The sequence below is a fragment of the Amphiura filiformis genome, chromosome 15 (assembly GCF_039555335.1).
Source record: "Amphiura filiformis chromosome 15, Afil_fr2py, whole genome shotgun sequence".
Taxonomy (NCBI): Eukaryota; Metazoa; Echinodermata; class Ophiuroidea; order Amphilepidida; family Amphiuridae; genus Amphiura; species Amphiura filiformis.
In genome coordinates, this window is record NC_092642.1 from 8682809 (window position 1) to 8962308 (window position 279500).

The window sequence follows — 279500 nt, forward strand, 5'->3', positions numbered from 1 at the left end:
ACACCACGCTCAAAATATCTGGGTTCCTTGTCCAGAATTTGAACTTTGTCCAAGTCTATGTGATGGCCGGGAGACTCGATGTGAATATGTTGGGAGACCTCAGGCGAGGTGGAGCTGGGGCGACGTGTTCCAAAAATCTAGTGCGAAGTGATCTTTCTGTCTCGCCGATATAAGATTCGAACACTGACCCTTACGGGTTTGTCCTTGGCATGGAATAAAATAAACCGGCCCAGCTATATCCTTCTTCTCGGTTATGTCTTTTGGGGAAACAAGCAGTTGTCTTAGCGTTTGGGTAGGCTTGAAACTCGCTCTTATCCCGTAGGTGCCAAAAGTTCTTCTAAGCGCCTCGGATGTACCTTTTATATAAGGCAAAACCACTTGTCCCTTTGTCTCAGTGTTAGTCTCACGATTGACTTTTTCTGTGTCTTTCTTGTCTTTCTTTGGTTTAACAGCTCTGTCAAACGCCCAATTGGGATAGCCGCAATTTTCAAGCGCAGCGTTGATGTGCGACTTCTCCTCCTCCTTGTCTACAGGATTTGTGACTATGCAATCAGCCCGGTGATATAAAGTTTGAATGACACCAAGTTTGTGTTGGACAGGGTGATTAGATTGAAAATTCAAATATTGGTCCGTATGGGTGGGCTTACGGTAGATCTTAATCTTAAGACTCCTGTCTTCTTTGATCACAGTGTGGGTGTCTAAAAAGCGAGGGCGCCATCTTCTTCACCTTCTGTCGTGAACTTGATATCAGTGTCCAAAGAGTTGAGGTGGTCTGTGAACTCCTGGGCATATTGCTTATATACCTAGAGTGTATGACCCGATTTTGGGGTCAAGTGTCCGAAAGGTCGCTGACCTCTGAATTGAGTTGCCAGTCTGCTGATGAAAGTCGAAGTGTCGACTGAAAATTCCAGGTACGCAAATTTTTGTGTTGAGATCAAAGGTTTAAACCTCTAAATTATGTTTACTACCAACACAGATGAACTTTCATTCTAATTATGTGTTATTAGTTTATGATTTGAACTGACTGAACTCTGAGGTGCAGAGGTCTGGTTTATGTTTTCGGGGTCAACTTTTGGACAGGTAGCTTTGGTGAAAATGATGAGCACTTGTCAAATCCTAGCTAAGACCCTGTAAAGGAGAATGTGAAAATCATCAGAAGGATGGACATGGCATTTGGAGTTGTTAATAATTAATTGAGGAAAATGGATTATCATTAAAATAAGTTTTGTCTTAACAAATTGTTGGTGTGGACATAAAACAGGTACCAACTACTCATCTTTCATTGGTTAATACTATACTATGAAAGCATAGTATTCAATGTACTTAAAAATAGACTTAAAAATAAATAAAAAAATTAGTTAAAAACATGTGATTATGTGTAGTAATAAAAAAGCTTGGTTCGATATCAAGGGATATTATAACATTTATTTATTGTGATATGTAGTGGCTGAGGTTACCATTCTGGCTGCTTGTAGAGTCTCTCACTTGGTTGCCAGTTTGTTGTCCATAAAGATTCCTAAATCAGTTTCTCACACAGAGCTGCTATAAAGTGTAACATCCCTTTTCCGTAACCTTTTTTTTAAATTTCAATTTTGAAATTAATAAGTTCATAAAAGTTCATTGCGAAAATAGCTCTGTCTTGAATCTGTTAGAAACAGGAAAACAATTTGATTACTAGTGGATAACCAAAACTTTGTTTTCCACAGTTGGGTAAACCGAGGGATTTTATCCTCCAACATGGGTTCCCAACATCTATCTATGCTGTTGTGCTGTCTATTCAAGTTCACTCTGCTGGTGTGTTTTTGGCTCTGAGCGAAGCTAGACAGAGCCTAAGTGACCCAAACCATTAGACAACCAATTCTGGCGTTGGTTTTTATGCTAAGGATGTTTGTCTCTTTGATATGTGGTCTTGAAATTTGTTTCTAAATTTTGCTTATTTATTTTTTAATCGATTCCACTCCAGGTGGATTTCAAAAACTGTTGATAAAATATGATTTTTTGGTAAAAAAGCCACGATGAACGAGTTGTTTTGTGGTACCCCGTGTGTGCTAAATATTATTTTGGTCTGTATAATTTAAGTTGCGTGAATGTGACGGAAACCAACGGAGGGTAATTTCGTAAGATTCAGTTCAGATTCGGAAGTTATTTACTATTTCATAACTTTTCTTAACTATTTCTTGACAATTTAAATAAAGAAATAGTTGAGGAATGTCAAAAAATGGTCAAGAACATGTCTAAATCTTGAATAAATCTGAACTAATGAATCGGGTAAATGAATTTCCTAGTGGACTATTTTTCCTTAGCAAGTGCACATATTTTATGACCTCCATATTTGTGCAAAAACACGGACCGAAAGTCATGAAGTCATGCAAAATGTTCGTATTTAATCACACTCATTATAGTTTTGTTAGAATATAGTTAAAAACAGTCTATTTAATCATATTGTGGACATTATTTTGAGGAAAAATTATATTTTCAATGAGATTTTACTTTACCCCACTTCGCAAAATTGAACAACTTCCGTATTTTTCCATAGCAAAAGCAGTCTAAATTAATGATGTTCCACTTTGCACAACAATTTTATACTTCAGAATATCAAAGATTGATATGTTTTCTCTTGAAAAACAACATGGTTTTTAGGCCAGAACTTCTTAAGAAATTAAAGGTTTATTTGATCGATGTTACGTCAATGTTCCCCGATCTCGCCATGATTTTGGACTGCAGTGCAGCTTGCTTGCTTGTTTTATGTTTACAAGCAGAGGTCATGACCTTTTGGCGTATTAATCGATTCTGATCTGTTCTGATTGGATGGTCTCAAGGTCGTCACAGTTATGAATGAATAATTCAAGGTCATAAGGGGGGTGGGGGGGGGTGGCAGTACCGGTATTAAATAGAAAAGTTCAAAATAATGTTAGATGATGAACATAATAATAATAATTATTAAATTCAAATGTGACTGAAATTAGTGGTTTCAGAAATCATTGATTGCAAGTTGCAAAGTTTCATGTTTTACTCTAGGCTGTGCAATATTTAGGGGCTGTGCAATAATTATGAGCCCTGGGGGAGGGTAAAATTGGGGGGGCAAGAAATTTTGGCGAGCCAAAGGGGGCAAGCAATTTTTGGCAAGCCGAGAGGGGGGGGGGGCAAGCGATTTTTGGCACACATTCAGGGGGCCGCGCCTTTTTAATAAAACACTCTAAAATGGCTTGGGAAAACAGTGCGGAAACGCTTAAATATGCAAATTTTCCTGCTCGCTGCCCTCGCAAACATACATCTAGACCATTTAAAGTTTGGAATTTGGGATCCCAAAATTTTGCCATGTTCAAGGGGGGGCAAAAGAATTTTTAGCGGGCGGGAGGGGGGGCAAGTGATTTTGGCAGGCCGAGAGGGGGGACAAGCGATTTTTGGCGAGCCGTTCGAAATTTTAGCCCGGGGCTCATAATTGTTGCACAGCTCAATCATGAGCTAAATTTTGAGAGAAATCAAAAGGAATGGCATACCCGAAGGGGGGGGGGGGTCAAAATGTGATGAATCATTGCTTTTATATTGCGCATTATATATATCAATTTCAGTCATGTAGGCCATGTTATTAGGCCAAAATAAAACTTTGAAGAATGTCTCTCGTGTACAAAAGTATGGGAAACTGAACATTTAAAACCACTTTTTTAGGATGAAGGGAGCATTTTTTCAAAAAAAGTCTAAAACAGGTTTTCATGTCAAAAATGGTCTCTTTTGGGGTGCTAAATCTGCTAAAATGTTTGTCGTCCTGAAATTTTAACCAAAAGCACACTGACCGTCAAGGCCCAGGATGGGGTGCGGTTGGTGGGGTGGGGAGGCAGTGGATGCCAAGCACAAAAAATGGTTAATTATTGCCTTATTGATCTGCTTCACATATATCAACATCAGCCATATTGGTTATGTAATAAAGCCAAAAAACATTTCTTAAGAGTGTCTCTTGTGCATAAAAGTATAGGAAACTTGAAACTTTAAAGCATGTTTTTTGGAAGAAGGAAGCACTTTTTATTAAAAGTGTAGAACAAGCCAGGAGCTTTGAAATGTTCTTTTTACCCTCTGAAATGGCCTTTCCTGTGGTGCTAAATGTGCAGGAACCCTCTGGACCCCACCGGGGACCCTTATGCGGGCCTCGGACCCCCCGGCCGTGCTGGAAAAGAGCTCCGCTCGCTATGCTTTGCAAGTTCAGGATTCTTTTGGGTCAGATCCATGTGGCTAAATAGTAATTCCCAAAATTAATTGATGTATCATTGTATGCTCTGCAAATGAGATAGCTACCAACCGACCAGATGTACCCATTGAATGTAATATGTCACATATACTCAAATGATTTCACCTGTTGCACATTCGACTTTCACTGTCACCAAAAAGCACAGAGCCACAGTACCATTGGTGCTCTTGTCTATTAAAGTTCACTGGTTGTGATGCACTTGGCTGACTGAAGAAATGTCCATTGTTCCAATTTGCCCACCAAAATATAAAGTCTTGCTAATTAAACTAAGAAGACAAACTAACAGTTTTGATGGTATTAATCATTTATTACTAACTAGTTTCGTGCACTAGGCACTCTTCAGATAAATGATTTAATTTTCAATGGAACAATAATTACTGGCAGAAACTCTATATGCACGACGCTGTCAGTGTGCGTGTGTAACGCTGCAAGACACAATTTTTTGACACTACTAAGACATGTACGCAAGTTTGTGGCGTTGCTAAGATGCAAGGTTTCGCGCGGAAAATATTATGATACAAAGTTTTTTGATAGGAATTGTTTGTCATGTCTGCATGCAGTTACAAGTGCCTTTAAACTTGTTTAAAGTTGCCATTGATGGTTTGCATAGTATGAAATATTATTCCCATAGACATAGGTTGCACCTGTATGAGGCGGGTTATATTCTTTGGCATGTTTCAAAGTTTTCCAAGTGATAGTGGAATTAATATTGTTCTCTTTCAGCTGCCATATGTGTTTGCTAAGTTCATTGCTGGATTTCTTGTCATTGTTCTTGAAGGACGTTTTGTGGTTTGCATGATGTATTTTAAATGTATTAGCGGTAAGGCCGACGTATGTTTCAGCTGGCTTTCTGTCATTGGTTCTGACCGTTGCTTGGTATACGACGGATTGTTTTTGGCAGTGGCTGAGCATTGGGCAATGGGCATTCATTTTGTTTTCTACAGTTACAGTTTTTGGATTTTGGCTCTGTGTGCTTCTGTTCTGTTCTGCTTCTTTCGTTAAGATTGTCTTATTATGTCCATTGATGTTCTGTTTGTCGTTTTGATGTACTGTTTGTCGTTGCTCGTGCAGTAAATGTCGTTGCTCGTGCGCCATGAATGATATTCAACAAGCCGGTACGGCTTGTTGAATAGCATTCATGGCAAGTGCAGTAATTTCTCATACAACCCGAAATAAAGCCATCCAATATTATTATTATTATATAATATAAAGCCGACTGAAAATCACAAATGCTGTTTAGGGAGTTTTTTAATGATCTCCATCCAGCTTACGAATTTCCACATAAAACAAACACAATACATGTACTGAATCCAGTTTGGCTTTTGTAAGCTTTTCAAATTCTTCACTTTGCCCCAGATACAGGGATGTTTTTGATGATGCTGGGTGGATGGTTAGATTTCCTGTGGACGTACAGTGGTATGTTGTTTGGCTTGTTATAAGGCATGTGTTTTCTGCTAGATAGGTTCAAAGTTACGTCAAGGAAGTTAACCATCTTTTTGTTTGCTTCTATGGTGATCTTTAGGCCATGTTTTTTAAGATGTCACAGAGGTCTTTTTTGATGAGTTCTACCTTACGGGGGGATGCTGTGGTGATTCAAAGGCCATCGTCTCTGTATAGGCCGAATATGTTGCCGTGCTGTTGGGTGATTAGGTGGAGGAGGAAGGAGCTAACTAACTCGAAGGATTCGGCGCCGTCGTAGCTTCCCATAGTAATGTCAAAAAGGTTGGAAGATGCTTTTTTACCCCAAGGTTCTTCTGAATAGAATAAGCATGACTTCTTGGCATGTATGATAATAGGTCTCTCATCGTCAGTGATCTGCAGCCTAGACGTGCAGAAGAACTGGACGGCACATCTTTACTTGTTGTCAATGCTCTTGATAAAGCGTGACTTACTTCCCTCTTCTTCTTGTGGCTTGTTTTGCTGTAACTTTGTACACATAAATTTGTATGTATGAACACATTAATTTGTCATGCTAGTCTTGCTAATTATATAATCATGATTTAATTGCATTTTAAAGAGTGATAGTTTGAATGTGTTTCATGGCTTTGTTCATTGTTTATGAGTTCAAGTTTTAGTTCACTTACCACTCCAGCTTCCGGCACAACCTGATATGTGACAAACAGATGCTTGCAATTATTTGGACAGTATTTGCACAAATCATGCTGGATTACAAAGATCGCAGCATTGTGGTGTTGACTTAACTTGGGGTGCATCATATTTCACATAATCTCATAATTTCATCTATAGTTCAGTAAAATAAAAGCTTATCTTTATGTTTTTCCTGAAATATTAAAAAGTTAAACAAAACAGGAAATGAACACTATATACAGAGGAGACAACATCTATAGTGCTACAATAAATTAAAACGTTGGGTACATATTTAACATTTGGGTCATTCAATGATTCTATGATTGGTTCAAATACATTCAAATTACTGTGAAAATCTTCATCTCAACAAATTACTTTATACATTATATTAGGCCTATCTGGCAAAATATGCATTGTTGTACACTCTGTCATTCCTAAAGCCAAAATAATCTGATCCCTTATGCTGTTAGTTGCAGTGACTGTAAGTGCCATGAAAGGGCAGTCAGGAGCTATTGCACGCAAGGCGACAGTCTGTTGAAAAGCTGGTCGGAAGTCTTTGCCCCTGCAATATATTGATAAATATGAGATAAGGAATGATATCATAAAATTGGGTGTTATCTAGATCTAGTGTTTTGCACACTTGAATGATTATATAATAATAATGCTATTAATTTAAATTTATGAGGATTGAGGAAGTATATCATACATAAGTAAATTAGCATTCGAATGCCAAAATTGTTGAATTGTGAGTGTTACATCCTGCTTTTAAACACCATTCTCTTGCCTGGAAGTTTGTGGTGCCATATGTGACCATCCTCCACAACTGAGCCCGGATGTTGCCAGTGCCACTATTGAGATATGCTCCATCGAACTTAACAATAAACAATAGGAAATAAAGGATTTATTGACTTTTTTATTGATTTTTCACTTCTTCAATGTCAAGTATTATAGACATGATATACATCATTTTAAAGCTAATTTCAAGCAGAATATTTTGGTTGAATATCTCAAAAATGATGATTGGCGACTTCAGGGCTCAGTTGTGCTGAAAGGTCACATATGGTATGGATAAATACACTCTCAAAATATTGGTAGCTCTCAAGGATGCCTTCATGGTTGCTGTGGATTCCAGATTTCTTAATAAGATTTTAAAGCTTGTTGGGCTGATTTTGAAGCCTGTTGGGCTCGTCGATGACTTGTATTTGAGCTGTGGATCAGTTCATTGTCACCATAATCCGTTCCCGAATTATACATGTATAATTTCTTCCTTATACATTTGTGCAAATGCTTTCGGTTGCGACATCTCATCACTCCAGCTTCTGTCTTGAAAATGTAAGATCTGGGTGCTACTTCTTCCGGCACAACCTGATATGTGACAAACAGATGCTTGCAATTATTTGCACAGTATTTGCACAAATCATGCTGGATTACAAAGATCGCAGCATTGTGGTGTTGATTTAACTTGGGGTGCATCATATTTCACATAATCTGTAAGTCAGAAATGCTGTGCAAGAAATTTACACCTACATGGGATGTCACAAGAGCGATATTTCAGAATGACAGCAACATCTGTTTAAGGTCGCTTCAAAGAATTGATGATGTGGTAATATAGTGTGGACTGTCCCCATCACAACCAGCCCGGCCACACTCTTGAACAAAATCTTCAATCGAAAACGGAACACCAAAGTTAGTCGCTTGTCTTATGTCTGAGTATTTACACCTAAACTGAAAGCCACAGTTCAGGCAATAACAATAACATTACAAAACACTGTTGGGTTTTAGAAATTCTGACAACAAATGATATCATATCACATAATAATTTTGCTATTGAAATTTCATCTAAAGATTAGTAAAATAAAATGTTATCTTAATAATGTTTTTCCTAAAATATTAAAAAGTTAAACAAAACAGGCGATTGCTAGCCAACTTTTAAAGAGGCGTTTTGTAATGCATGTAAAATGCGTAACTCGCAGAACCAATGTCTAAATCAACTTCAATTTTGAAGCTTTGTTGATATCAGGAAAATAAAAGGTTATCTTTATAATGTAAAAAATAAACACATGTAAGTCCTAATGTACAGTACATGTCCAATTTCATGCAGTGGGGTGGGCAATGCTCAGTAACACTACTGACTGAGTAATGTTTCTTTTGACTAAACTTCCCTGCCTCCCCCTCCCCCAATAATTTTTTACCTACCCCCCCCCTCCAGTGAAAACTCAAAATTCCCACTTTTTGCTGCAATATTGCACAGAATTGGTTGATTTCCCCCTGAAAAATTTCCTGGTGCCTGGCAAGTGCCTCCCACCAGCATTCTAGAATTTTAGAAAATCCCATAGGAAAATTGCTGAAAAAGGGGCCTGTGCCCCCAATCAGACCCGGTCCCCATAACCCCCACCCCAAATCATGGTTGGTACCCCCCATATGATGACTCACACTTCACCACTGTTGCAACTTGTGAGATTGAGAGTTCTTGCAGCTCTGTCAACAGTGCCCACTCAAGTTGTCACATTATTTTCAAATACTTTTTGTGTACAAGATATGCTTTGAAAATTCACTTGTACTACATGTAGCATCATACACAAATACGCTCTATTTAACATCGGGATAAACATGTTAATTTCTTGTTGAACACTCAGTCACTTACCAACTCAATTGGGTTGAGTTCACAATGATGGGGGGGCTGCATAGTACTTCATGTCCTGCATTTTGGCCAGTTTATGCAATTATCATATCATCACCATATGGAATTTGTTTCCTATTAGCCAGGCTTGATTGTTAGCTTTTCTCCATCCCTTTCTGGGCAGCAGTTCTTCCTGAGCACTGTGATAGGAGGCATTGTCCAACACAATCACACTGGGCAATAGTTGTTCAGTAAACCACCGTTCATATTTGGCAGTGTTCATCTCACCATGATAGTCTCCCTCTGATTTGCTCGCCTGAAATATTAATCCAGCTCCGTTGATGAAGCCATCCTTATCTCCGGCATGTGTTATTATTAATCTTTTGTCTTTGACACTTAGGTTCTTTAAGCCTGTGCTCAGACCTTCCATAAAGGCTTGCCTTGATGTTATGATATTATTATCTGTCCAAACTTTCTGGCGTACATGCACTTTATTTATCCAACTTTCATCTGACAAGACGATATTGCGATTTGTTAAACAGAACAGGCGATTGCTAGCCAACTTTTAAAGGGGCGTTTTGTAATACATGTAAAATGCGTAACTCGCAGAATCAATGTCTAAATCAACTTCAATTTTAAAGCTTTTTTGTTGATATCAGTAAAATAAAATGTTATCTTTATGTTTTTCCTGAAATGTTAAAAAGTTAAACAAAACGGGCGATTGCTAGCCAACTTTTGAAGGGTCGTTTCATAATACATGTAAAATGCGTAACTAGCAGAATCAATGTGTAAATCAACTTCAATTTTGAAGCTATTTTCATGGATATCTATTGAACCGTATATAACCCTAAAATCCAACCCGCCTATCACCAACACAACTTTTTAGGTGACGGATGCCCCTGCTAAATCCGAATGGTTCGTCATTGTCACTTGATTTGCTCGACAATGGTGATGTTGCGGACCGGGTTGAGAAATGCTGTGCCAGAAATTTACATCACGAGAGCAATATTTCAGAATGACAGCATCTGTTTTAGGTCGCTTCAAAGAGTCGACGGGGTATAGTGTGGACTGTCCCCATCGTAACCAACCTGGCCACTCTCTTGAACAAAATCTTCAATCGAAAACGGAACACCAAAATTAATCACTTGTCTTATGTCTGGAATATTTACACCTAAACTGAAAGCTACAGTTCAGGCAATAACATGTACAACACTGTTGGGTTTTAGAAATTCTGTCAACACATGGGTCTTATTTGTAGGGGCAGTGCTTTTGTGAAACATAGCAACAGGTGACAGGATCGTACCAGGATTGGATACACGGAAATGAAAATAACTATATACAGAGGAGACAACATCTATTATAGTGCTACGATAAATTAAAACTTTGGGTGCATTTTCAACATCTGGGTCATTCAATGATTCTATGATTGGTTCAAATACATTCAATTTACTGTGAAAATCACCGTATAAACAAGTTACTTTATACATTAAATTAGGCCTATCTGGTAAAATATGAATTGTTGTAGATTCAGTCATCCCTAATGAAGAAATAATCTCATCTCTGATACTGTTGGTTGCAGTGGCTGTTACTACCATGAACGGACAATCCGGTATAATTGCACATAGTGCCCTAATTTGTTGGAAAGCTGGCCTGAAGTCTTTGCCATGAACGGACAATCCGGTATAATTGCACATAGTGCCCCAATTTGTTGGAAAGCTGGCCTGAAATCTTTGCCCCTGCAATATATTGATAAACATGAGATACAAAGAAATTGGGTGTTAACTAGATATAGTGTTTTGCATGCATACTTCAAGCCACACTGTACATGAGTGTGTTGCTGCCCACAAGCTGCATGCATGCGAAGTGTTCCACAATGGACATGGACAAATTAGTTGAAAGTCTTGTAATAATAATAATAATAATAATACACATTTACTATAGCGCCCCACCAATACCCAAAGGGGACAACATCTATAGTTATCTGGGTTATTCAATGATTCTATGATTGGTTCAAATTCATTCAAATTACTGTTGAAATCACCATCTAAACAAATTCCTTTATTCATTTAATTAGGCCTATCTGGTAAAATATGAATTGTTGTAGATTCAGTCATTCCTAATGAATAAATAATCTCATCCCTGATAATTTTGGTTGCAGTAGCTGTAAGTGCCATGAAAGGACAGTCCGGAATTATTGCACGTAATGCGCCAATTTGTTGAAAAGCCGGTCTGAAGTTTTTGCCCCTGCAATATCTGGTAAAATATGAATTGTACTGTAGATTAAGTCATTCCTAATGAAGAAATAATCTCATCTAGTCCCTGATAATTTTGGTTGCAGTGGCTGTAAGTGCCATGAAAGGACAGTCCGCACTTATTATTGCACGTAATGCACCAATTTGTTGAAAAGCCGGTCTGAAATCTTTGCGCCTGCAATATCTGGTAAAATATGAATTGTTATAGATTCAGTCATTCCTAATGAAGAAATAATCACATCCCTGATAATGTTGGTTGCAATGGCTGTAAGTGCCATGAAAGGACAGTCAGGAATTATTGCACGTAATGCGCCAATTTGTTGAAAAGCCGGTCTGAAGTCTTTGCCCCTGCAATATCTGGTAAAATATGAATTGTTATAGATTCAGTCATTCCTAATGAAGAAATAATCACATCCCTGATAATGTTGGTTGCAGTGGCTGTAAGAGCCATGAAAGGACAGTCCGGAATTATTGCACGTAATGCGCCAATTTGTTGAAAAGCCGGTCTGAAGTCTTTGCCCCTGCAATATCTGGTAAAATATGAATTGTTTTAGATTCGGTCATTCCTAATAAAGAAATAATCACATCCCTGATACTATTGGTTGCAGTGGCTGTTACTGCCATGAACGGACAATCCGTTATAATTGCATGTAGTGCCCCAATTTGTTGGAAAGCTGCCCCTGCAATATATTGATAAAAATGAGATACAAAGAAATTGGGTGTTAACTAGATATAGTGTTTTGCATACTTCAAGCCACACTGTACATGAGTGTGTTGCTGCCCACAAGCTGCATGCATGCGAAGTTTTCCATGATGGACAGATAAATTAGTTGAAAGTCTTGTAACAATAATGCTAATAATAATAATATTAATATAATACACATTTACTATTAGCGCCCAATACCCAAAGGCTTCTAGGCGCTTTACAAAAAATTACAAAATAACTACCAATTAAACATGGATAATAGTATATACAGCCATTGCAATGGTAAACAACAAGATTAAAAGCTAAAAACACATTCATTCAAAATCAATGTCAATATAAAAAGTCACAGAATTGCATTAGTCACTAGGATTATTAAAATGGTGAATTTTGAGCTGATGATTTGCTCAACAATAGTGATGTTGCGCACCGGGTTGAGGATAGACTGGACAGTCTCTGACTTGCGTGTTGCCATTGCCCGCCATTTGCGCGGGGAAGTGATGCACACCATACGCAATTGTCACCTTGACGAATGCGAGGTATTAAGAGATATACAACCATTTTTTTTTAAATTCCAGTTAGAAACAAGTGCGTCCTGCGCGCATGGATTATACACCTTCAGTGTCATGTAAGAGGTGGGCATGCAATTTGCAGCAAAGTGGCTATAAAATTTGAGATGTACACTAATAGCGTGTTTCTATTGAGAATCCGGAATTTTTCCAGTGAAATTGTTAACCGGGTAATAGCGGAGAATGACGGCTAACGGTCATTTTCTATTGGGGACTGTTATCCGGAAAATGCAAGCAGCCGTAGCCCGATCGTCACACTTCGTGATTTTGCCGGAGAAAGGTCATATCTCAGGTCATTGCAAGTCTTGTATGGTTGACGATGGCGATCGTAACTTGTTCCCTTTTAATGGGAATTTTAACATGTTAATTCTACCTTCAAATGAATCTTGGAAGATAAATCCGTCCATGCTACACAGAAAAGATTAGCCTAGCCTACAAAATACAAAACACGTTGTAATATTGAAGTTGTACATGTATTCCAGGCTTACTAGGCCTATATCGGCATACACACAGGCTGCACTGCGCTGCAATCACTGAACATGCTGAAACCTTCTCAGGCCCTAATAGGCCTATTCCTTCAGTTGTCCACACGAAAAGAGGATTTTCAGCAATGATTTCTGATTTATTAATAATCTATACCTTAATGTATGCCTTTTAACAATATAAATTTTTTTTACTCTGAACGAAAGTTGTACGTCGCATTCGTCAGCTCAGCTCCAAACACATACAGCTGATGGAAACAAAACAGAACACACGTTGCGATCATGACGGTGACCGTGTCAATTTCCGATTTCTCTCCTGTAAGCGCAGTCTGTCGGAGCGATGTCAGTTTACATTGGCGTTATCCGGATAATTTCTCCGCCATTATCCTACTAAAAGTAGGAGTAATTCCCCGGAAAACTCTCCCCGCTATTATCCGGAGAATAGCGGAGAAGGTCAGTTTCTACTGGGCACAGTTAATCTCTTAGCCGGTTTTTATCCGGATAATGGCCCCAATAGAAACACGCTACGTTGAACTTTCCAGATAATTTCCTGCACAAGTAAGTTTTCAGGCCTCCTGCTGATAATCGGGTGCTTCACACCAAGGTGATGTTTGCTAATTAGCATCAGGTGCTTCAGATCTTCAACATTGATTGAAATGCTGTGCAAGAGACCTTCATTTACATTGTGTATCTTGTATGAATTCGCATGTCACACCAAGGTGATGCTAACTAATTAGCATCAGGTGCTTCAGATCTTCAACATTGATTGAAATGCTGTGCAAGAGACCTTCATTTACATTGTGTATCTTGTATGAATTCACACGTCACACCAAGGTGTGGCGAACTAATTAGCATCAGGTGCTTTAGATCTTCAACATTAAAATGCTGTGCATAGAAGCCTTCATTTACATTGTGTATCTTGTATGAATTGGTATTACACAGGTCACATGAAGTTGTGGCTAGCTAATTAGCAGCAGGTGCTTCAGAATTTCAACATAGGAATGCTGTGCAAGAGACCTTCTTTTACATTGTATTTTTAATATCTAAAATGAATCCAGCATTGCTGCATCTGTGTTTCATGGCTGCAATGCCCTACTGTAATACAGGATTGATTCTGTCTCATCTCTACCGGTGCTCCCACTGACCTGGACATTGACAAACTCATCCAAATACTGAAATTGTTCTGTCACATGATCGAGTTCGATATGAGCACAACTTGCTTATGGCTTGACAGCAATACCGGGATCAGAATTTTTGAAAATTCAGCTTTTAGAACAAAACACTGGGCAGTATATAAATACATCCCTGGCTGCAAAATGTGTGACCGTAATTATATACTGACAATCTTAATTTTGTACCCGATACTTCTTCTCTCCTCCATGGATATTCCCATTGGGATCATAGTCCATAATAGTAATACAGTACTTCTTCTGCTGGTCCATTATACTTGAGAGCCACATGATAAGGGAGTCCATATTCCGTGATCTTCAGTTATCATCTTTGCATTTGGTCTTATAGAGGAAGCTCTGCCAGAGAAGTTCTTCTGAGGTCAACCAAACCTGCCTGATTATCAAATTAATCAGTGACAAGTTATCTCTGAATTTGACAGGGGCTAATTGATGTTTTAATGTTATTGCATCAATTAGAACCTGTCAAATTCTGAGATATTCTTGTCACTGATTAATTTGATTACCAGGCAGGTTTGGTTCATCCTAGAAGAACTTCTCTGGCAGGGCATCATCTTTAATGTTCTTTAAATACTTGATATGTGTGATCTATAAGTCCCCCTTAAAATCTAGGTCCTTTTTTTTTTTGGTGAGTGTCATGGAGGTTATCTTTTGAAACAGACAAATAATAATGAAGAAGTGAAAATGGAAAAATAAATTAATGAACAGAATGAATAAATAGGTGAAAAATTAATAAATAAATGAATAAATGATAAGAATGAATTAATGATTTAATAAATTGTAGAAAGTTGACATTATAATGCTGGATGTTGGATGGATTTCTGAATTGAAAATTATCCACACACCCTATCACATTGCATTAAGGAATTTAGACATACACTACAAAATTCCTGGCGGCAGAATGACTACATCGCACTGGAACTCTGCAGTCACCACTGCCGTCGCTCCATAATAACTTACCTTATGGCGACCGACGGAGTCACTACAGGAGAGTGACTACATCGGAAAAAATGCAGTAGGGTACTATGAAGCAGTGTCACCATGCAGTGACTACAATTGCTGGCCTACGATGTGTTACCTGCTGGATGCCGCATCGGCGACTCATAAGGTACACCACTCACTAGGTTCCTACAGTGGTCCACTTGTAGTCACATCAAAGTGACATCCGTATCCATTGCCCCCATGCATCACCTGCTCGGTGCCCAGTCGGATAACTTCACGGTGATTATGCTGCCAAAAGGTGGTTGACCGAACCCTGTTATGAGTTTGAACAATCTGGGGATGCACGCATAATGTCACCACGTAAAAGGTGTGAATATCTACTGCAAGGTCTCCGCACTGCGAGTGACAGTGTGGTGACATCAAAGTCACACAAATGAGAATCCTGCCGTGTACATGTAGAAGTTGTCACAAGTAAGAGTTGCCCTCTCCTGGTGAGATTCCTGCAGAAGGGAATTTAGCTTTGGTGAAAGATAGTACACTGACTTCCGGTAACCACAAATCATATTTTGTTCACACCATTTAAAAAACAAATATCTGGGTATAAATTTAACTGTGATATTGAGAAAACTATAAGCTTTCTTCTGATAACAAAATATCTTAAATTTTGAAGAAGACAATGGGGATGAGGCTATAGATCAAGTCAAGGACCTTTAAATGGCCTTGAACAGGAATTTTCAAATTGTATAATATAATTTGGAATAGATCAATAAAAGGCATTAATTTTGCAACCACTCCTTATCCAAATATAAATGATTAGTGCATATCGAACATCAGAAAAACAATTGCCCTTTGGTTTTCATGACCAGTCTTTCCCGCACTACCAAATAATCTATCTTTGTGCATTTGTATTGGCTGTAACACCGCCCACAACTCCTGCTCCTTAAATTTTGGTTCTTGGGGTCTTCTTCTTCTTCTGCATCAAGATAATTAATGTGATACCCTTTGGTTTTCTTGGCCAGGTTTTCCTGCGCTACCAAGTAATCTATCTTGGTGCATTTGTATTTACTGTACTCCTGCTCCTTAAAATTGGGTTTTCTTGGGGTCTTCTTCTTCTGCAACAAGATAATTAATGTGATACCTTTGGCTTTCATGGCCAGGTCACCCCCCGCTACCAAATAATCTATCTTTGTGCAATGTATTTGCTGTAATATCACCCACTACTCCTGCTCCTTGAAATTGGGTTTTCTTGGGGTCGTATTCTTCTGCAACAAGATAATTAATGTGATACCTTTGGTTTTCATGGCCAGGTTTATTCCCGCTACCAAATATATATATCTTTGTGCATTGTATTTGCATATCCTGCTCCTTGAAATTGGGTTTTCTTGGGGTCGGCTTCCTTTACCGCTGGGTACGTATATACCACCTTCTCCATCTTTATCTAGCCAGCACTTTGCTACTGTGCGGTTAGCATTCAACCGAGTTTCATCTAGATAAATGATAGGTCTATCAGTTTGGCGATTATCTCACATTGTTAGAAGAAATTAATGCCTCTTAACCCTATGTTAGGTCTTTCTTTTACAATATACTGTGTGATGCACATGTTTGATACTTGTAACCCATGTTCTTCAATATCCAGCGAAATGTCAAGTGTTGCTTCGGAACCGGCAAATCCTAGTTGACTTAACTTTCTCGTGGATTTTGGCGATTGTAGGCCACAATTTATTACTCTACATATTTTGAATAATCTGACGTATGGTGGACCGGTCAAGGTAATCAACTTGATCTGGCTTGGATGTTTTGCCGTTTTTCTTTGGAGAATTAACGCTGAGCTTCCTAATTTTGAGTACAGTTTGCCGTCGCCTCTTACTGCTTCTTGAAGTGTTGTCATTTTCTCCCGATCTGATCTTCATGAGAATGTCCAGCAAAATAATGGTAGACATTGAGGACAATTTCCTGTAGCCATGTTGAACAATATGGAAAATTTGCACAGGAATGAAGGAAATAACTATAAATTACTCCTGAATGGATATATGTGACCATTCAGCACAACTGAGCCCTGAAGTCGCCAATCATCATTTTTGAGATATTCAACCAAAATATTCTGCTTGAAATTAGCTTTAAAATGATGTATATCATGTCTATAGTACTTGACATTTAAGTAGTGAAAATCAATAAAACAGTCAATAAATCCTTTGTTTCCTATTGTTTATTGTTAAGTTCAATGGAGCATATCTCAATAGTGGCACTGGCGGCGTCCGGGCTCAGTTGTGGTGGATGGTCACATATGCGATGTGTGTATATTGGTGCATCGAAAATAGGCCGTGAGTAAATTGAACAATTTAAATTGCCAGCCAATCGCCAGGCTGAAAAGCTGGCAATTAGAGGGTATGGTTTAAACATTATGGACGTACACTCTCGTCAAAGTTTAGTGCAAAATATCATAATGTGATATCCTTTGGTTTTTATGACCAGTCTTTCCTGTGCTATCAAATAATCTATCTTTGTGCCTTTGTATATGCTGTAACATCACCCACAACTCCTCCTCCTCAGAGAATTGGTGTGATTTCAAAATTCAAATTATGGCTTAAAACTCGCTTTAGTCTTCATATATGTGTTTGCATTTGCTTTTTTCATTGTAATTTCCATAAGATTTTTATGTATCTTGCGTATTGGTGGTTTGTTCAGCGCTACAAGGCCATCTGTTTTATGCGATATAGTTGACTTGTTACAGTACTGGTATCAAACAAGTTTCAAACAATAAAATAGGAATTAGAATACAGTTACTGTTGCATCCACTGCACTTTTCAGGTCAACTGATGCACCTCACATGAAGAAGATGACAGTACTTATAATGTGACAAAACAAACATAAATGACTAGTGATATCCAACGTCACAAAAACAATAATTACTCTCTGAATCTCATGTCCTGGTTTCCCAGCAATACCAAACAGCTTGTGTTTGTATCGCATAACACTCTCGATTAGAACCCTCGATTCACTCTCTTTAAAATTAGGAATCCGATGTCTTCTTTTTCTTTGACTGCAATCAGAAACAAAATGTGATAAAATGTTATACATATACTTAAATAAATAGTTTAAAAAATCAATCAGTTGTGGCTGAACCTAAAATTGTTTGATCTTTGTGACACTTACTCACAGCCATGTCTCCTTATAATCCTAGAATGCTAGGGCTTAGATAAATTTCAATCACAGTTTTGGATAAAAGGGGATGTTATAATAACAGCCAGACCTAAAGGAAATTGCCAAAAGTGCTTAACGATCAAATATACAATTTGTAACATTAATCAGAAAAGGGAGCGAGTTAAGTTACACTTACCTTATAATATACAATACAATTTATATAAGATAATCACAGATTTGAAGAAGACAGTTACAAGTCCATTATTTCAGTGATGTTTGCCTTACAAGCATCCATGTTATGTTGCGCTTCGAGAAATCGGCCCCTGGAGTTTAGCATTGTTGCAGCGAGCGTATGACATGGTTTTCTTACAACAACGTTTTGATATTTACCTGGTGACGCCGCCAGCAAATCAGGTGGACTAGGACCACTTCACTGAAATCTTTCCTTCTTTGGATCTCTTTACCTAACATTTCCTCTCTGTGAAAATAATGACAAACGCAAATCAGTCATGGAAAATCCGGATGTGAACACAAAAAAGTAGGGGTATTAACTTCATGACGGTTCACTCTAGTCTTGAAAAAAAAAGAAGACTCACAGAGCATGTCGAATGAGTTTAGTTAAACAAGTTCTGGTATTCATGTTCATGACGATCCTCCTGCAGCATTACTACAGTAAAACAAAACAGAAACATGTACAATTTTTATGATGCTGGAAGTTAGAACTTGAAAATTAAAAGTTGGGCCTATTTTACCTATTATTCTACAGTCCACTGTTTTCTTCTCATGTCTTGCCGTTTCCAACGCTACCAGATCATCTTCACTACATGAAGCGAATCATGCTTTCTTGGGCGATGGAGCTGACTTTTCCTCATTATTTTGGTCATTTAGGATCCAAATCTAGCATGGATGTAGAAACTGCGTCATCGGTAGCACTGTCCCAGGACTCCCAGAGATGATCTAGCTCAAAACCGGTAAAAAACTCTGGAAAACTAAGATTATTATCTTCGGTTTCGGATACCGGCTCCATATTGCTTTGGAAGTCGAAAAGCTTACGAATGGAACAAAATCAATTATTAATTAATTAATTAATTAATAAAAAAAATAAAGTAAATAAACAAAATCAAAATGACTTGATCGTAAAATGTTCCCGCATTGATTCAGGGTCAATCCAAATCATTTACTTACAAGTGAAACTAGATTTTGGATTGCATGTATGAGTCGTCATAGTTTGGTTGGCGATCACATTTCATATGACGAATGTCTAATTTGTCTACTGATTCAGGAGCATATGCAATTGCTTCAACTGAAATCCATTTGGTTTTATGAGTCGATCCCAAAAATTATATGCCTGTCTTGTGAAAGGCCTATTTTCAACCCTGCCTAATCATCTGACTCAATCCAAAACTTTGTTGGTTTTGCCAGTGTAAAGATCTTTAAATAATACTCATATATTTTCGCTCCTCCTGCTGGAACATACTCCAGAACATGTAAGCTTGCTTAAGGAATACTAGCTCGCGGCCCTGGAGTACATCGTCTTTTCAGAGGAGTCTCAGCCTGTGCAGTATGGCATGTCTCCCTATCTTTCTGGTTGTACTTTTGAAGTAGTGTACATTGTATCCATGGCATTGTAGGTCTGGTTCTGCATTTACAAAGTGAATGAAATGGAACTGAATACAATAAAATATACAATAAAATATAAATAAAAATAAAAAATAAATAAATAAGCGAATAAACAAAATAAAAATGACTTGATTGTAATAATTGTTTGCAGATAAAATAATAAAATCTAATTAGGCATTATTGTCGACGGCATCTTAAGCTCTTTTTCCTGGGCTCTTTTTGAACTTACAAAAATAAATAATACTGCAGTCACATAAAGATTGGCCTACAAAAGTAAAAAATATTGTTTTCATTTATTCATAATTTTGACTACCTCATAGCTTGAATATGACGAATGTCTAATTTGTCTACTGATTCAGGAGCATATACAATTGCTTCAACTGAAATCCATTTGGTTATGAGTCCCCAAAATTATATGTCTTCTTGTAAAAGGCCTATTTTCAACCGTGCCTAATCATCTGGCTCAATCAAAACTTTGTTGGTTTTGCCGGTGTAAAGATCTTAAAAATAATACTCACATATTTTCGTTCCTCCTGCTGGAACATACTCCAGAACACGGGAGCTTGTTTAAGAAATACCTGCTCGCGGCCCTGGAGTACATTGCCTTTTAAGAGGAGTCTGAGCCTGTGCAGTATGGCATGTCTTTCAATCTTTCTGGTTGTACTTTTGAAGTACAGTGCAGCCATGGCATTGTAGATGTGGCTCTGCATTTTCAATATTGAATGAAATTTAGTTTGAATTAGTTGAAGAAGTTGAAATGAAATGAAATCAAATGGAATGGAATACAATAAAATATACAATAAAATACAATACAATACAATAAAAAAATATAGATAAAAAAAAAAAAATAAGTAAATAAAATCAAAATGACTTGATCGTAATAATTGTGTGCAGATAAAATAAAAGCTATTTAGGCCTTACGATTGACGGCATCTTAAGCTCTTTTTCCTGGGCTCTTTTTGAACTTACAAAATAAATAATACTGCAGTCACATAAAGATATGCCTACAAAAGTAAAAAATATTGTTTTCATTTATTCATAATTTTGACTACCTCATAGCTTGAATATGACAAATGTCTAATTTGTCTACTGATTCAGGAGCATATGCAATTGCTTCAACTGAAATCCATTTGGTTATGAGTCCCCAAAATTATATGTCTTCTTGTAAAAGGCCTATTTTCAACCGTGCCTAATCATCTGGCTCAATCAAAACTTTGTTGGTTTTGCCGGTGTAAAGATCTTTAAAATAATACTTCCTCCTGCTGGAACATACTCCAGAACACGCGAGCTTGTTTAAGAAATACCTGCTCGCGGCCCTGGAGTACATCGTCTTTTGAGAGGAGTCTCAGCCTGTGCAGTATGGCATGTTTTCCAATCTTTCTGGTTGTACTTTTGAAGTACAGTGCAGCCATGGCATTGTAGATGTGGCTCTGCATTTTCAATATTGAATAAAATTTAGTTGAAGAAGTTGAAATGAAATGAAATCAAATGGAATGGAATACAATAAAATATACAATAAAATACAATACAATACAATAAAAAAATATAGATAAAAAAAAAAAAAATAAATAAGTAAATAAACAATATCAAAATGACTTGATCATAATAATTGTGTGCAGATAAAATAAAAGCTATTTAGGCCTTACGGTCGACCGCATCTTGAGCTCTTTTTCCTGAACTCTTTGAGCTTAAAACAAATAATACTGCAGTCACATAAAGATTGGCCTACAAAAGTAAAAAATATTGTTTTCATTAATTCATAATTTGACTACCTCATAGCTTGAAATGGGGGGGGCAACCATCACTCAGAAGACATGTTACTCTGATGGCCCACTATTCAGAAAACCCATTAAATTCTGAATAGCTGGCTTGTTTTCATTTAAAATGACCGCTAACCAGAAGATCCGCTAATCAGAAAACCTGTTAATCAGAATCTAAAGAGAAAGGTGCGCTCATGTACACATGCTTATATACTAAGATGAAAAAAATTGATCTCACAAAGAGATTAATGTCTACAGGCTTGGTGGTTGTCTTTCTCCCCATGAATTGCAGGGACGTCTTGCAGGGCAAGATGAAGGCTGCTCCCTCTTGTTGACGAAACGAAGGAAAAGCAGTTCAGCTTCAGATGATGTTTGGAAGATTCTTGATTACCTTCTTGTGTAGTTTCTTCTCATACTTTCTACCCGGGGTCACTCCCATTGTGGCCTGTACACCATCCGCGATAATAAAAACGCGTAAAAGGGTAGTTTTTTCAGGGTAGGCACAATACGTGCGTGTCGTGTTTAGGGTGTCAAAACATAAAAAATCAGAAAAAAAGGTAGCAAAATTGCAATGGCTAATACACGGAAATGAAATTTAGGGTATGAAATTTGATGCAAGGAATAAAATCCCTGTTTAGGGTGTGAAAATCCCTGTTTAGGGTATTGTTTTAGCCCAGGGTTAAATCCTTGTTTAGGGTGCTTTTCAAAAGTTGATTATTGCGGATGGTGTACAGGCCACAATGGGAGTGACCCCTCCTGGGACTTTCTAGTAGTGGCTTTCTTTAATCCTCATGCAGAGCATGAGGGAAAGGGGTAGACCCTGGAAGAAGAAGGCGGCTTGGTGCCACTGGCATCCATTTCGGACGGATTTCTTGCCGATGAAGGCAAATATTGTAATCAAGGAAAACCTTAGCTTTATCCCGGTTGATCATGATTTGGTGAACACGATCAGAGTGGTATTACACCAGACGGAAGTTTTCTTGTGATAACTTTTCTACGGGTTTAGCTGGAAGTCTTGGTGGTTTACCAGGTGCAGAAGAAGATGGAGGTTGACCGCATTTCAGATCACGGTTGTCATCTAAAAGAGCATCATCGGACAAGCTTGGTTCCGAACATAAAGGGGTGCGAGTTGCTTACAACGTGTACCTAGAGACGGAACAGACAACCGTAGTTGTTGCCGGGAGTTGTTGTACAGTTATATATTTCATATAGTCTATGCAGTATGCCTATAATGCTAACAATTCCATTGTCCGTTTAAAGGAATATCGCATGTGAACTATATAAGAGAACTATCACCACCTCTACATGTTAACTATCATCTTATTTTCTTCGTTTTGTGATAACCACTATTATTTAATAGTGACATCGTGCGTCTTTGTTATTAGGCCAATGAAAGTTGACTCCTAGTTTCCCGTAACATGTTTTTTCATGACTGAGTAGGTGACTATTTCATTATTCATTATTATCGAACTTTCATTATTTGCGTTAAGTATATTTGCGGAATGCTATTTTGATGTCCCCATTTTATAAACAAGTACAATATTAGTGACAATACCAATGGCAATGTCACCATCAATTGGCTTCACTTCATACTTTATAAACTTTCCAAAACTGGTACACACGTCTCCAACATATCATTAATCTGCTATGTTGGATTGTGAAAGTTTGCTTTAACCAAATACTCACAATCTAAATCTGTATCACAGATTGAGGCCTTCAAATAATACTTTAAATGACTCATTGTTGTCGGCAGTAAAAATTGTGCACTGAAGCAAAACCCGGCCATGACCCTCCACCTTACGCACAAAAACCAATTTTTCTGAATTTTCAGAGGGCAAAGTGTCCCAAAACTGCAAAAACTGTCCCACAATGCATTGCAAACTTCCAATGTCGATTTGGCTTATCTGAGCAAGGGACTGACGTTCTTCTCTAAAACCCAGTGTAATAATAGCAACAATACTAGTTAAGTTCCTGAGTTTGGTTACACATGTTAATTCAGTTTATTTTTAATAACATTTTAAGAAGGGAAGAAGCAGCTGGTTAAAATGCATCGGATTAAAATTGATCCAGTTTTAGAACACCTGTCACTGTTTACTATACCATAGATTATATCAGTTGAATTAACCATTGTTAATACTGTTAACACTGTTCTTATCATTGTTCCAATACATAATATTTACTCTACTAATTGGAAATTATCAGGATCAAAGTTCTAATGTACAAATAATAACATAACCTTTTGTGCCACTAAATCCACAAATACAGATCTAAATACTTTTACCATTTATGGACGGAAAATCAAGTTTGTAATTCTATATTGACCCTATAGCACATCTTTTGACATATGCATGTGTTTAAAAGGCAATAAAAAGGAATATTTACCCCCCCCCCCCACCCAAGAATTAAAAATTCAATGTACAGCTCACACTATTCATTAAAGATGAAACCATATGTTTAGAAAAAAAATTCATGAAAGAGAAAATTAATGCTTAAATAAACGGAAAGACATTTCAGCTTGACGAAACCAAGTGAATTTTTACTCACTACAATATTTCATCCTTCACATCGGAGGACTTCATCAGGTATGACTGATATGGTCATCTGATCCACTTTCCACAGTCAAGTGCAAAATCTAACGGACCATCTCAATACAATAGACCAAACAGACAGTTCGAAAAAGAGAAAGATGGAAAAATTCCTTTCTTGGACTAGTATTGGACACACTTATCAGAAAACCAGACGGCTCTATAAAACTCCTTTTGTACAGAAAACCCACCCATACTGATCAGTATCATGATTCCAACTCCGAGCATCCTCTCCATCAAAAAATGGGAGTTATCAGAACCTTTTTCGATCGTATGAACTCTGTCGTCACAGAAACAATTGATAAAATCAAAGAAGAAGAGCATATCGGGACAGCCCTTAAAAACTGTGGCTACCCGAAATGGACGATGGACAAAGTAAAAGATCAAATGCAAAACAAACTCCAAAACGCTGAAAAACCAATCTCTAAGAAAAGATACAAGAGAAAAGCAAAGGCATGGTGGTTATCCCATATATTAATGGTGTGTCAGAGCGCATTCAAAGAATTTTCAAAAAACATAAGGTAGATACAGCCATGAAACCTCACCAAACACTCAGGCGCATCTTATGCACCCAAAGGACAAACGCGAGAAAGAAAAAATGTCGATGAAACTTCTCACATGTTTGGAACTAGGATGTCAGAACACAAAGCTGAAGTCATTAAGGCCACTAACAAAAAGTACACTCGCTCTGAACATAAGTTAACAGAAAAAGAACAGGCCAAATCAGCAATTTCTGATCATGTTGCCCGGGCCAACCACGTAATTAATTGGGATGATTCAAAGATCCTTGGGCGGGAGCACAACAAGAAGTCGAGAGAAGGTCGAGAAGCCATGGAGATAAGAAGGGGGAGCAAGACCTTAAACAGAGAGGAGGGCACATATTTCCTTAGCCACGTATATGATAAAGACTGCAAATGAGTCTAAACATCACCGGAAACCCATCTCCCGGGAAAGTGGATCAGATGACCATATCGGTCATACCTGATGAAGTCCTCCGATTTGAAGGACGAAATATTGTAGTGAGTAAAAATTCACTTGGTTTTGTCAAGCTAAAACGTCTTTCCGGTTATTTAATCAACAAACCTGATGAACTTATTGTCTAAAGTTTCATCATGTGCACTGTATTATAAAGCCTGTCATCCGCATCTTCACGCCTTTGTCCATCATCTTTAATAAAAATCATGAAGCCTGCCTTCTGCTTTGGACCTCCACCTCTGGGTGGTCCATTATGAACAATCCCAGGGACAAATCCCCCCATAGATACACTCAGTGGCAGCACCACAGGGGGGCATGGGGAAAAATGCTCCCCCAGTCAGAACTCTTGCCCCCCCAACCCAAAATTATGAAAATTCCCATTTTTATGGTAATTTTATGCAAAAATTGGTTGATTTTACCCCCCCTGAAATTCACTTTGCACCCCCCAATGCCCCCTGAAAAAATTCTGGTGCCGCCACTGGATACACACAACTCTCTTCAGCCAACTTTCATTCAGTCCAATAGATAAAACCCTACACAGCTCTGCTGCCACCCTTCCCACATCCTTTCCTCCCACAACGTCATGGATCACGGGTGAGAATACTCATTACATCAGCTTCTACTTCCATTGGTGTCAGTACCTTTAGTGCATGGCGATCAAAGCGATTCTCTGGCTCCCTCACGCATGTCATCGGAAATGCTTTGCCAACACCCTCCCCTCCCCCAATGTTGAAAATCTTCCTAAGCCACTGTGTATGGTAAAATACCCAATTACAATTACAAAACAAAAGCAAAGATGGATAAACTGCAAGGAAATTATCACACAAATTAATAAAGTAATATCAATGAAATACATAGTATCAAGTTAAATGATTATGCAATAATAATAGTAATAGTAATAATAATAATAATGCTATTAATTTAAATTTTATGAGGAAGTATATCATAGAGGGTCTGGTGATTGGGGTTTATCTAGTGGGTTGGCTACTTCAGAAACTGTTCAGCAGCTGAGCAGCTTTACGTTATATTAAAGTCTACATCACTCCATTGTCTGATAATTACCTTTCAGATTTCTTGCAGATCAATATTAAGAAACAGACAGCTTTGTTGATCTAGGTTTATCCCATGCTTCCAGTAAATCTAAAATTGTAAATGTATGAGATATACCTGTTAACTGATGATCTGGTTGAAAATCAGAGTTAAAATAAACGTTAAGTGGAAAAGATTGGCTTTAATGATCATAATTAGTAAAAAAAAGTGGTGGCACTGAAAAGAGCTGTTTAAAGTTTTTGAACGAGTGATCAAGAACTGACTCAGTAGTCAGGACAACTCTGGCAGGGAGATATTGGAGTCAATGTATGCAACAAATGTACTCATTTGTATCTTGCCATTTGTCTGCAGTCAGATACTTTACTTTGTAAACAATGCATTTGTCTGGATTATTTCTTGTGCTGCCCTTGATCTGATTATAATTTTCCTTGGACACATCACCTCCTCTGACACAGTATTGAATATGTATGTAATAAGTGTACTTTACATGCCTGCAATTGCAGTATAACATTAAGTTATCCATGTTTGGCACTGTATCATTTGAGCCAATCTCAGTCAGTATGTACACATTTATTATCTCAACTTGTCTCAACTTGCATTGAGATATTTCATGAATATTATAATTGTAACAATACCACAAATAATGTTACTTGTATTGTGTGTGTTTAATTTCTTTTATCACTGTTTATGTCAGTGCAACTTGTGTAAACTTGTAATTTACATGTAATAGCGCCCTCAAATTTTTATACAATACTTGTGAATGGGCTGGTGGTGAAAACATGATAAAGCATGCACTGTGACCAATATTCCAATTTTCCTTACATGTTGCAGGGAAATTTATTCTTTATTTGGTAGGCCTCTTAGGGAGTATGTACTCTAAATATTTTATCACTTATTATAAATAAAATTATATTACCTAGTCTTAGAATGATTTGCAGCAACTTTCAAATGTTTAAAAATGTTATTACAACGTTTTGTACCGTATGTAACCCGGCATTTGAATGTTCTCTGGTTGTGTTTGTTGATACCTCATTTTCTAGTACTGTTTTGAAGCTTTCTTTATAAAGAAAATATTCTCTTTCAGAGATCAGTAAGTGAAAGAGATTAGGCCGTCTTAATTAAATAGTTAGTCTTACAGCTCCTACACGCATTAGTAAAATCGCCCGCTTTTTGCGTGTTATTCTCGCTGGATTGAGTAAATTTCAGTTTTTTCCCGCTTTTATAACCTTAACAAATGAAAAGGTGGTCTTTTTTTTATCAAAAAGCTCATCCTTCAGGAAAAAAAATTAATGTAAAAAAACAAAAACCCTAAAAAAAACACATTCCGCATTAGGTTTTTAAACTTTGAGGAGCTTTAAGACTAACTATTAAATTTAGAGGGTTAGTAAATGAAGCTTTCATTTGGGAATAAATCCTAGCTGTTAAAATTGGTTACAATGAAGTATTCAAATTTATTGGAAACCAATATTAAAGTTGAGCCTATTAGAGCAAAAGTAATTAATAGTATGTTTCAAGGATTGCAGAACCAGATTTTTAAATCCAATGTGAAATATGTTTTCCCCTCTTTTTTTTGCTGATTCAAACTCAGTCAAAATAAGCTTAAGATGCTGAGAACTTTCAACAAATTAAGGCAACAGAAAAAAACCTTTTCTACGGCGGACAGACCTGGAGGCTAAATGGACCGTAAAATATCACCAAAATCTGAATATTTTTTGCAAACATTTTCTAAAGATGTTCAGCTAAAATTCAGCTAAAATTAATAAATTTTGGCCCCCAAACAGCTAATTTTACATGATTTTAACCAAATTAAAAAACGGGGTTTTTTTCGTCGCCTAATCACACAATTCTATCAATGAATGCCTTTAAAACATTATTATTATTATTATAATATTACCAATATGTTTTTATTTCAGGAAAAAAGACAATTTGAAGACAAAATTTAAAATGGCCAATTTCTTTGAGACAAGTGCACATCATTAACAAATGTGTGTGGCAGCGTTGAGGCATACTATTTGTTTTGTTCGGTCTTACTTGAGATGCAGATTGAGTTATGATAAACATACATCAAAGTTGTGTAATTGTATATTTTTCAATAAAACTTAAATCTGAATGCAAAAAATAATGTGAAATGTAACATTGTCTTATTATCAGTTTTCAGTGCTTTCGCTCAGACCTGAAATAAATCTAATACAGGAACTTCCTTTATCCACTTAGCTATGTTTCATCTGGAACCACCAGATTTGATAACACAACTGATCCAATGGACTGGTCGCATAATAGACAGCTACTATTGTCTGAAGTTGATGTCCCAGTCCCATGCATAAGAATAAGATAAAGCGACAGCCTAGCTATCGATCACATGACCAGTCCAGCGATTCAGTTGCCTGATGAAGTCAGATGGTTCGAGATGCAACATAGCAAAGTTGCAAAAAGCAAGTTCCATCAGCATTAGATTTATTTCCAAATTTCTGTTTACAACTACCATTACTACTGGATGACTAAGAACATTCACTTATATAAAAAATATTTTGCCACATACAATATTAAAAAAAACTCAAGTTTACCACAAAATATGATGGTAAACAATGATTTATCAGGTTTGTCAAGCTTCTTTTTTTGTTGTGTGGTACAAATTACAAATGGGCAAAACATTTTATACCAAATTATGAAATTCATTAAATACGGAAAAAACAAAACAAAATGCGACCATATTTTTTCAGATTTTAGGGTCAGTCGCAAAGAGCAATACAGTTTTTTTAGGCATTAAGTTAGAATACTAGTAATATTCACAAAACCGTAAGTTACCTGCAGTGCCTCCCAGAATTGTAGCCCATATGTCAGAGGGAAAGATGGGCGCTTTGTTGGACCTGTGAAACATGTTTTGCTCCCCAATTTTGTGCAAATAATTTGAGGATTCATGCTGAACTTCGTGGTGGAGGATCAACTACCTGGTAAATTGGTGACATGGTAAAGAAAGGTTGCATCCAAATAATTGGTAATATTTAAAAACATCCATCATGTAAAGTCAACAGTGAAGAGTTCAGTGAACATGCTCTTTAGGACAAACTGTATTTTATTCTCAAAAATTTATCTTCAATTATATTAGGATGAAGTTCTACCTTAAATCTTGTTTTCTTGTGATTTTTAATTTTTCTAAGAAGTTGGCCTTCAAGCTTCACATTTTATGTGAAGGAGGAAATGAAGGAATTGCATCTTGTTTTCTTGCATGTGTACTGGACATGCCCTGTGGTCATGCGAATTTTTTTCTTTTTTTGGGATAAATATTTTTTTCTGGGAAAATATATAGCCCTCATGTTATCTTCAGTAGATAGCTTTACATTGAAGCCATTTCAGGACCATGTCATCTTCAGTAGATAGCTTTACTTTGAATCCAATTTAGATTCATGCTATCTTCAGTAGATAGCACGGTTTTACTTTTAAGTCGGGTTCATGTTATCTTTAGTAGATAGCTTCGAATTACCTTCAGTAGATAGCTTTACTCAATCCAATTCAGGTGCATGGTATCTTCAGTAGATAGTTATACTTTGAAGCCTGTCTAATTCATGTTTGTGCTATCTTCATTCAGTTTCATGGCCCAGGTTCATGTTATCTTCAGCAGATCATAGCTTTGCATTGAAACCAATTCAGGTTCATGCCATATAAGCATAGCTCAATAGCTTACCTTGAATCCAATTAGGTTCATGCTATCTTCAGTAGATAGCATGGTTTTACTTTTAATCAATTCAGGTTCCATGTTATCTTTCATAGATAGCTTTATTTGAAGTCTAATTCAGGCTCATGTTATCTTCCGTAAATAGCTTTACTTAATCCATTTTACAGGCTCATAGGCCTACTATCTTCAGTAGATAGCTTTACTTTGAATCCAATTCAGGTGCATGCTATCTTCAGTAGATAGCTTTACTTTCAATCCAATTCAGGTGCATGCTATCTTCAGTAGATAGCTTTACTTTGAATCCAATTCAGGTGCATGCTATCTTCAGTAGATACTGCACTGGTAGCTTTACTTTGAATCCAATTCAGGTGCATGCTATCTTCAGTAGATAGCTTTACTTTGAATCCAATTCAGGTGCATGCTATCTTCAGTAGATAGCTTTACTTTGAATCCAATTCAGGTGCATGCTATCTTCAATAGATAGCTTTACTTTGAATCCAATTCAGGTGCATGTTATCTTCAGTAGATAGCTTTACTTTGAATCCAATTCAGGTGCATGCTATCTTCAGTAGATACCGGTAGCTTTACTCGGCGGCACTGTTAGTAGGCTTATCAAAAGTTTAATATAGTTTAGGCCTCATGATACGCCTACTTTGAATCCAATCAGGTGCACGCTATCTTCAGCCCTAAATGTGACATTGAATCCGATTGAGGTTCATCATGCTATCGTCGCGTCAGAGCGATAACTTTACTGTTAATCCAGTCCATCATCAGATTCATGACTCCACATCATCATCATCATCACAAATGCATATTCATTTTTTTTTTTTTTGATGACTTGAGACGTAGTACTTTATGGGAATGAATTTTGGGTTTAGTCCAAGTGATGTTGAATTGAACATCATTTCTCCTCTTCGTTGTCATGGTAATGTTTTAGTGTTACGCAAGGCAAACTCGCGGGTAATTTTTGTACAAGTTCCACAACGTGGGCAATGTGTGTACATATTTAGCATTCCGCCAATCGGGCGAGAGTAATAGGGTCAACGAGCATTTTATAGAAAGGGAAAGTTGTGCTACCCATTAGGGAACCTCAGATGTGTAATTTACTCACTAGTTTCAAAATACTGTTTAATTTTTTAAGAATTCGCTTATTTAATGTAATTATTGTGAGAAAAATATTAAAACACATTCAACTAAAGCATTTTTTTGGGAAATATAAGCGAATAAAGAGCATGTTAAATAACAACCAATTAGAAAGTTATCCCCATTGTTCAAATGGACTGGTCCAATCGACTTGTTTTGGTCGTTTTGCGATCTCGATATCGCTGTTGATTGATTATGGTGCTTCGTATTTGATAGCACAGTGAATTCAACGATATCAAATGTGAATTCTTTAATATCTACCACTACAGAAACGGACTTTCCTGGGTTTATTTGATTACGGAATTATATTATATGCGGGACACTCGTGTTCTGATTCGGCGATTGCTACCTGAAGGCATATCCAGTGAGAAAAATAAGTGTTTGTGAAGGAAATCGATGTCAAAATAACTCATCGGTACTCGTGATGGTTCTCTTTTGTAAACACGTTGAATCTTTTATAGGACCCTGGACATAAAAGACCAAACTTTGATGCGATTTCACTTCTCGTAGAGCGAGAAATGGTGCTTGCGTAAACATTGAAACATCTGATCATAGACGTGAACACACGGTAAGTTCTCACGATAATCTGGAATTTTGTTTGCCCTGTAGGTTAGGGTCCTACATTTGAGAAAACGTTGGTCTTTGTCATTTGCGAAGCATTGTTTCGCTCAAGTTCGTGGCGGACTGTAGTGAAGAAAGATACGGGGGAAACCCTGGCGAGCCACATCCGGTAGTACGGCCATGATCAGTACATGTGGCATGTACTGGTTTCAAATTGCAGCTGTTGTTTGCCACAGAACGAGATGACCGGTTAATTTAGCGAAAACAACAACTTCTACTGTATACCATGTATAGTGGGCAGTTTGTTTGTGTATTGTGCATTGATGGATTTCATTACCATTTTTCATTTCAGATCTAATTAAACATGGATGTCGGATATGTTGCCAAGCAGACAATGTTATGGACATTAATCTCCATGTTTGCTTTTGTGGCCGTTCAAGCACAGCAGAAGAACGAGACCAAAAGTGAGTAGAGCGTTTTGCCCATGCCCAGACATTTATTTTCTTTCATGTTCCCCCTTGGCCATGGCATCTTGGTAGGTCATTTGTTGGTCATGTCATGTGCTTGAATGTGAAGCCTAGACTCACTGCTTGAATACTGACTTAATGATGTTTACAGCCATTGACAACACTCTTGTATTCCCTGTATCATCAGCTGATCATACATGTCCAGAAATAGCTTTTCTCCCAGCCCTACACATATCCTGGTTAAATCACAACAAGTGCATCAAGTTTGACTAAATGTGATATTTCACATTTCTGATTATTTTAATAACATTTTCCTTGATATAAAAAAAAATCACTATTTGATTTCAACAGGCAGTGTTGTTGTTCAATTCAGCCATAGCCAGTAGGTGCTACTTCAGGCCTACTGGATGGTAAAATTCCCATGGATTCACAGCCAGTGACAGCCTAGGGCCTAGGCCTACCACCTTTCACCATCTTTAGGGTAGAACTTTAGAAGAGCTTGATGATACGGTTGCATTCCCTAAAATATTGTCATGGGTGCAAATCTGTGTACTCATGGCTGAAAAGTATGTCACATGATCTCTATTTATGACTTACAAATAATGTTTAAAATAGGCCTATACTTTGCTGCTGGCACAATCACGTGTTCAGAACTGATGTTGAAATTGAATTGAAAGCACTTATAAAAAAAAATTAAAGTTGTGGAATAAAAAAGAGAAGGGGATCATTAAAATTGTCATATTTAGAGAAAGTTGCTTCCCATTCAATTTCAAATGTACCGTACCTATGGTACTGTAGCTAATTTCTAGTCTAGACATTAATGTTTAAATTTATGTTCTATTTTGTCTTGGCACATCTGCTAAGGTACGTGCAAAAAAAACCCAATCTTATTTAGCAAATTACTGAATAGATTTGAAATCATGATCAATGTGTCTTAGGCCAAGTAAAATTAAATTTTTGGTTCTCTTCCAGAGGAATTTCATGAATTGATGAGGGGAGGGAAGTGGTTTTATTTTTTTTACATTGAATTAACCCACAGTGCATAAGAATCTAAATTTGTTTTGGCCAAGGCCCTCCCCAATTTCATATCAATCAGGGGCTAAAAAGGGCAAATTTTAAGGGAATTAGGTATGCTGTTTTGAAGATGATTGCAATAAAATAATTCAGGGGCAATGAATTTTCAACAAAAATTTGTGCCCACTGGCTATGAAGATTTCCATGGGAACCAAGAGCATGTTTCAGTGAAAAACTTTCAAGATTGTGCTCACTTTGAACTCTGTCTATGCCTGTATTATGACAAGACAGTAAGTCATGATTCAATGTGTAGACAGATCTTTGGAAGAGGAACATTCTTGATCAAAATTTGTGGATCAAGTGTCATGAGGTTCAAGGTTTTCTTCACATTCAAGCTGCAAAGGTCAGACAAATCATGATCTACAGCTCTCTTTACAATGATTTTGAGCTATTTGTCCCTCATTGTTTTACAATGAGTTGAAATTTAAGAAATATTCTAATTGCAAAGTAGACTTGCAACTTTTAAAGCTATACATGTAGACATCTTGTGTACTATGTTGTACAACAAGTTGATTTCCTGCAAGAGCAAATTCAGAAAACTAAATTACACCCCTGTTCTATTTCTTCCATTTCCTCTGTATCAACAATTAAATGTAATCAAAGTTAAGGTGGTACTTGATAAATTTATGACTATTTTTGCATTTTTCTCAAAAAATAATAACATACTGGACTGGGAACAAAAGTTATGTATAGACTCAGTACACCGGTCGATCTTACCGTTTCCGATGTTGATTAAGATACTTCTTGCATCGATCCCGAGATGCGAAAAAACCAATAGTCATTTTGTCCCACATAAATGAATAAATAACAAAAACCCCGATCCCCGAGTGGACTCACCCAATCGGTGACGCCACACACGATAATCAACCTTATCCTCCTTGGTTTCTAGATGAGATAGACGTGTGGATTTTTCTTTACCAACGCTAAGTATCATTACGAACCAAAGGACGAGATATACAGTTTGTTTGTTACACTGAGGTAAAAACCAACCAGTATAGTCGCTAGGAGATAGTTTTGACGACATTTTTCGCTAGAAAAGTGACAAAACGATCCAAAAACTTAGCTTGTATGTGTATTTCCGTTCAGATCACGGGACACACGTTTTCAAAATGGCACGCCTTTAGGGCGCCATTTTATTTTTTGTTCTCACGTAAAACAACTATAGCAGACTAGTAAGTTACAATAGATGTTTGTACAATACTGTGTATACATGTATGGTGAGTGATTATCGCTATGTTTATGGTATGCTCTATCGTTATATCTTTCAGTACGCCTGATGACGCCTTGAGTTACTGCTAAGAGTTCGTGGGTTTCGAAGGACCAGCCTGACAAATCTTCCCCAAAAGGTTTTCAGTTTTTCATCCCTTTGTATTTATATATTTATATCATACCACTACATCAGCGCCAGCCACTGTGCGTGTGGGTCTGTTTATTGGGCTTGAGCTTGTGTTCGGGGTAGTGCTGTATGCGCTCCCGATTACTACAATGTCTAGGCCTTGTCAATCATGCCCTTCCCTTGTACCAGAGTGGGACCCGCATCCACTCTGCTACTCCCACAGGGATTGCTCTAAATCAAATTTAGTGTGCTTCCTTTTGCATAGGCTTATCGGACATCCACTTCGAGGATTTAGAAAGTAGCGCTTCGTTTAGGGTCTTGACACAGACAGAAGACGAAGACTAAGAAACAGAAGCCTACAGGTAAGATTGATATGGTAGGTACTAGCGAGGCGGCAAGGGCCACGCTAAGGTAACCTCTGGGGCTCCGGTCCCGGGCAAGCAGGCGGACCCTCCGGGACTGCTAGCGAGCCCGAAGGCCTAGCAGCCAGCGAAAGCACTGACTTAACGCCTAAGCTAGTAGCAGGCAGCAGGGCGGTACTTGCCCTAACAGGCGCGTACCAGTCTACCAGTGAGATCTCTAGCGAGTTTCTTGCAGGTGGACACCCGTCTATTGCTGGCGAACGAGCGGGTCTAGCACCCGCGGAGTAGCCGGCGACGGACAGTATGCCAAGGGTACCCCGGCTTGCCTGGGTTGAATCTCTAGCATACAGCGTGCAGCGGACTTGCCTCGGCCGGTCTGTCAGCACGCAGCGTGCCAGTGGAACCCGGGCTTGCCTGGGTTGATCCATCGGCACGCAGCACGCTTTTCGTTCCCGCAAGGGTCGAATGAAAACGTGCATGGGTTTAGCAGAGACGATACCGGGCTAACGCTTGGTGTAGTCTTAGCAGAACCAACTGGGGTTGTCACACGGCAGCGTTCCATGGTGGGACCGCCGAGTGATTCCCTGGACCTTGGAATGGCTGCCGGCTGTCCTCCGGGACTGGCTAGCGGCTATACCGGGGTTGGGCTCGCAGTCTCTCACGGGACAGCGACCCAAGTGCAAACAGTGGCAGCTACCGAGACGAGCTACGGCTTGACTTCAGTGGTAGCCACTATGCACGCACCCATAGCTGCCGTGAGTGGTCCGCCACACACAGCGACCTTGGCGAGGCTCAAGAGGTTAGGGTAGGTAGTTTGAACAGCCTGGCTGATCAACAACCCACTTATGTCCTCGAGAGCCAGCAGAGCGTGGTGATCCATTACAGTCAATGGGTCAATTACCCTCTTATGATCGATCACTATCTATTCAGCGGAGCATGGCTCCATTGATTGATACTGCCTATTCAGGTAGCGAGGTGACTGATCGAGGGTATACACGCTCAGCTACCCGTGATACTAGGCAAGCTCCTTTTAGCCAAGGGACAGCCAGTATAGCGGGTACCCATACACACGGCTTGATCCTCTAGCGGGGAACGCTGTGAGGCCTGGCGAGAGTGGTACGCAGCCGGGAGCCCTTCCGGGCGCCTACGCTACAACCACGCAGGTACCGCGGTACTCGTCCTGGTTACCACAGTCTCTGTGGCAACAGGGGGGGGGAGGCGGTACTGGTACTGCCGCTCCATGGGGTTTCCCTGGTGGCGGATCCTTTCAGGGTCAGCTACCAACAGGGTATGCCCGTGGTATCCGCCGCAGGGTGGTTTCTTCCACGGTCTAGCACCGTGGCAAGTGCCGCCTAGCGTTGGGCAAGCAGTACCACCAGTTGTTACCCAACCCGGCGGCGAGTGGCTAACCCTGATACAGCTCAGGGTAGGCCGCACACTGCTATGGCTAGGGCGACAGCAGCGAGAGCGTCACGGATCCCGGGTGCTATAGCTAGCATCTCGGGGTCTAGCGGGAGTACTCCCTCTTCTGCTGGTGTTCAGTTGGCTAGCCACACGGTGGCGACACCTCCCTGTCCACCTTCAGATGCCCGTCGTCAGATCTCTTCCTCATCAGAGAGTGAGTCAGAGTCTGAAGGCGAGGGAAAGGAGTCGGAAGATGACACCAGTAGCGACTCACAGTCTGATGAGACTGTGCAGCTAGCTTCAGGTATCCTTCCCCCGCTTCCCCGTGAGGAACTCGCTAGCAATGGTCTACCTGCGGACACCGCTGAGGTGATGAGCCGTGTGGCCCAAGGTTTGGGCCTGGCTTTCTCTCAGGAGGAGTCCGTTCAGGAGGACCAGGGCATCTTTTCAGTAGGATGCCCAGCTAGCGCGTCCACACAAGGGTCGCCTGCACTTGCATTCCCGGCGGACCTCAAGGGTAGGTTTCAGTAGGGCTGTCAGGCTCGCTGGAGCTTCGACGCCCGTGCTTGCACGCTTCCACTGCGTGTTTCGCAGGAGGACTACTGAAACCTACCTCAGGGTCCCTGACATGGATCCAGACGCGTTGCCAAGCGCCTGCCGCTAGCGCCAAGGCGCACGGGTCGCTTCTCCCCAGTGGGAGGAGGAGCTAAAGCTCATCGATAAGCGAGCACGCCGCTTATCAGAGTCTCTAGCGTCGCTACCACGCTTGCCGAGCACCTCGGTAGGAAGGTAGCGAACGACCACGGGCAACGTCGAACTCTTCCATGAGGTTAATCTGTTAGCGGTGCTAACAGCTAACCTCAACGAGAGTTCTATGGGCCTAGCCCATAGGATGTCATCTCGCCGACGGGAGAATGCCTGTCTGTCCCTCCAGTCAACTTACGGCTCCGACTTTGCTGAAGCAATGAAGAAGTCTGACTCGGTGGGACAGGGGCTACTCTTTGGACAGGCCTTTTGCGCTACGGTGGAGGACCGGGCAAAGAAGGCCACCAATGAGAGCACTCTGAAGAAGTCAGAGGCTGCCCTGACCAAGGGGAAGGGCAGTAAGGCGAAGAAGAAGCACAAGAAGAAGAAGTCTTCTAAGCGTTCTTCAGCGCCAGCTCCGCTTCAGCAGGACGCCAGCACCACAGACTACACCCGAGCCCGAGGCTACTCCAGCACCTCCCAAAAATCTGGGAAGCGCAAGAGTAGTTCTGGATCGTATGGCAAGCCCCTAAGAAGAGCCGTTCTTCTAAGGGTGGCAAACCAGATCGGTCCTGAGGCACGGGCGGTCGACAGTCCATGCCGGCAGGTTTTGGACTTCCCACAGGATTCCCCTGTGGGCGGCCGCTGTGCATTACGCCCAGAGATGGCATGCCATCTCACCGGGCGCCTGGGTATTGTCAGTGGTCAGTGGGGTTACAGGCTGGAATTTACCAGCCACCCCTCGTGCGCCTGCACGATTCAGAGGTCCACGGTAGTGCCGCCAGACGGCCCCCAGCGTCGGGCACTACTATCAGAGGTCACTCAGCTTCTCACGAAGCAAGCGATTGTCCCGGTCACCCCCTTTCACCAAGGGGTTTTGGAGCACTTTTTTCTGGCTCCAAAGAAGACCGGCGATTGAGGTTCATTCTGAACCTCAAGCCGTTGAACGAGTTCATCAGGCCCAAGAGGTTCAGAATGGAGACTCGCTCGTGCTAGCCTGCCCCATCAAGGGTATGTGGGCGGCATCGCTAGATCTCTCGGACGCATATCTGCATGTTCCGATCGCACCTCAAGATCAGAGGTTTCTACGCTTCAAGGTACAGGGTCAAACTTACCAGTTTCGATGCCTGCCATTCGGCTTGTCCACCTCCCCAGAGTGTTTACACTCCTGGTCAGGGCGGTGGCAGCGTACCTGAAGCGCAGGGGAGTCAACATGTGTTGCTACCTGGACGATTGGTTCATTTACGGACGCACCCCACTGGAGACACAGTGTCTCGTGGAGTTAGTAGTCCGTACGGTGCGGGACCTGGGATTTCTGATCAACATCAAGAAATCCAATTTGGTCCCGACGAGACACCACTATTCTTAGGGGCCCAGATCAACCTCAAGGAGGGATCGCGGCGCCCTCACCCGAGAGGGTGACGAACATGGCGAGGTGTGCCCGACTCTTGGCCGAGTCAGAGGGAGCACCCGCTGTGGCATGGATGAAGGTTTTGGGCCTTATGGCCAGTATGGTAGACCTCGTACCCGCACTGCCGCTTTTCACATGAGGCCTATACAACTACACCTTCTAGCCTTTTACAGGCCCAGTCGTCACCCAATATCCCTCGCGGTTCCGATGTCGGAGATCGCGCGAGAGGAACTCTGGTGGTGGACCCATCAGCCCAATTTGACTCAAGGTGTCAGGTTCCCTGCACCAGCGGTGCGGCCACGTGGTGACGACCGACGCGCGTCAAAGCTGGGCTGGGGGGCCACATCCACGGGACTCAGTCTCGGGCCTATGGTCGGCCACGGAGACGGAGTTCCATATCAACCTTCTCGAACTTTGGGCAGTGGAGAGACCTCTCCAGGATTTCGAGAAGGTGAGCGTGGGATCTCATATCGTTGTCCAAACGGACAACACAACCGTGGTAGCCTACCTCAACAGACAAGGGGGCACCAGGTCACCACGGTTGTGCCTGCAAGCACTACGCCTGATAGGTTGGTGCAAGGGCAGGCAGATTACGTTGAGAGCGATGCACATAGCGGAGTCACCAACATCCTCGCGACGATCTGTCACGAGGAAAGGTGTCGGGACCTACAGAATGGTCCCTTGCTCCGCAGGTCGCCCAGACGATCTTCGAGGTGATGTACCACCCTCGATAGATTTGTTCGCATCTCATCGCAATCATCAGCTGCCGGTGTACTGCTCGAGGGTCGCAGACCCACAGGCATTCGCCGTGGGCGCTCTGTCCGTGAGACTGGGGAGGAATGACTGCTTACGCTTTCCCCGATCTCACTGCTCGCAAGGGTAGTGACCAAGATCGGGAGGGAGGATTGCAACGTCATTCTGATAGCACCGTTCTGGCGAAACACCTGTGGTTTCGACCGATGGTGGATCTACTAGCGGCACAGCCGCGAGTACTCCCCGAGTTACCAAATCTACTCCGGATGCCCGGAGGAGAGGTACCAAGTCTACCACTAGAGCACCTGCAGTTAGCTGCATGGCCCTTATCAGGGAACGTCTGGCGGAGGGAGGCTTTTCATCAGAAGCTGCTTCTCTCATCGCCGGGGTAGACGAGAGTCTACCCTCCGTCACGTATAGTCAGCGCTTGGCTCCCTACTACGCATGGTGCGATGAGAGAAATACATCTCCCACTAGAGCCCCTGTGCCTCTAGTGGCAGATTTTCTGACAGAAAAGTTTAGGTCAGGACTTCAGCAGGCAACGATAGCCAACTATAAGTCAGCCATTCTCTCGATTCATCGGGATTTGAAGACGGTCGACTATCAATTCAGATGGGTCCCTAAGTCTTCTTCTCGACGGTATGTTCAACGAGCGCCGCCGAAAGGAAGGTGGTCCTCCATGGGACCTCAACACAGTCTTGGAGTATATTAAGGGTCCCCTTTGAGCCCCTGTCAAAAGCGACCCTTAAATACGCCACTCTTAAGGCGGCCTTTCTTCTGGCGTTGGCTCGGACGGCGCTGCTCAGAGTTGCACGCAGTCTCAAGTCAGCCTCCGTGATTTACTAACAACGGAGCGACGCTGTTTCTTCTTCGCCCGGATTTCCTTGCAAAAATGAGCGAAGTACATTCCGACACTCGCCCTCTTCCTCCCCAGTATTGGGCAGGGGTCGTCAATAGCCGAAGACAGGTTGTGGTGCCCGGTGAGGGCGCTACAGCACTACCTTGGCCGAACACAAACCTTAAGAGGGGCTCATGACCGCTTATTTATCACTCACGCAGAACCGCACGGTCCAGCCGCTAAACAGACTCTGGCACGGTGGCTGGTCCAGGTGTTAGTGGACTCGGGGCGGCAAAAGACGCCGCCCCAAGGCCCACTCAACCAGATCTATCTCATCTTCGTGGGCCTACCATAGGGGGTCCCCATTGAAGAGATTTGTCAGGCTGTGTCTTGGAAGAACCCGTCGTCCTTTTCCACGGTTTATTACAAAAACGTAAACCAACGACCAGGCGATAAGTTCTCCAGGGCTATTCTGCGGAGATAATATGGTGGTTGGGTATCAGGTGTTTTATGGACAATCAGAATTACAACATGGTAAGAACCAGTGTTTCTATTCTTAACCACTGCACTTTCAGTTCAGGGTTTTGTCTGTTCACGTAGTCTTTCTGTTTCCGGCCGTGAGGGGGGGAAATAGTTTGACCTCGCGATTACCATGATACCCACTCTCCCGATCCTTATCAGATGCTGGCCAATCTTGTACCTCCATCCGTCGGTTACTTGCTAGATCGATCTTTCAGATGTTGATGCAAGAAGTATCTTAATCAACATCGGAAGCGGTAAGATCGACCGGTGTACTGAGTCTAGTCCCAAACAAAATGTTTGGTAGACTCATAACCGTCGCGATCTTACCTTTCCGATGTTGATTATCTCGACCCCGCCGCCCCCTACAAGTTTGGCGAGTAGGGCTGCCCAAGTCGGATAAGGGATGATTATCGTGTGTGACGTCACCGATTGGGTGAGTCCACTCGGGGGATCGGGGGGTTTTTGTTATTTATTCATTTATGTGGGACAAAATGACTATTGGTTTTTTCCGCATCTCGGGATCGATGCAAGAAGTATCTTAATCAACATCGGAAAGGTAAGATCGCACCGGTTATGAGTCTACCAAACATTTTTGTTTGGGACTATTATACTGGAATTTCAGTAATTCAAAACAAGCGGTACCGGTGCATTATTTATGATAAGAAAAGAGGTGGCGCTACCCCTAGAACGTACCTCATCTATTAACATAATGAACCACTTGTCTTGAATCACTGCAATTTCAGTGAAGTAATTGGATTATAATATAACTTTTGTTACCAGTGTGTAGTTATTTTTTTGAGAAAAATGCAAACTTAGTCACAAAAATTTATCAGGGGGTGTACCACCTTAAAGCACAACAAGTGCAGTGTTAATTTTATGAAGCTGTGTACATGACTTCCTGATTCTTGGCAAAAAGAGGATCCTCACTTTAAGTGTAAGCTGCTCCCATGAATGATGGAATACATACATATTGTTGCACAAGTTGCTGTGGAAAACATTAAAAAAATATTTTGAAATACATTTTTATCTGCCCCTTTTCACCTTCAGATAGCATGAATTGCTCAATTTGTTTGGAGCAAATGTTTGTCATTTATAACCTGTTGATCAAAATTAAATTAGTGAAATAAATACCTTAAGTAAATGTTCTTCAGTTGAGGCTTTTGTTTTTCACTTCAATTCTGTTGGGTATTTATGGTGATATGTGATGCACTTTCAACTGTAATAATTGATAGCTTCAAAATCCCACCAAGCAATACCGATATTAATTCAAATGTTGGGGAAAATCCCTTTCATCTGAGATAATGAGATACAATATATTATTGGATGCTGACATTTACAGGAGGTAATATTTTTTTAGCATAAATTGATTTAATTTTGGTAAATATGGTAATTCAAACATAGGGTACTTGCATAAAGTGCTGTATTTAAAATTGAAAATAATGTTGTATGATTTTTTTATTAACCAAAATTGTAACATTGAGTTTTAAAGCTAATAACCCAATCAGGAAGTTGTTCAAAGATGAAGAGGAAGTAATTCATCGACACAAATCAGCTAGCGTGTTGCCTCTTATCAATTTAAAAATGAAAAAAAAGTCTGCTGTTAATGTTATGCCAACAGATGAGATAATACATTACATTGTACATCAGAACATGTGCATGGAAAAATTATCATTTCCTGGGAAAATGCGCCAAATTTCACATAAAGAAATCACATTTCTGCAATATCTTATCTGTATTTAGCGCATACAAGTAGTCAAAATGTATTCATCATGTTTACCGCCGTGGTTTGGTTGCTGTGGTCATACGGATGTTTCAAGCTAGCGATCGTGATGCATTTTGGGTGTTTTCTAGCTTGAGAAAGTGTCGAAATTCATGAATTTTATGCCCCAGTGGCTGCTGTCCAGTATTATAGAGGGCGGTATATGATAGTCGCGATTTCTGCGACCAAGCTGGTCACGGGAAAATGACACGGACCAGACTGTTCATGTAGCTCATCATGGACACAGGAGGGCAGATATTTTCCATGGCCTTGTTTGGTGTAAAATTCCTCTTGTCACATGTTTTTCAGTTGGAAATAAGTCATTTTTTATTTATCCAGGCTTCAAAACCTAAATGGACTCTCTACAAATACTTTCCCTGCCCACAAAGAGCACCTGTAAGGAATGTGCCGGTACCACCCAGGGACTGTCTTTTGGAATTTGCAGGAGAGCATTAAATAGCTCTTCTGGAGTCTTCAAGGAGAAATTCTGTTTATAGCATTTACAATAGAATGTAAGGAGAGAATGGTCAACTAAGGAGAGCTAAAAATCACTCTCCTAAGGAGAGCAGTAGAGAGCGCTTGCTCTCACTCTCCTCAAAAGGCAGTTCCTGACCACCAGTACGGTACCTGTTATTGAACATTCAGTAGAAAATATAAAATTATATTTTTTGCAATGGTAGCCAATAGCCATGCTATAGACAGTAGACTAGAGTCCCTTCTATTGGATGGCCATAAACTGTACATCAATTGGCGTTCAGAAAGTGAAATGTCAAGAGCACTGAGACAATAGCACAAGTAGATGAACAATCATTGGTATCAAAAATAAAAGTAATATTGGTTTAAAAAAATCTTCCATTTAGCGGTAAGGACTGTGCACATCTCAACTCAAAGAACTTCCAATTTTTGAAGCATTTTTAATGACAAAGGCATATGTACAGAAAAAAACCACATTGTTCTTTTTATGCTCTTGAGGCAATATGCTGGGATGATTGGGATCTATTTTTATTTTCAACTTTTTTTAGATAATGTGCATTGTGCACAAACAGTAAAGTTACACGTTCAACTACCCAGTACATGATTTTCTATGCATCACAAGGATTTTGACCTATTGGTGAAAACCATGTGAACGAACTTTTCAAAAACTTGATTTAGTCCAGTATCTCATGTCCTTTCATAAGCCAATGACAAGTTAATTGTTTTGTTTTTCTAAAATCTGCCAAAAACTTGCATAAATTGCTTGAAGTTGTATAATATCAAAACAATTCTGTCTAGCAGAACCAATGACTGTCTGTCCAGAGGATTTTGTTTCCCAGTTCATAAAAAATGCATTTTTTATGGGGAATTGTCCACTTCACAAGCTTGACCAGTAGGACATTGCACCTCGCAGTATTGACAAGCCCCTGCTTAATTCTGAAAGAAATAAGTTTCAAAAGCTTTCAATAAAAATGGATTGATACTTCAAAGTGAGAATTTGATAGGGTTATTATTCAGATGTTGTACTGTCAGTTTGGCCTGTTCACAGTTTTTAAAGTGGGTATCATGTGAAAGAAACTTCAAATTCCAGCTTTTTTGTTCTTAAACTGGCTGATGATTGGAGACAATACAATTGCGGTTTGAATCCAAGGGCTAATTTGACCTTACCTTTTATAAGACTATTTGGAGTATTTGAGGTGATTAAAATGGTTCCTATTGTGCATGTATTGAAACATTTTCATGCTTTGTTGATGCTTTCTTCTTTTGAAGATAAAGTGGATGGAAGACCTCAATGACCTTATGATTTTAGGACATTTGCTTGCTTGACTAGGCTTGACCAGGCAGGGTAGATGACCAGCTGGGTGACCTTTCAGCTTGGGAACATAACCTGTGAAAACTAGGCCTCTTGATTTGGTGTATGGTAACTCTGTATGCTGAGCATTCTGTATGCTGAGCATTTGTTTCGGTCATTTCGTGAACTCCAAATCACCTTGATGTCAATGATTGAATTCTCCCTGCCTTGGCACATAACATTATTTTTGTCAGTGTTTCAAGGAAATCAATGAATGGTGTTGTGAAATATGTAGGCTATAATATTATGCCTATTGTTCTGCTAACAAAATTGATGTCAAATTTGTTGTCAATATTTTAAATACTATAGGGCCTAGAGAACTGTCCATAAAACTTTAAAAAAATGTCCTTGAATGCTAGAATTAAGGAAATTCTTCTTCTGAATATCACACCTATTTTTATATAAATAGATGTAGTCTGCATCACAAGTGAATTTGTGATTAGGCCCTTCACACTAAATTCTTAGTTTACTGTTAACCGCCCGCGTCCAAAATTGAAAATTGCAAAATATTTAATTATTTTATTTTTATTTTTGATTTTCTCCTTTAAAATAACTTTTAATGACTTTTACTACTTTCTAATTAACATGAATCATATCAACAATAATGATGAATAACAAACAGCATAACATCTGCACCTGATACTATGTGTAAAAGTAAGCATATTAATACAATAATCAAATGCCGACTCCCGTCAAAACGGGTTGATAATTGGTTGTGATAACTAATACTAAATAAAGAAAATAATAGATAATTAATAATTAATAATTAAAAGTCACCTCGTCCTATTTTTAAAAATCATGAACAGTAAACTCCGAATCAATTGTGAAGGGCCTTATGGTATAAATTGTTTTGAAATTGAGTAGGCCTGTAATTAAAAAAGAACAAAATATATTAATATAATAATGATGTATAATTATAGGGCTGCTGTGCATAATTTATGTCAAATAATTATCGAAAAACTGTTCAAATCTTCCTCAATACTAGAATGGGAGAACAAATTTATAACAATCAACATTTAAAATAGAGATCTCTTTTTCCTTGAACTGGTGATAAATTAGCAGGAATTGTACTACCAGTATACATGTATGTACCATACTGTACTACTGCACAGTTTTAATGCATTACTTGTTCCTAATTTTATGGAGATAGGATTGTGTATGTAGCAGCTTTGTATAATTTAGCAAAAAATATTTCCGTACATCTTTGTGTCTAAATATAATTTAAAAGCTTGTCATAAATTGTGATGACATTATCATACATCTGGTTTGCAAAGTACTCCTCCCGTTGTCCCGTTACAGAGTCCTTTGCCAGATCATCACTTTGAAATGTGATTTGTTTTGATGTGATGTTGCACTTGTTTGTCGCAATGCTGCTGCCCCTTTTAGCCGAAGCAAGTAAGCGCTGTGAGGCTCTGTCCTCACCGAAAGCAAAAAGGAAAACAAAACGTCACGCTTGTATGATGTTTGTCAGATGCAGTGATGATGATGCGGGGAGGGAGGAAGGCTGCATGCCGTGTTGTATACACGCATGATTCCACTCACTACCATTCCATACCCTCATCAAAATGTGTTGACTACGAACACGAGGCCTTGTTGTTTACACTGTGCCGTATTAAGGCATTTTACGCTGATTTTTTTAATGGCTTAGAATGTTCACATATTTTGTACCCAAACTTAACAGTATTTGATTTCCCCAATCTGAATAAATTATATATTTAATATTTGTTGGTGTATAAATTATAAAGCTAAATTGTATGTATCTTTTTCAGAATGTTTAATGTTCCTTTTCTACTGACTACAGGTAGCCTGTGTTTAAAAGGAAACATTTTACAGTATTTGTTTTGTCACTATTTTGCGCATAAATAAATATATTAAACAAACACATTTAAGTTTGGATTGTATAACGCAATTGAGAGGGAATTCCGCTTGAAACCAAACCTGATTAGGACTATATGAAGCAAAAATATGCAACTGATTGAGTTTAATGTTTTCGCAAGTATTGATTCCAGCAATAAATAGGCAATAAACACTCCATGCCACGGTTGTTTTTTGGTACTTTCTTCAATTTCATCACAGAATGTCTTTGTTGTCTTTTATTTCGTAATTGATGATGATGATGAATCGCTTATGAAATATTCATATAAAATGAAATATGCATAAGATTGATAAAAACAAGGTATTATTATGCAGATAGGGTTACAGTGTTTGTGTCATAGCTGCTTGAAAGGAATAAGGTGATACTGACCTGCGGAAGTTGTTTTTTGCAAGTTTGTCAAATCTCATCCCCTCAAATTTTCATTTAAAAATAGAGAAAGAAAGGGAGTAGACTGAGCAAACCAAACCCAAACCTGTTGGGGTTTTACAATGATGGGATATAAATGTATGTAGTTAAGGAATTGTGTAGATTTGCTACGAGTGAATCGAGACTGTCTTTCGTATTGCGCATTGCAGGAAAATCATCGCTATAAACTAATGTCATATTGCAATCATTTGATTATATTCCCCTCTAGATACAGCTTGGTCTTTCTGTTCTGTAATATTAAGTTGGGTTGTTCTTTCATTCATTTACAAGGTAAAATTCAAAATCCAGGGTGTGTAAATTTAAGGATTTGTGTACAACTTAAACTGGGTGTGTAATTTACAAATTTAGTGTGTAAAACACTCCTACACAGCTGGCTGCATAAGCCCTTGTTCATGACTTGTCCATAATTTCATTCATTTATTCCACTTGTACATCTCCTTTGTTCATTCACTTGCTCTCTCACTTCATTCATTCATTCATTTATTCATTCATTCATTCCATTGTTCATTCTCTCTCCCTCATTCGTTTGCTCACTTCATTCATTCATATTATATGTGACGTGTCATGTCAAAAGGAGACACTTTTGGGCAGGATCATAAATGGAGAAATAGACAAAAATCTGCCGGTGGGTGATTTTTTCACAATTTGGATTTGTTGCGAATTTGTGATGTTATTAATGCTAAAAATATTGTCTGATAGTTTCAGACCGGAATATAACTGGCATCTTGTAGTTTTTTAGACATTTTTCAAGTTAATTCCTACTCTCAACATTGTCAATAATAATAATATTTTTATTAAAAGGCCGATATCTCAATTTCCAATTTTATAATACCATAACTTTCGAACTCCATATCTTCGCTTAGGAATGTCCAATTCCATTGGGGAAAACGGTGTTGTGGAGCAAAATTTCTCTATATTTAAGATATGCAAAAAACTCAAAATTCATAACCTGCCCAAAAGTGTCTCCTTTTGACATGACACGTCACATAAAAGAAATAACAACCAGCAATTAGGACTGTATCACCCTAATGAGGTTAGTGCATTGGTCTCATTTAGTTGTTTACCGTTTTATTTCCAAGCCTGCGCACCCTATCTCATTACCATCTCATTATTCAAATCAAGCAGGACTAATTACAAGTAAAACCTGTTCCTCAGCTGTAATTAGCTAACTGTTGTTATGATTAATAATGGTTGCCTGTGTATACTACACCACAGGTGAAATGAAAAACAACTTGATTGTCAAACAAAACATGTTTTAACAAAATACACAGGGCTGGCTATCTGCGTTGTTAGTTACAAGTATGTAGATAGTCGATACTGAGGGATGTAAGTTTACCATTATTTATTTTCTGAATTTCCATTTCCAAATTTTTTTCCAAATCCAAATTTTTTCAGATTTTTAAATTTTTTTTTAATAATTTTTTTTTTCAACATTTCCGGAATTAGATGATGATATTTCATCATAAAAAGAGCAACAAACATTCGTTTAGTAGGGTGATACCGTTGTAGCCGATCCCTAGCATTTGATTTTAGATAGTGTGCCGGCACTTTTTCAGATTTTTTATCAACAGCAACTTACATCCCTGATTACAGTTGTTTTAATCATTTGCATGTACTGTATCTCTAAGCATTTCATCTTGTCAAAACCAAAAAATTGTTTACTGACCTGACAGTTTTGACTCTTTCGGACGATGACCATCTTCAGAGTGATGTTTGTCGATCTCACTTCTGATGAACAAAAAAATAAATTGGCACTTTTGGGGCTAAAATGGCCAAGTATAAGGTTAATTTGATCAGAAAGTGAAATTATACATGTATGGGTGGGGGTGGGGGGTAAACCCCCATCCCCCGGATCTACGCCTAAATGGCTTCAGGCAAAATTTGCTTCAATGTTGTTTTTTGTGTTTTTATCTCAAGGTAAACATGTTTTGATGAAGTTGTTTTTGAAGCACTGAAAGTGTGCAAATTAACAATTGCCATAATTAATAATTAGTGACATCGTAATGAGAAATCTCTTGATAACAATTGATGTTACTCCATACGTAATAAAAATCCAGGGAAAGCCAACCTCAACGTAGAAGAGGTCTTGTAATTAGTTTGGGTCACCGTGAAAGGCATTTTTAGGATCACGCTTGGATGTTAGTTACATGACAGTCCACCAAACCATCAATGATGAGAACATGCACACTGAAACAGCAAAAAACTCCTGTTAACTCTTTAATTCATTACTCCTAGGCCCCGGCAAAAAACGCAATTTTTTGAAGTAAAAAACGAGATCCAAAGTATTGAAAAGCGAGAAAAGCGAGATATCCCCCGGAAAATGGCACAAGAAGCTTTAAAAACGCCCCGAAAATACGAAAATCCGAAAAAGAAAAAAAAAAAAAATTCCATAAAAAATTCCTATGTTGTTCAGATTCGGTCAATGACAACAGTGAGGATGTGCTTCCTTTACTACCTTGTCGTCAGACTGCAAAAAAAAGTGACAAAAAATTGACCTTGAATTATGTTTTATAGTCAAAATATTCCAGTAATTCAATAAATATAATGATATTTGGCCTAAACTTGAACTCATTTGAAATGAAATGTCAGTTTTATTGAGTAAAGAATGGGTTTTCACTCGACCTTGTGCTTGCAATGCTGCTGAATTCTGCACTTTGGCGAAGTTGGAACTGCATTTTAATGGAATTTGGCGAACTTTTATGGCATAAAGCAACATTTTTATAGTAAGTGCACTGCTTGGAAACTTTTTTAAAAAGCGAGATAATTGGTTAATAGCGAGAATCACGGCGTGAAAAGCGAGATCACGTTTTTTGCCGGGCCTTAATTACTCCAAACTTTTCTGTCTTTTTGTCTAGTCTACTTTTAACCCATGCTTATTATTATTAAGAAATACACAGCAGTTTTTAGTTCATTTGCTCGATAAACTCACTTTACATGCACATTTTATTTCAAAATAATTTACTAAAGGATAAATGATTAATAGTGATAAGTCACTAGATTTGTAAATTCTAATAGGTCCCTTGATTTGTTGTGACATGGGTATCTCCACACATTTTTCATATCTTGCATTGTAGGCAAAAAATATGACAATGATCACCATATCCCAGTATTTTCCTAAGCTTCAAAACAGCTGTGAGTCACCATTTTGGATTGATGACACTACTTCCAGGTTTGTGCATTGCATTATGGGTCGTAAATATCTTGAATACAAAAATCAATATCGTAGGCACATCGCTATATATCGTTGACGGAATGGTAGGCACATCTTTCATACATGGCAAAATATCACTTTCGTGATATGAAAACATTAGCATTATTGTTGTAGACAGCGATACCACACATGTTTATTGTGAGGCTGCTTTTTGAACATTTACATTTTATTAAGGGGGTACTAGTAACACCCCTGGCCAATTTTTTGCCTATTTTTGCATTTTCTCAAACATAGCGCATTGGGACAAGTAAGATATGTATCTATTGTAGGGGCAAGGACTACAACTACTGCACTGGAAATTTTATTTCAACACAGACAACAGTTGTGGAGTTACAGTCAAAAATGAGGGAAAACCAATATTTGATCAATAAATCAATAACTACTTGCCGTGAGTTGCTGAATTTTCAGTGCAGTAGTTGTAGTCCTTGCCCCTATATTATAATATACATATCTTACTTGTCCCCAATGCACTATAATTTTTGAGAAAAATGCAAAAATAGGCACAAAATTGGCCAGGGGTGTAGTACCCCCTTAAGCTCATTAAGTACACCTGTGTACAATGTCCTAATGAGATGAAAAATACATTGCTGTTTTGATTCTAATTGCATTTTAAAAGCTTCAGATGTTATGACAGTTATATAAAAATATATTAGGCACCATCTGGTGCGTTTTTTGTCCTAAGTTATAATATTTGTCCAAAGAAGATGGTAATAAATCATGAAGATGCAAATTAAATTAAATTAAATTGGGTTTCCTCATTGAAAGATATTTTTTGATTTTTCAAAGGAAAATGAATGTTTATAATAATTAATATAAATAATAAATCATGGTATACTTGATCAGTGATGATTAATTAGTTTAATTTAGCATTTAACATTAATTGCACATGTTACATATGTGTGATGCGATCAAGCAAAATCAGTCGGAACTCGGAAATATTAAATTTTCAGTTTCTTATAGGCTACTAAATAGCATTTACAAAACTGCTTTTGCAGAAAAACCAATTGAAATTGGACAACCAGTTCCAAAGATATTAGCAATTAAATTGTTTCCAAAACAAGAGGAAACAAAAGGAAATATTCGCTTTGTTTGGCTATATCTCAAAATCAATATTGCCGAGTTCCGACTGATTTTGCTTGATCGCGTCACATATGTGCGTACATTAGTATTGAATTTGAAGATAATTACAGATTTATCTGGTGATCAAAAAGCAAGTGAAAAAAATTGCTTTAGTTGTAACCTGTGACCCTATAGGCTACAGCCTTCATTATTTTGAAATTAAAAGGTACATTTTTGTAACTTCGGATACATACATATATACTGTATGTATTCATGAACAAATTCAGAATATTCTGAATATGTGATTGTGCAGGGACTACTGAGTCACATCTTTGTAGGGAATCCAATCCACTAAGGGACGCACCATTTGATACTCAGGGGGAGTAGGAAGTTTTCAAAAAAAAAACTTCCCCGACTACATGAGCAAAAAAAAAAAACTTTCCCCACCAACACTTAAAAAAACCAAAAAACCTTCCCCACCTAACTGTGTATAAATGCATGAAATTTTAAAAAAAAACATGCCGCCTTTGGCGGCAAAAAAAAAACAACCATGCATACCGGTAGGCGAAAAAAAAAATCTTCCCCGACCCCAACTTCCTACCCCCTGAGTATCTAATGGTGCGTCCCTAAGTTGTAATGAATTTATGAAATCAAGTGCATTGCTTTAATAGTAACGTTACACTAGTCTAATGAGGGACGATTTATCATGAAAATAAAGTCAAGAGTATGGTGAAGTAGGATTTAACCATTTTAACCATGCCTTTGTGAAAGTACTTTAAGCCTCTTGTATTTCCCCAATATATTCTTTAAATGCTTCTCTTCACGCACAATTACGCCACCAAAGGTCGGTCGGGTGACAGGTATGTGGTTCAACGGCCCTAAGGTCCCAGGGTGAAAGTTATTTTGAAATATGCTAGACATGCTGTGAGAGTGCGAAGCTGGAACGTGCTAGCTTACTGGGATCTCTCACTGTTAATGGTCTAGCATAATGTGTCCTGTATATATAGCATGGGGTAAGCAAATGAAAGCAAATTGTAGGTAGCAGCTGAGAGGAGGGACTGGCGCCGGACTAGCGTCTTGCCCCACTTTTACTCGTTAAGTTTTTATTTTCTGAGAGACGTGTAAAAATAAGGGGGAAAGAAACACCACGCGAGATAGGCTTTGCTTTGCTATCAGTACTAGGGGTGTGTTACAAGTGACAGGGTTTGTTTGCCAAGACCGCTGGGTGTTGACGACTTAGGAGCTTGGCGAAATTGAACATTCCAAGCAATTTGTCTCACCTATTGGGTGATTTTTGGGAAAACAATGCTGTTTGTGAGTCACATGATATGCATGGCGTCTTGGGTGGTGGTAACACAGAAAATTACCCAACATAATTACGCCAATTATCCAATCGTAGGTATAGCAGCTACTTGTGAAATTACACCAAAATTGGATTTTTTTCCCACTTTTTAGCAATTTGTTGAAGTGTTCTTGTAATTTGCTTGCATGACCTGTCTGATGGTATTTCCACATGTTTTGTTCAGTTTGAATCAAATTGAATCAAACAAAAAATGTACCCTTTATAAAAGCAATTTGATTTTTCTGAATTGACCATAATTTTATTTTTCAATATCTTGGCCATACATGTGTATGTTGTTCTCTTGAACTCTCCAAATGTTTCAATGGGATACTACATAAGTGGTCATTTTTGCGAGGGTTATATTTTTGCGAAATTACGCGAATAGAGGTTATTTTATGAATTTAACCAACAGCATACGAATATGAAATTTTGTCATATGTGACCCATCACATCAAAACCAACCACCTCGCGGCTGGCTTAATTAGCAGATAACAATGAAAGAAGATGAGAAAATATAAAGAAAATAAAAAGAAGTTTAAGCTTGTTTTGCCTCATAAAACATTTTTCAAACAGCTTTCGACTGAACTGACTAGCAGGTTATGTTAGCACATCTATGACAATGACAAAGATACCAAAATTTGAATTTTGATTATTTTTACGATCGTCCAGATGAGCAAATCACTAAATGGGCCTTTAAAGTGTATGTAGCTGGGAGGAAAAGCTGTCCATCATTTGAAAATTTTGACCTTTCGTATTGAAAATCAGAAAAATATTTGTTCGCGAAAATATACAATACCGTATGAGACTGAATTTGCTGTTGAGTACAGTGGCACTTGGACAAATATACATGTATTCACATATTAAAAGGTCATCTTCATTGTCAAGCCAGAAACTCCACCAGTACTTATGCCTAAAAATAATCTTTTGGTAAAAAAAAAGCTCAATGTTTCTTCCAAATATTCATGAGTTGCACACTATCCATACAGTATGATATAAACAAATGCATGTAAGATAATGTAGAAAATATTATTTCAAGACATTACATTATGAACCAAATAATTCACAAGACAAATCTAAATGTTGTATACTCAGCATTAGAGCTCTATTGCTCACGGTAATACAAGTATCAGATTCTATTGATCAAACATACAAAATTCCATATGTTAATACAACATCTCGAGCACCTGAATCAAGCTAACTGTAGTAGTTCCTCCAACACCCCATGCTTATTACATTTGTCACACCAACCAACGACAATGTGCCATTTTAGCATGGATTAACATAGCTCAACGAGGATGTCATTAAAATTTCAAATTTGCCTGGGACTAGGCCCGGGTACTCTGTCGTTGATGTCTAATATTGTATTCCCATATTGGGTTGGATTCCTTTGCTGGTTCTGCAGGTATGCTCAGCAATGAGATCTGAGGTGATGTATTCTTATATGTTGGATGTTATGTTTTCTTGAAGTGTTTCCATGGCAACGTATCTATTTATAGCTCGCAGGTAGATTGCATAAGAAGGGCAAAGAGATTGCAAGGCAGGTGCTTGTGAGTATTGAGTGCCTGCCTGGTGTGTTAGAGAACCCCCTGAACATAAAAATGACATGCTAAAATAAAAAGTTCAATAATTAACATTATAGATCTGATAAATCTTTCCTGAATTTTCTAGTAAATAATTCACATCCTCTCTCAAGTATTAAATATGTTGTAGAAAGTGAAACTACTCAATATCCGCAGCAGATTTGATGTGCCCATACATGAATGTGTAAATGGATTGGGCTAGAATTAAATTGCAGTTTTCACCAGACGATGAACTCATACTTATACATTGTACAGTAGTTAAGTAAGAGTTTTGTAAACCACACAAAAGGCTTAAACCTGCACACATAACCCATTCTAGCACATTGCCTTACAAGATGCGCCTTTTTTACAGCCTTTTTGTTTTAGTTATCAAAAAATGGGCTTAAAAATACAATAAATTTAATATAAAAAAAATACTGCGTAGCATTTAGGCTAGTGTTATTTAGAAAAAATCCAAAAATGCATATCACATATTGACAAAATGTTTGGGAGGCAAACATGGGAGGGGGGGGGCTAGTTTTAATTCGTGTCTAAATTGGCTAAGAGTAAGATTGCTTTACTACTGCCAAATATAAAGTATTCATGATTGATAGCTTTGTGAATTTTGAAAATCACAATAATATCACTTGAATTTGGTCATCATGGGCATTCCTATACAGGCCTCCATGTGGCTTCAAGTGGCATGAAAGTCTGACAGGGGTATAACTATAAGATCTGTGACATTGGTCAGTTGTAAAAAGTGAGCAAATACGTATATGAAGGCTTGAACAAGTCCCGACTGTCCGGCATAGAAGACCAACTTGCATACATGTACAACTTCTAGTCCCGTTAATAGTATGGTACTTCAGTAACTAATAACTTGTCTACTCAACACCACCATCGTATACCGAACATTGTATTGTGGTACCTCGCTTGCTTACATAAAAGGAACATGAAATGTTGCTTTTATGGCTGTTTTGAACATCCAACATGATGCCATCGGCCCTAAAAAGTTACCGGACGAGACCATGGTTGAGGACGAGCCCATGGTTGAGCAAGTGCTGGTTCTTTGGTGAGCTGCATTTCGGATCATCCGATCATGTACAAGTTCACCTAGTCTGACACCTCATATGCCTAAGGGCCCTACCAATATTAACCTAGCCAAGACCTGAGCAAATTTTGACAGAAATTGTACCAGCTGTTTCAAAGTGGGAAAGGGGAATTTGGCTTAAGGGGGTTGGTATTGGTTAGACTCTTCAACATGATTCAAGTTCAACCATCAGTTGCTTCCGGTGGTGAGGCTGATGACTTTGTGAAGGAGAGTATTTTGATTTTTCAAATGACACCAGGGGCTCGGATTGCCAGCGTGTAAGAGTTTATGGCATTTCAAAACCCATCATGCCTTGAGGGTAGAGTGTGTATTGTAAAGTACTGAACCAGGTGAGAATGGCATGCAGCATTTTGGGATAGCTAGCATTGGTGTGGTGTGAAGGTGAAGAAAGCAAGGCATAGAAATTGCGAGGGAAGAAAATGGATCCCTAATATCGTGTGTACAGGAAGGAGTCTATCACTATCAGTAGACCATTTGATAGCAATCGGATTCATCTGATAATAAAATGGGGCGATGGGGAGATCACTACCAGATGTAAATGCCATCTTCATACAGTAATAGAAATCAGCTCATTCCTCAGTTCTCATCACCATATTTTTCACATAAACTGGACAGTGCATTGTATTAAAATGTATCAATGGATTAAAATGTTTGTTTCAAAATTATGTCAATTTTTCAAATTACAGCCAAATTGAATTTTAAAACATGCACAGGCTTTCTTCAATTTCTTGGTGGAATTATGAACGAGAACATTGTAAAGGCCTGCTCTGATACTGTACAAGTTGGACAACATGCATATGTAGGCCTACACCCCCACATACATTCACATGTACATGTACATCACTTGTGCATTTCTGTCATTATCTCTCTCTCATTCATGAATACCCCCACCTACCCACAGTCCCACACCTATTCATGCACACATCAACAACCGTGGATGACTGTTGTCTTCCCTATTATTTTATTACTAACTGTGGACACATGAGTTTTTTTTCGCTATCCAGATCTGATCCTACACCAATTGCAGGGTTCCTTATTACAGTTCCAAATGCTGTTCACGATCCGAAAACAAAGGTTATAGGAACTGTGGACATTCTTACATCCTGTGCATCCTCATTTATACTAGAGATTTTGACTGTTTACAACATACACCCACCCACCCCCACACGACATATGGTACAGTTTATATGTACATGTACATTTTTGTAAGCCCATGCACCCATTCCTACACATACCCACCCCACCCAGAATATGTACACCCCACCCCACAGGGTCATAGCATTTTCACTGAACCTTGGGTATCAAACTCTCCACTTAGCATTAGGCAGACAATAAGAGGCTGGTATGGCATCATTTTGTGGCACAGATCATTGATTGCAGGCATGGGAAAGGGCAAAGGGGCTAAATCCCAGGAACTATAGGATTGAAATGGAATCGGCAATGATTGACACTCTACAAATTTTGGCTGGGGTGTGGTGCTGGATTCTTGTGTAATGTATACATTACATGGGTAAATGTTGTTTTTATATCCTTACGGAAATGTGTTTGATCAAAACAGAAAATAAGAGCAAGTTCAGGTGCATAATCCCCATATTTCATTTCATTATACATTTACGCAAATAAATTTTGTGTTGTACTCATGCGTCTAATGTAGTCTGTATAAAAGATATTCCTTGTATAAATGTGAATTTTTGTGATATTTACAGTCATTTGTAATGAGCTCTTTGCAAAATCCTTTTGAAGTAGGCAACATTGCAGTGAAAGGTCTGCCAAACACATTTTACAGTTCATTTACTTTTATCAAGTATTATGTGAACAGATTTCTTAGAATTCAGAAATTTCACAGTTCCTCTGCACATCTGTTTTTACACTTATGTAAAAACAAAACCAGAGGCCTATGGACTGAATTTTTACATGATTCAAAACTCAAAAGTACCGGTACCGTAATTAGTATTGATCAAGGTGGTTGAAGTCATCGTTTTTGTCCCCTTATGTAAAAACACGCTTATAATCCACCAGGGGATAGGGGTACTCGGCACAAATGACCATACGGGGATGTGCAGCAAACATGGGTAGCATTTTTGGCCTTTTGGTATATCAATGACCCTTTTCTATGCCAATTTTAGTATTCTGGATAGGTCGAAATTTCTCCAAATGTTGGGGTAAAAGTAAAAACTAAGACAATTTGTGCTAAATTTGCCACAAATTTTGACTTTTGGTATATCAATGGGTCCAAGTTTCTTGTAAATCGGTATATTGATGGGTTCACTTTCAAGTTCTTGATAGCACACCTCTACCAAACCAAACTTGAGTACCCCGATAATCCTCAACCTGAAATATTTTGTACATTAGTAGGTTACTGATTCTCAAGTCCAATTGATTTGAGGGTAATCCAGTTCAACTGGACATGGATTATTACATATCACAGATAGTCCATGTTGATCAATGCAGACAGTCATCTATCGAAAGCTGTTTTGTAAAGCAATCTCACCATCCATGGTATCGTTGCTAGTATTGTATGAATATTTGATGCGCAAATGGCCATATCCATATCTAGTATCATCACAGCCAATATTACGCTCTGTGTATGCAACATTCGGCGCATGTACCGACTCCAGAATAGGAAGTTCTTGCCTGCCTCAAGAGCCACTGGACCAATACTTGGCATGTTTTTACGCACTTGAATATTTTTGCCTGTAGATTCTAAATGACTGTTGATTTAAAATTGTGATATTTTGTATTTTAAAAATTGTGATTTGTAGTCTGCTAGCTAATGGTGTGGGTTATTATGGTGTAGATGGTTAACCAGTCCATTCCATCTTGTTTTCTCTTATAAATAATCTGGACACACAGACTTTACAAACCATCTAGTCTGATGAGTTCCACTGATAATTCTCACAGGCACGTAAGGCATATTTGTGGAACAATATATAATATTAGTAAAGAACTTGCTCTCTAGTAGACGTGCTTGCTTGCCGAAACATGTCTTAAATTCAAATTTAGTGCAGTTTTAGAAACGGAAATCAGGATAATGAAAATTAAAGCATGTTTTTTAAAATCTTGAAGAAAGGGTATTGCCCTGATTTGTAAAGAGTTTTTTGTTGAAGTATAAACTCATAAGCAAACAAAATAAAATTGATTTTCGCTTTTGATACGGTTTTACGCTTCAAGGTTAAATTCTGAAGTAAGTACATCCAAATGAGATCACACAGATTTCTTTTTGGAATTAAATTTTTGTAAAGAAATTGCTTGGAGCAAGCAATTGTGTTTAAAAAATGAAAAAATTTGTCCAACATGTGTGCTTTAATTTCCCCCATTTGAATGTTCACGATTGAGATATTGTGATTGATGCATTTGGGGCAGGTTTATTTTTGCCTCCTAGCATTGTTGAAAACGTTGGCCTTTTTTCCTTCTTTTTTCATTGGAGTGTTGTTATGTACTAGGAGGCTATTACAAATTGCGTGCAAGCAAGCAGTGCTAGTCCAATGAGTGTTGCAGGTCATTGTTAACATGACTGACTATTATGGGGATGTTGCCATTGGCATTGGAATGTACACTGATGTTTACAAGATACAAAATTGTGATCAAATCAGTTCCCAGGTAGACACTGTTCCTTATGAATACTATAGTGCAAGTGGAGTTTGCAGGATTGTTGTGAATGTTTTAAAATTAACTGAACACTGGTTTTTGCTATCGGAAGTTAAAGGAAGAAACAAATAAAGGAAAGAAGATGATCAAAGAAGTCACTTGGTACCTCAGGATTCGAACCTTAAAGCGCATGATCACCGACCGGTAACCATGGTGGTTTCTCTTGCCTGGCCAGCGATTCTGTACTTATATGACTTGGGTTGATGGCATCATGGCACCACGTGGGATGCATGCATGCGCAGTGGTTATTCTTGTGGTATTTACTGGTGTTAGGGTTAATATCCCCCATTCTGTTATTATTATTCAATAATAGGCCTCAATTGGAATAGATACATGGCTGGATTGCAAAACAATACCCTTATTCTCAAATTAAAGCAAAGTTCCCCCATATACAAATTAGCCAGAACAGCAAGGTTGCCTGAAGTCTCACCCCTTGTCTGTAAAAACAGCAGTGCACCACAGAAACAGGAACCAAGCTTTTCTCATATATGATCATGTGATCAAAATATGACTGAAGAGAAACAGTTCAGTCATAGACCACCAAAAAAACCCAAAAAGCATCTCTTCTTCTGTTATAATACTGGTCTTCTGAGTCCCACGGGTTTCTGCATAAAATAAACCATAGTTACCCTGAATTAAATGCTGAAAACAGTGGCTTAATGTTTGGCTCTGGGTAGTAGAAGAGAGGATCTGGATATTCATATAGGCCTAGATGGGGATTACATATTGCATGGTAAGGATATGAGAGGAAATAGCAGATTTAACTCCTGATGTTTTCATGTTCTTTAATCTAATCTTACCAACTTCATGTTTCATAATCTTGTGAAGGACTATCCTAATTGTGTTTATATCTGGGATGTTTCAGTTGTCCTGTTATAACAGGGCTGAATCTATATTAAAATGTAGTTGATGGCATCAACTACATGTAATTCCATGGATATACATGTTACAATGCCACTGAAACAATGAGATGTGTCTAAGGCACAATAAAATGTGTCTTATTGGTTTGAGGCAATTTAATCACACAATTCAGAGGACGTGGCACACCGACATCGCCTGGCTAATAATTATTTGGTGCAGCAGAGACACTAAAATGAATACACGGGATCGATACACGTGAATTGCTATGCACGATTTTGATATCAGACGAAAATCTTCGGATACTGGGTTAGAAAATTATGAATATCTCCCGCAAATGAATTTTTCTCAAGAAACCAGATGTGGTCTCATACACTTGAAAATACGTGTTGAACAGATATCATAGTCGTTAGCGTGCGCTTTGAAAATTGGCCGTGCGCTTTGAACTCAAAATCTGACCAAAACTCTAATGTTATATTGCGTTGGTCCTGTATGGACTACAGCGCGCAGCAGGCTAGCTGCACTCACTACTCAGTGGAGGCAGTATAACCATTGACCGCAATGTCGTATACAAGCCTACTCCAACAGCGAGAAATCAATTACCCCGGTTATTGTCAGTAGCCTTAGTCAGGTCACTTCGCTAATATTATGCATCTCATAAGGTCCGAATAAAATGGCCATACGTGGCTGTGGATTCAACCTACCATGGCGATTTCTACCATGAAGATATCGGGGCGATGTCACTGTGCGTGGTACAACAACATGGTGACTCTATTTAGATTAGGTTTAACTTTAAAGTAAGGATTAGTACTAGGGTTAAGTCCGATTCGCAACATCGCGCGATGCTGTGATGCCTTTTTACACCGCAGCATTGCACAATGAAATTTAAATGTACTGCAACGCGATATCGTGGCCGCGATGTGGAGTCTGCATCTCCTTTTATGGTCATTCTGCCAACCTTGATTTTCCAGCAGCCAATCACAAGTGTGCACGTCCGTAAGATCGCAAGAAAGAGAGAAGAAAGTTGAACAAAGTCATCGCACAGTGGAATTTGCTTCGGTATAATGAGGTTTCACCGCAGAGCTCGTAAAAGCCTGGCTCAGATTCATTGTGGCTGCGATGTGGAGTCTGAATTCGGAAAAGGTGCTTCCAATTTCATTGTGCACTGACTGCATAGGAAAAAGAGTATCGATGGTTACATTTAGGCCCCTATATAGTCTATTCATTCATCTTCACATAATTTATAATGAGAGCCATTAAGGGCTCCCCTGAACCAAGACTTAATATGCAAGTTCATCACTTTCCATACAAAGATTTATAACAAAATAATGGACAATTTTGTGTCATACATTGCCATTCCCCATATCATAATTATCCATTCTGCACATGCAAACAAACCTTCAAACAATGCTATTTTTAGAACTACCTGTAACTTCCGAGTAAACTAAAACACGGTCATTGTGGACTAATGGCATCTCAGATGTATATTCCAAGAATTGGTTTCAGTCAACAATGTTCAGATGGGAACCTCCTCCTTGGGATATTTGATAATGTTGGCAAGCTTTTGAATTAACAATTAAATACAGTTAAAAATTTTTTTTTTTTTGATGAACAATCAATTAAATATATACCTCCTTTTCAAGGTGAATCAATCAAATAAATCAGGGGGAACATAAACACCACAGAGCAAGAAACTTTCAATTGTTTCTGCTCAAAGAGCCCTGTGTCAAGTAAAAATTACAATACTCTATTGTCTGTAATAAATGCTCCCTCTAATAAATGCCCCCCTGCGATTTTTCAAAGCTCTGTGTCAAGTAAATATTACAAATACTGTATTGTCTGTAATAAATGCTCCCTATCTTATAAATGGCCACCCCCTGTGATTTTTCTATGAAAAAGTGACCGATTACATGCAAAAGGTTCCATGCGATATCATTTGAGTAAGCTTAAAATGCTGGATGTCACAATCGCTAGCTTGCATGGACAAAAAAATTCTATCCAGTTCAAATTATGGTAGAATTTCACTCAGAAAAAAATTACATTCTTGCGAAGTAGTTTTGTTTACCGCGTTTAAAGGTCTACATGGGTGCTGGCATATTATGAACCAGAAGTGAATGATACCATACAAATTTTGCCCTATTTTAAGCTTTTTCACTGAAAATATGCTTCTAATAAATGACCTCCTGTTCGAGAAAAATTACACACCCCTGGTGTTTACAGACAATATGCATAATTATGTAGGCTACCATCATTCAGCGTGTTTATACTGAGCGTACGGCTTTTTGACCCGCTATTTTCCGGGCACAAAATACCGATCATAATCCGGCCACCGTTACCCAGCTTGTTTCTACTGAGACCAGAAAGCCGTGTCTCGCATTTATGCACGGCATTTTTTTCCTGTAAACCGGAAGTACGGAAAACAGATTTGACGGTTGTACCCTAAATTTAAATGTCTACGCATGGCAGCTCATGGCATATGACCTAGGGCCTACAATCACAATTTCGTGTTTTCGTAAAATCCAAATTGCATTAATTTACCAGTGGATCTAGTAATTGGCTATAAGACAGCGTTCAAGCTTTGACTTGCGTTTGGCGGACAGAATGGTGGGAACTTAAAGTGAAAGATATCCTACTTAAAGGAACATTTTCTGGGGTGAAATTTTGTGTAGAAACTGAATCTGACATAAAAAATGCATAATTGTCAACTTGAAAATTTTTCCCATAGCACTGTACAGGCATATTTCTGCCCGAAGTCCTCAAATTTGAGCGAAAATTGGAGAAAAAAAAATAAGTCCTTCAAAACTGGGACTCTCAGGGCTAAACAAACATAAACTTGCTCTAGAGGGAGGTCTTGGCTATAGCAAGTTTATATTTGTTTAGCCTTAAACCTCACCGCTTTGAAGGACTTATTTTTTTATGAAGGCCTTTTACTTTTTCACACCACTTGAAATGTTAGGGGTAGGGGTAACATATTACTACTTTAATTTTTGTCAGTACATTTAACTGTGTCAAGTTTTATACCACTATTTAGCTAGTGAAATACTGAACATAAAGACACAAAAAGCATCTCAATAGCTCATACCATTGAGGAGTTATGGCTTTTTCAAGCTCAAAATTAGGCGAAAATTTCATTTTTCCCAAATCAATTGTCACCCTGACCCCAACTTTCTAACCCTGTTACAAAAATAAAGAAACAGATTTATCCCATTTAATGATTTGAATATCACAAATGTACCTTTGTCACATAATTAGCATAAAAAATTAGGCACTACTCAGTAGTTTTCATGTTCATACACTCACAGGAAATTAGCAAGTCAAAATTTTTGTCACCCCAAAATGGCCATTTTCGGCCAAAATTGGACCAAAAAATGAATTTTTCTCAAAATCAGTGAAAAATAAGGGGTTTTAAGTACCAAAATCTGAAAATATGTGACATTTTACCCTAGAAACATTTAAGCAATCAAGAATTTTGACTGTTTTCACCCCTAAATATTTTTTTCACACGCGTGTCCGCCAAATGTAAGTCAAAGCTTGAATGCTGTCATAAATGATAATTAATTAACAGCCAAAATATAACCAACTCATTAACTATAAAGAAGTAGACCCAGACTAAGTAAAGTCATATCCATTTTACTTCATCAAATTCATGCGAGTCACACATGTGGCCAGTGTATGATCAGAAAGAAGGAACCTACATTATAGGCCTAGGCTAGACTATACAAGTAGAATTTAAATCGCGTTATTTTTGCAACACGAATGACCTCGACCCGGCAACCGATGACACGGCTCGTTTCTACTGCGCGGATTACACGCTTTGACCAGGCGTGATCCACCTCTTGAAAGGCGAGCACATGACCCGGCATGACACGGCAACCGATTACCCAGATCGTTTCTACTGGGCTTGTTACCCGGTATGACCCGGCACGGCACGGCATGGCACGGAATTTGGCCCTCAGTAGAAACACGCAGATTGTGTTGTTAGCAAACTGGCTGCTTGTGTCATCTGTTGAAAAATGTGCAAAATCAATTATCAATTTCATTGTTCTATAATATTATCTATTGCTAATTGGACCATAGGTATTTGAGGAGCTCAAATACAGGTCTATGATTAGACTCATCACTGCTCTGATTTTGATCAATCTGTTGCAGTTAACTCAAAATCTTGTAAATATTATTGATCGATACATGTGGGCTTAAATTTGACAATGTATTCATCATGTAGAGTTTTGGTAGATTCACTGTGATAAAATAATGGTGATCAGAAAATTAGATTGATCAAAAACTTCCTGCGCTACCTTGTTGCAGGTGTTTTCTGTCCGGAAGGGTCATTTTTGGTCTGTGCCCTTATTGTGTCCTTGCACTTTTGATTTTTTGCCAATACGAATAAACAAATATTGTAAAAAGATACATAAAATTTGAAAGATATTTATCATCAAGACATTACTCTCTAGAGACGGAATGATTTAGGGAATGTTTTAAATCTTCTCTTGAGCATTTATTGATTGTTTGGTATAATGACTCTTTGACGTCCATGTTCACATGTCAACTCCTGGCAAAAGAAGACCGGGACTCCACACACCTCTTACATACTTGCCTGACTTGGGTATGATGAAAACATTCAAGTAGAACAGATAGCCATAATTACCCAAGATCGCTGTGAGTGGAGAAATCTTGTGGTTGCCAACTCCGCAGCCCAAGGATGCTGATGATGTTTATGAAGGTTTATGTGCCATTCTACATGATGAGGATGACAATATCTTTTATTTTCATTAACTTGCAGTGCACTTGACGGTCCATTTAACCATCTTTACTACTGAAATTCATACAATTTGCAAAAACAAACTGACAAAAAATTATGGCATGTCTTGGTACTTAAAAATTTGGGACGTCCCCTATTACTCAATGAAGAGACACTGATTCTGGAAGCATCTCATCTGGGAGATATTTTTAGTGAATATGATGACAATGTAATGAAAATGGAAATCCCGTCATAACAATTCAATCCATACCTGCCTTAGCTTACGTCATAGAAACGTTTTTGAGTTTCACTCACTCCATATCTCGCAGCAAAGACCTTCACATTAGTGTCCAAAGGTTATTATTGTCAATTTTTTCCTTTCTGCTCAGGTAGTGAATTAAGTACACACCTTTTCCTCCATTAGTGTACCTTCTCCTTCACAAATGAATTGATAAAAGCCTCAAATAAGTGAGGAAGTGAAAAAAAACGTCAAGTGTTTACGAGAACTGAGTGAACATGAACCGTAACATGAACGTACTTAAATGAAAGTGTTTGTCAGCTGTGAGCAGCGAGTGTGTAGTGTCTCGTATTAGTTCAATGACTCCGCTGCCGTCTCATGGATAGAAAATGGTCACTATTTAGAGTCCAATTGGTTGATTTCCCATGGTACTGTAACATAATTTTTTGGTTGACATTTGAGCCACGCGGAACGCTGGGAATACTATTTGTGCGATACAATCGTGGAGGGACTGCGGCTCACTGTACACTTAAGAACGACTGGTTTTATTTTTGGTTTTCGATTTGGTATATGTTATTGAGCTTTTAGCATACGTGATGATCATTTGGTAATTACTTAAAGTCATTCAAAGACTGAAATAGATGTTTTACATTGGATTTTAATCAATCTTATTTAATGTTCATAATTTGTAACATGAAATAGTGATTATTCAACTTCAAGGTAGGAAGGAGTCATGAGAAGCTAAGATTGACAAAGTAGAATTTACCTAAAAGTTGATTTAAAAAAGACAATCTGAAAAAGGATTAGGAAATTATGAATTTCTGGATTTAGAAAATAAGGCACCTGCAACGCAAGGTGATGTGCAGAATTTTACAGTAAATAAGATCTTAGGGTTCATTTAAATTGATAAATTATGCACTTTTCATCAACAGGCTGGAGAATACTTATGTCTATTCCTCCCAAAATGGGTCACTCTCCAATTACTCGCATTACACATGTGATTTGTCCTTGTTCTTAATATTGGTGTACATTGTACACAAGATATAATGTTGTAAACAATTTTGATTTGAAAAAGAAAATAATACGAACAACAGCTAAAATATCACACAAATTTCTTGCAGATTTAGTAATGTAGGGATATATCAAAGATCATTAATTTTTGTTTCAGTCATTGTATTTGTAAGCATCTAAGTCAGCTGTGTTATTCATTGAATTTCATTCCAATGAAGCCGGAAAACATGGTTTCTAATTTGCCTATCTAAACGTCACATGTGCCATTTACCTAGCGATGTCTGCGTGTGTTACATTGTATGTACCATTGTACTGCCTGTAACCACCTTCTTGTGAGCTTATTGCTATTGGACTATTCCAGTTGAAATCCATACACCCCCTATTAGTATTATAGATCTAGAAGACATGACTCCAACACAGGGGGTGTAGATTTCAAATGGAGTCACTCACTCAGATAACTTATGTCTTCTTTAGGGGGTGTATGGATTTCAATAGCCCATTTTGAAACACATGTGATCTTGTGAATCTTATCTTAGACCTTACTTGATATAAGTCAGAAAATATTGTCAACTCAAGTAGTGCAAATTATACCCCAAACAAGAAGAGTCTTTTAAAAAGACACAGTTCACGGATCAGGTGTATAGTAATTTGTTCTATAACTTTCCATTTTCATATCTAACCTACTCTGCACTGATCTTACAATAAATTAGTGATTTGAGGCATAATGACTACTACATGTACATCCTGACTCTGGCTATATAACTCTCCATCCAGCAAGAAACTCATTATCACTATCATAGGCTTATTGAAATTCAATTAATATACCATGCAGATAATAACCTTGGCCCAATAATTATTTGGGATCCAATTATGATAAGCAAACATTACTGGGTAGATAACAGGAATTAAGTTTTGTCAGTTGGAAGGAATTGAGTAAATCGCCTGTATCAAAATAGCAGTGTATTTTTCATATATGCAGTAATATGCTCAGCCTTATCACAACATAAACAATAGCATTGACCTTACCCACCAATCAGTAAAGCCTATTATAATCATGTGATGGCTCAATCCAATAGTAAACATGCTTAGAAAAAAGGCAAAAAAAATAGTCCTGGCTGCCATTGTCTCAATACAAGATAAGATGTGCTAAAAAGTCCTTGTTATGTGGGGCCGGATTAGATAAAGGGACACAAACCTGGGTATGAGGCATTAGGAATTATTTCCTAGCCTCACAACCACAGTGTTGATGGCTACAATAGTTATTCAAGACACAGTGTATGTAAGGGATAAACTGTGCATATGAGATATGGGTTCAAGTGGGAGAAATGTTCACTGCCGTGAACAAAAAAAATCTTTCTGTAGGATTCATTTTTTCCGCCTTAGTGTAGTTACCAAATTTAAATTTTATGTTTGTTCGTAAATCGCAAATTAGTTTCAGGTATAGACGTAGGCCTACGATCTTACAGACTTATACATTAAATAAAGTGTCATATATTTATAAGCTCTAAATAGAAGAGCCTGAAAATGAATGTGAAGTAAACAAATTCAACTTTTACTTTTTTTTTGGGGGGGGGGAGCAAAATATGTTAGATACACTATGTTACAGAAATTGATGTTGAAGTACATTGCACCTGAAGTGTTCAGTTTCTGTTGTAAATATTTAAAGTTTCTTTTTAGCAACAAGGAAAAATACCTGAGAATCTTTGAAACTCATTTCAGAATGAGGTCCATTCAAGTATTTTGTGTGCAACTCCTTTACTCGATCATAACAATCGTTCTTGACTTTGGTTATTTTGGTGCTAAATTGCAAATGCCTTACGCACAAGTGTCAGAAATGTGGCCGTACAGAGACGATATGTTGTCCTTTTCTTCTTTTTGAGCGTAGCACGAGTTGTTTGTTGTTGCTCGTCGTGTAACATTTATTGCTCCCTCAGGGCCTTAAATAGCTCTAAACAGATTACGGAAGAGTGGCTCATTCAGACTGTTCAAAGTAGTTACAGCAGTAGAGGCTGTCGTTTGGGGACGATTGAATGTCGTTGAAACTCAACTCGGCACAGTTGAATGCTGAAGAAAATCATGTAAATGGTCATATCTGTAATGTAAGTGTTAAGTGATGGTTACAGTCAAGAAATATTGGAAACAAAAGCTGAGAGGATGTTACTTTATTTGACCTGCGAATCTTGAAAATATTATGAGATGCTAAGAGGCATATGTACAATTGTACATCACAGTACATTGTACATGTACTTGATGACAAAACATTACAGCTAAAACATAATAACCGATTGCACAGAGCTGAAGATGACTTTTAAGGTTAAGGCTAAGGTTAATATGATCAGGATTATCCACAAGGAATATCACAGCAAAACGGGATTTTTATGTATGATCTTAAAGTTGTGATGTCAGTAGCATGAAAAATGCTGGGCTTAAACTTTAAAGAGTATTACGTCAGTAAGGTAAACAGGGAGGGATTCAGCACCACTACTGGATGCATGCGCTGTATAGGCATGCAGGAGACTAACTGGGTCACCGACCAATAAGGTCACGTTTGTTTGTGCTGGAAAACATGGATGACGCCTTAACACGTTCACGGATCCATCACTCTAGCTATTGCCAATAAAATAACACTGTATCTTGATGAGTTTAACCAATCACAGTATCCGATAGTATTTATAGTAAGCTGATGTTCAACACTGCCAGCATGTTTTCACAAACATCTGTATGCAAAATTTTTGTGCATTAAATTATTTATTTTTAAATGTTTTTTAGAGAAGTACAGAAAAAGGCAAGCAGAGGGGAAAACAAGAACTGTCTTTAAAAAGGACATTGGGATTCATGTATACACCTCAAAAGTTGGTAACACCTTTCTCCATAACCAAATTGCCACACTTTGTATTTCCATGTTGTGTGCAAGTGATCAACAGCAGATGAGTCCATGACAGCTTGAAAAACAGATCAATATCATAATTATGAGATATGAACTAATTACCAAATCAAAATAGCAAAACAAGAAAATAAATAACTCAAAACCAACCAACAAATTTTCACTTTTTGCATTGTAGAAACAGTTTAAGCATGTGCTGTTTACCCCATTTTGAAAAGTAATTGACCAAACACTGCTGGTGCCCCCTATGAGATGTCCCAGGCGCTAGACTGCATCAAATGGAATTTTATCTTGCAACATTGTGTGCAGGTTTTGGCGATTTTTCCTGGAACTATGATTATTTTATCATTCAATAAAAATATACTGTAAGTTGGAACAAGCCCCACGCCTCTTATTTTAATCCCACGCTTTATATCATTCCACGCTTTTTAAACCCCACGCTTTTTACAATTTTCAGAATTTTGAACCTGCACGCATTAAAAAGCGTGGACTGCCGAGTATGAAGAGGCCCTGATATATGTGATGCGATCAAGCAAAATCAGTCGGAACTCGGAAATATTGAATTTCAGTTTCTTATAGGATAGTAACAAACATTTGCAAAGCTACATTTTGCAGAAAACCCCACTGCAACTGAACCACCAGTTCTAAAGATATGAGCAATTAAAGAGTTTCCATAACAATAGAAAACAAAAGGAAATAGTTCCTTTGTTAGGCTATATCTCAAAATCAATATTTCCGAGTTCCGACTGATTTTGCTTGATCGCATCACATATATAGATACATTATTGGTCTGTAATTATATAAACATCTCAAAAAACTAACTAACCCCCCTTAAATAATGGCCATTATTCATAAACGGGCTATTGTATTACAAATCTGTATAATGCGTTGGAAGCGGAATTTATTTCTGCGCATTTTGACACCTTATTTGATACGATAGCCCAGAAAACAATAAAACACCGGTCAATTTAATGTAATGAGGTCCAGATTTGAAAATTGCACTTAAACAACAATACAAAAACACTCAGATATCATTACACAGATTTCCTTCCATTTCTGAATACAAATCAATAGAGTTTTCTTTCAAATCTTGGGTTACATTGATTTAAATGTACACTGTGACGTCAATATTTAGACAATTGCTACAAATGTGGTGTCAAAATGCGCAGAAATAAATTCTGCTTCCAACACATTTTACAGATTTGTAATACAATCGCCCGTTTTTGAATAATGGGCATTATTTACGGGGGGTTAGTTACTTTTTTTGAGATGTTTAGTTGGGAATAATATAATACACAGGACAGCAATAGGATGGACTTAAAAGATTAGAACTCACTGGACTGGACACTGGCAATTGCATTTATCAAAAGGATATGAATTTAATCACAGCAATCACTCATAGATATAAACACTGTTAATTAATTGGGCTCAGAGAATTAATGACCCTGGTGAATTCCTAGAATATAATTCTTCTGAAAGGTTTATATATCGAGGGGTTTAAACTTTAAGTGCAAGAACGCCCAATCTGCAATAGCTGCCAAGTGTTTAGACGAGTACAGTATTTACACAAATATATGCATGGCCCAACCATCCTGGATATCACAACCCACAACTGGACATATAGCCAATGCTTCCTATGGCCAACCTGTCTGGCCATGAAGACTTTCCTAAATATTTGGCACCAGTGTTGCCTCTAAACTTAAAGAGGAAGGCCCACCAGAGCATTTCTTCTGGGGTGAACCAAACATGCCTGGTTATCAAATTAATCAGGTTATCTCTGAATTTGACAAGTGCTAATTGATGTTTTAATGTTATTGCATCAATTAGCAATGCAAAGCTCAGTTGGCTCAGAAAGTTGAGAAATGGGCCCACAATACTATAGGCTCTGGCGATTAGTTAATTTTTTTTCAAAAATAATCCAGTACCGTATGGTTTAAAAATATTGTATCACAAGTACCGCTTTTCTTCCAATTTTTTTTTTAAAACAATCAAATTTTGCTGCAATTATCCAGAAAACACCCATCAGGAACATGTGTTAGTGTGCCCCTATTGATGAAACTACATTAACTAGAAATTTTACTTACTGAAACAACAAATTTTCATAATTGCCCATCAAAAGCACAAGGTTGGAGCCTCTTCCTTTGTTGTATAATATCTATGACTGATGATAATTTCACCTTGGCATAACAACTTGTGCTATTTTTCAATTTAAACATGTGATCAAGATGTGTTACTTTCCACAATGCTACCATGAATTCTGAGAAAAATATTAAATAATTTGATGAAGAAAATGATTAACTGATAAGCGCCACCTTAAAATGAGCACCTTAGATGTCCAGCGTCACAACTCTTGCTATTTTTCAATTTGTAGGTGTGTGCGAAGCAGTAAGAAGGGATCATGGAGTTCATTAAGGTGTTGTTTATATGACCTGCGATTTAAGGGTTTGTTATAACACAAAGAAGAAGCCTATATGCAACTTGATGATTATACTAGTTTAGATAACACACGACCGTTTTAATTTGGAGTTGCATCTTCACATCGTCGCCGTCTTGTAGAACCCTCAGGCTTCGGACGAGTTCGCTCGCTTGCGTGCATTGTTAGCTAGGATAACAGTGTAAACTTGTCAGACTTTTCTAGTGTGTTGTTGACTGCCACTTTGGCTCATTTGAGGCAAATCACTTTTAACCAAGTTGTTCCAGAGCTTTGAATTTCTTAAAATTCTAATATGCATATGATTTCTATCAAATTTAAGGATGATAAAATAATAAAAGTTATTTATTAAACTGTTAGGAAGGTTTTTTATTCATATTAACCCGAAATAATGGGATAAAATCATATTTTATGTAAGTTAAAACATGAATGCCAAAATCGTACCAGGTTTGGGGAAAAAATAACAAATTAAAATTTTTTATTATGCCTTGTAATGATCTGCATATCTGGAAGCTACATCACAGGTTTGCTGCTTGCATTTAGCATGTTTCTCTCATCTGAAACAAAATTCTTTATTTCATCCAGTTTAGAAAGTTTCATACATCATGAGAAAAAGTATAAAATTAAAAGCCATTAACCCATTTTCACACTTATTAGTTACAGAAGAACTAGTTTTGAAATCAGTTTTCAGTAAAAAAATGACTGGTTTGATCATAGACCCTGATCAGATGTGTTAATGTCTTTGAACTTGCTACAAATGGAAGTGAAAAAAGGGGACAATGCTATAAATTGTTAAGAGCAAATTTAATTTCCGTTAATTTGAGAATATCAACAACAGCTTGTTTGTGATCAAGTCAAAATATCTTGCCAGTGGGTAAACCTGGAATTTTGAAAACTGAAACCATTATTAAAATAAATTTATGAAAAAGTGAATAGAAGATGAAAAATGTGAAAATTACTAAGTAAGTAGGAACTAGATTTAAGGCCAAGGAAAATATTGGTGAGGGAAGCCCTTATTTTTTTTTTTTTTTCAAGATGGCTGCCATGTTATGTATAAAATGGCTGTTAAAACACACCTTATTGATCATATTTAGTATTACCGTATTCGTCCGAGTATAGTCCCACCCCCCCCCAGAAATTGTAATAAATAAAAAATTCGGTTTTGGAGTGTCCCTTGACCTAGACCTAACTGCTAGGATTATTCATGGTTGACCAAAAAAAAACCAATGCAAGATGTTTTGTGTTTTTAATATGAAAATTGATAATTTGTATTCATGTCATACTCTATTAATGATTTCAAAATGCATTCAAATTCAATGCATTTTGAAATCATTAATAGAGTATGGCATGAATACAAATTATCAATTTTCATATTAAAACACAAAACATCATGCAATTTTTTTTTTTTTTTGAAATTCAAGTATAATCCCAACCCCCAATTTTGAACAACTTATACTCAGACGAATGCGGTAATTGATGTTTTTATAGCACTTGTCTTTTTCATTGAGGATTAGTTGAAAGTGGTGGACTTACAAATAGGTATGATATATATTTATTTAGAATTTTTTTTCCCAGAATTTTAAAAGTATTCTGAAAATAACAAATAACAAAAAAAAAAAATGGGCCGGCGTCAATAATTAGTGCGGATGGGGAAAAGAAACACATTTTTTTTACTTAGTCTAAAATAAATTAACAATTTTAAACAAACGAACTATACAGTGATCGAATTTAGGAAAAATAAATGGTTGTCCCACGGACAACCAGATTACAATTTCTGGTTGTCCGTCTAAGTTTTTGGTTGTCTGTAGGCCTACAAATGTGACTTTTTGCAAGATTTATGGTTGTCCGGCGGACAACCGAATCAGTATTTTTGGTTGTCCGGCGACTTTTTTAGTTGTCCCGGGCAACCGGACAACCAAAATTTCGAACCCTGGAACTATACCTCACATTGGTACATCTTGTTGACTGCGAAGTAAAATCACATTGAATGTTCATCCCAAACATTCATGATGACAACGCTGTTAGCAATTAATTGGTCAAAGTTTCACCATAACAGCGTTTTCAAATCGATGAGAGTGACCTGATACAGTTGTGAAATTCTATTCAAGTAAATTATTTGCATTTCTAGATATAGTTATTGCCATTTCAATCATTGATGTGCAGCAAAACAAAATTAAAGTCAATTGTAGTAGACAGCTGCCCTGCTTTATGAGTTTAAAGCGAACAACACAGCTCTAGTCCTACGTGGCGCATATCAATATTTTCACATGGTCTATACTGGGGGATATGGATATTCCATGGGGTGGGATGGAATACAAATCTGCTACTGAAGCCTGAACAAGAGGTCAACTCTGTTTGGGGGGGTAGCAGGGGGCAAGGGTTCAGAGGGAGGTTGTTAATTGTTATATCCCTTGTCCAATGTTCCCTTCCTAAAGCAAAGGATGCGTTCACATTATTAGAAAATACCTGGTTCCAGCCTGTAGTCCGTATAACTTAAAAGGAGACTGGCAAGATTCTAGTCTGATAGGTTGGACTACCAAGTTGACAGAGCAGTTTGACATATTGACCAGTTGGATCAATAATACATATGTCAACTGCTGCACACAAACAAATAAATAAACAACTTGATCTTATTTATCAAATTCGCTGAACCAGTAAGAATGTTATTAAGGTACTCATTTATATATGTGTGTTGACAAAGATGAAAAATCACCATTGTTTGTCTGGGGAGTCAAAACTATCATTTGAAACAATTTTCTTCTCCGAAATATTTTTAAAATAAGTTTTATTAAAAATGTTTGTTTACAATATAGGCCTAGTTCATTAGCTGCTGTCTTGGAGCCATGAATATAATTTATATTCAGTTCATTGCTTCACTGTGAGTTGATAATCATAATACTAATCATAGAGAATTTGCCCGTCTGTCCGCGCGCAATATTGCACTTACGCGGAATTTACGCGGAATACCAACGGGCGTGCGAGCGGAGTATGTGTGTTGACTTTTGAGTACCAACAGGCATGCGTGCGGAGTACCAACGGGTGCAGTGCGAGCATCGGAAAACATCACAGCGTAACAGGCTAACAGGTGCATCTATCGGACCAATATTTTCAACGCATATTTCAAACAGAACAAGTGCATATTTCAACTGACTATTTCTGTGGTATTTTCAGGGTTGACACTTCCAAATTTGGGGAAGAAAGTCCACTTTTCTCAAAACTGCCCCTCCCCCCTTGGAAAAAAGTCAACTTTTTCAAAATTAGCAAAAAATTCCTGTCTACAGGCCTGGTAACAGTAACGGGTGTTGGTTAATTAGAGATATCACGAGAACCGCCCAACCCGAGAACCGCAAAATCTAGTTTGGTATAATATTCAGGAATAGGATATTAAAGCTTATAATGTTACACACTGTTATCAGTACTACTCATCACTTGTCCAATTCAGTGATTGATATGCATGCAGTGGACGGACACTCAATGGATATTTTTGTCCTTTGGCTATTCCATTTGCAATCCATACACCCCCTATGGAAGACATGACCTCAATCTCCCACACAGGGAGTGTAGATTTCAAATGGAGTCACCCATTCAGATAACCCCATTTGAAATTCACACTCCCTGTGTGGAAGATTAAGGTCATGTCTTCTATAGGGGGTGTATGGATTTCAATCGGAACAGCCCATTTCTGCCGCTGAATAGAGGAGATTGTTTTCCAACATCAAAGCTTCCATCCAAAACAACAACACTGGCAAATATAGCCAGAAAGGGCAGGCCTGCATACTAGCAATGATGGCAGGCAACACAAGGCTGGATAGCTAGCGTACTGACTTGGCGTAAACAACTGGGGGCTATTGATCTGATCGAGAAAGATGGGTATTGGGCCCTGATGCATCAACCTCGTAGCTTGTTTGTGTGTTACCCATCATGCAGTGCTTCTAGCATCCTCTGCAACAAGGCTCATTTGGAAGTGTTACAATAACATTGCAGACAATTAATTGTAACTTGGTTATTGTAAAATCTTGATATCATAGTTAGTAAAAATCTTGAAAATGTCCCTAGCGTAGTTATAAATAAATTCATGAAAATTGTATAGTATAGATGTACAATGGTATTAATAGCACTTCAGCAGTTATGAAAATTTTCATTGGTGTGAAATTTGCATTTTTATGCTAATACCCATACAGCCAGCTGATGGCAGAGATGGAGTTGGTGGTAAACAACTTGGTGAGCTAGGAGTAAAAACATGACAGGATTTTTTACCAGGGATGTCATTTTCCCCTCTGTTTTCTTGGATGGCTTTAACCTTTATAATCCTGCAGTCGTGTAGTGTGTGAAATGAGAATAGAATCAAAATGGAGGTGCTGAGGTTTTTAATGTAAGAAAATAAAATTGGTATTCTTGGAAGATTTTGTTGAGGCGTGCAAAGCACTTAGTTCTGTAGAAAGATTGTGAATATGGATTGTTAAAGACCCATTCAGTGATCCCAGCGCAAGTGTAAAAAAATTAAAATTGTTTATAAATTGCTTAAAAGCGAAGGATAAGTCATTCAAATTGTCATTTGGTATTTTTGAAGTGACAAATTTGGCAAAAAACGAAGAAATCAGCAGTACTGACGAAGTTGAAGCCCCTTTCAAATACATGTAGCTAATTTAGATACTTTACTGGTTAGCAAATGTTCTCAGTACAGATCCAAATAAGTAAAATTAGGTACTCACTAGAAATATTTCGATTCCTATCAGGAATCTTGTTCACTCTGGTTTGGTGAGTGGTGGTGTTTCTAGTTGTTATCGGCAATCTTTGTGACTGATCTTGATGACGGCACATGGTTTGCTTGCCGATTGATGATCTGATCGTAGATTCGATCAAGTCTGTACGCCCCCTCGTCCTTGTTCATGGTGGTGTTGCCTCTGCTCCTAATCCAGATGGCCTCTTTGAGCCAACGGGTAGTTTTGTTTGCCTCTTGGTCGATGACTTTGGCCTCCTCCCACCCAATCACGTGATTATTAGTTGCTGTGTGTTCAGCTATGGCTGATTTGTAGTGTTAAGAGGAAATTACGGCGAGGGTACAGTAAAAGCGCTCCGAGATTGTGAAAACATCGAAAAAAAGACATCCAGTTATAGGAATGCCCGATAAATACGCGTAAAGCTAAGGATATTATCAAGAAAGCGGAGAAAGAACTACTTCGTGAACGTTTGCGAGTGATCAACAATAAAAATCGAGCAATTAGATCGCCAGAAAGCTAATTTTAATCGGGATTTAAACTCCCGCGGTCTCCCTAGCGACATCAAACAAAACATCACCCAACATCTCGCGAGATCTCGAGAAAAGCATTTCCAAGATGTCCGCGCCCGTCAACAAAACAAGTTTGACCGGCTGGTGGAGAAAACAACAAAACCAAAGCTTAACAAGACCGTCGTTGCATCTTTTAATGAAAAGGTTGATCTCAGCGGAAGCCAGCTCAAGCGGTGGGTAATCAATTTATCTAAATATAAAGTAACTAAGGCTCAAGAAAAGGTACTTAGTCGCGGTCTGAATTTTGCTATGTCCCCCGATAAGATTGAGTCATCGATCACGAACGAGTTTATCATTGCGTGTGAAAATCTTGTTGGAAACTACCAAGGGTGACGCAGCCCAACTTAGATCGGAGGTAGTAGGCGCAATCAAGTCAACTAAAGTACCAAAATCAAATGTAACAAAGGACGAAAGAATCGCCATTAAAGAGCTTCAAAAAGAAAAATCCATTCAAATCTTGGGTGCAGACAAGGGTAGAGCCACTGTCATATTAGATACCACCGAATATGATGAAAAGCTTGAAAATCTGCTCAATGACACTAGCACGTATGAGGAGCTTAAAGAAGACCCCACCCCAAAATTTAAAAAGAAGCTTGTTGCCATCTTAAACAGACTCTTGCGTGAGGAAAAATATCACAAAAGGACAAAGATTTCCTGTTCCCCACAGCGGAGATTGTCCCGCATATATACGGCAGTCCTAAGATTCATAAGAAAGACAATCCGCTTCACGCCCGATTATCGACTACACAGGCTCAATCGGGTATAATGTTTCGAGATCTCTGGCAGACATAATTAGTCCTCTTGTCGGCAACACAGTCCATCATGTCCTCAACTCGAAACAACTTGCTGAGGACTTGAACGGGATCATCATCGGTGATGACGAATACCTGATCTCACATGACGTGGTATCCCTGTTCACTAAGACTCCTGTGGATCTCACGCTGAAGATTATCCATGAAAGGTTGGAAAAAGATCATGAGTTGAAAAAGGACTCTCCTCAGCGTCGACGACTTGATGGAATTAATTGAATTCATTCTTACTACCACTTACTTCACATCAAAAGGCAAGATCTTCCAGCAAAAGAAAGGTATGGCAATGGGCAGCCCCCTAAGTCCCATAGCGGTCAACCTATTCATGGAATGGTTTGAGAATGAAGCCATAGCCACAGCTCCTGACAACTGCAAACCCAGAGTCTGGAAGAGATATGTAGACGATGTCTTAGAAGTGATCAAGAAAGGAGAAGCGGAGAATCTGACTACACATTTGAACCAAGTTGATCCTACAAATAGCATCAAATTTACGTATGAAGAAGAATCGGACAATAGTATTCCTTTCTTAGACACCTTAATTACCAAGAAAGATGACGGGTCCCTCAAATTGTGCATTTATAGAAAACCAACGCACACGGACCAGTACTTGCAATTCCAATCGCATCATCCGTTACACCACAAATTAGGTGTTGTGAGGACCCTCATTGATAGGAAAGATTCAATTGTTTCTGAGGAAACCGATCGCCAGAAAGAAAAGTCACATATAGAGCAAGCACTTACTCAATGTGGCTATCCTCAGTGGTCAATAAAGAAAGTTATCGAGGAAAAAGATCTCCCAAAGCCAAAGAAACCAAAACCTAGCGACGGCAAAGACAAAAGCAAAGGCCTTGTTGTGCTTCCATATGTAGAGGGCCTATCCGAACGGGTATCAAGAATTTTCAAGAAACATGGTTTCGCAACATCGTTAAAACCACATTCCACCATCCGCAAGGCTCTTGTACACCCAAAGGATAAGCGAGACCCACTCCAGACAGCAGAGGCGGTTTATGAAATTCCGTGTAAGAGCTGCCCAAAAACATACATAGGAGAAACGGGCGCTTTTGTCTACGAGACTAAAAGAACATAAATCGGAAGCAGATAAAGCTAGTGAGAAAACTTTCACCAGAGCACAGAGGAAGGCGTCAACCACAGAAACCTACAAATCAGCCATAGCTGAACACACAGCAACTAATAATCACGTGATTGGGTGGGAGGAGGCCAAAGTCATCGACCAAGAGGCAAACAAAACTACCCGTTGGCTCAAAGAGGCCATCTGGATTAGGAGCAGAGGCAACACCACCATGAACAAGGACGAGGGGCGTACAGACTTGATCGAATCTGATCAGATCATCAATCGGCAAGCAAACCATGTGGCGTCATCAAGATCAGTCACAAAGATTGCCGATAACAACTAGAAACACCACCACTCACCAAACCAGAGTGAACAAGATTCCTGATAGGAATCGAAATATTTCTAGTGAGTACCTAATTTTACTTATTTGGATCTGTACTGAGAACATTTGCTAACCAGTGATTTATGAACGATCCTGATGAATTTGTTCAGAGTGTAATTTAGATACTGTCAGTATCTAAATTACAGATTCGTAAAATGCCTTTATTTTGTCTTAAATACACGGCTTTCGGCTGAACCACTTTGACAATGGCAAAGGTACCAAAATCTGAGTTTTGATGATTTTTACGATCGTCCGGATGAGCAAATCACTGAATGGGCCTTTAAATCATGATTTGAAAAGAAACCTACCTATACCAGTCTACTAGTATAAAATGGTTTTGGAGCTGCACGGTAGTTTAGTAGTTCAGTGATCAGATTCATGATCACACGGTTGTGGGTTCAAGTCACATTGCAGCACTTAACTCTACCCAGGTGCACAATGGGGAGCTGTTAGGAGTTGCAAAATGGTGTCATTGTTCATGGTTGTTTGATGTGATCATTTATTAAATTATCTAACAATCATAATGTTCAATTCTATCACATTAATATACACAGATACATTTCCAGCTCTTTTTCGTTTCTTTATCAACTTAATTGTCTTTTCTGCTTTTTGTGGTCATATTTAGTATCAGTCAGTGTGGACGAATACATAGCAAACATTTATTGTATACAGGATCTTTACCCAGAGCAGCCAGTGCACATAAACATTGAAAAAAAAAGGATCTTTACCCAGAGCAGCCAGTGCACATAAACATTGAAAAAAAATACAGTGCATCTGGCGAGATTAGAACCGGCAACCTTTGTAATAGCACATGTAGCAGGCCACTTACCAACTGAGCCACAGAGACATGCTGGTGACATATCTGTGGTGACATAGACCCTAGAAAGGAATCCTTCTACAGTCTATGCTGGAGAGGGGTGGAAGTTTGAAATCTATACTATATGTATTTTTATTTTTGGAAGAGTGTTGCAAGGAAATGTTAAAAGCATACCATCATACACTGGCATGGTTCATGTTTTACAAGCTTTTACACTACAATCAGATAAACTGTTTGCTGCAGTAGGCTTGAGCAGTGAGCACACATAATAACATCTTTATTTTTCCCAATAAAATATGCTCAAATGTGCAGTAACAAAAGAAATAGTGCATTACATTACACTGGGGACAATATTGAACTTAAATGACATGTTCAGAATCAGATGCATAGTGATACCATTGACTTTCTACTGCAATGTTTCTTGCTGCTTGAAAAAGAAGGATCCAGTTTATTGGTAAAAGTGGCTCATTTTATTGCTAGCAAGTAGCATAGATTCAGCTTTATGGGACAAATAATGAAATGTTTAGGTAGAACCTGGGTTACCCAAACTGCGAGATGGTAGCCCGATTGGGTGAATTAAAAAAGATTTTCAGTCACCACGATTCTTTTCCCCAGCATATAAAAACTAATGGTGCAATTTTTCAACATTGCTTCCTTGATTGTTTGTAGTTTCTATAGAAACCAATGGTGAAGGGAAAAATTGGGTGACTCTTCTGTGATGTGACCAGTGATTTGGGCTGAAATTTGCTGGCAACCCTGAGTAGAAGCAATCAAATGTGACTGAAGATTGCGAACAGGTGGAAATGTGTGATAAACCCAAGTCAATTTACCTCTCTGAATTTCACCCAAATTGACTGGTCTTTTCTTGTCTAGGATAGAGGCTTGATATTAACCTTTGGAAATTTACTTTCATGTTATCCTGCTGGGGATAACTCTCATAACATAACTCTACATGATTACAGAATGCGGTTTTTTTGTTGCTTTTTGGAAATATTCCAACCAATTTATACAATGTAATCTTAATTTACTTGAAAAGCCCCCACTCAAATTGGAAAGCCTTTATCAGTTTACCTGCATTTGATTTGTATCCATTTTGAAATCATGACATGAACCAAATTATAACTTTACATAATTGAAGATACAAAATGTAATTTTTTTTGTCAACCATGAATGATCTTAGCATAAATTAATAAAAAAATAAAATAATAGTGTATCCCAGCGCTCTACAAAATACATAAAAATGACAGGGTTGGTATTAGGGTGTAGAGGGGTTTTGATATGCTCATATTTGTGCATGACACATGTATGTGGTATGAAAAATATTTATGAACATGCTTTATAACATTTTAGGACATCAAACCTTCCCAATTAAGCATTTACGGTAAACAGGCTTTGTTTGTGTCATCAATGGATTATTGGTTATTGATCAAATCACAATACCCCTATTGCACACTTAACCTCGTAGTCCCAACCGCTTAAATATCATAGATCCATAGTTCACCGGCAGCTTTGCCCATTGCGGAAACATTGCATGGGTATTTTGATCAATAATGCCACACACAACAATAAGGTAATGTACCCAAATAAGCACACTATAAAACTGTAATGTACCAGGCACTCAAAGGTGGGTCTGGCTAGCCATAAGAGAAAGCTTTGGCAAACATGTTTTGCCTTATTGAAGATGCTACGTATTGATTCCTACCATTAAATGACAGGTGATTTCTTGGCAGGGGCCACGATAAAAAAATAAAAACCAAGATTGTTTGTTTTAAAGGGAAAGACGGGTTTCTTTCCTAGTTTATCTCAAGTGTGTACATTTTGAGTCAAAAATAAACTAGAACTTGACAGTAATGTATTTTTACTCAGTGTAAACACTCGTGCCTTGGTATTCTCAGTCTTATCCTCCATGTGCGTGGTTCAGAACCTTATTTCCTTTATAATATTCTTTCCTTCCCTTTGCTAAAAGCATAAAGAGCATTAGGGTTAATAGAGTGTATGTGACAATTCTTTAAAGTCTGAACATATTAATTATGAAATAAATTTATTAAACTTTTTGTTGCTTGTTATTGTTGCAAGCAAATTGATTCATAAATGAGACAAATTCAAAGGTTTGCAGACATCTGATGATTCAGTATCAGTAAGTGTATGTGTGTGCAAGCTAGCCTCAGTTTGAGTAATAGTTTGGTTTTATCTCATTAAATTGAGTCATCAAATCGATTGATTATTTGCTTTTAAATCTGAAGAGATTCACAAATATTGTCATTGCTTTAAAAATTAAGCTCTCATTAATGTTATTCTTTCTTTTCATTTACAGTTTGTAATTCATTAGATATACGGAACTCAGTGGAGCAATTTGAACGGCTGAAAGACTGTGAAGTAATAGAAGGTAACCTGCAGATTCTTCTCATCGATAAAGCTGTGCCAGCAGACTATCAAAACTTGCATTTTCCAAAGTTGCGAGAGATCACCGGCCACTTTCTTCTATTCCGAGTTAGCAACTTATACACCTTAAGTCATATATTTCCGAATTTGGCAGTCATTCGTGGGGACACGTTGTTCAGTAACTATGCACTTGTAATATATGAAATGCTGGAACTGCAAGAAATAGGGCTCCTCAGTTTGGTGAGCATCCCTAGGGGAGGGGTCAGAATTGAAAAGAACCCAAATCTGTGTTATTTGAGTAAAATTGACTGGTCCCTAATTCTTCAGGATGGAGTGGAAGGGAACTTTATCAAGGAAAACAAAGACCAAGGAGACTGCCTTAACTTTTGTCCCGAGGATGTATATGGAGAGAGGACGTGTAGAAGACATGGCGTTGAGCAAGAATTGTGTTGGACACAGGACTCCTGCCAAATAGGTAAGCTTTATTTTATTTATCCAGTTGACAATGCAACAGCTTGGATCTTTTCCTCGTCGCCGAAATCTGTATCCCATAACCAAATACAGAGTGACTCGCATATTTAACATGTTGGGGAAAAGGGAAAGATCCCAGTTATTGCATTGACAATACACATTGTTTCTCTCTTGTTCATAACTTGATATTTTGCAATAGATGCAGTATGGCACGATTACCCCGAATTGACTTAGACTTAACTGTGACTAGCTACAATATAGCATGTCGTCAGCCTGCTACGCTTTACAAGTGCCTTAGGAAGTCATTTTTTGTAATTTTGAGAACGAAGTACAATAAATGGTTCAAGCATGCATTTAAACATGTATATTCACCAATCTTTGCACAAGAACAAATGATAATGATAAAAATGAAAGGGAATAATCAGAAATAAAAAGGGTGATTACGTAACTAATGCATGCATGAACTACATTTTGTTCTTTGTTCTCAAAATTACACAAAATGACTTGGGCAATTAGCGTATTAGCGTAGCAGGCTGACGATGTGTGATCCTGAGACAAAGCAGCTTGCAGGTCACAAAAAAGTTTTTCTGTTCTTCTCTTCTCCCCACAAAATGCAAGAGGGAATGAATAGATCCTAATTTTACAGAACAGTAGAAACAACCAAGTTGATGGTAATACACATCAAAAGTACAGGGGAGCAAAAGCGTGGGGAAGCAAAGTGTTCAGTATAAACATATTTGCAACAAGTGCAGGGATGCAAGTTATCCGGAAATCCAGATAGTTTTCAATGTGGGGAAGTATTCCGGATTTAGTGGAAAAAAATGGGGGGGGGGGGGTGATCGTGATACTCCTGTGTCCTATTCCCCAATCACTCGCAATCACAAAAAAGCCTGTGCCCAGAGAAAGTGCTCTGTCATGTTTACCAAGTGGACACCCAAGGTTAAGAGTCCTAGGAACAGCAGAGCAATATTCCAAGCAATTCATTGATTTTCAAAAGTGATACTATCCCAAAGTACTGTATTTCGTCGAATAAACGCCCCCGGGGGCGTTACATTTTCCCAAGGGGGGGCGTTTATTAGAGGTCATTTTTAGCACGAAAATTCCCGTTAAAATCATTAGGTAAGCTTAAAAGTCACGCTAAAATGACGAACTATGACCTTTTGACACTGACTTTTGTTTCTTTTTCGGGTTCGGATGCAGATTTTCGCCATTTATTGCTGCTACTGGCGACCATGTGAGCAACTTGGTAAGCTTACTACACAAGATAGCATGGAAATATCGGAATTTTTGAAACATCTTGGTTGAAAAAAGTGGTGGGGGGCGTTTATTTGAGGGGGGCGACTATTTGACGAAATACGGTAGTTGCGTATAAATTCTATTTCATAAACTGATCAATGTTGATTCTGAGTCTTGATAAAATGTTACACAATCTGTTCAAAATCGTAATGATAAAAATTAATTTTTAAGGTTGCTGCTGAAACAACAAAAACCGGAAGTGTTTCCGGGTAATCTCCATATCTTTCCAATAAATCTGCATATTCTCTTCAACATCTTTGTAATTGAAACAAGAAAGTATAAGATGTAAAAAGAAAAGGTTCAATTTTGTTTTCCTGTTTGCTATGTTGATTAGTAATTTCAGCAAAGTGTTTTGATGTTTTCGCAAATTTCGCTTCAGAGAAATCAATCCAATTAATACTGAAAATGATACAAAAACAAATTATGTTTTTAAGAAAGTGTCTTAATTTGTTGTTGCATCCAAGGTGTTAGATTTCCGCTAAAGAGTTTTTGTTTTTCTCTCTTGAAGTAATTAGCCTATAATTAACAATTAATGATAATACACAATGAGCCGCGTAAATAATTCATGACTGAAAAAATTGCCCAATTAGGTAAGTGCTGTAAAAGTGGAAAATTTTGTGTGATTAATTTTTTTGCACTTTGCCAATTTGGAACTTTTCCACTTGTTTTTAAATTTGTTATTCTCAGTTTCCTTACATAGACCTATATCCAAGGAATATGTACATTGTTATTTTCGTGGTAGCAGCTTAGAACACTAAAAGTACGAAAATAAATGTATCGTGAAAATAAACACTTTTACAGTACATCCAGAATTAGTAGAACTTTACCAGGGTAGCGAAATTAAACCCAAAGGATTATTTTATTTTTGAAATCAAGATACAAACAAAACAGATTAATGATACAAATGATACTTGAAAACAAAATCTAATCTTTTCTGTGAACAAGCGAAGGACTAGATATTTTTAATTCTATTGAATTAGCTTTTTTTTAATTCCATTTAGCCCAATGTTTTAGTGGCATTAATTTTTTCACAGTTTTTTTTATTTATAGTTAAAAACATTTGCACATTATTACAACCCATTAGTCAAAACATTTTTAACCCCATGAGAACTAACTGCCGATTGGGCAAAATGAATACTATGTCCAATTTTGAACCAATCAAGGAGGGTATTAATAAGATCATCTGCAAATGCAAGTTTGACCATTTGTAGTTTAAAGCCTAGTCATAATTGGCAATTGAAATGAGCATTTCAAGTTATCAACCAATCAGAAATGCTGTTAGATGACCAGTAGTGTCCAGGGGGTTAACAGGCCTTTGAATTTGCAGTGTCAAAATTAATGGGGAAAAGTGCAAAAATAAATACTGCACAAAAATTTCCCATTTCACAGTACTGGTTTCTATCCATCTGTAATGACGTCCATTAAGAAGTTGTTTTTCATCCAAACTAGATTCATTTCATACCAATCATAGTAATAATTTCAAACAAAATGAAATAAAACCCTCATTTGTTGATGATGAAAACGTGATGGCACAGTGTTTGTGTGATGCCGTACAACCCATAGATGTTGTGTATGCCATGCTTGTTGTTTGCGTATCACCCGTATCTGTGGGCACTGTATGTATATTATCATTGTCCTATATTTGTCAATTTGTAGCGACAGAAGAATTGCCTGTATCGCATAACCCATTTACCACAAGTGCTGAAGACGATAGACATGTTTTATTGCTCTTTATTTCTTTCGTTTTCTTAATCTATCTCTCCTGTTTTGTTTAAAATACAAGTGTGGGAGTTGATGTCAGGAAGACTCCTGTAGTTTAATATTTTGACAAGAGAAAAATATCACCTGACACAAAGAGAGAGAATCAAAGGGGGAAAAATATAGGAAACCTGAACCACTATTACCACAAAGCAATTTAAGCGTATGACTCTATTTGATACATGTTTACCACATGAGCATCTTTATATGCTTCAAATGTTGCAATTTTATGCATTCAAACCCCTGAATATGAAGTCATAACGGACAACAATGATGAACATGACATCTATTCCTTGGCTCTGCACGATGAGAAAGCTTTGCATAGAACGCTGCATTTTCCCCACCGTGCTTTGGTTTGCAATCGGTGGAAGTAGATGGATGTCATTATGCATAAAGGCACAGTATTTGCAGACCAATTTGTGGAGGAGGTTGTTTACGTGTTTTGAGCTGATGCGGATGGGATGAGGAGAGGGAGCCAAGAAGCCAATGAACGACCACATTTGTTGCCATGGCAACCTGAATTGTTCCCAGAGAAGATTAATCTATAAACAAGTATTTTTAAATATGTTTTTATTTTAGTTCATCATCAAGAGCAAAACATGTTGACGATATAGGTTCACCTGCTTTTATACAATCATATTTTTTAACTTTTATCTACCATCTCTAAATATTGTTAACTGTTATGAGGATGACTAGGAATAAAGGTAATCTGATATCAATTAAGTATAATTAATATATGTCTAATCCATGCATTGATTTGATAGCTGAGTTTTGTCAACCGCATACCCATCTCAGGAAATGCTTTTCAGAATGGCTATAATGTAAAGATATTTTTGTGGAAGTAAAATGCTTTTGAGTGTAAATTATACCCTATTAAACTAAGAATTTTCTTTTAAATAGAAATTGTATTGGCTTAAAATTTTCTATCAAACTGTCTGTTTTGAATAATGAGGCCATTTTATCTGTAAACCATTAGTTTCAAGGTACTACATTGTAATACATATAGTTTTTAGAAAAGTTAATTTACTGAATCCATATTTCACCTATTTATATAGTTAAGTATTCCTTAGTAAGTATTTGAAACTCAAAAACATCCTTGTTTCTTGGTAGTATCATTTGTTTCTTGGTAGTATCATAATCACATGCATACCCCTAAAAACTGTGTTCAACCTAACTAATTATAGTTTGTTCGGCTTATTATTGACAAAAAAAATGAAACTCACAATATCGTGCATTGCTGAGACGAATATACCTTAGGTATATTCGTCTCAGGTGCATTGATATAGAAAAGCGCAAAAAGTAGCCTCAAATTAAATTTTGACTAGACTTTTGTACAAGCCAGAATTTTTGCGTTGGGCGCTCATATTATGACCTCATAGCGACATTATGTGGATAATGTGTGTACTTATGTTGGTATCACTAGACAGTGGAGACCCATAGCTATACATTCGTACCAAATATAATGGTATTATAATTTATAAATGATGTTTAGAAAATTAGGGGTGGGGTTGCAACAATCCCCCTACATCATGTATTTAGTATTTGTAGTTAAGTTTTATGTTCAAAAAGTGGTTCAGTAGGACAAGAGCGAAATGACTTATTTTTAGCATGAAATGTCAGCAGAATCACAAAAATGCCCATGAAAAATGCCCAGTTTGACTTTCAAAACAGTCAATATTTTAAAGGCAAGCACTCTCTTCAGATGATATACATGGTGAACACAGGGCACTAAACTACTAATTAGGACGAGTACTGTAAATTGTTTTTCTGAATACAGTGCATGGTGTGCTTACACTATGCCCTTCATTATTATGATTTGTTTGTTCAACAAGATTTCCCAATTAGGCCATGGCTATAGACTGAACAAACAAGAATAGTGGATTAGCCATATGTGTACAAGTTATGCAACACATTTATAAAATTAATAAAAATTCATTTGAATGAACACAGCTCTGCCAACAGTTGTAAGCGATCCGACCAAGATCATATTTAAAATACAACAAGAACGCGCAACATTGCATACTTCATGAAAATGCTAACCAATCGTGATTGAGTTTTATTCACTTCCATGTTAGTGACAGGGGCGTTCATCACACAGTGTACGCGGACAATCGTCATACTGTTGGCAGCTGTGTTCATCATCATTCAAATGAAAATTTTATTATTATAGTAGCTTTCTCTTTAGATTAGAAAAATCTTTCAAGGTTTTCCTTGCTTAATTTTTTAAAATGTAAACTATATAAAAAAGGGATGAGACGTGCTTGTAGCAAGGTCATATAACCACCGACTTTTTATTTTCTTTTTTCAAAATCAATTTATTTAAAAAACCAATCCAAAAAAAGTACAGATATTTAGGATTTTTGTCATTTTCCTCCAAACGTTAATGCCCATAATATTGATTTTTACCAGTTTAGGTTCATAAGGAAATGGTTAATATCCAGTGATTTTGGAACATGAAGTATATTTTTTTGTTTTATTTTAATTTTGAACAATTGGACTGGGATTAATCACCAAGAATTACTATAAGTTATTGTTTCACAGATGGTGTTGCATGCATGTAGCGATTTTTGAAATGAGAACTATAAAAGCTAAATAAATATCATTATATAATTACCGGTGTAGCAGCAGTAGACTGATCAATGCGTTTGATCGGAGTAAACAACATGACCTTGAGCGTGGCGAGCGAGGGAGGCAGGAGAGTCTGACAGGGAAGAGACCTGTCATTTCAGGGCAGTGGTTACAAAATATTTGTTTTCCATAATTTCTTCAAAATCCGACTTCTTGTCAGTATGGTCACAGTAATGTCTTCCACATGTAATATTTTAGTCTTACATGAAATAAATTGTGCAAGCGAAAGGCTTTGTTTATTTAGCCATGCCATCAAATTTCATTTTGTTATGATCATGTAGGCATAATTAAGAATGAGCAAATTTGGTACATCATAACAAAAAAACTCTTTCCAAAAATTTTGGTTTTGCTTTTTTCTTAATCTTGAGGCACCATTCCAAAAACGTTTTTTTTTAGTTTTTTTGATATTGGCCTTATTTTTGGAGATATTGACCATATAAGGCATCAAAATGAACTTTTTAAAATTCACAACCGCCTTTTTGCACAAAATGATGCCTAAAATTGGAAATAGACCAAAATATAAAAATATGAGAAAACCGTTTCTTAAGTCAATCATGCTTTTTATGAGGAGCATAATTGCTTACCTATAGATGCTGTATTTATTGAGTTATCGTGTACCTAAATCGTCATTTTACCGAGAAAATGAACATTGAAATAAAGGCCGTTGAAGTGGTCACATTTTGCACTTTGATCGAAGCTTACAGGAGAATGCGGCATTTCTTGTTTTTCTACCTTACATTACGTGAACATCGGGTAAATCCACAGCCCCTTGAGAAATTTGGGCGAAATCTATTCATATCTTGATGTTTAAATCGGGGGAAAGAACTTGAAAAAAATCACATTTTATCAGCTAAAATGGAGCCATTTGACCGCTAGGTTTTTGTGAAATCAGTGCTTCCGTGGTGTTTCCATAAGATGCGCCACGCATGCAGATAAGCATCGCGTATCGTATGCGTAGCGTATCTGTCGTTACCAAATTATGCGCGATGCGTTGTTGCTAGCAAAGTACCCTGCTGGTACAACAAAGATTTTCTTTCCTTTTAAATTTCAAACACGAGTGGAAGAGTGAAATAAAATCCTTAAAATATTGCAGTTGGAGTTTATAAATCGGGATTTTCATTCCTTGTATTTATAAAAAACATAACAAAGTACAAACATATAAAAAAAACTCAATTTCGCGAAAGAAACAATGTCTAGAGTACACAGCTGCGTTAAGTGAGACAGAGACTCTCATTGGCCAATTTTCTGAATTCATTTAGGAAAAATAAGAATTAATTTTTGATAAATTGAGAACAATACAAAAACTGCTTTTGTGCAAAATGGGGAAAGAACACACAGCAGTTATAACTTAAAAGCATTCAGCCAGCAGATTGTTTTCACCCGAGTTGACCGAAAAATTGTTTATGTATCGAGAAGATGTTTTTTAATAATGTTGTAATTCCCAAGTGCTCTCAACTGCAGCTATTTTTCATGACAAACACAAGTCAGTGAACTGTGCTAATGTTGCCACGATAACGGAATTTTAAAACATTGAAGCATTTGGCGCTCAATGCAATAATACTTTGATTGAATCTGAAAAAACAAAACAGGTTGAAAATTATGCAACTGCATGAAGTCAACAATATGCCTGAAAGGTAGAAATGAGTTGTTTTTATCAGACGGAGAATTGATTTTGGAATGTGGGCCTATGTGGCTATAAATGTCATGTAGTTTGTCTAGTTTTCCCTGTCTAAAGCAATGCTTGAAAATGGCTTTACATACACATTCAACTTGCTTTTAGCAAAACAGGTTTTCAAATAAACAAAGCAAACTTTAATGGAAAATCTTGATGAAACACAAAACATATAAATATACTGGGTTTCAGTATAATGAATGAACAAAAAGCAGATTTACAACAAGATCAGATATACATGTATACTAGTAAACTAAGGCCAAGTAAAAAAAAAACTGTTTCTCTTCCCGCCCGCAGCCCACACCAATTTTTGACGCTGCACAAATTGTTTTTGGTAATTTCAAAAATACTGTAAAAATTCCAGGAAAAAAGTTGTTACAAATAAATATATCATGCACCTATTGTTGTTTGTATCCATCATTTTTAACCATTTATCAATGAAAATGCACTATGCACTACATTATGAAACATATTAATACTAAACTTCATAAATATGATCAATAAGGTATGTCTTAGCAGCCATTTTATACATGGTAGCCATCTGAAAAACATAACAAAAACAACCCCAAAAAATTACAAATGATAAGGGCCTCCCTCACCGATTAAAAAAAAAAAATGCGGATGAGAAACACATTTTTTGATTTTTTTTCTTGGCCTAAACTATATTGACATGACCTGATCCGCTCAGGCTATAGACAGAAATTGTGAAAATAAAGTTATAACTGGTTGTTCAGACCTTTTTACTTTGATCATCATACTTAGACAGCGGAGAAAGCGACAACAAGATTTCTCCATGCCATCTTTGGCAAGTGTGACTATCTGTTCTGCTAATTAAAGGCCCATTCAGTGATTTGCTCATCCGGACGATCGTAAAAATCATCAAAATACAGATTTTGGTACATTTGTCATTGTCATAGATGTGCTTAGAACATAGCCTGCGAGTGGTTCAGCCGAAAGCCGTGTATTTTAAGACAAAATAAGACATTTTATACGAATCTGTAATTTAGATACTGACAGTATCTAAATTAGCTACATGTATTTGAATGGGGCTTCAACTTCGTCAGTACAGCAGCTGTTTTCTTCGTTTTTTGCCAAATTTGTTATTTAAAAAATACCAAATGACAATTTGAGTGACTTATCCTTCACTTTTAAGCAATTTATAAATAATTTTATTTTTTTTACACTTGCGCTGGGATTACTGAATGGGACTTTAACATTGCCTTCATCATACCGTAGCACATGTTGAATGTAGATTGAATACAATTTCAGGAGGTGCATAGAAATCTGTCATCTGTGCCATGAGTTGTTATCAGTTGTTCCTCTGGCAAAGGAAGGATGTGCTTATTCAGGAAGAATCACGGCTAGCGATTTCGTACACAGTGGATGAAAGGCTTACCGGTATTGATGTTTAAATCCCAAAGTCCGCATAGTTGGTTGCAAACGTTTTACATTTTGTAAATTTCCTTTATAAATTACTTGTTTATATAATATTTCCCCCTGTTTTTGCATGTATCTCAATATCATTAATATTGCTGACTTTAAGTTTTGTCTGATTGATTGGTTCAGATTGTATCACATAATTATTATAAAGTACTTTTGTAACCACTCATCTTTTGGGACACACCTCTTTAACCTAAATATATTGAATTGAGTACTTTAAAAACTGATAAGTGATATCACACAACTTGAGGTCAAAATGGAGATGAGGGCATTGTATTTTGCTGATTTATTTTACTGGAATATTGAGAAAAAATGATTTTCTTACAAGTGTAATGCAAACATTTTCATTTTGATAGGATAATGTAAGGGATGTGGCCAGGCCCATAGCCAAGATTGGGGGAGGATTGATTTTCAATTAATTATACATTAAGAAGTGGAGTAGTTTCATTATTTTGATTATCATTTTGGGGGATGCATCACACCCTCGGCTATGGCTTTGGATAATGCTGTGGATCTGGTCAGACCCCTTTAATAGATAAACTTAGAATAAAAGTAAGAGGAAGAAAGAACAAAAATGTGCCACAGCTATCTTCAGTAGATAGCACTACATATATCACCAGATTTACTTGACAAAAGTACACGGCACCTGCTTGTGAGTACTGGATTAAGTTGTCTCTAGAGCGAAATTATAAGGAAGCATGCAAAGCAAGAGCAGTAAATTAATTAGTAATGAAACCTTGATGTTTAATGTTTTAAATGACAAACATGCTGCACTGAAAAACAAGCAGTCATTGCTGGTCATGCATTTATGCCAGGAAAGTGCTGCACTGCAATAACAATTGAGTAGCTAGACTGAAAGACGTAAGCAAGAATATGAGATAGTGGGTTTTAAAAAGCTATGTGATAGATGAAGAATAACATGTACTATGCAGAATTTCTGCGTATATTGAAAAGGTGGAAATGTGTGTTATAATCGGTTCCCATTTGCTATTGGAATAAGTCAGGTGTCAAATTGTCATGCTTTTAATGTAATTTTGTAACAAAATAACAAAATCAAATAGCTTATAAAGGCATCAATTAAAAAAATAAAACAAGAAACTGATGAACACACAAATCCATAAAGACATGGTGCCAGATATATTACAGATAGACAAATTTTGTACTGGCCTTGACCATTTATATCACTTGGCGCGTAAACAACTCTTGTTTTATCGTCAGTAGATAGCAATGCATTGCACCGCAGCTCAGTTAGGCTTATTATTCGTCTTTTGACATGCTAAATTGCTTTAATCCAATTTATTGTTCAGCTGCACAACATGTGCCCTATATCCTAGTTTTAGTGCTATCTTCAGTAGATAGCTGCATGTGTTTGTGCTGTGTATTTGTGTCTGTGTGCATGGTGTAAGTACATTTTTATGTGTTGGGTTGGTGTGTAGGGGTGTATGTGCATGCAGGGTGGGTGGGTGTGTGTGCTGATAAAGTGAGACTGAGGGGGGATATACTGTGTGTCTTGATTGCTTTAAATTTACAGTCGGTAGGTAAAAGACGAGGAGATAAAGTGGGCTTGAAGAAAGATGTACAAAATCAAGAGCAGAGACACTGAAAAGAATAAATACAGAGCTAAACAAGAGTGTTTCAGTATAATCAGCAACAGCTTGAAATATGATGGGATTCCACCGCAGCCAGCGCTAGCTGCATATATTTGAGAGCCTCCCTCATGTGCTTTGATACCATTTGTTTACCATCACGATTTCCCAGGGCAGCGCTGGGCGCAGCCTCGACTACCCTGGCATCCGACACGCTTTTCTAATTCGCCTCCCAGCCCCAATTGCTGCTAACATAATCAATACTAGTATACTACGAGTGCCAGCCTGCAGTTTGTTTGATGAACCAGTTTCTCTTGCTGTTGTAGAAGCGGTAGTTCAAATGTAGGTCTGCCTGTCCAGAGGTTGCTTGACCCCGCAATATCTTTGTTGTGTTTTACTCTTCAATGAATCTAAAAGGGGGAGGTGTGATATGGTCAATGCCAGTATCATGCTTTATTAATTGATGGTAATTTCCTATGTGAAATGAAATATTAAGTATTTAAAAAAAAAAGGATGTTATTAAAACTGCTTTTTTAGCACAAGAAAAGAAAGAAATGTGATTTCTCCCCATCCCACCTCAAATCTCAAGCAATTGATTTGTTGTTGGTCCCTTCTCACCTTTGTGTCAAGGTTTTAATTATTTTGTCATTATTTGCAGCTCATTATTTTCTGGTCAATTTTCATAAAGTGTTGTGCTATCTTCAGTAGATAGCACTGCATCCCTAAATTTACTTGACACAAGTACAAGGCACCTGTTTAGAGCACTGGATTATGTTGTCTCTCTAGAGCACAATTATTAGGGGTTTATAGGAAAACCATTTCCAACAGTTTCATTATTTTCATATGTATTGCTTTATTTGGGGAAGCATAATTGGCCTCCAACTGGCAGAATTTTGCTTGAATGAGCTCCCGGATTTTACAGTGTTTTTCCAGGCATGATAGATCATGTAGCTACCCTGACATTTTTTTTCTCCACAAAAGTGTTAATTCATGTTCTACCTAGACTATGTGTAAGAATTCCAGTAGACACGATGACAGAGTCAGTGACTTCTCCTCATCCTCATTTTACATGTAAACAGCGTCCATGTCTCGGCAAAAGTTGATGTGTTTACAAACAAGGGCTTTAATGGTCTGCCATGGCTGAAGTTACACTAACTCATGTGCGGGCTCGCTTTTTATCGTGTGGAGAGGTAAAAAAAATGAAACAGGAAAAAAGGAACGGTGGCAAAAAAAATTGATGATAGCTCACATGTGCAGAGAAATCAATCAGATAATTAACAAAATGGTGCCACCATAGAGTGCTGCTATTTACCAAGCTGGAAAACTGGCATGTGCGTGAGGTGCTGTCATAATAGCTCTGTCAATAGAAAGGGTCCATACATGGCTCGTGTCGTTTGTCGTCCTTAGCCTTTTATACTAGACGGACGGACGGGCAAGGAACAATGTTCAGATATATGTACATGTAGGACTTCAGAGTAGAGCAAATCAAATTATGCCAAGGCAAGACTTATTGTCAACTGTTATGTCTGCTGCTGCATGCTATCATTGGTAGATAAGTCATGTGTTTAGAAAAACCAAAAGTCACATGACCTTCGCGTACACACATATAGCAGGAGCATTTTAGCAACTCACAGTGCTCTTATTTTGATTAAATATGTGGTGTCTCAAATAAATTGTTTCTAGTCACATAGATTCAGAAAAATGAATAGTGTAATAATTAAGTCCACAATTTCCTTCAATATATAAGTTTAACAGTGATAAATACCATTTAGAAACCCATTTGATATCAATATCATTATGATTATGATTATCATAAAGTAGCAGCAAAAGCGAATAGTGGAGCAAAAATAGTGTTTCTATATTGTAATTTGAGCTGTTCAGTAAGTGGTGATGTGATATTAAACACCTGTGTTTGGAAATTTGTGAAATATACATCCAAATTGTTATGGAATTAGACTGGTAAAATTAAATATATTATACTTCAAAATTATTATTTATAGAGAGGGAGCGAAAGCAGCTGAAAGAGAAAGTTGATAGAGAAAGTGAGAAATTGGGCCAAAATAAAATAAATGCATGTTTCCGGTAACCTGCCCGTCCCTGTTTTTGGCGCTGCAAAAAAATATATATGCCATTTGGGGGGAAAATAACATTTTTCTCTAGTCGTCTGTGTCGCAATTCTGATGGAAGTTGTCGGAAGTCACATTTATTATATTTTTCCCCACAACTTTCTGCCATTAAGAAATAGAGTTGAATTTAAATAGATAAATACTTGCTAGAAAATACTTTTTGCTTTACATTTTTATCGTTATCAGGGTATTGATATTTAGGCTAATTTTTTTCCTTTCTTCCATCCCAATTTTTTCAGAGCATGTTACTGGAAATAAAATTTAAAAGGCCTTGTAGAAAAGAGAGAGAGAGAGAGAAAGAAGAGTGGTGTATGTTACCGTCCAAGTAAAAACCTTATCTATTTCTATTTTTATAAACTAAAATTATTCCAGAGTACTGGAATATCTAAAGATTACCCAGTCAAAATGTCAGTTAAAAAATCATAAAATCATAATAATATGAGTGTTTACCTCATTAAATGTGAAATAACTGCTATCACAGGGAGCTATATTGCATTGTTGTTTGTGTTTTAGGGACTTGGAGCACTTTTATGGAGCCAGAGTGCCACCAGAACTGTACGCTTGAATAAAAAATATATAAATTGGTCTGCCAGGAGGTAAATTATTATGATGAATTTGTCTGCAATGTATCATTAAACATGGAAATTGTGCATTTTAATGTATTGGATTGAAAAATAAATTACGGTCGTACTCATCATAATACTAGTAGGGCCAAAAATAGAATTGGTTCACGCAGGAGGTAAACACTTGCGGAGTATTTTCATCCATGTAGACGGACTTGGAGCTTTGACGTTCCAAGAGAAATTTAGCCCACCGCAACCCCCCAAGATATTTAGGTGGTTTTTTTTCGTTGTACCTTCAGCACACTGAGCAAACAACACAAGCAGTCGACATATAGCAATTAATGTTACAACACAGTCCAACTTGTTTATTTAATATTAACCTAACCATAAAAAAATCTTACAAAGAGGGGTTTTGTCGGAACCTCCAAAACTTGGAGCTTTGACGTTCCAAGAGAAACGTAGCCCACCGCAACCCCCAAGATATTTAGGGTTTTTTTTCGTTGAACCTTCAGCACACTGAGCAAACAACACAAGCAGTCGAAATATAGCCATTAATGTTACAACACAGTCCAACTTGTTTATTTCATATTAAGGGCTGGGGTATGAACGCTTGGACAGTATTTATTTTGGGACATTAGAGCACATCAGACATATCGAATTGCATTCTGAATACGAAGAATGTCCTTCTGATATCAAATAATTTTGATTTTTTGAAATTCGCAATTTAATACACATTTTATGGCAAATCATTAAAATTGATATTTTTGATATTTAACAGTACTCGAAGTAAACTTTATAAATCTGATGATTTATACTTAACGTGTATGTAGGTGGAATGAAAAGAATTGAAAATTTTAAACTTAATTATTGAAGATATGGATTTTTTCCCAAAAAAAAAAAAAAAATTAGGTCTTTTTGGGAAAAAAAAAATCTATATCTTCAATATGAAAGGTCAAAATTTTCAATTGACCGTCGGCTTTTCCTCCCTGCTACATACACTTTAAGAATATATCATTAGATTTATATAATTTACTTCGAGGACTGTTATATATCAAAATTTGAAAAATATCAAATTTTTATAATTTGTCATAAAATTTGTATTTATATTGTGATTTTCAAAAATGAAAATTATTTGATATCAGAAAGACATGCTTCAGATTCAGAATGCAATTCGATAGGTCTGAGGTGCTCTCATGTCCCACAAAAAATACTGTCGAAACGCAATAAACGCCATTTTAGATCCCTTAACCTAACCATAAAAAAATCTTACAAAGAGGGGTTTTTGTCGGAACCTCCAAGCACTCCTGCGCACATAGCAAACTAACTCAAGCAGTTGACATAAATGGCCATTAACGTTACAACACAGTCCAACAAGTTTAACATTTATGAGTATTTCCTATTATGGCCACATATGTGACATGATCAAGAGGAATGAGTCGGATGTCGGTAATATTGTTTTTGAGATTGACAAAAACAGTGTTCAAATTTCTTTTGTTTTATATTGTTTTCAGCCATTGATAAATTGCTCATAACTCGGTAACCAGATGTCCGATTTTGATGGGGTTTGCATCAAAATGTATTTAATGTAACATTCATAAACTGCCAGAAAATTATGTAAAAAACTTCTAATTGAAAATTGCCGACATGTGACTCATTCCTGTTGATATACTTGTTGATCATTTAGCATATTTATCGTTTATTGAAGCACATATCCTGGAAAGAAAGCAAGCAGCAAGCTACGCAAATATTTTTTTTAAAATCACTTAAAGTCCCTTTAAAGCTGCTAGTTCAAAGTAAAATGATTGTTTTTAACCTCCATCACTTTGGTTGATAACAAGAAGTCACTTCATAAGAAGCGGTTATGCAGACGTAAATCTGAACGAAGATAAGTGCCTCGAGGGATTTCACTTAACAACTGATATAAATAAAAAATAATAATATTGAAGAAAATTATTTGATGAAGGGCCGTAGCAACGTCTTTCATACCAGGAAAAATAATATGTAGAGATATATGGTGATGGGAAACATTAGATCTAGAAAATTGTTTCTTACTACTAGTACTAGGTTGTAGTAAAACAGGATAATCTTTATAATGGCAACTTGTTTTCCAATTTCCACAGCAGCAAGAACCAACTTCAGCTTAAAATTAAAACCCCAACATTATTGTCATATCATGTAAATGTAATTTAAACAATAGGCCTTGTTAAAGACCAATGATTTAGACAATTAGCAAAATCTAATTTTACCAATTAAAAAAATTGAAATTTAGATCTGCACAAACTATCCAGGTTTGCTATTTTTAACTGTCAGAGTACTCTGAAATTGAGATACATTTTTGATGGCAATTTGAAGGATGTTTTTCACTTTCCACTGGTTTTGTGACGTACATGTGCCTGAGTATCTGTTGATGCAATACGTTTACAGTTTAATCTCAAGTGTTTGTTAGGACAAGCTGGCAATGTATCAAGAACATCAAGGATTTTGGTCCCAATTTTTCGAGTATAATCATGCTGAAATGAAAAGAAGTGCTCACAATGATAATAATGATGTTGAGGCACTTCACATGAGATGACAAGATGGTTTAATCATGGATTGAATATTAATTTTGGTCCTGGCAATATTTAGGGAGTGATGGAGTACACAATAATTTGTGGCTGGTGTGGTGGGATGGGTAAAGTAGCTATCACAATAATGCAAAATTTGCTTCCCCCCATGCCATGTGCATGTGCCGAGCATTATGAGTAGTCCATATTTAAACCTTTGAGCTTGATTCTGAGTTTCCTGCCTCACCCGTGTGTGTTTGAATTCATATTGTGATTTTTCAAAAATTTAAAATTATAATGTGTGTTTTTGCTGAGGGGAAATGAATTCTTGCATTTTTTTAATACTCTGAAATGCAATCAGAATTTGTTTTAGTCTTCGCATACTTCACCTGCTGGAGCAATGGAGCATGCCTCCTTTCATTAGGCCTAAAAAAACTTGTTTGATTGGCGTAACATAAAAAAAAAATTAGGGTAGGTAGGTCGAAATTCTTTCTTTTTTTTTTTTTTTAAGCTGTAAATTTCGTTTGATAAAGGCTTTGGAACTTTTTTCTTCTTTTTCAATAAAAATTTATTTATTTATTTTTTTGCCAAAAAAAAAGTTAGTGTTGGGCCTAATTTTAGGGTAGGTCAGGTTACGCGAATCAAACAAGTTTTTTTAGGCCTTATTTTGTAAATTGGCATATAGAAGAGGACGCTTAATTCTGTATTTTGACTGATATTGATAATGAAACTGGAAAGAATACTGCAAATGTTTTCTGAAAATATGTAACAGGGAACTCATAAAGTGCAAAGGGTGTTATTGCATCATATTCTAATTGTGTGCAATGATTATGCACTAATTAACAGTAAATCTCACCCGCAGACAAATTCATGCTTACATTTGCATGATTTAGATCTACTTGGCAAAATTTAAAATTTATAAAAGAAACTGACCGTGATAAGAAAACAAACGTTGTCACAATATTTCAATATTGGAGTAACAGTAAACTTACTCGTGATATTAGGCAAAGTTTACATTTGCATTAAATCCTTGCCATTAAGTTGTTTTTATGTTTATTAATGATTTTATTTTTATCCTAGTCATATAAAGATAAGTTGTGTACATTAAAAATGGTTCATACATACTCACGATATAACGACGTTTCTGATTGGATTTGCGCCCTTTTTTGCTGGTCATAAATACCGTTTATGACCAGTACGCAGGGCATAAACAAGCTGTGTCACGCAGCGTTGGAACCCAATTAACACGATCCACGATTTGCCAGTGTTATGCGTACGCGCATGTCACCGCGCCCCATCTCACGCCAAGAAGCACAAGATGACGCGATCACGCGTTGACTCGGCCGCTGACCTCACATGAGCCGAGCTGCTTCCTGCAAGTAGGCCTACTCATTTCTTCCAATTTATGAAGGAAAACGGTATGGAAATGTTATTTAAACCCTTATTATTTTCATCTGTATTGAATTGCTAAGAATGTTGGGTATGTATGAGGGGTTCATTCATAGGATTTGGAGATGATCGCTGTTTATGCCCTCGGCTCACGCCACGAGCATAAACAGCGATCATGCCCTCAATCCTATGAATGAACCCCTAATTTATGGATAAGTCTATCAAATATGCACACATTGATGAAGATGAAGAAGCTGTACTTACTGATTTTCTTTTTGAAAGATAAATGTGTTCATTTTATTTTATGTATTTTATGTAATTAATGCCACTGGCGCGTTGCAATTTCCAAAGTGGGCATTAAAGAGTGTTTTGCAATGATAGTACTGTCTGACAGTGCTGCGGTGCTCCACAAACAATACAGAACCCGAAAGTAGTGCTAGATGATGAGATGCTGACCATGTGAATGCTCTCATCATTCATTTATCATAATCGTGTCATAATCAGGAAATTAGGGACACGATGATGAAAATATCCTAGTGTGGATTGCGTCTATTTCCTACTTGAGCATGACAGGCATTTTGTGATTTCAAAATTGGCCATGCATTTTGAGGACATAGCACTTGCTGTCCGTGTTATTTTTATTTTTATTGATGGTTCGGATGAATTTCTATTTATTATTTTCTTGTGACAGCAAGTCATTAATCAAACATCTTGAAAACAAACAAACAATCAAGGCCTTGAAAAACATCAATAAAATTTCTAAGAACTTTAAGGAATATTGTAGGCTCATTTGGAATAGTATTTCCTGTATAAAGTACATTGGTCTGTACCATTATGAAGACTGCAGAAATCAGCAGAATTATGTAAGAAATCAGGTGCAATGTACTAGAGGTCTAGCTATGCATAAATATTGCATACAGGTGTTGGAGTGAGTGTTTACAGTCTTGATGTACTGTATTGTCTGTAATAAATGCACCACTACCCCAGTGGAGTGCTATTTGAAGGTGGCATTTATTAGAAGCAAATTTTCAATGAAAAATTGGGGCAAAAACTTCTGTTTCTTTCCGGGTCTTTCTGTTTATTATCTGTAAATAGTTTACCAAAATTATTTCTATTTAAAGCGACCAAAAATAATCACCCTGTGTTACATGTACGGGCGGACAGACTTTTCAAGTAGAGTCGGTCGGGCTAGATATTTTATTTTTTCTTTCTGGATGCTAAAATGCCCCTAAAAATGAGATATTTGAAAATGTGAAAAAATCAATCACTTTTGGCAAAAAATGGCTGATTTTATATGGATTTTAGCCAAATTTTTAAAAAAATCTCCCAAAATGCAAAATCTAGGTCACGTTCTTCCAGGGTCTATGGTAAAACAGGGTGTTTTTTTGTTGTTGTTACCTGAAGTACATTTTATGCAAAAAGTGTGATTTACTTTGTCTGTAATCCCACTATAATTTGGCAATCCCTGGATGGATTTTTCCAAATTGTGAATTCTTTTAAAATCAAAATGATCCCAGCATCTGTGAAAAAAATCACCCCCACCTCAAAAAAAATTAACCGAAATATGTTTTGGCCTATCTAATCACATATTTGTTGTAGCCTTACATACTGTACTCCCATCCCATCACACACACACACACAACATGATTGTAAATGTAAACTCAATAACACCGGAAACAACGAAGGTGATAAATAACACCAAAATAGCAGATATTTTGAACTGCCTGAATTCCCCCGCTGTAGTCTACCCATTTCCGTGTTCTCTATTTTGTCCTCTAGATCTGATAGGATGTTGTTCGCTTCATTTTCTCAAGTGGGTGTAGCGCAACCTGTCCTGCTCAGAGAATATTCATTTTCAAAATTTTATGAATCGTTTTATTTGCCCAAAACCTGGTAAATGTTCCATTTCTATTGATTGTATCACACCATTGATCATCTATAGCATTGCATGAAACTGAAGCAGGGGAAAGCCTATTTTGTTTCAATCAAGGTACAGCGATTTGTCACGCTGTACTGAATTGTCAGAAACGGTGAATAATATCGCATGTTGAAAAATATTGAAATAGGATATTTATATAAATGCAATTAGGGAGAAAAACAACTGAGACATTTGCGGAGTTCTTGCCCGCTATTTTATTTATAAAGATGGGGATTTGCAACAGCCATCCAAGCAAGGTTGGTCGTTAAAATATTCATGTAAACGTATGCTAGAAGATAATAGGGATATATCTGTACCTAAAACAATTAATAATGGAATTAAGTGATCTGTTGTTGTTTTGCAGTTTCAAGTAGCGGATATGAAAATGTGAACTGTGACTTAGCAATTGGTGAATAATGGAACCCATTATGCTCATGGGAATGCTTACGTTGAAAATAATTTTTACAAGACAAAATATTTCTAGTGTATTTGATTGGGATTGATTTTGCAGTAATTGATTATAAATTAAGTGATGTTATGAATTCTGTGATGTCAAAGGGTAATAGCAAGAAAAAAACATGTCTGCCATGACCATGCCTCGTAAAATAGGGAATCGGGAACCTTATTCCCAGGGAATATTGGTGTTTGACTTCTCCAAATAAGATTACATGAGGAATGGTTAAAACTATTGTTTCTTTTCATGGGAAATAATACTTTTTTCAAGGCCTGGACATTAGATATGCAAATTTGAATGATTCAGTCATATTAATATTTGGGTTGTAAAAAGTTATCAACACGCTTAAGTCGGATTCAGACTCTACATCGCAGCTGAAATCTGAGCCAGATTTTTATAAGCTCGGAGGTGAAAATTTTCATCTTGCGGTGGAAATTCCGTTCGCGATCAGCATTGATTTTTGTTCTGCTTTTTGGCATCGCGCTGCGCCATGCACATTTGTGATTGGCTGCTGGAAAATCAAGGTCCGCAGAATGACCATAAAATGAGATGCAGACCCACATGCATTTTGCGATGAAATTGAAATGTGCATTTTAATTTCATCTCGCGTTAAAAGCATCGCAGCATCAAATTCGCACTGCGATGTGGAGTCTGAATGGGTAGGGAATGTCAGATATCTACCAAAGTACAATACGATACAGGTTGAGAGGTGAGGTGTTAAAGAGCATTTTTCACACCGTTCCCATTTTGTCAACTTCACAAAATGCACCATCATCACCTACCTACCATGATCAAATAACCAGGGGCGTAGCAAGAGCATCAGGGGCCTTGGACAAGGAGCAATACGGGCCCTTTTAACCAGGGCAGGATTTACCTTATGGGGGCCCTGGGCTAGGCCAAAATTTGGAGGCCCCGAACTCACGTGCCGAGGAAGGCATGTGCACTCAAGTCAGTGGCCAAGTTTTGGTTTACGTATAATATAGAGGGGGATTAACATATTTTGTTCCGATGTTACTAGGACAAATGCGCGCAACGCACACGAAAAAATTCAATTTCAAACTATTTTAACCCAAGATCAACATGAATTTTGCTATTTTAATGTGCGTGAGAAGCGCGGAAAATTTTAAAATTTTGCCCTATTTTGGCCAAAAACATGCTGTTATTTTGGGTTAAAGTAAAGGTGCATAGGGCAATTTTTGGGGCCTTGGACCCGGGCCCAATGGTAAATCTGGCCCTGCTCTCCATTATCAGCCCTTATTTAATTTTTGCTTTTGTGCTCGGGGCCCCTCAAACTTCGGGGCCGTTCCCCCTGCTTGCTACACCCCTGCAAATAACCATGTGTAATAAGTGTTGGAAAACTAAATGATGGATATATTTGTAATAGGCCTATAGTTTTAGACTTATGACCAAAACATTACATCAATATAATTTCATTTAAGGATAATTAAGCATGATTTGTATATACTGCACATGACAAAGGCTTGTTATTTTCATGACATATGCACATCCTAAGTGCAAGTACCAATTACAAGCATTGCAATATTCTTGTTGTTGCATCATGAAAGCACTGTTTTGTGTCCTCTAAAAATTTGAATGCATGCATCTACGATGAAAATATTCAAATTGTCACTTCTGAGTGGAAAAAAAATCCTCATATATATGAGAAATGCATTTGAAATCTGTTGGCATGAATCAATTCATTAAGTCACTTTGTCAGTGTTGGGTTAACATTGTCGCCGTTTTCACGCCAGCCTGGAGCGGCTCTATAGCAGCAGCAGGATACAGTAGAAACTGTACATCAATGATACAACACATATTCATCTCTGATGTTCACAAACAACACTATCACGTTACACCTTGATTGGTGATATTATACCCACTGCCTCGTTTCTTCACATTCACTTGTTGTGAGTGAGCGTTCATTCACTCAGTCTCTCTCTCTGTATGCGGTGATCAACTGAATGTGTGCATACTTGTGTAAATGGGTAGTTCTCACTTTGAAATAGTGTAAAATTGGCAAGCAGATATATATTACTTTACACATGGGAATTTATCATTCTTGGGAATATCCATCTATCTACCTATCTTCTGTTGCTCTTTCATTACAGAAGAACATGTTCAATTTTAAGAATTTGTTCAGAAAACAGGCTACATAAATGGCTTTATATTTTAAATGTGTATTTAATGGGCCCCATTTTTCGCAAATTGGCTTATCTGTTTTGTATGTATGTGGGGGTGGTTGCATGTGTGTCAAAATAACAATTCACAATGAAGGACTTGTTCCATCTGGTAACGATTGATGAAGTGTTGCGCCATTGGATTTCTGAGGGTGAAAAGCGTTCAAAAATAACATTTTATTTCACAATTTTTATTATATTTTCAAATAATGAAGACAAATTGCCATTGGTAAAACATAATGGACTAAAACCGGTCACTTTTCAAAGGGGTAACCTGATACCAACTAGTAGTGAGCTGTTGATACATGTAGTATAGGCGGCATACCGCGGAAACATGGCATGTTGCCTCAGGAGATCGACGCTAAGTCAGGTACCACGTGAGCAAACTCAAAAATAGCGCAAACAGCGCGAGCGTACACAAAGAAACTTCGCGTGTAAGATAAGCCGGCGTCAGCTGAATTCGAGTACGCTTAGAGGGCACAGGCATGGAAAATTCCAATCTGTGTATTAATAATCTAAGATAGGCGGTATTAAAAAATTGTATACTGCCCAACACTAGTTATCATTTCACCAATTGAACCATTTCAGACAGACTGGGCTGTCAGCGCAAGCGCCATGACAAGATTGATGACTTGTCTACTATGATTTGATATTAAAAATGATGGTTATTTATTTCTTCTTGGTTGATATTGTAACAAAAAAATTATATTAATAATGAACAAAGCTGATGTATTAAAAAGTCAATGTCAGTTGAAATTTAATTAATTACCATACTGACGCGGGTATAGTCCCACCTTCGAGTAAAGTCCCACCCCCCCAAAAAAAACAACTTTTTTTTTCCAAGTTATTTATTTTTTCGGTTTTGTAGTGTCCCTGGACCTATCTTCATTAGTAAGTCACATCACTAGCATATAGCTGTAGGCCCTGGGACACTACAAAACCGAAAAAAAAAAAAAAAAAAAAAAAAATTTCTTTATGAAATTCAAGTATAGTCCCCCCAATTTGAAAAATGTTCACCTAAAAAGCGGGGTGGGACTATACTCGAAATCAATCTGGTAATTTAAGGCCTTCTTAATTTAATAGTTTGTCTCAAAGCCCTTCCCAAGTTTAGGTTTTTTTGTTTTTTTTAACTGTGAGATGAGCTTCTTGACAAGAATATGCTACAGAATGCGCACACATAGTTTCACTGTGTTCAAGACAAGCCTGATTCAAGTTGATGAATTTTATTGAGATTTGCAACTTTTTTTACATCTCAGACATGAGATTTTTGTTTGATGGATTTTGGGGGAAAATAACAGTGTCCTCCAGGGGAAATTTTGGCAATTGGAAGGAAATTTTGCCTCCTTAAATAATTTGAACATTGTGCTGGGGGGATGTTGCTATTTTTGTGGGAAAGTTTGATTATCTTCTCAGGAATTATTTGTTCTAGGCCAGCATATGCTTTGTACTGAGTTTATCCTAAAGACTGAACCTAACATTACAGACATGAAAGTTTCAACATGTTTTGTCTTGTTATGTGTTAGCCTTTAGCCAGCTATACTTGATAGCTGCCCCTACAGGTAAAATGCCCATCTAACATGTTTTTCTGTATTTTTCATTATTTTAAGCTCTTGTTATTGTGTCTGATTTTTTTTGTGATAAACAATCACCTGTCAGTGTTGTTTTTCCCATTTGTATGTACTTTATGAAGGCAACGTCCATGCGAGTGTTTTGAATAACATAATAATGCGTGGTAGATGGATGTGCCCTCCGGTAGTAATTTATGTTTCTTAATGATGTATGTAGTATAGTGCTAGACTTCAGGGAGTTTTCATAAAATTTTAAAAGCAAAATGATTTAAATTATAAATCTTGTTGTTGGAAGTTGATTAAATTTTGTGTTATTTTTTGTCTTGTACAAGTCTTTTGAGTGTCATGGTGCTTTGTTTAAATCAAATATATTTGCTTTTCAGTCATGGTTATCTGTCTGTTGAAATACCCAGCTAGGACATCAATTTTCATCAAAATTTTGAGTAACAGAATTTCACATAGGCCTACATGTTGATTTCTTGTAATTCATTGACTTGATCAAATAGTTGTGTACATTTAAATATTTATATGATTTGGAGTGTAGATGAACTTCAAAACATTCATTGGAGCTCATAAAATGCCATGATTTTACTCATTGAGACATGTTCTTGTTGTCTAGTTGAAACCTGGGAAACAAGTGTGTATGGTTATGACCTATACCACAATGCACATGGGGTCCATTTTGATGCCCACATTGAAGCCCAGGAGAATGTCATTAGATTTAAAATAGAAATAAGTTTCATTCAATTCAGCTGTGATTGTAAAATTTATAATTCCTTACAATAATGAAAATAATAAACAAACAATGAAAATGAAATAACAAGCTCAACTTGTAATAAGAAATGTCACTAATTAGTTGTTGTTTGAAACTGCTGGATACTGTGTATTGAGGTTCATGACCAGGTTAAAAGGGGTTGCCAGAACTACACCAAATTTGGGCTCATGTTTGTTTGTTTTGAGGTGCACCAAGTTACAAAGGGTTGCCAGAATATTCTGAATATCTGTATGATGATCTTAGAGATCCTGCTCGGTTCACTTGCTGCTTATTTCGCTCGCTATTTGTTTGTCAAATCTACATGTATGCAGGTTTCTATGTCCATCAGAAACCTGATCTATAAAAGTGAAAATTGGGTGCCTTTTCAATGTGAAAAACCCTTCATAATGATTAAAAGCCTCGGCAATACCGGTCACCAGCTGATTTGAACAAATAAGGGTCTTGGAGTCAAACATGTCTCCATTCCCGCTGATAGCGGAGAGTGGTATTTGCAGAAAAAGAAAAATTCACACGATTATACACGTAGTGCCGAGTTTTGAGGTTTCTTACTCCCTTGAAAAAACATGAGTTGTGACAGGGAGGGAAAGTGAAGTGTTTGTTTACTTAAATGGTTGTAGGTAAATCGATGCTTTTAGGAAGACAGAATTGACAGAATAGTCGACAGAATGAGATTCTCCAATGCAGTAAGAGGAAGTTTTTGAAATATTCTTTATTTAATCAAGTGCTATTTTTATATTGTCAGTTTATTGTTCATTGTCAGTGAATTGTTCACGTGAGACCAGATTTAGTATTTAAGCTGCACTATGGGAGTGGGAACTTTCATGAAATGGTGGTGTTGAGTCTGAGGTCAAAGGTCATTTGAGGTCGACTTGTAAAATTGGCTGAAAATGATTTTAACAAAACATGAAAAAAAAAAATGAACATGAATATTTACTCTGCGTGGTGGTGTTCACTACCCATATCTTCGGACGACCTATCTGGGACCACTGTCCCTATATTACATACAATTATCCATTTATTTAATGTACAAGTGACTATAACTGTGGAGGGATGGAGAAAACGTTGCAATAAAATTGCATCCTTGAGTTAAAAAAAAAAGAGAAAATTTGATTAGCAGCAAATAAATTGAAAGTGCTGTGCCTATATTGAGTCACTTCAACTCCTGATCACCTTCCATTATTATTCCTCTTTCAATCTGGAAAATTCTAACCCATATGATAAGATGAACTATGCAGCTGTTGGGAGGTCATTTGAGATTCCCCTTTTTGCCCCCTTCCCAGCAACTCCCAAAATTAACCCAATTGTCAGATCAATTTTATGAACATGAAGAAAAAATACATGAAAACATAATAAAGGAGGACTGCAGGTTTACCTTGGGAATACTAAAACTTAATAAAAGCGGGTCATGAAAGAAAATGTGTAATTTTGTTAACATTTTGATTTTAATAACTTTTTCTTTTGTAGCATAATGTAGTTCCCAGGAAGAGGAATGGGGTTATTTTTGTAGGGGTTCTATTTTTGCGAATCCAGGCACCACCGCTAAATTAAAGACATGCGAAATGTTCAATACCGCATTGCACACATCCTATGTTATGGGGCAGTATTGAGCAACTGCATAATTTGCAAGTTGCTAAATTTTCCTTTTACGTCAAATCACAAAAATATCTTCACACAAAATATTGGCTTTTACAGTATGATGACATGTATGTGGATTTAGTTGTTTTATTGGTATAACCACATGGCTGGGGAGATAATCGGTCTGGGGATTTAACAATGCACATGACTGTTGAACTTGAAAGGAGAACAAGTGTGAGTGTTTTGGTCATGAACTTTGCTAAAAATCTTACTACATAGAAACTGAACTGGTTTTGATACCAGAGGCGGTTTGTTACAATGTAGACTTTTTGTTTATAATGGTTCCTTTTTCTGCAATTAGGGACGCCCTTGGTTGTGTAGAATTGTAGTAAACATTAAGCCTTTGGTAAAGCTTTTTTTGTTTTTGAGAAGGAAATTATCAAATATATCATTTCGGTAAATCTTGAAAGGTATTCTAGGATTATTAAAAAGGTCTATATTAGCCCTTGCCCTTGTAGACCATAAACTGCAAGGCGGATTGCCTAATCCTACCAAACTATACCTTATTGTTTGTAATAAACGCCCGGGGAGTGCATTTTTCCAAAAGGGGGCGTTTATTGGAAGTTCAATTTCCCGATGGTGCTCCTGTAGAAAGGAGGGATTTACGACTAGACTATATACTACCATGGCACCGCCCATGGAAATTGAGTGGAAAACGACATTTTCGTGGTAAATACAACAAAATTGCACCCGTAAGTGCATCATCAAGCAAGAATCTGGTGAAATTCTATCATAATTAGGCAATGAAATGGAGTCATAATAGGTTTTGTCCATGCAATTTTGTGATTGTCACTGACATGACTGATGCAAGTTTTAAGCTTACTCACACAATATGGCATGGAAATGTTTGCATTTTTTGTCAATTTTTCACAGAAAAATTAGAGGGGCGTTTATTAAAGGGGAGCGTTTATTATAAACAATACAATACGCACAAAACCGTTGGCCAGAGGACGGTCACATACATGGCTTACTATCCCCGGTGTGGTGGTTGGCACCCGAGGGGTCAGGTGGGGAAAACAATTTTTCTCTTTATCTTCTTTCTCCTTCCCTTTCTTCCACTAGGCAAAAAGCAGCTTGGATGTTGGGGTTTTACTGGCTAGACTCAAGTGATGATGATAACATAACAACAATGTTAACATTTTTCTTCTGTTTTCTTTTCTTTTCATGATTTTCCTGGGATAATTATCTGGTTCATTTTAAAGGTAAGTTAATGTGTGTTGTAAGGGTGTGAGCGAGTCCCGGGAATTCGAGTCCCGGGAATTCGAGTCCCGCCCGATAATCCTATTACCCGGGCAGGAAATTCCCTGCCCGGGTACCCGAAATCAAATTCAATGCATTTTTATATCATTAATAGAGTATGACATGAAAACTATGTATCAATTTTCATATTAAAATTACAAAACAATGTGCAAAATTCAATTTTTTTTTTTTTTTTTTTTAGGTCAACCATGATCCTAGCATTTAGGTCTCGGTTCAGAGACACTACAAAACCGAAAAAAACTTTGAAAAAAAAAAAAAAATTTTTTTTTTTTTTTTTTGTGCAATTTGGTACCAGTTACCCGCCTTGAAAAATGCACGGGTACCCGGGCACAAAATTACCCGAAAATCACACCCCTAGTGTGTTGAAACATGTACATGAGTAAGGTATGTGTAAATGCTAAAGCGAGAGGGTTAAAGTGTGTATGGGTATGTGCTTGTCCCGGTGCTTGTCAAAAACAACAACATATAACCAAAAAACACTACTCTTTCTTCTCACCAAGTTATAGGCCTATAGTGGGAATTTCAATTGAATGAACACAGCTTTCAACAGCTGTATATCGCGTATTTCAAACTGCAACGCGAACGCACAACCTTGGATACAATACTAACCAATCACGAGTGCGTTGGCATGGTTGGATTCCCTTCCGCATTACTCACGCAAAGTCGAACACACTGGCGTACATTTCGCAGTGTACGTGTACACAAAAAATTGTCACGCTATGCCAGGCTGTGTTCATTCAGTTGAAATTTCTACTGTAAGTATAAGATCATTTCTCCCCTCACGACGTGACATGATATTTCCACCCCACCCCCCATCACCTGGGGATACATTATTCTTCCACCAACCCCTAAATATTTAGGGATGGTACAAGACTCGCACATACAATTGGAGAGACAGCTTGCAACTTTTGCACAAACTACGAAAAACACAGAAATAAAATATACTGTTATATTAAATTTGCCTCGCATTTCAAAAGGCAAGACGTGGTGAAGAGAATGACAAACACCTACATATATGGATGTGTCAATTAAGAGCCTTGATTTGTTTTTCTACCTGAATCCAAAATGTCAAGACAAATAATAATTGTATATTATGTAAGAATTACAGAAGTAAAGGAGTATTGATTCAGTCTGTTCATACAAACAAGATTGGATAGGGGATTTCCCCTGATTATCTACTAATAATAACAATGGAGCCATACCGTGACAAAATCATCTAAACCAGAACAAACAAATATTTTCTGAAGCAATTTCCCCCCCTTCCTAATTTAAATGCGTGGGGCGCTGTCAGTTTTGCTTTACGAAATACATGGTCATGTTCATATGAGCATTATGGACACAAATCATTTGTAACTAATTTCAGTACCAAGTGGTGTCCGCATCAGCATATACTTGAGGGTGGTATTACACAATTTTGGCGTAGTAAAAATGAGATTTGGTGAGAAGATAATTGTTATTCCCAATGAAATATTTTGCCAATGTTGGAATATAAATAAATAGGGCCTACATTAAAATAGGTGCACTAAAACAAGACTGTGAACACTGGCCAATATGTGAGATTACAGTTAGACATGATATTTTCATTATATTGAATTTGGCCAGTTTGATGTGGATCTCGCAGTAGCGTAGCGTAGCCAGGATTTTAGTGTAAGGGGGCAAAGCCAAATTTATGTCACCATTTGTCCATTTTTTCCCCATTTTTACCATTTTTTAAGGACACAAATTGCTGTCCCTATTTTATCCAGGGTTGTTGATTTTTTTTAAAGATATTTTTTTAAATTTAAATCGATTGAAAAAGCAATTAAATTTACCAGTATTAAGTGCAAATATGCATGAAAAGAATGTTAGATCATTCCTAGGTCTCACTGGATATTTAGGAAATTCATTTCTCATGATGATAAGCCATTCCTCCTGCAAACAGACACGTCTAAAACTGGAATGGGTGTTATTTTGGTCATTTAATGTAAAAACGTACACAAAAAATTTATCTTATAAACGCCCATCCTTCATGAAATCTCACAGCCCATGGGCGTTTATTAGGAACATAGGGATTAAATAGGGATTAAATTCAGACTTCCGCTCTCCCCATGGTTCATTTAGAATTGGGTAAATGAATCAAGAAAGTACTCCGTCCTTCGGAGGGGACGTCGGTCCTGTGTGCAGAGAGCCATACCTGTACATGTATTTGCAGCCAGTTTGAAAAGAGTAGGGTGTTAACCCCTGACTGTTCCCAACCCGTCCCGGTGTTCAAATGGACCCCAATGGAAATAAGCTTCAATAGAGGCTTTCTTGGGTTATCCAGGGTTGTCAAAATCCGAACAAATCAAATCAAAAAACAATATGCTATTTGAAATTCTGAGTGTGTCTTCGCTATCATGACACACCAAGTCAAATCTTAAGTTTTTCAAACCCTTCAGATAACACCTACCATGTGGCCATACACTTCATGACCTAATGAAATTGGGACACATTTTAACATACATGACTTGTATTATACAAGTCATAAAATGTGCATATAGTACTTGTATAATAAATAATGACTTGTACAAATTTGCAAGTTCCATTTATGTTGAATTTTAAATAATTGGGTTACTATCATATTATCTTGACATTTTGTCGTTGGTCTGTGGAGGTGTTATCGCTGAAGTGGGTGAAATGTGGTTGACAGATATTTGCATAACCCTAAAAAGAGGCTAAATGTTGCCTTAATATTGTTAGAGATGCTATTAAATACTCAATAAAGATTGCAAAAGCCACATCTGATTGAGATTGAGAAATGGCCTACATTACAGCGAAAACAGATCAGTTAACATACCCTATACATAAATTATTTTACATGAATACAAATTAAGCATTACGTTCCATATTACATAATGTGGTTCTGAAGTTTTGAATTTAGAACAGATGATGCAGAGGTAATTGCCACTCAAATATATAGTACTGTATTCGTCCGAGTATAGTCCCACGTTCGAGTATAGTCCCACCCACCCCCACCCCCCCAATTTTCGAAAAATTCCAGAAATTGTAAAAAAAAAAAAAAAAAAAAAAATCAGTATTGGATTGTCCCTGGATGGACCTAGACCTAAATGCTAGGATCATTCATGGTTGACCTAAAAAAAAATTGCATGATGTTTTGTGTTTTTAATATGAAAATTGATAATTTGTATTCATGTCATACTCTATTAATGATTTCAAAATGCATTGAATTTGAATGCTCGGACGAATACGGTATTTGGAAAGAAACTGAATTTTGTACACGTTTGATGAAATTCTCATGGACCAGAACTTCAGAGGAGGATATTGTCTAGTGCTTATGATGGTTCAAAGAGATAAATTAATTGTATCATTGCTCACTGTCCTTATTATCCTCTTATGGTTCAAAAATTACGACACCGAAGAATGCTCATTCTAAGATGTCACTCTCTAGGTAGATATAAACTGAGCTCAAAAAGAAACTTATAATTTTTCACAACTTGTGAATCACAAGGTCATATCTTAAAATAGTGTCAATCAAAATGAACCAAAATTACACACAGGATTACTTTAATACTCTACTCAAAACACATGTTAGTAACCAAGCAGTTGTCCAACTGACACAATAGTAAAATGCACTGTCATGGGACAGCTTCCTGGAAGTTCCTCCACTTTCACAGCCCAACATTTGGCACCCAGCACAAAAAATCTGTGAGAATGCACACAAGATCCTTGCACAGATGATAAAACGGTGCTGCTTCCTGCTTTTCATACACTTTTTTCATGAAACAGGGCTGGGCTGTGAATGTGGTCCAGGAAGCTGTTCCATGTCAGTGCATTTTGCTGTTGTGTCAGTTGGATAACTGCTTGGTTACTGACATGTGTTAAGATAAAGTATTGAAGTAAACCTGTGTGTAATTTTGGTTCAATTTGATGGACAGGATTTCAAGATATGACCTTTAATAATTTATCTGTATTTTTTGGAAAATCACAATAATGAATTCAAGTGAGGGTCAGAAAATGAAGTGAGGGCGGGTGACGGAAACTCAAAATCGACTTTCATTGGCCTTATGAATTCTCATTATCAAAAAATGTATTTGTGCTTATGAACCAAAGGCAAGTGATGATGATAAAATTAGAGATCAGGTATAATACATAAGATTGGTTGGGATGCCATTAAATATATCTGGTACTGGATGTAGTGACATGGACACAGGGGGGGTTTGCCCGATCTTGGGCATTACCCCCCCAACTCAAAATATACCTTGGTATTGACAGTGTAAGGGACTGGTATGACAGGTATCCCCCGCCCCCACCGTCACAAGAACCGACTCAGTTCCTGGTGACTGGAGTGCAATGTTTAGTGCTAGGGCGAGTCTGACACATCAACACTGGAACTACAAAAAAAATCAAGAATCATTGAAAAAGTGAATTTATGGTTGAAATTGATCTGCTTGTGGCAAAGTGACTTTTTGAACATTGAATATGCTCAGAGAAGATATCTTGCCCTTCCCAGAGTCCTTTGCAGCATGATATATGATATATCGGTATCCCCTCATTTCATCAAATGACACTCCCATTTGATTTCCTTTGTTTTCATTTTGAGAATAGACCGATTCAGCATGGGTCGATGAGTCAAGAAATAAACATATTTTGTAAGATCTGGATGTGCTCTGTTCATTGAGGTACATTTTGTCACTATCGACCCATGTTGCACTAGATAGCAAATCAGTACAGGAAATTGAAATGGAAGAAATGCATTGTGGGAAGTAATATCTTCTCTGGAATAGACCACTTTCATGAATAGACATAGTCTGGTGCAGCAATCACAGACAGATTGACCTATTGTGGCTCCCAAGCATAATTATGAGTAAAATATTCTGGAGAAAAGTCAACGTTATAAAACAATATTCATAATATTTTGATGAAACTACATGAATATTCTGAATGCGCCTGAGCTACTACGTGAGGAGTTAAGTGGAAATTAAATGGAGGAGTACACAGGAAAGGCCAATGTTGTTTTCTCAAGGTTTCGTAATGTCTCTAGATGTTGATATTTGATGGTTGCAAGATTCAAATTCTTTTCCTCCAATTTTCTTTGAACAGTATAACACAATAAAGCATTGATCCAGCATGACTTTACCCTTTATGTTACAGATATTTTGAGAAAGATAGTTCCATGTTTTCAAAATTTCTCATATTATAGACCATGCTTCACATAGCTGTCCCTTTCCATTACTAGAAATGAATCATAAAATGGCATCACGCTTCTTTACCATGCACTGAAAACATCAACATGCCAATCAATTGTCAGGAATAAGCACTCTTTACTAAGAAAAATAAAAGTCATTCGCATATTGTTATGAACTCCCAATTCTGCTTGTAGCTACTAGATAAGAAAAGTGCTTCAAATTTGGATAGAACTAGCTGTCATACATAATGTCATCAAACTTGGAAAAAAAAATCTGGAAAATCAAAACCATTTAAAAATTGATAGGCATGTTTGTACATTGTACAGTACATATTAAAGCCTAATACATTATTCGTTTAAAAAAAACCTGGAAATGTAATGGGTTTGGGAAAAAAGGGATATTTTTAGTTTGACACAGAGAGAATAGTTGACTTGCCTTTTTGGTGCTAGAGGTACGTGTGAGTAAAGGTACCTGTCAAGTCGTGCTGTATATTCTTGCTAGGTGCCAATACTGAATACTAACAATAATATTACTGGATTGTATACCCTGGTACCTTTGTATATATGTCACCAATTTGATTTGGGTAAGCTTGTCAGTCAGGGATTTGGTATTGATTGGCAGGGTTCTTAGACCAGATCTGGAGGGATATCTGTCAAATTTGTAATGCAATTTCAATTTATATGTCAATTTGAATGTTCCTCATCTATCAGGGCAAAGGTCTTTTAAATCCTAGTTTATTCATACATTCATATATATTGCTATGGGGATTTATGAACTATGCCATCTGAAAGGACAGTACATATAGGCCTATATAGTATCAGCAGATCTTGTCTGATAAGATTATTGGTGACTTAACAATGTGATATAATTGTTCAACTTCCCATAATGATCCTATTTATAATACAAATTGTCATGTATTCCAGTATGAATGATATTATTAGCTCATTGCGTAAGCGCAATGAACTCTAGGCATGGTCTATTTTTCTGTTTGTTTTTTTCTTTCTCTTGCTACATCGTTTGAGCAATGGATCTGGTAATTTGAGGCTGCGATCTTTGCATGATGGTTCATGATTGTTACTTATTTAGCTAAAAAAATTCGGACAGAAAGTATCATTTTTGGAGCATTTTCTTACGAAAAGTTTTACCAAATTTCATGGAATAGTCTCCTATGTAGACTGTTTGTGGTGCTTTTCATATTACAAACACTGTACAAACTCCTTGATCGTGCGAATTTGTAAAAGAGATTGTTGAACTTTACTGTTTCAGTGCGGCTACAATGTCTGTTTTTCAGTGTTGCTTTTAGCACCAATTGGGCTTGTGCTGTCTATAGGCCCTTACTTCTGTGCACGAGCCATGAGCAAATAGTGTCTCAAATTCTCCCAAATCAGAACTAATTGGGCTACCAAATTGTTGGTTGGCAACCCTGACTATGAACAAGCATCTCACTCATTTACACTTTATATCACACATCTTGACCCAATTAGTTATGTAAACATTTACTCAAGGTGAAATGTCCTTTTGACTGGCACTGGCCTAGTATATCAGTATATGGGACCATGACAACCCCTCACTGACATTACAAAACAGACAAACAGAAAGTCTGAACAGGAAAGTGATGGGGGTAAACACTAGGCTAGTGGCCTTTCCCTGTTCTGAAGATAGAAGGGAGCACTTGTTTGAAATATGAAGTCAGGAAAATTAGATGTGTGTGCAAAATTTTATTTATTTATTTATTTCATTTACCATGAAAGTGTTGTAGTTTTAAGTTTCAAGTTTTATTTGGAAATTGCTTTTACATCAGTGGCACTCATCTATCCGATGGTGCATCCAAGACATTAAATATACAAACAAAACTGTATTAAACAAAATCAAATCAAAGAATAAATAAATGCCTTGAAGAAATAAATATCTTGAGAACCGCAAGTATATTTTCAAAATGCTGATTTGTGCTTGATCACAGCACTATGGTGATTTTGAGGTTTGAGAATACTGAAATGTGTTTTTCAAAGTTGGCAGCCCTGTATACATAGTTATACATGGCTATACACGGCTATACATGGCTATACATGGCTATGACATGGTTAGTTGGTTACATATGGCTATACATAGCTATGCATGGCTATACATGGCTATACATAGCTATGCATGGCTATACATAGCTATGCATGACTATACATAACTATGCATGGCTATACATGCCATTTACCATGAAAGTGTTGTAGTTTTTAAGTTTCAAGTTTTTATTTGGAAATTGCTTTTACATCAGTGGCACTCATCTATCCGATGGTGCATCCAAGATTAAATATACAAACAAAATTGTATTAAACAAAATAAAATCAAAGGATACTCGACAAGCAAAAGGTACAAATAAATAAATGCCTTGAATAAATAAATATCTTGAGAACCGTAAGTATATTTTCAAAATGCTGATTTGTGCTTGATCACAGCACTATGGTGATTTTGAGAATACTGAAATGTGTTTTTCAAAGTTGGCAGCCCTGTATACATAGCTATACATGGCCATGACATGGTTACATATGGCTATACATGACCATACATAGCTATCCATGGCTATACATAGCTATCCATGGCTATACATAGCTATGCATGGCTATACATAGCTATGCATGGCTATACATAGCTATGTATGGCTATACATAACTATGCATGGCTATACTATGCATGGCTATACATAGCTATGCATGGCTATACATATCTATGCATGGCTATACATAGCTACGCATGGTATTCCTGACCATAACCCATAACAAATGAGCTACAGCACCAGTGGTGCTCTTGTTAGGATTAATTCTTTTATACCCCACTCATATAGGTATAGTATATAGTGCCTTTTGCTACATCTGCCTACATGTATTTATGTATGTAATAATGTATTTTCCCTTTCGTTTGGGGGAATTAGTGATATGATGGTGCAACCGGCAAACAGCATTGCTTTCAATGTGTATCATGTTTATGCTGACATACTTCAGATTTTTACAAAATTGCATTATAGTTTTCAGCACAGTACTTCAGCGGTCTGCCATTTTGGCGCAGTTTATGGCATATACAGAAGTGGGGTTCTGATTGGCTAATTGAATCACGTTATCAATCATCACATCGGCACCTCATTAAGCTAGTCAAACTGCGTAGCTTCACGCAACCTAGTTCTTTTTACGCGATAATCAGACAGAGCAGACGGCCACCGCTGAAGTAATTTGCTGAATAGTATAGAAATAGGTATTATTCAACATTGTGCACAATCTTTATTTTTATTATTTTGCCCCACCTTATGCAAGAGCTATAAGACCTATAATACTTTGACAATATTTACTAGTACTAAGTAGGCTATATCCCTTGAAAAACACTGGTCCCTCACCTTAAGGGTACACAAGGTATTGTTGGTCGAAGTAGCCACAAAAAAAAAAAATCGATTTTCATTATCTGAATCAATATATTATTGAAAAATAACACTTTGGTGTTTTGCAAAAGTTCATTCTAGAAATCATATACTTTGAAAACTTGCTTGATTTATTGTTGTTAATGAGTTATGTACGTTTTACAAAAGTGTTGTTGTTTCAGCCCTCTTTACAACATAACTCAAGAACCACAGGACCTACCAAAGTATATCTGTGATATTTGAATTCTTCTACCCGGTCACTATGAAATGATCAATGCAATTTTTACCAAAGCTCACTACTTTTCACAAGATACTGTGAACTACCAAATCACAACAGTTTAAAATAGTTGCTAACCTGAATGGTACAGGTTGAAACCATATGGAGAGAGGTGACAATCCCAAACACCTCCAAACATGGCAAAATCAACAGGATTTCCATACAAATGGTTAGCTTCTTTGTTTACCTAAGATGACAGTTGGGGTCGCGACCTACACCCAGGTCAAGAGTGCATGCTGGGATAGATGTTGCGTTCTATGTAGGAATCAGTCAAAGCTATCAACTTATACCCCAAGGCCTGTTATTTTTGGTTATTTTCTGCGCAATAATGGTTTAAAATTGTTTTAAAATATAAAGCCCTGTAAATTCTTGCATTAAATTAAAAGTTAAATATTGCAGCTATTTGGATGTTTCGGCCAACAATTTTTTGAAATGAAAAAAAATTAGCATTTTTGTTGGTGCTTTGTTTGTGCTATATTTTAGAGCAAGTTGGGAGAACATCCATTCTGGAATTGGGAAAGCATGTTACAAACAAGAAAAACTGAAGGACAGATCAAGTCTTATTAGTCTTTAAAAGAACTGAAATAAAAACAATCTGAATTGCTTCTGTACCTTTATTCTCCATTCAATTCAAAAACATGATTTTTCCCACCAAAATGTTTGGATCCACCATTTTTGGTCCTTGTTACTTTAACAGATAGTGAAATAAAATTGAAACATTTCCAGCTAAACACAATCCTGTATGCATCCTTAAAGGCCGTATTAGGGACGCACCATTAGATTCTCAGGGGGGGGCATGGGAGTTTGGGTCAGGCAGAATTTTTTTTTTTTTTCGCCACTTGAAAGTAAGGCGAAATTTTTTTTTTTTCCTCCAAGAGCACCGAATTTTTTTTTTAGCAGCCTTGCGGCGGTTATTTTTTTTTCAATTTTAATGTACATTTTAATACAAAGTTGGGTGGGTGAAATTTTTTTTTTTTACTCATCAGTGAGGCAAAATTTTTTTTTTTTTCTCACTAGTGGGCAAAGTTTTTTTTTTTTTTTTTTCTCACTAGTGGGCAAAGTTTTTTTTTTTTCAAAAAAACTCCCATGCCCCCCCTGGAAATCTAATGGTGCGCCCCTTAGTCAGTGTTTGTCACAAAGCCCTTCAGAGATTAGAAAATTAATACAAATGATGTTTTATTTCTTCTTATTTGAAAATATTGTATTTGTCTATTGAGAGAAACTCAACCACTGATATTCAAGATCATGAATTTTGTATAGGTATATTTATATTCTATCAAATATTGGTGTACACACATCTGAGAGATTGCTGAATGCTGAAGCAATGGCCATGAACTCATATGATTTACATTACTTCAAAATAAAAACATTTTCAGGAAAGATAATAATGCACAATTTTATTCATGAACATACTGACTTTGAAATAAACAATTAATAAATACATATCCATACTAATCTCGAGCAAAACAGATTTAGGAATTTTATTAAAGGGAAAATAAGAAATATTGTCAAAAAAAGATGAATAACAAAAACATCATTAAAAAACCCATTTTGGTCTACATTTACGTTGTACCACCATCATGTAGCCTACATTTTCTCAAATCAAATTTTTCGAGGTGTTAAAACAAGACAATTAAATTTTCACATAGTTAGAAAATTTCAAATATTTGTGAGGCTATGAATAATTGAGAAATATTCACCCCTGCATAGATAGGTGTGCAATGAAAGCTATACTATCCTCAAGAAGTCAGTTTTAGCTGCCATTTCAGATGGAATACACCAGCTGTTGTGTCATGATCTGGGAGGGAACAAAACATAGGTATTGTTTTAGTAACTTTATAGGCGTAGCTAAATCATTTTGAGCCTACTGAATTAGTTCGGAATGATCAGATTTCCCATCCAGAGACAAGACTATTTGACAAAAAAGTTGAAGGACTTGCATAGAATGCATGGCCCTGATATTGACCTGAATTCCAGGCAATTTAATATACCATCTGTATAGACTGTGTTGTACATCTCCTACTGGTAGCTAGCTGATAGAGGGTGCACTACATTCTGTTGTCATGGTTACCATATTGTGCATGGTAGTGAAAAATATTGTGTTTTTGTCAAATTCATAATTTGTTTGAAAATAGGAATGTAGCACATGAAGTAGAAAAATTAAAACATTCAACTGCACCAGACTAATGTTATTTCACTCCAAAAAATTGATTTCAATTACAATCCTATTCAATTCTTCATTGCTCACATTTATTTAAATTCCAATCCAATTCAATTCAAATATCAATGCATTGAACTAAAATGTTACTCAAAATGATTTCAATTCAATCCAATTTAATTCATGCCCAAACCAAATCAATTTTATTCCAATGCATTGAAATGAAAATCCCCAAAATATATTTCAATTCAATTCCAATTTCAATGCATTGAATTAACATTACACCATACAGGTTATTGTTCCCAGATAATTTCAGAAACAACTGGTTCTTTCCTCAGTAGTTTGCACCTGGTTTGGGTAACAAATTTTCACTTCTCAGTCTAGTTTTCATCCTCTATCTAATCAGTATTGTATACAGCCCTTTTTAAATGGGCGCACACACCCTGGGTATCAAAAAAAGAGAAGAGGAATTGGAGAAAAAGAGAAGAGAAACGCCTTTTTTGACGAAATTAATCTCATATTTGGCCATTTCAGCTTTTAAAAAAGCAAATATAGGCGGGTTTGTGCGAATTTGTTCCAATTTAAATCATATTTGACCATTTAAGCTTCAATCTATGTTATATTTACTTATTTCATGCCTTTCTTATCTCACGTAAATTTGCGCCCCCACAGGTTGCTGAAGTCCTGTATATGCGCATGAAAAAGATATTTACTTCTTATTGAAATTGTCACTGATGTTATTGAATATTTGATGAAATAGATGACAATATAATGATACTCATTAAGGGAAGGGGTATGAACGTTTGGACAGTATTTATTGTGGGACATTAGAGCACATCAGACATATCAAATTGCTTTCTGAATACGAAGAATGTTTTTTGAAATTCGCAATGTAATACACATTTTATGGCAAATCATTAAAATTGATATTTTTGATATTTAACAGTACTCAAGTAAACTTTATAAATCTGATGATTTCTACCTAAAGTGTATGTAGGTGGGATGAAAAAGCCGACGATCAATTGAAAATTTTGACCTTTCATATTGAAGATATGGATTTTTTCCCAAAACACCAAAAAAATTAGGTCTTTTCGGGAAAAAATCCATATCTTCAATATGAAAGGTCAAAATTTTCAATTGATCGCTCGCTTTTCCTCCCAGCTACATACACTTTAAGACTATATCATTAATTTTTTTAAATTTACTTCAAGGACTGTTATATCTCCAAAATGTGAAAAATATCAAATTTTAATAATTTGTTATAAAATTTGTATTATAACGTGAATTTCATAAAATGAAAATTATTTGATATCAGAAAGACATTCTTCGTATTCAGAATGCAATTCCATAGGTCTGATGTGCTCTCATGTCCCACAAAAAATGCTGTCAAAATGCTCATTCCAGTTCCCTTAACTTAATTGAAAAAAAAAGATCATGTTATATATTTTGAACTGTCAATCAGCTATCAGTTTAGTTCATTTTCAGTTTTAAAATTTGGTAAATTTATAAAGTAAATCATCTGGCGTCACATTGTCATGACATTTGTTCTACATTTGAAATGAATACTAATAATTTTGAAGAGGAATAATTAGGTCTGTATCAATGCTCGTTGTCATCCTCTATTGAAATCAAAATTACCTCTCTTTTCTTCCAAAAGACAAATTGCCAACAACTGTCTAGTCATCCAGGGTTGCCAACAAAGTTCAGCCAATCCGTGGGTCAAATAATTGAAAAGGCGCCCAATTTTTCTCTTTACCATTGGTTTCTATGTGACAGGAAACTACTGCAAATCGCTGGGAACCAATGTTGAAAAGTCACCTAATTGTTTGTTTTCGGTGATTTCTATGGGACAGGAAATGGTCAAAGTCATGGCGAAAATCTTCAAAAGTCACCCAATTGGGCTACCAAATCACGAATTTGGAAACCCTGTAGTCATCTTGTTTCTGCGAAACATACATGGCTCCCTCGGTGATCCACCTTTAGCTGAAAGGTCATGCAAGTCAACAGTTTATCCAAATTTAGTCTGCTGTAGGCCTGCTGTGAACAACCCAACATGTATTACTCAAATTGATGTTGATTGTGGGCAACCAACAAATGACTGACTGCAAGGGTTTTCCAAATCAGCCTTTTGTTTTGTAATCAGATGGGCTGCGTTGCACATGGCTATTATACATGTAGGTTTACTCAGGCTGGTTGGTTGCTTGTTTTCTTGTGTTTGACTAATGAAGTTGCCTATGTTCTTGTGTATGTATCATTGTATGCTAGGTCAAATGTATGCATATCGACTGGCGTGCGTGTGCACGTGTAAACTTGTCTACAGTGCAGGCAAACTATAGTTTTCAGCACGGTAACATAAACACGGGTCGCATTTAGCCCCATCTGACTGCAAACAGATTGACCGGTGCTTCTCGAATAAAAGGAATCAGTACTATTGAGATTGATATAAATAAAGAATTATTGGGGCTGCCAAAGTGTCTATGAGTCTCAGCTTGGTTAATTTTACAGTTTTCGTGCTTTCATCTACCGTATTTTTCTTAAAATGTTACACGAGCCTTGTGTGTTCGTGTCACGGTATGACGGTGTAACGTTTGCATCCCTAGTAATTGCATACACTGTGCGATGAAAACCCATGTGTGCGACTGCATGAGTGAATCCAACCATGCCAACTCATTTGTGATTGGTTAGTATTTTAATTATTGTGTCCAAGGTTGTGTGTTCGGCTGTTCGCGTTGTATTTTGAAATACATCTAGCGATATACAATAGTGGTTGGGTAGCGTACAGCTGTTGAAAGCTGTGTTCATTCAAATGAAATATCTACTACAGAGCCTCTGAATGTCCATAAGAAGACAATTTCAGATGCATTATCATCGTAGTTCGATCATGTTTAAGTTTGCCATTTTGGTGATAGGAAAATTTGGTGGTTGCAATTTTTGCCACATGGTGGCGCACTCACTGGAAGCATACATCCCAGGCTATCTGTGGATGGACAGTTTTTGGATCCCGTTCTTAGGCTCAACCTGCGCGTCACTGTTATAAATTTGTGGTCGAAGTTTTGCAGTAAAACATGAGCGTATACATATATAATTTTGCACCACACATTCTGAATATGAATTGTCTGAAAACTTCTTTGGAAGTGTACTATAAGGAACATGCAATCATGTACCGTCACTTCGTCACACAAATTCACTCCCATTTCATCAAATACCGACGCAACTACAAATAGCAAAGGAACTGGGGAAAATGATCAAAACAAGTCCAAAGTTCATTCGAAACATTATCTTGGTAAAAAAATAGACGCTAGCTTTGCGCCGCTAATATTCGTAATGTCAAACATGCTTAACCATATGACATTTAACCATAATGGGTCTATGTAAACGAAAGGTATTGGTCGATGCTATCGTTCGTCTTCCAAATGCCGGATGTTATTGGCAGTAGTGATCATTTACTCCAGCGTAGATGATATCGGAAGAGAAAATGGAATCATTGGACTTTGATTTTATATCTTTAGTCAGTTTAACATGTCCAAAGGAATTGACATCCCTGGATGAGTTAGTGGAAGGAGATATTACTGAAGAGATAGATGAGAATTAATGATTATTTCCAACCTCGGCCTCATCCATACCTTGTTTGTTTATTAAGCAAAATGATAACCATTTACATCAGGGTTACGGTTTAGGACAGTTTTGATATGGTGTGAGAAAGCACCAGTGGTGGCACCAGAATTGTCCCCAATAAGAGAAAGAGGGGGGGGGCAAAGTGAATTCAGGGGATAGCAAAATCAGAAAGTTTGCATCAGAGGCTCAGATGTGGCAATATTTACCCATATAATAATATCATATTTTTTGGTTAGTGGCAAGGTAGGGCATTTACCCCCATGGTACCGTCACTAGACAGAATATTGGGGGTGGGGAAAGGTAGAGCATTTACCCCTATGGTAGCACCACTAGACAGAATATTGGGGGGGGAGGGGGGGGCAAGGTAGAGCATTTATCCCCATGGTACCATCACTAGACAGAATATTGGGGGTGGGGCAAGGTAGAGCATTTACCCCCATGGTACCACCACTAGACAGAATATTGGGGAGGGGGAAGGGGGGGATTTATGGAAGGATGGAGTATGACACAAATAATTTGTTAGGCTTGATAGGGGACATAAATATGATGGTGGAAACTAATAAGACTTTGTGGAAAAATTCGAATTTATTGTTCTATGGAAATGTTATAATATTAAGTAAAGATGTGATTAAAATCCCATTCAGTGATCGTAGTGCAAGTGTAAAAAAATTGAAATTATTTCTAAATTGCTTAAAAGCGAAGGATAAGTCATTCAAATTGTCATTTGGTATTTTTTAAATGAAAAATTTGGCAAAAATAAAGAAAACAGTAATATTATTAACGTAATTGAAACCCCATTCAAATACATGTGGCTAATTTATATGTAAATTAATACAGATTCATGTAAATGCCTTATTTTGTCATAATACATTATAGCTTTCGGCTGAACCACTAGCAGGCTATGTCAATGACAGAGGTACCAAAATCTGAATTTTGATGATTTTTACGATTTTCACTGATTGGGCATTTAAGCATGTTTTCTACGGTTTTTATTTTTCAAAGTGATGAAGAGAGGCAAATTATACATTCAGGCAGAATCATACATTCATTTGTGACGTGTCATGTCAAAAGGAGACACTTTTGGGCAGGTTATCAATTTTGAGGTTTTTACATATCTTAAATATAGAGATATTTTGCTCCACAATGCCGTTTTCCCAAATGAAATCGGACATTCCTAAGTGAAGATATTGAGTTCGTAAGTTATGTATCATAAAATTGGAAATTGAGATATTGGCCTTTAAAAATATCATTGACAATGTTGAGAGTAGGAATTGCCTTGAATAAATGTCTCAAAAATACAAGATGCCAGTTATATTCGGTCTGAAACTATCAGACAATATTTTAAACGTTAAGAACATTACAAATTCGCAACAAACCCAAATTGTGAAAAAATCACCCCGGGCAGATATTTGGCTATTTCTCCATTTACGATCCTGCCCAAAAGTGTCTCCTTTTGACATGACACGTCACATTTATATCTAGGTTAACATAATATTTAGCCAAACTGGGTCAATAATGCTATACCTTCAAATATTTATGGAGTTTACATATGAACTAGAAAGGCAATAAACTGGCTAGATGATTACATTATGTGCTAGATATTTACATAAGACAACATAATTATTCAAGATTTTTGTGTGTAAATATGTTTTTTCTGTGAGGTTTACAGATTTGGCACAGTTGTTGAATTTGCTTTCCAGGTTCTGATGTGTAAAAAAGTTAATGAAGACAAGACATAATGTATGACAGTATTGTCTGTAATAGATGCCCCTACAATAAATACTCGCCCAAAATGTTGAAAAAGTGCCTGAAATGCAGAAAATTCCATGCCATCATGTAAGCTTAAAACTGGCATTTGCTGGCTGTCAAAATCGCTAATTTGCAGGAACAAAACATATTCTAACAACTTCCATCCAGTTCATTGCCAAATTATTGTAGAATTTTTCAATAAGTAAATCATTGAAAATATTGCTTCTAAGAAATACCCCCTTCAAATATTACATTGGGCATTTATACAGGCAATACTGTATTGAACAGAAGGGGGGGGTGAACAAAGCCTTAATATAGTGTCTGAGCAGGTGTACTGGTTTCCTAAACAAAAGTTCATACATTTTCACATCAATCAAGATGAAATTCAATTTGAAAAAGTAAAAAAAAAAAAATATATAATTATTGTCTATTGTTTCATGCATTCAGGAAAACTAGATTATTTGGCATGCAATAGTCGTACCCATTTCACTTAGATAGGCATGGCATTGGCCGATTACGTACAAATAATATGCAACAGGCATCCACATTGCGCGATATCATATTCTGTGCATGTATTTGCATTCAGCTTCACATATGAATACGATTTGTGAATGTGCCACCTTGCACACATAATATGCTTTTATTCATCCCACTTGGTATCTGATGCATTTTATGGATATTTTTTGAGGGAAAAATGAAGAGGTTTTTCAAACCGTTTGAAACTTCAATTGTGAGAATCAAGTTGCTGCATTGTAATGTATTGAAAACAGCTCTCCCCAAAAGGCATGCTTTAAATGTGAAACCTATCAGCAGTGTTAGAAATAGACCAAACTTTTCAAGGGCCGCTCTGGCCCCTAAAGTCTGAAATCATCAATTATTCAGATACTATGATACTATTTCATTGTGACAGGTATGCTGTTGTTTTCGTGAGGGCGCAAAAATAACAACATACAGTTTTCACCAAAGGCTGGCTATTTGAGTCAGAGGGCGGCTTTTTGGACATAAAAGTTTATAGAGTACTAGTATTGGTTTGAATTATTTTGCGGAACTTTTTAAGGTGAAAATACCTGTAAGTACTGTTATTCGATTTGTAAGAAAAAATGTTTTGCTGTTTCAACGAATGAAAACAAGTGAGAATTTTTCAAGTTATGTTTCAATTACAATGTACTTGGCTCTATCTATTATGGTAAACTATACATTGCGAATTAATTATAAACTTATTTTACGAATAAAGTGCATGTAAGGCGAGTAGGATGGCAGTTTATAGCCAATTAACTAAAAACTGCAGTGTATTTCTTAATATTAATAATAAGCATGGGTAAAAGGCAGAAAAGACAAAAAGTTTGGTTTGCTGTTTCAGTGTGCATGTTCTCATCATTAATGGTTTGGTGGATTATCATGAAACATTATGGATGCAAGCGTGATCCTAAAAATGCCTTCTGTCCAAACTAATTACAAGACCTCTTCTATATTGAAGCTGGCTTTCCTCTTTATATAAAATATTTTACATACATTTTACAAAATAAACAACTTGTACAATTTCCAAAAATCGCAAAAATTCTGTAGGCGAAAATAAAAGCGATACAGTATTTTATTCCCGGATTAACTAAAGAGATTGATTTCCATACAACAAGAAATTTGATGTTATTCATAAGCTGGTCAAAACATAAACATTAATAAGGGTATTCGTATATTTGCGTATTTGAAGTAATGAATATATCCATCACGCTTGTGATTCACATTATGCCTCTAATGTGTTGGTACTTTACAACAACACTAATGTATGGTATTGTATGTTGTGGCTGAATTCCCAAATTAGACATTCTTATTCAATGGGCGTCTCTTGTAAAGAATTCACGTAATTTGATTGGTTTTCGGTGTATAATATCTCACAATAGTTGATAGTGATAATAGTCAGGCGCGGCAACACGCAACGGCGGTACGCTTTGTTGCTCCTCAATGATCATGCGATAATGCGTTCACAGTAATACTCGTCGAGAACTAAGAACGCGATTCGACGGCTTAGATGTTCGTGATGGTTTCGTTCATTTAAAACAACGGGATGTCCTCACAAAAGTAACTTTATTTTTTTCTGAAAAAGGCAGTTTTTCTCGCAAAATTACATTAAAACTGAATAAGAATGAGAATAAATGATAGGATTTTGTCTTTTGCCTATCAATATCGTGTCATAATGGATGGGCTGGCCAATATTTTTATCGTAGTGGATGCGGCTGCGCCGCATCCACTACTCAAAATATTGGCCAGCCCATCCATTATGACACGATATTGATAGGCAAAAGACAAAATCCTATCATTTATTCTCTAATTGAATGCAGCATTATGTACTAAATGCACACAGTTTAAGTAAGTATTATACCTGAATCATGTGACTAGAGGGAATCATTTATAAAATGAGGGGTTATTGCCCCAAGTATGCCCTATCTGCAATAGCTGCTCTATACACATTTGGCAATTTTCTGCTTCCTATGCTGTACACAATCTAAGAATATGACACCTGGCAGCTATTGCAGATGGGGCCTTCTTGTACTATCCCTTGAAATGTTGTCATATCTTCTCCAATCTTTAACATTTTAATGCTCTATGTGCTGGTCATATGCTTCAACATAAAAGTTTTCAGATATTTTCTCAAAATATGAAGAGCTATCTTAAGAACCACTGGACCAATACTAGGCTTGTTTGTACTCATTTTAATGCATTTGTTATGCTGATTCCAAATATGGTCATGAAAATTTACAATTTTGAAATTTTTGTATTTTGAAATTTAAAAAAACCTTGTCGTCTGCAGTCAACACTGGTTTGAAGAGAGTTATTGTTAGTCTCTCAGTGCCTACTGTGTCTGGCTCATTGCTAAACTAGTTCACTCCAGGCTGTTGCTGCGGAGTTTAACAAGTGAGAAGTGGGACGCTTTTATCTATCCATAGCGGCGATGACACAACATCTTTTCAAAACTGGAACATTTCGCATCATGTTATTGTGTTCTGTATTGTTGTTATAGAAAGTTGCTTGAAATGAGTAGGAAAACTTCATGTTTTCTTAATTTTATTATATACTGTGAAGCTAGAGCTTTTTTCTTTTTATTTGAAGATATGTTGTTTGGTTTATTGAAAAACTTACAATCATGGAAATAAGGCCCGAAATAAGGAAATATAGTGTTATGATTTAAGTTAAAACTTTTGATCCAAATAGTTCAGGGCCCAGCTTGAAAGGTCTCGACAGAGAGCCACAGTGTTTTTGAAAATGTTTTTTGGTCAATTTGGGGGTGCTGAATCTTATATGTTGGCCCTATACTTTCATAAAAGTTGTGGAAAGTCTTCAAAAGATAATAAGGGGGTAAGACAGGGATCAAATATCAAAGTTAGTCAATTTTGGTTGAAAACCCTGCCAAAGTATTCCTCTCATCCTATGGATTCAGAATAAGTATAGTTTGACCCACTTGCCAAGTTATAAGCGAAAATGTCAAATCTGGGGCCTAAAAGTGTTTCGATTTCAACTTTTAAAGATTCAGAATCAGCCCCCCTCCCCCTCAAATTGACCAAGAACAATAGGATGGCAGGATGTAATATAACATGCATTGTATGAAATGCACACCTGACAATGTAGATCACTGGTGTAATGTAATGTTTGCTTAGAAATCTTCAATATGCAATTGTTTTTTCAATAGATTTTAAAATGAACAGTTACAGTGCATAACCCAAAACAACATGTAAAAGAAACGTCAGTGTTCAATAATGAAATCCAAATGATGAATTTTGCTTTTCATGTCAACATTTTGTCATCACTACCTATTTTTAAGAGCTTATAATTTTTTTCTTAAATTTGTCAAATTTCAATATTTCGGGTATATTCTGTAGCTTTCAGGTTCCGGCTAAACAATATTTGGTTAATGCTGTACTCCGTTTGGATATGAAGTTAGTATTTGACAGAGCTGGCCTTTTTCAAACAATTTTCTGTTGAGGTTTGCAAAGACAAACTCTGTCACGTTGTTCCGCGCACCGTATTCAAACATTTTCAGCATTTCTGGTGTTATTTTTGTACTGATGGTGCTTCAGATGTGAAGATTGAACAATCGGTACCCTGAGAGTATGCCACAGATCGAAATAACGGCCTCTAAATATGCAGCGTGGAGCGCAAGATTTTACTAATGTGGTTAATGTTTGTCTTTCCCAGGGTTTACTACATTATGTTAACCCTATCCAGGCATGTGCTGCCTGTCAATAACAAAAAATTGTTGCAAATTTTGAAGCAAAATATGTCAAAATGTTCAACAAAATAAACAAAGTGTTCTGATAGTGAGAGTTCTAAGATGCATAGTAGCTGCATAACAAGTTATTTTCTACAATTTTAATAAAATGAGCACTAATATACTCAGTATTAGAGTCATGTTCTACGGTAAAAGTGGACATTTTTTTGGGTACATTAATTTCTTAGCTTTTCATGTTCAATGCAGCTAGAAGAAAACGCACAAATATGTTCTTTTTAAATCTAGGTCTATGGATGAAAACTCAAAATCACAAATATTAAAATATAAAGTAAAATGGCTTAAAATCTGCTAAACTTGTAAATTTACACACAAAAATAACCACTAGAAATAAGTCCCAATATGCTTTTAATAGAAATAATAAAAAAACTTGTTGATTTTGATCATGTTGTTACCTAAATGCATCAGTGTATTTAAATAGGCAGCATATAAAGTGATATTAATCTTCATTTTTGTCCCCTACCCTACCCTGGATGTTTTTCAACATCTCATCAAGAAAAGAACAAAATTCTGCTGGTGCTGCCATATTATTCCATCAAATAAAATTCCAGATATTGCAACTTAACCTCTGCCTATCTCCCCCTTCTTGTGTCAGGGTGTGTATTTTCTAAGGTTATTTACCTGTGTTTGTGAACAACAACAAGACTAGAATTTTGGGCATGAGATTTTATTATGTATTTAATGTGATTTATTTGGACCTCTTAAATCCAGTCAGCTGTTTCTATTATGTCTGTCATGGTTGGCGAGGGTTTGTCTGCAGACAAGCTTGTTTGTGTTCCTCCAAAAGTGGTGTTTGTTTGTTATTTTTACCCTATTGTGATATAAAAATTCTTAACTTGACCTTAAATTTTGAGGACAATTGGGAGGAAAACAATTGTGTTTCTCTAGAGATGCAGCCTTTGCTTAGAGGTTATTATGGTGGGACTTGCCCTCCCCTTTATTCAGAATTGGGTCAGTAAACCAGGGATGGTATAAAATGTAAAAACTCTCTATAGTTCGGAGGTGTGATCCAGGGGTGTGAGAGACCAGATATTTATCTGTTTTCAGATTTTTTTTTCAACTTTCAGATATTTTTTTTCTACACTTTAAATAATTTCAGATTTTTTAAAGCTAAAAACAGATATTTTTTCAAAGACACACTCTCAGGCCTGGTGAGTGATCATAACTTTGCAAAAGAGTGGAAGAGGACCAAAGCTGGAGGGGTGCAGGTGGTGTTATGCACCTCCTAAAAGAGGTCAATCTGAAAAAAGATCAATATTTTCAGAAAAAAATTAAAATTTCACTTTTTCAGAAAGAAAATTGAAATTTACCCTTTTTCTTTTTGAAGGACAAATTCACAAATGCACTTTTTAGCTCCCAAAAGCAGATTTGGTAGATGAGATGGGTGTTTGCTAAATATTTTGCTCAAATTGGGGAATTAATTAAATTTATACTTCATTATTTGTGTATCAAAAATAAGATAATTTTTACATTGGGACAATTTTTTAAACCAGTTATTTGTCATATGTGAGTTTGGTGGGTTAGGAGAGCAAGCTATTGAGCAATGCTTTTTAGAATCTTTCAGCGAAGTTTGGAGACTGTAAGATAACTGTTTTACAGGGGGAGTAGAGAACTAGATGAATCCTGCAAAATGTACACAAACAGTCCTAGCTAAATCTGCTCATTCTGTCTTGCTCAGGGTTATGCACTTCCCCAAGGCTCACATGATTCATAATCATGAACTTGAGAAAAAGTTATGAAAAGTTCAAACATCTTGGAAACCAATCAAAGTGCAGTCAGAAATCTAACTTCTCAGGTACAGAGGAGGCTGGTTACATTACCAGGGATTCTCAAGTTTAATTTGGTTATAACCTTCTTGTTCATGGGCTTAGAGGGCAGTCTTGGTGTGGTTTAGGGGTCAGTCTTCATGCTGTCAGGGTCATTGTTATGATGGATTTAGGCGTTGAATCCCTGGAGAACAACTAGGCCAAGTATTTTTTCACACCTTTTGGATTTTTGCCAGTCTGGAAAAAAATTGAATTCACTTGCTGGATATACCAGGTGCTACATCAGCAAAATACAATTTGTTGTAGAAATATGTTCAATATTAAATGCAGGGGGAAGATGTAGCCCTTTAACTCCCATCCATCACAAAGTTTTAGAGGCGTACCAACCAGACGTATGCCCCCCCCCCCCAATAACTGGCCAAAATTGACCAGAAGTGCATCTTCCTTTGGTTCTGTCGCCCAGGTTTTAGTGGGACAATTTTGGATAATTTGCCCCAAGCTCTGTGGCACTGGTATCGCCTTCCTAGAAAGGTCTCTTTTTGGTAGACATCATTTGCTGTGTTGTTGTTGGGGTTTTTTTTCAGAAAAATTAGGTCCACTTGTTGAGTGAAAATGTTCAAAAAAAGAACAAAAGTCCACTTTCGAAGCCTCTGTTATTGCTTTCTCCATGTAGATTTATAGATACTATGCATACATGATTATATTTTCCTTAAATGACTAAAATGGCTATTTGGCACCAAAAACCCTAACCCTAAAAGTCCAAAGCATGGAATCGCTGGCCGGGCCTGCGAAACCTGCGGGGGCCATTGAGAGTTGATTCGCCTGTTGACCCGGTGAAAGCACTCCGATGAGTGTACCAAATTTGAGTAGTGTAGTATTATTTTGCTTTCTATTTACGTTTACCCTGCCGTTTACTGCTAGTCCCCTACATCATGATAAGAATATTTATGCTTATCCTCCATTATTTGAAAACATTACCTCCAAACATTGGTTTATGTAATATTCCTTCTCGTAATTTTCTCATTATTTCTCTGGTGCCAAGAGGTCTCACCACAACATGTGAAGTTCAGCTGGAGATCCATGTAATAACAAATAGGCCTACAAGTTTAATGCCCGATCAGTTTCACATACATGCTGTACATTTTTCACTCAAAACACTCCAGGTAAAAGCGAGTGACTAAGCTGGATTGCGCACAGGTCAGCAGTGGACTAAACCGGTACCGACCCTGGGAGAGGGGACTTGCTGGCTCAAAACACTGACAAAATTGACCAAATATTGTAATGTGCATCTTTCTTTGGCTCAGTTTTAGGCCACAATTCTCGCTATCCATAATAAGGGCGCCGCCAGCGGTTTGCGATGTAATCGTGATGTATCATGGGAAAAGGTCGACATCCAAGTCCGCGCAATACGAATATTACCATGCTATTACATAGGAACACATGACAATATTTTTTAGTTTGTCAAAATAAAGGTGTTACACGCGAATCGATACTCAATAATACTTAATAATGTGATTTGAAATGTGCACAATTAATTTTTTGCGTGTAATACCGTTATATTGACAAACTAAAAATATTGTCACGTGTTCCTATGTAATAGCATGGTAATATTCAGATTATGTGGACTTGGATGTCGACCTTTTCCCATGATACATCACGATTACATCGCAAACTGCTGGCGGCGCCTTTATTGCTAATAGCGAGAATTGTTCTAATTTAGACCCAATTTCAATGTTTAAATTGGAACATTTTCATGTTGTCTCGGTGAAGTCATTTTACTTAGTAGCAGATCAACTATTTGAATTTTTTTCACCTTGGCTTGGTGGGCCTGGTACTCCTGATCAGGTACTCATCATTATTGTGATATAAACACTTAACAAACCAACAAGAAATAAATGACAAGATAAAAAAGAGTTTTAACTAAAGTTGTGCTGCTCTACAAAACAAACTTATGAAAAACCCATTGGAAGGCAGTCGTGTGGGGCGCAGCAATTATATGGATCATTGTGTGTAATTTAACTTGGGCGTTCAGATTGCTGCACAAGGGGATAGTGGATACTTATAGCACGTTCGCACCAAAACTGTTCAACATCTGATGCAGTTTATTTGAAAATCAAATTACAAAACAAGAGTATATTTTTTCAATATCATTTTACTTATTTTGCGAAAACGGTAACTTGGGTAGCTCTGTAATTATAGCATTGCTTGGCTGTGAATGAGAAATGGTAGAGGATGCAGAATTGGTACGATCAGACGGTAGATAACCTCCATGTTTAAAACTTAACATGAAATGTCATCAATTTTAACACAGACTAAAATTTTCATCAATTTAACACAGATTATAAATGTAAGATACCATAATGTCTGTGGTAACTTGTTACAGCTAGCCAAGTGTTAAGAATAAAGTCACTTTTGTCAAGGGCTATTCAGGTCTTGGGGCTGAAAAATTACGAGCTCTCATCAATTTTACAGGGCCCAAACTCATCCTGAAATGTGTGTATCTGCGTTAAAAGCAGATGTGGTTTGCTTGTAAGTAGTGAAAAGCAATTGCCATCCCAATCAAAACCTATGCATGTGAGGCATGGACTCTAAACAAAACTGACCATAATAGCAGTGCCGTGTCCAGGGGGGCTTTGGGTGCTGAAGTCCCCCCCCCCCGCATAAATCTGAAAGAGGGGCTGAGCCCCCTGCCGGAAAAGATCATGTACACGCCGGTGAATAGAATACACTCTTTCAAGATCATGGGGCTCGGATGCTTCACATATCCTGGACTCAAAAAAAGATCCAATTCCAGAGATTGGAGCAACCAAATGACTTCTGCAAACCATCGACATACAGATAGATGGTTAGATACTTTGGAAAAGGTAATCGTGCAAGGTTGGGTTGAAGTGCAGGCAAGTAAGACCAAGGACAAGGTGGATTGACCATGTTAAAGCAATCCTAGGGCGCCCTCTCCAAGAAATATATTATGCTCTTACTGAAGATCATCAACTATGGCATCACATTTTCTGAAATCACAAGTTGTCAGTCATGACAGGAACGCACCAACCACCCAGTAAAGACCAGTAAAACTTCATTCACAGTCCCTATCAGAACCTTGCAAGTGTTTAGCCAGATCAACAATCTCATCAAAAGTGAGATTTTGGTATCAGAAGAAAGCTAAATATGTTTGTCATCAGGCCTGGAAAAAATGAGCAATTTGGTAATCTCCTTGCAAGAAAATTTGGTAATTTGGTGGGAAAGTTTGCTTTTTTTGGATAAAGAAATACATAAGAAATGGTGTGAAATCTTGCTAAGTTGGAGGGAAATTTATCTCTCTTGCCAGGAAATAAACAGTTTTTCTAGTCCTGTTTGTCACTACTCCAGTACAATTTCCGCCCAAGATATGTTTTGTTTAATAGATGGTGTGAACTAAAATGTTAGAACAGAGATGTCACATTTCCGGATTTTTTTTTTTTTTTTTTTTTTTTTTTCGCTTTTGGAGTGGCCCTATTGTCTTATCTTTCTGCTTCACATATATATCAACATCAGCCATATTGTCCATGTAATGAAGCCAAAAAACTTTTTTTAAGAGTGTCTCTTGTACATAAAAGTATAGGAAACTGAAAACTTTAAAGCACTTTTTATTAAAAGTGTAGAACAAGCCAGGAGCTTTGAACTGTTCTTTTACCCTCTGAAATGGCCTTTACTGTGGTGCTAAATGTGCAGAAACCATCTGGCTTCGGGTGCTTCCCCTCGAACCCTACCGGTGCTTAGCCCCTGGACCCCACCGGGGCCCTTAAGCGGCCCCGGACCCCCGGCCGTGTTGCCCGAAAGCTTATTCGCTTCACGCCCATGAAGTTCAGGATTTTTTGGGTCAGCCTGTGACATCTCTGTTAGAAGTTGTAACCACCACTGGAAGTATAATCCTATGAGACACAATTTTAATGGTTGGCCTCAAATAGATAGAAAAGATAGAAAGCAGAATATGTAAAAATCTGATCACCTACCTTTAAATCTTAAGAAATTTTTATCGGCGGTTTTCACGGAACCGTCTGAACTCAACTGTAGTATTCGACTTAGGCACAAATGAAACACGAGCAGTAAAGAAATTAATCGTTTTAGAAGAAGGGCAAGGTAGTATATTGTGCAAGGTTTTCCCCCTCTTTTTCATGATCATAATAACTCATCTTGATCATTATCAATCGCAAATTTGATAGGGAAATGTATAGTAGAATAATAAAGTGCGAGACGTGGTTTTGTACTTAATGTGATAATTCTGTTATTATTAAATACTTGAAATATAAAGTGTGAGTATTGATATCATGACACAGAGAAGTAAGAAAAAACAAAGTTGGGAATTGAGTTTAAAAATAGGTTTAAAAATAGAACTCAAGATCAAAAGACTTCATGAAAACAGTGACATGATTACAGTAGATCGCATAAGTTTAGTGTTTTTAGAGATTTCTGTGTTCCAATTTCCATGTTTCTGATTTAGCGCAGTTAAATTTGATCCTGAAATGAGATACAACCCAAGAAAACATGAAAAATTCATTTTTTTGTTTGTTCCGGGGTTTTGAAGCAACAACTTTTTGCTCAGGTGCTGAACAGAGATGAGTCCTCACTAAAACCCACCTGAGGTGTGATAGACAGGACAGTGACTGGGTGGGCACCATGGTTGCATGGTCACTGGGCAAGGGGCGTGGTAGGGGTGGTTATGGATTTGTTGTGATCAGTGGACCTGTGTCATCTCAAAAGGCTTTGATGATAAAAAAAGTTCTCATTTTCGTATACTCTGTAGGTATGGATTCCAACTTGAGTGTATGAATAAAGTCCGATTCTTACTCCACATCGCAGCGCGATGCGATGCTATAAAAACTGAAATCTGAGCCAGGTTTTTACAAGCTCGGCGGTGAAAATTCTCATCGCGCGGTAGAAATTTCGGTCCGCGATGGAGTTGGATTTTGTTCAACTTTATAGCATCGCGCTGCGATATCGCAGCCGTGCACGGTTGTGATTGGCTGCTGGAAAATCAAGGTCGGCAGAATGACCATAAAAGGAGATGCAGACCCCCACATGCTTTTAAAACATCGCAGCATCGCGAGATGAAATTAAAATGCACATTTTAATTTCATCGCATGATGCTGCAATGTTTTAAAAGCATCGCAGCATCGCATCGCACTGCGATGTGGAGTAAGAATCTGACTTATTGTTTGATTTGGCAAAGAAATAGGTTCCAGACATAATGCAGTTTAGTTCAGTTCAGTTTATTTAATACGCAGGTTAAGGTGAAAAACAGTTCATTTTAAGGAGTTGGTTGATATCACATTGATTAATGATTCATTGAAACTGAACTTAATCCCACCACATAAAAGAACGTTTTGTTTCCATCCAAGTTGTTGATACAACAAGAAAGGGATCAATTAAATTCTACAACAAAGTGGTGAAAGTAGATCTCTGGTTGGAGTAAACATTGGGAAGTTTTGTTTATTTGGCTTGTAGCAGTTCAGTTTGTTCAGAGGTCTATGTTTAGTAGCTGGTTGCCAAATCTGGGATGGCAGACAACTTGAAATCTCTGTCTCTGACTTGAAAATGGCCACCATTTTGACCTTTAGCTCCTTCAAAAGTGACCTTTGATCTTGAGTGGAAAAAGGTATTAATTTTAGCCTGTTTTTGGCTAATATTTACACAAAACATAAAATCACAACATTTCAAATGATTCTCAGAAAAACATGAAATTTTGGACCAAAATGGTCTCAAAATGTCAAAGTTAAATTGTAAGATTATTGTCAATTTGTGCAACATAGACTGAACATTATTGGCAACTCAGTCGAGTTTCAAAAAGTCCCTCTAAAATGTCCATGATTCTTGTTCATTTGCCCCTCATAACCCTTCATACATTTTACTGCCATAGCTGTGAATTTACCTTTGCGCAAAGGATAAATTGCGAAACAAATCACATGCAAGATCATGCCCTTGAGTGGGAAAGGGAAAATTGGTGTTTATTAGATAGATCTGTGTTCGGATTTATGAAGTCTGACTTGTAAGACACCTTTCTTTCATATTTTGTGGTATAAATGGTTACTTAGAGGAAGGTTGGTCAACAGCACCACACATTGGACTAAATTGACGATGATGTCGTCAGATCATCAAAATCCAAGTAAGTGGTGAGTATATATAGAAATGACCTGCGTTTAGCCTTATAACAGATTGTATTTGGGCTAGGCTATATTATCTTTCTCACCATTTGGTAACTGTTTTCTTGGTAATAGATATCGGATGGATTAAGGTGTCAGTTCTGTGTTCCATCTTACACATGTAAGTCACAAGCTTTGGTATAGACTTTCTGCAATGTCAGCTGTCGCTGCCAGAAAGCATAGCTGCTTCATTCAGGTCTATCACTGTTCTGAAAGATCAGAACTATCTGAGGAGATGGATGTATTGGCCCCCTAACCTTGATTTTTATCACTCCATGTTTTCCTATAATGTTCACAAAACAATGCCTGTTGAAGCATTGTCATCATCATAATCATCCTTTGGCTGTGGAGCAGGGAACCACAAATTTTTTCCATACACAGCGATCTTTGGCAATCTGTTGCATGAATCATGCCTTTGTCGTACCCTAGCACATGTTGGAGGAAGGCTACTTAAAGAGTGGTGTGTACGTCCAGGTCTCCATATGCCATGTAGAGGGCATATCATCTAGCAGGCTCTTCATCTAGCAGATGAAGAATGTGCACCAGGAATCTTGGCTTTTGATTTCCTACACTGGATAAGAGGCTTACAATTGCCACGTCATATTATGCTGGTGTTTGAAACAAGAATTTTCCATTTAGTATTAAGCATTTATCCTGTAGCAGAAGATAGCGAAGCTCTCATTGGGAACTGGAGGAGAGCTTTCAACATCATTTTATTTCAAAATGCAGTCCTTGCAATCCAAATGTGTGAATTTGTAAAACACTCCTAAACATCCAGGAGAAAAGATACAAAGGACAAAAGGAGTAGGGGCTTATACTAAAGGTTATCTTTTCAGAGTCTACATTGCTGCTCAACAAAGGACTTTGAAAAGGTAACTTTTTAGTGAATATCAAAATAAAAGTCCAATATCAGTATACATGGTCTACATGTTGCCACACAGACCTTGAAATTCATTTTTCAAAGACACTCATTTTGAAAGCCAGTGAGTAAATGACACAAAGGCCACTATATACCCAAAAATGCTTTGAAATTGGAGGCACCAAAGTCAAGTCTAATTGCACCAGAGCCATACGCTTGATGGCCTCTCTGAATTTCCAAGCCTGCTGCCAGAAAAAGCATGTACTTTTCAGGTGCAATTATTTTGCATGAGGCAGCTATAACATTTTGTTGTAGATATCTCTATTGGACTGACAAGATGATATCTGTGTTTTAAGATATCTCTCATCATTGTCATCACTATATGTATCCAGGGTTCATGGTATCTCTGTGGTCTAGGATGGCATGAAGAGTAAACACCTGGTTTACTCTCGCTGGTTTATACCAATATCCCCAGTCTTGTCAGGCTCTTTGTTTTAGGATTAGGAAGATTATTGTTTGGTGATGTTCAAAAGTTTGTGCTTCATACCATTATAGTTTGTCTCTCTGGGAACTAACCAGCAAATCTGAGCATTTTGTCAGAATTATTTTATCAAGTTAGCTAAGAAGCAAAGAAAGTAAATAGGAACAAACAAGCAGAAATGAACAATGTGAAATAACAATAACTTAGCAAGAAGAAAACATTTTAAAGAAATAATAAAGATGATAAAAAGGAGATAATTAAGATTTAATACAGGAGATAAAACTTTTAATGTTAAAATTTGTACTCAAATCTACTTGACTTCAAAATTTGGAAATCTAGAAATTTCATTTTACATCCAGGCTAGTCAAAGTTTTGAATTGGTAATACAATGTAAGCCTATATAAAATAGCAAATCTGTGGTCCTGTCAAATTGCCAAATAAAAACTTTGCGAAATGAAGCGGTTTTACAACATCATGACATGAATACATGTAGAGCGAAGCAAGGCTATTTTGTGATGAAGCAGGGCGCATACCCAATAATTCAGAAGGTTGGATGAGTTTGAGATATCGTATGCATTAATCATTTGTTTATACTGACCAGATGCATCTTTTGCTAGCCATCCAAAAGCCAACAGTAATCTTCATTATCATCATCATTAATCATGCACAGAATGACAGACACAGAAAAATCTAAGATTGTATCCATATTTTCCTGATGATAAAGTAGATAAGATGGCTCCCTCGCTTGCTCACTCATCCAGCCTCATCTCGGTATCTGCATCTGAAATTAAATGATAGTTGATGACAGGGGGAATGAGTGATGATAATTGCCACGCAAAATCGACAGAAAAGTGTTCGTGGAAATATATTGACATTTTATTTTTTCACCAAGAAGATAAATTTAGACATCAATATCTAATTCTGAAGATGAGCACTAAAAACACGGACCTCGGTTAATGATGAGAAATGATGGTGGATAAAGAGTTGCTGAAGTTTCAGGAAGAAATGTCATTAAAAATCGCAAGGTGTGAAATAATGGATAAGAATCTCTCCTCGGAAAGGATTATCCTTCCTTTATTTTGATAATTTGATGGGGTATGACAATAAAGGTCATTGTTGCTCAGCAAAGACTACTAAAAGTAATATTTTTGTAATTTAAAAAAAATTAAAGGGCATCGTTCTGCAGCTTTACCACCTTTTGTGCATTCTTATTTCAGGAAATTATAGTGCTTGTTATTTTCCTTTTCAAAAGAACAAAGTTAACATTAGGTGTGTTTCAAAAGCAGAAATGAGGTTGTGATAGATGAGGATATATGTGACCTGTCATGTCAAAAGGAGACACTTTTGGGCAGGATCATAGATGGAGAAATAGCCAAAAATCTGCCGGTGGGTGATTTTTTCACAATCTGGGTTTGTTGCGAATTTGTGATGTTATTAATGTTAACAATATTGTCTGATAGTTTCAGACCGGAATATAACTGGCATCTTGTATTTTTTGAGACATTTTTCAAGTTAATTCCTACTCTCAACATTGCCAATAATATTTTTAAAGGCCGATATCTCAATTCCCAATTTCATAATACCATAACTTCCAAACTCAATATCTTCGCTTAGGAATCTCCGATTTCATTGGGGAAAATGGCGTTGTGGAGCAAAATATCTCTATATTTAAGATAGGTAAAAACCTCAAAATTCATAACCTGCCCAAAAGTGTCTCCTTTTGACATGACACGTCACATATGTCAATTTTTACATGGAATTATATTGGCGATTTCTTAAAAATCAAAATTAGAATTGGATTCTCGCTTTGTCTGAAAAGTTTGATATCAAAACACCAAAAGCGAGTTATTTTTATCCTAATTATATTGAAAGTAAACCAAAATTTAATATTTACAGTAACACTTATTCCAAACTTCGTAACTCTAAAGTTTTGGGGTGCTTTTAATCTTGCTTGGGATTTTTTTTTGCTGTGAAGAATATTATGACAGGAAGAAATAAAGCATCACTGATGATGAACATTGGGAGAGCATCATCTACATTGCCAACCTTTATTGATCTACCAACTCATCATGACAAAAGATATGAAGGACATATGGATAGGAGAAGAGAGGATGAAGAAGATGGGAGCAATGCCAACATGAGCCCTTCCCTCCTGTCCCCTTTCCTCTAGGTATCGTTATGACATTGAACCAATGCTTGTCAGATGTGTCATTTCTCACTTTTCGCATCCATGGTTCAGCGGATTTCTGTGGCTTAAATTTGGCAGAGAGTGACTAAATGCCACAAATCCTTTTCACCTGTGTTGCTTCGTTGTAAACGACATCTCCGCAGCTGGTTACGCTACTTCATACCAAGGTTCAACCATCAAAGGCACAGTTCAGTGACCTTGTATTTATTTGTGTTAAGTTTTTGACATGAGGGATGATGTTGAGTGCAAAGTAAATGTAAAGGTGTGTACTGCAGTTACTAAGTATGGAAACTTTGCCTTGGGAGGGTGAGGCTGTGGTAACTGATGATGATAGAAAGAAGAGTTGAGTAAACAGCTAAGAGCATTTCAGTGAACTTTGCGAAAAAATGGCTAGTTTTCAAAGAAGCGTGGAAAAGATGCAACTCGTCTTGTTTTGTTATCAGTTTTAAATATCTACAAAAATGTTGGGACAAATGTAAAAGTGAGGTTTTGTCCTGTTTCTTTACTGTCCTAAAGAGATGAGTGGAATTGTTAGAACTGTTAGTGGGCCCAAATGAACCCTTTCATTACTGTATAATAATTGAAGTAAAAATTGAAATAAAATACATTTTTTGAGGACCGTTCTAAGTCTGACCAAAGAATACTTTGGTCTGACCCACCTAATTTTTTTCCAATTTTAATTTGCCTAAATTGAGGTTTTTTTGGAGTCTAGTTTATTGATACTTAATGGAATGGCTAAGAATGACATCACTTGTTTATTATCGAATTGCTCAGTAATGACAGGTATTACAGTCATGGATTTTATGGCAGAATACAATTAACTAATTTTAACTTCTAATCAATAATTTATTAATTTGTTCTGCAGAAATGACCTATATACTGGAGCTGATTTTCCTAGCATGGCTGACATGTTTTTATTTAACTTCTCAAATAGCATTATTTATTTATTAATGTGTATGCATGTTTTGAATTCCAATAGCCTTTCTTACCTTTTCCATCTGATAATACAAAATATCACTTGAAAAACCGAACCTGGGCGAAAAATAATACTCTTCAGGAAGTAGCCTAAGATAAAACTGATAAACAGGTGAATTGACATTGTGTTAATAATGGCAGGTGGAATTTTCAGATGGTAATATTTATACATGGGTCTGGTTTGGTTTGTTGGGGGATGTGCAGCTGGAATTTTGCAAAATGCCCCCCGAAAAACAAAACTGGTTAGGCCCTGCTAAGTTACTTAAAAGTTGGAAGAAGTAACTCACAGCTAGTTCTCAGAAATCTCTAAAACCTACATTAGCATTAGCTGTAAAAACTTGTGATCATACAATGTAACTTCCTGATATATCCAAAAACAAAAAATGCCCCCAGATAAAAATGCTATCCATAGCTGCCCCCCGGATCATGCATTATTTTGCATTTTTGGATGATAATTTAACAATTTGTGATGAAAATATTCTCTCCCGCACTCTTCCCTCACATTCACAAATTTGCTCTAATATTTCTCCTTCAGTCTGTGTATGCTCCATCTTTCTGTCTTGTTCTTTCTGTTTTGTTTTCTCTCATTCTCTATTTAGTATCTTCCTTTCACTGTTTCTCTCGTTCTCACACTTTGTTATGCGTTTTCTTTCACAAAATATGTGGTAAAATCAAGAAACCTTCGGCAATGGCTGGTTGACAAAACACACATGCAGTAGTATTTTAGGGCAAGAAAAACAAGAGCGGTATGAACCGATGTGAACTCCAGCATTCCAAACACTGGTGTCATATGGTATATCATGGCGATGGTGTGAACATGTCATATCACACACTGTTTGTTTTGTAATGCCTGCGATGATACCTAATCACAGACACAACTGATTTCATATGTTCATGGGATGGTTAAGCAATCTAAATACAAGTTTTCATTGGGCGGATTTCATTTGAGAAGGGTGTCAACCATTTTTGATGACTTTGTATAGAACTATTTAAGGAGTATCTGCATCGTACTTGTGTTGTAAGCCTTCAATTTCTTACCAAAGGAGACTTACGTAATATTTTTTTATCTGTTTAAAATATTTCGATTGTTTGAGTTAGAACTTGATCAGTTTGCTCAGATCGCGATATCTAAACAGGAAACATGTTAGCGCTGATGCCGAGCGCAGAGTCGAGAATCAAGGCTGAAGGGGGCTACCGGAGTCTCTGCCCACCACCTATCTGCAACATACCGTTTGTGAGTTAAAAGCAGAAAGCAATTTTGACATTTTCCGAGGGTGCACGATAGACCCTTCTACCAACTGAACTTATAGGGGTGGTTTGGGTGGGGTGCCCTTTGTGTCACCCATCCCAGTGGATGCACCCAAGATGTGGAATTGGGTGGGTTTACGGTTCAAATATCTAAAATGTGGAGGGGGGTGTAATGGGGGGGGGTTAGTGGATAAGTGTATGTCCATTACATTTCATGACTGTGTTTAGTGTTTGTTTCATGTTATTAATGTTAGTACCATACAAATTGCGTTGGTGATTTCTGAATTCAGTAAAAGCTTTTTACTAAAAAGCCCTAGACAAAGTCCTTTGAACTGTCTGGCACTTGAGACACAAACATGTCTAAAGAGACAACACAATTACTTTGCCCCACATAATATAGTAAACTGATATTCGGTTTTCAGTAAGCTGATATTCGGTTTTCGGTGGAGGCATAAGTGTTTCAGAGTGAAGGCTGCATGCTATTTTTTTAAGAGAAGTAACATGTGCTCATGACTAGCAATAATATTGTTGTTTCTTTCTGAGATGAAGATTTATAATTTAAGACGTTTTTTCAATATTGAGCAGAATAACACTAGGATCCACAACATGCTCATCTATCAGGGGCACAGTTCTTTAACCCCAATATTTGCACATTCATTAAATGACCTTTGAAAATTTTGGTACAAAAACTCATACTCTTCAACTTGAGGTCACATTTGGCACTATGATTGTTTAATTGAGGTTATTGGACTATGCCATAGGGATGAGGCCATAGTGGTCCATAGTGTAAGCTCTGCAGTCTGTACCCTGTTTTTAGGGGTAAAGTTAAGGTTTGGGATAGGATTAGGGTTAGAAATTTAAATGTAGTGTTAGGATTACAGCTTAGGGTTATGTCAGGGTTAATGTTAGGCTTTGGAGGGTTTATTGTAGTTGACCCTAAACTAATACTAAAGGTTGAAGAGGTGAGAAAGAGATAGACAAGAAATATTTGGAAGCTAAAAACCGTTTAATTTGGCAAAACCACACTTATTATCACTGTCTTTCTCAAAGCTAGTGTGGTTGTGATGATCCAACAGCTTGATTGTCAATAGATGCAGTCTCAAGCAGTGGATCATAAATGTGACATCAGAATGTAGACTCCCTCTTCTCCATTCACAACTTCAGGATTAGAGAGTCAATTCAGAGCAAGTGGAGGGGAGAAGAGTTATGAACAGACAAAGGAGTGTAGAATCTTGGTCACATTTATGATTCACTACTTGAGACTGCATCTAAGTCTATCATCATGACTGGAAGTGGCATCACTTCCTGGGCCTCAGATTCAACGAGAATCACAGAATCAACTCTCGTAATGATTCTTGTAACATTTCTTGTGAGAATCAACTTCTTCATCAAATCATGTAGTAAGTAAAGCGACTTGGATGTTTTTTGATTCTCACAAATTGGCACAAAATCGAGGCCCTGACTTCCTTCCAGTCGGATCATGTCAGCAAAGTTCCTAGTTTTAGTTTTTTCAAATTAAACGTTCTAACAACCTGTTTCAAGGAGGCTGTTGTGTAACACATGTAATTATGCATGGCTTTTCATCGGATAGTACAAGTACAACTCCTCACATAAATTTATAAATAAAAAAAACATGAAATTTGATCATTTTGGAATTACTCAGAATTTCTGTAGATGCAAGTAATCAGACTCCTGCATTCAGGTGTAATTTCCATTCCTATCATAATGTACAGTTATAAATATCAACATGTTGAATCTATAGTTTTGAAATACTCATGAAACTGGAACATAATTGAGAAATCGTTCATTTTTTGATCATTTGCAATTCAATATGGTCTGAAGTAGGATTGGATTTGAAATGTAAAGTAACACAGTCATAGTCCTTGGCCCAATTACTCCAGTAAGCTTTTACTGCTTGTCTTCATATTAACACAAATGCGGTTCAATTAATTTCCATATCAAATGCCGATTTCAGTCGTGCAATCGGATACGGTGATGAAGTGGCTCCTTCACAGATTATGTTCCAGAAATGCAACATGTATTTGGTGAGAGAGTGGGTGGAGGGTGAACAAATAAATGAAGCGTATGCGCATTTGTACGTTCACACAGGTATTCCGAGGACACTATGCCTGTCCTCAGATTAACAATGTGTTGTCAAAAATGTCCTGGGAAGAAATCTGAAGAGTAGAATTATAGAGTGGGTATGGACTATGAGCACTGAGTGCTATTGCCTCTCCCCACCCAAGTATAAATAGGTAACAGATTAACAGATTAATCAAGTTAACAGATTCACTGTGGAGGAGGTGTAAAGATTCCCGGCAGCAACATTTCATGGGGCGTTTGATCCAATAGCTTTGAAAGAGAGATGGGCACTGCAGGAGACCTCTCAATACAGGTGCATCCTCTTTACCTTAACCCCATGAGAACTACCTGCCGATTGGCCAAAATGAATAGTGTGTTCAATTTTGAACCAATCAAGGAGGGTATTAATAAGATCGTCTGCAAATGCAAGTTTGACCATAAAAAGTTTTAAAAGCGTAGTCCTAATTGGCAATTGAAATGAGCATTTCAAGTTATCAACCAATCAGAAATGCTGTTAGATGACCAGTAGTGTCCAAGGGGTTAAGATGAGATATGAGTGAAAATGAGATCTAACTGAGCCCTCTTGTTACCTCAGCTCTATCATCTGTTGAATGCCCAATCAGAAAAACAAAAATATTGTTTACAAGTATGCATCTAGTAACACTTGTTGATAAACATTATGTTGGTTTATCTCTTGAATAATAATTTCTTTTACCAAAACTTCTCTTCTTCAATTACAAGTTATAGCTCTAAATTGGCACTGTCAAAAATGCTCTGTAATCCAGCCGATTTGCATCGGAAAATTGCATTACTGATGCGACTGTGTAGGTGGTCAGGTAACACATAGATAGCAGTTTGAAATACTTGACTTCATTTTTTGTATGAAGATAGTCACAATCAGTATGTTGAAGCATGTTTATAAATCATTAAATTACAGCACACAACAGATTTTACAGTCTGTTTGTCATGAATTTACATAACCACAGAGCAAGTGCATTATTACTAAACCAGTACCCAGCAAAATAAATATTTATAAAAGACAATAAAATGTTCAACAAATACACATTGTACATCTCATATATAAAAATACATTATACATGTACATCTCATATTGCATTTTGCAATGCTGCATAACAAGAATTTTGAATATGGTGCCACTGCCCAACTCTTCAGAGTCAATACATGATATGTTATGTAGATCAGAGGTACATGTAGAGTTACATTTGTCTAATATAGCCTAATTGGCAGCAAGGAGTACAATCAATTAAAATCTTGATTTCACTATATAAACAGCTCTTTTCAGAGCCACTAATTTCAATATAAAGTGCCTGTAATATAGATACAAGCAAGTGTATTTGCCAACATGTTTTTTGTCAAACGATTTTGGACCAAACTATAATATTGATAACATTTAAACATGAATTCATGCAAAGAAATTACCACATACCTAATGTACCTGTGTGTCTGTACTAACACAGTGAACAGCTCTTTTTAGAGACACAGCATGGCTGATGATACATTATTAGAAACCACAATGCTATAGTGATCCTTTTCAAAATATTTATTACTGTCTCTTTCATATCTAATCAATCATATACTACCATTTCATGAACATAACAAGCCACTTATATTTGCATTGCTTGCAAAATGTGCTCCAAAAGGAAAAACCCACACAAATTGGCACAGATAATTGCCAAGTCATGTTACTGGCTTACAACAATGAGAAAAGAAACCTTGATTGATATACATGTAGAGCTACTGGTTACAAATGCTTGATAATTAATTCACTAGAGATGCCTAATTGTTGCAAATATTGTCTTAATTCACTAGAGATGCCTAATTGTTGCAAATTTTGTCTTAATTCACTAGTGATGCCTAATTGTTGCAAATATTGTCTTTTCATTACCAATTTATGATGTTGGAATTTCAAGATCGGTTTACTTCAAATGTGTGTAACTATAAATTGTCAAACTTGAGTGTCATTTTTCATCACATGAATTGAAAAGCCTAATATTTTTTTTCTTCCTTGATTTTTTTTTCTTTGCAGAATGTCCTGTGCAATGTCCTTCAGCATGTTACAAAGATACAAGAACCTGCTGTCATGAGCAATGTATTGGAGGCTGTGATGGACCAACGGAAAGGGACTGTGTGGCTTGTAGGAACCTGGTTGTCAACAAAACCTGCACAGACAAATGCCCTGCTGGAACTTATAAGGTATGCTTGAAAAAAATCCTGTGTTCACTCTATACTTCTTTTCCATGTCAAGCTTGGTAGTGACATCAGGATGTACATAAAGAAGAATAAAGGTATGAGGGTGGCATAACAAAAGGTTGAGGGCAGCATTACATAAGGGGGCTGCATAACAAGCATAACAAAAGATTGAGGGTAGCATAACAAAAGCTTGAGGGCAGCATAACAAAAGATTGAGGGTAGCATAACAAAAGCTTGAGGGCAGCATAACAAAAGGTTGAGGGCAGCATAACAAAAGGTTGAGGGCAGCATAACAAAAGGTTGAGGGCAGCATAACAAAAGGTTGAGGGCAGCATAACAAAAGGTTGAGGGCAGCTTAATAAAAGGTTGAGGGCAGCATAACAAAAGGTTGAGGGCAGCATAACGTAAGGGGGCTGCATAACAAAAGGCCGAGGGTAGCATAACAAAAGGTTGAGGGCAGCATAACAACAGGCTGAGGGCAGCATAACAAAAGGTTGAGGGCAGCATAACAAAAGGTTGAGGGCAGCATAACAAAAGGTTGAGGGCAGCATAACAAAATGTTGAGGGCAGCATAACAAAAGGCTGAGGGCAGCATAAACAAAAGGTTGAGGGCAGCATAACAAAAGGCTGAGGGCAGCAGAACAAAAGGCTGAGGGCAGCATAACAAAATGTTGAGGGCAGCAGAACAAAATGTTGAAGTGGAAAAGAAGTGTGTCTTGCATTTTGTGCACTTTAACTTGTTGTCTCTCTCCACCCACATGCATTTGGGTACCAACATACATGTATATCAGTGCTGGGGAGGTAAAAGCTCAAGTTAATTCAGGGCATCTGGCCCAAACACCAAGGAAAAAGATGGACAGTTCTGCCTTTGAACATTGTTCTGGCATCACTTTATCCTTACCACCGGAGTGGGACTAAGGAAAAGAGCTCTTGACCAAGGGGATACTTTGGTGATCTCACTAGATTGAAACCTTCACACATAGCTCCATACTATGTGGGTTGCTTGTGATTCTTACAGCACAAGTTAAACCCAAGTGTGTGGTAAAAGCCTATGACTTAGCTAACACTTGTTGATTGTGAACATGTTTGATGTTTGTCCTACTCCAATGTTCAAAACAAGATTATGATTAAGTCCTCTGGAATGACATGGGTAGGTAGGTGAAGGTATGCATGAAAAACAATAATACAACTCACAAAATGGAGAGATTTTCTTCCAAATGCTGAATATATCAAGAACCCCTGAATCAATCCTGCAGTCCATTCCACTAAATTTTTACGAAGCTTCTTAAGTCTCATAATTGCTTGAAACTTACGACGAGTCATTACAAGTTTTATTTCACTAAACTAACTTACGAACCCCTTCGTATAGGGATTTACTACAGAGACCCTTCGAAAAAGTTATGTCTAGTATAGGGTATTCGTAACTCTGCAAACAGTTACTTGAGTTACGAAGGGTTAAAAGTTTAGCGAAATGGACCCCTGGGCTTGTATTTTTCTTTTCCCCATACCTAGACAGGAAATAGGGATTTTGTTGATATGGGAAGTGTTTTTCTAATTCAGAAAAATTAAAAAACAGTACTGGTATTTTGACAAACTTAACAACCCACACTTTTCTTAGACTTGTTTACAAATCTAGCTTTGGGAATATCTAGGTTTTATAAGAATTGCAGCCACAAACTTATATGTTGATGTAAACTTTACAAGGAAAGATATGTTTGTGGATGGACCAGGCAACATGAGATGCATCCCTTCCCAGCATGCCTCATTATTATTATGATTATAAAAACCAGAGCATAAACCGTAATTGTATCAAATTAAGATGATTGCTTCATTTCAACTGAAGTATGAGATAACGATTGCAATATTATGTGTAATTGAAAACTGCTTATGTTCCATGTGCAATGGCCATATTATATTAGCAAGGTTCTGTGTGTGAGTTAGTCAATGAGGTAGAATCAAAGAGTACCAACACCGCCACGCTTGTTGTCGCGCAAGGTGACAACTTAATGTACCCCCGGATTATTTTGCTGTGTGCCGCGACAAACCGATTCAAATTATGTAGTTGTTTGCATTTTGTGCGTAACACATTCTGTCAAAGGCGCACACCAAACACAGCATGCATAAACCTTTGAAACACTCAAGCTTAAAGGTGCAAATTATCGTACGATTTTGGCCTCTTGCCGACAAATGCTGAAGGTACATTATTTGCCCTCCATGAGTGACAAGCCAAGATGGGCGGATCAAGTTGCCATAGCGTATAATGCAAATTTGAGTCTGTAATCTTCAGTTAGCACAATGCATCATGGGAAGACATAATATTTTGTTACAAGAATGAGTCAAATGTGGGCATCTAGGTTTAAGTTTAAGTAACAGAAACAGATACTGTGGTTGGGTGTTGATAACCAGGAGAGACAAACAACATGATTAGGCATACAGCTTGTCCCCAAATAATTGGTGTTACGAAAAATGGCTCATCTCCAGAATTTGTAGTTTGGTGCAAGTTAACTGCAAAATATTATAAAGAGATACCCACAAACAGTTTAAATCCCAGCATCACCCGTTATTATTGGCCGTTAATGAGGGGCGATCATACCATGAAGTGCGTTATTTTTATGGTCTTTTGTCTAAACGCAAAGACACGCAACACTCTTGCATACACATAAGGGCACGCAATGCTGGCGTGATTGTTAGACTCAAATGATCAGCCCTCATGAATATGCGAGAATTCACTGCATACAAAGCACCTGGGACTTATAGTGTGTATCTCTTTAGTTTATGAATAATACATTGTCACAATGACAACACCAAACGGGATGAAATTTAATGAATAACATTGCATCAAGGAAGTTCTATATGTAGGACAGAATCTGCTTTTTTGGTTACAGAATTTTATGTGTGTCAGGCTGTAGCGCAACATTAACTACATTGTCTTTGAGCCGTGCTATTTTAAATACCTAGAGCTGTTTCTCTCAATCCCATCTCTTGTTTTTTCTTCAATCCTGACCTGTTTTGCCGTATGTCATCACCAGGATGTTTTGGAAAAAGGAAAAATATTTTCATGACGCATCTCGGTGTAAAGATTACCATGTTGCATAAACATTATTTGGGTATTTTTACTCTACGGCCATAACTAAGTTCATTGAACCAATGATTTAACATACTGTAGAAGTGGTAATTTTTGTGAGGGTTTTATTTTTGGGAATTTTGCAAACAGGTTTAAAAGGTTATATTAACAACACCCACATATTAAAATGTGTCAAATAATAACATCAATTGTTAAGGCATGAATTTGATGAATTTTGTGAAAATACCAACACCTACAAAAAATCCCCTTTGTTGGAAATTGCACAAATTCTGTACATGAATATAGCCACTTTAAGAAGTGTGCGAGTTTGAAACAATAAGGTCAAAGGTCATATGTCAATTACGCAAGGATGAAGATGATGTTTATCTTATGGCTGTCTGAATATTTCACTGAGAATCAAATATTTAAACAGGATATGATTGTACAACGCATTTGAAAGAAGTCGACAAATATCCTCCAGGTGCGATGTATTTTTGATCACGATCGCAGATGAACATAACAGCAAATGGATAAGCTCATCTTGATGTAATATTTTCAGCATGTGACGGATGCTCTCAAGACTTCTAAAAATAAGCATTCCTATCATTCATGTCCATGAAATTCTTGGGTGAAATGTTTTGATTGTGGTACGGTTTTTCCTCTTCTTGTGAAATCACTTTAAAGATGGATGTCAGTCACTAACATGACTGACACATTGGGTTTGACGTCATTAACTTTTGCTCCGAATATGTATATGCCATTCAAAATAGCGGGTAAAAAGTATTTTATTTTTTATTATCCTTCTGTAATGGTTAATTTCATACTAAATTAACCAAAATCATTAAATTTTTCCTCGCGATTATGAAGTTACAGGCTGGTGGGTTGTCATATTTTGAATATGCTTTCTGAATTTTGAATATTTTTCTGTGTGTAACTTTTTGTTTCAGTCACATCGCAATTTTGTTCCTTTAGTTTTTCCCAATGATTTCTAATGACAGCGACTCACACACAGCGAGTGTAATTGTACAAATGGATTGGTGTTGGATCTTAAATTTTTAAATAGTTCACAGATGTCGTTTCATTGTGCCACATAGAAAAAGTCACAATTATACCTCCAGTGTCCTTAATTATATCGTACAAATCAGCTATTTCTTTCAAAGATGTACCCTCCAATTGTCCTGAAGTAGTATTGTCACAATAAGGCCAAAAAAAAAAAAACAAGTTTGCACGCCAAGCATTTCGTTTTTGATGGCTTATTGTGCGCATTTGAATTTTTTTTCACTTGCAAAGAAAAAAAAAAAAACCCAGAAAAATCGCAAAAAAATAATATAAAACACTACTGGAGTAAACATTTACACATTACACAACAAATAAACAATATAAATATTCGTGAATATGAAGAAATATGATTTTTTTTGTGTGTGTCGGAGAAACCCACTGTAAATTCCCATTCCAATTTGCAGCGAAAAAGGTATTTTTTTCCATTTCAAGACATGGATTAAAAAAACAACTGCATTTCACATTTGACTTTTTGGACCTGCTACAGGAAACATGTTTTTTTTGGCCTAATACCTCCCAATATCCTTAATGACATTGAATAAATCTATGGGTAGTCATCATCAGGTCTAAATATTATACAATAAGCAACTAATCAACTCCTTATGTCACATCTTCCATTTCAACTGATGCAATAGGCCCTCCGATTGTCCTGAAGTATTATTGTGACAATAATACCTCCCAATGTCCTTAATAATTGTACAAATGGATTGACAGCACGTCTAAATATTCATTTCATAGCCTCATCTAATCATTTTATCCGTACCATCCCCACCTGAAGGATGTAATTGAGTTGTTGTCAACAACTCGAGTTACTTCTTCCCCCGACCGTTTCACCACAAAATCCCGCCTTAATAGGAAAAAGCCCTTTCAATTGATTGACTAGCAATAAAGAAGTGCACTTTTCTCGTTTGATGTAATATAATGTGTCCTAGCTAGTGAAAACATTTTGGATAAATAGGCTTGCCCGTTCATGTTTTCACTTGCCTGACACGGACGAACAAACGCACTAGAGTACTTCTCTTGCGAGCCCTCATTTCCCTAAATTAATCTAAAATCTCATGAAAGAAGCAGACTACTGGCACTCTATAGCACAGTACAGTACACTCCAAACTGAGGTGAAGTGTAAAAGCGTCTTCAAATACAGCTTGTCAAACCTGGCTTTCAAATAGCTCTAAATGAGTTTTTACCTTTTCAAATTTAGTCTGGTAGATGTGCATATCTTAGAATTGAAATGACATGTAGGTTTAATGGTATCATGAGCTGAAAAGTGAGACAGTGTCGCTTATGTTGAGCAGGCAGCCATGGATTTATGCAGCACTAATTAGGTGAAAAATGCTTTAAAAAAAGTGTTGATTTAAAATGACTATTTCTGATTGATCGAGCATTAGACTATTTACCTCTCAGACCCTACAATTAGCTCTGAGCCTTCACCTCTGACCTCTAGTTTCTACACGCGAAAAAGCTGTTTAAAAGACTTTTACAATGCATAGATTTAAAAAATGCAAAGATGCATCTTTTTGTATTATGAAGAAAATATGTGGGTATTTTCAAGGCAATTGTGGAACAAATGAACATACAATTCACTGAATCTGAGACCAACCCAAAGATTTTACTCTTGTCCATCTTTTTTTATCATAAATTAATTGGAGTCTGTGGGTGTTTACAAGGAAAATTGATTACAATTATTTTTATAAATACATTCTGGCGTCAGCTGTCACTAATGAGAAATATGAATTAAAATGGATGATATGTTTTTCAAGCAAAAGATGCAATCCAAAAGTGACAAAGTCAAGTTTAATTCAACTGAATGATGTCTCCAAGACGGCTTTAACGTAACGCTATTGGATATAGATTTTGTTCTAATTTAAATATGTGAAAGTCCATGCTCTCCTGATTACATAACTGAAAAGTTTATTTTAATCAGACATTCGGTTCTCGAGATATGGCCTGACAAAATGGCGCAAAACCAACAAATTGGCAACAACTTTCTTTTTATTTTCTTTATTTTTAGCATGCAGTGTTACCAGGTAATTTTCTAATTATATATGCATGAATTATGCAAAGTAAAGTTTTCAGATATAATTAGAAGAGGTATGATACTGAAACCCATGGATGTGTTTGGCAAATTTGCATAATTAATTAGGGCTCTAATCAACTTTTCTAATTAGTGGCCGTAATTAATTATGCAAATTGAAATTTGCCAAACGCAACCGTAGTTTTGTAGCACCTTGTGTGTACTACCCATGTACCGTGTCTCAGTACCATAGCTCTTTTAATTATATCTGAAAACTTCACTTTGCACAATTCATGCATAATTAGAAAATTACCTTGACTTGTCAAAAATATAGAAAATAAAAAGAAAGTTGTTGTCAATTTGTTGGTTTCGCGCCATTTTGACAGGCCATATCTCGAGAACCGAATGTCTGATTGAAACAAAATTTTCAGTTTTGTAATCTACAAGGCAAGAGCTTTAACATATTTAAATTGAAAGGAAATCTAAATTTTTGCATTAGCCAATAGGGACACCGCCAGTGGTGGCACCAGATTGTTTTCAGGGAAAGTTGTATTTTATTTTTTAAGGTGAAAGTATATTTTTGTGTATGGGGTGTGTCTGTGTTGATAAAATCTTGGCAATTATACCCCAAATAGTAGAATTTTTTTGTTTTGATGCTTAGTTTTCACTGAGTCAACTGGGAGCCAAAGCTCAAGATAAGGAGGGGAAGGGATGGTCAATTCAAACTGTGGTAACTGGAAGGAGTTATGTTTGTGATGAAAGAAAATACATTGCTTCCATAAAATAACTATGAAAGCAATAAGTATGAAGCTCTAAATCTGCAACTGGAACATTGATTTCTATTCCCACAAAGCAATAAGTAGGCCTATGAAGCTCTAAATCTGCAACTGCAACAGTGGTTTCTGTTCCCACAAAGCAATAAGTAGGCCTAGGCCTATGAAGCTCTAAATCTGCAACTGGAACAGTGGTTTCTATTCCCACAAAGCAATAAGTAGGCCTACAAAGCTCTAAATCTGCAACTGGAAAGAGGTTTCTGTCCCCAGGGGGTTTCTTCGAATTTTTTTGTATGGAGATGTGCCACACAGACTTCCGGATGCCAACTTTCTCTTTTGGCCAACCATCAGTATACCAATTTTTCACCAAAAAAGCACCAAATTTGCCCTAATTGGGCGCTTGTAGGGGCAATTTTGCCCAAATGCACCCAATTGGGTGCATTGGTCCCTACTGAAAACCCATGCATCGATATACCAAAATTGCTGAAAAGGTACCCTAAAATCGGGGCACATCTTGTACCCTTCAACCAGGGATAACCCCCTCTGGTTTATGTTCACACAAAAAGTAGTGGTTTCTTTTCCCTCTTCTTTTCAAGGAAAAATCTGTTCTTGTAAAAACATTTTACCAATAAGTGCAAAATGTTTGTAAGACCTGCATGGCATATGTATGATAAATCATGTCAGTTATGTTTACTAGAAATAAAATATTGCTCCATGGTTTACTGCTGAATCAGTGTGGAAAATGGTAATTTTCTCTGCAAAGACACACTATACCAAAATGGCCTCATTTACAGCGGCACAGTTCCATTCACCCATTGCACGGTTCCGCCATATGCGAGGAGAGCCTCGATCTGGCAGCATGCATGAATTGAACCAGTCATATAACATTGCGTTTAATAAGTTATGAAATACTTCCTTTTGCCACTTTGAGGCTCTCCCCGCATATGGCGGAACCGTGCAATAGGCGAATAACACTCTTTAAAAACTACCATCCCGGGACTACCATAGCTCAAACGATGGCCCCAAATTTTGGAGTATGAGATTTTGTACCCAAGCATCCAAAGGTCATGTATAAACGTATTGGGTTTAAGGAACTGTGGCTTGACAGATGAGCATTTTTGAGATTTTAGTAACTAGCCTAATATGTGTCTGTCAGTTTTATAGGTTGATCTGTTTATGGAATAAGTTGAAAAGGTGAAATTTAGATATGAATAAATAGAAAAACAAAAGCTATCATCAGGGATGTTTAGCTTTGGTGGTCTCTTGTGTAAATCGAAATTAATGGCATTGACCATAGAAAAATAACAAAATGGAATTTTGAATATTTTTTTGAGATGTAAATTTAATTGAAAATTTAGAATGTTATTCTTAGTGTGTTTACATTGTAGAATCTAAAACTATAAATAAAATATATATGTGAGATATTTAGACATTTTTCTTAGGGACCGTTCACAAACACTTGTAACGGGGGGGGGGCTGATGCAAGAGGGGTGCCTGAAATTTTTTATCCGTCTGATGGGGGGGCCTTTAAAAATATCATCTTAATTTTTTTGAAGAACAAGAGTTTACACTATTTTCTATGGGGTTGACATTCATTTTTCATGGCCAAAAAGGGGAGCCCTGAAAATAATTTTAGGTCCAAAAGGGGGCCCTGTAAAAAATATGTGAATTTTTCTTTTATGCATCAGGTCACCCTGTTACAAGTGTTTTTGAATGGTCCCTTAGTGTGTTTACAGTTTAGAATCTAAAACTATAAATAAAATATATGTGTGAGATTGAGATCAATCAAATAAACAGTTTAAACAATCTGTTAAGTATGAATTTGAAATATGACACTTTTCTGGGAGGGAATGGTGCCTATCAAGGGTGAAAATAAGAACTTTTCTACTAGGACTCAGTTTGGGGGAAAAGTACTCACTTAGCTAGTTTTAAATAACATTTGTTCTAACATGCTTTCCTTTTATCTTTTGATGTTTCCTTTATAGTATCTTGACCGCAGATGCATCAGGCCTGAAGAGTGTCCACAAAATTGGACATTGTTCAATGGAATCTGTGATGACAATTGCCCAATAGGCTTCACCAGGAATACCACCAATCCAAGACAATGTCAGCCTTGTGATGGACCTTGTCCAAAAGGTAAGCTCATCCATAAAACTTGTATAATTGAATACCGAATTAAAAAGACTAGTTTGCGTCTGACGTCAGGGCAAAGGCGCAGCGTGATTGGTTGCTGACCTGCGCAGTACGGCATTTTTGGTCTGGTAGACAGGACGTCATACGCAAGCTAGTCGTTTTAATTATGTCTTCATTTATACAGACTAACAGCAAACAGTCAGTCCCAGCATCACCCGATAATGAGGGTCCATCGTTCCATGAAGTACGACAGGTGAAACTGCTATGCACATACAGTACTGCACATTTTTACGGTCTATCGCAAAAAACGCGCAATGCTCTATCACGTATATGTGAAGGCACGTATGCTCTGTGATTGTTAGACAATTAGAAAGGGTAGTTACTCACTCCCCCTGGAAAATTTGAGGTGAGAAACTACATAGCTGAGCACTCTTCTTACAATTTGGTACAAATCTTCCAATATGGAGAGCATGGCATAATGGTTAGGATACTCTTATAGACCCTGTACACACTATGGAATTTTCTTCATTCGACAAAATGCAAACGAAGATTAAAAAGCATTCTTTCCTAACGAAGCTAAAAAGGTTGTTTCAACAAAGGAATAAAGAAACAAAGCTGTATATCGCTGTATAATAAACTTTGATCTTCGTTAATTTTCATGAAATGTGAACAGCGCAATGTCTTTGTTCGATCTTCGTTCAGCGTTATTGTTTATCACTTATGTGGTTATGCTTGTGTACGCTCGACACACAGCACAGACCACAGAAGTAAAAGATATACTTGAAGCAATAACATCAAAATGAATAAATAAACAATTGACCTATTTATGATTGGTTACATGAGGTACCTTGTGCCAGATTATGTGATATAAAAGGTTTATCATTTCCTCATCAGTTACAAATATAAATAATTGATGTTAAATATTGATAAAATTTCATGTGTTTATTTCCATAAATATTACATTGTTATTCATCAACATTGCTAGACTGACCTTTTCAAGAGGTCTTTTAAGAAAGAAACGGACGGAACATGCGCAACCACAGTAAATAAAAACATTCAACCAATCATATACTGGCTAGACAGCATTTGATGAACGCTTGGCGTGGTATGATTGTCCACACCAATCACATCATTTTTTGCAGCGTATTGAATGCGGTGTCCACCGAGGGATTAAATATGCATTCATATTGCCAGAAATTGAATGGATGAATATGTTTTTGTACGCAACAGCTTTCTAGAATAAATTTTCTGATCACCTGCTGAAAAGGTCCATGATGATGATGATAACTGTTGGTTTGAGTATAAAAAAAGACTAAGACAGGTGTGTAGACTGGTGCGTACTTCTGGCCACTGCACTTGCTCAAAGTTTGGTCAGGCAATGTGATATGAAGTGCATGCCCTATTTTACCCTTATTTACCCTATTATGCCCAATTTGTTTACAAAGTTTTCATCGGCACACAACTTCATTTCACCAGCATTTAGTAGTTGTGATGTAATCCCAACAATTGGAGCATGGGGCGATGCTGTGATACTTTCTCCATGGCAACATCGGATGATGAATCAATTAGCGAGGTTACTGATAATCTAACCTTCTTTTTCAAGCAAGGGCTGCAGGGCTGTGAACTTGTGTTGATGACTATACAAATCCACCATGGGATGAAATGTTTCATTGGTCGATGTCACAAAAATCAAGTTTCATCGATGATGTGATATTGATGTGAAGTATACATCGGGCATTATACAATGCAATGTAGCCTTGTCAGCAAAAGTAACCTATTTATTTTTTATAGTGGATGTTATACATCATGTCCTACATATTCAAATCCTATCATTAACCCTCTTCATATGGATGCTAGATGATGAGGACACCCATCCATCAGAGTAACAAAAAAACAAAACAACAAAAAACTTTTTTTCAAAAGTCTTGATTTTGATGATCATATTAAAATCTACATGAAAAAGGTATTACAATGAGTCCAAACATTACCAGTGGCAGTTCTTAAGAAAGTTATTGGAAATTTTGTGAAAAATATTTGCTGAGGTGGGGCGATGTGAATAACCTGGAGCGAATGATTAGTACACATGCAAAGTCTTAAGAAATGAATCGTTGAATAAGTGATTTATCTCTGTGACATGTTTGTCTTTGCCACCTGGTCCAAGAATAAGATATAGGGGAGAACATGATTTCTACTGAGGGAATTATTGATCCACCCAAAGATATATGCCACCAGAGTCATTTACAGTTCACCAAATAAAAGTAGAACTTGTTTTTACTTTATAATTTAGTGAACTCGGCGACCTAAATTTGTTTGAGACAGAAAGAGATGACATGTTTTTAGAAGATATGAGTGGATATTCATAATGTAGCAGGCAATACAATATGGCATTTTAAACGAGTAGAGAAACTTTTACCATTTGAGTAATGCGCTGCCGTTGGAATAAAAAGTTGTAAAGTTTTCATCAGGTTACTCCGTCAGAGAACCTTGTTGCTTGTTATGGAGGTTTTACTTGCACAATTTGGCACTCATCTGGAACGTATATGCCAGCAGATGGTGTTGTTTTGATGACATATCAGCGCATCTTTTTATGATGTCATCGGAGAACTTGTGTTACGTCATCGGCACTGTAGACGGGTCAAATTGAACACAGCACTAATAACATCTGCTGAAGATGGATCTAGAGAAAAAAATGCAGGCACATAAATAAATTATAGTATTGAAAAGTGGTATTGAAGTTTAAAAAATGGTTAAACCATTGTTATGAGAGCAAAAAAAACAAATTATTGTTTAGATAGCAGTTTGGCCCTTTGGTTAAGGTCTTTGACTCTGGTGCAAGAGATCTCCGGTGCAATTCCTGGTGGAAGCATATATCAAAAAATATATTTTCCCACCATCTCCATTGTTGGGGCAGATGAAATGAATGATAAAGAGCTTGCAGCCAGTTCCGATCAGGGTAACACCAGGCTGTTTGTGGGTATTGTGGGAGAACACAATGATAACTTTTCTTCTTATTTTTTTTCAGTTTGTGAAGGAATTGATATCAACTCCGTTGCTGCTGCTGCTCAGTTTGCCGGATGTACCAAGGTGATGGGTACACTGTCTATATCCATCCATGGGGCTAGTAATAGTAAGTATATTCAAGGAATATCAGCAAATGTGTATGTACCAACTTTAACATTACCTATCCTCTTCGGGTCCTGTGGCCCATATTGGCTGCAAGTCTCCTCCTCCAGCTGTCCCTGTCTCAAGCTATTGGCTTGGCTCAGTTCCATGACCCCTTCCATCTCAAATTCTTCCTTTTACACTGTTCAACCTCCACATTGTCTTAGGGGAACCAACTTTCCTTCTGCCTTCTGGAGCCCAGCAAAATGCTGTCATGCAGTGGCTATTGTCTTCCATCCTTAGCACATGGCCAATCCATTTCCACCTCTTTTTACTTCTTCACTTGTCCTGATCATTTACACACACACCCCCAACACATATGTATATGCCCACACCACCACAGTAGCCACACACACTTGTATGACTGTACATCTTCTGAGAACAAGAGGACATTGCAAGGTGTATTTCAGTCCTGGGAAGAAAAGTATTTTTACAAGTTGGAGATGTGGAATGGTACTTAAGGCTATGGTAATATAGTCATACAAGTTACAGTAACTTCTTAAATTAAGATTTTGATATTAAACATATTAACATCACTACCATTATTTTGAAAACCTAAACCTGGGTGGGAGAGGGTTATTGTCCATTTTGAAATTCCATACCTAAGAGCATGATTGAAATCCACCTCAAAATTCAAGTCTACCCACCTCCTCCCGATCTAAACAAACCTGAAACCTGAACAATAGTACTCCAGATCTAGAGAGGGTAGGGCTAGCTTAGATTCTGAGCCTTGATATGAGACCTCAATAATTAAGTTGTCATGTGAGAAATAAAATGTGAAAACCATGACCTACCCTCTCTGAGATCATGTTCTAGATGTGGCTGGCAGCGGTCACTAAATATTTCGCAATCAAGAGGGGAGGGGCAGTCTCAGGACCTGTGCACACCGACATCGCCTGGCTAATAATTACTTTGTCAGCAGAGATACTAAAATAAATACCCGGGATCGATACACATGAATTTGCTATGCACGAGTTTGATATGAGAAGAAAATCTTTGGATACCGGGGTAGAAAATGATGAATATCTCCCGTAAATGATTTCGTATAAAGAAACCAGATGTGGTTCCTTGCACTTGAATATATATTTTGAACAGATATGATAGTCGTTAGTTTGCGTTTTGAGAGGGTCAAAAACTGACAATAATTCTGATTTATATGTGCCGAATTATATAGCACAGTGTATAGGCCAATCGTGGAGGTAATCTAAAAGCATATGACCTATAACGTTCCATGCTCGACTGACGCACAGCGAGGTCAGTCACCGAGCTAATCAGGGCTATTGTCAGTAGCCTTAGTCAGATGTCCTTCGGCCCATTATTCGACTCGAAACTATTAAACAGGTCGATACAAAATGGCCATGCGTGGCGGTGGATTCAACCTACCATGGTAATTTCTGCCATGAAGATATCGGGGCGACTAGACTGGACTTATGTCATGCTCTGACCATGCTGACACGGTCACTAAATATTTTGCGATTAGAGGGAAGGGGCAGTCTCAGGACCTTTCGTGATCATTTTGTGCATGGTTTGTGCCCTAGTGACTAGACTGGACTTATGTCATATTGTGAGGGCTCTGATTAAGAACTAAGGGAGGGCCTGCTTTTCTTATGCATTTGATATTAAGATTTTCGCATCAATATTATGTTAGAATGTGTTATCGCCGTTGATTTTAATGAGGACATGCCATTTCTCAGTAGAGGACTCAGTATTTGTTGCTTGTCATATTACTCATATAGGCATAATTATTGTCTTAATGATCCATGGATCAGAACAAGATAACCTTACTTAAGCTTACGCAACAGAGCAAATTAGTGAATACAAACAATGAATAACTAATGAACGAATCAAGCACTTAATGAATGAAGCGAAGGATAGTTTTGTGACAAGCTAATTACGTTTTTGAAATTAATGAATAAAAAAAAAAAAAAATGAAAAAATTAGTGCAGGCAAACTAGGATAAATAGGTTCATAACAAGGTTGACAAGCTAATTAAGTTTTTTCTCTAGGAAATCACTTTCTTTGAAGGCATCCTTATTTTATAATGACATACTTGTTTTATAATAGCCATGTTCATACAATTAGGGAAGCTTAAGATTTTGCCCTCTTGGTATGACATGTTCTATTATACAAATAACATCCCCAAATGTAACTCTGTGTCACAAATTTTAGAGTTCCGGTACCCTCTGTGATCATGAATTCATGCGCTGAGCACAGGGTCTTAGCTAGGATTTAACAAGTGCCTGTCATTTTCACCAAAACTGCCTGTCCAAAATTTGACCCTGAAAACAAAAAACAGATTTCTCCTCTTCTAGGGGTTCAGTCATTCCAAATAGCTTTTGCTACTGTTATTCAGCATCAAAGTGGTTACGTAATTCTCTTGGGAACCGGATCATGCTACACCAGAGGGCAGTGTTCAACAAAATAGATTCCCTGGTTTTACATGGGATCCAGGAACATTTTCAGGTTTAAACAGAAGAAAAGATTTACTATTCTTAGTCATTGGGAGTGGTCTAGCTTGTAAGCGCTGAATTTCATTAGTTCCTGCAAGTCGTCTATCACACGGTAGAGGATATAGTCTGCGTCATTACGCAACATGCTTGTCGAGGTGCGCATAAGTAGCGCGCTGTAAGCATAGTACGTAACACGCACGCAGTATGCGCAACTGATTACTGTCAGTTTAGTAATTTTTCTTAAATAAAACTAGTTTTAATTTATCAAAATAATAATTAACTGACTAAGAATGAGAATAAACGATAGGAATTTTTATTTTGCCTATCCTCTTATGATAGAGGACAGTTTCAATATTTTTATTGTAGTGTAGCCGGCATCCACTACACAAAATATTGGACCTGCCTGTCATCTATCACACGGTAGAGGATAGTAAAAACAAAAATTCCAAAATTAATGTAGCCACAACCATTAATGCCTTCTTGTGACCGATGCGTTGTGAAAATTGCAAGATTTTTAAGCTGCCAATGACGGTCAGAGAGTATTGTCAATACACCAAATTGAAATCTTAAGATAAACAAATCTCAAGATTCAATTCTTCATATACATACCCTTCTTATGAAACCATTTAATTAGTATCCCATAAGCGAAGACTTGTAAAACAGTCATCAATTTTATTTTATAAGTATTTTCTAAAGCTTTGTTTTTGCAAAAAGCGATTTTGAAGGAAACTACATGTGTTCAATATAGATTGATGTGGTGTTTTTTTGGGGGGGGGGTCAAAATGTGATATATTTGTAGCTTTCTAATAGCTCTCCTCCACAAAGATTTGGAACCAGCTAGGCCAGCCTCAAAATAAGCCAACATTTTTGCGATAGAGATGTTTATTTTGAAGTTGATAGGATTGTTGTCAGACATAAGAATTTTCAGGTTTAAACTTGAATTCAGGTTTTATGTTGTCCAAATTTCCGCACTTCCTTTTAATTTCGGCCCATTTTTGGCCTTTTTCAGTCCAATTCTTAGTCCAATTTCACAGGTTTTTATGGACAATCATTCCTATGCATGTGTTGTGTACTATAACTTAAAGGGATTCTTTCCAAGAAATCCAAGGATCCTAGCATATTTTAAGAGCATCGGAACCTGAGGATTCGTCTTATTTCAAGGCCTGCTTGGAGCAGTTCCTTTGTTCTTTTAAATATCAATGTCCTATGTTAGGAATCACTTGATTTTCTGGTAAACATACATTCCCCAGCTTAAATCACAGGTAATGGAATTTTAAAGACAGGTGCAACAAATTTGGGCAATAATTTAAGACAACACTAAAAGGAATGTGAAACCCTGAAAAGAAAACAACTTTCTGAAATGCTTTTGTCAGCACCTTCACCATCATCATCATCATCATGGGCTACTAGCTTTTAAGTCAATGAACCTATTTAAAGACAAATGACTCTAGGATATGGTGATATCTTTCTTATTTTGTCAAGTCAGGGCCATGAATACTCAATTTTACAGGGATACCAAAGGTCGGATTCTTCCAATATAATATCTACCTGCAGCATCTTATGATGCGGATCACGGAAGATGAGTCGGTTCTTCTTGTCTGTTACCTGTCATCACTTTGGAATCAATATCTCGGTGTGAAAAGAGGGGGTGTTCACACTAGTTAGTAGTAGTCGTGTAGAACAGATTTAGGATGATAGGGTCATATGAGGGCCACTGCATAAGTTTGTCCCAGGAGCAGAGATTTAGATTGATTGGCACACTGTCACACATAGACAGATTGGTAAGGTGAGAGAGATGTCACTTGTAAAGGCATTTTATGAGTATTAAAAAAGAAAAAATTCTTAGCTTATGTTCCACATTTTTATCCAGTGAGTAATGTTTCATCTGTGAAAATGTTTGATACACAATTTTAGAAAGTATGAGATAATAAATGTCATGATACATTACTTAGCAAACTATCATATTCGATGGTGGTATATCATATGCTAGATAATATGCTGATGAAAGGATATCATATAAAATAGAGTTCAATACATGTAGATATACTAGTATTAAAAAGAGTGTCTAATCTGTAAGATTTAGAGAAATTAAATAAATGTTTTGTCAAAGCATCAGTACATAACTTTCAGGACATGGAATTGAGTGTTTATGTACTCATGCAGTTCTGGACAAGATCAATATACACCTAACATGTAGATTTTGTAATAGAGGTATGAACAGAGCATAAAACTACAAATTCTGGTAATTTCAAAAGGATCCAATGCTGTATATTGGAAGAAGCTGGCTTTACAGTAAACATCAGAACTTGATGGGTACCAATCATTTTCTATGAACGGTAACAGAGATACTATTCCAGTTGAAATCCATGCACTCCCTATGGAAGACATGACCTCAATCTCCTACACAAGGGTGTATATGGGTATATTTCAAATGGAGTCATCCACACAGGTAACCCCATTTTAAATTCTCACTCCCTGTGTAGGAGATTAAGATCATGTCTTCTATAGGGGGTGTATGGATCTCAGCTGGAATAGCCAATTCCTTATACAGTGAAAGGCTGGGAAAACTGGGCATAATATCAACAAAATATGATAACAATGATCATGTGAATATGATTGAGAAGATCCCTGATATGATAGCCCCATTGGAGGTTAGTGGGTCAAGACAATCATTGCCAAACATGTAAGTTGATGTTCTGTTAATGGCTATGTTGGGAAGGACTTGGAAATGATACACTCTTTATCGGTCTGCTTACACAGGCACTGTCAGTGAGGATGGGAATTTTAATTTTTCATGATTAATTGCTCCGACTTCACAGATATTGAACTCACTTGTTTTTAATTTGCAATTCTAATCGTCCTTATTTTTGGATTATACTCAACAGGAATATATTATCAGCACGTTGTTATTTTATGATAGTTGCTAAGGAGCTTTTTCTAAGGAACATTTCTACTCTGACAGATATGTGCCTCTTGTAATTTTAAATCTAGAAATTTCATGCTTGATTTATAAACAAGCTAGCAATTAGGCAGATCATCCAGATTGGCAGCAGCAGATTTCTGATTATGTAGGGCAGAACTAATCGCCTGGTCAATTCCATTTTCAAACTCGCTGATTTTCATCTGATGCCCAAAATAGGTATATTACATTTAGGCCTATCTGGTAGTGAACTTTCTGATACGCTCGCCTATTATATTCCAGCTACATTGGCACCTTTTGATGTCATGCTGGACAAATTATTCCATTCACTATGTGGTTTGTGTTTATGAATGCAATGGAGCAAATAAATCTGCAATCAATACAAGTGGCATGTCCAGGGGGGTGCTTTGGGGCCCGCACTTTGTTAAAAATCATGTAAAATCAGCCATCTTTTGGTGATTTTTAGCTATCAAGCCCCCGGCATAACTGTGAAAGCCCCTCTGAGCCCCCCGCAGGAACAGATCCTGGACACGCCGGTGAATACAGCTTTGATTTGCTAAGAATTGAACAGGACACCTGTATCATCAAATTACTCTTAAAAATTTTCCAGCCCAAATACCTGGAATTTTACTATTTTAATGTCCATTCAATATTACATTAGAAGACGGCCTGATCTTCACCCGAGTAGGATGTACTATCCTTATCAATGTAATAGATACCATTGAGACCCATCCTTGAAAATTGAGCAGTGTGGAACTTCAACTTGATATCGATATTTAGACCTATACATGTTTTTGCCAGAATAATAATTGTTTACATCCAGTAGGTCTTATTTCTCAGTATCTTGAAATTTTAACACTCCCCAGATAACAGTTTTGGGTTGATCAAATGATTTGAAGATGTTTTTCTTGTTTCTATTAAAAGATCATCTTCTTGAGAAGCAAAGCAAAACCTGTCATGTTAAGGGCTGGGGTATGAGCGTTTGGACAGTATAAAATTTGAAAAATATCAAATTTTTATAATTTGTCATAAAATTTGTATTATATTGTGATTTTCAAAAATGAAAATTGTTTGATATCAGAAAGACATGCTTCGTATTCAGAATGCAATTCGATAGGTCCGAGGTGCTCTCATGTCCCACAAAAAATACTGTCGAAACGCCATAAACGCTCATTTTGGATCCCTTAATATACTACATAAAATAATGATGAATAGGTTTTGAGAAGCGCATATTGTTTTCATTGGAATTGTTATTGTTTAATTTCAAATATTTTATTCTGAGATCCTCTTACAGATATTGTTTTCAAATAACTTCAAACAGGAAAATGAATCAAAAAAGGAGCCACACCTTTTCGCAGAACTACAAACTTATATCGTTGTTGAGCAGGGAAAACCTCCTATGTGTCATTGGCCCCTGAACATGTTTAAAGCAAAACCTCCTGTGTAACTTGTTGGCAGTGTTGTTTTAAACATGTTCAGGGGCCTCATAAGGAGGTTTTTTCCTGCCCAACGTATGCACATTGTTATGCAACAGCAGAACTGTACATGTGTAGCTGATACCCGTTGCTTTTGGTGATCCTGAAATAAAGCATGCAGCATGGAATTACAAATAAATTGCAACTCCCATTTGTCTGATACCAACACACAGGACTGAAGTAAACTTGTCTTTCAATCCAGATGAAATCTAATGTATACATCCATTTTAATATGCTTGGTCTCATCTTGTACCAGGAGTCTGCTCAATATACTAGTAATGACAATCGTATTAGTCAACAACATTCCAAATCGAACTTGCTTACAGCTTATCCCAAAGATAGTGGTGAATGACTCAAATCTAGATTTTAAAAGATTTTTTGTGAAATTTTATCATATTGGGGAAAAGTTTCTATACCATTCATATACATAGGCAGATAACTTCCTGTGTGTCAAAAATTTATAGCTGCTAAATTGTGTTCCTGCAATGCCTGATTGCATCGAAAATCTGTTGCAGATGATCGTTTACGTAGTTGCCTACAGGATGCACAGATGAAATAAGCTAGTGATTTTTGCTTCAGCCCAAATCATCCTTTCATCAATAAATGTGGAACAGGATATTCTGTAGCCCCTATGCATGTCTGCTAGCCTCAATAATACTATAAAACCAGTGTTCATTGCTCAAGGTTATACACCTAGCAAATGTAGTAATAGATTTCTTTAAAGATCAGTTTATGAATTCTGTTTACGTACTTTGTTTTTAGAAACTTGCAGAAATAAAATTTCTTTGCGGAAGAAAGTTCAGTACATATCTGAAAGTGATACATTGCGATTTACCAATTTGTCCAAATGTATTAGTCAACAACATTCCAAATCGAACTCGCTTACAGCTTATCCCAAAGATAGTGGTGAACGACTCAAATCTAGATTTTAAAAGATTTTTTTGTGAAATTTTATCATATTGGGAAAAAGTTTCTATATCATTCATCTGCATTGGCAGATAACTTCCTGTGTGTTAAAAATTTATAGCTGCTAAATTGTGTTCCTGCAATGCCTGATTGCATCGAAAATCTGTTGCAGATGATCGTTTACGTAGTTGCCTACAGGATGCACAGATGAAATAAGCTAGTGATTTTTGCTTCAGCCCAAATCATCCTTTCATCAATGTGGAACAGGATATTCTGTAGCCCCTATGCATGTCTGCCAGCCTCAATAATACTATAAAACCAGTGTTCATTGCTCAAGGTTATACACCTAGCAAATGTAGTAATAGATTTCTTTAAAGATCGGTTTATGAATTCTGTTTACGTACTTTGTTTTTAGAAACTCACAGAAATAAAATTTCTTTGTGGAAGAAAGTTGTGGTATACTTGTCTGAAAGTGATACATTGCGATTTTACCAATTTTTCCAAATGTTTGAAAGGGCTGTTTGAAGCAGCCTGCTTCTCCTTGAAAAGTGATCATACATGCAAGCCCTTGGACAGACAATCTCAGCATCAATGAAGCAATTCAAGAAACTATGAAAAACACCCAATTTCTATGGCAACCATCCACATCACAATTTTTTTATCTTTCAATATCCATCACAATTTTACCAAAATAGCGCTATCTTGAAGTTTCATGGAAGACATATGAACTGTGTAGGCGTCTATGAGTGGAAAACGCACTACATTTAAATATTTCCGCACTTTTTTGCATTTAAGCAGGTACCACAATATAATTTGTGTATACATAGGTCGATAAAGGAAGCTTAAAATTGCACAATTAAAACCAGTGAAACATTACACAAAATTACCTAAGTGAATTCACACAAATGCACTTGTACAGTTTATGAAATTCTTAGCTTTTTTAAAATCCACCAAACCTTTGGCTTAACCTTCATGTTCATTGTTGAAAGACTTTAACCCACAGTATGTTTGGGTCGTCTGCAATTACAGCACATAAATTTTGAAAAAATGTATGCTTTTTGTTGTAAATTTTTTTACAAATATTCCTGACTGTGTGGATTGCAATTTAAAGTACAAACATGCCTAGTATTGGACTCTGTGCAATTTTTGTGAAATATTGTTATTTTTGAAAATAATTGTGTTATTATTTTTTTTATTAGTATCAAAAAATTCACCCGTTTCGGTATGTGGAAGCATAAAACTACAAGTATCACCACCTGAGGAAAATTAGTCCCATTGCAAGGGGCACAGTTCAACAATATCCATTTAACTGTCATAGCACAAGATATGAATATTAAGGACTTTGTCCTGGTAGATGCGGATGTTTTTGGCAAATGGGTTTGTCACTCCAGGGGCATCTTGGTTAACAGGTGTATAAATAGGACAAGTGCTTAATAGATGGATCCAAGCTATCTACCACAGCAACTTACTTCACTTAAACTCTATATCTTTCCTTTCACTTAGGGTTCAATTATGTTCTACGAAATTCCATCCACAGGAAGGCTGTGTAAATGATAAATCTGGCTAGATGAAAGTGGAATCTGTCTTTTTATTTATTTATTTCTTCGTAAAATGTAAAAATGTGCTGAAGTGGTTATTTAGTTACAAATTGTAAAATTGGAGCAGAATCCCCTTGACAAAATTCGCATAATTTAATCGTTAAATTTGTATTATTTCAAACGAGGTCTTATTTGCTAATTCAATAAAGGGTTGTTAGACAATTCTGAAGATGGCAGAGGACACATTTTGCCTTACTGTACTTGCTGATAAAATTGGATTATTTTTTTGTTATTATTTATTTAATCAATCTATTATTAGGCCACCTTATTTCAATAGTTTGTCTCAAAGCTGTCCCACGCATATTTGAATTGCGTGATCAAACATTAGTGTCAAAATTTGTAATTCTTTGTGATCTTTAATGATTTTTGTGATTCTTCTCAATTGTTCTTTTGTTTTCTGTAAAAAAATAAAAGCACTGACACCGAAGCGTGTGTACAGTGGAAAAGGGAAAAAAACATTAGTGTCAAAATGGCATTTACATCACACTCACAGAAAAGACAAAGCTGTGGGAATGTTTTTCTGAAAAACAATCTATGGTGATGTTTTTGCAACAATAAAAGTTCATTATTTGCAGACAGAATGTAGGTTTTCCATGTCCCCAATGATGTGTAAAACTTTCGGCACTTATGTTAAAGTTCATTTGTGTTAACAAGACGGCAAATAATAGGATACAATGTTTAGGTATAGTGCTAAACTTCCTGTAACCGCCAATTTCTGATTTATTTTCTGTTTGGAGAGAATGTAATATGATGAAAACCGCAATTCTCATTGTGGACTAAGATGTCATGCAGGTCACAATACACATACTATTTTTCATAATTTATTTTGGAGTCTTCTCAAAATTGTTTATGAGAATTTAAAGTGTATGGTTAAAGGTACAGTGTGCAGTGTGTTTCAAGATTGGATAGGAATCACAGGCTGTATTGAAGTCACAGTCAGAATTTGTTTGGTTGGGCTATTTTGCATTATGTTGTGTGTGATTGGCTGATTGATCAGTAACATTAAATATTGCCATCCCATTGGCTGATCAAGCAAAGCTGTGTCATGTGACTGCTAATTCTCCTCCTATGCTGGGTCTTGATTGGCCAATTGATCAGTAAGATGAAATATTGCCATCCCATTGGCTGATCAAGCAAAGCTGTGTCATGGGGCTGCTAAGTCTTCTATCCTGATTGACTGATTGATCAGAAAGATGAAAAATAAATAAACTTATGCTAACATTGACAAAAATTTCATTTCCTACTCCTACCGCATGTCCACAAGTCTACTCCTAGCACCACGCTGACCAGTTCACCAAGCGTTCACTTCTGGTCAGCATAAACATTGGCTACCACTTCCGGTGTTTCTGTGACCTTTTTCAACCACACAAAATGCAATTTCTTAATTTCAACCAAATAAATGTCAAGCGTACACTGGGGTTCCAGGCTTAGCAGCGTTCACATTGCAATATGGTGGAGATTACACGCTACTCCTGACTTTTGTCATGAGTAAATCGTTGGACGTATGCCTGGCGGAACTTCCACTGACCATCATTCACACTGCCTCTCGCCTGTCAGCGCTTACCGCTTCTCCCAACAACTTGCGCGAGACCAAGTTTCGCCAGGCGACGTCCGCATTGTGAACACAGCTTTATACTGCATTAGATGGAGCGCATTGAAGTGCTAAAGGACTGTGATATTGAATTTAGGTCAATAACAATTCAGCCAATTCCCATTGCTGCGCAGCTTTAAATGGCCTGTTTATTCAGTTTAATATCAATCATCACATGTAAAGCATATGTTACTACTGTTGCAACTTTTCATACAATGTGTTTAAATTTGACACGGAGGAGGCTCCTGCGTTATATCGCCTAAATCTTTTTATGGTGACATGAATGAGCCTAATGTTCAAGTGACTCTGTTTTCACACCATTCCGTACATAACTCCGCACACCTCACCCCAGAAAACACAAATTCATGTTCTAATGGGATTTTGATAATAGCCTGCACTTGTAACCTCTGCTCTGATATTAACATTGTCCTTATCAATCAACTCTCAACTTAGACTTATTAATAACTTTCTATATTGAGAGTATTTTTCTGTACATGCTTGAATGAAAAATTTATATTATTGTCGGGAAAGAGAAAAGACTAGAGGGTCCGTACTCCAATGGTGTGAACTAGCGGTACAGGTTATACTCATAATCAGACGGTTGTGGGTTCGAACCCCAGCAGTGGCGCTATCATGTTGTGCCCTTAGACAAGGCTTTTAACTTCTATTGTCTCCCTATACCCAGGTGTATAAATGTGTACCAGCAGACTCCCTATGTATGAGGACTGGCAAAACCCCCGCAACAAGTTGATTCAGTGGAGTCTGGCCTAAATACCAAGGAAAAAAGATGGGCACATTAGCATTTGCTCAGGCATGACTTTACCTTACTGAAATAGTAAATCAAAATTAACCAGATTGGATTGTTACAATAGGGCTCTAAATAGTGTGTAGACCTAGAATGGAATTGGGCAATTCAAGTTGAAATCCATACACCCCCTGTGGAAGACATGACCTTAATCCCCCACACAGGGAGTGGGATCTTTCAAATGGGACTACCTAAATGGGTGACTCCACTTGAAATCTACACTCCCTCCCTGTGTAGAAGATTAAGGTTATGTCTTCCGTAAGGGGATGTAAGGATTTCAGTTGAATATAGCCCAATATGATTGCAGTTATGAGGAAAAGAATATTCATACGAGATGTAATTTTTCATACTTATACATTAACGGTGAGGTATTCTGTTTATTCATCTTGCGTAGATAACATCATGAAAGAACTGGAAGACAGCCTGGGTATGTTGGAAGAGATCACCGGTGCACTGGAAGTGAGAAAGGCTGCTTCCATCAGCAGCCTGAATTTCCTGAAGTCACTGCGCATCGTCAGAGGAGATTATCTGATAAATGGGTAAATATACTGTCACAATCTGTGCAGATTTTGGATAATTATTGTACCGTAACATTTCTGGCTGAAAGAAAAAATAGATATTACAAGATTGTGTATCAAATTTTATTCTTCCGTAAAATGTGTGAGGGAAAAATGTATGTTCGTGTGAAATAAAATTTTTTTTAAAAAGATGACCCAATTAGCATCCCTAGTTCAGTCAGTCATTTTCAGTCAAAATTATGAAAAGAAAGTTTGAGGTGGGAATTTTATATGGAGAAACATACAAAATACAGTGTATCTGAAGTGAAAATCATCATAATCCTCAACTGGAAGACTTAAAAGGTGATTTTATTCAGACATTTGAGGGAATTTAATTGTACATGTTAAACTATTATCCTGACTATTATTGGGCTATTCCATTTAAATCCTCACACCCCCATCTCAATTTCAGGTGCACTTTTTTATGGTCAATCCAGCTGGAAATATTGGATTGTTTTATGCAATTCCAGTTGAAAATTGTTGAAATTTACTTATAAAATCCAGTTTAATTTTGCTCAAATTTCTTTTTGGAACTATAAAATCGTCCACTTGACACTTTTTCAACTTTTGTGGATGAAAAGGGTTGGATCTAGAATCATTTTAAACTGTTTAATTTGGTTGGAATTCCAAAATTATCCTCAAGGGGTGTAGTTTTCAAATGGAACGGCCCATTCTCTGTCAGTCAGCATTGTAATAACTTGTTATCTGTATCAACCCACAGTAAATACGCCATATATGTGATGGATAATAGAAATCTACAACACTTATTTCACTGGGATACGCATCCGAACATCTCCGTCAGTGGCTTGGGAAAACTCTTCTTCCACTTCAACCCAAAACTGTGCATGTCGGAGATTAACAAACTCAACAGACGCATCGGCCGCAACAACTCCTTTGACCACACAGATATAAATCCGTCAACAAATGGCGATCAGGTGGCATGTAAGTTAGATAACGTCTCGCAATAGAATTAACAAATAATATATTTAGATTTTGTAGATGCATTTGTTAACTGTTGCATATAGTCAATTCTCAATTTTTATAGTGCTACTTTAAATATGAACCAAAATGAGCCACTATCCAATGACAGGGACCAGGGGCCTGCCTAGGGTGGTGGTCCAGGAGACAGGGCCTTTACAAAGATACAGTTGTATACTACTACTTGGTGAGGCAGTGAATGATGTCATCGTGATACGGCAGCTGTGTCAAGCGTACAGCATATTTCAACAGCATTTTGAGCGCACTAACGTCAAATAGTATAGACATTGTTTAATAGAGTTTACGATGCTTACTGAACTTAGCCTTTGGAACAAGATCATTTGTGTATGCTTTAGAACAACATCATTGTACATACTTTAGAACTAAAATTGAAGTTAAAATGCTAAAAATTGTCTCAAAGGAAGAAAAAAGATTTTGTTAAAGTACTTGTTGTAATACTATTGTAAGTTAAGCAATACCATCCTCTGACTTCACTACGGTTTGGTATCGATTTCACAGGTAGCACGGATCGTTTGGAAGTCCAACAAAGAGTATTCGGTACCATTGTGTTGCTGGGTTGGAGCACCGATGATGTGGAATTAGGAGATCAAAGGAACTTGCTGGGATTCATGGTGCAATGGAAAGAATCGTAAGTAAAAGTGGTTAAATGATCTAGTGATTTGATTGAATGATATCAAAATCAAATCATTTGTACACTTAGGTTTAAACAAAAGACTAATTTTCTACAGGCAATGAACTTGCTTTCATTGAGTTAAGACACAGCTTCATTTGCTCTGAGCTTGCTGTCTTGTTTGCTACTGAGTTCTGTTTGAACTTGCCTTCAGTTTTTGACTTGAATTTGTTTTTAAACTACAGCATGATTTTTTTGTTGTTTGCTTTTATATTTTGTTGTCTGTCCCTGAAGAAGAGCAGTGTATCTGCTCGAAACGGCGTTTTTTTTGTCTGTTTTGTATTGTTTGTCTGCCATGAGCACAGTGATTTTCATCACTTCCAGTGTACTTTTGTACTGCTTTCCTGACACTTATGTGGGCTCTGGAATTGGCAATTTTCAGCCATCGAACTTTGCCTGTTTTTATGCCTACATTGGTTGTTTGATTTATTGTATCAGTTTATGTGCACAGTGATTTTTATTACTTGTTCCAGTGCACTTTTGTATTCCTATTGATTCATGTTGTTTCTGCATGTTTAGCACTTCTGTGGGCCTTGGAACTGGTAATTTTTGTCTATCAAACTTTACTTACTTCTAATACCTACATTTGCTGTTTTTGTCCCACCTCTGCATACTGTCTAGTCTGTATTTTACATGTTTCCCCATGTCAAGTTGGTGTACCTTGTTCTTTCTCTTTCCAATATAAAATCAATAAATCGTAAGAAAATCCAACTACAATTTTCTTTAAAAGTTACTGACTCTCCCAATTAAATTTTTTCAACACACACAAGAAATCCCAAATTGTCCTGATAAATATAAATTGTATTTATTTATTGATATTTTATATATTTTTTTATTGATTAGGCCTAACATGGATGTTAAAGAGTTTGAAGGAGAGGACACTTGTGGCTCCACAAGTTGGGAGTCTCAGTTTGTAAGTCCAGATGAAAACCAAGTAGCCATCCTTAACCTGCGGTCCTACACCATCTATGCTTTCTTGGTGCGATCCTACACTATCTCCTCTACTAACTATGGAGCCAAGAGTGAAATTATGTACATACGAACCTCGGAATCAGGTGAGTGCTTGGTAGACATAGACCCCATTTACACCACTAAATGCCTTCATTTGATGATGATTAGTTAATCTTCATTCACATTACACTTATGATGATTAAATGAAGATATGGTCCAGTGCGCTAATGAAATGAATAAGAACGTTATCAGCAGGTTGCATAGCAACAAAGTAATACAATTGGAAATGCAGCCATTAGTCTACACATATGTGGTAATGGAATTACTCAAATGAAGTATTGCAATCAATTACACTACTATAGTCTCATTCTAATGTAACTCATTCAATTTAATTAATTAATGAAGATCAAATGAAGAGACATCCATTCACTCCAATCTTCATTGAATTGTTATCGAATGAAGCAGTTTTCATGGTGTGAACGGGGTCATAGACATAGAATTAGTGAAATGTATCTGGGTAGGTGCACCTGTTCCTCTTTAAATCATGTTGCGATTCTAAGCTCCCGTCTAAGATTCCTTACATTTAGAGAATAAATCTATTGTTTTTAGCCGCTGGATTGCATCTATCATCTCATACAACACGGGCAATGTTTTACACCAAAAATAATGTCGCCTGTGTTATATGAGACGATAGATGCACGACTGCGGCTAAAAACAATACATTTATTCTCATTCTTAAACACTTCCAATTCAAATAAAAAATATCATATGTATTACAAATTTTAATCAAATTAAATCCTACATTTTGCAAGGAATTACCTAGAGCTAAAAATCGATCAGACCTGTTGTAACTATGCGCCTACGATTGGTTTAAATAGCGAGTATGTGTATCGTGTTGATGCACACGCGCTGACCCGTGTGATATCGTATCATATCACACGGTTTAGAACCAATGAGATTGCAGGAACGTTCTCAAGTGTTTAATAATGACTTATTCAGCAATAGATTCGCTTGTTGTAGTTTTAAATTTAGTGTTAGCTGCCTGTGTGAAAAGGGAGCAGAACCAAACTGACTGCTGTGGAGACTATGTCAGTATAAGCTATGCAGTTACACTTTAGTTAGGAGGAGCCTGCGACTGTTGAAATGTGTAGTACAGGGCAATACATTCAAATATAGTGTAGACCCTACTTTGGTAATTAATCCCGTTACATACTACTTCTACAGCATCAGCATCTTATGTTAAAAACCATCCCTCTCACAAAGTTTGCTTAAATTCTTCTCCACAGAACCGACTACACCAGAGAAGCTCAATGTATATTCCACATCATCTACCAATCTGACAGTAATGTGGTCACCTCCTGAACATCCTAACGGCATTATCACACACTATGTAATCAGATGGCAGAAGCAGAGTCTGGATAGGGAACAATTCTTGTCTCGGGATTTCTGTAGAGAAAGTAAGTGCAACATTTACATTCATTGAGATGAGATGTGTGATCTAATCAGGCTGACATTGGCAACTATGACAATTGCGGTTCAGGCGTAATTATCCCCCTTGTGAACTACCGCCTTTGTTTACAGTATTTCTGATTGGTTAAATTATATGACACATGCATGTGACCAACTAAAATGCAGCTTCTAGATATTTAAGCTCAATCCTCAGCCCTACCACCCAGAGGTGTAAGTCTTCCGAAATTCCGAATTCGGAAAAAAAAAACATTTCGGGATTGGATGATGATAATTTGTCATAAAAAGAGCAAAAAATTTGTTGGAGGGGGTTGATACCCTGCAGCTTAATCCCGGACAAGCCCCTGTGCACTTCCGTAAATTTGGCGAGGTGCTCGCCTTTGGCTCGCATGTTTTTCAGGGAGTGGATCATTACCTCACTTACACCTCTGACCACCATTCTTACCAGGTTCCTGATTTGCTCAATAAATCATAATAGTATTCTCATAACCAATCAGCATATAGTACTCATGGGGTTATATGTATTCTTTCCCTTGAGGTGGCAAAGGAGAGGAAATGAATTATTGTTGGGCAAGCACAAGGCTCTCTTTTGTAATAAGTTCCTTACACTAGGATCTTGTGCTCATCTGTAAGGACACAATTAACCCCGGTATGTTTTATACGGTCATAGGATGACCTATGAATGTTGGCTACAAAAACTTGTACTCCACATTTTGAGGTCAAATTTTATATATAGTATACAAATATTGAATGTTTATGAGTACAATGGTAAGAATATTTTCATTCAGTAAAATATGGACTGTTCCATTCAACGAGGCCTTGCCGAGTTGAATGGTACATATTTCACGGAATGAAAATATTCTTTCCTTTGAACGAATAAAAACTTTTAATATTTGTTTTAGAAAATTCGTTACCAGGAAATCAAAATAAATGAAATATATATAAAAACTATATTTAGCAAGTAGTGACACCCAAACCTATAATTGGCGAGTCGAGGTGGTCACCGTGCATGATATATACGGTTGCGTATGTCAAGCGTTGCCATGGTAGCTAAGGGTGAGTGCAATGGAAAATGGGGCTATTACACTTGTGCGGAGTGTAATTATAGTCTTTTCCCAAAAATAATCAATAGTAATTAACAAATCAAATGACAAGAATCTTTGTAGAGTTATATAATTTTGATTGTTGCATGGGGGTGTAATCTATGCAATTGATGAAACCATTTTGGCTTATAGTGCCACGGTTTGGAGTCCCAGAGGGCCCAAGTTCAAATCCTGAAAAAGGACCCCAGCATAGAGATTTACATGTGACCAGATCTAGTCCAATCAGGCTAAAGTCAGCAAAAATGAAACTGAGATATAGGCAAAAATGAGGAGAAAAAAACAATAAAAAACAAAAGGGATATATAAAAGGTTCATAATTCTGCAACCAATTATATAAGAGACCTGGGGATTAAACATCAGTAAGTGTAAGTACTGAGCAAGTAGTGGTAGTAACTCAATTTTCAAAATTTCTGACTTTAGCCTGAGTGGATCAGATCAGGTCACATCTGTAAAATGTTTAACGATCCTTGCTCAATAACATTACTTTTTTCAACTCACAGAGCCCCCAACACTTAAGAAGTCAGGAAGAGTGGAAGATCAGGAGCAAGAGGAAGAAGAAAATAACATCACCGTGCCGACAATCCCAGGATGCTGTGGGTGTCCTAAAAGTGCAGAGGAACTACGCAAGGAGGAAGAGGAAGCCAGATCACAGCGAGAGTTTGAAAACGAACTGCATAACAGTGTATACATCAAAAGGTAAATGAGTTGACCACTCCCCAGTAAGCATGTATGTGAAATCAAGCTTGCTATATGCTACACCCAAAGATTAAAAAGGAATTATGAAAATTGATTTCATTTACTAATATTCATATGAGAGCAACAGGTGGCAGGGTGTGATGTTATCACCACTGAGATGTGCTCTTTCAGTTAAAGTCAAGACCTGCCTTCCATAGTCAACTTTAACATGGACTAAATTCTTCCCTTATCACAAAAACATTAAATGAGAATAAACATTGAAGATAGAATAAGATTCAATTTTAGGAGTTTAAACTGGGATTATTGCCTAGGATGAGATGTGGCACTTCAGTGTAGAACCGATACAGGTGGCCGAAAGTAAGGTGCATTCAGTTAGAGGAAATTGAAACAAAAATTGGACAATTTTGGACCTAATTTGTGTATATATGCAACACTTCAGGCACATAGGACAAGCAAACTTGTAAATAAATTCATGATGAATTTCTTCACTTTAAACTAATTTAAGAATTTTTAATTTTTTGGGGTTTTTTTATATTAATTTTTAGTGAATATAATAATACTGATGAATAAGAATGAATGATACTTGATGAGGAATTGTATATCATGGCATAAAACATAGGAAACTAGTTGGACAATGTAAAAAATTAAAAATATAACAAAGGAATCAATTATTCTTGGCACTTCTTCTGACCCATATGGTACAAGTGAGGTTTTCAGCTATTTGTTTGAATCTACTTCATGTTGAAGCGATGTAATGACAGAATATTTGGAAGTGTCAACATTTCCGCCTACATGCTTTATAAATTAAGATTTGGACAGGATTTTAATGTGAGTTTGACAAAACCTATTCATTAGCACCTTGAGTGTTTTCATGTTGATGATGCTATGAAAAACAAGACCAAAGTACCATAATGTGTTTGTCATACACCCCCACTTCCAATTAACAGTTTGTTTCAAAAACATGTTGTTGATTTTGTGTAAATATCAAGGGCTAGACTGAATAAATTTCTTTAGCACAAAACCAGAATTTTACTTACAATTGACGGCTTCTTCCATCAAAGTCGATAGACATCTTCAGAATGATGATGGTTGATATCCTCTCTTCCTGTAAAAAGGCCGGGATGAGGACTCAACGGAGAAGAGGGCTCAACGTCATAGATGGGGATGAGGGACCCACTTAAGTCACATATACGATCACCTACTTAGTTTATAATTCCAATTTTGTTTCATCATTGTTGTAATAAGACACATAAGTATCAGTTTTTAAACGTTTTTAAAAGTATCAGTTTCTATGACACGTTGAGCAGGATGAATTTGTTTAGAAATACTTTTGTAAAGATAAACCATACAAAAATGATAGTACTTGATCAAATGTTTGGTAAGTTGGAAACTTCATTGTCCACAATTGGCTCATGGTGACCACTGACATATAAAAGCCAGATGAGTGTCACATGTGTTGAAGAATTGCCTGGGTTCAGCGCTGCATCGTGGCTAAATTAGAATGCACGCATTAGTGAAGTCACAAGTTTCGCATAAATTAACTAAACTGCGTGCCACTCACTTAATAATATTCTATGCTAAACTCTCTATAATGCCTGTGTCATTATCATATTTCCCTCCCACTATGGGAGAGTATATCTATGGAATGACTGATTTCATTACTAACCAAAACCATTGCCTATATTTATAATCAATTATCTATATATCTGTCTATATATTTGTACTAATATGTGATGTGTATGCTCCATTTTTTGCATCTTCTGTTTCTTCTAACTCATTTTTGAAACAAAAGGATTTACTTCCCTGGAACTAGGTATGTTATCATACATGCTATTTAGCATTCGCTAATTGGTATGTTGACCATCAGTCACATCGTCGTCACCATGGTAACCCTAGCATAGCTTAAGCAAATCTTCAAGCTTTTAGCTTTCTCACTTTTAAGTCTGTATTCTTGCTTTCATTGTATCATGTCAAGTAGCATGAGAAGTTATTGTTGCACTTGCCAGATCTGAACACAATTTTGCTTATTTGTGACGTAAATAAGTAACTATTTCACTAAGTAATAATGTATTGCTTTTGTTATCTCTCTTAAAACAGTTTTGTAGCATGATTTATTTTTATTTTTATTTTTTAAATTTATTATTGCTATTTTTATAAAAGGAAATAGTTTTGATGAGCTGCCCTCTTGAACATAATTCTTTTCTCTTGCATGAAAGGTAAAAGGTCTAGAAAGAAAGTTGATGTGTTAAATAGGCTATACTCTCAAATCCAGAATTTTGATCATGTGGAGCATATTGCTTGAAACCATGCTTATTCAAAATTGTCAGTTTCATGAATAATAAATCATACTCAAATGTCAATTACATCCCATGAGTGAGCTTAAACTGCGGATGTGAGTATATTCCATGAGTGAGCTTAAACTGCGGACCCATTTGTGTCCTATGTGAGTATATTCCATGAGTGAGCTTAAACTGCGGACCCATTTGTGTCCTATGTGAGTACATCCCATGAGTGAGCTTTAACTGCGGACCCATTTGTGTCCTATGTGAGTATATTCCATGAGTGAGCTTAAACTGCGGACCCATTTGTGTCCTATGTGAGTATATTCCATGAGTGAGCTTAAACTGCGGACCCATTTGTGTCCTATGTGAGTACATCCCATGAGTGAGCTTTAACTGTGGACCCATTTGTGTCCTATACCGTGTGTCATAAGTCCGTTCCTCCCCCATAGGAAAACCATTTTAACATGCTTTAAATTAAACTTACACAATTAATTTGATATTAATTTGTTAATGGTTATTGTTTTGGATTAATATAAATGTCACTTAGCAATTTATTTAAAGTTGTTGTCTTTTTAAGGCCGATAACCTCCGAAAGTCTGCAAACCACGGTTATTGTTGTTTTTCTATTGAAAATCAAGGTTTGCCGACCTTGAAATCTGCCATAACATACAAAATTAGCTCTAAATTCTAGAACAACGGCCGACATATTTTTTTTTCGCTGCAATGAGCCTTAAGGTTCATTGCAGCTAGTAGCCCAAAGGCAAATAAACAGAGGGGGTACTTCCATATTGAGGTTATGCTCCAGGGGAAGTAGGAATATAGGCGGAACGGACTTTCGACACACGGTATATATGCAAGTAAGTTCCACATTTAAGTGCAGGTTTTTGTGAAATCAAGGTGTAACCCGGACATTAATTACTCTCTGTATTATTCCAATATGTGGATCCTTGATTTTCTCTACAGGAAGTCATTTTGACCGAAATTCCTTCACACAATTATACAGCATGTGTATTGTATAACAAAGAAGATGGATTAACCTCCAAGCTGTATGCATATTGCATAACAAAGGAGATAGATTAACCTCCAAGCTGTATGCATATTGCATAACAAAGGAGATGGATTAACCTCCGAGCTGTATGCATATTGCATAACAAAGGAGATGGATTAACCTCCGAGCTGTATGCATATTGCATAACAAAGGAGATGGATTAACCTCCAAGCTGTATGCATATTGCATAACAAAGGAGATGGATTAACCTCCAAGCTGTATGCATATTGCATAACAAAGGAGATAGATTAACCTCCAAGCTGTATGCATATTGCATAACAAAGGAGATGGATTAACCTCCGAGCTGTATACATATTGCATAACAAAGGAGATGGATTAACCTCCAAGCTGTATGCATATTGCATAACAAAGGAGATAGATTAACCTCCAAGCTGTATGCATATTGCATAACAAAGGAGATGGATTAACCTCCAAGCTGTATACATATTGCATAACAAAGGAGATAGATTAACCTCCAAGCTGTATGCATATTGCATAACAAAGGAGATGGATTAACCTCCAAGCTGTATGCATATTGCATAACAAAGGAGATGGATTAACCTCCAAGCTGTATGCATATTGCATAACAAAGGAGATGGATTAACCTCCGAGCTGTATACATATTGCATAACAAAGGAGATAGATTAACCTCCAAGCTGTATACATATTGCATAACAAAGGAGATAGATTAACCTCCAAGCTGTATGCATATTGCATAACAAAGGAGATAGATTAACCTCCAAGCTGTATGCATATTGCATAACAAAGGAGATGCATTAACCTCCAAGCTGTATGCATATTGCATAACAAAGGAGATGGATTAACCTCCAAGCTGTATACATATTGCATAACAAAGGAGATGGATTAACCTCCAAGCTGTATGCATATTGCATAACAAAGGAGATGGATTAACCTCCAAGCTGTATGCATATTGCATAACAAAGGAGATAGATTAACCTCCAAGCTGTATGCATATTGCATAACAAAGGAGATAGATTAACCTCCAAGCTGTATGCATATTGCATAACAAAGGAGATGCATTAACCTCCAAGCTGTATGCATATTGCATAACAAAGGAGATGGATTAACCTCCAAGCTGTATACATATTGCATAACAAAGGAGATGGATTAACCTCCAAGCTGTATGCATATTGCATAACAAAGGAGATAGATTAACCTCCAAGCTGTATGCATATTGCATAACAAAGGAGATAGATTAACCTCCGAGCTGTATGCATATTGCATAACAAAGGAGATAGATTAACCTCAAGCTGTATGCATATTGCATAACAAAGGAGATAGATTAACCTCCAAGCTGTATGCATATTGTATAACAAAGGAGATGGATTAACCTCCGAGCTGTATACATATTGCATAACAAAGGAGATAGATTAACCTCCGAGCTGTATGCATATTGCATAACAAAGGAGATGCATTAACCTCCGAGCTGTATGCATATTGCATAACAAAGGAGATGGATTAACCTCCGAGCTGTATGCATATTGCATAACAAAGGAGATGCATTAACCTCCAAGCTGTATGCATATTGCATAACAAAGGAGATGGATTAACCTCCAAGCTGTATGCATATTGCATAACAAAGGAGATAGATTAACCTCCGAGCTGTATGCATATTGCATAACAAAGGAGATGCATTAACCTCCGAGCTGTATACATATTGCATAACAAAGGAGATGCATTAACCTCCAAGCTGTATACATATTGCATAACAAAGGAGATAGATTAACCTCCGAGCTGTATGCATATTGCATAACAAAGGAGATGCATTAACCTCCGAGCTGTATACATATTGCATAACAAAGGAGATAGATTAACCTCCAAGCTGTATGCATATTGCATAACAAAGGAGATAGATTAACCTCCGAGCTGTATGCATATTGCATAACAAAGGAGATAGATTAACCTCCAAGCTGTATGTATATTGCATAACAAAGGAGATAGATTAACCTCCAAGCTGTATGCATATTGCATAACAAAGGAGATAGATTAACCTCCGAGCTGTATACATATTGCATAACAAAGGAGATAGATTAACCTCCAAGCTGTATACATATTGCATAACAAAGGAGATGGATTAACCTCCAAGCTGTATGCATATTGCATAACAAAGGAGATGCATTAACCTCCAAGCTGTATGCATATTGCATAACAAAGGAGATGGATTAACCTCCGAGCTGTATGCATATTGCATAACAAAGGAGATGCATTAACCTCCAAGCTGTATGTATATTGCATAACAAAGGAGATAGATTAACCTCCGAGCTGTATACATATTGCATAACAAAGGAGATAGATTAACCTCCGAGCTGTATACATATTGCATAACAAAGGAGATAGATTAACCTCCGAGCTGTATGCATATTGCATAACAAAGGAGATGGATTAACCTCCAAGCTGTATACATATTGCATAACAAAGGAGATAGATTAACCTCCAAGCTGTATGCATATTGCATAACAAAGGAGATAGATTAACCTCCAAGCTGTATGTATATTGCATAACAAAGGAGATAGATTAACCTCCAAGCTGTATGCATATTGCATAACAAAGGAGATAGATTAACCTCCAAGCTGTATGCATATTGCATAACAAAGGAGATGCATTAACCTCCAAGCTGTATGCATATTGCATAACAAAGGAGATGGATTAACCTCCAAGCTGTATGCATATTGTATAACAAAGGAGATGGATTAACCTCCGAGCTGTATACATATTGCATAACAAAGGAGATAGATTAACCTCCGAGCTGTATGCATATTGCATAACAAAGGAGATGCATTAACCTCCAAGCTGTATGTATATTGCATAACAAAGGAGATGGATTAACCTCCAAGCTGTATACATATTGCATAACAAAGGAGATAGATTAACCTCCAAGCTGTATACATATTGCATAACAAAGGAGATAGATTAACCTCCGAGCTGTATGCATATTGCATAACAAAGGAGATGCATTAACCTCCGAGCTGTATGCATATTGCATAACAAAGGAGATAGATTAACCTCCAAGCTGTATGCATATTGCATAACAAAGGAGATGGATTAACCTCCAAGCTGTATACATATTGCATAACAAAGGAGATAGATTAACCTCCGAGCTGTATGCATATTGCATAACAAAGGAGATAGATTAACCTCCGAGCTGTATGCATATTGCATAACAAAGGAGATAGATTAACCTCCGAGCTGTATGCATATTGCATAACAAAGGAGATGCATTAACCTCCAAGCTGTATACATATTGCATAACAAAGGAGATGGATTAACCTCCAAGCTGTATGCATATTGCATAACAAAGGAGATGGATTAACCTCCGAGCTGTATACATATTGCATAACAAAGGAGATGGATTAACCTCCGAGCTGTATGCATATTGCATAACAAAGGAGATGGATTAACCTCCGAGCTGTATGCATATTGCATAACAAAGGAGATAGATTAACCTCCAAGCTGTATGCATATTGCATAACAAAGGAGATGCATTAACCTCCAAGCTGTATGCATATTGCATAACAAAGGAGATGGATTAACCTCCAAGCTGTATGCATATTGCATAACAAAGGAGATAGATTTACCTCCAAGCTGTATGCATATTGCATAACAAAGGAGATGCATTAACCTCCAAGCTGTATGCATATTGCATAACAAAGGAGATGGATTAACCTCCGAGCTGTATACATATTGCATAACAAAGGAGATGGATTAACCTCCGAGCTGTATGCATATTGCATAACAAAGGAGATGGATTAACCTCCGAGCTGTATACATATTGCATAACAAAGGAGATGCATTAACCTCCAAGCTGTATACATATTGCATAACAAAGGAGATGGATTAACCTCCGAGCTGTATACATATTGCATAACAAAGGAGATGGATTAACCTCCAAGCTGTATGCATATTGCATAACAAAGGAGATAGATTAACCTCCAAGCTGTATGCATATTGTATAACAAAGGAGATGGATTAACCTCCGAGCTGTATACATATTGCATAACAAAGGAGATGGATTAACCTCCAAGCTGTATGCATATTGCATAACAAAGGAGATAGATTAACCTCCAAGCTGTATGCATATTGCATAACAAAGGAGATAGATTAACCTCCAAGCTGTATGCATATTGTATAACAAAGGAGATGGATTAACCTCCGAGCTGTATGCATATTGCATAACAAAGGAGATAGATTAACCTCCAAGCTGTATACATATTGTATAACAAAGGAGATAGATTAACCTCCAAGCTGTATACATATTGTATAACAAAGGAGATAGATTAACCTCCAAGCTGTATGCATATTGTATAACAAAGGAGATAGATTAACCTCCAAGCTGTATGCATATTGTATAACAAAGGAGATAGATTAACCTCCAAGCTGTATGCATATTGCATAACAAAGGAGATAGATTAACCTCCAAGCTGTATGCATATTGTATAACAAAGGAGATAGATTAACCTCCAAGCTGTATGCATATTGTATAACAAAGGAGATAGATTAACCTCCAAGCTGTATACATATTGTATAACAAAGGAGATAGATTAACCTCCAAGCTGTATACATATTGTATAACAAAGGAGATAGATTAACCTCCAAGCTGTATGCATATTGTATAACAAAGGAGATAGATTAACCTCCAAGCTGTATACATATTGTATAACAAAGGAGATGGATTAACCTCCGAGCTGTATACATATTGTATAACAAAGGAGATGGATTAACCTCCAAGCTGTATGCATATTGCATAACAAAGGAGATGCATTAACCTCCAAGCTGTATGCATATTGCATAACAAAGGAGATGGATTAACCTCCAAGCTGTATGCATATTGTATAACAAAGGAGATGGATTAACCTCCGAGCTGTATACATATTGCATAACAAAGGAGATGGATTAACCTCCAAGCTGTATGCATATTGCATAACAAAGGAGATGGATTAACCTCCGAGCTGTATACATATTGCATAACAAAGGAGATGGATTAACCTCCAAGCTGTATGCATATTGTATAACAAAGGAGATGGATTAACCTCCGAGCTGTATACATATTGCATAACAAAGGAGATGGATTAACCTCCAAGCTGTATGCATATTGTATAACAAAGGAGATGGATTAACCTCCGAGCTGTATGCATATTGCATAACAAAGGAGATAGATTAACCTCCAAGCTGTATGCATATTGCATAACAAAGGAGATGCATTAACCTCCAAGCTGTATACATATTGCATAACAAAGGAGATAGATTAACCTCCAAGCTGTATGCATATTGCATAACAAAGGAGATAGATTAACCTCCAAGCTGTATGCATATTGCATAACAAAGGAGATGGATTAACCTCCAAGCTGTATACATATTGCATAACAAAGGAGATAGATTAACCTCCAAGCTGTATGCATATTGCATAACAAAGGAGATAGATTAACCTCCAAGCTGTATGCATATTGCATAACAAAGGAGATGGATTAACCTCCAAGCTGTATGCATATTGCATAACAAAGGAGATAGATTAACCTCCGAGCTGTATACATATTGCATAACAAAGGAGATAGATTAACCTCCAAGCTGTATACATATTGTATAACAAAGGAGATGGATTAACCTCCAAGCTGTATGCATATTGCATAACAAAGGAGATAGATTAACCTCCGAGCTGTATACATATTGCATAACAAAGGAGATAGATTAACCTCCGAGCTGTATACATATTGCATAACAAAGGAGATAGATTAACCTCCAAGCTGTATGTATATTGCATAACAAAGGAGATAGATTAACCTCCAAGCTGTATGCATATTGCATAACGAAGGAGATGGATTAACCTCCGAGCTGTATACATATTGCATAACAAAGGAGATGGATTAACCTCCAAGCTGTATACATATTGCATAACAAAGGAGATGGATTAACCTCCAAGCTGTATACATATTGCATAACAAAGGAGATAGATTAACCTCCGAGCTGTATGCATATTGCATAACAAAGGAGATGCATTAACCTCCAAGCTGTATGCATATTGCATAACAAAGGAGATAGATTTACCTCCAAGCTGTATGCATATTGCATAACAAAGAAGATGGATTAACCTCTAAGCTGTATGCATATTGCATAACAAAGGAGATAGATTAACCTCCAAGCTGTATGCATATTGCATAACAAAGGAGATGGATTAACCTCCAAGCTGTATACATATTGCATAACAAAGGAGATGGATTAACCTCCAAGCTGTATGCATATTGCATAACAAAGGAGATAGATTAACCTCCGAGCTGTATGCATATTGCATAACAAAGGAGATAGATTAACCTCCGAGCTGTATGCATATTGCATAACAAAGGAGATGGATTAACCTCCAAGCTGTATGCATATTGCATAACAAAGGAGATGCATTAACCTCCAAGCTGTATGCATATTGCATAACAAAGGAGATGGATTAACCTCCAAGCTGTATGCATATTGCATAACAAAGGAGATAGATTAACCTCCAAGCTGTATGCATATTGCATAACAAAGGAGATGCATTAACCTCCAAGCTGTATGCATATTGCATAACAAAGGAGATAGATTAACCTCCGAGCTGTATGCATATTGCATAACAAAGGAGATGGATTAACCTCCGAGCTGTATGCATATTGCATAACAAAGGAGATAGATTAACCTCCAAGCTGTATGCATATTGCATAACAAAGGAGATGCATTAACCTCCGAGCTGTATGCATATTGCATAACAAAGGAGATGGATTAACCTCCAAGCTGTATGCATATTGCATAACAAAGGAGATAGATTAACCTCCGAGCTGTATGCATATTGCATAACAAAGGAGATGGATTAACCTCCGAGCTGTATACATATTGCATAACAAAGGAGATAGATTAACCTCCAAGCTGTATGCATATTGCATAACAAAGGAGATGCATTAACCTCCGAGCTGTATGCATATTGCATAACAAAGGAGATGGATTAACCTCCAAGCTGTATGCATATTGCATAACAAAGGAGATGGATTAACCTCCAAGCTGTATACATATTGCATAACAAAGGAGATAGATTAACCTCCAAGCTGTATGCATATTGCATAACAAAGGAGATGCATTAACCTCCAAGCTGTATGCATATTGCATAACAAAGGAGATAGATTAACCTCCAAGCTGTATACATATTGCATAACAAAGGAGATAGATTAACCTCCAAGCTGTATGCATATTGCATAACAAAGGAGATAGATTAACCTCCGAGCTGTATGCATATTGCATAACAAAGGAGATAGATTAACCTCCAAGCTGTATGCATATTGCATAACAAAGGAGATGGATTAACCTCCAAGCTGTATGCATATTGCATAACAAAGGAGATGGATTAACCTCCAAGCTGTATGCATATTGCATAACAAAGGAGATGCATTAACCTCCAAGCTGTATGCATATTGCATAACAAAGGAGATGGATTAACCTCCGAGCTGTATACATATTGCATAACAAAGGAGATGGATTAACCTCCAAGCTGTATGCATATTGTATAACAAAGGAGATGGATTAACCTCCGAGCTGTATACATATTGCATAACAAAGGAGATGGATTAACCTCCAAGCTGTATGCATATTGTATAACAAAGGAGATGGATTAACCTCCGAGCTGTATGCATATTGCATAACAAAGGAGATAGATTAACCTCCAAGCTGTATGCATATTGCATAACAAAGGAGATGGATTAACCTCCGAGCTGTATACATATTGCATAACAAAGGAGATGGATTAACCTCCGAGCTGTATACATATTGCATAACAAAGGAGATGGATTAACCTCCAAGCTGTATGCATATTGTATAACAAAGGAGATGGATTAACCTCCGAGCTGTATACATATTGTATAACAAAGGAGATGGATTAACCTCCAAGCAAAGGAGATGCATTAACCTCCAAGCTGTATGCATATTGCATAACAAAGGAGATAGATTAACCTCCAAGCTGTATGCATATTGCATAACAAAGGAGATGGATTAACCTCCGAGCTGTATACATATTGCATAACAAAGGAGATGGATTAACCTCCAAGCTGTATGCATATTGTATAACAAAGGAGATGGATTAACCTCCGAGCTGTATACATATTGCATAACAAAGGAGATGCATTAACCTCCAAGCTGTATGCATATTGTATAACAAAGGAGATGCATTAACCTCCGAGCTGTATACATATTGCATAACAAAGGAGATGGATTAACCTCCAAGCTGTATGCATATTGTATAACAAAGGAGATGGATTAACCTCCAAGCTGTATGCATATTGCATAACAAAGGAGATGGATTAACCTCCAAGCTGTATGCATATTGCATAACAAAGGAGATAGATTAACCTCCGAGCTGTATGCATATTGCATAACAAAGGAGATGCATTAACCTCCAAGCTGTATGCATATTGCATAACAAAGGAGATGGATTAACCTCCAAGCTGTATGCATATTGCATAACAAAGGAGATAGATTAACCTCCAAGCTGTATGCATATTGCATAACAAAGGAGATGGATTAACCTCCAAGCTGTATACATATTGCATAACAAAGGAGATGGATTAACCTCCAAGCTGTATGCATATTGCATAACAAAGGAGATAGATTAACCTCCGAGCTGTATACATATTGCATAACAAAGGAGATAGATTAACCTCCAAGCTGTATGCATATTGTATAACAAAGGAGATAGATTAACCTCCGAGCTGTATGCATATTGCATAACAAAGGAGATGCATTAACCTCCAAGCTGTATGCATATTGCATAACAAAGGAGATAGATTAACCTCCAAGCTGTATGCATATTGCATAACAAAGGAGATAGATTAACCTCCGAGCTGTATGCATATTGTATAACAAAGGAGATGGATTAACCTCCAAGCTGTATGCATATTGCATAACAAAGGAGATGGATTAACCTCCAAGCTGTATGCATATTGCATAACAAAGGAGATAGATTAACCTCCGAGCTGTATGCATATTGTATAACAAAGGAGATAGATTAACCTCCAAGCTGTATGCATATTGCATAACAAAGGAGATGCATTAACCTCCAAGCTGTATACATATTGCATAACAAAGAAGATGGATTAACCTCTAAGCTGTATGCATATTGCATAACAAAGGAGATGGATTAACCTCCAAGCTGTATACATATTGCATAACAAAGGAGATGGATTAACCTCTGTGTGTGTATATATTGTTATACAATATGCCCATTACCTTGTGTGAAGTAATTTCGCTCTAATTGGCTTCCGTTAAAAAAAACCCCTTAATTCACATATAACGGCAGTCATATCATCTCTGTTGATTTAATCAGATGGTTTGTGTTTTTGTACACACAAAAAATCAAGCGCCAAGATTTATATTCTGATTTTGGTAAAATTGTTTCCATTTCTCTTCAAAAATAATGCAAATTAAGATGAAGAAGTGGAATAATTTAGCCTGCACACAAGATTGAATGTGCTTTGTAGCTGGGAGTCTATGTCTATACGTTTTATGAAATATTGATGGATTTTTATGGAGCTCACTGTTTTGTTTTATTGTTCGACATTTTTTCTTTGTCTCAGTTTTGAAAAACATGGAACTTTTTCTTGATTAGAGCCAACCCTGGTTTGTTTGTCAGTGCACTACAAAGTGTACTATGTACAATCACAACAAGATGGAAATCAAACTCTTGTCTTGGGCTACTCCATTTGAAATCTACCCTCCCCATGGAAGATTAGTCTTGCACAGAGGGAGTATGGGTTTCAAATAGAATAGACAATTGGTTAATTTCCATTTGAAATACTCCAGTCATGAAAGATATATATAAAGCCATATACAGGGAATATGAGTATCAAAATAATGAACCCCATCCAATTTCATTCGAAAAATGTGCTCCCTCCAGCCTCTGTGAAAGGCTTTTCGTAAATCGTCCAGAGGGGGGATGACAAATTTCAATTGGAATAGCCCATTTTTTACAGTGACAAAATAAGATGCTACTTCCACTCTTACAAGCCTCTGAGGAGATGCTATTTACAATTTGCTTTGCCTGTTTTGGTTGTTTATATAGCCTGCTTGCTATGCTGTTGTGCATGCTTATCATGTCAATATGTCGTTGTACTATTTTGTAATGCTTTATGTAAGAAACATTAGTGTAATGACAGTACACTGGCACTCTCAAAACTGGTAATTTATGTATTATATCGGATCAGACATAGCTTCGGATTAGGCATATTGTTCACAGTAGTGGCAGCAAAACCTTTTTGGATGGTGGGGGCATTTGGGAATTAAGTAACTTTGTTTTGGGCGGCGGAAATCTGAAATTTTGAAATCAGAAATTTTATGTCAAGCATCGTGACAAAGAGCTATTTTGATTGGTTACAAAGAGGGATATATCATGTATTGAGCCAATCAGGGATATGGTAAGAATAGTCAGCAGGACTGAAGGGAATTAAACTTTAAAATAAAATATCTAAAAGCTCCATTTTGATTGGTTACTCAGAGGTTTATATCTTGTAATTCACCAATCAATTGCAGTGTAAGAAAGGAAGGCAGTAGTGTTCTTTGGGTTAATGGTAATACCTTGCAAGTCTCTAAGGAGATGCTATCTGTCACCTCATTCATTACATGCTTGCTATGCTGACTTTTATAATGCTTTATGTAAGGCAAATTTGCAATCAGTATACTTTGACACTACATGTAAAGTACAACATGTCACAAACAGTATTGAAATTAAGGCTCACTTTGTGTCAGATTAGTCAACTTTCTGTTTGTTTGTCGGATGTCTATTTTTGCCCAATAAGTTGAAAATATTTGTCATTGTGAAGGTCATGATATTCAAATTTTGCTGCTTAGTGTAATTTAAAGAAGAAAAAAAAAAGATAATATAATGATGAATTGCAACATAAGAGTCAGGTTCTGTGAGTGAAAGCATTGGGGGGGGGGGGCGAAGCGGGGGAAATGCCCCTTGAACTTTGTTTTCTTTCTTTATTCATACAAAAATGGCCCTGAATTTATATCTAACACCCAGGTTCAGGTCAGCTTTCTGCAAGCCTTAAGTAAAATACCTGTATCTGCAAGGGACTTTTACTAAAGCTTTTAGCAGATTTGGTAGAAGGAACAATACTTGCAAATTTTATGCACTTGTAGCATGCTATTGGGGGGAAACACCTGGACATTGAGTTGCAATACCTGTAACTTACTTGCCATTCTTGTTTTAGCAAATTTTATGAAGTTGAAGTTCAACACTAGTTCTAGGGTGGACAGACTTTTCTTCAAGTAGTTTTTTGCAGAGTTTCTTTTTTTCGTCGCATTAGGCAAGAAACAGTATGTCTCTGAGACATATTATTTGTCTTCTAATAAGAACTGACTGAGCACAGCATTATTTGTGTGTCAAATATGTATGTTTTAATGCTTCCGAGTGTTGACATTTGGTAAATGTGGTGAAACTAGATGATACGTAAACTGTTTATCATGTTAAAAAACTAAGCATGTCAATAAGCAAAGTATTATTTGAGAGCGACACTTCCTGGGTTTTGTTTGCATTTTTGTTCATTTATGATATTTTTTTGTTTTAATAACACTTTTGAGGTTTGCAAAAATTGTGATTCTTTTTGAAACATGAATGATACATGACGCATAGAACTGAAAAATGTCACCTCCAGCTAATTGGCAATTCTAACGATCAAAATTAAATTGCAAATGTATTCTGCAATAAATTAAGTTGATTGCTCTGTAAAGGCCAACATTTTTCAGATTAATTTAGTGATTTTATTAAGAGAGCTGTAATTTTTCAGAAAATTTCCGGAATAGTTTAATGTTTAAAATGTAAAGTCTTTGATGCCACAGCAAGCATTCAGGGTATTTACCAACCCCTCGTGTTATATCGCTGTTAAAAAGGAGGGTAATCTCAGGTCATAGGTCAAACGGGAATCTAGGAAGTGCCTTCCATTGACATTTTGGGATTTGGAGAAAAATTAAGTTTTGTTTTCTCGATTAAAGAAATACACACAAAATTATGGAGAATGTTTCTGTCTTTGTGGTAAATTTGGCTATCTTTACAGGAAAATCATAATTTCTAGGCCTGTAGGTTAGTTATAATCGGAGAAGAAAATAAAACTTAGTTGGTTTGTTTGTTGTGAGAATGTTTATGTCTGTTCTGCTCTGTTTGAACCTTATTATTAGAGTACCCTGCACATGCACACAAGTATATGTGTGGTGATTGTTTAGGATTCCACTATCATCTTGGTCTGGGCAAGTTGGATAGGAATTTTCATGCTATTTGTATTATTTTGATATTACTTCCCACTTTGTGCTCATATTCATGTGTGTGTGTGCAAATTATCTTTTGCATTGTAAAACTTTTACTAACAAAACATTATCTTCTAAATTGAAACAGGCCAGATGCAAGGCGTCGTCGCCGTGATGTCCCAGAAAATGAAAATGCTAACGATGGGGTCACAGGTGGGAAAAATGGCAATGGTAACACTACCATTATTTCCGTGCCAACGTCTGCAAACACAACTAAGCCACCAGTCTTGAACACATCAACACCAATTCAGAATCCTTTTTACACTGAGCGTGTGAATGTCACCAATCCTGATGATGACGCGTCCATTGAGTTGGCGAATCTTGAGCATTTTGTGGAATACAGGATTGAAGTATTTGCTTGTCATAACGCGGAATGTGGCAAAAAGTCAGTCATCTTCGGCAGGACCATACCAGAACGTAAGTAGTAGTTACCGTAATACCCACGCACACAAGTGACGGGTGAAATCTTCTGTCCTGTGGGTAACATATCAAGAGGAACCATGTGTCTTACAGGTGGAACTTTTTAATCATTGTGATAAAAGTATGCTGGGCAATATTTTTTTTCTCATAGCAAACTTTTGCTGACCCAGCTGGTGAATGGCCAAAAAAAGTTCAGGTATAGCCTGGTAATACTGAATTGGATCTGCAGTAATATGTGTTTAAATTAAAGTGTATGGAACCAAGTGATTACACTTTTTAAAAAAAAATCTGTTCATCTGGTTTGTGAACCATACCACACAATGCAAGTTATTGTTCTTACACCTTCCCTCTTGAAGAGGAAGCCCGCCAGAGCAGTTCTTCCGGGGTGAACCAAACCTGCCTGGTTATCAAATTAATCAGACAAGAATATCTCTGAATATGCTAATTGATGCAATAATTTTAAAATGGGTTATCTGAATGGGTGACTCCATTTGAAATCTACACCCCCTATTTGTGAGATTAACTCCATGTCTTCCATAGGGGTGTGTATGGATTTCAACTGGAATATCCCAACCCGTTGAAACATGCACTAGGATCCACTACATGCTCATCTATCAGGGCACAGTTCTTTAACCCCAATACATTTGAACATTCATTGAATGACCTTTGAAAATTTGGGTACAAAAACTCATACTCTCCAGCTGGAGGTCAAATTTTATACTTTGATTGTTTAATTGAGGTTATTGAACTATGCCATTGGTATGAGGCTATTGTGGTCCATAGTGATGCCTAAAATAAACACAAAATTCTGTTTTGATTTGCCTCTTTAGTGGAAGCAGACAGCATTACAGATGTGTCGATTGCAGAACTCTCATCGGACCCAAAAGATAGACGAGTGCTTATCTCGTGGAAGGAGCCACCCAATCCAAATGGAATTGTCATCATATATGAAGTGGAGTATGCAAAGATTGACGACAGCTATTTTACCAAAAAGGAGGTTACAGCTTTACCTGTTGTAGAAAATGAAGATACACTTGGTAACGGGGTGAGTTGATAAATTGTCACATTTTAAAATTCTAAGCTCACTCTTGGCGTACTCTTGTGAAGACCACAGCAGCGCTACACAGCGCCACCTGACAGAGAGAGAGAGAGAAAAGCTCACCTGCACTTAACTGCAGGATGAAGGCATAATGTCTCCATGTATCTTTGTTTTGTGCTTGTTGGTGCCAATTCACTTCTCCCCAGTAATGTTTTAGCTTGTTCCTCCATCACTTCCTTCGGTGTCCTCTGTTTTGTTTCCTCCCGTAAGGTGTCCAGTGTGTGAGTGTTGAACTCCAACGATTGTCTTGTCTGCGGCTGATACATCAACATAATGATAATATCAGCAAATGTTTAAACCCATGAGAACTACCTGCCGATTGGCCAAAAAGAAGTTTTCATTATCAATTGGACCAATCAGCAACATTGTTAGAATAATTTCACCACACAAAAAATTGGGGTGAATTATTTGCAAAGCTCCATTCTGATTGGTAATTAAAATGAAGATATCATGTAATTGACCAATCAGAGGAAATGTTAAATCGGCAAGTAGTGCTCAGGGGGTTAAGAAAAGTATGTGTTTTCTCATTAACAGATGACCTCATCAGATGATCATCAAATGGTAGAATGTGTCAATATCAATGAATACCAACGCTATCGTGGCTATGAATTAGCCAATATGGAGCCAGGGAACTACACAGCACGCATCAGAGCCATCACATTGGCTGGCAGCGGACCACGGACAGAATCAAAGATATTTCAAGTACCAGACTTCCTAGCTAGTAAGAACTGAATACAATTTTACAGAGAATGGGTTATTATTTTTCACCACCAAAGATTACAAAATTTTCCAGAATATATGGGAATTTCCCAATACTACCTGGGATTTCCCAAGCCACTTACTGCATTAACAGTGTGATTTGATATCTCAGCCCAAAATGTAAGGTGTACATCTCAGATTTGCAAGACTCCCAACCATTCAGAAAGCTTGCCAGGGTTACCTGTCCATCCTGAACAATCCAAGCCGAAGATCACATACTTCAATGGATTGTTTAAACATGCATTCAACCGTAGAACTCTAAAAGAATGGAAGTTAATCAGGCGCAATAGAGCAAGCATAGAAGAACCAAAACATTTGTACGCTTCAATATAGAATATCTCCAAAAAGCACCTTTACATGCCTACCAGATGGGTTGAACTGTAATGGCAAGAATAATATTAGAATTAATATTTATATGGCTATATGGGGAATTCCCACTTGTCTTCTTTGTCATCTTTAGGTTTTGGTGTTCTCCTTTTGGCATTTTCATGATGGGAATTCCCAGTTAGCATTGAGAGGAAACAGTCTAGGAAATGTGGAGGTGTGGATACTTACTAGAATGGCCCATTACTAAAACTTTCATTTTTGGATTTCCCTAAAAAATATCCACACACCAACACCAGTTCTGTTATAACTAGACACATGATATCTGTCTCTAACATGCATATTTCTTGTTGTGTTTCATAGATCCAACTCCTTCACCAGGAACTGGAATGGGAGCCATGGGAACTACCATAGCTGTGTGTGTCGTCTTGGTCGCAGTGCTCGTTCTATTTGTTGTTTTCTTCATAAGATGGCAGTACAAGAAAGACCACATGCCTGATGGAGTACTGTATGCATCGGTCAACCCAGAGTACATGAGTACTAATGATAGTAAGTATTTTATAGATGGATGTAGGTGGAGGGGGTTATGGGGGTGTATCTATCAGCATCAGGACAGGTGGCAGTACAAAAAAGACCACATGCCTGATGGTGTACTATATGCGTCGGTCAACCCAGAGTACATGAGTACCAATGATAGTGAGTATTTTATAGATAGATGTAGGTGGAGGGGGTTATGGGGGTGTATCTATCAGCATCAGGACAGGTGGCAGTACAAAAAAGACCATATGCCTGTACTGTAAAGAGTGATATGATAAATGTAAATGTGGTAATTTTTGTGCATGTAATATATGTAAGTAACCCACTCCCATAAACCCAGAACAAGTCGTTTACAGGCTTCTAAAGATGACATTCTCATAAAAAGAATTTTGAAATTCTTAATTTGTGGTTACCACACCGGAACTTACATATATCTTATGTATGGGGTATTGTTATACACGTTTTTACTTCTGATTTCAAAACCACTGGAGCAATACAACTCTAAATTTGGGAACATTGTTTTAATGGTAGGCTTCAATCTCAGATAGAAAACAGAACATGGAAAATCAGACCACACCTTTATAAGAGAATAAAATATTGTTATTTTGTAAAATGAGGAGCTCAAAAAATTGATTGCACCCTTGAAATATGTTCCTTCTTCCCAAAGGCAAAATTTTTAGATTTTTCAAACAATTTATGGACAATTATTGACATGTGAATCAATATTTGCTATTCTTACAGTGTATGTCGCTGATGAGTGGGAGTTCCCACGCGATCACTTGGAAATTATCCATGAGCTTGGCAAAGGCAGCTTCGGAATGGTATATGAAGGATTGGCTAAAGGCATATTACCGGATGAACCCATCTCTAAAGTAGCTGTCAAATCAGTCCAGGCTAACGCCTCTATAAGAGACAGAATAGAATTCCTAAATGAGGCCTCGGTAATGAAGTAAGTATCCTCTCAAAGTAAAGGTGATCAAAATATGCGCTACTGGTCTGCTACTGTCAACATGGTGTGACAAGTATCTCCAAAATAACACCGTTTTACATACTTTAACCAATCAGATGAGAGGATTACTCACTGAACATACCACAGAAAGTAACTACCCTCATAGTTTGGAACAAAAGAATTCAAAACCTATGCATTGTGTTTTCATACTGAAATGTCAAAAAGAAGCCCAATTATATAATGAACATTTTGATACCTTATTTGTTTCCCTCATAGTTCAGAACAAAATAATTCAAAACCTATGCAATGTGTTTTCATACTAAAATGTCAAAAAGAAGCCCAATTATGTACTCAACATTTTGATACCTTATTTGTTTCCCTCATTGTTCGGAACAAAATAATTCAAAACCTACATTGTATTTTCATACTGAAATGTCAAAAAGAAGCCCAATTATGTAATGAACATTTTGATACCTTATTTGTTTCAATCGCTCTTTGATTTGTTCTAATGAATGACGGAGATACAGTTTATTGACTCCCATTAATGGAAACTTCTTTTACGTGATGAATATACTGCACATATAATGAGAGATTTCAAAGGTTTATTCTGATTAACAAATAAATCATTTAAAATGTTTTGTGCTGATACGGATGAAAACTATGCCACATATCATGTAATTATTTTATAAGTGCTAGGCCATATAGATCAAGATAGTCACATTGAAAAAAAGCCTGTCTCAGACACCCGCGAGCATTGCTATGTGAACTCCAATTTAGCGCTTAGCGCTACACGTTGGCCGTATAATTCTTTTTTTTGGTCCATATGTTCAATTTTTGTTGTTGATATTTTCAGTGTCGTATCGCGATCCAATTTTGTTTTGTTTTTTGCAGTTTGGTTGTTATTTTTCTGTACACATTTCACCATGATTGTAAAAGAGACAAACAAAACTATTCATTGTGTATGTATATTATCGCATAGCTCATTATCTTAAAAAAAAAAAAAAAGCATAACACTCAGCTTTTTTAGCAAATGTGTCTGAGCCAGACTTTTTTTGGGGGCCTTATTATGATGTAAAAGTAATGCATTGCAGTGGCGTAGCGTCATAGGGGCACGGGGAAATAGGAACATAGGAATATTGCCGAAAAATGGCTTGTGCCCTCCCCCAATCATGGTCGGTGGCCCCCCAGGCCCAATGTAATGACCCACGCTACGCCACTGATGCATTAGGCTGTTCCATTTGAAATTCACCCTTAATCTTACACACAGGGAGTGTGAATTTCAAATGGGATTACCTGAATGGGTGAGTCCATTAATTTGAAATCTGCACCCCTTGTTCAGAGATGCCAATCTTCCGATTTTAATCGGAATTCCGATTTTTTTGTATTTTTCCAAAAAAAATCTGATTTTCTAAAAAAAAATTACATTCAACTCAGAAATGGTGTCTCCTGCAGTGTAAAATGTGTAGAAACCCTCTGGCTTAAACGGGCCCCGTTGGGGCGAGACTTCGGTCGCTTCGATCCCTACGTTCGCAACTTTCAGATTTTTTTTCACAACCCATTGGCATCCCTGCCCTTGTTTGAGTCGTGTCTTCCATAAGGGGGTGTATGGATTATGCTCACTCTATGTCCATTGAAGTTCTCAGTCTGTATAAATATTTTCATGATTCAACTATTATGTAAATAGTTTAATAGCATTCAAGTAGTTTAATAGCATTCAAATAGGTTATTTTTGTGGTCAAGTGGCAATAATATCTTGCAATAACAAACATGTTTTTTGTTTGAATTGAAATGGCAATGAGGAGACAAGATTGTTTGTATTGAAAAAATGGTAATGTGGGCACAAGATTGTTTGTATTGAAAATTAATTATGGATGTGTTACTGTGGAACATACCGAGAATTAAAAAGGTGAAACTCAGGGAAAGACCGTAATTATTTCAGTGGGTGTTTCAACAAACTGAAAACACTTGAAGTTGGGCATAAAAGTGTGCTGTAATATGTCAAGTACTGGGTTTGACAAACAATAATTGTTATTGTAAAACTCTACTAAATAATAGCTGTATCAATACTATCATCATTTGTTTGTTCCTGCTCACAATGGGCAATTCCAGTTGAAATCCATTCATCCCTATGGAAGATGTGACCTTAATCTTGTGAATTTCAAATGGCATTGCCTTGGAGTTGAAATCCATACACCCCTCTATGGAAGACATAACCTTAATCTTCCACCCAGGTAGTATGAATTTCAAATGGGGTTAGCTGAGTGGGCTGTGGTACCTTCTCACCAAGTTTGTTTTTAGTAATGTTATGTAACTGTTTGTATGGTACCTTTACAGATCTATTACTGCTCATCATGTTGTACGCCTTCTTGGTGTGGTATCGAAGGGACAACCAACATACGTTATCATGGAATTCATGGCGCAGGGAGATCTCAAGAATTGGCTCAGAGCTAGAAGGCCTGAAAACCAAGCAGATTTACCGGTAAGAACCAGCTCCTTATGCCTCTGTGATTTCAGATCTTTTAGGGAATAAACCCTAAAATCCCAAATTTAAAAGAATCCAAGAACAATCCTAAAGTGGGGATAAAGATATCAATGTTCTTAAGAGCACAGTAGAAACTCTCTATGTGTGATACTGCAACCAGTGAAATGCACGCATTCATCACTACCGAACTTGAGGTGAACCTTTTTATATTGTACACGAATATAATATTCGTCTCAGGTACAAAGGCAAAGAAAAGCTCTTTCCTCATATGTACGGATGATAGGAAATTCAGAATTGATAGTAACAAATTAAGACACAGGGTCTTTGTGGTGGATAATTCAGGTTTTGAAAAGGAAAGCTGACATTACCTTTGTTAAAGGTGGGTGACCTGATTGACAGCCTCATCCCCAACTTTACCCGATCAAAATGCAGATTTTGATATCAGGTGAAAGCTCATATTAACATATTGAATTAGGCGTTCCAAATCGGTATATTTCCAAAGAAATCATCAAAAAACTGCACAATTAGTCTCAAATATGGTATACCACATTTTTGACTAATTCAGCAGTTTTTTGATGATATCTTCGTAAATACACCGATTTGGAACTCCTAATTTCAGTATGTTAATGAGAAAATATGATCTCTTATTTGATATCATGATGAGTATCATTAATAAAAACACTGTAGACTACCAATTTTATGCTGTATTAAATGTCAGTAATTCCATGAAGAATTAGTCACATTTACAATGAACATTTACATGATCTTTTTGCATGAATGCTTGAAAGGGACAACGTTTATGTTATACATAAGTTTTAAAGAATTAAATTTTCCAAATATATCAGGTCACCTTCCTTTAAGAACATTATTTTGTATTTGATGTTTTTCTTGGTGCAGCTGAATGAAAGAAAGTATCCACCAACTCTGGAAGAGATTGTCAATATGTCTGCAGAAGTAGCAGATGGTATGGCCTTTTTAGCAGCTCATAAATATGTACACAGAGATTTGTCGGCCAGAAATTGTCTGGTGTCGGAGGAAGGCACATGCAAAGTAGCCGGTAAGTTGCGTTATGTTGGTAAGGGATAAAAAAAGAGTTTGTTTGTCCTTTCAGTATCTGTGGGGAGAGGGTCGGTCAGGTTTTTTAATTTAAAAAAAATATATAATTACCATAGCCCAAACATGTTGCTTGATCATAATGTATGAACCCAGATGATCATTCATTAGTTCTCAGCTTCAGGGAACAAAAGAAGACCATGATGTGTCATTTGTGTTGACAATAATGGGAGTCTATTTATGCATCAAGTGATTCATGGAGGGGGCATTATATGAATATTTTGCCAATAAAGAAGAAATGTTTTGTAACTAACTCATTCATTTTCATCTTTTTGTAACCCCATAGATTTTGGTCTTGCTCGTGATATCTACCAGTCTGACTATTATCGCAAGGAGCGAGGCGGGATGCTACCAATACGTTGGATGGCACCTGAGTCGGTCAAAGATGGCGTTTTCCAATGCAGCTCAGATGTATGGTGAGTATCAGATATGTTCAAGTAAAATGTGTATTTGACAATTTTAATAGGAATGTAATGTAATGACTTCAAGTATAACAAATGCTGTATATTAGTATGGGGTGAACAGGAAATGGATGACTATGACCAAGTTGTAGCTGAATTTTGTAACTACGTCTGATGATCACAGGCTTATTATACAGAGATATTACTTTTCAGGAAATGTCCTACTTTCAGGAAATTTTAAAGACAATTTACTTATTTCAGGAAATTTTTGCTGTGCAAAAAAAAATGTAAAGAGTGCATTTTCAGGATTTTTCCATGTTTTCAAGCAATTTTAACAACACCAAGTGGCATTTCTGATTATAGCAACTTTTCTGCTGTGATTCAAGCCCATCAACAATTGATGGTTAAGCTCAATTTGAGTTAGGAATTATTGTTTCATTGGTCGATTTTACCCACAAGTCGAATGGCGTAATAATTTTCAAACCGATTCAATGATTGGTATATGTTGCAGGTTGTATGGCATCTTGACAGATGAGTTGCCATATTTAGGTTGTTCCAATGAGAATATTTATTGATTGATTTATGTTACAGGTCGTATGGCATATTACTTTGGGAAATCTCCACATTAGGTGAGCTGCCATATCAAGGCTATTCCAATGAGGAAGCAGGGGAGTATATCAAGAGTGGCAGGATTCTACCAAAGAGAGAAGGAACACCAGATAACTTGTAAGTGTCTGTATGTAAACTGCATACAACAAGTATGTTTACATTTAAAAGGAGAAGTAATATTGTAAAAAAATAAACAACATCATTTTGTTTTGTTTTTTGCATATTAGCCGCAGAATGATAGTTTAAGATTAACAAATTCACAAGTTCAAATTAATGTCCATGCCATAATGCAGTCTTTAATGAACTGTTGGGCAGGGTTGTAGTTATGGTTGGTAGCAGGCGGTCCCGCCCGGCACTCTTAATTTCCACCTGGCACTCAAGTTAATTTGTGACACGATCTGGTCCGTGGGGGCCAAAGGAGGCATTTTTACTGTAATTATTACATTATACATACAATAGGCTATCATTTACTGAAAACACCAAAGGTCTAGCATACTTGGTTCTAAAGTTGTGATTTTTTTTTATGTCTATTATCTTATGTATTTTATTGTTTTTTACTCCATATTTTTGCCTTTATCTCAGTTTCAAATTTACCGCCTTTGGCCCCCATGGACCAGATCGTGTCACATTTTGAGCCCAAATACCCGGCACTCCAGTCTCAAATGTTTCAAAATCAATGAACAATAAGTATAAAAATTAGCAATTCTTATCAAAATTTCAAATTTTTTACCATTTCATATCAATTTCACCCAGCACTAAAATTTGCCTAGCTATAACCCGCTGTTGGGATCAATATTTAGCACACATTTTATATTAGTCTTCCTCAGCTTAGTGGGGGTGTGGATTTCAAATGGATTAGCCCATTGGTCACATGGTCATTGCATCATATTTGAAAGATTTGATTGGACGTAGTGTGCTAAACTCAATTTTTAAATATTTACTTAAAGTGCATTCTGAAAATGGAAAGGTAATTGTTTGACAATAATTGTTTCATTTCAGACATGAATTAATGTTGCAGTGCTGGCAGTACAACGATAAGATGCGGCCGACATTCTTTGATATCCTTCACACACTAGAGAACACAGGCATGCTCTCACCAAACTTTGCAAAAAATTCCTTCTATCACGAAGAAGCGCGGCAACCACCTGACCAACACGAGACGCTTTTGCCTCCCGAACTAGAGCAGGTGTCGATACTTGACGAGGAAGAGGATGAAGATGATGAAGGGGATAAGTTATCGGGAGCATCGGGAGAAAGCCCCAGGTGCGGGACACCCACAAGGAAAGAGGGGCGGGGTGCAATGAATGGATACGTTACTATGCCTGTGAATGGTACAATGAATGGACCGGTGTGTAAGGTAACAGAATGCTGAGAGTGGCTTCCTAAATATATCTATATATATGTTTTGTTATTCAAACATGCACATGTGAATAAAAAAAAGAAAGAGAAAAGATTATATATGCACCAATTTGATGTTTTTATAAAATGAATATATTATATATATGTAAAATTGAGTGCAGCTATGTGCAAATTTTGTCTTCATGAACTTTTTTGTTCTTTTATTTTTCATAATGGAGACGAAATGTGTGGATCTAAATATTGTATGAACATGTCTTGCTATTATGCATATTGGGCTGTCCCAGTTGAAATCCATACACCCCTATGGAAGACAAGGTGTAGATTTCAAATGGAGTCACCCATTCAGGGGTGTGTGGATTTCAAATAGCCCCATTTGATATGTGTATATTGTTGGAAAGATATTGTACCAAATTTTGAGAAAATATTGTCATAATATGTTGAAATTACTACTAAATGTCATACTATAAGTATGAACATGTACATGAGTAAACAATGCTTACAATACATTTCAATAGATAGTATTTATGCAGGGTCTTGATATGTCATGACAACCAAATTCAAGGTCAACAAAAGGATTATCCCTTTATCATTGCGATATTTGCATAATACCAAATAAATAATACTATAACCGGTCCCTATCAGGGTTGTAGCTAGGACATTTTTAGTGTTGGATGGCATTTGATGAAAATCTTGCATATTTGGCCATTTGTTGTCAAAATTGATCAAATTGTTGACTATTTCAACAAAATTGTGCAATTTTGGACTTGGGCTCTAAAACTGAGTGGTGGGCTCTGCTGCCCACTGTAGCTACAACCCTGGTCCCTATCTAACATATGAAGCACTCTATGCGATTCGCTGAGCACGAGTACCGACCAAAACAATAAATGCTGTTCACTTTCAAAAAACGTTGCCCTCTATGGTCAAATAATACAAAGTGATGCGATGTGGGATGGTTTGTAGATGGTTGCTATTTGTCAGTATGCAGTCATCACAATGATGTCATTCCCAAGCTTACACTTATATCCTAAGATAATCTATAGTTGCTGGCAAAGATAAATCTGTTGCATCTGACCTCATAGATCACCTGTCAGTCAAAGTAGAAGCTGGCTGTGATTGGCTGTCTTGCCGATACACAGTATTTGAATACAGTAACTTGACACCCCAGTCAAGGATGACTTCAGACTTAACTTTCCGAGTTTATTTCTGTCCGGGACTATAGACTGTTAATTATCTTTCCAGGAAGGTGTTACTTCATAAACCAATATTTTTGCATATTGAAATTGTTCAAATTCAACATTCAACGATGTCTTAATTTGGCGGTTGCTCAATCCTGCCCCATACATGCAATTCATTATTAAACATTTCGCATGTCTCTAATTTCATGGTTGTATCGGGATTGGCGAATTTCACGGAAATAAAACCCTGTTAAAAATAGGCACTAGTACAGTATTCGATGTAGAAGTGATGTAATAATCGGATTAACTACCGGTACCATAGCAATAGAGGAATACAATTTTTGAGTAGATTGCCCTGCATTACAAGCAGATTACGCTAATCACCTGTGTATGTCAGCAAACATAGATTGAATACAATACCGCTCTTTTCAAAGATACTAATTTCACATGTGCGAGTGATCAGCCTTTCTTTGACATCAATTCATAGGTACCATGTGAATCACACCGACATCGCCTGGCTAATAATTATTTGGTGCAGCAGAGACATTAAAATGAATACACGGGATCGATACATGTGAATTACTATGCACGATTTTGATATCAGACGAAAATAAAATCTTCGGATAGTGGGTTAGAAAATGATGAATATCTCCCGTAAATGAATTTTTCTCAAGAAACCAGATGTGGTCTCATACACTTGAAAATATGTGTTGAACAGATATTATAGTTGTTAGCGTGCGCTTTGAAAATTGGCCGTGCGCTTTGAACTCAAAATTTGACCAAAACTCTCAATTTTATATTGCGTTGGTCCTGTAGGCCTATGGACTACAGCGCGCAGCAGGCTATAGCGGCACTCACTCAAGTGGAGACAGTATATTAACCATTGACCGCAATGTCGTATACAAGCTTGCTCACACAGCGAGAAATCAATTACCCGTTATATTGTCATAGCCTTAGTCAGGTCACTTCGCTAATAATATGCATCTCATAAGGTCCGAATAAAATAGCCATGTGTGGCTGTGGATTCAACCTACCATGGCGATTTCTACTATGAAGATATCGGGGCGATGTCACTGTGTGAATGTTGTAGTGCAGGGCAATATATTCAAAATTGTATTCCTCTATTGCTATGGTAGTTAATCCGATTAATTATGTTACTTCTACAGCAAATTCAGAATTGTTTGAAGACAGAAAGGGGGTTATAATGTTGACATCATCTCTGGTGGCTAAGTTCACTCACTGTACACAAGGTTATATTTTGTGGATGATGAAATTAGTATTTGTTTTGGTCTCAAGCTCTAGTTGGTCCCACGTTTCTTTGTGAACATTTTGGCTGTTGGTCCATTCATAGTACCTGCTTACAGGTGTACTTACATGACCAAGTCTATTAGTGATGTAATGGTGTACAAGGTTTATATGGTGCAGTATTATTGTGCAGTACCCGTAAGTGGTGTATACATACATTGTTTTATAATAGAAAGTCATTTGTCATCCTGAGCACTACCTGCCGATCTAACATTGCCTCTGATTGGTCAATTACATGATATTTTCACTTTAATCACCAATCAGAATGGAGCTTTGCAAATAATTCACCTCAATTTTTTTTGTGTGGTGAAATTATTCTAACAATGTTGCTGTTTGGTCAATTGATAATGAAAACTTCTTTTTGACCTATCGGCAGGTAGTTCTCATGGGGTTAAACAAGAGTAAAGTGGTGTGTATAGGTTAGAAATGTCTTTTTGTTATCAACTTTCTTAACCGAGCCGCCATCTTGGCACCTGTTACAGCTTTATTAATAGTTTGGTTATTCAAAGAGAATTTCAAACTCCCAAGATTGAACTGAGTAAGCATTGACATAAATCTATTTTTAGAATGAAAACAAATTGTACTATAAAATTCAACATTATCTTGCAATGTTGAAATTATCCCTATGCAAATTATACAACTCTTGCTGCTCTCTGTGCACAAACTGATGAACTAAATTTGTGGTTCGGATATGTAAGTAATAGTGTGTTTCTATGGATTGCATGGCTCAATTAAAGCTGATATTCTCTGTTATTCATTGAGAATTTGTAGTGAAATACATTCTTCTGTTTAACAAATGAATCGGATACCCTTTACCAAAGAGATTGGACTTCAAGAGTGTGTGCCAGAGGTTCACTTTTTTTGGTCCCCAATGTGACAATCCAACATGACTTAATCTTCCACACAGGGAGTGTGATTTCAAATGGGGGTTACCTGAATGGGTGACTGCATTTGAAATCTACACCCCCCTGTATGGCAGATTAATGTCATGTCTTCCAACTGGAATAGCCTATTTTGGTATGAATCTGTGACAAGTATAATGAGGAGAGAAGAAAGTGACATTGAGAAATTCTATTGAATAGATCTCAGCAGATGCTTCCAGTCCATGGGCAATGTCAGTAGAAAATGTCCAGAATCATACTATTAAACATATTCACTCAGTAGACCTTTTCGGTCATTCCCAGAAGCCTTTGCAAATTTAACCCAGACTATGTCATTTATTGTCACTGTGTAGTGACAAACTGTACATCGATGAAGACGTACTGTGCAAAGGATTCTGGGATTGGGGAAAAGATGAATTCAGTTTGTGTAATGGAGAGTTGAACACTTCCATGTGACCAAAATTCTAGGTTGAGGAAACGTTCTGTATTATATTCAGAATTTAAAGATAGAATTGTTGACTGATGTCCTAAATTAATCATCAATTTATTTTGAAATTATGAATCAATCAATGAAAGTTTGTTGTTATTCCCAAGAAGTTTTGATTGTTTCTTCTTTGTATAAATGTACATGCATGATATTGCCATATTTATTGCTTTCATATATTGTCAACATTTTTTATAACTGCCATTAGTATTAGTGAATTTTCTTACGAAAGATCTCTAAAAATACATATAAATGTGATTGTTGTATTCCGTGGCCATTTTAAGAAGGAAGAATTTCCTCCCCTGGATGATGAGAGCAGGTTTGAGTATATAGTTAGCCATCAAACCAATGCCAGACTTTCCTGAACTTTCAGACAAAATGAAAAAAAATGATATTAATATATATATGCCTTGATACTGCCATTCAGTGCTTGAACTTAAGTGAAATTTAGGAAAATCCAGAAAAACAAACTGGCCATTAATAATTTACACATGTTCCTTGTAAACTTGATATGACATATTTCTGTCACCAATTTTTGTTTTATCTTGTTTAAAAACACTAAAATAAGAGTCAGTATACAATTTTTGTGTCCATTTTGCTGCCAGTGCATGGTGCATAGTATATTCTTCATTATACGGTGCATTCGAATGTAATATACATTTTACATGTACTTGCGACAAAGTGTCAAACAAAATACGGGCCCTTTGCAGATAGATTTGAGGAATTACACAGCTTGATTCTACAAGTTATAATTCCCAAAGTTTTAACACTAAACTAACTTCAGCTGTTTCACATCAAAAATACGATACACTATATTTCATTGAAGAAAATTTATAGGTGTAAGCAGTCCATTAACATTTGTTATGCAATGAAAGTTATTTTAGCAATTCCAGTCTACTACAAATTTCAATATACATTATAGCATAAATGAATAGTGTGTAAAAAAATATGTCTATTTTCAAAATATGAAATGATTTTATTCTGCTTTATGTGTAGTCAAAATGAATATTTTCTTTTCTTTTTTTAATTTAAGATAATTGTAATTTTGGTATTGCAAACAAAATATTAAATAATATTTGCCAAAGAATACTTACCCAGATTTAACCAAATATATTAATGATGTGCTTAGTTCCCCGTTTTTTTCAAGAGTCATTGATCATTTACATAATTATTTTTAATAATTTCTTTTGCATTTTTTGCTGTTGTTAGTGAAAACTAATACTTGTGACTTCCCCATGAATACTACTTTCTGATTGGCTACAAGAAGGCTATATATGATTTATTAAGCCTATCAGCAACATGGTAAGAATCGGAACTGAAGGAGATTGGGCTTATATTTTTAGAAGCTGTATTTTAATTGGTCACTCAGATGAATATCATTATTTAATGAACCAATCAATAAGGAAGGTAGTAGTTCTCTGCAGGGGGTTAGCACATGAATACAAATAGCATTCAGGTAGAAGCAACTTCTGATTCATTAAAAAAACATTTTTTTCTGCTACTTTCTTGCCGTTTCATTTTGAGTTGTATTCAATACATCTTTAGAAAGTATTATATATTTATTATGTGAGCATTCGTTCACTCTTTCAGCTAGAATTAAACATACACTTTGGGCATATTTTATTCTGCCATATACTGCCCTGACAGTACATCATACGTGATGTTGGACAGTGTTTACTCACGAGACCACATGTCCCGATGTTGGCCCAGTGAAATTTGACATACAAGAATTTACAATTCTGAATTAAATACAATTAGTGAATTTTAGGAAATTTAAGCCAAAATGTGCAAATTTGGGGAAAATGCTTCATTTGTCTCGCCCAGTTTCTAGAAAGAGTAAACACTGCTACTTGGTATTCTTGCCCCTGGGTATGTGTACTTTTCCCCTGGGTATGTCTTCTTGCCCCTGGGTATGTGTTTGCACTGCTGTACATGTAAGAAAAACACTTAAATTTAAACTTCCTGAAATATTGGATTTATACTGCAAATTGGACTTAAAAACATGATACTTATTTATTAAAAAAATGTAAAAATACTTTATTTGAGGCCACAATTGCCATATTAATTGGACACTAACTAAATTATATATTTTTCCATCAGTATTAACACTAACCCAAAAGATTACATTATATTTCAAAAAATATAAGAAATATTAACTAAACCTGTTTATTTATAATGTGTATGTGCTCTGTAATATCGTCTTAAACAAGGTTATGAAATGGTACTTTTGTAGTACCAAATGCAAGCCTTGACAAATCACACCAGTAAGGAAGAACTGCATTCACTGTCGTAGTGTATACATCATACCTTAGTTACTTGTTCATGCTTGAATTGTACACCTGTTAATAACCCATTCATTTTCTATTACGATCATTTTGATTGTGGTTCCAAACACAGATTGCATGAACCAATTGACATGGCAACGATCAAGTTTGATGTTACACTATAGTGATGAATACAGTCCATCCTTGCTCATATGTATTCCTTTAACCTGTATTATCAGTTATCTGGTACAAGAAACTGCTATGAAATTAGTGCCACATACAGTACAACCTGATTGCTATATTTTTTACTTGAGGGCACTTGTTGGTTCTCTTTTTATTGATAGCAGCGCCCTGTTCAGTACTTTAAAACTACAATTTCTATGTCATTTAGTTCTTAATCCAGTACTCATCCATTGTCTTAAGTCAGGGACATATTCTGTTTGGACTGCACTTGGTAACTACCTTAAGCCAGCCAATAGTAAGAAAGTATTTGAAATGAAACATACATTGGTTTGCTTCAAGTTTGGTAGTGACATCAATGTTTTTCGTGGATGGGCTGCAAGCGTACTGACAAGACGCCCTTGTACGCTCTTCACAATTAACTTCATGTGCGCGATTTGACACTGCGACCAGCGAAATATGCACATACGTCACTACCAAACTTACGGTGAACCAAATAATAGACCTATTAATAATTCCCAAAAGCCGTTGAAAATACCCCGCCCTGAGCAATCTTGACCAGTTGTACGTACACAGATGATGTGCGCATGGAAGATTACATATTCATGGCTAAACTTTTAAAGGTTTCATTTCCAAGCTTATTGGTATAACTGAACAAGGCTGCTCTTATAAGTTATTGAGATGCATTTCATATACATTTCAGTGTACACTCATTAAACTACTAGTATGTCATAACATGTCAATGTGCATGATGCATATTGACAGCAACATGTATTTTTTGTTTCTTAGCAAAAAAAAATGAGAATTACCAAAAATTGATGTAATGTGTATACTTAGCTGTAGGTACTGAATAGTAAGGTTTTGTATTGACGAGGATGAAGTTGAAATCCATACACCGCTATGGAAGACAGGTAGTCACAGGTAGTATAGATTTCAAATGGAGTCACTCATTTTGGTAACCCCATCTGAAATTCACACTCCCTGTGTTTCAGATCAAGGTCATGTCTTCGATAGGGGGTGTATGGATTTCAACTGGAATAGTCTAATGGTGACAAAGAGAAGAATGGAATATTTAACAGTAAACAGGTGTTGATGGAAGTATGTACCTCATTATATTATAGGAATCTTGTGGATGGTGCAATATAATTTGGAGTTTAAAAAAAGAAGAAACTTCGTGCCTTGTATGTAGACCATGTACAGTGAAACCAATTTCCACCTTGTATTTGTGTATAGTGTATTATTGATTATAGACGACTATTCTATATTATTGATTACCTACGAAGAATTAGTCATGGTGTATATAATGTACAATGTAAAACTGTCAACAAGACAAATTTGATTGGTAAAATTTGCATATTTCATGAGTATTTTGATGATAAATTTTGACAAAATATATGCCTGCAATTTTGGACTGTAATGTGTATGTATACTTTTCAACGTAAATTATATTGAACTTTTGTGAGAGGGAACAGAGTATAGTGAAGCTTGAAAGCATGTAAATGACAGTATTCTATTATACTACACAGGTGTAGACAAACACAGGCAAAAGTTCATTACCGTATCCATGGGTGAAGAACAAACCTGGCACAGGTTTAATCTCAAACCTGTTGTAACCATGTATTTGATTTAGAAGCTCACTGTAGGTCTGGGGTGAGTGGCAGCATTTGTGAAATTGGACCTTACTCTTTTCTTCATCTCTCTACACCATCTTATGCCATTGTGATCCTTTGTTCATTTTTAATGTCAGTGATTTCATGTAAGATATCTTATTATTTATGTTAGTGCCTTCATGTAACACATACAACACTTCTTTCAGATGTCGTATCGGTTAAAATTTAGCCCATTTCTCTTTTCATCTTATGTCATTTTATAAATTAGAAGGAAAAAAAATCAAAAAAAGCAATTAATAAAACTTTGTTTGTATGTGGTGTATGCAGCTGTTATACCAAATAGAGACGAGAGGAAATCCCAAACTGGTCTAGTATTATGTATCCGATATTCTAAATGGCAGAGGACTGTGACATATTTTTATACATATCTATGTGATTTCTACATAATTCTGAATAACAGCTTACTATAAAATGTCCCCAACAGGCGAGAAATGTGAGTGTATTTCTAATACATTGGGTGTGTTTTTAATACATTTGGGTGTATGTTTAATACATTTGGGTGTATTTTTAATACACGTGGGTGTATTTTTAATACATTTGGGTGTATTCCTAATAAATTTGGGTGTATTCCTAATACATATGGGTGTATTCCTAATACATTTGGGTGTATTCCTAATACATATTCCAAATTCATTTTTGTGTATTCAGTAGATTTGGGTATATTCCTAATACATTTAGGTGTATTCTTAATACATTTGGGTGTATTTCTAATACATTTAGGTGTACGCCTAATACATTTGGGTGTATGCCAAATACATATGGGTGTATTCCTAATACATTTGGGTGTATTCCTAATACAGTTGGGTGTATTTCTAATTCATTTGGGTGTATTTCTTCATGATTTCTGCATATTTCTGAATAACAGATTATAAACCGTCCATATCTATGTGAAACGCTTTACGCAATTCACAGAGGGTGAGTAAACGACCCAAGGCAAAAACAGCTTTGCCATGTAAAAACAAAATAGTAACAGCGCCCTCTGTAGTCGGAAGAACACAGGGATGCAGATGAATTTGACATTTTGTCCAATCCATTAAACTTAGCTTGTAGTTCTTCATTATGAAAAAAATATTTAAAAGTTCATGTTGATTTTTATAAGGCCATGGAAAAATAGAATAACTGGTTAGGATTCCCTGTCGGTTGCAAAATAATTTTATTTTACTGATTTTTTTTGGGTGATAAACAATGCATCACCCGTCTGTCACTGTGTGGGACACCGTTGGTGTATAATCAATTGACAAAATTGTGTTATTAAGAAGTTACATCTGGAAAAATTGTGACCAACGTAGGCACAAAAGTTTTGTCGCTCAATTTCACTGTAAAATATGCATTTGAACGCGGAATATTTGGAAATATCTACATTAATAAATAAAATCTCTACTAAAATTACCAACTGTTCCCAGTGGCCTCAAAATGTTTTCAAGTCGATGGGTCTGAGCTACGGATGGTCAGGGAACCCTAAACACATAATTATTTTTCTATGGCCTGACCCTCTCTCTCAACGAACTGTTGATGTCTCTTGCACAAAAGTGTTTACGATAACCCCACAAAAAATTGGCTGGTGGACCAAAAATTTTCTTTTTTAATTAATTTTCAGTAATATTTTCTGGATTTAATTATTTCATTTTCAACTTCGACATTTTAATACTTAAATATTTGTTCTTTTTTTTCCTTCTGTCTGTTTTTTTAACTTTCAGTTTGAGTTAAAAAATTTATTTTTTTGTTTTCAAAGAAGATAATGAGTTTTATAAGTCTACCTCCGTATTAAAACCACACTAGTTTTCTTTTTTATTTCAGTTTAGTTTCGTTGTGGTCTAAAATTTTAATTAAATTATATCATTTTAGATGATGTCAAACTTGATGACATCACCTCTTAGAGTTTAACAGATATTTTTTGTTAAGTTTAATTAACAGATTATGTTATACATGTAGTTTAACAGATGTTTCTTGTTAAGTTTAATTAACAAAATATTATGTAAAGTATTATTGAACTCAATTTTTGTTTGTATGTAAGGTATAGCTATGTGCTTAAAGAGTAAGTCTGTGTATCACACTGAGGGAGCATTAATTGATGTCTGCAGGTCTCTTAAATCCTAGTTTGTACTTTGAAAGACCCTTATGCCTGTATTTTACCAGTAGTCACTGCCATCGAGAGAAAAATCACACTGGTAGTGATAGGGCAAATGCTATCGGTCAAATAGTTGCTCTACCAATGGGCTATTCCAGTTGAAAATCATACACCCCCTATGGTAGACACAACTTTAATCTTCTAAACAGGGGGTGTACATTTCAAATGGAGCCACCCATTCAGGTTATCCCATTTGGAATTCACACTCCCTGCGTGGAAGATTCTTCCATGGCGTGTATGGATTTCAACTGGAATAGTCCAATAGAGCAACTGGATATAGACATGGGTATGTGGCAATAAGAGACTTGCATGCGTAGTAAAACAATAAGGCTCACAGTCATGTCATTATTGCTCCCGAGTACAAAGGAATTATTTGCAGAAATACTTGTCTTTATGTTTGATTTTCATTCTTGTTTCTTTTGTTTGTTTCTTACATTTGAATTTTTGCATGCCTTAAAAATGCCATATGTAGATGCACATATTTCAGTACCAAGTTAAAAAAACATTTGATATGTGCTTATGGTCTGAAGTACTACACAGAAATGTATAGAGTATATTGCGTATAGATTATTGAATAATTGATAGAGAATTATTACTATTGTTGTAAGTTGCCTATATCACTGCCGATATGCCTAGTGTAGATTCAATTAAGATTATATATTATTATTAATTATATGCACTCAGCTATGTAGATACCCATAGTGCCCATCTATTTGTCATTGCCTTGTGCTTCTAATATCTTTCTCTAAGGCTTAGTTCAATTTTAATGTGTGTTAAAGAACTTCTCATGTGGAGATTGTGTGATTATAATATGCAGTCTCAAAGATTATGGTGTAACGTTTTTTATCACACATCCTTATTATGTGCCGTGAACTTTGACCTTGGTGTTGAGAGTAGATATAAGTATGTATTCAGAAGTAGAAAACGACCTTGGTATTTTTCAAACCCACCGACCGTCCGATTTTGTTGTGATTGTGTGAAACTTTGAGTGTGTTTTATCTTTTTGTTTTCCTCAGTGCCATGCAGTGTGTGTACTCTCTTGGCTAAGATTTCATTGTATTCTACTAAACCAACAAATCCATGCCTGATGGATTCAATTCAAAGTTTCTTGAAAACTGTCAAAACACATTTTGCCATTTGAGAAATAACAGCGTTGAGCTATTCCATTTAAAGTTCACATTCCCCCTGTGGAAGATTTGCCGCAGGGGGAGTATGAATTTTAAATGGAATTAGCACATTAGGCAGCTCCGTTTGAATTCCATACACCCTCTGAGAAAGATTCAACCTGAATCTTTCCTTGAGGGAGAGAGAGTTTCAAATGGAGCTGCTAATGTGTAATTCCATTTGAAATTTGTACTCCCTCTGTAGAAGATATTTCCAAAATCTTCCACAGGGGGAGTTTGGATTATAAATGGAATAGCCTACTGTGAAAGAAATGGAATCAAGATTTCTTCATTGTGTAACCCATATTAGTTGGTGTAAACACATGAACTTACGGTTTTAAATTTGTTGTGATGGTAAATAATTATTGGAAACCCGTAAGTTCCCATCCATCCCACCTTGTGCTGGTTTTACCTGACGGGACCAATTGAATTCAGACAGTCTATCGTCACGGTGGTTTGTGATAAATGTGTGTATGTAAAAACAGTATTTTGGTGATGTTGGAGTGAATATCTTGAGACACCTTATTATATATTTGCATGTCACCATATTTCACTTGTTTTGTATTTGCAACTTGTTCTTCAAAGGATTTTATTCAATCAAAATGTGGTCCCCATTTGTACTGGCATGGATAGATTCTTAATAGGTACTGTAAAAAATCCTTAAAGTTGATGTACAACTTTTCTTTAAAATATAATTCAGTTTTATGTGTATTTTTTTTTCCAATTTCCATTTTTCCAATTTCAGTTACCCTAACACTTACTTTTAAGTTATTTTTATACAATAAGTGTAAATGTATCAGAATAAAAAAGATGGGCTGGCTCCATATGCACGTCAACAATAATATTGGTGGTGCTGTTGATATGTAAGGGAACAAACCAAAAGGAAGTCCTGTAAACGTACATAACCAGTTTCAACAAGAAACGTGTTTATTCGTCGCTCTTTTGGTTTGTTCCCTAATGCAAATAGGGAGTGGTCAATATTTAGTGCCAGAAGAAAAATGGTGGAGTACAACTGTAAAGCACAATATTTTTGTGTCAAAAATTTTCTCATTGTTAAGAACCTCAATTTTAGCTTTGTGAAATTTCGCTAAATTTTTTTCTTTTTCATCAAGACTCCTCCTGTATCCCATGAAAGAAGTATTGGCCATTCCCTATTTCAACCAATAAGCAAACTTGGATTTTGTGACGCTGCATAAATTTGTTAGAATATGTCAATTGAAATTCATGCGGAACCAAGATAAATGGCTCTCCCATGCAGGATATAATTGTGAACTAGCTTTTATACTAATAATATGAATGTATAAAGAGAATAATTCAGGAATGAATTATGTTAGCCACATCCAATCTATAATTCTCAATTAATTTTCGATTGAATTTGGCTAACACAATAATATTATTCATTATGGCATCATTTATTCAATACAATCCTACAAATGCATTTCTCTCGGATAAAGAGAATAAATTTTGAATATTTTGTAATGAATCAATGAGTTGTATATTATGAGAAGAGAAGTACTAATATCTTGTAATTGGTAAGTACTAGGGCTGTTAGTACTTACATTAATGCCAAAGTTTGTAGCAAAAGTACTGATGTTAATTAATGTGTGGGAAGTTCCAAGCTAGATTTGCTCCATTTTCTCCAAAATTTTTAATGTGGAATTTTGTACGAATTTGTGATCACATTCTTAATAGTATTAGCAAAGGAGGGATCATATCACTCTACCACAGCAGTGGTGCAGGTTTAGGGACTTGCACTGTTTATTTTCAGGCTGTTGTCCCAGTATGAGCGGCGCAATGGTGGTAGTAAAAATATAACTTTGGGTCAGTCGAAGTATTGTATAGCCGGATATTTTTGAGAAGTTTTTTTCATGATTAATTTAAAAACTGCAAATTTAAATCCAGCAAAAATATATTTGACACATGGGCTTTATACTTGTGGCTGTTTAAGGGGGTACTACACCCCTGTGGTAAATTTGTGACTATTTTTGCATTTTTCTCAAAAAATAATAACACACTGGTAACAAAAGTTATGTATATTTTTGAGGCAAAGAATCCAATTACTACACTGAAATTTCAGTGACTCAAGACAAGCGGTTCAGTATATATGATAGGAAATGAGGTACATCCTTGCCCCTATAATATACATAACTTTTGTTACCACTGTGTTATTAGTTTTGAGAAAAATGCAAAAATAGACACAAATTTATCGAGGGGTGTAGTACCCCTTAAACTGCGAATAAAATAAAACACACAAACTGGTAAGAAAACTAAGAACAGTGAAAATCACAAAAAAAAGAATGCCACTAAAATATCCGGCTATACGATAATCAGATTATTTGAGATATTGTCAACATGCAGTGCTCCTGGAGCACAACTTCTTGACGATTTGGCATTATTCATGGCATTTAGAGGACAGATGGGGTGAGGTTGCAGAGAGCAAATATAACAGATTTGAAATCTCTGCTTGATAGGCAAAAAAAACAGTATTGTTGCCTATAGTTTGTAATGATATTATGTCATAATATATATGTACATTTTATTGTATGTATGTATACTTTGTTATGTTATTGTACCCATTTGTGGTATAATTAAAGAATATATTGATGATGATGATGAAACAAAGATGTAATAATTTTGGAAAGTTAATAAAAGCTGTTGTGTATTCATGTGAATTATTGTCTTCTGGTTTGTTTGCTTTATGAGTCAGGGCATAGCAAGAACCTGGGGGCATGGACACAGAACAGTGCGGGTCCTTTTAATATCACCTTTATCAGCCCAAATTTCATTTTTACTTTTGCTCGGCACCTGAACCTTGGGGGGGGGCTGGACTTCATCCACCCTGTCCACCCGCTTGCTATGCCCCTGGGTGTAGTTTTGACATTGGAGTTGCATAGTTACCATTATATCCTTCATTAATAGATTCTTGTTCATTGATTGGTTAAAAGTGTGTCACATGATCAAAAATAAACACACTATTCTGTAAAGAAGTGAGAAAAAGTACTATTTACGTCCGTAAATAGTACCTCCAAGCGGTAAATAGTACTTCTGGATATTTACTATCTACGGATAGCAGCATACCCACGTCACAGTCCATAAAGCATAAAAATAATATTGAACGTCGCCATTGACTATGAGAATATAGTACTATTGATCTCACCTCGGGGCCCATAGTTTTAACCAGAACCTCTCATGGCAGTATATATTTGTATAATAAGACTGCTCTTCTCCATCTACACTACAAGATTCCTTTTGGGCCGCCTGCACAGATACACCATCGCCAACGTACTTCACTGGTACACACAGAGTACCTGCACAATACCAATGCTGCAACTGAACAGGACCCATCAGCGGTGGTACTGTACTTGTACTCCCCTGATACTGTGGAGTACCCTAGGCGACGGTGTACCTGTGCAGGCGACCCCAATAGGAATATTGTAGTGTAAGATCAGGGCCCTGTGACTTAATATAGACAATTGCATGGAATCCGAAATATTCTCCTTTCAATTTCAATGGACAATAATGCAAACTGGACAAGAATTGTTCAGAAATAAAAAAATAAGTTAAAATAAACAAGAAGAGTCTTTCAAAAAGACGGATTCACAGATCAAGTAATTTGTTCTAACTTTTCATTTTCATATCTAACCTACTCTGCACTGATCTTACAATAAATTAGTGATTTGAGGCATAATGATACCTACATCCTGACTCTGGCTTATATAACCCTCCTGAAAGAAACTCATTGAAATACAAACTTTCAAATCAATATCACTATCATAGGTCTGTTGAAATTCAATTATACCTTGGTCCAATAATTATTAGGGTTCCAATTATGATAAGCAAACATTACTTGGTAGATAACTTAAAAAATGACGGAACAGGCCGACTTCACTAGAAGTAGTCAAAGCAATAGCAGTAAACATTTTGATTTTGGTGCATTGCAAATATATATAACTAAATTTCGCGGTTCTTGGATTGGGCGGTCCTCTTGATGCCTATCTATAACTACCCAACACCCGTAACCCTGACCTTTTAAATACTACGATATACGTCGCTCAATGATCAAGACCCAACTTGACATAACTTAATCAACTCTGTTTTGTAGCTGTAATGCTTACTTTGGTACCCATCTGGAAACCCATCGTTCGCCTCTTCCAAGCCCTATCCTGCTACCACCATGACCACATTGGAGGACCCTGAAAATACCCCGAAATTGGTATCTGGGTGTAGGCCGTTTCTAAAGTACTGAACGAATCAATCTGGAAAAATGTGAACGCAAGAAGGCCAAATATAACGTTTTATAGGCCCTATATTCTATAAACGAGATCTTTGTTATTGTCAAAATTTAAGAAATCCACTTAACAAGAGAATAAGTACCGTTAGGAAAAATAAAAATGACTGCGGAGGGGCCTACGTTTTAATCGATGTTTAAAATCGACAACGATATTATCCTCACACAACACAGAGTCCGATTGCTATCTTCGGTAGATAGCATGATAGCTATGGTATCGTGTAGGTCTCTATGAGCTTCTATAGAGTTTGCCAAACCTGCTATCTACGGTAGACAGCAATTTCTTGCTCTTAAAAATGATAATTTTAAAAAGTAAGAGGACATATATAGTTATTGTTGTTCAATAAGGAATCTTAAGGACTTACAAATCAAAAGGCAAAATCGTCGAAGTCAGAAATAATGCTATAGCTGTAGTGATGTACATCGTTGTATGGCCAATGAGAGACGATAAAGACAACAAATGTGTTTGGGTCATAAAGAATTTATAAAGCTATAGGCAGGTGAATTTAAGAGAATTAAGAGGTTTATATAGGTTTATCAGTCTACCAACAGGAACTAAATTTCGTCAGTTGGAAGTAATTGAGTAAATCGCCTGTATCAAAATATCTGGTGTATTTTTCATATATGCTCAGCCTTATCACAAAATAAACAATAGTAGCATTGACCTTACCCACCAATCAGTAAAGCCTATTATAATCATGTGATGGCTCAAACCAATAGTAAACATGCTTAGCAAAAAGGCAACAAAAAAATAGTCCTGGCTGCCATTGTCTCAATACAAGATAAGATGTGCTAAAAAGTCCTTGTCATGTGGGACAGGATTAGATAAAGGGATACAAACCTGGGTATGAGACATTGGGAATTATTTCCTAGCCTCTTAACCACAGGGTTGATGGTCTACAATAGTTATTCAAGACACAGTGTATGTAAGGGATAAACTGTGCATATGGGTTCAAGTGGGGGAAATGTTCACTCCGTGAACAAAAATGAACAAATTAATTAAGGGGACTATTCCAGAGATTACCAGTGTCATCTATTTTCATTATTCGCTGCACTAAGCAGGGGTGAGATTTTTCACCTGATCAGCTGAATTCAGCTTTTTTGACTATTCAAATTTACGCATTTTTATTTATTTTCAGCCCAGGGTCTTTTGTGCCAATTTCACGCTGTTTTTCAGCTTTTTTTGTTCTATTTTTTTCTACTCTCATGTCTGACTAAGGTACCTATACCCAAGGTTTAACCCAACTTCGTGACACCAAAAGTTTTGCATTCTTCATCAACTTTGTGCCAATAACAGTCATTCTTAAATAATATTTCAATGAAAGAAAACAATCTAAACTTTTAAATGTTTGAAGCAAGTATTTTACTTTTCCCAAAAAGTTAATCTTTGTTTGCCAAAATTAATTTTTGAAAAATTAAGACAAAAGTAGCTTTTCAACATTTAGTAGAGCATGTTATAATGCTTTAGCTATCAATTTCTGTTGAAAATGAGTAAATGATGATGGCAAATGACAATTTGAACCCAAGATGTAGGCATCATGGACGAAAGAGAAACAGACCGCGTACCATCAGTCAAAGTCCCCGTGTATTGTATGGTGTAAGTTCTCGCATATTCATGAGGGCCGATTGTTCGATCGTGTAGTGTCTAACAATCACGCCAGCGCTGCGTGCCTTCGCGTATCCGCGATAGAGCGTCAGTGCGTGCTTTCGCGATTACGCGATAGACCATGAAAATACGCGGTTATTGCGTAGCAGTCTCGCCTGTCGCATTTCACAGAACAATCGGCCCTCATTATCGGATGAGGCGGAGACTTTGACTGGTGGTACGCGCTCTGTCTTATCTTACTCCTCTGTGGTAGGCATATTCTCGGCTGGCCGCCCCTAAAAATCAGGGCCTAAAAATAATAATACAATTACCCCCTCATCGGTGAATTAACGCCAATGGTAAAAGTGACAAAATTTTCATCTGAACCCCTGTTTTCGCTACCTCCTGGGTTTTACACACAAATCGTTCAGTTTATACGTCAACTCAAAATGTACGTCAAATTGCTGCCCATCGCGTCGTTCACAGCTATACAAAACCCTTTAAATGATCCATCTGGTACTGGTCAGTGATTGACTGCTCCTGTTGTTTGCTTGTGGCCCAGCTTGTGGTTCCATATGGAAACACACTTGGATCCTGGTGGGACCAGGCTCACAACAAATGCTCAAGCCAGGCTATAAAGCCTAAATACGTATGTTGGCCTATGTGGAAAGATCAATTAAAAGAAGGCCACTCCCAACAATCAAGTCAGAACAATTCACTATTTAGCATCTGGTCGGCTAGCTCAATAGGTAGGAGACTGTTCATCCAATCTCAACTGCTACTGAGTTATAATATCGCAACTTATGAATTCGCGACACCAGTCTATTTTCGGGACTACATGTAGGGGGTCAAGGTGTGTTTGTCTTTGTTAGGAATTCACTTACTCTGGTTCTGTAGTCCTTCCAGGAGGAACTTAAAAAATGACGGAACAGGCCGACTTCACTAGGTCCAGACCATATCATGTGCGGATTGACAAATATTTGGAATATTGGACCCCCCCCCCAAAAAAAAAAAGAACAAAACAAAACAAGCAAACTTGGATTAGGCCTGCTCCTATATAACAGGGGAATAGATACCCCTTTCTTATATTCCTTCCAGACTGGACGACCAGTGCATATTTCACCCGTAGGTACAAAGCTAGGAACCATTACAGCTTGCATTCCCTCTGAACTGTCCCTATAGTCCTACGGGAGAGGAAGGATTATTCCAACGCTACCTCAAGATTCGCTATAGAAAATTCTCTGAGTTTTCTGTACAGTATAATAAACTGAGCTCAAAAAGAAACTTATAATTTTTTACAACTTGTGAATCACAAGGTCATATCTTAAAATGCGGACTACCAAGTTGGGTATCAGATGCAACCATCAGACTTAAACTTGAAAGGGATGAGGCCAAAAAGCGGTACTCCATTTCAAAGTCTCGTCAATCTAGAGAAAGATGGAGGAACTTGAACACCAGCCTTAACAACTCCTATAAATCTGATGAGCTTGCTACCCTCAATAAGCAGATGGAAGACCTGAAGCTGGCCGACGAGATGGGGAATTATACCACCACCTGGAAAATTATACACTCGCTTTCTGGGAAGAACTCAAGGAAAGGGGTGAAAGTCAAAAGAGATGGATCAGCTCCAACCAGTGACCATGAACTGCTTGAGGAATGGAAGGAATATTTTAGCTCACTTCTTAACAACGACAGTGGCACAGCAGCTTCAGAACTTCCTGCACCAGCTGTTGAAGATCTTCCTATTATCACTGAGCCCCCAACTCGTGAAGAAGTAGTCAAAGCAATAGCAGCCATGAAGACCAACAAGGCAGCAGGATTGGACTGTGCTATAACTGCAGAAGCACTTCAGGGAGGAGGGATAGCATGATTGATATGATTCTCGAATTCTGTATGGAAGTATTCTCAACGCTGACACCACCACGTCAATGGGTTACGAATGTAATCATTCCTCTACCAAAGAAAGGTGACCTCTCTCTCATGACAAACTACCGTGGTATTTCGCTTATGTCCATTGCCGCAAAAGTGAGTACAACAAGATCCTTCTGAACAGGATCCGACCCCACATTGATCCTTTACTGAGAAGTAACCAGGCTGGCTTTAGATCTGGTCGCAGCTGTGCTCAGCAAATACACATTTTGAGGAGGATCATGGAAGGCTTCAAGGAGTACCAACTTCCCTTTACAGTCACTTTTGTGGACTTCAAAAAAAGCCTTCGACTCCATCAACAGGTCCGTCATGTTTTCAGTGCTGCGGCATTATGGAATACCAAAGGTTGTAGTCAATGCCATCCAGGTGCTCTACAAAGACTCCAATAGTGCCGTTATGGTAGATGGCAGTACCTCAGAGCCTTTCCAAGTAACAACTGGAGTGCTTCAGGGTGATGTGTTGGCACCATTCCTGTTTATTATCCTGGTAGACTACCTTCTGATGAAATCAACTTCTGGAATTGACGCTGGAATTGTTACCTACCCACGTCGGTCAAGCAGGTATCCTGCCAAGATGCTGAATGACCTGGATTTTGCTGATGATATTGCCCTGCTGGAATCTTCCATAGACCGGGCCCAGTCACAGCTTACTAGGACTGCAACTGCAGCAGCAGATCTAGGCCTTGTAATCAGCGCACCTAAGACAGAATATATGACTGCAAACTGTAACGCCCAACCAGCACTTGAAGTCTATGGTAGTACCATCAACCATGTCACAGACTTCAGGTATTTGGGTTCCAAGATGGGCTCTAGTGTTGGAGACCTAAAAGAAGAAAAGCACTAGCCTGGGCAGCTTTCTGGAAACTGGAACGCCTTTGGAGAAGCCCGTCCCTGCCAATCGAAACAAAAATAAAGCTGTTTCAGACAACGTGTGTTACTGTCTTTCTGTACGGGTGCGAGTCATGGGTAATTACCAAGGACATGGAAAACAAGATCAATGCATTTGCAACATCTTGCTACAGAGTCATGTTAAACATCAAGCGTGTGGATTGGATTCCAAACGAAACCATCTACAACCTGACCAACACCACTCCACTGGTTGCCAGAGTCAAGATTCATCAACTCAAATTTCTCGGCCATATACTGCGTCTTGAAGATGGCGAGCCTGTGAAAGAATATGCGCTTTATATTCCACCACATGGGAAGAGGAAACCGGGACGACCGCGCACACTGTACTTACAGTATGTCCAGCACCTCCTGGGAGATACTGAAGGGATGCTGCAGCCAAACAAAATTGTTTCGCTTGCCCAAGATCGCATTAGTTGGAGAAAGCTTGTAGTCGCCTGCTCCGCAGCCGACTGATGATGATCTTAAAATAGTGTCAATCAAAATGAACCAAAATTACACACAGGATTACTTTAATACTCTACTCAAAACACATGTCAGTTACCAAGCAGTTGTCCAACTGACACAACAGCAAAATGCACTGTCATGGGACAGCTTCCTGGAAGTTCCTCCACTTTCACAGCCCAACATTTGGCACCCCGCACAAAAAATGCACGCAAGATCCTTGCACAGATGATAAAACGGTGCTGCTTTCTGCTTTTCATACACTTTTTTCATGAAACAGGGCTGGGCTGTGAATGTGGTCCAGGAAGCTGTTCCATGTCAGTGCATTTTGCTGTTGTGTCAGTTGGATAACTGCTTGGTTACCGACATGTGTTAAGAGTAGAGTATTGAAGTAAACCTGTGTGTAATTTTGGTTCATTTTGATGGACAGGATTTCAAGATATGACCTTGTGAAAAATTATAAGTTTCTTTTTGAGCTCAGTTTAGTATTATAGAAATACGTATCTGTAAACTTCTACATAGACAGCTAATCAGCCCGGCTAATCAGCTATAGGGCAGATATTTGCTCCTTAGCTTTGGTCTATATAATGTTTAAGAAACAAACTCATGTTTTCCATCAATGCAATGTCTGCTCAAATTTAAATTGGTCGCCTAGGAATATGAAAACATTTTGATTTTGGTGCATTGCAAATATATATAACTAGATTTCGCGGTTCTTGGATTGGGCGGTCCTCTTGATGCCTATCTATAACTACCCAACACCCGTAACCCTGACCTTTTAAATACTACGATATACGTCGCTCAATGATCAAGACCCAACTTGACATAACTTAATCAACTCTGTTTTGTAGCTGTAATGCTTACTTTGGTACCCATCTGGAAACCCATCGTTCGCCTCTTCCAAGCCCTATCCTGCTACCACCATGACCACATTGGAGGACCCTGAAAATACCCCGAAATTGGTATCTGGATGTAGGCCGTTACTAAAGTACTGAACGAATCAATCTGGAAAAATGTGAACGCAAGGCGGCCAAATATAACGTTTTATAGGCCCTATATTCTATAAACGAGATCTTTGTTATTGTCAAAATTTAAGAAATCCACTTAACAAGAGAATAAGTACCGTTAGGAAAAATAAAAATGACTGCGGAGGGGCCTACGTTTTAATCGATGTTTAAAATCGACAACGATATTATCCTCACACAACACAGAGTCCGATTGCTATCTTCGGTAGATAGCATGATAGCTATGGTATCGTGTAGGTCTCTATATGAGCTTCTATAGAGTTTGCCAAACCTGCTATCTACGGTAGACAGCAATTTCTTGCTCCACTGGATTCGACGGGTGCGTGGGAACAGTATATCAGAACTGAGATCAGAATGCTCTTAAAAATGATAATTTTAAAAAGTAAGAGGACATAGTTATTGTTGTTCAATAAGGAATCTTAAGGACTTACAAATCAAAAGGCAAAATCTTCGAAGTCAGAAATATACTATTGCTGTAGTGATGTACATCGTTGTATGGCAATGAGAGACGATAAAGACGACAAAATGTGTTTGGGTCATAAAGAATTTATAACGTATAGGCAGGTGAATTTAAGAGAAGAGGTTTATATAGGTTTATCAGTCTACCAACAGATAAATGGGTATGATACCAGAGATATCCAACGCAGTCCTTTAATACGTCAGTCATGGATAAGATTGCGCTATCCCCCTCGCAGTGTACACTTTTTCTTAATTATCGAAGTTATTCTGTTGTACCTTTACATCGCTCTGATCACAGTACTCCCATCCCAAGTATCTATTAGTATCATGTATTTCTATATCTGCAGATTGAATAATTGGGAACATATTACATGTATAGAGATGGGATAGGTTATGTCCTTTAAGTGTGACAAATTTAATCTTTGATATGGTAAGTAATACGTCATAAACTACTCTAAGCCAACATAAAGTAGTGTTTGGGGTTATGTCATAATAATGAGATGACGAGTTCGAATCCATGACGATCAGTTTCTCTAACGAAGCATGGTGACGCAACGATTGCAAACTTTCTGCAGAAAAACTGCCATAAACTAATTCTAGTGATATCAGTTTCTTTAAATATTTCGCAATATTGGTTACTACCGATGATGTGATGGAATTCCCTTCCAGCTCTAATGTCTCCAAATTATGCTGCAACCCTTTGATCATGATCTCGAATGTTTTATTTGAATAGGTTAGGCCTACTCTTCTCAAAGACAACAGTTTGAGATGCTTTAAGTTACCGAGGCAACTTAAATTGGAGGTTACAAGTGACCCGTATGGTGCTACAAGTCTGAGACATGTCAATGATTCTAAACGACAAATTGAAGCTACGATATCATCGTATGGTGACGTTGCATGATTTAATTGTGTTTGATCGTCAATGTTGCAACATGGACGACAATCAATCAATTCTATTTCACGTAATCTTGTTCTTTCTGTAAGACTTTGCATACCAGCAGAAGTAATTTCAAAGAATCGTAAAGTAACTTTACGCAAGTCAGGACATTGACTACTAATGCAAGATAAAATTATGTCGTCTCTTTTCCTCCGTAAACTATCCCTTCGGTTATGTGTCGATTCAATGGTAATCGTACGTGGCATTGGTGGAGAAATCATGCCAAGTTGTCCAAGTTTTGGCGGGAAATAAAGTTGTTCTTTTACATCATCAATATCAACATATAGCCGAACGTTTGCGTAATCAGCACGGCTGAAGTCAAGTATCAGCAAATTTGGACAGTTTGCGCGCAAAATATCCATAATATTTGGGTCGATCACGACCAGATAGATTTCCCTCACACCAACTCCTGCAAATAAACTCAGGAATCTCAAGACATCACTCGTCTTGTCCGGAAACGTCAAATAAGTGTCACATTTGCGAAACTCAAATAGTTTATTGTCATTTTTGGACAGATATCGTCTGTATTTCATACAAGAATCGTCTTCTTTCCTGATTTGTCCTTTTTGGTAGAAATTGATGGCTTCCCAAGCGTGGCTGCTGTTTAGAATATTGTACCATTTTCTGCTAACCCTATACATAAAATAAGTGATGAAAAGATTAAAACATAAATTTATAACAAATACAATAAATAATTTACATGAAAAAGGTACAAATATAAATAACCAATATAATAGGGCCTAAACATTTATAATAGGCCTATCGTTAAATTAATCTGGAACAAAATCTAAAACTGATCAATCAATAGCTACATAGGCCTAATAGACAATCTGTCTATTTACTGAGAGCACATTAGTAAATTACTATCCGAGATCAAGCTAATTATAATCGTCATTACGTAACTTGATTATTTACCTCAATGCGATAATCTTATCGTAGAGTGACAAGAAATTAAATACCATCAGTAGCATATCAATGTTTAGGTCTTCTATGCCAGCCATTCTTCGTCAGACTTAAAACAAATGAAGAGAAAACACAGAATAATTACGAGGTTGTTCATTGGCGCATTTATAACTTGGGCAAATGAGCCATGAGAGCATCCCGTCCTTCGCTACCAATTTCTTTGCTCGAATGCCACTGGCATTTACAGTCGTATCTGCTTAATAACTGAAAACCATACACAGCAGGACAACGTGAAGAGCTTTGATCATCAGATTGTCATTCAGCCCTTTTACTCAAACTTTTGTCATGAACTCTTCTCCCATCTGCACTCGTTTACTTTCGACATTTGAAAGAATAAAGATCTTTATTGTGAAAATAGTAATGAATAACAGGAGTAAGAAATCCGTATCAGTCCAAAGCTAAGTTTAGTTCTACATCGTGTCAAAATTCGGATGCCTCGTGGAAAATAATTCAAATTTAGGTATCGCTGTAAAATGGTTCATAAAATAAAAATGTTTTGAAAACTTCATTAAATGCTAATTACTCCGTGTTTTTCCACACAAGGTTACTAAAAACTGAAAAGGTAAAGTTGGTTAAAAAAACAAAAAAACAAAAACAAAACAAGACCAACGTCTTATTATAGAATAGAAATAAAGGGTGCAGCATTATCCTTTACACGCAAATAATGTGTCCTCGGCAGTAAAAACGTTTAATGGGTTCGGCTGCGCCTCACCCATTATTTACGTTTTACTGCCTCGGACACATTATTTTCGTGTAAAGGATCATGCATTACCCTTTATTTCTTAAATAATCTATACTTGATCGTTTTCTTTTAACATTGTCACTTGTCAGGGATAAATAATAACAACTTTACTAATACAATAGGCCTACTCACTTGTCATGGTTGTACAAATAAATCGTCAATATCATCAACAGAGGCAACAGAACTCTTCAAGAAATCGTGTCCCACTTTCTATTCTCCTACATTTTCAAGCAATCGTCAAAAATAGAATGCGTATAGTGACTGAAGTTTCTTTTTGAACTGGTGTCATGTACCGGTACGTAAAATACTAATTTGTCTAATAATTATATAATACGCATCTTCGCAAATCGGACCACCACATTAAACAGACAATAGTACAACTTACTTCAAGAAATCTTATTGAATCAATTTAATATGCAAGTAACACCAAAGAGGAATTAAGGAGATAATTAATCACAGTAATTAAACGGACAGGTTACAAAGTCCACCGATGTTTTTCTTGGACTAAAATTAAGCTGATCTTTATCACGTCAATCGTAGCATCACTTACAGATATTGATAAGAGTTTAAACCGATACACACAAAATTGTTCACTTACGTTAGCTTTCGACACGACTCCTCTTGTGTCTTTTTCAAACTGATGGTTTTACAGATGATTGGCTGAAATGTTATAATTGGCAGTTGTAATCACCATAATTATATGGCAACATACAGGGTGTAACAATAAAATGTATACAATTACATTTTGACTTCTCAGGAAAAACTAAAAGAGTTATGGCACAGAATTATAAGTGGGGTTTCTTCATAAAATTGACATGAACTTAATAATAATACATTTCTTTAAAATCTATAAATGAAGTCATAACATTTCTTTCAAAATTATCTTATAAATAAAAGTTATTTCTCATGTCCCTGAGATATCATTGGTAAACTTGAAAACATTTTTTTTTCATCCATAAGTACAAAACAATAAAATTTTGAAATTAAGTTCAGCTGGGCTTCTAGCTGTTCTGGGGCGACCACTATTGCCAGCATTTCTGTTATCAAATTCTACATACTTCTCATAGGTAATTGTATGCCTTGATGAAAAACGTGAGTTTGGAAAATGAGCTATAAACAATCTTATGGTTTCTGCTCGACTCCATGTGCTACCGAATGTCACAACCATAAAAATACGCTCTTCCAACGTGAATTGGGGTTGAAGTTATTGAGCTGCAGCCATGATTTCTAGTAAATGAGGTTGTTATGTCCATGCTTAGTTGTGACTTTCAAAAACTCAAGGAAATATTCTATTATGTAATCATTTCTACCACTTCGAATACCCCATTCTTTAAAACTACCTATCATAAGAGCATCGTCCAACTGGTCCATGGTTCAACTCTATTCAGTCACTTTTGTAGACAAATGTGGCCCAAGCGGTTTTAAGACTAGGTTACATAATTGGCCATATCTTCACTTGCATACCATTGATTTTATTGGAACAAAGCTTATCTGGTGGCTGAAGAAATTATCTTGACAGACATATAAATATCAAATAAAAAAACAATAGGCAAACTTGTGTCATTCTCTTTTCAAAATTGTACAAATTTTATTGTTACACCCTGTACATATAGAATCAACTACAAAGTATGCAATATGTTTCCTTCCTAATTTGTTTATTCATATATTTGCCATTAACATTTTTCATTAGATTTTGAATAATGTGTCCTTTATTTTGGCTTGCGGTATTATATTTCAGCACTAAGTTGGTTTATTTTCAGATTACACTATAGGCCTATTATCCAGGAGGGACAAACACCCCCGCAAAATAAAAACAAAGCAAAACATAACAACAACAACACAACCACAAACAAGTGGCCGAGATCAAATATATTTCATATCAAAGTATTTGTGCAATGTACAACATTGATAAGGTAAGTTTACGTTAGCATCAACTTTGAGATCAAATGCAACTGTCTCATCGTAAAGTATTTGTGCAATGGACAACCTTGATATGGTAAGTTTACGTTAGCATCAACTTTGAGATCAAATGTTACTGTCTCATCTCAAGGTATTTGTGCAATGGACAACCTTGATATGGTAAGTTTACGTTAGCATCAACTTTGAGATCAAATGTTACTGTCTCATCTCAAGGTATTTGTGCAATGGACAACCTTGATATGGTAAGTTTACGTTAGTATCAACTTTGAGATCAAATGTAACTGTCTCATCTCAAGGTATTTGTGCAATGGACAACCTTGATATGGTAAGTTTACGTTAGCATCAACTTTGAGATCAAATGTTACTGTCTCATCTCAAGGTATTTGTGCAATGGACAACCTTGATATGGTAAGTTTGCCTTAGCATCAACTTTGAGATCAAATGTAACTGTCTCATCTCAAGGTATTTGTGCAATGGACAACCTTGATATGGTAAGTTTATGTTAGCATCGACTTTGAGATCAAATGTAACTGTCTCATCTCAAGGTATTTGTGCAATGGACAACCTTGATATGGTAAGTTTACCTTAGCATCAACTTTGAGATCAAATGTAACTGTCTCATCTCAAGGTATTTGTGCAATGGACAACCTTGATATGGTAAGTTTACGTTAGAATCAACTTTGAGATCGAATGTAACTGTCTCATCTCAAAGTATTTGTGCAATGGACAACCTTGATATGGTAAGTTTACATTAGAATCAACTTTGAGATCAAATGTAACTGTCTCATCTCAAAGTATTTGTGCAATGGACAACCTTGATATGGTAAGTTTACGTTAGAATCAACTTTGAGATCAATTGTAACTGTCTCATCTCAAAGTATTTGTGCAATGGACAACCTTGATATGGTAAGTTTACATTAGAATCAACTTTGAGATCAAATGTAACTGTCTCATCTCAAAGTATTTGTGCAATGGACAACCTTGATATGGTAAGTTTATGTTAGCATCAACTTTGAGATCAAATATAACTGTCTCATCTTATAGTATTTGTGCAATGGACAACCTTGATATGGTAAGTTTACCTTAGCATCAACTTTGAGATCAAATATAACTGTCTCATCTTATAGTATTTGTGCAATGGACAATCTTGATATGGTAAGTTTACCTTAGCATCAACTTTGAGATCAAATGTAACTGTCTCATCTCAAGGTATTTGTGCAATGGACAACCTTGATATGGTAAGTTTACGTTAGAATCAACTTTGAGATCGAATGTAACTGTCTCATCTCAAAGTATTTGTGCAATGGACAACCTTGATATGGTAAGTTTACATTAGAATCAACTTTGAGATCAAATGTAACTGTCTCATCTCAAAGTATTTGTGCAATGGACAACCTTGATATGGTAAGTTTACGTTAGAATCAACTTTGAGATCAATTGTAACTGTCTCATCTCAAAGTATTTGTGCAATGGACAACCTTGATATGGTAAGTTTACATTAGAATCAACTTTGAGATCAAATGTAACTGTCTCATCTCAAAGTATTTGTGCAATGGACAACCTTGATATGGTAAGTTTATGTTAGCATCAACTTTGAGATCAAACATAACTGTCTCATCTTATAGTATTTGTGCAATGGACAACCTTGATATGGTAAGTTTACCTTAGCATCAACTTTGAGATCAAATATAACTGTCTCATCTTATAGTATTTGTGCAATGGACAACCTTGATATGGTAAGTTTACCTTAGCATCAACTTTGAGATCAAATGCAACTGTCTCATCTCAAAGTATTTGTACAATGGACAACCTTGATATGGTAAGTTTACATTAGCATCAACTTTGAGATCAAATGTAACTGTCTCATCTCAAAGTATTTGTGCAATGGACAACCTTGATATGGTAAGTTTACATTAGAATCAACTTTGAGATCAATTGTAACTGTCTCATCTCAAAGTATTTGTGCAATGGGCAACCTTGATATGGTAAGTTTACATTAGAATCAACTTTGAGATCAAATGTAACTGTCTCATCTCAAAGTATTTGTGCAATGGACAACCTTGATATGGTAAGTTTACATTAGAATCAACTTTGAGATCAAATGTAACTGTCTCATCTCAAAGTATTTGTGCAATGGGCAACCTTGATTATAGAAAGTTTACATTAGCATCAACTTTGAGATCAAATGTAACTGTCTCATCTCAAAGTATTTGTGCAATGGGCAACCTTGATTATGGTAAGTTTACGTTAGCATCAACTTTGGGATCAAATGTAACTATCTCATCTCAAAGTATTTGTGATATGGTAAGTTTACCTTAGCATCAACTTTGAGATCAAATATTTTATCTCAAAGTATTTGTGCAATGTGCAATGGACAACCTTGATATGGTACGTTTACGTTAGCATCAACTTTGAGATCAAATGTAACTGTCTCATCACAAAGTATTTGTGCAATGGACAACCTTGATATGGTAAGTTTACATTAGCATCAACTTTGAGATCAACATTGATAAGGTAAGTTTACGTTAGCATCAACTTTGAGATCAAATGCAACTGTCTCATCGTAAAGTATTTGTGCAATGGACAACCTTGATATGGTAAGTTTACGTTAGCATCAACTTTGAGATCAAATGTTACTGTCTCATCTCAAGGTATTTGTGCAATGGACAACCTTGATATGGTAAGTTTACGTTACCATCAACTTTGAGATCAAATGTTACTGTCTCATCTCAAGGTATTTGTGCAATGGACAACCTTGATATGGTAAGTTTACGTTAGTATCAACTTTGAGATCAAATGTAACTGTCTCATCTCAAGGTATTTGTGCAATGGACAACCTTGATATGGTAAGTTTACGTTAGCATCAACTTTGAGATCAAATGTTACTGTCTCATCTCAAGGTATTTGTGCAATGGACAACCTTGATATGGTAAGTTTGCCTTAGCATCAACTTTGAGATCAAATGTAACTGTCTCATCTCAAGGTATTTGTGCAATGGACAACCTTGATATGGTAAGTTTATGTTAGCATCGACTTTGAGATCAAATGTAACTGTCTCATCTCAAGGTATTTGTGCAATGGACAACCTTGATATGGTAAGTTTACCTTAGCATCAACTTTGAGATCAAATGTAACTGTCTCATCTCAAGGTATTTGTGCAATGGACAACCTTGATATGGTAAGTTTACGTTAGAATCAACTTTGAGATCGAATGTAACTGTCTCATCTCAAAGTATTTGTGCAATGGACAACCTTGATATGGTAAGTTTACATTAGAATCAACTTTGAGATCAAATGTAACTGTCTCATCTCAAAGTATTTGTGCAATGGACAACCTTGATATGGTAAGTTTACGTTAGAATCAACTTTGAGATCAATTGTAACTGTCTCATCTCAAAGTATTTGTGCAATGGACAACCTTGATATGGTAAGTTTACATTAGAAGCAACTTTGAGATCAAATGTAACTGTCTCATCTCAAAGTATTTGTGCAATGGACAACCTTGATATGGTAAGTTTACATTAGAATCAACTTTGAGATCAAATGTAACTGTCTCATCTCAAAGTATTTGTGCAATGGACAACCTTGATATGGTAAGTTTATGTTAGCATCAACTTTGAGATCAAATATAACTGTCTCATCTTATAGTATTTGTGCAATGGACAACCTTGATATGGTAAGTTTACCTTAGCATCAACTTTGAGATCAAATATAACTGTCTCATCTTATAGTATTTGTGCAATGGACAACCTTGATATGGTAAGTTTACCTTAGCATCAACTTTGAGATCAAATGTAACTGTCTCATCTCAAAGTATTTGTACAATGGACAACCTTGATATGGTAAGTTTACATTAGCATCAACTTTGAGATCAAATGTAACTGTCTCATCTCAAAGTATTTGTGCAATGGACAACCTTGATATGGTAAGTTTACATTAGAAGCAACTTTGAGATCAAATGTAACTGTCTCATCTCAAAGTATTTGTGCAATGGACAACCTTGATATGGTAAGTTTACATTAGAATCAACTTTGAGATCAAATGTAACTGTCTCATCTCAAAGTATTTGTGCAATGGACAACCTTGATATGGTAAGTTTATGTTAGCATCAACTTTGAGATCAAATATAACTGTCTCATCTTATAGTATTTGTGCAATGGACAACCTTGATATGGTAAGTTTACCTTAGCATCAACTTTGAGATCAAATATAACTGTCTCATCTTATAGTATTTGTGCAATGGACAACCTTGATATGGTAAGTTTACCTTAGCTTCAACTTTGAGATCAAATGTAACTGTCTCATCTCAAAGTATTTGTACAATGGACAACCTTGATATGGTAAGTTTACATTAGCATCAACTTTGAGATCAAATGTAACTGTCTCATCTCAAAGTATTTGTGCAATGGACAACCTTGATTATAGAAAGTTTACATTAGCATCAACTTTGAGATCAAATGTAACTGTCTCATCTCAAAGTATTTGTGCAATGGGCAACCTTGATTATGGTAAGTTTACGTTAGCATCAACTTTGGGATCAAATGTAACTATCTCATCTCAAAGTATTTGTGATATGGTAAGTTTACATTAGCATCAACTTTGAGATCATATATTTTATCTCAAAGTATTTGTGCAATGTGCAATGGACAACCTTGATATGGTACGTTTACGTTAGCATCAACTTTGAGATCAAATGTAACTGTCTCATCACAAAGTATTTGCGCAATGGACAACCTTGATATGGTAAGTTTACATTAGCATCAACTTTGAGATCAAATGTAACTGTCTCATCTCAAAGTATTTGTGCAATGGACAACCTTGATATGGTAAGTTTACATTAGCATCAACTTTGAGATCAAATGTAACTGTCTCATCTCAAAGTATTTGTGCAATGGACAACCTTGATATTGATATGGTAAGTTTACATTAGAATCAACTTTGAGATCAAATGTAACTGTCTCATCTCAAAGTATTTGTGCAATGGACAACCTTGATATGGTAAGTTTACGTTAGAATCAACTTTGAGATCAATTGTAACTGTCTCATCTCAAAGTATTTGTGCAATGGACAACCTTGATATGGTAAGTTTACATTAGAAGCAACTTTGAGATCAAATGTAACTGTCTCATCTCAAAGTATTTGTGCAATGGACAACCTTGATATAGTAAGTTTACATTAGAATCAACTTTGAGATCAAATGTAACTGTCTCATCTCAAAGTATTTGTGCAATGGACAACCTTGATATGGTAAGTTTATGTTAGCATCAACTTTGAGATCAAATATAACTGTCTCATCTTATAGTATTTGTGCAATGGACAACCTTGATATGGTAAGTTTACCTTAGCATCAACTTTGAGATCAAATATAACTGTCTCATCTTATAGTATTTGTGCAATGGACAACCTTGATATGGTAAGTTTACCTTAGCATCAACTTTGAGATCAAATGTAACTGTCTCATCTCAAAGTATTTGTACAATGGACAACCTTGATATGGTAAGTTTACATTAGCATCAACTTTGAGATCAAATGTAACTGTCTCATCTCAAAGTATTTGTGCAATGGACAACCTTGATATGGTAAGTTTACATTAGAAGCAACTTTGAGATCAAATGTAACTGTCTCATCTCAAAGTATTTGTGCAATGGACAACCTTGATATGGTAAGTTTACATTAGAATCAACTTTGAGATCAAATGTAACTGTCTCATCTCAAAGTATTTGTGCAATGGACAACCTTGATATGGGAAGTTTATGTTAGCATCAACTTTGAGATCAAATATAACTGTCTCATCTTATAGTATTTGTGCAATGGACAACCTTGATATGGTAAGTTTACCTTAGCATCAACTTTGAGATCAAATATAACTGTCTCATCTTATAGTATTTGTGCAATGGACAACCTTGATATGGTAAGTTTACCTTAGCATCAACTTTGAGATCAAATGTAACTGTCTCATCTCAAAGTATTTGTACAATGGACAACCTTGATATGGTAAGTTTACATTAGCATCAACTTTGAGATCAAATGTAACTGTCTCATCTCAAAGTATTTGTGCAATGGACAACCTTGATTATAGAAAGTTTACATTAGCATCAACTTTGAGATCAAATGTAACTGTCTCATCTCAAAGTATTTGTGCAATGGGCAACCTTGATTATGGTAAGTTTACGTTAGCATCAACTTTGGGATCAAATGTAACTATCTCATCTCAAAGTATTTGTGATATGGTAAGTTTACCTTAGCATCAACTTTGAGATCAAATATTTTATCTCAAAGTATTTGTGCAATGTGCAATGGGCAACCTTGATATGGTACGTTTACGTTAGCATCAACTTTGAGATCAAATGTAACTGTCTCATCACAAAGTATTTGCGCAATGGACAACCTTGATATGGTAAGTTTACATTAGCATCAACTTTGAGATCAAATGTAACTGTCTAATCTCAAAGTATTTGTGCAATGGACAACCTTGATATGGTAAGTTTACATTAGCATCAACTTTGAGATCAAATGTAACTGTCTCATCTCAAAGTATTTGTGCAATGGACAACCTTGATATGGTAAGTTTACATTAGCATCAACTTTGAGATCAAATGTAACTGTCTCATCTCAAAGTATTTGTGCAATGGACAACCTTGATTATAGAAAGTTTACATTAGCATCAACTTTGAGATCAAATGTAACTGTCTCATCTTAAAGTATTTGTGCAATGGGCAACCTTGATTATGGTAAGTTTACATTAGCATCAACTTTGAGATAAAATGTAACTGTCTCATCTCAAAGTATTTGTGCAATGGGCAACCTTGATTATGGTAAGTTTACGTTAGCATCAACTTTGGGATCAAATGTAACTATCTCATCTCAAAGTATTTGTGCAATGGACAACCTTGATATGGTAAGTTTACATTAGAATCAACTTTGAGATCAAATGTAACTGTCTCATCTCAAAGTATTTGTGCAATGGACAACCTTGATTATAGAAAGTTTACATTAGCATCAACTTTGAGATCAAATGTAACTGTCTCATCTTAAAGTATTTGTGCAATGGACAACCTTGATATGGTAAGTTTACATTAGCATCAACTTTGAGATCAAATGTAACTTTCTCATCTCAAAGTATTTGTGCAATGGACAACCTTGATTATAGAAAGTTTACATTAGCATCAACTTTGAGATCAAATGTAACTGTCTCATCTTAAAGTATTTGTGCAATGGGCAACCTTGATATGGTAAGTTTACATTAGCATCAACTTTGAGATCAAATGTAACTGTCTCATCTCAAAGTATTTGTGCAATGGGCAACCTTGATATGGTAAGTTTACATTAGCATCAACTTTGAGATCAAATGTAAGTGTCTCATCTCAAAGTATTTGTGCAATGGGCAACCTTGATTATGGTAAGTTTACATTAGCATCAACTTTGAGATCAAATGTAACTGTCTCATCTCAAAGTATTTGTGCAATGGATAACCTTGATATGGTAAGTTTACATTAGAATCAACTTTGAGATCAATTGTAACTGTCTCATCTCAAAGTATTTGTGCAATGGGCAACCTTGATATGGTAAGTTTACATTAGAATCAACTTTGAGATCAAATGTAACTGTCTCATCTCAAAGTATTTGTGCAATGGACAACCTTGATATGGTAAGTTTACATTAGAATCAACTTTGAGATCAAATGTAACTGTCTCATCTCAAAGTATTTGTGCAATGGGCAACCTTGATTATAGAAAGTTTACATTAGCATCAACTTTGAGATCAAATGTAACTGTCTCATCTCAAAGTATTTGTGCAATGGGCAACCTTGATTATGGTAAGTTTACGTTAGCATTAACTTTGGGATCAAATGTAACTATCTCATCTCAAAGTATTTGTGATATGGTAAGTTTACCTTAGCATCAACTTTGAGATCAAATATTTTATCTCAAAGTATTTGTGCAATGTGCAATGGACAACCTTGATATGGTACGTTTACGTTAGCATCAACTTTGAGATCAAATGTAACTGTCTCATCACAAAGTATTTGTGCAATGGACAACCTTGATATGGTAAGTTTACATTAGCATCAACTTTGAGATCAAATGTAACTGTCTCATCTCAAGGTATTTGTGCAATGTACAACATTGATAAGGTAAGTTTACGTTAGCATCAACTTTGAGATCAAATGCAACTGTCTCATCGTAAAGTATTTGTGCAATGGACAACCTTGATATGGTAAGTTTACGTTAGCATCAACTTTGAGATCAAATGTTACTGTCTCATCTCAAGGTATTTGTGCAATGGACAACCTTGATATGGTAAGTTTACGTTAGCATCAACTTTGAGATCAAATGTTACTGTCTCATCTCAAGGTATTTGTGCAATGGACAACCTTGATATGGTAAGTTTACGTTAGCATCAACTTTGAGATCAAATGTAACTGTCTCATCTCAAGGTATTTGTGCAATGGACAACCTTGATATGGTAAGTTTACCTTAGCATCAACTTTGAGATCAAATGTAACTGTCTCATCTCAAAGTATTTGTACAATGGACAACCTTGATATGGTAAGTTTACATTAGCATCAACTTTGAGATCAAATGTAACTGTCTCATCTCAAAGTATTTGTGCAATGGACAACCTTGATTATAGAAAGTTTACATTAGCATCAACTTTGAGATCAAATGTAACTGTCTCATCTCAAAGTATTTGTGCAATGGGCAACCTTGATTATGGTAAGTTTACGTTAGCATCAACTTTGGGATCAAATGTAACTATCTCATCTCAAAGTATTTGTGATATGGTAAGTTTACCTTAGCATCAACTTTGAGATCAAATATTTTATCTCAAAGTATTTGTGCAATGTGCAATGAACAACCTTGATATGGTACGTTTACGTTAGCATCAACTTTGAGATCAAATGTAACTGTCTCATCTCAAAGTATTTGTGCAATGGGCAACCTTGATTATGGTAAGTTTACATTAGCATCAACTTTGAGATAAAATGTAACTGTCTCATCTCAAAGTATTTGTGCAATGGGCAACCTTGATTATGGTAAGTTTACGTTAGCATCAACTTTGGGATCAAATGTAACTATCTCATCTCAAAGTATATATTTGTGCAATGGACAACCTTGATATGGTAAGTTTACATTAGAATCAACTTTGAGATCAAATGTAACTGTCTCATCTCAAAGTATTTGTGCAATGGACAACCTTGATTATAGAAAGTTTACATTAGCATCAACTTTGAGATCAAATGTAACTGTCTCATCTTAAAGTATTTGTGCAATGGACAACCTTGATATGGTAAGTTTACATTAGCATCAACTTTGAGATCAAATGTAACTTTCTCATCTCAAAGTATTTGTGCAATGGACAACCTTGATTATAGAAAGTTTACATTAGCATCAACTTTGAGATCAAATGTAACTGTCTCATCTTAAAGTATTTGTGCAATGGGCAACCTTGATATGGTAAGTTTACATTAGCATCAACTTTGAGATCAAATGTAACTGTCTCATCTCAAAGTATTTGTGCAATGGGCAACCTTGATATGGTAAGTTTACATTAGCATCAACTTTGAGATCAAATGTAAGTGTCTCATCTCAAAGTATTTGTGCAATGGGAACCTTGATTATGGTAAGTTTACATTAGCATCAACTTTGAGATCAAATGTAACTGTCTCATCTTAAAGTATTTGTGCAATGGACAACCTTGATATGGTAAGTTTACATTAGCATCAACTTTGAGATCAAATGTAACTGTCTCATCTTAAAGTATTTGTGCAATGGACAACCTTGATATGGTAAGTTTACGTTAGCATCAACTTTGATATCAAATGTAACTGTCTCATCTCGAAGTATTTGTGCAATGTACAACCTTGATATGGTAAATTTACATTAGCATCAACTTTGAGATCAATTGTAACTGACTCATCTCAAAGTATTTGTGCAATGGACAACCTTGATATGGTAAGTGTACATTAGCATCAACTTTGAGATCAAATGTAACTGTCTCATCTCAAAGTATTTGTGCAATGGACAACCTTGATATGGTAAGTTTACATTAGCATCAACTTTGATATCAAATGTAACTGTCTCATCTCGAAGTATTTGTGCAATGTACAACCTTGAGAGGTAAATTTACATTAGCATCAACTTTGAGATCAATTGTAACTGACTCATCTCAAAGTATTTGTGCAATGTACAACCTTGATATGGTAAGTTTACATTAGCATCAACTTTGAGATCAAATGTAACTGTCTCATCTCAAAGTATTTGTGCAATGGATAACCTTGATATGGTAAGTTTACATTAGAATCAACTTTGAGATCAATTGTAACTGTCTCATCTCAAAGTATTTGTGCAATGGACAACCTTGATATGGTAAGTTTACATTAGAATCAACTTTGAGATCAAATGTAACTGTCTCATCTCAAAGTATTTGTGCAATGGACAACCTTGATATGGTAAGTTTATGTTAGCATCAACTTTGAGATCAAATATAACTGTCTCATCTTATAGTATTTGTGCAATGGACAACCTTGATATGGTAAGTTTACCTTAGCATCAACTTTGAGATCAAATATAACTGTCATCTTATAGTATTTGTGCAATGGACAACCTTGATATGGTAAGTTTACCTTAGCTTCAACTTTGAGATCAAATGTAACTGTCTCATCTCAAAGTATTTGTACAATGGACAACCTTGATATGGTAAGTTTACATTAGCATCAACTTTGAGATCAAATGTAACTGTCTCATCTCAAAGTATTTGTGCAATGGACAACCTTGATTATAGAAAGTTTACATTAGCATCAACTTTGAGATCAAATGTAACTGTCTCATCTCAAAGTATTTGTGCAATGGGCAACCTTGATTATGGTAAGTTTACGTTAGCATCAACTTTGGGATCAAATGTAACTATCTCATCTCAAAGTATTTGTGATATGGTAAGTTTACATTAGCATCAACTTTGAGATCATATATTTTATCTCAAAGTATTTGTGCAATGTGCAATGGACAACCTTGATATGGTACGTTTACGTTAGCATCAACTTTGAGATCAAATGTAACTGTCTCATCACAAAGTATTTGCGCAATGGACAACCTTGATATGGTAAGTTTACATTAGCATCAACTTTGAGATCAAATGTAACTGTCTCATCTCAAAGTATTTGTGCAATGGACAACCTTGATATGGTAAGTTTACATTAGCATCAACTTTGAGATCAAATGTAACTGTCTCATCTCAAAGTATTTGTGCAATGGACAACCTTGATATTGATATGGTAAGTTTACATTAGAATCAACTTTGAGATCAAATGTAACTGTCTCATCTCAAAGTATTTGTGCAATGGACAACCTTGATATGGTAAGTTTACGTTAGAATCAACTTTGAGATCAATTGTAACTGTCTCATCTCAAAGTATTTGTGCAATGGACAACCTTGATATGGTAAGTTTACATTAGAAGCAACTTTGAGATCAAATGTAACTGTCTCATCTCAAAGTATTTGTGCAATGGACAACCTTGATATGGTAAGTTTACATTAGAATCAACTTTGAGATCAAATGTAACTGTCTCATCTCAAAGTATTTGTGCAATGGACAACCTTGATATGGTAAGTTTATGTTAGCATCAACTTTGAGATCAAATATAACTGTCTCATCTTATAGTATTTGTGCAATGGACAACCTTGATATGGTAAGTTTACCTTAGCATCAACTTTGAGATCAAATATAACTGTCTCATCTTATAGTATTTGTGCAATGGACAACCTTGATATGGTAAGTTTACCTTAGCATCAACTTTGAGATCAAATGTAACTGTCTCATCTCAAAGTATTTGTACAATGGACAACCTTGATATGGTAAGTTTACATTAGCATCAACTTTGAGATCAAATGTAACTGTCTCATCTCAAAGTATTTGTGCAATGGACAACCTTGATATGGTAAGTTTACATTAGAAGCAACTTTGAGATCAAATGTAACTGTCTCATCTCAAAGTATTTGTGCAATGGACAACCTTGATATGGTAAGTTTACATTAGAATCAACTTTGAGATCAAATGTAACTGTCTCATCTCAAAGTATTTGTGCAATGGACAACCTTGATATGGTAAGTTTATGTTAGCATCAACTTTGAGATCAAATATAACTGTCTCATCTTATAGTATTTGTGCAATGGACAACCTTGATATGGTAAGTTTACCTTAGCATCAACTTTGAGATCAAATATAACTGTCTCATCTTATAGTATTTGTGCAATGGACAACCTTGATATGGTAAGTTTACCTTAGCATCAACTTTGAGATCAAATGTAACTGTCTCATCTCAAAGTATTTGTACAATGGACAACCTTGATATGGTAAGTTTACATTAGCATCAACTTTGAGATCAAATGTAACTGTCTCATCTCAAAGTATTTGTGCAATGGACAACCTTGATTATAGAAAGTTTACATTAGCATCAACTTTGAGATCAAATGTAACTGTCTCATCTCAAAGTATTTGTGCAATGGGCAACCTTGATTATGGTAAGTTTACGTTAGCATCAACTTTGGGATCAAATGTAACTATCTCATCTCAAAGTATTTGTGATATGGTAAGTTTACCTTAGCATCAACTTTGAGATCAAATATTTTATCTCAAAGTATTTGTGCAATGTGCAATGGACAACCTTGATATGGTACGTTTACGTTAGCATCAACTTTGAGATCAAATGTAACTGTCTCATCACAAAGTATTTGCGCAATGGACAACCTTGATATGGTAAGTTTACATTAGCATCAACTTTGAGATCAAATGTAACTGTCTAATCTCAAAGTATTTGTGCAATGGACAACCTTGATATGGTAAGTTTACATTAGCATCAACTTTGAGATCAAATGTAACTGTCTCATCTCAAAGTATTTGTGCAATGGACAACCTTGATATGGTAAGTTTACATTAGCATCAACTTTGAGATCAAATGTAACTGTCTCATCTCAAAGTATTTGTGCAATGGACAACCTTGATTATAGAAAGTTTACATTAGCATCAACTTTGAGATCAAATGTAACTGTCTCATCTTAAAGTATTTGTGCAATGGGCAACCTTGATTATGGTAAGTTTACATTAGCATCAACTTTGAGATAAAATGTAACTGTCTCATCTCAAAGTATTTGTGCAATGGGCAACCTTGATTATGGTAAGTTTACGTTAGCATCAACTTTGGGATCAAATGTAACTATCTCATCTCAAAGTATTTGTGCAATGGACAACCTTGATATGGTAAGTTTACATTAGAATCAACTTTGAGATCAAATGTAACTGTCTCATCTCAAAGTATTTGTGCAATGGACAACCTTGATTATAGAAAGTTTACATTAGCATCAACTTTGAGATCAAATGTAACTGTCTCATCTTAAAGTATTTGTGCAATGGACAACCTTGATATGGTAAGTTTACATTAGCATCAACTTTGAGATCAAATGTAACTTTCTCATCTCAAAGTATTTGTGCAATGGACAACCTTGATTATAGAAAGTTTACATTAGCATCAACTTTGAGATCAAATGTAACTGTCTCATCTTAAAGTATTTGTGCAATGGGCAACCTTGATATGGTAAGTTTACATTAGCATCAACTTTGAGATCAAATGTAACTGTCTCATCTCAAAGTATTTGTGCAATGGGCAACCTTGATATGGTAAGTTTACATTAGCATCAACTTTGAGATCAAATGTAAGTGTCTCATCTCAAAGTATTTGTGCAATGGGCAACCTTGATTATGGTAAGTTTACATTAGCATCAACTTTGAGATCAAATGTAACTGTCTCATCTTAAAGTATTTGTGCAATGGACAACCTTGATATGGTAAGTTTACATTAGCATCAACTTTGAGATCAAATGTAACTGTCTCATCTTAAAGTATTTGTGCAATGGACAACCTTGATATGGTAAGTTTACGTTAGCATCAACTTTGATATCAAATGTAACTGTCTCATCTCAAAGTATTTGTGCAATGTACAACCTTGATATGGTAAATTTACATTAGCATCAACTTTGAGATCAATTGTAACTGACTCATCTCAAAGTATTTGTGCAATGGACAACCTTGATATGGTAAGTGTACATTAGCATCAACTTTGAGATCAAATGTAACTGTCTCATCTCAAAGTATTTGTGCAATGGACAACCTTGATATGGTAAGTTTACATTAGCATCAACTTTGATATCAAATGTAACTGTCTCATCTCAAAGTATTTGTGCAATGTACAACCTTGATAGGTAAATTTACATTAGCATCAACTTTGAGATCAATTGTAACTGACTCATCTCAAAGTATTTGTGCAATGTACAACCTTGATATGGTAAGTTTACATTAGCATCAACTTTGAGATCAAATGTAACTGTCTCATCTCAAAGTATTTGTGCAATGGACAACCTTGATATGGTAAGTTTACATTAGAATCAACTTTGAGATCAATTGTAACTGTCTCATCTCAAAGTATTTGTGCAATGGGCAACCTTGATATGGTAAGTTTACATTAGAATCAACTTTGAGATCAAATGTAACTGTCTCATCTCAAAGTATTTGTGCAATGGACAACCTTGATATGGTAAGTTTACATTAGAATCAACTTTGAGATCAAATGTAACTGTCTCATCTCAAAGTATTTGTGCAATGGGCAACCTTGATTATAGAAAGTTTACATTAGCATCAACTTTGAGATCAAATGTAACTGTCTCATCTCAAAGTATTTGTGCAATGGGCAACCTTGATTATGGTAAGTTTACGTTAGCATCAACTTTGGGATCAAATGTAACTATCTCATCTCAAAGTATTTGTGATATGGTAAGTTTACCTTAGCATCAACTTTGAGATCAAATATTTTATCTCAAAGTATTTGTGCAATGTGCAATGGACAACCTTGATATGGTACGTTTACGTTAGCATCAACTTTGAGATCAAATGTAACTGTCTCATCACAAAGTATTTGTGCAATGGACAACCTTGATATGGTAAGTTTACATTAGCATCAACTTTGAGATCAAATGTAACTGTCTCATCTCAAGGTATTTGTGCAATGTACAACATTGATAAGGTAAGTTTACGTTAGCATCAACTTTGAGATCAAATGCAACTGTCTCATCGTAAAGTATTTGTGCAATGGACAACCTTGATATGGTAAGTTTACGTTAGCATCAACTTTGAGATCAAATGTTACTGTCTCATCTCAAGGTATTTGTGCAATGGACAACCTTGATATGGTAAGTTTACGTTAGCATCAACTTTGAGATCAAATGTTACTGTCTCATCTCAAGGTATTTGTGCAATGGACAACCTTGATATGGTAAGTTTACGTTAGCATCAACTTTGAGATCAAATGTAACTGTCTCATCTCAAGGTATTTGTGCAATGGACAACCTTGATATGGTAAGTTTACCTTAGCATCAACTTTGAGATCAAATGTAACTGTCTCATCTCAAAGTATTTGTACAATGGACAACCTTGATATGGTAAGTTTACATTAGCATCAACTTTGAGATCAAATGTAACTGTCTCATCTCAAAGTATTTGTGCAATGGACAACCTTGATTATAGAAAGTTTACATTAGCATCAACTTTGAGATCAAATGTAACTGTCTCATCTCAAAGTATTTGTGCAATGGGCAACCTTGATTATGGTAAGTTTACGTTAGCATCAACTTTGGGATCAAATGTAACTATCTCATCTCAAAGTATTTGTGATATGGTAAGTTTACCTTAGCATCAACTTTGAGATCAAATATTTTATCTCAAAGTATTTGTGCAATGTGCAATGGACAACCTTGATATGGTACGTTTACGTTAGCATCAACTTTGAGATCAAATGTAACTGTCTCATCTCAAAGTATTTGTGCAATGGGCAACCTTGATTATGGTAAGTTTACATTAGCATCAACTTTGAGATAAAATGTAACTGTCTCATCTCAAAGTATTTGTGCAATGGGCAACCTTGATTATGGTAAGTTTACGTTAGCATCAACTTTGGGATCAAATGTAACTATCTCATCTCAAAGTATATATTTGTGCAATGGACAACCTTGATATGGTAAGTTTACATTAGAATCAACTTTGAGATCAAATGTAACTGTCTCATCTCAAAGTATTTGTGCAATGGACAACCTTGATTATAGAAAGTTTACATTAGCATCAACTTTGAGATCAAATGTAACTGTCTCATCTTAAAGTATTTGTGCAATGGACAACCTTGATATGGTAAGTTTACATTAGCATCAACTTTGAGATCAAATGTAACTTTCTCATCTCAAAGTATTTGTGCAATGGACAACCTTGATTATAGAAAGTTTACATTAGCATCAACTTTGAGATCAAATGTAACTGTCTCATCTTAAAGTATTTGTGCAATGGGCAACCTTGATATGGTAAGTTTACATTAGCATCAACTTTGAGATCAAATGTAACTGTCTCATCTCAAAGTATTTGTGCAATGGGCAACCTTGATATGGTAAGTTTACATTAGCATCAACTTTGAGATCAAATGTAAGTGTCTCATCTCAAAGTATTTGTGCAATGGGCAACCTTGATTATGGTAAGTTTACATTAGCATCAACTTTGAGATCAAATGTAACTGTCTCATCTTAAAGTATTTGTGCAATGGACAACCTTGATATGGTAAGTTTACATTAGCATCAACTTTGAGATCAAATGTAACTGTCTCATCTTAAAGTATTTGTGCAATGGACAACCTTGATATGGTAAGTTTACGTTAGCATCAACTTTGATATCAAATGTAACTGTCTCATCTCGAAGTATTTGTGCAATGTACAACCTTGATATGGTAAATTTACATTAGCATCAACTTTGAGATCAATTGTAACTGACTCATCTCAAAGTATTTGTGCAATGGACAACCTTGATATGGTAAGTGTACATTAGCATCAACTTTGAGATCAAATGTAACTGTCTCATCTCAAAGTATTTGTGCAATGGACAACCTTGATATGGTAAGTTTACATTAGCATCAACTTTGATATCAAATGTAACTGTCTCATCTCAAGTATTTGTGCAATGTACAACCTTGAGAGGTAAATTTACATTAGCATCAACTTTGAGATCAATTGTAACTGACTCATCTCAAAGTATTTGTGCAATGTACAACCTTGATATGGTAAGTTTACATTAGCATCAACTTTGAGATCAAATGTAACTGTCTCATCTCAAAGTATTTGTGCAATGGACAACCTTGATATGGTAAGTTTACATTAGAATCAACTTTGAGATCAATTGTAACTGTCTCATCTCAAAGTATTTGTGCAATGGGCAACCTTGATATGGTAAGTTTACATTAGAATCAACTTTGAGATCAAATGTAACTGTCTCATCTCAAAGTATTTGTGCAATGGACAACCTTGATATGGTAAGTTTACATTAGAATCAACTTTGAGATCAAATGTAACTGTCTCATCTCAAAGTATTTGTGCAATGGGCAACCTTGATTATAGAAAGTTTACATTAGCATCAACTTTGAGATCAAATGTAACTGTCTCATCTCAAAGTATTTGTGCAATGGGCAACCTTGATTATGGTAAGTTTACGTTAGCATCAACTTTGGGATCAAATGTAACTATCTCATCTCAAAGTATTTGTGATATGGTAAGTTTACCTTAGCATCAACTTTGAGATCAAATATTTTATCTCAAAGTATTTGTGCAATGTGCAATGGACAACCTTGATATGGTACGTTTACGTTAGCATCAACTTTGAGATCAAATGTAACTGTCTCATCACAAAGTATTTGTGCAATGGACAACCTTGATATGGTAAGTTTACATTAGCATCAACTTTGAGATCAAATGTAACTGTCTCATCTCAAGGTATTTGTGCAATGTACAACATTGATAAGGTAAGTTTACGTTAGCATCAACTTTGAGATCAAATGCAACTGTCTCATCGTAAAGTATTTGTGCAATGGACAACCTTGATATGGTAAGTTTACGTTAGCATCAACTTTGAGATCAAATGTTACTGTCTCATCTCAAGGTATTTGTGCAATGGACAACCTTGATATGGTAAGTTTACGTTAGCATCAACTTTGAGATCAAATGTTACTGTCTCATCTCAAGGTATTTGTGCAATGGACAACCTTGATATGGTAAGTTTACGTTAGCATCAACTTTGAGATCAAATGTAACTGTCTCATCTCAAGGTATTTGTGCAATGGACAACCTTGATATGGTAAGTTTACCTTAGCATCAACTTTGAGATCAAATGTAACTGTCTCATCTCAAAGTATTTGTACAATGGACAACCTTGATATGGTAAGTTTACATTAGCATCAACTTTGAGATCAAATGTAACTGTCTCATCTCAAAGTATTTGTGCAATGGACAACCTTGATTATAGAAAGTTTACATTAGCATCAACTTTGAGATCAAATGTAACTGTCTCATCTCAAAGTATTTGTGCAATGGGCAACCTTGATTATGGTAAGTTTACGTTAGCATCAACTTTGGGATCAAATGTAACTATCTCATCTCAAAGTATTTGTGATATGGTAAGTTTACCTTAGCATCAACTTTGAGATCAAATATTTTATCTCAAAGTATTTGTGCAATGTGCAATGGACAACCTTGATATGGTACGTTTACGTTAGCATCAACTTTGAGATCAAATGTAACTGTCTCATCTCAAAGTATTTGTGCAATGGGCAACCTTGATTATGGTAAGTTTACATTAGCATCAACTTTGAGATAAAATGTAACTGTCTCATCTCAAAGTATTTGTGCAATGGGCAACCTTGATTATGGTAAGTTTACGTTAGCATCAACTTTGGGATCAAATGTAACTATCTCATCTCAAAGTATATATTTGTGCAATGGACAACCTTGATATGGTAAGTTTACATTAGAATCAACTTTGAGATCAAATGTAACTGTCTCATCTCAAAGTATTTGTGCAATGGACAACCTTGATTATAGAAAGTTTACATTAGCATCAACTTTGAGATCAAATGTAACTGTCTCATCTTAAAGTATTTGTGCAATGGACAACCTTGATATGGTAAGTTTACATTAGCATCAACTTTGAGATCAAATGTAACTTTCTCATCTCAAAGTATTTGTGCAATGGACAACCTTGATTATAGAAAGTTTACATTAGCATCAACTTTGAGATCAAATGTAACTGTCTCATCTTAAAGTATTTGTGCAATGGGCAACCTTGATATGGTAAGTTTACATTAGCATCAACTTTGAGATCAAATGTAACTGTCTCATCTCAAAGTATTTGTGCAATGGGCAACCTTGATATGGTAAGTTTACATTAGCATCAACTTTGAGATCAAATGTAAGTGTCTCATCTCAAAGTATTTGTGCAATGGGCAACCTTGATTATGGTAAGTTTACATTAGCATCAACTTTGAGATCAAATGTAACTGTCTCATCTTAAAGTATTTGTGCAATGGACAACCTTGATATGGTAAGTTTACATTAGCATCAACTTTGAGATCAAATGTAACTGTCTCATCTTAAAGTATTTGTGCAATGGACAACCTTGATATGGTAAGTTTACGTTAGCATCAACTTTGATATCAAATGTAACTGTCTCATCTCGAAGTATTTGTGCAATGTACAACCTTGATATGGTAAATTTACATTAGCATCAACTTTGAGATCAATTGTAACTGACTCATCTCAAAGTATTTGTGCAATGGACAACCTTGATATGGTAAGTGTACATTAGCATCAACTTTGAGATCAAATGTAACTGTCTCATCTCAAAGTATTTGTGCAATGGACAACCTTGATATGGTAAGTTTACATTAGCATCAACTTTGATATCAAATGTAACTGTCTCATCTCGAAGTATTTGTGCAATGTACAACCTTGAGAGGTAAATTTACATTAGCATCAACTTTGAGATCAATTGTAACTGACTCATCTCAAAGTATTTGTGCAATGTACAACCTTGATATGGTAAGTTTACATTAGCATCAACTTTGAGATCAAATGTAACTGTCTCATCTCAAAGTATTTGTGCAATGGACAACCTTGATATGGTAAGTTTACATTAGAATCAACTTTGAGATCAATTGTAACTGTCTCATCTCAAAGTATTTGTGCAATGGGCAACCTTGATATGGTAAGTTTACATTAGAATCAACTTTGAGATCAAATGTAACTGTCTCATCTCAAAGTATTTGTGCAATGGACAACCTTGATATGGTAAGTTTACATTAGAATCAACTTTGAGATCAAATGTAACTGTCTCATCTCAAAGTATTTGTGCAATGGGCAACCTTGATTATAGAAAGTTTACATTAGCATCAACTTTGAGATCAAATGTAACTGTCTCATCTCAAAGTATTTGTGCAATGGGCAACCTTGATTATGGTAAGTTTACGTTAGCATCAACTTTGGGATCAAATGTAACTATCTCATCTCAAAGTATTTGTGATATGGTAAGTTTACCTTAGCATCAACTTTGAGATCAAATATTTTATCTCAAAGTATTTGTGCAATGTGCAATGGACAACCTTGATATGGTACGTTTACGTTAGCATCAACTTTGAGATCAAATGTAACTGTCTCATCACAAAGTATTATTGTGCAATGGACAACCTTGATATGGTAAGTTTACATTAGCATCAACTTTGAGATCAAATGTAACTGTCTCATCTCAAGGTATTTGTGCAATGTACAACATTGATAAGGTAAGTTTACGTTAGCATCAACTTTGAGATCAAATGCAACTGTCTCATCGTAAAGTATTTGTGCAATGGACAACCTTGATATGGTAAGTTTACGTTAGCATCAACTTTGAGATCAAATGTTACTGTCTCATCTCAAGGTATTTGTGCAATGGACAACCTTGATATGGTAAGTTTACGTTAGCATCAACTTTGAGATCAAATGTTACTGTCTCATCTCAAGGTATTTGTGCAATGGACAACCTTGATATGGTAAGTTTACGTTAGCATCAACTTTGAGATCAAATGTAACTGTCTCATCTCAAGGTATTTGTGCAATGGACAACCTTGATATGGTAAGTTTACCTTAGCATCAACTTTGAGATCAAATGTAACTGTCTCATCTCAAAGTATTTGTACAATGGACAACCTTGATATGGTAAGTTTACATTAGCATCAACTTTGAGATCAAATGTAACTGTCTCATCTCAAAGTATTTGTGCAATGGACAACCTTGATTATAGAAAGTTTACATTAGCATCAACTTTGAGATCAAATGTAACTGTCTCATCTCAAAGTATTTGTGCAATGGGCAACCTTGATTATGGTAAGTTTACGTTAGCATCAACTTTGGGATCAAATGTAACTATCTCATCTCAAAGTATTTGTGATATGGTAAGTTTACCTTAGCATCAACTTTGAGATCAAATATTTTATCTCAAAGTATTTGTGCAATGTGCAATGGACAACCTTGATATGGTACGTTTACGTTAGCATCAACTTTGAGATCAAATGTAACTGTCTCATCTCAAAGTATTTGTGCAATGGGCAACCTTGATTATGGTAAGTTTACATTAGCATCAACTTTGAGATAAAATGTAACTGTCTCATCTCAAAGTATTTGTGCAATGGGCAACCTTGATTATGGTAAGTTTACGTTAGCATCAACTTTGGGATCAAATGTAACTATCTCATCTCAAAGTATATATTTGTGCAATGGACAACCTTGATATGGTAAGTTTACATTAGAATCAACTTTGAGATCAAATGTAACTGTCTCATCTCAAAGTATTTGTGCAATGGACAACCTTGATTATAGAAAGTTTACATTAGCATCAACTTTGAGATCAAATGTAACTGTCTCATCTTAAAGTATTTGTGCAATGGACAACCTTGATATGGTAAGTTTACATTAGCATCAACTTTGAGATCAAATGTAACTTTCTCATCTCAAAGTATTTGTGCAATGGACAACCTTGATTATAGAAAGTTTACATTAGCATCAACTTTGAGATCAAATGTAACTGTCTCATCTTAAAGTATTTGTGCAATGGGCAACCTTGATATGGTAAGTTTACATTAGCATCAACTTTGAGATCAAATGTAACTGTCTCATCTCAAAGTATTTGTGCAATGGGCAACCTTGATATGGTAAGTTTACATTAGCATCAACTTTGAGATCAAATGTAAGTGTCTCATCTCAAAGTATTTGTGCAATGGGCAACCTTGATTATGGTAAGTTTACATTAGCATCAACTTTGAGATCAAATGTAACTGTCTCATCTTAAAGTATTTGTGCAATGGACAACCTTGATATGGTAAGTTTACATTAGCATCAACTTTGAGATCAAATGTAACTGTCTCATCTTAAAGTATTTGTGCAATGGACAACCTTGATATGGTAAGTTTACGTTAGCATCAACTTTGATATCAAATGTAACTGTCTCATCTCGAAGTATTTGTGCAATGTACAACCTTGATATGGTAAATTTACATTAGCATCAACTTTGAGATCAATTGTAACTGACTCATCTCAAAGTATTTGTGCAATGGACAACCTTGATATGGTAAGTGTACATTAGCATCAACTTTGAGATCAAATGTAACTGTCTCATCTCAAAGTATTTGTGCAATGGACAACCTTGATATGGTAAGTTTACATTAGCATCAACTTTGAGATCAAATGTAACTTTCTCATCTCAAAGTATTTGTGCAATGGACAACCTTGATTAGGTAAGTTTACATTAGCATCAACTTTGAGATCAAATGTAACTGTCTCATCTTAAAGTATTTGTGCAATGGACAACCTTGATATGGTAAGTTTACGTTAGCATCAACTTTGATATCAAATGTAACTGTCTCATCTCGAAGTATTTGTGCAATGTACAACCTTGATATGGTAAATTTACATTAGCATCAACTTTGAGATCAATTGTAACTGACTCATCTCAAAGTATTTGTGCAATGGACAACCTTGATATGGTAAGTGTACATTAGCATCAACTTTGAGATCAAATGTAACTGTCTCATCTCAAAGTATTTGTGCAATGGACAACCTTGATATGGTAAGTTTACATTAGCATCAACTTTGAGATCAAATGTAACTTTCTCATCTCAAAGTATTTGTGCAATGGACAACCTTGATTATAGAAAGTTTACATTAGCATCAACTTTGAGATCAAATGTAACTGTCTCATCTTAAAGTATTTGTGCAATGGGCAACCTTGATATGGTAAGTTTACATTAGCATCAACTTTGAGATCAAATGTAACTGTCTCATCTCAAAGTATTTGTGCAATGGGCAACCTTGATATGGTAAGTTTACATTAGCATCAACTTTGAGATCAAATGTAAGTGTCTCATCTCAAAGTATTTGTGCAATGGGCAACCTTGATTATGGTAAGTTTACATTAGCATCAACTTTGAGATCAAATGTAACTGTCTCATCTTAAAGTATTTGTGCAATGGACAACCTTGATATGGTAAGTTTACATTAGCATCAACTTTGAGATCAAATGTAACTGTCTCATCTTAAAGTATTTGTGCAATGGACAACCTTGATATGGTAAGTTTACGTTAGCATCAACTTTGATATCAAATGTAACTGTCTCATCTCGAAGTATTTGTGCAATGTACAACCTTGATATGGTAAATTTACATTAGCATCAACTTTGAGATCAATTGTAACTGACTCATCTCAAAGTATTTGTGCAATGGACAACCTTGATATGGTAAGTGTACATTAGCATCAACTTTGAGATCAAATGTAACTGTCTCATCTCAAAGTATTTGTGCAATGGACAACCTTGATATGGTAAGTTTACATTAGCATCAACTTTGATATCAAATGTAACTGTCTCATCTCGAAGTATTTGTGCAATGTACAACCTTGAGAGGTAAATTTACATTAGCATCAACTTTGAGATCAATTGTAACTGACTCATCTCAAAGTATTTGTGCAATGTACAACCTTGATATGGTAAGTTTACATTAGCATCAACTTTGAGATCAAATGTAACTGTCTCATCTCAAAGTATTTGTGCAATGGATAACCTTGATATGGTAAGTTTACATTAGAATCAACTTTGAGATCAATTGTAACTGTCTCATCTCAAAGTATTTGTGCAATGGGCAACCTTGATATGGTAAGTTTACATTAGAATCAACTTTGAGATCAAATGTAACTGTCTCATCTCAAAGTATTTGTGCAATGGACAACCTTGATATGGTAAGTTTACATTAGAATCAACTTTGAGATCAAATGTAACTGTCTCATCTCAAAGTATTTGTGCAATGGGCAACCTTGATTATAGAAAGTTTACATTAGCATCAACTTTGAGATCAAATGTAACTGTCTCATCTCAAAGTATTTGTGCAATGGGCAACCTTGATTATGGTAAGTTTACGTTAGCATCAACTTTGGGATCAAATGTAACTATCTCATCTCAAAGTATTTGTGATATGGTAAGTTTACCTTAGCATCAACTTTGAGATCAAATATTTTATCTCAAAGTATTTGTGCAATGTGCAATGGACAACCTTGATATGGTACGTTTACGTTAGCATCAACTTTGAGATCAAATGTAACTGTCTCATCACAAAGTATTTGTGCAATGGACAACCTTGATATGGTAAGTTTACATTAGCATCAACTTTGAGATCAAATGTAACTGTCTCATCTCAAGGTATTTGTGCAATGTACAATATTGATAAGGTAAGTTTACGTTAGCATCAACTTTGAGATCAAATGCAACTGTCTCATCGTAAAGTATTTGTGCAATGGACAACCTTGATATGGTAAGTTTACGTTAGCATCAACTTTGAGATCAAATGTTACTGTCTCATCTCAAGGTATTTGTGCAATGGACAACCTTGATATGGTAAGTTTACGTTAGCATCAACTTTGAGATCAAATGTTACTGTCTCATCTCAAGGTATTTGTGCAATGGACAACCTTGATATGGTAAGTTTACGTTAGCATCAACTTTGAGATCAAATGTTACTGTCTCATCTCAAGGTTATTTGTGCAATGGACAACCTTGATATGGTACGTTTACGTTAGCATCAACTTTGAGATCAAATGTTACTGTCTCATCTCAAGGTATTTGTGCAATGGACAACCTTGATATGGTAAGTTTACGTTAGCATCAACTTTGAGATCAAATGTAACTGTCTCATCTCAAAGTATTTGTGCAATGGACAACCTTGATATGGTAAGTTTACCTTAGCATCAACTTTGAGATCAAATGTAACTGTCTCATCTCAAAGTATTTGTACAATGGACAACCTTGATATGGTAAGTTTACATTAGCATCAACTTTGAGATCAAATGTAACTGTCTCATCTCAAAGTATTTGTGCAATGGGCAACCTTGATTATGGTAAGTTTACGTTAGCATCAACTTTGGGATCAAATGTAACTATCTCATCTCAAAGTATTTGTGATATGGTAAGTTTACCTTAGCATCAACTTTGAGATCAAATATTTTATCTCAAAGTATTTGTGCAATGTGCAATGGACAACCTTGATATGGTACGTTTACGTTAGCATCAACTTTGAGATCAAATGTAACTGTCTCATCTTAAAGTATTTGTGCAATGGGCAACCTTGATTATGGTAAGTTTACATTAGCATCAACTTTGAGATAAAATGTAACTGTCTCATCTCAAAGTATTTGTGCAATGGGCAACCTTGATTATGGTAAGTTTACGTTAGCATCAACTTTGGGATCAAATGTAACTATCTCATCTCAAAGTATTTGTGCAATGGACAACCTTGATATGGTAAGTTTACATTAGAATCAACTTTGAGATCAAATGTAACTGTCTCATCTCAAAGTATTTGTGCAATGGACAACCTTGATTATAGAAAGTTTACATTAGCATCAACTTTGAGATCAAATGTAACTGTCTCATCTTAAAGTATTTGTGCAATGGACAACCTTGATATGGTAAGTTTACATTAGCATCAACTTTGAGATCAAATGTAACTTTCTCATCTCAAAGTATTTGTGCAATGGACAACCTTGATTATAGAAAGTTTACATTAGCATCAACTTTGAGATCAAATGTAACTGTCTCATCTTAAAGTATTTGTGCAATGGGCAACCTTGATATGGTAAGTTTACATTAGCATCAACTTTGAGATCAAATGTAACTGTCTCATCTCAAAGTATTTGTGCAATGGGCAACCTTGATATGGTAAGTTTACATTAGCATCAACTTTGAGATCAAATGTAAGTGTCTCATCTCAAAGTATTTGTGCAATGGGCAACCTTGATTATGGTAAGTTTACATTAGCATCAACTTTGAGATCAAATGTAACTGTCTCATCTTAAAGTATTTGTGCAATGGACAACCTTGATATGGTAAGTTTACATTAGCATCAACTTTGAGATCAAATGTAACTGTCTCATCTTAAAGTATTTGTGCAATGGACAACCTTGATATGGTAAGTTTACGTTAGCATCAACTTTGATATCAAATGTAACTGTCTCATCTCGAAGTATTTGTGCAATGTACAACCTTGATATGGTAAATTTACATTAGCATCAACTTTGAGATCAATTGTAACTGACTCATCTCAAAGTATTTGTGCAATGGACAACCTTGATATGGTAAGTGTACATTAGCATCAACTTTGAGATCAAATGTAACTGTCCCATCTCAAAGTATTTGTGCAATGGACAACCTTGATATGGTAAGTTTACATTAGCATCAACTTTGATATCAAATGTAACTGTCTCATCTCGAAGTATTTGTGCAATGTACAACCTTGAGAGGTAAATTTACATTAGCATCAACTTTGAGATCAATTGTAACTGACTCATCTCAAAGTATTTGTGCAATGTACAACCTTGATATGGTAAGTTTACATTAGCATCAACTTTGAGATCAAATGTAACTGTCTCATCTCAAAGTATTTGTGCAATGGACAACCTTGATATGGTAAGTTTACATTAGAATCAACTTTGAGATCAATTGTAACTGTCTCATCTCAAAGTATTTGTGCAATGGGCAACCTTGATATGGTAAGTTTACATTAGAATCAACTTTCAGATCAAATGTAACTGTCTCATCTCAAAAGTATTTGTGCAATGGACAACCTTGATATGGTAAGTTTACATTAGAATCAACTTTGAGATCAAATGTAACTGTCTCATCTCAAAGTATTTGTGCAATGGGCAACCTTGATTATAGAAAGTTTACATTAGCATCAACTTTGAGATCAAATGTAACTGTCTCATCTCAAAGTATTTGTGCAATGGGCAACCTTGATTATGGTAAGTTTACGTTAGCATCAACTTTGGGATCAAATGTAACTATCTCATCTCAAAGTATTTGTGATATGGTAAGTTTACCTTAGCATCAACTTTGAGATCAAATATTTTATCTCAAAGTATTTGTGCAATGTGCAATGGACAACCTTGATATGGTACGTTTACGTTAGCATCAACTTTGAGATCAAATGTAACTGTCTCATCACAAAGTATTTGTGCAATGGACAACCTTGATATGGTAAGTTTACATTAGCATCAACTTTGAGATCAAATGTAACTGTCTCATCTCAAGGTATTTGTGCAATGTACAACATTGATAAGGTAAGTTTACGTTAGCATCAACTTTGAGATCAAATGCAACTGTCTCGTCGTAAAGTATTTGTGCAATGGACAACCTTGATATGGTAAGTTTACGTTAGCATCAACTTTGAGATCAAATGTTACTGTCTCATCTCAAGGTATTTGTGCAATGGACAACCTTGATATGGTAAGTTTACGTTAGCATCAACTTTGAGATCAAATGTTACTGTCTCATCTCAAGGTATTTGTGCAATGGACAACCTTGATATGGTAAGTTTACGTTAGCATCAACTTTGAGATCAAATGTAACTGTCTCATCTCAAGGTATTTGTGCAATGGACAACCTTGATATGGTAAGTTTACCTTAGCATCAACTTTGAGATCAAATGTAACTGTCTCATCTCAAAGTATTTGTACAATGGACAACCTTGATATGGTAAGTTTACATTAGCATCAACTTTGAGATCAAATGTAACTGTCTCATCTCAAAGTATTTGTGCAATGGGCAACCTTGATTATGGTAAGTTTACGTTAGCATCAACTTTGGGATCAAATGTAACTATCTCATCTCAAAGTATTTGTGATATGGTAAGTTTACCTTAGCATCAACTTTGAGATCAAATATTTTATCTCAAAGTATTTGTGCAATGTGCAATGGACAACCTTGATATGGTACGTTTACGTTAGCATCAACTTTGAGATCAAATGTAACTGTCTCATCACAAAGTATTTGCGCAATGGACAACCTTGATATGGTAAGTTTACATTAGCATCAACTTTGAGATCAAATGTAACTGTCTCATCTCAAAGTATTTGTGCAATGGACAACCTTGATATGGTAAGTTTACATTAGCATCAACTTTGAGATCAAATGTAACTGTCTCATCTCAAAGTATTTGTGCAATGGACAACCTTGATATGGTAAGTTTACATTAGCATCAACTTTGAGATCAAATGTAACTGTCTCATCTCAAAGTATTTGTGCAATGGACAACCTTGATTATAGAAAGTTTACATTAGCATCAACTTTGAGATCAAATGTAACTGTCTCATCTTAAAGTATTTGTGCAATGGGCAACCTTGATTATGGTAAGTTTACATTAGCATCAACTTTGAGATAAAATGTAACTGTCTCATCTCAAAGTATTTGTGCAATGGGCAACCTTGATTATGGTAAGTTTACGTTAGCATCAACTTTGGGATCAAATGTAACTATCTCATCTCAAAGTATTTGTGCAATGGACAACCTTGATATGGTAAGTTTACATTAGCATCAACTTTGAGATCAAATGTTACTGTCTCATCTCAAGGTATTTGTGCAATGGACAACCTTGATATGGTAAGTTTGCCTTAGCATCAACTTTGAGATCAAATGTAACTGTCTCATCTCAAGGTATTTGTGCAATGGACAACCTTGATATGGTAAGTTTATGTTAGCATCGACTTTGAGATCAAATGTAACTGTCTCATCTCAAGGTATTTGTGCAATGGACAACCTTGATATGGTAAGTTTACCTTAGCATCAACTTTGAGATCAAATGTAACTTTCTCATCTCAAGGTATTTGTGCAATGGACAACCTTGATATGGTAAGTTTACGTTAGAATCAACTTTGAGATCGAATGTAACTGTCTCATCTCAAAGTATTTGTGCAATGGACAACCTTGATATGGTAAGTTTACATTAGAATCAACTTTGAGATCAAATGTAACTGTCTCATCTCAAAGTATTTGTGCAATGGACAACCTTGATATGGTAAGTTTACGTTAGAATCAACTTTGAGATCAATTGTAACTGTCTCATCTCAAAGTATTTGTGCAATGGACAACCTTGATATGGTAAGTTTACATTAGAAGCAACTTTGAGATCAAATGTAACTGTCTCATCTCAAAGTATTTGTGCAATGGACAACCTTGATATGGTAAGTTTACATTAGAATCAACTTTGAGATCAAATGTAACTGTCTCATCTCAAAGTATTTGTGCAATGGACAACCTTGATATGGTAAGTTTATGTTAGCATCAACTTTGAGATCAAATATAACTGTCTCATCTTATAGTATTTGTGCAATGGACAACCTTGATATGGTAAGTTTACCTTAGCATCAACTTTGAGATCAAATATAACTGCCTCATCTTATAGTATTTGTGCAATGGACAACCTTGATATGGTAAGTTTACCTTAGCATCAACTTTGTGATCAAATGTAACTGTCTCATCTCAAAGTATTTGTACAATGGACAACCTTGATATGGTAAGTTTACATTAGCATCAACTTTGAGATCAAATGTAACTGTCTCATCTCAAAGTATTTGTGCAATGGACAACCTTGATTATAGAAAGTTTACATTAGCATCAACTTTGAGATCAAATGTAACTGTCTCATCTCAAAGTATTTGTGCAATGGGCAACCTTGATTATGGTAAGTTTACGTTAGCATCAACTTTGGGATCAAATGTAACTATCTCATCTCAAAGTATTTGTGATATGGTAAGTTTACCTTAGCATCAACTTTGAGATCAAATATTTTATCTCAAAGTATTTGTGCAATGTGCGATGGACAACCTTGATATGGTACGTTTACGTTAGCATCAACTTTGAGATCAAATGTAACTGTCTCATCACAAAGTATTTGCGCAATGGACAACCTTGATATGGTAAGTTTACATTAGCATCAACTTTGAGATCAAATGTAACTGTCTCATCTCAAGGTATTTGTGCAATGGACAACCTTGATATGGTAAGTTTACGTTAGCATCAACTTTGGGATCAAATGTAACTATCTCATCTCAAAGTATTTGTGCAATGGACAACCTTGATATGGTAAGTTTACATTAGAATCAACTTTGAGATCAAATGTAACTGTCTCATCTCAAAGTATTTGTGCAATGGACAACCTTGATTATAGAAAGTTTACATTAGCATCAACTTTGAGATCAAATGTAACTGTCTCATCTTAAAGTATTTGTGCAATGGACAACCTTGATATGGTAAGTTTACATTAGAATCAACTTTGAGATCAAATGTAACTGTCTCATCTCAAAGTATTTGTGCAATGGACAACCTTGATATGGTAAGTTTACATTAGAATCAACTTTGAGATCAAATGTAACTGTCTCATCTCAAAGTATTTGTGCAATGGGCAACCTTGATTATAGAAAGTTTACATTAGCATCAACTTTGAGATCAAATGTAACTGTCTCATCTCAAAGTATTTGTGCAATGGGCAACCTTGATTATGGTAAGTTTACGTTAGCATCAACTTTGGGATCAAATGTAACTATCTCATCTCAAAGTATTTGTGATATGGTAAGTTTACCTTAGCATCAACTTTGAGATCAAATATTTTATCTCAAAGTATTTGTGCAATGTGCAATGGACAACCTTGATATGGTACGTTTACGTTAGCATCAACTTTGAGATCAAATGTAACTGTCTCATCACAAAGTATTTGTGCAATGGACAACCTTGATATGGTAAGTTTACATTAGCATCAACTTTGAGATCAAATGTAACTGTCTCATCTCAAGGTATTTGTGCAATGTACAACATTGATAAGGTAAGTTTACGTTAGCATCAACTTTGAGATCAAATGCAACTGTCTCGTCGTAAAGTATTTGTGCAATGGACAACCTTGATATGGTAAGTTTACGTTAGCATCAACTTTGAGATCAAATGTTACTGTCTCATCTCAAGGTATTTGTGCAATGGACAACCTTGATATGGTAAGTTTACGTTAGCATCAACTTTGAGATCAAATGTTACTGTCTCATCTCAAGGTATTTGTGCAATGGACAACCTTGATATGGTAAGTTTACGTTAGCATCAACTTTGAGATCAAATGTAACTGTCTCATCTCAAGGTATTTGTGCAATGGACAACCTTGATATGGTAAGTTTACCTTAGCATCAACTTTGAGATCAAATGTAACTGTCTCATCTCAAAGTATTTGTACAATGGACAACCTTGATATGGTAAGTTTACATTAGCATCAACTTTGAGATCAAATGTAACTGTCTCATCTCAAAGTATTTGTGCAATGGACAACCTTGATTATAGAAAGTTTACATTAGCATCAACTTTGAGATCAAATGTAACTGTCTCATCTCAAAGTATTTGTGCAATGGGCAACCTTGATTATGGTAAGTTTACGTTAGCATCAACTTTGGGATCAAATGTAACTATCTCATCTCAAAGTATTTGTGATATGGTAAGTTTACCTTAGCATCAACTTTGAGATCAAATATTTTATCTCAAAGTATTTGTGCAATGTGCAATGGACAACCTTGATATGGTACGTTTACGTTAGCATCAACTTTGAGATCAAATGTAACTGTCTCATCACAAAGTATTTGCGCAATGGACAACCTTGATATGGTAAGTTTACATTAGCATCAACTTTGAGATCAAATGTAACTGTCTCATCTCAAAGTATTTGTGCAATGGACAACCTTGATATGGTAAGTTTACATTAGCATCAACTTTGAGATCAAATGTAACTGTCTCATCTCAAAGTATTTGTGCAATGGACAACCTTGATATGGTAAGTTTACATTAGCATCAACTTTGAGATCAAATGTAACTGTCTCATCTCAAAGTATTTGTGCAATGGACAACCTTGATTATAGAAAGTTTACATTAGCATCAACTTTGAGATCAAATGTAACTGTCTCATCTTAAAGTATTTGTGCAATGGGCAACCTTGATTATGGTAAGTTTACATTAGCATCAACTTTGAGATAAAATGTAACTGTCTCATCTCAAAGTATTTGTGCAATGGGCAACCTTGATTATGGTAAGTTTACGTTAGCATCAACTTTGGGATCAAATGTAACTATCTCATCTCAAAGTATTTGTGCAATGGACAACCTTGATATGGTAAGTTTACATTAGCATCAACTTTGAGATCAAATGTTACTGTCTCATCTCAAGGTATTTGTGCAATGGACAACCTTGATATGGTAAGTTTGCCTTAGCATCAACTTTGAGATCAAATGTAACTGTCTCATCTCAAGGTATTTGTGCAATGGACAACCTTGATATGGTAAGTTTATGTTAGCATCGACTTTGAGATCAAATGTAACTGTCTCATCTCAAGGTATTTGTGCAATGGACAACCTTGATATGGTAAGTTTACCTTAGCATCAACTTTGAGATCAAATGTAACTTTCTCATCTCAAGGTATTTGTGCAATGGACAACCTTGATATGGTAAGTTTACGTTAGAATCAACTTTGAGATCGAATGTAACTGTCTCATCTCAAAGTATTTGTGCAATGGACAACCTTGATATGGTAAGTTTACATTAGAATCAACTTTGAGATCAAATGTAACTGTCTCATCTCAAAGTATTTGTGCAATGGACAACCTTGATATGGTAAGTTTACGTTAGAATCAACTTTGAGATCAAATGTAACTGTCTCATCTCAAAGTATTTGTGCAATGGACAACCTTGATATGGTAAGTTTACATTAGAAGCAACTTTGAGATCAAATGTAACTGTCTCATCTCAAAGTATTTGTGCAATGGACAACCTTGATATGGTAAGTTTACATTAGAATCAACTTTGAGATCAAATGTAACTGTCTCATCTCAAAGTATTTGTGCAATGGACAACCTTGATATGGTAAGTTTATGTTAGCATCAACTTTGAGATCAAATATAACTGTCTCATCTTATAGTATTTGTGCAATGGACAACCTTGATATGGTAAGTTTACCTTAGCATCAACTTTGAGATCAAATATAACTGCCTCATCTTATAGTATTTGTGCAATGGACAACCTTGATATGGTAAGTTTACCTTAGCATCAACTTTGTGATCAAATGTAACTGTCTCATCTCAAAGTATTTGTACAATGGACAACCTTGATATGGTAAGTTTACATTAGCATCAACTTTGAGATCAAATGTAACTGTCTCATCTCAAAGTATTTGTGCAATGGACAACCTTGATTATAGAAAGTTTACATTAGCATCAACTTTGAGATCAAATGTAACTGTCTCATCTCAAAGTATTTGTGCAATGGGCAACCTTGATTATGGTAAGTTTACGTTAGCATCAACTTTGGGATCAAATGTAACTATCTCATCTCAAAGTATTTGTGATATGGTAAGTTTACCTTAGCATCAACTTTGAGATCAAATATTTTATCTCAAAGTATTTGTGCAATGTGCGATGGACAACCTTGATATGGTACGTTTACGTTAGCATCAACTTTGAGATCAAATGTAACTGTCTCATCACAAAGTATTTGCGCAATGGACAACCTTGATATGGTAAGTTTACATTAGCATCAACTTTGAGATCAAATGTAACTGTCTCATCTCAAAGTATTTGTGCAATGGGCAACCTTGATTATGGTAAGTTTACGTTAGCATCAACTTTGGGATCAAATGTAACTGTCTCATCTCAAAGTATTTGTGCAATGGACAACCTTGATTATAGAAAGTTTACATTAGCATCAACTTTGAGATCAAATGTAACTGTCTCATCTTAAAGTATTTGTGCAATGGACAACCTTGATATGGTAAGTTTACATTAGAATCAACTTTGAGATCAAATGTAACTGTCTCATCTCAAAGTATTTGTGCAATGGACAACCTTGATATGGTAAGTTTACATTAGAATCAACTTTGAGATCAAATGTAACTGTCTCATCTCAAAGTATTTGTGCAATGGGCAACCTTGATTATAGAAAGTTTACATTAGCATCAACTTTGAGATCAAATGTAACTGTCTCATCTCAAAGTATTTGTGCAATGGGCAACCTTGATTATGGTAAGTTTACGTTAGCATCAACTTTGGGATCAAATGTAACTATCTCATCTCAAAGTATTTGTGATATGGTAAGTTTACCTTAGCATCAACTTTGAGATCAAATATTTTATCTCAAAGTATTTGTGCAATGTGCAATGGACAACCTTGATATGGTACGTTTACGTTAGCATCAACTTTGAGATCAAATGTAACTGTCTCATCACAAAGTATTTGTGCAATGGACAACCTTGATATGGTAAGTTTACATTAGCATCAACTTTGAGATCAAATGTAACTGTCTCATCTCAAGGTATTTGTGCAATGTACAACATTGATAAGGTAAGTTTACGTTAGCATCAACTTTGAGATCAAATGCAACTGTCTCGTCGTAAAGTATTTGTGCAATGGACAACCTTGATATGGTAAGTTTACGTTAGCATCAACTTTGAGATCAAATGTTACTGTCTCATCTCAAGGTATTTGTGCAATGGACAACCTTGATATGGTAAGTTTACGTTAGCATCAACTTTGAGATCAAATGTTACTGTCTCATCTCAAGGTATTTGTGCAATGGACAACCTTGATATGGTAAGTTTACGTTAGCATCAACTTTGAGATCAAATGTAACTGTCTCATCTCAAGGTATTTGTGCAATGGACAACCTTGATATGGTAAGTTTACCTTAGCATCAACTTTGAGATCAAATGTAACTGTCTCATCTCAAAGTATTTGTACAATGGACAACCTTGATATGGTAAGTTTACATTAGCATCAACTTTGAGATCAAATGTAACTGTCTCATCTCAAAGTATTTGTGCAATGGACAACCTTGATTATAGAAAGTTTACATTAGCATCAACTTTGAGATCAAATGTAAATGTCTCATCTCAAAGTATTTGTGCAATGGGCAACCTTGATTATGGTAAGTTTACGTTAGCATCAACTTTGGGATCAAATGTAACTATCTCATCTCAAAGTATTTGTGATATGGTAAGTTTACCTTAGCATCAACTTTGAGATCAAATATTTTATCTCAAAGTATTTGTGCAATGTGCAATGGACAACCTTGATATGGTACGTTTACGTTAGCATCAACTTTGAGATCAAATGTAACTGTCTCATCACAAAGTATTTGCGCAATGGACAACCTTGATATGGTAAGTTTACATTAGCATCAACTTTGAGATCAAATGTAACTGTCTCATCTCAAAGTATTTGTGCAATGGACAACCTTGATATGGTAAGTTTACATTAGCATCAACTTTGAGATCAAATGTAACTGTCTCATCTCAAAGTATTTGTGCAATGGACAACCTTGATATGGTAAGTTTACATTAGCATCAACTTTGAGATCAAATGTAACTGTCTCATCTCAAAGTATTTGTGCAATGGACAACCTTGATTATAGAAAGTTTACATTAGCATCAACTTTGAGATCAAATGTAACTGTCTCATCTTAAAGTATTTGTGCAATGGGCAACCTTGATTATGGTAAGTTTACATTAGCATCAACTTTGAGATAAAATGTAACTGTCTCATCTCAAAGTATTTGTGCAATGGGCAACCTTGATTATGGTAAGTTTACGTTAGCATCAACTTTGGGATCAAATGTAACTATCTCATCTCAAAGTATTTGTGCAATGGACAACCTTGATATGGTAAGTTTACATTAGCATCAACTTTGAGATCAAATGTTACTGTCTCATCTCAAGGTATTTGTGCAATGGACAACCTTGATATGGTAAGTTTGCCTTAGCATCAACTTTGAGATCAAATGTAACTGTCTCATCTCAAGGTATTTGTGCAATGGACAACCTTGATATGGTAAGTTTATGTTAGCATCGACTTTGAGATCAAATGTAACTGTCTCATCTCAAGGTATTTGTGCAATGGACAACCTTGATATGGTAAGTTTACCTTAGCATCAACTTTGAGATCAAATGTAACTTTCTCATCTCAAGGTATTTGTGCAATGGACAACCTTGATATGGTAAGTTTACGTTAGAATCAACTTTGAGATCGAATGTAACTGTCTCATCTCAAAGTATTTGTGCAATGGACAACCTTGATATGGTAAGTTTACATTAGAATCAACTTTGAGATCAAATGTAACTGTCTCATCTCAAAGTATTTGTGCAATGGACAACCTTGATATGGTAAGTTTACGTTAGAATCAACTTTGAGATCAATTGTAACTGTCTCATCTCAAAGTATTTGTGCAATGGACAACCTTGATATGGTAAGTTTACATTAGAAGCAACTTTGAGATCAAATGTAACTGTCTCATCTCAAAGTATTTGTGCAATGGACAACCTTGATATGGTAAGTTTACATTAGAATCAACTTTGAGATCAAATGTAACTGTCTCATCTCAAAGTATTTGTGCAATGGACAACCTTGATATGGTAAGTTTATGTTAGCATCAACTTTGAGATCAAATATAACTGTCTCATCTTATAGTATTTGTGCAATGGACAACCTTGATATGGTAAGTTTACCTTAGCATCAACTTTGAGATCAAATATAACTGCCTCATCTTATAGTATTTGTGCAATGGACAACCTTGATATGGTAAGTTTACCTTAGCATCAACTTTGTGATCAAATGTAACTGTCTCATCTCAAAGTATTTGTACAATGGACAACCTTGATATGGTAAGTTTACATTAGCATCAACTTTGAGATCAAATGTAACTGTCTCATCTCAAAGTATTTGTGCAATGGACAACCTTGATTATAGAAAGTTTACATTAGCATCAACTTTGAGATCAAATGTAACTGTCTCATCTCAAAGTATTTGTGATATGGTAAGTTTACCTTAGCATCAACTTTGAGATCAAATATTTTATCTCAAAGTATTTGTGCAATGTGCGATGGACAACCTTGATATGGTACGTTTACGTTAGCATCAACTTTGAGATCAAATGTAACTGTCTCATCACAAAGTATTTGCGCAATGGACAACCTTGATATGGTAAGTTTACATTAGCATCAACTTTGAGATCAAATGTAACTGTCTCATCTCAAAGTATTTGTGCAATGGGCAACCTTGATTATGGTAAGTTTACGTTAGCATCAACTTTGGGATCAAATGTAACTATCTCATCTCAAAGTATTTGTGCAATGGACAACCTTGATATGGTAAGTTTACATTAGAATCAACTTTGAGATCAAATGTAACTGTCTCATCTCAAAGTATTTGTGCAATGGACAACCTTGATTATAGAAAGTTTACATTAGCATCAACTTTGAGATCAAATGTAACTGTCTCATCTTAAAGTATTTGTGCAATGGACAACCTTGATATGGTAAGTTTACATTAGCATCAACTTTGAGATCAAATGTAACTTTCTCATCTCAAAGTATTTGTGCAATGGACAACCTTGATTATAGAAAGTTTACATTAGCATCAACTTTGAGATCAAATGTAACTGTCTCATCTTAAAGTATTTGTGCAATGGGCAACCTTGATATGGTAAGTTTACATTAGCATCAACTTTGAGATCAAATGTAAGTGTCTCATCTCAAAGTATTTGTGCAATGGGCAACCTTGATTATGGTAAGTTTACGTTAGCATCAACTTTGGGATCAAATGTAACTATCTCATCTCAAAGTATTTGTGCAATGGACAACCTTGATATGGTAAGTTTACATTAGCATCAACTTTGAGATCAAATGTAACTGTCTCATCTTAAAGTATTTGTGCAATGGACAACCTTGATATGGTAAGTTTACGTTAGCATCAACTTTGATATCAAATGTAACTGTCTCATCTCGAAGTATTTGTGCAATGTACAACCTTGATATGGTAAATTTACATTAGCATCAACTTTGAGATCAATTGTAACTGACTCATCTCAAAGTATTTGTGCAATGGACAACCTTGATATGGTAAGTGTACATTAGCATCAACTTTGAGATCAAATGTAACTGTCTCATCTCAAAGTATTTGTGCAATGGACAACCTTGATATGGTAAGTTTACATTAGCATCAACTTTGATATCAAATGTAACTGTCTCATCTCGAAGTATTTGTGCAATGTACAACCTTGAGAGGTAAATTTACATTAGCATCAACTTTGAGATCAAATGTAACTGTCTCATCTCAAAGTATTTGTGCAATGGACAACCTTGATATGGTAAGTTTACATTAGCATCAACTTTGAGATCAAATGTAACTGTCTCATCTCAAAGTATTTGTGCAATGGACAACCTTGATATGGTAAGTTTACATTAGCATCAACTTTGATATCAAATGTACCTGTCTCATCTCGAAGTATTTGTGCAATGTACAACCTTGAGAGGTAAATTTACATTAGCATCAACTTTGAGATCAATTGTAACTGACTCATCTCAAAGTATTTGTGCAATGTACAACCTTGATATGGTAAGTTTACATTAGCATCAACTTTGAGATCAAATGTTACTGTCTCATCTCAAGGTATTTGTGCAATGGGCAACCTTGATATGGTAAGTGTACATTAGCATCAACTTTGAGATCAAATGTAACTGTCTCATCTCAAAGTATTTGTGCAATGGACAACCTTGATATGGTAAGTTTACATTAGCATGAACTTTGAGATCAATTGTAACTGCCTCACCTACTTGATGTGGAAGCAATAGAAGAATGTGAAGGGTCGCATGTCATGACGAATGGTATATAGGTCTATCCATCATTCTCCTTCTCACTAGTCTGACGGGGTTCCAATGGTTCTGGTCTAAGAACATCTCAGTATGGTTTTATGGATTTGCTTCTGAACGATCTTCGCTGGGTACCCTTTATCCAGGAGATGTCACTGTTTGTTACACATGAACCAGGTCCTAGATTTAAGTCCTCTGCGAGCAGCAGAATGATGCAAAAACCATTGTTTATTTGGTCCGAGCTGAATTTACTAAGTTTAGGTCTAGTCAAAACGTTACACATTAAAAATACCATGACTCGCCCGATATAATGCAATAAAGTGGCAATAGCCACGGTCCAATGCGCCACTTGAGTTCGTAATAACACTATCAATTCCAGGCAGATTTGGTTCGAACACTTTTTGCAAATAATTATCTAGAAATTTGACAGCAAATATGAAAAATTTTCATTGGTTGTAACTTTCGGATATTCATGATAGTTGATTCACTAAAGTAAATGAATGATGAATGGATGAACACCAAATCTTAAGTATATGAACACAGATATGTTTCAAATAAAAGTTCAACAAATTGCAATGTCATGAAAGTACTGCTGGAGTAGTACATTTGTGCTTCTGTATGCGCTGATGTCTGCTCTAGTCCGCTTGTGTGATCAAATATGACTGGCTGCCACTTACCTGCATGAGATGATCACGAGAATAACCAACAAATACGCAAATCACTCTAATCACAGTTGTTTAATAGGGTAGGCCTATACGATGTATTGTTGGTCGAAGCAGCAACAAAATATGTAGTTCACAGCATCTTGCGAATGGTAGTGAGCTTTAGCAAAAATTGCATTGCTCAATTCATAGCGAGCGTGTAGAAGAATTCAAATATCACAGATATACTTTTGTAGGTCCTGTGGTTCTTGAGTTATGGTGTAAAGAGGGCTGAAACAACAACACTTTTGTAAAACGTACATAACTCATTAACAACAATAAATCAAGCAAGTTTTCAAAGTATATGATTTGTAGAATGAACTTTTGCAAAACACCAAAGTGTTATTTTTCAATAATATATTGATTCAGATAATGAAAATCGATTTTTTTTTTGGCTACTTCGACCAACAATACCTCGTACACCCTTAAGGTAATACACTATTTTAAAGTGTTGTGATTTGGTAGTTCACAACATCTTGTGAATGGTAGTGAGCTTCGGCAAAAATTGCATTGCTCATTTCCTTGAGAGCGTGTAGAAGAATTCAAATATCACAGAAATGCTTTTATAGGTCCTGTGGTTCTTGAGTTATGTTGTAAAGAGGGCTGAAACAACAACACTTTTGTAAAATGTACATAACTCATTAACAACAATAAATTAAGCAAGTTTTCAAAGTATATAATTTGTAGAATGAACTTTTGCAAAACATCAAAGTGTTATTTTTCAATAATATATTGATTCAGACAATAAAAATCGATTTTTTTGGCTGCTTCGACCAACAATACCGCATCTACCCTTAATGCTCACAATAACAGATAATCATGCCGGTCGTCGCCCCGGACAGCTGCCATACAAAAACTTGTTAGAAACACATATAATTTCAGACGACAGATGATAAGTAGCTCTGGTATTTAAATTAGTAATTTAGTATTTTCTGTAAACATTGCACTGAGTAATTTCCTGTTACATGCACTTCCGAAGTTAAAAAATATGAATTTTAAATAAATGCCTGATAAATGTAACTGTCTCATCTCACAGTATTTGTGCAATGGACAAAGTGTACCTTTAGGCCACGAAAAATAATCCTGCCCGCCCGACCCAGATTTTGCGTTTTGGGAGATTTTTTATTTATTTATTTATTTATTTTAATTTTTGCTAAAATTATGTGAAATCAGCCGTTTGTGGGACAAAATTGATTGAATATGACCGTAAAATTTTAGCAAATAATTCGGGACATGGTCAAAATATGTTTGCAAAAAAATCTTTTTGCCAAATTTTCAAGCTTTCGGTGATATTTAGTGTCATTTTAGCCTTTAAAAAAAAATCCCGATCGACTGACTCTACTTTTTTTTTTTCGGTCTGTTGGTCGCTTTAGCATCAACATGGCATAAAAACTGTTACTATTTCATCCCCAAGTATTTGTGCAATGGACAACCTTGATATGGTAAGTTTACTTTAGAATCAACTTTGAGATCAAATGTAACTGTCTCATCTCAAAGTATTTGTGCAATGGACAACCTTGATATGGTAAGTTTACTTTAGAATCAACTTTGAGATCAAATGTAACTGTCTCATCTCAAAGTATTTGTGCAATGGACAACCTTGATATGGTAAGTTTACATTAGCATCAACTTTGAGATCAAATGTTACTGTCTCATCTCAAAGTATTTGTGCAATGGACAACCTTGATATGGTAAGTTTACCTTAGAATCAACTTTGAGATCAAATGTAACTGTCTCATCTCAAAGTATTTGTGCAATGGACAACCTTGATATGGTAAGTTTACCTTAGAATCAACTTTGAGATCAAATGTAACTGTCTCATCTCAAAGTATTTGTGCAATGGACAACCTTGATATGGTAAGTTTACCTTAGAATCAACTTTGAGATCAAATGTAACTGTCTCATCTCAAAGTATTTGTGCAATGGACAACCTTGATATGGTAAGTTTACCTTAGAATCAACTTTGAGATCAAATGTAACTGTCTCATCTCAAAATATTTGTGCAATGGACAACCTTGATATGGTAAGTTTATGTTAGAATCAACGTTGAGATCAAATATAACTGTTTCATCTCAAAGTATTTGTGCAACGGACAACCTTGATTCATGGTAAAGTTTACCTTAGTATCAACTTTGAGATGAAATGTTACTGTCACATCTCAAAGTAGTTGTGCAATGTACAACCTTGATATGGTAAGTTTACCTTAGTATCAACTTTGAGATCAAATGTTACTATTCCATTTCAAAATATTTTTAAGGTTAGTGATTCCAGTTAGAGTATTTAAAATTAAGCAGGAATAGCTCAAAAGTAAAGGTTAAGTAAATAAATTTCAATGGAGTCTTTCATTCATATGATAAAAATGCGAAATATTTGCGAAATGGAATAAAATTACAATATTGATAAATGATAATTACATGCAGGTGCCCGATGGTCAAACTCCCCAATATTTATCAAAATGTGACATTGACCCTTATTATGCTTCATTTGGTCTTATCACTCGCAGTGTACGTTATCACACCCATCCTCTTTTACAAAATACAGAAATATTTTCGATTTTCTGATGCAGTGAATCACTAATAGTACCTCAGGATAAAGCTTTTAAAGGAGTGTTTTGCGATTCTATCATCCTTTTCATGACGATTTTCAGTAGATATCCATAAAAAAAAATCTATTGACTTCTTATGGCTATTTTACTCAATGTATCAATTTTAAATAATCTATCTCTTTTAAATTGTAGACTGTAGACTGCAGAGGGGGTAGAGGTACCACGGCAACTTTCAAGGGGGGGGGGTGATTTCACGAAAATTGTCAAATAAGGTCCAATAAGTACAAAAAAGTCCTAATAATGTGAAATATCAGGACGGCCAGCATCTCATATGAAGCGCCCTTGGCTACGATTTTTATTGTCATTTTGGAGCCTACCTACAGCTCAATGCAAGTACACACTTGGTTCCCCGATTGGTTCACGAAATGTTAATCAGAAAAGAAATTGTTTTTGTTTAGGAAGATAGGTTTCATTTAAAACAAAAATCCAATTAATTGACTTGTCATTATTGTTACTTTGCTACAGCTTGGTGAAAGTACACTGGTTCATTAATGTGACATTAACGGTATTATGTTTTAGAAAATGCAATCAGAAAAGAGTTTTTTAGAAGGGTAGGTTTCATTTAAAATATAAATCCTTTTAATTGACTCATTTATTTATAGCTACAGGGCCATGAATGTACACCTGGTTCATTAATGTGACATTAACGGTATTATGTTTCAAAAATGTTAATCAGAATGTAAAACGAAAAACTGCATAAAATGTACTAATGTGCCTACAATTTCTTATAATTATCATCTTTGTAAAATGGATTTATTTTAAAGGGTAGTTTTCATTTAAAATGTCAATCCATTTAATTTATGTTCTTTTATAAATCTATCAGAGAATTGCAAAATGCTGCCAAAGTTACCCCTGCATGATAAAGTTACCCTTTTATGGGCACCACTTTGATTTGATTTGAGTTTATTTAGCATATCATCATAAGAGTCAAAAAACATATTGCACAGAACATATATACAAAAACACATTTCTTGAAAAATACAAATTAAAACATAAAATATTGACATGATAATATGCCAAGGATGTCCCTTAAAGTCAGCGACTTATTTCCAAAGGGGTCCTTATAATTATATAACAAACTTTAACGCACTTTCTTTACTGCACTTTCTTACATAATAAAAAAAAATCGCTTTCATAAATGACAATTTTGCTATGGTATGGGTTTTAAACTAAAGCCACAAGTTTTCTGTTTTCTATTTTTTAAATTTGGTTTTGTCAATGTCACTTTCCATGGTTTTTTCATTTCCATGGTTTTTTTCGTTTTTTTCTTTTCTTGTGGCCTTCCGTGTTTTGTCTGTTTTACCATGTTTTGTCCGTTTACAAGTTTAATAAGATAATTATATGACAAACTTTACCGTACTTTTTACACGTTTATTATATTGAAAACAACAACAGACACACATTTTTTTATTTGTATTTTATTCACTTGTTTTCATTTATTTTAAGTTTATTTTCCAACAACACATAATCCTAAACTGGTTAATTTTGTTAGCCAAATCCAATGAATATTACTCACAGAACTGAGCTTTCGCCATCTTGGCTGATGGCTTGATCACAGATGAACTCGTCCACGGCTTTTCCCGCGAAACTTGGTTGATTATGACGCATCCTCGTTACCCGTTACTGTTTATTTAAACAGTGGGTCAAAATTCTTTGCAGTTTTTCATGATCATGGAAATGATGTATCATGGAAGTAAATGTATAAATAGAACATCTACAACAATGATTTATCCATTCCCTCTCCACATCAATCAATATTGAAAAACTTTGGAAACAACTGAGGACGTTGGTATTTCCCAATGCGCAAGGGAAAGGGGTGGCAGTTTTCCATTGTTGACACCCTAGAGGTCCACGAAACATGATGGATGCAAGCGTGATCCTAAAAATCCCTTTCACCCAAACTAATTACAAGACTTCTTCTACATTGAAGCTGGCTTTCCCTTTGAAAGGGAATTTTTATTTTCATGTAGTTAGTTGATAGGACAACAAAAGATACTTAACACTATTTATTCAACTGATATTTAAACTACGCAAAAAAACTTTCTTTATGGTTAGGAAATTTACCCACAATTAAAATCTAGTAACTAATTTTGTACGTTTGCTAAATATTCGCATGCGGGAGATTGTCCTGCTCATTTTGACACCTCGATCACTACCCTACGACACTCCTGAGAAAAGATATGAATGTTTAAGTACCAAGAGGTCGACAAATAAAAATTGCAAAGAAGCCTATTCAATGGTTTTAGAGCTGATTCACTGATCCTGTTTCATTATTCCCGCCTTTTAAATTTGAATTTAAAGCATTTTCCTTAATGCATGTTGGATAATCCTTTGCTTATTGTGCAGATGAACGATCAAAGAAAAAGGTGTGTGGGTACTAAGACATTTACGTTTTGAGAGATGAGTTTGGAAAAGGGATTCAAAACAGGTCATGATTACAGCAGTTTGGAAGATACTGTATGTTCAATATGTTACCAAAACAGAAGGAATTGCGACACTTGATTGGCCATCCAGAAGCCCTGATCTTACAACCTTGGAGAACCTTTGGGATCAGCTCAAGAGACGAGTCAACAAGAATATAATGGCAGATACAACTCTGGTGAGATTGCGTCGCATCGTTATCAACGAGTGGGATGGGGTTGACCAAGGTTACATTCGACGCCTCATTAGGAGCATGAGACGCCGCGTGCTTGTTGTAAGGGAAGCCAACGGTGGACACACAAAATATTGAAAGAAAAAGAGATTAATCTCAAGTGGAGACGGTAGTATGATGCCTGAAATGTGCTCAGCAAGTAAACAAAAAATGTTATTAGCATGTTTGTTGTTTTTTGTGTTCTTTTATGCTGAAAACTTGAATAGGCCTTTTTGCAATTTTTATTTTTCGACCTTGTGTTACTTAAACATTCATATCTTTTCTCAGGAGTGTCGTAGGGTAGTGGTTGAGGTGTCAAAATGTGCAGGACAATCACCCACATGCGATTATTTAGCAAATGTACAAAATTAGTCGCTAGATTTTAATAGTGGGTAAATTTCCAAACCATAAAGAAACTTCTTTTGCGTAGTGTAAATAGTAACATTGCAACCAGGACCCTGACAGCAAGTTCAGAAGTATGTTACTGCGTGGAAGCGGCCATTGACCCTGTCATCGCGTATCAGGAACTACCAGTCGCGTACGGCGCACGTTAATGCGCCATATACGCGTTATTGATTGCGTAGGACGCTTGTGCTGGTGACGCTTTTGTTAGCACCCCGGCAACCCCCGCGCGTTGTCGTTAGCACCCGAAAGCACCCCATGGCAGCGCCAATACATGTGTCAATTTGTGATTCGCGAGATCTTATATTTCAGGCTCTGTAGCGTGCAAATTTGGCTGGTCCGATTTTTACAGTGGGGGACCTGTTGCAACTATGACAAGTTGATGTGTGACCACACAAACCTATGTAGTGTTCATATGACCTTCGCCTGTTTGCTCACAATATTGAGTTAGATACATTCAAGGATTCAAGAAAATATTACACAGCAGTTCATCAGAATATTAACAATGATGAACCCACACATCCCTGTGTTTTTATATCGCTAGTTTGTCCACTCTGAAGTACAAAGTGACAACGCGCGCATATACAGCGTGTTAACAGTGCGTAGTGCTGCGTCTCTGCTGCAGGTATGCGTGCCTTCAAAGTCCGAGTAGACTGACTATAGGGCAGTTGATGCTGCCCAAGTATGTGGACTGATCAGGTGGAGTTTTGCCATTTTCTGATGAACCACTGTCCACTATGATTGAATCCCTTTCAACAAATGTCTAATTCACATGATTATTTCATGAGGAATGTCAGTCAGACGTATTCAGTAATTCACTCAACATTACAAGACGGTGATCAGGTTAAGGGCGTACTACACCCATATATTGGTTTGATTGGTCTAAAAAAATATTTTATCATTTCAAGCAAGGCGATATATGCACTGATCATGTGAAATAAAAAAAATATGAAAAAACATCGTGAAAGTGTCCCTTTTCACCTATTTGTCTTAAAGTTGACTGGTTGTTAAGGACGCTACCACGTAGTCTCCGTCACAACCGGTTTCTGCCGTTTCTAACATTCATCGATATTCACGTGACAGTATTAGACTTGCTACCAGTCCAAAATACGACCTGCCTATGTATGTTTAGGGCTGATACGTCAATTTGTATTACCAATAGGAAATACACAGGTCAGACATTTGAGAATAATAATTCTTTAAGATTTGGTAAAAAAATTGTAGCCGCCTCATTAATATGCTACCTAATCAAAAATTTTGTTGAAATAAAATTAAGGATCGAATGCGTTTTAGTGTCAAAAAAGGCAAAATTACCGTCAAACTTTCGCCGAATTCTGCACCCTTACGAAGCCCTCCTCAGCGGGTGCACAGTTAAATCGGAATAAAAATATCCGACCTTTATGATCAAAAACAACAAATTACAACATTGGACCATGTTTGGACATACTATAGGCAAAAAAAACACTATTGCCAAATAATATAGAATAGAACATTTGACATCAACTTGACAAACTAATGAAGAAAATGTGCTCCATAAACATTAGGTAAGTGCGCAAAACAATTCCTATTCAAATGCGTGTATAAAACTGAACAGGGCCGGACGGCTACAAGACTACCGCATAAGTTCAAAGTTGCCAGATTCAAACATGAGCATGTATGCCTAGCACCTTCTCTTGGTAAAATCCCTGATAAAATCAAGATTGTGACCGTCGTGTTATTAAAATTGAATTTTAAGCGTTGGAACTTAACACAAAAGACCATACGGGTATGCTCTCCCGGAAAGACCAAAATAGAGCTATAGGCGCAGGCGCGAGGCATACGTAAACACGGAAACTTGACAATTTCAGCTCTAAGACCTACATCGCTCGATCATTCTTCACATGTCTGGTTTTTTTCAGGCGTTATTCACCCAGAAAGCCAAGAAAGACCCAATTTTGACTATTCGCAGCTCCAAAAGACCACCTTTTATATTTATTGGCAGCTCCAAAATGATCCCTTTCCGCATGTAGGCCTACCCCTGCACGCCGTCAGCACCCCGGGAGCTCAGTCCCGGACCCTACTAAATTCTGGGAAGCATACCCCAGGAGCATACCACCAGAAATGTATGTTGTGCCCCCCCCCCGTGAAGTGGCGTCATGGGGATCATGGGCGTAGCTAGGACTTTTTAAGGGGGGGCAAAGGAGTGAAAGGGGAAACCCTCATTCAAGGGGGAAATCTTTAACGAAACAAAATAGGCTCAAAAGTACAAAAAAGACCCTAGTAAAATTCTTCAGGGCGACCGCATCCAAAGGGGGGGGGCGGACTTTCCACAGGGGTTGGGGTAGCTTCCCCATTGTCCCCCTTATGTACGGCACTGAACGTATGAGAAATTTGCTCATTTCCGCAAATTAAGACATTTTAACAATTCCGCAATTTTAGACATTTTAAATGGTAGGCCCTAATAAAGTGAGTAGAAAAAGTGAATAATAAATAATAGTAGACCTATTACACCCCATAGATATTGGCCAATGTCAATGCACATGTGCACGTGGCATCACTCAGCTACCGGTATTTCTTTTGTGCCAGAAGAGGCATTTTAAAGGAGTATATTAATACTTGGCTTTTGCAATAATATAGGCCTACGTGACAAAACTTGCTTGCCCCTTCTCGGCCTGCCTAAAAGTATACCGGTTGCCATGTAGGCCTAGGGGACAATGTTTTGGTAGGCCTATGTCGATAGAGGGGGGTTGGCATGTCAAAGTGGGGAGGACAAAGATTTGTTGGCATGGGGAAAGAAATTCACCACCCCAGATGGCGAGTTGCGATAATATAAACTTAATCAGCGGTGAAAAGCACGAGTAGGCCTATAGGCCTACAATTCCGCAAAATAGTAGGCGTAGGCCTACATTTTGAAGGTAACACGGAAAAATGAAAGTTAAAGGTTATAGCCCGGGGCAGTCATATAATTAAAATATTAGATGATGAAATAAGCATGATAAGGGGCTCACTGGGGGATTTCCAAATGGTGTAGGCCTACCAACTGAATTTCTTATAATCTTACCCCTTCCCCGGCCTTCATAATCGCCTTTGTTGTCCCTGTTTGTTGTTATAGTAGGCCTATTAGTGGTTTAGCCAAACGCTGAGTAGGCCCCTATTAAAGACAAAATCTCATCCCGGGAAAAAATCATCAGACATTTTACACGAATCTGATTACTAGCCGGGATAAGCCTATGATAGGCCACCTACATTATATCGGGCTTCAACTTTGTCAATTGGCCTACTGCTGTTAGGATCCTATGCCAAATACATTTCAAAAATATTAAATGACAATTTAAATGACTTATCCTTCACTTTTAGACATTTATAAACAATTTTAATTTTTCACACTTTGCTGGGATCACTGGATAGGCCTTTAAAATTGTATAGATGGGAATGTCTAAATTGAGCGTAGGGCCTACGTTATAGGCCTGAGCGTGCCGGATAACGTGCAGGAATTTGTTCATGATTTTGACTGCGTTTCTATTCTGTAGGCATACCCGTGACGTGATTCCAAAGCCTTGTGCGTGTTATTTAAAAATCAGTCGTGTCCCATTTAATGTGCGCCAAAAAAATCCCCCCTTCGATCTGCCAAATTTTCCCAAATTCCTGTGCCCCGGGCCCGCCCGTCTTGGCTTGTCTAAAATTTGTTTTTTCCTTCTCCATGGCTCCGTATTGGGATTGCCCCATACGCGGAATTTGATCTTAAAAATACCTAAATATATACCAAAACTCGGCAACTCGTATAACGAATGGATTGTGGGTGAACACTTGTCAAAATTGTCGTGTGTCAAAATTCGGCTACCGTATATCGTGCAGAACTCTATGGAAATATACACAATATTTGATTTTTTTGCCTTGGATAGCGACAATCATAGGTAAGTTACAAATGATATAACTCCGCTTAAAATATGCTATCACTGTATCAATTTTGGAGTTCCTAGTTGAAATGGGTTAGAAAACAAAAGGTAAAATAGTTACCAAAATCGCAAATATAAGCTTAACGCACTTACTTAAATATGGTGGGTATAGGTGACGAGAAATGCAATTTTTTCAACATTGCTGTAGTATGGTTGTGGTAACCTGTTACCTATGGCTTAATTAAGTTTCAGTGAAATAATGTCGCTAGTTAAAAATACAAAATATAGCTCAACATTGAAAATAGAAGCATTTTAACCAGTTCGTTTTTGATAGATGTGGAGCACTGAAAATCACCAAGTTCATGAAGCCATCAGGAACCACTTATTCCCATTTTACATATCAACATTATTTCTCTAATGCGTTAGCAACACATATCCAAAATTTTAACGAAATCCGTTGATAGCAAGCTTTCCAAAATGAAGTGAATTTAAAACATCAGTGATGTACCACCTTTTGGCTTCTACCTTCAAAAGCATGTAAGCTACATTGATACCGATGCCACCAATAGAACGAGAAGATTTGCCCTTCATTTTGCATACCACTATGTCCAATTTTTTTTTCTCATTTCTTCACAAAATGCAAAAAACCCGTAAAAAATGCGATGGGTGTAGTACCCCCTTAAGTTGATTTCTCTGTTGATGTTGG

General features: G+C 36.5%; 1 protein-coding gene across 2 annotated transcripts; it reads left to right on the top strand.

The window, feature by feature from the left end:
* Nucleotides 1-31243: 31243 nt before the first annotated feature.
* Nucleotides 31244-204948, top strand: LOC140171210 (insulin-like peptide receptor). Of its 2 annotated transcripts, XM_072194423.1 has the most exons (23): nt 31244-31601; nt 31947-32058; nt 81166-81708; nt 146955-147121; nt 156014-156164; nt 159184-159288; nt 171463-171607; nt 172347-172567; nt 173123-173252; nt 174138-174349; nt 175532-175702; nt 177316-177511; nt 179304-179324; nt 193251-193579; nt 194413-194627; nt 195216-195402; nt 196128-196313; nt 197043-197250; nt 199585-199729; nt 200630-200789; nt 201132-201261; nt 201838-201972; nt 202855-204948. In XM_072194423.1, exons 2-23 carry the CDS (start codon nt 31959-31961, stop codon nt 203225-203227), a joined length of 4230 nt encoding a protein of 1409 aa, XP_072050524.1. In that variant the 5' UTR covers nt 31244-31601; nt 31947-31958; the 3' UTR covers nt 203228-204948. The 2 variants fall into 2 exon arrangements, with proteins under 2 accessions (XP_072050524.1, XP_072050525.1); XM_072194424.1 differs by lacking the exon at nt 179304-179324.
* The last annotated feature ends 74552 nt before the right edge of the window (nt 204949-279500 follow it).

What these genes read in the sequence shown, in the direction of transcription:
- LOC140171210 (XM_072194423.1), top strand. Translation starts at nt 31,959, where the DNA reads ATGGATGTCGGATATGTTGCCAAGCAGACAATGTTATGGACATTAATC. An exon ending in AAATGGCGATCAGGTGGCAT is followed by an intron (nt 172,568 to 173,122) that starts GTAAGTTAGATA and finishes TCGATTTCACAG; the next exon opens with GTAGCACGGATCGTTTGGAA. An exon ending in GTACATGAGTACTAATGATA is followed by an intron (nt 196,314 to 197,042) that starts GTAAGTATTTTA and finishes CTATTCTTACAG; the next exon opens with TGTATGTCGCTGATGAGTGG.